General features: G+C 35.9%; 2 long non-coding RNA genes across 2 annotated transcripts; one reads left to right on the forward strand and one right to left on the reverse strand.

The window, feature by feature from the left end:
- Nucleotides 1-42,229: 42,229 nt before the first annotated feature.
- On the forward strand, nucleotides 42,230-212,289 carry LOC110744075. Its single transcript, XR_002524176.2, has 3 exons — nucleotides 42,230-43,146; nucleotides 133,024-133,164; nucleotides 210,814-212,289. It is a non-coding gene; the product is annotated as an uncharacterized LOC110744075 (long non-coding RNA).
- On the reverse strand, nucleotides 151,828-173,928 carry LOC103887291. The gene is made up of 3 exons (XR_651339.4): nucleotides 173,362-173,928; nucleotides 156,780-156,936; nucleotides 151,828-153,450 (listed from the first exon to the last, which is right to left on the reverse strand). It is a non-coding gene; the product is annotated as an uncharacterized LOC103887291 (long non-coding RNA).
- Nucleotides 212,290-225,344: the final 13,055 nt, after the last annotated feature.

A 225,344-nucleotide genomic window follows, 5' to 3' on the forward strand; every position in this document is an offset into this window, starting at 1 on the left:
GGGACCTTGTGATTGTGTGAGTTAATACTACTTAATAAACTCTTTTTTGTATATATATTTCTATTAACTCTTCAATGAGAAAATGTCCAATGGGAAGCCCACACATACTTATTATTTTTCTTTATTTTCAGTCCAATGAAACTACATCATTTTATCATTGAAAATATTCTGTTACTTCCCAGGAGCCTTGGCTTGGTTTAATTCTACAATTCCTTTAATTTTATGACAATAAAATGGCCTACCGACCTTTAAGTCTATTGCAAATTCTAGAATATGAACTGATATTTTTCTAGCGTTTTTGCAATTTGGGGTACCTGGCAATTATTATAGGCTCTGAAAATGTTTAGCTATAGTGAAACCTGGTAAAAATGGCATTTGTTATGTGGATTACTTTTAATATTCTGGTTCCATGTGCTAAAATGTATGTGTTTTTAAAAATACATATTTAATAAAATATAAATATATATATTTATATTTTTATATTATATAATAATATAAATATTTAAATATAAATAATAAAATATAAACATAGATATTTATATTTTTATATATTATATATTTATATATAAAATTTAATAAAATAAAAATATAAAAAATATATATTTAATAAAAATATATATATCCTATTAGTTCTGTCCCTCTAGAGAACCCTAATACAGAGATCTTCTAAATACAATTTCATTTATAATGTAAAGGCTACCTACAAAAGGAAAGGAGAGGAGTAAATCCTGTGATGCTGTAATGTATTCCCTGTGTTCTCACCTCTTGTTAGCAGTTTGTTTGCCACACCCCACAGGACAGAAAATTACCCAGCCAGGACTGCTCATTTATATTAGTTTTCTTCTAGTACTTCTGAGTACTTCCTTCTCAGAACTAATTCTAGTCATGTGGAAGAGGTAACTAACCAAAGGGAATTCAGCAGCAGCATCTTAGAACCTTTCCTGACCTGGAAACTGTGTCCCAAAGTGACATATTGGACCTTCAGTTGGTAGCCAGATCTCCCCCATCTAATCCAGTTTTAACAGCAGGACATCATCCTTGATCCTTACACCTGAGATCATATTCTTGCAGCTTAGGTAGCAATGCAGTCCCTTCAAAGCCAGAAGACCTGCATGGTCTATCCCATCTATAATTGCAGCAGAAGCAGATCTCCTAGACTCCTGCCCCACTGATAAGGAGTAATGTTCACAGTTCAGGGCTCAGATGTACCTTGTCTGCCTGTTTTATTATAAACAATGGCCTTACCTGGATGATAGCCAAGATATAACATTCTGAACACAAATCTGTGCAATCTAAAAATGTCACACAGGACTCCCCTAGAATTTGTTACTCTCCTGCCACTGACACTGAGCTACTGCATTTGAACCTTTACATCTTTGGTGCTCTGTGTCTACTCAGTGGCTCTATTCCTCATCAAATTCTTCTCAGAAGAGATGAGCCAGTAGACCTCTAAGAAGTACTGTATTGCTGAATTTTCTGGAGGCAGCTCAGAGAGTGTGTGCAGGGGAATTCCATTTATAAAACCATCAGATCTCGTGAGACTTAATCACTATCACGAGAACACAACAACACCATGGGAAAAGCCTGCCCCTGTGATTCAGATACCTCCCACCAGGTCCCTACCATGACACGTGGGGATTATGGGAGCTACAAATCCAGATGAGATTTGGGTGGGGACATAGCCAAACTATGTTAAGCACATTCCAGTTCTCAAAGCTCACATAAAATATTATAGTATGAACACACACACACACAAACACTAAAAAGATGTACCCCAAGGATTTCAATAGGTATTAATGCACACAATTGGATTACATTATCTTTAAAAACCCAAGATCTGGCCAGGCATGGTAGCTCACACCTTTAATCCCAGTCTTTGGGAGGCCTAGGCGGGCGGATCACTTGAGGCCAGGAGTTTGAGACCAGCCTGGTCAGTATGGCGAAACCCTCTACTAAAAATACAAAATTTAGCCAGGCATGGTGGCACACGTCTGTAATTCCAGCTACTTGGGAGGCTGAGGCACGAGAATCTCTTGAACCCAGGAGGTGCAAGGTGCAGTGAGGTGAGATTGCGTCACTGCACTCCAGACTGGGTGAGGGAGGGAGACTCTGTCTCAAAAAACAACAAAACCCCCCCCCCCAATATCCTTTTGTTAATTCGTTTTTATTATTTCTTCTAAAAGTCACAAACAAAAGCGAGTTTACTTACCTGTCAATTAGTTGGTGTGTTTTTGTTTCTTATTCTTATGACTGGATCCCACCTGTCTAGATTATATTGATGTTGATTTAGAAATCCTTACACTTTCTACTTTACTTTTATCGTTTTTCCACTTGTGGAAACTTTTGTTTTTGTTTGTTCCATTTTCTTTACATTATAGAAGTAAATTCCACTTCTACCATCTTTTATTTTAATATGCATTTAGCTTTTTGCTTTAAGAACATTTAATGTTAGGACCAATCTGTGATTTCTCTAATTTAAGAGCAATTCCATCTATTCCTGCTATGTGAATGACAAATAACAAAACTTGGAATAACTTTTACATTTGTTTCTTTAAGATGATACCTCACTTTATCTTATCAATAAAGAGGCATATTCCTATCATACAGATGTGTGAGTCATTTGCTAAAACATAAACTAATTTCTCTGAATTTTCTATATTCCGTTTGTTCAGATTATGTTTGGTTTTCTCCTAGGTAAACTCAGGAATATCCTGTTGTTCGTTGGTGTCTCATATGCATGTTTAGCAAAAAGGAACTCTCCAGGTAGAGTACCAAGTACACTTAGCTGCTGAAAGCTAGCGATCTCCTCAAAAGCACACATACTATGTCAGTAGCACAAATGATCAACAGACCAAGGCAGAGAATATAATCAAGTAATCAGACAATGGCTCTTGTGGTGTAACTTAAAATATACTGCCACTCAAATAAGATAACAGCAGAATTCTAAATGGCCAAATCTTATTGCATTTCTTTTTGGTATCAAGTGTATGTCAGTGATAAACAAATAATGAAATATATGTTCAATGACTTGAAAAATAGCATGATTTGTTTTCTTCTTCTTCTTCTTTTTTTTTTTTTTTAAACTGAGTCTCACTTTGTCCCCCAGGCTGGAGTGCAGTGGCACGATCTTGGCTCACTGCAACCTCCGCCTACCAGGTTCAAGTGATTCTCCTGTGTCAGCATCCTGAGTAGCTGAGATTACAGGCACACACCACCACACCTGTCTAAGTTTTGTATTTTTAGTAGAGACGAGGTTTCACCATGATGGTCAGGCTGGTCTCGAGCTCCTGACCTCGTGATCCACCCGCCTCGGCCTCCCAAGGTACTGGGATTACAGGCACAAGCCACCGCGCCTGACCTATTTTCTTCTTTTTAATAGCCACTGAATAATTCTAAATGGAAAGTTTAGATAATCCAGAATTACTATATATGCTTATGTAATATACCGTAAAATTATATCAAATTATTTCTGGTTGTGTACTATAAAATATATCATAAAATTAATTAGTCTTGGTTTAGTTAAAAGAAGAATTTAATGTAGTGGGAATATCTCCTAGAGTGTTAGAAATGTTATAAAGTGTAGAAAAGTTACTGTTGTAGAAGGTTGGATATTCTTGCCAAGAATATTCAGGTAATTAGAGTGGTATGGGACACGTAAGAGATTAGACAATATGCAAAACATTCCTCTCCGACTTTGAGTGATGTTTTATGATAATGGTGCTCTCTAACATGGTAATCAGTGATTTTAAGGCCTGTGGTAGAAACATCTGCACCACAGGGCAGTAAAAACAAGACAAATCCTGAGAGCTCCTTGTGTATAACATTTTGAAACACACTTACACAGAGATAACTTCATACCTTGTGTTCATCTTTTGGATTCTGGCTTTACAAATTTCTGGCTGCCTGGTGTCTGTCCTTGTATAAAATGCATGAAGTTATTATGCATTTATGTGTGTATTTATTTGGGTTTAGCTGGAGCAAATGATGACATATCCTCCTGTCATTGAAATAACATAATCTATCTTGATTCACTTGTATTATTTGTTCCCAGCCATAAAATTCATCTTATACTAGTCTATATTTACTCTATTGAATTCAACATTTTTTAATGTCTGAGTCTCAGCTCCTTGAAAAGTCTCTGTGCAATAATAATGGTATTGTTAACATTTTTATTTCCATATGCATGCCTTATCAAACCAATATTATACATGATTTTAATTTTCTAATGCTCTAGAGTAAATGGGCAGCTTGAGAAAGAGGTGATATAAATAATAAACATAGTATTTATCATTATTACTTTTAGTGCTGGGTTAGCAGACAGTACTTAAATTGCTTTGTATACATTGTACTATTTATAACTCTCCTAACCTTAGGATATAAGTACTAATCTCTTATGAAATTTATTGACAAAAAAAATAATGATTCTCTCTCTCTCTCACATATGTATATATATACACACACACACATATATATACAGAAAGAGTATAATATACACTGGATATTGAATATTATATATAGTTTTTGTACACTGTATATAGTTCATTTTTGTGTTGTATACTGGCTTTCATGTCTGCTGTATTCTTACTGATTTCTCTCTACTTTTTCTGTCACTTGCTGAGAGTGGAGTATTAAAATTTCTACTATATATATGATAGCATATATGTATGATATATATAGTTTTATATATATATATGAAATTGTAATACTCTCCTCTCAGCAAGTAACAGGAAAGGTAGATAGAAATCAGTAACAATACAGCAGACATGAAAGCCATACGCAACACACCAACTGACTGACATTCACAGAGGATTCTACCTAACCAAAACAGAATATAAATTATACGTTCACAAAGCTAGACTCTACGTTTGACCATAGAAGAAAGCTCAATACATTTGAAGTTACTGAAATAATATATATTATGCTCTAATATCATAATAGACATAAATTTAAAAGGAATAATAAAGGTATTAGAAATGTTTCTAACATACTCCTCAATAAATAATGGATTAAAGAAGGAGTTAAAGGGAAAACTAGAAAATATATTGAAGTGAATGAAAACAAAAGCAAAACCTATCAAATTTATGGGATTTGGTTAAAACACTGATTAGAGAGAAATCTTTAACTTTTAAAGTTCATTTAAAAAACATCCCAAAAAGTTTAAATCAATGATTATTGTTACGAGGTGGAAAAAGAATAATAATTTGTAAAAAGACAAAAAGAAATTAAGGTAAGTAGGAATCAAAGAAATAGAAATGAGTAATAAAGGCAACTGAATCGGAAGCTTGCCTTTAAAAAAATCAATGAAATTAATAAAACTCTAGTCAGACTGATCAGGATAAAAGATATAAATTAAGAAGTAATAAAAGCGAGACTCATGACAGCTACTGTAGGAACTTGTACGGTATTAGGGAAAGTAAATTTTATGAACCACTTTATGCCAACCAATTTAAAACTTAAGTAAAATGGGCAAATGGCTTGAAAGACACAAACTCACTGAAGAAACAGATACTCTGAATAGACAAATATGTAGGAAAGAAACTGTATTGATAATTGACAATCTTCTCACAAATAAAATTTCATGACCGGATAGATGGTTTTACTGGTAAATTATATCACAGTTAAGAAAAAAATGCTATGAACTCAATTTAAACTTAAGGAAAATAAAGGATAAGGGAACACTTATTTTATTAGATCAGCAGTATTCTCAGATCGTACCAGACCAGATATTATAGAAAACTTTTAAAAAGCCCTACAGATCAGTATTCTGTGTGAACAAAGATGTACATTTCTTTGAATAAATATGAGAAAATAGTAACCAATCATCCACTAAAAAAGATGATATATCATGATTCAGGAAAAATTTCTCACCCACTGCCAGTTTCATGGGTGAGGCACCAACAACAAAGACGGGTTAAGAGGAGAAAAGTATATAATTTTATTTAATAGAAGTTTTGCATGACGGAGAAATCTCCTTAAGGAAATGAGGACCACAAGAAAAAGTGAAACTCCTGTGTTTTTTATGCTTAGGTTAGATGAAGGGTAGAAAGTCATGGAGAGAGGTGATGGGAGGACAGAGTTTATTCATGATGATAAACTGGGGGGAACTTGGCAAAATCTGTTTCTTCAGATTATTCTCTTCAAAGATAAGGAGTTCCTTTCTTCTGTATATAGAGTGAAAACCACTCCACAAGGGTCTTATGACCTACTTCAAGAGAATGCCAGAAAATTCCTTATTTATGTATTTATTTTTACTTTTTTATTATACTTTAAGTTCTAGGGTACATGTGCACAACGTGCAGGTTTGTTACTTATGTATACAAGTGCCATGTTGGTGTGCTGCAACCATTAACTTGGGCCATTTACATTATATATATCTCCTAATGCTATCCCTCCCCCCACCCCATGACAGGCCCTGGTGTGTGATGTTCCCGACCCTGTGTCCAAGTGATCTCATTGTTCAATTCCCACCTATGAATGAGAACATGTGGTGTTTGGTTTTCTGTCCTTGCGATGGTTTGCTCAGAATGATGGTTTCCAGCTTCATCCATGTCCCTACAAAGGACATGAACTCATCCTTTTTTATGGCTGCACAGTATTCCATGGTGTATATGTGCCACATTTTCTTAATCCAGTCTATCTTGATGGACATTTGGGTTGGTTCCAAGTCTTTGCTATTGTGAATAGTGCCGCAATAAACATACGTGTGCATGTGTCTTTATAGCAGCATGATTTATAATCCTTTGGGTATATACCCAGTAATTGGATGGTTGGGTCAAATAGTATTTCTAGTTCTAGATCCTTGAGGAATCGGCACACTGTCTTCCACAATGGTTGAACTAGTTTACACTCCCACCAACAGTGTAAAAGTGTTTCTATTTCTCCACATCCTCTCCAGCACCTGTTGTTTCCTGACTTTTTAATGACTGCCATTCTAACTGGTGTGAGATGCTATCTCATTGTGGTTTTGATTTGCAGTTCTCTGATGGCCAGTGATGATGAGCATTTTTTCATGTGTCTGTTGGCTGCATAAATGTCTTCTTTTGAGAAGTGTCTGTTCATATCCTTCACCCACTTTTTGATGGGGTTGTTTGTTTTTTTCTTGTAAATTTGTTTGAGTTCTTTGTAGATTCTGGATATTAGCCCTTTGTCAGATGAGTAGATTGCAAAAATTTTCTCCCATTCTGTAGGTTATCTGTTCACTCTGATGGTAGTTTCTTTTGCTGTGTGGAAACTCTTTAGTTTAATTAGATCCCATTTGTCAATTTTGGCTTTTGTTGCCATTGCTTTTGGTGTTTTAGACATGAAGTCCTCGCCCATGCCTATATCCTGAATGGTATTGCCTAGGTTTTCTTCTAGGGTTTTTATGGTTTTAGGTCTAAAATTTAAGTCTTTAATCCATCTTGAATTAACTTTTGTATAGGTGTAAGGAAGGGATCCAGTTTCAGCTTTCTACTTATGGCTAGCCAATTTTCCCAGCACCATTTATTAAATAGGGAATCCTTTCCCCATTTCTTGTTTTTGTCAGGTTTGTCAAAGATCAGATGGTTGTAGATGTGTGGTATTATTTCTGAGGGCTCTCTTTTGTTCCATTAGTCTGCATCTGTTTTGGTACCAGTACCATGCTGTTTTGGTTACTGTAGCCTTGTAGTATAGTTTGAAGTCAGGTAGCGTGATGCCTCTAGCTTTGTTTTTTTGGCTTAGGATTGTCTTGGCAATGCGGGCTCTTTTTTGGTTCCGTGTGAACTTTAAAGTAGTTTTATTCCGATCCTGTGAAGAAAGTCATTGGTAGCTTGATGGGGATGCCATTGAACCTATGACATGTTTGTATATTTAGAAAACCCCATCATCTCAGCCCAAAATCTACTTAAGGTGATAAACAACTTCAGCAAAGTCTCAGGATACAAAATCAATGTGCAAAAATCACAAGCATTCTTATACACCAATGACAGACAAACAGAGAGCCAAATCATGAGTGAACTCCCATTCACAATTGCTTTAAAGAGAATAAAATACTTAGGAATCCAACTTACAAGGGATGTGAAGGACCTCTTCAAAGACAACAACAAACCACTGCTCAACGAAATAAAAGAGGACACAAACAAATGGAAGAACATTCCATGCTCATGAATAGGAAGAATCAATATCGTGAAAATGGCCAGAAAATTCTTTCTATGTTTTATGACCTGCTTTAAGAAAGAAAGGTGAGGGGAAGGTGAGAGAGACTTTTTTGCTTCGACTGTTTTCTCAAATGCCAATGTGCCATATTTGGGGGAAGCATGCCTTGAACCACATGACATACTTAAGTGGAGATTATATCAGCAATGAAAAGTTTGTGTAACACTTGAAAATCAATCAATATATTAATTCTTCATTTTAACAACATAATGGAGAAAGGACATATGATCATCTCAATGGTGGGAAAAAAACAGATTAAATTCAACATTTATTTATTATAAAAATTACAGAAAACTAGAAATAGATGGGAATTTTTAAACCTGATTGAAGGAATGCACGGTAAGACAGATAACATTTTAAGGTCAGGCATAAGGCTCAGATGTCCACTCTCATAGCTTTTGTTCAATAGGTACTGGATGCCCTAATGAAATCAGTAGAGCAAAAAAGGAAATCATATGAATGCATATTGGATAAAAAGAAGTAAACATGTCTTTGTTCACAGACAAAATGTTTGCAAAAAATGTATAAGTTTTCTCCAAAAATGTACTCTATACCTAATATTTAACAGGGCGACAAGATTAATATACAAAAAATGTTTTCCTGTACATTAGCAACAAATAACTGGAAATAAATTTTAAAACATAACATTATTTACAGCATTTAATTTCATAAAATACTTCGGTGAATATAAAACAAAAAAAGACTTGTAGAAAAAACAATTTTGGAGAATTGTTGTAAGATATTACAAAGATTCAAAATACATCACTCATTTCAGGCTATGATATTTTCACAATATTATCTCCAAACAGACATTTAAATCCGATGTATAAATCCTTGATCAAAGCCTCAGCAGCTCTTTTGTGGAAATTATCGTGCTGAATCTAATATGCATATAAAAATGCAGAGGATATAGACCATCCAAAATAATACTGCAAAAGAAGAAAAACATTGGATTTTGAGATTTGCTATAAAGCTTCACTATTCAGGACAGTGTGTGATACTGGTATAAAAATAAGCATCTTGATTATTGGGACATAATAAAATCTCAAATGACTTTAGACAGTGGTGCCAAAATTTTCAATGGGAACACGGTGTGTGTGCGTGTGTGTGTGTGTGTGTGTATGTATGTATGTCTGTGTGTCTTTTTACAGATGGCACAGGAAACAACAGAATACTTCTCTGTATCTGTATCTATAGCCACCCTTGTCATTTTCTTATGCTATATACAAAAGTATTATTAAAAAAAAAAAACTATACAATAACTGTTTTCCTGTTCCAGCCCATTTCTGACAGACCGAGACTCTGTTAACTTGATTATGATAAATTCACCCCACCAAGTTCTTCTACAGAAATGTTTTGCCTGGCCTCCTCTGTTTAACAGATGTAATCAAGAGATTATATGGATATTGAAAATAATCAAATTGTTCTCAGGTAGCTGTGGATGAATTTATAAGGGAAATATCAATGAGTATCTGATTTGTGGCAGTAGTTCTTGAAATTTTTGGATAATCTGCTGAAAACCATATCACTCAATTTTAAACACAATTTCAGGGATTTATGGATTATCTGAAACCCATTCATTGATCGAATTTCAGTTAAGTACACATGGTATGTAGCTTAATTCTGTGCAATTTTTTGTCATACTGTCCAATATTACCAGCAATTATGCTTCACCTCTCTCACTGACATTAGAATTTTAAAATACAGTTAAAATGTATGCTGAATTAATTAATCTTTATCCCAAACATCAATAAGCTAAAATTCATACAAATTAACAAACCACTCAATAAGCCCAGCCTCACACAATAGATTTAAGAATGAGCAGGAAAATGGAGCAACCTGGAATATGAGGGCAGAAACAAGAAAATACCTGATTTATCTTAGACTTCATAAGGTATTACACAAAGGTAAGAAACCTGGAATGATAGACATTCTTGTTTTATTGGGGAATGTATTTATTTTAATAATGTCTTATTGGAACCAAGTGATTTGAATTCCCTGGAGATTTGCTTGGTATATGGATTTTGCTAATGTTATCAAGATGGAGTTTAAATTCATTCATTGTATTGAGCATCTGCCACGCGGTAGATGTTGTATTTAGGCTGTGAATATGAAGATGGATGAAACACAGAATTAGAGTTTTGGCTCTCAAAAAACTTGCAGGAACAGGAACAAAATACACCCTAAGCAGAAAAGGAAATGATTAAATATTAGTGGAAGTTCACTCTGTGGAACTTTGGGGAAAGACTTTCTTGGAGAAATAATCTCAAAAGTGAACTTTGAGGAAAAGGTCTGCCGAAAACAACTGATGATTTAGTTATCAATTGATAACCCATTCTTTTAACTGGTCACTTGGCACAGGGAAGCCACTGAAATGTCATTATAAACCTTATCGTCATAAATTAATTTGCATTATACAGCCTCTTATGTAATAGAGAAAGCTTGTTGTTCTTAAAGTACATGACAATTAAGCATAGAACTACTGCTGTGGAAAAGAAGTGTTACAGAAAGGCTTAGAGGTGTAAATCCTTTTATTGCTCCAATGGGAGTCGTTGCATGGAGAAAAGATTGAATTCTTACTGAAAAGCAGACCAGAGTTACAAACCCTTCAAATCCTTTTTTTTTTTCTTTTTGCTTTTTCTTCTTTCTGTGATACATAATCCCTCTGCAAGAAGAGATGAAAATCAAGTTGTGTATATGCAAATATGTTTAAAGCAATTAGGTAACTGACAATAACACCATGTGACATTTTCACAGTAGGCTGGTCTATTGATAAGAACCATCATTCAAGATGCCAACCTCAATATAAACTAAAGAGGCTGTTGTGAATAGGCTAAAGGCAGCAAACAATAGATAACAACAAATAAAACTTTGATGTTTCTAAGCCATGAATCAAGGGCTTTGTGTCCTAGAGATAGCAATGACCTTCACCTTGTAAATGCTTAGCAAAATAAGTCTGAAGAGTATGACTGATGTAGATCACACAGAGCGATTATAAAATTATAGTATATTATCTACCAAATCACAAATGAAGATCATCTTTTATGGGATCTAAGAAAATCAGTGTTTCTGAGTCTGAGTTAAGCATTCATAATATTTGTCAGCATCCAAGAGTTATGCTTCAGGCAATCTTTTCCTTTTATTAAAGAAGAAGAGGGAAATTAATTTGGGGTCAACTAACCACTGGAAGCCTTTATATTTTCTATCGGTGAAATACTTGAAGGTCTTTTAAAGTGTTGTTCAAAATAAAAATGAAACCGGTGACAATGTGGAAATGTCTAAAGTAAGGTGAGTAACTACCAGGCAGCCTCCTCCTTCTTATTATAGTTTGTATCTTGTTGTTTTAATGAAGAGTGATGAGACAAAATAGAGCAAAGAGAAACCGAGGCAGAATGTTAGCAGCTCTTTTGTAGTAGTGAGATCTGTTAGAATGCGGATGGGTTTCCATGGGAAGCTTCTTCACCTGAGTTACTTAAATCCGAACTGGACAGAGAACATGCCATGTGTACAATCTTGCAATAGAGCTGGACATACTAGATTACCTAGTAGTTCTTTTTTTAAAAAAAATTATTGTTTTATATATATGAGTTTTTGCTCAACAAAAATTCATCTCAAGAATGAATTATATCAAGACAACATAAACCTTCTGCTTAGGGTGTGAAAGGACTTGAACTAATTTATTGGCCTATTATGGGCCAAACATTATGCTAGGTGTTTTTCTAATAAATATATGAATATATTGTCATGATAGAATTATTACTTCAATCGGATGAAGATGCTTATTGACAGAGACTTTAATGTAACATGCATAGTCTGGTAAAAATAAAAAAAAAAAATTGAAGAATGAATGAATGTCAGCTGGTGTTGGACCAATGTCTCTCTGCCATCAATCTTATGCTATTCCCATTGCAAACCGTTATACCATCAAAAATCAACCTAAGCGCCTCATTAGAATCTCCAAATATTGAAGATACTATAATTACATAAGTTGATAAGAAATCACTCTTTGGATGATTACCAGATATCCCAACCTGGTCACTGTACTATGATCTATTAATTCCCAAATCCCACTTAACCTCTCATGAGTTTCTCTACGAGGACAACTCTGATTACAGGATGAGTGACTGAGGTTGATGTCTTCCACATGCGATGAGGTGATGAGGGTAGAAAAATTAAAAAGGGTTAGAGTAAAACATGCACAGAACAATGAAAAGTCCAAGATAATTGTCATATTCTCTCTCATTGAAATAATGGAGACTAATAAATCATCTTTCTTTGCCTATGCAGAGAAGTCATGGTTGCCTAACTGTGAGAAGCAAAAACGATGTAAGAGTTTCTTATACATATTTGCAACCAAAACTCATATTTTCAACACTACTACTCATGTATATTAGAAAAAAAATTAGATAAAAGTAGAAAACAGTGTTTTTTATTTTAATTGATTTTAAATTATGACAATAATTTTGATAATGAGGATAAATTATGAAAGGATCAGCAGACAGCCCCTTCTGCCATGGATGAGTAAATCAAAGGAAATTAAATCTAGTCAAAAACAAAAAACAAATTGCCCTCCTGATGTAAATAAGTAGAAACATAGGAAAAAAATAAGAAAACAAGTATTTTCAGACATTGGCTTTTAGACTGCACTACTATCTTAGAAAAGGGAGACAAATCAAGTCCCAGCTTCATAAATCTTTCTGCCTGGGGTCTATTCTAGAATTGCAATGCAGAGAGAACCCAGATAGAGCCTAACCATCTTGCTTAGTTGAGAATGGAGAAATCAGATATCAGGGATACTTAAGTGCCTATGATATACTAGGCAGATTATTGATAAGCAGAAAGTTATCCTGAGACAATGGCTCAAAAATCCTTATGGATCTTTCTCTATTGTTTGGATGATTATGGATCTGCACATAAAGACTTTAGGGGTGTATGTGTGTGTGGGGGGGATGTGGATGTGGGTGTGTGTGTGCTTTGAAGATACTACTCCATTGTCTTATGACTTGCATAGTTTCTGATAATAAGTCTGCTGAAATCTTCCCTTTGTTCCTATGTAAAGTATCTTTTTTTTTTTTTTGGTCTGGCTAACCTCAAGACTTACTTTTTCTCTAATAATCAGCATTTTTAATATGGTGTGTCAAAAGGGTTTTGTGTGCTTTGTTTTTACTTAGCCTGCCTCATGTCCTCTGAGCTTTGTTGACCATATGATTTAGTATCTTTCATTAATTTTGAAAAACTATTGGACACTATCCTTTCAAATTTTTTTTGTCCCATTCTCTCTTCTCCTTCGGGATTTCAGTTACACACATGTTATACTGTTTAGTGTTGTTCACATCTCTTGTTTTTGCTCTATTCTTTAAAAAAGTTACAGAAATCTTTTATTTTCCGTTTTTTTGTTTGTTTGTTTGTTTTTGTGGGTGGTTTCCACTGACCTAATTTTAGTTTACTAATTCTTCTCTTAAGCTGTCCAGGAGTTTGTCAAACATGTATTTTTTAATCATGTTTTTAATTTTAGCATTTCAATTGAATTTTTTAGTTATGTTTCTATCTCTCTGCTGAAATTTTCTATCTGTGCATCTGTATTGTTATCTTCTTAGTCAAGAGACTGTTGCACTTCAGTCATACCTATTTTAAAACTCCCTGTCAGATAATTGTAACATCTGAGTCATCTCTAAAACAGGTTTCATTGAATACTTTGTCTCTTGAGCATAAGTTTTTAAATTTTTTCCTGCTTTATTGTGGGTCTCATAATTTTTTTTGTTGAAGCTGGATATATTGTATATGACAGTAGATACTGATTTAAATAATGTATACCTGAGATTGAGCATGCCTTGATTTTTGATAGGCCTTTGTTGGGCTATTTAATTAACTTGGTCTGTTTTTGAGCTGGGTTTGGGGATTGTTGTGTGTAGTTACTCTCCTGCACCATAGGTAACAATGATTCTCGGTTCCTATAGCATTGTCTTGCATTTAGGGTGGGATTCTTTTGACAAAAGACTTCTTAATATCTGTTTCACCTTTGTGTTAGGTTTTCCTCTTCTTTCTACACCTCAGAGAAGGTCTCCACCAATCTTCTTGCTCCTCTCCATATAGTATATTGTTGTTAGTTACTACTCAATGCTTGCTAACCTCATGGTAGAGATGGAGGGTTTTCTGTTTTTCCGATTCAGCCTCAGTCTTCATAGGTGCTGTGTCACTGGGTCTTGGAGGTAAAGTCTTCCCATTGAACTTTTTCTTTGCTCAATGGAAGGGAACCTTTCATGGTCTCGGCTTATGATGTTTTCTTTCTCCTTCCATGTTAGAGTTTTGTTTTGTCTTAAATTGCTATATCAGATGCAAAGGGTGCTACTGTTTTCCTTGTGATGAAGTCATTGCTTTGTAAGGGAGAGAGAGGATCTGGACCCAAGCAGAGCTTCGTACCTTTCTTATAGCTACTGCTGCTCCCCTCCCCCAACCTTGCCAACCTTGCTGCCAGTCTTTCTCAGGAAAGCCTTGTGAGCTCTGTGTACAATGGTTTGTGAGTTTAAATTCCTCCAGTGTCTTTAACTCCACCGGGTACCACACTCAAGTGGGTCCTTGGCCTTAGCAATTCATTACGAATTTTCAAATTTTACTGATTTCTTCTCACAAGCTGGTATGGGGTCCAATGTCTGCCCCAGGTAAGCAAGTGCATGCATCCAGTGTATCATTGAGGGTAAATCTTTCCCTACATTGGGAATTATTTTGTTGCTTTGGCATTTCAGTTCTATGATGGAAAGGCATTGATTATGAAGACTATCTACCACTTTCTGTTGAACAGGTAGAAAAACTTTCCAGCTAAACTAAGATGAAGCTGAAACACTTCTAAGATACTAAATTGTAGGTGGCTTGTTATGCAGCAATTAATAAATAAAAGAGAAAAGTTAAATAATGCTCATTTTTATTTTACAAAAGAAATGCCTTAAAAGCTACACATTTTCCTCTACCAAAACTTCATTTGTATTGCGTGATTTTAACACTTGCCATTTTCATTATTGTTTAGTTCAAAATGATTTGTAATTTATTTTGTGATTTAATTTTAATTTATGTGCATTAAGAGCATTTAATTTTTGTGAATGCTCTTTTACAAAATTCGAATCTTATATGTTATATATGAGTTCTTTTCTTATTAATATAAGTGATTATTTTCCCACGTCACTAAATATTTATCAAAATAGCTTTAATTAAAATATTTTATTTCAAATGTAATTTTATTTCAAAATATTTTATTTCAAATGTAATTTTAAATAAAAATAACCAAAAAAGTATGCTTTTTAAAAACAAAAAAATACTTAAGCTTTTGGGTAAATAGTGGCATTAGCTTTAAGTTTCTTTGAAATGATTACAGTCTTATTGCTTATGTAAAATATACTGACTTGTTTGGAATCAAAGGTTGTGTATATGTTCCACTTAAAACAACACTCAAACTTGCATAGGCATTCTTTCAAAGACAATATATAAATGGTCAATAAGCACATGATGAGATATTCTGTATTATTAATCATGACTGAAATGCTGGGGGAAGGGTAGAATGAATAGCTAATTAATGGGTAGAGACTTTCAGCTTGAGAATATGAAAACGTTCTGGAAATGGAGGGTATTTCTGCACAACAATGTGAGTATACTTAATGCCACTAAACTGTGCATTTAAAATGGTTACAGTGGTATAAAAAATTATAAACAAAATAGAAAAAAAGCACTTGACTCAGGTATAGTTACTAACAAAACTTTGTTATTTCTGATAAATTAGCACTGTAATATCATACACAACTATTAGGCATTTAAGAAGAAACCTGATTCCTCATACCCCAGCTGTGTTAATGGTAACTCTAATTTTCTTCTGCATGAGTACCAATAATTCTCCTTTATCACCCCAGAGGAAGTAGTGACATGTTATTTTGTTTATACTTGCCTTAAAGAGAGATTTTGATTAGATATATGGGAAAAAATGGCATACTAGCATAAGAGCAAATAATTCTTTCTTAAATTCGACATTTAAAATCACTCAGAGAAGAGAAAATGCATTAAGTGGCCGGTTAGGAAGGAACTTATAATTCTGAGAACTCAAAAATATTCTTAAAGATAATTTGAACATAGCTTTGCAATTATGCAAATCTCCATATACCTTAAATGGTTAGCCTGCAATTTATATCTAATGTATGAATTGTAGGAGTGCATTATTGCCTGAAGGATGCTAAATACTTTAAGCTGTAAACAATATTACCTTTATTAATTGTATATTATGCTCTAGTGTGTTATTTTTTTCCTATTGATGAAATCTCTGGTTTTTCAAAGAACTCAGTTTAAGAAGACAGGATTTGTTTCCTCTTCAGAATATATTCTAAGTCTGATATCCAAGTTCCACACTTCCCTCACTATTTTTCCAAAATAGATGCTATCCCTGAAAGACTTGTTTATTTTATATTTGTATTTATATAATTATAGTTTATGACTACTTGATAATAATTTACAATTACAACATCTTGTAATAATCACTGAGATCTGAAGAATGGAGAGCCTAGACAAATAAGACAAATAATTAATACCAGCTCAACAGTAATTAATAGAAAATCACAGAAGTCCTGGACACATGAAATATCATCATTCTTTTTCTCAAGCTCTGTTTGCCCATTCTTCTTCTGCCTTCATGTGTCACATCTAGTGATAGCGTTCATTTCCTGATCATATTCAGATATCACAGAAAATAGCACCCACCAGCCAAATTTTACACTTGGAAAAGTCTCAGAACATATGTTGGGTGAAACTATTGTTGAGGGAGTGGTGGTGATACGAAGGGACTGGCAGAAGAAGAATAATGGTATGCATCTGTGATTATAACTATTTCCATATATTGTGTCTTCCCTCTTCCTATATCATTCTATTATTCATTGTACTTCAAATAATGTGCAGTATTTTTCCCTTTTAATATGATTTATATACGGTATGTTGTTAGGAACTTAGTTGATGACTAATAATTGGAAATTCTCATGACGATAAGGAGCAAGGAACAATTGGAAATTATTTCATCAATTACTCAGCTAGACCTCACTGATGGTTGAGGTCATTGTCATTGAACACTAAGTGGCAAGATCAGTGACGCATGAAAAGCTCTGCAGAGCTGTCCATCCTGCCACCCTTCCCACCATGAAGTGTGAACGATTTCACTTTACTAAATCAGCCATTGATCTCTTTGTCTCTGTTACCCTTTTTTTCTACTTTTGTTACTTATCCTGCTGTAGCATCTGTTCAAATCTTTCCCTTTGCTTTACATTCAGGATTCTTTAACACATAAATGACCATTAAAAGCTTCCAAAATAGATCATCCTTATTGAATATAACTATTTTGTAGCACAGTCTATGTAACCTGTGACAAGGGTACTTATTTTTATACCAATCATTCATTCTGGAAATTAGTAATAACGATAACAGAGCTTTTTGGAGAATATAATGTGCCAGAGCTTTTTAGGGATTTTTACATATATTACTTAATTTAATTTTCACTATAATGCTACTGAGTGGTTGCTATTGATACATTTAGCTCTCAGAGTCAGAGGTAGCATAAATAAATGACCCATAATTACATAACTAACAAGTGACAAACCTGAATGTTGGCTCAATATTCTGCCTCCAGGTTTTAACTTTGAACCACCATGGTATACTGCTTCTCTGGACATCTTTTTGTTTCCCTGTAAAATGAAGATTTAAGATTCAGACCTGTATATACATATTACTCTTCAAATCACACAATGTATTGTAACTGAGGCACTTGAATTAATTTCCTGCTGGCTTTCCTCAGAATGGCACTGGGCGCATGATAGGCACAACACATTTCAAAAAAAAAAAAAAAAAAAAAAAAAACCTTTCTGTGTTGTAAATTCTTGGATGGTAATAACTATGTTTTATATTGTTTTCACACCCACCTGCCCAGTACCATGACTTACGCATGTAGCTAATTAAAGAAAATAGTTCCTGGAGGAATGAAGATGCTATGGTATAAATGTTTGTCCTTGCTAAAACTCAAGTTGGAACTTCATCTCCATTGTAAGTGTATTAGGAGGGTAGGAAATCTGTCTATGGTATTTCAGAGGTGAGAATCATTGGGAGGTGATTAGGATTAGATGAAGTCACAAGGGTGGGGCATAGTGGCTTTGTAGAAGGAGAAAGAGAGACCTGAGCTGGCACTCCAAGCCCCTCACCATGTGCTACCCTGTCCTGCCTCAGGACTCTGCCAGGAGTTCCCAGCAGCAAAACAATCATCTTCAGAAGTGGCCCTTCGACTTTGGACTTCCCAGCCTCCAGAACTGTAAAATATAAATTTATTTTCTTTATAAATTACCCAGTCTCAGGTATTCAGTTATAGCAACAGAAAACAGGCTAACACAGAGAGAGAAGATAACTAGCATGTGAAGTGCCTACTATAACCAGTCAAGTCCTAGATACCGACTAAGTCTGAAAATATAAACATGACATGAACTCCCTGTCAACAAATAACACTAATAATAGTTCCACACTATTCATATGGTATGTTGAGAAAGACAGAAAACATTTAGAGATGTAAAGTAACTTTAAATAATAGAGTTTGTGACATAATGGGTATATCATTGAATACATTATTTGAGCCAGTTATTATTCTGAGTCCAACACGTAATTATTTTATTTAGTCTTTTTGGCTTTATAAGGTAGATATTATAAGTAATGAATTGTGATTTAGCAACATTGCCTTGTGCGTCTAAGGTTTTATTAGCATTATAGAAGAGAAGCCAAGAACTATATTTCCTGGAATATTTGTCTCTAAATGGTTCTCAGTTAGAGTTAGCCAGTGAAAAGCATGACTTAGAAGGAGGAGAGGAAGAGAGTCCATTATTCTTAGCAGAGAGTGTGGAAAAACACAGTCTAATTTCAGATATTTTTGTAAGCTCTGGCCTATCAAATCCTACTGAACTTCTATCTTGCAATTGTGGCAGCCAGACATTGCATTTTCTCAGATTTCTGTGAGTTCCCTCTCACACTTCTTGGGGCCAGATGCTCCAGAATCTCAGACTTTTTGTGTGCTTTGACTGCTCTGTTTGTAAGGCTGAAGTCTTGGGGCTGTTTCTCTGGTCCTCCAGCTACCGCCTTCTTATCTCAATCTTCCCTACCCAACCTTGTCTCATTTTTACATTATCTATTCCTTCTATTAAACTGTTTTACCAATAAAAATTATAGTGACTTTTTTGAGGACCAAACCCAATTTTCTATCTCCACTTCACAGGTAAAGTAACTGTATTAAGAGGAGTTAAGACGCTTGTTAACAGTCCCCAGTTAGGAAATGTTGAAATTGAGAGGTAAACCCAATAATTCTGACTCCAGAGGCCAAGTCATTATCCAATAAGATCGACCATCACTCCACCCATATAAGAAAATAGGATTCTAAACCAGCTTCAGCTAATTCAAAGATTTTTACCTTTTTCTCTAGACAAGTAAATATTTCATGGAGTTAAACAAGATCTTAATTTTGGAAGAGGAAGTGAAAGCTACTTGTTAAATCAGAAATTGTATGGAAGTTAGGTGCATGCAGTAGTGGTTATGTTAATATTTGGATCATGCTATTTTCACCTTTGGTTCTTTTGTAGCTTTCTTTCATTTTTATTTAGTTGAATACTGATATGTTTTAGACACTACTAATTTCACTCCCTTTCTATGTATCCAGGAAAAACACTGACAAATATTGAACATGGGCTATTGTGCAAGAAAAAAGTAAATAACCCAAGATCTGTAAAATAGACATTGGATTTATTAACTGTAGTATGTTCACATATACTACAATGAAAACCAGAAGGGACAGATTTAGTAATATAATATTAAGAAAAAAATATGGGATCTAAAAGATCTTATACAAACAAATACAATCTGTGTAAAATTAAAAATAATTAAAAACAAAACTGTGTAGGAAAGCATGCTGATGCATACAACTACCTAAAAAAGAAAGCAAAGAAATGTAGCAATGGGGTTCAGAATGATGATGATGGCTGATAGAGGGAGTTGAGGAGATATGATGGGGAAATTACAAGATCAGAGATAGATGATTCTTGGCAGCAAGGTCACCTTATTACCATAATAAAAATAATTAGCTTTTAATAGTTCACATACTGCAAATATACTTAACATGGTTTAACATTCTAATCCTTCAAAATTTTAAAAAATGTGTTAATTGGCTAACATACTCAGTTGTTCTCATCCCTTATGCTATACACCTTTTCATAAAGAAAATTTGAGGGATTGCTGCCTTCTAGAATTCCATAGAGTCTTTGAATTGAAGAGTTTATATGGAAACCATAGACGTGAGAGGGAGGTGGAACAGAATGTTGGTTCTACAAAGTATTTTTCACCTCTCTTTAAATGTATATAAGCAGTTTCTTCTAAATGTGTTTGCTCAATGCAATAGACATATGTTCTTCTTGAATACCTGTGCAGAGTAAGTGTATTGATGTTGAATTTTACTCTATCTTTGGGCACTGACCATTCAGTTATTACTAACTGTAAACGGTGCTGACCAGATGGCTTTTTGGCTGTAAGACATCTTGTTATGCAGGTTTAGCTCTTGCAAGTAATGTAAGTTATTTCCTCTGCTGTTGGGAAGAGTACAGAAAAAAACGAGTGGGGGGAAATATGTAGATTTTGAGTCACAAAGGCAGATCTGAGATTAGATTTTTGTTATAATTTAATAGTTCAGACTGCGTTTTTACTAGTCCATAACCATTAGCTCTTTTAAAGTGCAATGATGCCACAGTGATGATTTGCCTGTAGATTAACTTTGAATAAACATTAATACATTTCCAGCATCTTTCCAGTGAAGCATGTATTCCCAATTATATTTATTGCCCATATTTTGATTTATTTTCTTCCAGATCTTAATTCCATTCTAACTATTGCTTCTACAGCACTCAATGGATACATAAAATAAATTTGTGGAAACTTAAAGATCTGTGGTAGACTCAGAATCAAGTAGCTGATGAATTCCACATCCATATTATTTGAATTTATTTATATGGAGGGGTCCCAGGAACTTTTTGCTTTTGCAGGAGCTTAGGTTAAGTCATAGGCATGAATGGGATGGAGAGAAGCAATGAGAAGAAGGAGAAAATAAGTCACAAAGATACTGGTGTGCACTTTGTAAACTATAGAGTCAAGTGATACTTCTTGTATACTTTGTTCATTTATACAATTTATGAAACAGGTACTGTGTAAGTACCTGTTTAAGTGCCTAGGCTTAACAAGACAATAGTAAAGTAAGCCACAATAAATGAGGTAAACATTTATATGCAGCTAATCACAACACAAGTTGAAGGAGCAATATGGACAAAGGCTTAGCGTACAGGCCATGGGACAGTTCACTCTGAGGATAGGGATAAACATCAAGAAAGCCTTGGTTAGAAGTCATACAAGGAGGTGATGTTTGGGTTTGATCTTAAATTCACCAAAGAGAGAATTAGAAATGGAAAGAGTACAAGGCAAAAAGAGGAGAACAAGCAAGCAAAACAAGGGGATGTATTTAAAAAAAAACAATCTGGCCAGGCACTGTGGCTCACGCCTATAATCCCAGCACTTTGGGAGGCAGAGGCAGGCGGATCACTGGAGCCCAGGAGTTCAAGACCAGCCTGGCCAACATAGTGAAACCATGTCTCTACTGAAAATATAAAAAAGAAAAAAGAAATAGTCGGACATGGTGGCACATGCCTGTAATCCCAACTACTTGGGAGGCTGAGGCAAGCAAATCGCTTGAATCTGAGATGCAGAGGTTGCAGTGAGCCAAGAGGCATGACTGCACTCCAGCCTGAGCAGCAGAGTGAGACTCCATATAAAAAAAAAAAAAGTATGTGTGTGCATTCATATATCTCATATATACATGATATATATCATATATACATGATAACCATTAGCTCTTTTAAAGTGCAATGATGCCACAGTGATGATTTGCCTGTAGATTAACTTTTAATAAACATTAATAAATTTTGCAAATAAATCTGCACCTTATCTTTGCATGAGCAGAAGTCTATGGCAGAAAAATATTATAGAGTATATTGTTTCTATTGTTAATAGATAAATCTCTGAACAAAAATTTCAAGCGGTCAAGTTTTCTGACACAAATATTACTTTGGCACACAACATGAAAAAGTTATAATACTAGCAAGTTCCCTTCTCCACCCTCTGGGATGCCCATCTCACACTTCTCTCTTTGCAAACACTACATCCCCCATCCTTCACAGCTAATGACTTCTCTACATACTTCGTAGAGAAAACAGAGTCAGCAGAGAAGAATTATCTTACCTTAAAATACCAACAACTACAGCCTAAGTGCAATACTACCCACGTACTTTGTGGTCACTTCTGTTACGGTAAAATAAATGCTTTTGTTTAAATTTCAGTCTCTCATCTTCACTCGTTTCAATTTTGTACATGTGTATATCTTTTCAGACTTTTTCCTTACATTTTCCTCTTTCTCCTGTATTATTCCTTTCTCATTTTCTTACTTGATTAAATCCATTAGTGTACAAATATTTCTTAATATTACCTACCTTAAAAAATACTAAGCTACCCTTGTCCTTCTGTCTCTTTGATTTACATTCATGTTTTCCCGCTCTTCTTCATAATAAAACACTTCAAATGATTCTCTATGCCTTGGTCTCTGTTTTCTTTCACTTGCCTCTTCAGTTGACTTCAATAGTGTTTTTCGCCATACTATTTTATTGAAATGGCTCTGATCAAACTCTACAGTATCCTGAATCATCCACACACACGTACACACAAAAAAGATTTCATTTTAATCTTTGTTGTATTTCTCTTTCAGCAGTATTTGACAAAGGCGACCATATGTGAATGAAATATTTTCTTCTCTAGGCTTTAGTGACATTACACCTCCATGGATTTCTTTCCTTCTTATTGGTTTATCTTGCGAACTTACATGCTGGCTACTCCTCCTCCACTAAGGACTTCTAACTGTAGTAATGCCCCGGCATCTGTTCTTTCCCATTTACATGATCTCCTTAACCCTATCTCATCTAGTACTGTGGCTCTAAGTTATTGCCTATAGACTGAATTCTCTCAACATCACTTGTAGAGTATGACTTTTAAATGTGAATGAGGTTATGTGAATTCCTTAACTCCAAACCATCAAATAACCTCCATTTCATTCAGAGGAAAAGAAGTGTCCTCAAACTGATGTGCCTGCCCTTCATTACTTCACTAATCTCTCTCCTGTTCCCTCCACTGCCTACTCTGCTGTGGTTACAGGGTACTCTCTGATCCTCTGATCATCTTCAAGAAGGATAGGCGGGCTCCTGCTTTAGGGCATTTGCCCTGGCTGCACCATTCCCCACATAAAGCGTTGTTCCTACAAGTGTCCACCTGACTAATTCTAACTATCTTCAAGTTGTGTTCAAATGTCACTGTGTTAAAATCCATCCCCTTTGGAAGTCCTGTTCTTATTTGCCCTGATCTTTCTCTTCCATAAGATTGATCTGCTCCTATCATATTATATGACAATGCATGTTTTTTTTTTGTTTCTGTTATTTAAAAAATTTTTGTCTTTCTCCAGAAAAATATAATCTTCATGAGCCATGAATTTTTTATGTTTTTTATGTTTTGTCCATTTATATAATCAAGCACCTACCTACCTGCGTTTGATAAAGCCTCAGGATGAACTGGTTGACTGAAGACATGTCCATTGGAGAGGCTATATGTTGAAAACCAACATATTACATTTTGACAACCATATTGAACAACTGGAAATAGCATATTTTGGTGGAATTTCAAGTTGATGTAAGCATTTCAGAAATTTTTTTGGCAGTGTGTAATAATTCTGAACATAAACTTGTCTAACAAACATGTGATTCCAGTTCTATATTCTAAGCATATACCCAAGAAAAATGAGTGTCTGTTTCCTCTAAATACATTCTAGAATAAACATATTCTAAAATATTCATTATAACATTATTTTTAATGAAAGAAAACTTTTTAAAAATTCTAAAGTATCTATTCACGGTAGAGTGGATAAGTAGCTTCTTTGTAATCATACAGTGGAATTTTGTGTACCAGTTAAAAACAGTAAATATCAATTGCACACAGTGACATAGATAAACTAAAAACAACAGACAAACAAACACAAACTAATGTTGAGAAAGATAAACCAGACACAAAATAATGACCAATGTGTGCTTTTACTTCAGTGGAATTCAGGAACAGAAACAGACACAAGTAGTCCATGATAATTGCAGAAAGCGTCCTCCAAGATGGCCCCAACTTCTGCTTGTGACCTGGAATTTATGCTCTTGCATAATGCCATGCACTTGCGTGTGTGCTTCATGTAGCAACTTGCATTTAGAATAGAGAACATGGTATAAGCAATAGGATGGCACTTCTGATACTGGGTTAAAAACCAAAAACAAAAACATGGTGTCTGTGCTGGGTGGCTCACACCTGTAATCCCAGCACTTTGGGAGGCCCAGGCAGGTGGATCACAAGGTCAGGAGATTGAGACCATCCTGGCCCACATGGGGAAACCCCTTCTCTAATAAAATACAAAAAATTTAACCGGGCGTGCTGGCACACGGCTGTAGTCCTAGCTACTCAGGAGGCTGAGGCAGGGGAATCGTTTACACTAGGGAGGCAGAGGTTGCAGTGAGCTGAGATCGTGCCACTGGATTCCAGCCTGGCAACAGAGCAAGACTCCATCAACAACAACCAAAAAAGAAAAAGAAAAGAAAGAAAGAAAAAAAAGAAAAGAAAAGAAAACATGGCACCATCCATCTGGGGAAGCTTTTTTATTCACTAGCTATTGTTCATTCTGAGAGAAGCCAGCTGCCATGTGAAGAGGCCAAGTGGCGAGGAAATGAGTGAAACTTCCAGCCAGTAGCCAAGAAATCAGAGATGCCGTTAGTTCCACAGACCAGGAAGAACATAGTTTCGTTTTCTTAACAACTGTGTGAGTGAGCCTGGAGGTGGATTCTCCCCAGACAAGAACTACATAGCCCCAGCTAAGAAATAAACAATAGCGTCATTAGAGAACTCAAACTGGAGGTACCCAAGCACACACATCAAGATTCCTAGTCCACAGAAACTGTGAGAAAAATAAACGCTTCTGGGTTTTTTTGTTTGTTTTTGTTTTTTGATATTTGGAAGTAGATGCTGCCATAATAAAACGATAAACTACGGAAAGGTCTTTGGATCCAGGCAATTAATTTTGAGGAGCATGTTAGTAAAAGCTTTTAAATATCTGGAAAAGACTATAGAATATTGGACTTTGGTGAGGTTATTGTTGAGAGTTTAAAGGGAAGAGAGAAAAATCTTATTGAAAATTAGCAGCAAGGGGTTATTTTCCTATAGTGGCAGAAAGCTTGTGAACATTGTCATTGGCCATCATGTGGAAAGCAGAATATGTGCCTAATGAACTGGTGATCTAGCTATGATTCAGTGTAAAGTGTTCAAGATGCTAACTGGGTTCTTTTTTGTTTGTTTGTTTTGTTTCACTCTTTTTGCCCAGGCTAGAGTGCAATAGTGAGACCTCGGCTCACTGCAAACTCTGCCTCCCAGGTTCAAGTGATTCTCCTGCCCCAGCCTCCCGAGTGGCTGGAATTACAGGCACCCACCACCATACCAGGCTGATGTTGTATGTTTAGTAGAGACAGGGTTTCACCATGTTGGCCAGGCAACTCAAACTCCTGACCTCAGGTGATCTGCTTGCCTCAGCCTCTCAAAGTGCCGGGATTACAGGCATGAGACACTGCGCCCACCCAACTGGGTTCTCTTTGTTGTTTATAGTAAAATGAGAGAGGAGAAAGATACATTGAGAGGACTTTATACAGAAAGAATCCCAGGTGGACTCAATGGTTTTAAAAATGTTCAGCCTATCCAGATAGTTAAAATTAAGAAATGGCTTCTGACTAAAGATCAAAGCCAGGTCACTGCCAGAAAAAATGTAGTCTAATGATAAAGCAAAGAGCGTGGTTATAAATATTTTGTTAAGATCTAAGAAAGTGAATTATGTGTTCCAGAGTACTATTCAGTCACACAAAAGGCTCTTTAAAGATATTATGTCTGCTGTCATTCAAACAACAGTGTCTCTAGGAAGATTAAAGCCATTTTCTCTCAGCAATCTTGGTAGAAGCCCAAGGTAGAGAAGTCTTATCTAAAAGAGATCTGTGGATGTGGTATTTGTCCAGTGAAGTGAACCAATGAGATTGCTAGGAGGCTCACAAGTTTTTGTGAGAATTTTATCCGCAGAATTCTAACAGCTTAGACTGAAAGAGACACAGAGAGTACAAAATAAAAGAGGCTTTTGGACTCTAAGATTCTACTGAAATCAAGAAGCCAGGAAATAGCTGCATGTAAGTGCTACTCTCCATGAAAATGGAAGGATGACTTAGAAGGTGAAACAGGAGCCCAGAAGAAGATTTGGAAGCCATGGAAAATTATTCACACATTCTGAGATCTAATCAAGCAACTTCCAACATCTATACAGGTGTAATTCACAATTTCTGTGGATCACAATATCTTATTCCATTGATTTTTTTTCCCACTCTGCATAAGAATGTCTATAGTGGTGATATAGTTTGGCTGTGTCCCTACTCAAATCTCAACTTGAATTGTATCTCCCAGAATTCTCACATGTTGTGGGTGGGACCAGGGGAGGCAATTGAATTATGGGAGCCAGTGTTTCCCATGCTGTTCACACAATAGTGAGTAAGTCTCATGAGATCTGATGGGTTTATCAGGAGTTTCTGCTTTTGCTTCTTCCTCATTTTCTCTTACTGCCACCATGTTAGAAGTGCTTTTCACCTCGCACCATGATTCTGAGGCATCCCCAACCGTGTGGAACTATAAGTCCAATTAAACCTCTTTTTCTTTCCAGGCTTGGGTGTGTCTTTATCAGCAGCATGAAAACGGACTAATATAGTAAATTGGTACCAGGAGAGTGGAGCATTGCTGAAAAGATACCCAAAAATGTGGAAGTAACTTCGGAACTGGGTAGAAGGCAGAGATTGGAAAGGTTTGAAGGGCTCAGAAGAAGACAGGAAAATGTGGGAAAATTTGAAACTTCCTAGAGACTTGCTGAATGGCTTTCCCCAAAATGCTGATAATGATGTGGACAATAAAATTCAGGCTGAGGTGGTCTCAGGTGGATTGGAGGAACTTGTTGGGAACCGGTGCAAAGGTGACTCTTGTTATGTTTTAGCAGAGACTGGTAGCATTTTGCTGCTGCCCTAGAGATCTGTGGAACTTTGAACTCAAAAGAGATGATTTAGGGTATCTGGCAGAAAAAATTTCTAAGCATGAAAGCATGCAAGAGATGAGTTGGGTTTTGTTAAAGGCATTCCATTTTATAAGGGACGTAGAGCATACAAGTTCGGAAAATTTGCAGCCTATGTGATAGAAAAGAAAAAGTCATTTTCTGGGGAGAAATTCAAGCTGGCTTCAGAAATTTGCATAAGCTGCAAGGAGCCTAATGATAATCCCTAAAACCATGGGAAAATGCCTCCAGGTCATGTCAGAGACCTTCATGGCAGCCCCTCCCATCACAGGCCCAGATGCCCAGGAGGAAAAAGTGCTTTTGTGAATCAGTGCCAGGGTCCCCGTGCTGTGTGCAGCCTAGGAACTTGGTGCCTTGTGTCCCAGCCACTCCAGCTGTGGCTGAAAGGGGCCAATGTACAGCTTGGGCTGTGGCTTCAGAGAGTGGAAGCCCCAAGCCTTAGCAGCTTCCATGTGGTGTTGAGCCTGCAGGTGCACAGAAGTCAAGAACTGAGGTTTGGGAACCTCTGCCTAGACTTCAGAGGATGTACTAAAACACCTGGAGGCCCAGGCAAATGTTTGTTGCAGGGGTGGGACCCTCATGGAGAACCTCTGCTATTTCAGTGCAGAAGGGAAATGTGGAGTTGGAGCCCCCACACAGAGTCCCTACTGGGGCACTGCCTAGTGGAGCTGTGAGAAGAGGACCACTGTCCTCCAGACCCCATAATGGTAGATCCACTAACAGCTTGCACCATGTGCCTGGAAAAGCTACAGACACTCAACACCAGCCCATGAAAGCAGCCAGGAGGGAGGCTGCACTCTGCAAAGCCACAGGGGCAGAGCTGCCCAAGACCATGGAAACCCACCTCTTGCATGAGTGTGACCTAGGTGTGAGACCTGGAGTCAAAAGAGATCATTTTGGAGCTTTACAATTTGACTGCCCTGCTGGATTTCAGACTTCCATGGGCCCCTGTAGCCCCTTTGTTTTTTCCAATTTTTCCCATTTGTAACAGCTGTATTTACCCAATACCTGTACCCGCATTGTATCTAGGAAGTAACTAGCTTGCTTTTGATTTTACAGGCTCATAGGCAGAAGGGACTTGCTTTGACTCAGATGAGACTTTGGACTGTGAACTTTTCGGTTAATGCTGAAATGAATTAAGACTTTGGGGAACTGTTGGGAAGGCATGATTGGTTTTGAAATGTGAGGACATGAGATTTGGAGGGGCCAGGGTTGAAATGATATGGTTTGGCTGTGTCCCCACCCAAATCTCAACTCGAATTGTATTTCCCAGAATTCCCACATGTTGTGGGTGGGACCCAAGGGGAGGTAACTGAATCATGGGGTCTGGTCTTTCTCCTGCTATTCTTGTATAAGTAAGTCTCATGAGATCTGAGGGGTTTATCAGGGGGTTCTGCTTTTGCTTCTTCCTCATTTTCTCTTGCCACTGCAATGTAAAAAGTGCTTTTCACCTCCTGCCATGATTCTGAGGCCTCCCCAGCCATGTGGAACTGTAAGTCCAATTAAATCTTTTTTTCCTTCCAGTCTTGGCCATGTCTTTATCAGCAGTGTGAAAATGAACTAATACAGGTGGTTATCCTATTCCTGATCCAACGCTGTATGTTGAGCCTGTAGAAATCAAAATCCTAAAAACTATTAAAACAAATTGAATCCAACAGCAAAAATAAAACATAAAAACCTTCAGCAAACTAGGGAACTTTCTAAATCTCATAAAAAGCACTTAGAAAAAAATATACACTTAATATCACACTTAATAAAGAAAGATTAAATGCTTTTCTCCTAAGATCATAAAACAGTAAGGATCATTAATCTCACCACTCTTATTCAACATTGCACTGAAGATCTTAGATTTGTTTTAAGGCAAAGCAAAAGAAAGGCACACACACTGGAAAGGAAGAACTAAAGCCATTTTATTTACTGTAGAGAAATCTCTGTTGGAAATCCTGAAGAATGTAAAAAAAAATCCAAACAAATAACGAGACTTTGCATGTTTCAAAATTCAGGGTTAATATAAGCAGACCAATTGTACTACTATATAATATAAATAAAAATTGAATGTTGAATTTTCAAAAATGTAGTTTAAAGTAGCTTCAGAAATAGGAAATACGTAGGAATAAACTTTACAAAATGTGGGGTAGATCAGTACACAGAAACCTATAAAACATTGGAGAGAATAACCAAAGAAGATATAATAAATGGAGAGAAATACCATTTTCAAGGATTGAAAGAATAAAATGTATCTGTAGATTCAACGCAATTCCAATTGATACCCTAACTGATTGTTTTAGAATTTAAAAACCTTATTTAAACTTTTTAAATAAAAATCCAAATCTCCTAGCTTTGAAAAAAAAGAAGTTAGAAGATTTGCATGGCCTGAATTCAAGACTTATGAGTATTTAATAATTGAACACTACTACATTGGCATAATAACTGGTATAATTCAGCATTGAAACATCACATTGTAACATACTAATATGTACAATTATTATGTATCAATTAGAAATAAAAAAATTCACAAACAATGTTAAGAAGCACACATAAACAAGAGTAGGTATAATTAAGTAGAGCAGAACAGACTAAAAAATATGCCCACAGATATTGATATGTGGTAAATTTATTTTAAAAACATGTGTCCAAAAAATTTGACAGGTAAAAGATAATTTGGTCAACTGTTGAACAGAAGGTCATACTCTAAAATTAAGCCCTCAAAAGTAGTCTCAGAAACACATTTTTTGTCTGACCTTTTCTTGTCTTCCTGTCTCAGTCCCACTCTCCTCCAAGGCTAGCCAGAAAAACTAGAAACTTTCTTCCCCAAGGCGAGTCAAAGAAACCAGAAACCCTTTTCCCCAAAGTGAGCCATAAAACCTAAAAATATTACTCTTTCCCCACACCTTTCTGTATAAAAACTGGTCATAAAAACATTAACTGACCAACCCTGTTTGACTATAGATCATAAGATCCCCATTCCAAAGAGTGTCCTACTCCTACAAAAATGAAAACAAATTCGTACTCAGAGAGGCCCCCCAAAATACAGACAGACTAACCTTGCTGAGTTTCCCTACTAAGTCTATCAACATTAGATTATACCCTCTTTATCCAATCATATCGCTACACAGCTACCCATATTTTCTTAAATCTAAGCATAGAAATTGACAATTTCCTCTGTATCTTTTGTCTTCATTCTGAAGGCTCCTGTGCCAAGTAAAAGCATAATCACATAAATGTATGTGCCTTTTCTCCTATTAATCTGCCTCTAATGAGTGATTTTCAGCAAACCTTCAGAGAGTAAAGGATAAGTTTTCCTTGGCCCCAACACAACAAATGGTAGTGGAATATATGAATATCTATATGGAAAAACAAAATAACTCTATCTTTATCTCATATCAGAAATTAATTTTAACTGGCTTAGAGCTGTAAATACAAGAGCCAAACCTATAAAACTTCTAGTGTAAAAACTAAAATAAAAAGTAAAAACCATAAAAGAGAAGACAAGTCACATATCAGTAAGGAAAATCTGCTCTACAGAAAATGAAAATGCAGGTTATGAAATGGAAGAACATATCTGCAGAACATATTTATGATAAAGGACTATTTCCAAAATACTGGATATAAAGAACTTTTTCACTCATAATAATTCAATTTAAAAAGCATAACATAAGATTTAAATTCTGACTTTACCATTTAGTAGGCATATAACCCTGAGGAACCTACTGGACCCCTGTAAACTCTGAAAGATGTAAATAATGATAATAGAATCTAGTCATTGGATTGTTTTAGGTTAACACATACAAAGCATATATGCCGGGCATGCGTTAAGAAAATAAACATCTTTACATAAGAGACTCTTCAATATTTTCTGAAAGTTGTTAAGAAGAAAAAGTTTACATTAGCTTTAATACCAGGCATTAAATGTTTGAAGAGCTCTTGTGGGGAAGAGTCAATAGAATTGATATAAATAGCATTGGTGGGCAAAACTAGCGGGAAATTAATGTGAAACATATTTTTGACTCAAGGTAAGTAGCACAATTTAGGACTAAGAGTTGCCCCTAATCAGAGTGGGTGGGCTCGTTAAGTGGTGAGCTCCCTCTCCAGGATGTTAGAGAACAGGGTCATTCAGACTATGCTTAGCAGAGACTTGAGGACCCTGCACCTCTATGGAAGAGGTTGTGGGAAAGAGGAATTTTATGGGTGCTGTTCCCAGCCAGAGTAACTCAACTTTTTTTCAATTTGGCATACTGTTTATAAGTAGAATTCTTTTTGAAGGAAGTGTCTGCTATTAAAATAAACATTTAAGCATCACCGCTACAGATGATATTACTGCACTCAAAGGAAGGTTAAACTAAATAACCTCTTAGATTACCTCCTAGTCGAAGATGCTGCATAACTTGCTCCAGTCTTTCCCATAGGCGAGCATGCAACACAGTTAGCATAGAGTAAAAATATAGAGCTGAGAGAATGCACCTATTATGCAATATCTCTACATGTGCCTTTCTTTAAGCTCACCTAGCACTTGTCAAGCAGAGGCAGTCTCTACCTTTTGCAGCTTTGAATTTCACCCTTACAGGAGATCCATATGGCTACATTTAGTCTTCCATTTTAGCTTTTGGAGACTTTATTCAATCACTCAACAGCTTATTGATGCACAGTTCTGTCATCTAAAAGCAAAAGTGAAAAACTCCAGGCAATTTTTCGAAGTGCTGCTCCATGTTAATGGGAGGATTTTGAAATGCCGCAAGGGAAATCATTAGAAAGAAAAAGAAGGAACCAGATTAAGCCACCCTCGATGTTTTTTAAACTTTTAACAGAATCCTTTTACAGTCTTTCCAAATTCTTAGAAAACAAGCACAATTATTTGCAGATTCATTATCTTTAGCACATTCATTTTTTTCATAGCTAAAGTACGATACAACTGCAGGGGTTTATGCACACACATTTCTACAGATTTAGAAAATGATATTGCAATCATGGATAATATAAAGTTTATGGTTGTATTTTTTCTTTGATGACTCAATGGTTTATAAATGTGGATTCTTAAGAAAAACAAAACCACACCCCTCTAACTCATGATAAATGTGTTCCTATGTAAAAATAATTTCTGCTTTGTGTTAATTTATATAATGGTATTGTTTCTGAGACTACATAGTATTACAATAAGCTAAAAGTTTTTCCTCTGAACTACCCGACAATATGATGCTACAGTAATTTTTGGATTTTAAGGATTGTATATACAAAGACTGCAGTTATCCAACCTTAGAATATTTTAATAGCTTTGGAATAATTTTTCAAGCAGGTAACACTTCGTAACTCTAAATTTAGATTAAAATTATTTGTTTGACAGGTTCATCATATTAGGCAACAATTTTCCAGATATTACAGGTCTTTACAACTGATCAAAGCAGATGATTTGGCATAGTAAATCTTACTACTGCTTGACTTCAAACCATTTTATGACAATCTGGTTCCAATATGAGCATGTCGAATAACTATAAATGAAGGCAAATATCACCCAACTCAGGAAAATATTTTTCTGCATTCTTGAAGAGTTTTTTCACTACATTCTGGTCAAGTTCCCTTATATGACTGACAACATTGGGTTAATTTAAATTTCTTTCTAGTCAATGGCGGCTGTTAAAAGTACAATCAACGACATATTCAATATCAAACCTTTAGCAAAGAGAATAACTACTTTTCTGCCATTAAGATTCTTCCTTATTGCTGATTCAATAAAACTACAAATGGTGTGGCAAAGTACTAAAATTCCTTAGTCTTTAGCTGTCTCAGAGTAAATTTTTTCTTAAACTAACCATTCTATGGATTATACATAAGTATATTCAGAATAAAGAATAATGTAGAACCATATCTCAGGTAATTGAGTGCTTAGACTTTATGAATTCCTTCCGTAGAAGGCGTCATTACTGTTTTTGAATACTATATGTGTTATGCTAAAGCAATTCTCTCCACCTGGTTTGGTTTGAACTCCTTTGGATTGTGAAATAATGAACTAGAGACCAGTATGACTGATTTGAAACCTCCAAACACTTTGCACTTAGGCCCTAGGGGATACATTCTAGAACTTGTGAAATAAATTTACAATTAAGGATATGGACAAAATGGGGAATGACACATGTAGGGTTGTATCAGTGTTGAAGTTTCAGTTTCTTTTACTACATTTGCATGTTTTATAGATTTTTTTATTGATCTATTGATTCAAAACTATCTCAGAGTCTACTGGGTCTTATTGCCTATGATAGACCCTAGTAAGGGGAAAACACATTAGGAAATTATGTCTGTGCTTTCAAATATATTATAGTATCACTGTGAGAAAAAGCATGTAATAGTATAGGATTATCTGTTTTGGATTCTTTGCAAAACCAGTACTCCCCAATACTTCAACTTCTTTGTTTTCTCTTTACATGTTCCTTTGAAATGAAGGAATTTTAAATCTGGAAAGTATATTTGTAACTCATTGGACTCCTCCACACATCATTCATATGCTGAGATCTTTTAATGCAGCCAAGATTTACCAATCACTAATCTAGAAAGAGGAGCCTGTAAAGATGAGCCAGTGAATGAATTATCTGGAACTCTAATTTCTTTCCATTTCTCGTCATAAGTCATTTCATAGTTTGTTAAGATCTTTACCAGAGGTTGACTTGGAAGTGAAGAAACAACAACCAAATAAACAAATGAACAAAAATCATTGCTATTGTTACCCATACAATGGGTGGGTTCTGTTGCTTCACGGCTGTCAACCCAATAACCATAACTTAGGAGGATGTAGGAAGGGGATTTTATTGCGACAGGTAAGGAGAACACCACTGATAGTTCCCAAACCCATATCTCCCTCTGCTGGGAGCCGGGTCAAGCTTTATAAGCATAGGGTAATGAGGTGTGATCAGATTGGATCTTGCAATGACCTGATGTTGGGAGGAAGTAGCCAACTGGGCTCTGCCATGATGGTGATGCCAGGGCTCAATCTGATGGGATATTAGATTCTACTATGTGATTTCCCTTCTTAATTGAGTCCCTGCTCCTTGGTAGGGCACTGAGGTTCCCCTTGTGATTATACACCCGGTTCATTTGAGCATACTCAGGTTATCTGACCCAGGAGTCCATGACAACTAAAAAACAGTGCTCAACTTTGTTTCATAAAAGCTGACCCAGATTGGTCTGGTGCAGTTACGTTATTTCACATCATCTTGAGAAATAATGTAAATGACAATGACCAAAGTAGTTGAAAGTAGAAGCCAAAATAAATGTATAATGTAAATTACAATGACCAAAGTAGTTGAAACCAGAAGTCAAAATAAATGTTTGAGATTTCAACTATCATGGCTATTTCTGTGCTTCAGTCATACCTACTTTACCTATAAGAGCTCTGTAGCACATGTGAGCATGACTTACTTTATTTTCCCACTCCTGCACTAGTTCATGTGACTTTCAAACTACAGAAGCACTAACGGCCTAGAGAATGATATTTTTGTGTTTGTGTGCACCTATGCTAACAATTATTATCAAGTCCAATTGATAAAAAATACTCAGAACTGAAATGTCATCTGGACATCAGAAAAATAACTACAATGAAGTCAAAGATGAAATCTGGACATCAGAAAAATAACTACAATGAAGTCAAAAATAACTACAACTAAGTTTCTTTCTAAATCATCTCCTGTAACTCATGGGTCCATCTGAATCTCCTCTTCACAAATTACCCACATCTTGGGGATATTTTCTTCCCAGCTGCAGGGAGAAGCTCTCTTCTGTACTGCGGCAAAAGTCTCATTATCCTTAATACTAAAAGCAAAGAAAAGTTACCACTTTATACTTATTACTAATGCCATTAATGTTATGGGAAGCTGGGTGGTTGTTACAGTATTTTTCATCAGAGCTCGTTTCTTTCTGTTCCCATCAAATATGCCTTTATGAACCCTAGAACAGCATGGGTCATTGAACATAGAAACCATTAGGTACCTTTTACAATCTTCTCTAGATTGTTTTCAAAATCCACTGGATTATCTGAAATGACCTGTCCAGTGTCAAACAACAAATAATTTGAAAAAAGCTACCAAGGAGTCGTATTTCAGTGATTATATAAAAAACAATATATTCTATTCATATTTCTTCCTTTGAACAAAAGCTGGCCAGTAAAACTCCTTGTTTATCATAGGCGTGGTACTCATTGCCAAAATAAGATTTTAGATAAAAGGGGACAAAGAAATATTGGATGGGATGGGAGATAAGTAATAGTCCAGAAAAACATGATAAATTGACACCTAACTCTTAAAACATAACAGCTGACCTGAGTGTTGAAATATCTTATGTGTTATGGGTCTGATAAGGCCTTTTTTTTTTTTTTTTTTTTTTTTTCTTAGCCATCCTGTGTTTAAATAAAACAGATCACTCTTACGGAAAGATGAGGTCTGTTTTCTAGTCAGTGCAGTATCAAAAGGAGGTTCACGTGGTTTTTCATTCCATTCTCCTTCTGAGACGAACTCAGTACAGGATATTGTCACGGGAATCAATCCAGTCTTTAATGACCATGACTATTGTTGATACAAACAGAAATGTATTTGTTCACAAAAAGGTTGGTTTCCGTTAGCAGAACTAGGAAATAGAGAGTGTGGGTTGCATAAAGATCTTGTTTGCTCCAGCTGCAGATTTTCTTTAGCTCTACAGGTACATCCTTTAATTTCCATTTTTCTATGCAACAAAGTGTTTGAATAATATGATTTGCACATAGTTTTAAATTTAATATTTGATATTTGTAATTGTTTTTATTTAACTTATATAATAATGACCCTAAGGCGATAATAGGTTTACTTACTGCCCTCATAGGACAACTTTCAATGGTTAGCCTCTGTTTATGATATTACTCACAATTTTCACAATGAAATTGATTTATATTTATTCAGTGTCTATGAGATGGTTAATATTGAGTATCAATGTGATTAGATTGAAGGATGTAAAGTATTGTTTCTGGGTGTGCTTGTGAGGGTATTCTCAGAGGAAATTAACATCCAGTCAGTGCACTGGGAGAGGAAGACCCAACTTCAATGTAGGTGGCACTGTCCAATGGGCTGCCAATGCCACTAGAAAAATCAGGTGGAAGAAGGTAGAAGAAGGTGGCTTGCTGAGTCTTCTGGTTTTCCTCTTCTCCCATGCTGGATGCTTCCTGCTCTTAAACATTAGACTTCAGGTTCTTTGGTCTTTAAACTCTAGGACTTACTCTAGTGGTATGCCAGGGGCCCTCAGGACTTTGGCCACAGACTGAAGGCTGCACTGTTGGCTTCCCTGCTTTTGAGGCTTTTGGATGTGGACTAAGCCACTACTGGCTTCCTTTTTCCTCAGCTTGCAGACGGCCTATTGTGGGACTTCACTTTGTGATTATGCAAATAAATTCTCCTTAAAAAACTCTCTTTTGTATATACATATATCCTATTAGTTCTGTCCCTCTGGAGAACTCTAATACAGTCTACCATTTACATTGAATAGTTATTTAATCTACAAAGGATCTTACCGACCATCTAACCACATCTTTCTCTTTAGAAATTATAAACTGGGGCCAGGCATGGTGGTGCACACCTGTAATCGTAACTCTTTAGGAGGCCCAGGTGGGAGGATCGCTTCAGGTCACGAGTTAGGGAACAGCCTGGACAACGTTAAAAGACCTCATCTCTACACAAAGTGAATAAATCAGCCAGGTGTGGTGGTACATGACTGTAGTCCCAGCTACTCAGGAGGCTGAGGCAGGAGGATGAATTAAGCCCAGAAGGTTGAGGCTGCAGGGAGCTATGATTGCGCCACTGTACTCCAGTCTGGGTGACAGAGTGAGACCCTGTCTTAAAAGAAACAGCAAAAACAAAAACAACAAAACCCCACTAATCAACTGGATATCTTTTATTCCTAAAATTTATCCCGAAGAAAGTCCTCCTACTTCCCAACTCCTGTTGATGAATATAAAGCTTATGGGGAAGGGAAGAGGGAAACTCAGTTGTGGTCAATTCATAGCAGATGGAACACACTGTGTCACCATATTTTCCTTCAAAAACCCTGTGAGCTGTGTGCTAACATTCCTTCAAACAGAGAAAAGTCTCAGATGAAATTCGAGCCACCCTGTCCTCTTGACAAAGTTGTGTCACCTTGACAATTGTAGACACACCTAAAATTTATTATTAGAATATTCCAAGGCTATGCATATTTAATTGGAAAGTGATATAGATTTTTAAAAACATGTAGACATAAGAATTAGAAGACTGAGTTTGAATGTAGCCCATACCTTGTAGTATGTCTGTACCATGTGACAATTCACTTAACATTCATGAGTCTCAATTTTCTCCATTTAAAAACAGGGTTATAATATATGTATTATTATTAGAATTAAATATGTTGTATTAGTCGTTGGAATTATTAAAAATGTAATAAATATATACTAACCTCTTTGTCTCTTTAATATATAAATATATAAATGACAGGAATGAAACAAGAAATTTCCGCCACAACAGGGTTTTCCAATCAGCAAATTTTGTACATATACATAAATTATGTATAACTTACTTATAATTATGTATTACATATAATTTACTTACATAATTCTAAATTCTGTATAATATACATTATTATATAGAATATATAGTTTATTATATAAGATATATATCAGTGATATTTGTCATCTACTTATATCTTTTTAGTATAAACATTTTTCTTATATATTTTCAATATATTCTAAGTTTCAAAGTCAAATAATTTGCAGATATAGAAGACAAAGGTTTATTCTTCTTGCTAACTTCAAGATCCATGTTTTTTCCTGCAGAGAATCAGAATGAATATTTTGAGGAGGTTATAAAGTTGGCGTTTGCAGGATCACACTTGAGAATTACCTACTATAAAATTTCTATACACACAGGTCACAAAGATCACCCATAAATCATTAAAAAAAAACAAACCAAAGATTATTTTCCAGGCTATATAACTAAATCTGGCATTTGCTTGCACACTTTGTCTTTGCTGACTACTGAGGCAAATAATACACTTAGTCTCTCAGTCGTAAGAAGCTCAGTGTCTTCTAACTTGACTTAAACTCTCAGGCTCTGTCTTGACATAGATTCTTAGTCTATGGTAGAATAAGTTGGAGGATAAAAATAAATATATGAAATTAGTCATCTTTCTCCCCATCATGTATAGCCATGGAAGTTGTTCATTGTCATAGGCAATCTCTAAATCTGAGCTTCTTTTCTCATAAACTGGTATTTGCTCCTTCTCTTAGCCTGCTACGAATCATAACGCTGTTCATGAAGTGGTGTCGTTGTCTTGGGTAAATACCCAAGGTCCCGTCGTCTTGTGCCAAGATTAAGGACACAGACACACAGGAGGACTGAGTTTAGGAGTGGAGGTTTAAGCCGGGCGCGGTGGCTCAAGCCTGTAATCCCAGCACTTTGGGAGGCCGAGACGGGCGGATCACGAGGTCAGGAGATCGAGACTAGCCTGGCTAACACGGTGAAACCCGCCTCAATACTAAAAAAAAATGGGCTGAAAAACCAGGGGCCGGGCGAGATGCTCTGTAGTCCCCATCACTCCACTCGGAGCTTGAGGCAGGAGAATGGCGTGACCTGGGAGGCGGATGCTTGCAGTGAGCTGAGATCCGCCACTGCACTCCAGCCTGGCGACAGAGCTTGTGACCCGCCTCAAAAAAAAAAAAAAAAAAAAAAAAAAAAAAAAAAAGAAAGGGGAACAGCTCTCTTCCTTGCGAGAGAGAGACAGAGAGGCTTCCAAAGGGAAAATCTGGCCCCTTGTAGATGGCACTAGATTTTACAGGCAGGCTTGAAGGGGCGGTGTCAGATTTACATAGGGTCCACGGATTGGTTCAAGCAGATGTAACTTTTACATACCAGTGGGGAAGGCTGGTCACCCCACCCTAATGTTATTATGCAAATAGGGTATTTGGCTGGCCAGCGCCATATTTTCTTCTCCTTACTCTACAGGTGATTTGCCAAAGAGACGGGAAGATGGAGCAGCTGTTTTGAACATGCCTAGTCCCAGGTAGTATATTCCTGGGGACAACTGCCGGCATTCACCCCTGCAAGCTCCCAGCTTGCTTATCTGTGTCTGCAGCTCAATTTTATAGACTGTTCTTCGTTAGGAAAGAAAATAATCTGGGGACTTCTTTTCATTAAATGGCAAACCTTACGGAGGACTCTCATGCCCTCGCTATCTGCTTAAATAAATTCTTCTGAACTCCTATATCATTAGGTTGGTGTAAAAATAATTGTGGTTTTTGTCATTTTAATGACTCTATCTCCAAATCTGGTCACATTCAGAGGTGCTAGGTATTAGAACTTTAACGTATGAATTTGAAGGGTGTGGATAAAATTCAGCCTGTAAGAGTTCCCATATCTGTAAGGTGTTGCTGTGAGTAAATGAAATGCTCTTTAAGAAGGAGCTTGCTACAAAACCACCAAATAAGGGCCAAAATCATTAGCAATAATTGCTACTTCTGACATTTTATTTCAGAAGTAATGTCTCTTGATAATTTTTATTACAGCTGTATCGAGGTATAATTTTCATAACATAAAATTCACTCTTTTAAAGTATACATGTTCTTAGTATATTCAGAGTTGTTCAATCACCTCCGCAATCTAATTTTAATAAATTTTCATCTCTTCCTAAAGAAACCTCATACCCATTAACAATCACTGTTCATTCTCTTCTCCCCTTGGGTACTAAAAACCATTGATCTAGTTTTCTATCTCCATGAATTTGTCCATTCTGGACATTTCCTCTAAATAGAATCTTACAATCTGTGGTCTTCTTTCACTTGGCATAATTTCAGATTTGTTTATGTTGATGTATAAATACTTGTATTAGTCTGTTCTCAAGCTGCTAATAGATATACCCAAGACTGGGTAATTTGTGAAGGAAAGAGGTTTTTGAAGAGGTAATTTGTAAAGGAAATTGACTCACAGTTCCACGTGGCTGGGGAGGCCTCACAATCATGGCAGAAGGCAAAAGAGGAGCAAAGTCACATCTTACATGGTGGCAGGCAAGAGAGCTTGTGCAGGGGAACTCCACTTTGTAAAATCATCAGATCTCATGAGACTTATTTACTACCATGAGAACACTATGGAGGAAACTGCCCTCATGATTCCATTATCTCTACCTGGCCCAACCCTTGACACATGGGGATTGTTACAATTCAAGGTGAGATTTGGGTGGGGACACAGCCAAACCATATCAGTGCTTCACTGATTTTTATTGCCAAATAATATGCCATTGTATGGATATACCACATTTTGTTTATCATTTATCAGTTGATAAGCATTTGAATTATTTCCATATTTTCACTGTTGTGAATGGCGCTGCTGTGAACATTCATAAAATTGTTATATAGACATATGTTTTTATTTCCTTCTCTTGGACATATACCTAGGAAGGGAATAACTGGTTCATAAGGTAACTCCATGCTTAACGTTTGAATGAACTGCCACTGTGTTTTCCAAAATTGTTGTACCATTTTACAATCCCATTAACAATACATCAGGGTTCCAATTTCTTTACAACGTTGCCAACATTTGTTATTGTCTATCTTTTTTGTTTTAGCATTCTTAAAATAAAATAGGCATGAAACAGTAGCTTATTGTGATTTTGGCTTTCCTTTTCCCAATGACTAATGAGGCTGAGCACCTTCCTATGTGTTTATTGACAATTTGTATATCTTATTTGGGAGAAGATCTATTTAGATCAATTAGTCATTGTATAACAGAGTGACCTTTTGTTATTGAATTTAAGACATCTTTACATAAACTATATGAATCTCTTCTGAGACCTATGATTCGCAAATATTTTTACCTACTTGGTGAGTTAACTTTTCACTTTCTTAATGACGTTCTTTGAGTACAAAGTTTTCTAATTTTGATGACTGTAGATCGTCTAATTTTGATTATTGTAGATCATCAATGTAGTGGATACTAATGTATTCGTTTGTTGTTGTTGTTTGTGCTTTTGGCATCATATCTAAGAAAATATTGCTTATTCCAAGGACAAAAATATTTACTTTCATATTTTCTTATCAGATTTTTATAGTTTTACTTCTTATGTTTAGATCTGTGATCTATTTTGAGTTGATTTTTATATATGGTATGCAGGAGGGTCCAATTTCATTCCTTTGCATATGACATTCATTTGTCACAGCACCATGTGTTCGATAGACAGTACTTTCCCAATGGAGTTGTCTTAGCATTCTTACCAAAAGTCATTTGATGATAAATTAAAAGTTTATTTCTAGAATCTTATTTCTATTCCATTGATTTATATTAGATGTCTATCTTTTTGTAAGTACCACACTTTTTTATTATTGTAGATATGTATGAAGTTTTAAACTTGGGAAGTATAAATCATCTAGCTTTGCTGATTTCCAAGATTGCTTCAGTTAGTCTTGATCCCTTGCATTTTCATATTCATTTTAGAATTTGCTTGCCAAATTCTATTTTTTAAAAGCAGCTTGGGTTTTGATAATTATATTGGATCTATAGATGAACTTGTGGAGTACACCCTTTTTTAGAAATATTAAATCTTCTGATCCATAAATATGAGATGTCAATCAATTTTCAAGTTTTCTTTAATTTCCTTCCATAATGTATTATAAGTTTGTTATACAACTCCACGTTTGTTAAATTTCTTTATAAGTATTTTATGTTTATAATATTGACAATTAAAAATTTTAAGTTCATTTTTGGATTGTCCATTTCTAGTATGTAGAAATGTCTATTTTTTAAAATATTGAACATGTGCCTAGCTACCTTATTGAACTTGCTTAATAGCTCTAACAGTTTTCTACAGGATTTCTTACATTTTATTATGTACAAAATCATGTCATCTGAAAGTAGAGGTAGTTTTATTGCTTTCTTTCCAATCTGGACATTTTTCTTTTTTAAAACTTGTATGGTGCCCTGGATAGACTCCAGAAAAATGTTGAATAGAAGTGAAACAGACATCCTGCTTTTGTTTATTATCTTGGAGGAAGAGCACTCAGTTACCCCATTTAGTATGGTGTCACATTTTAAAAAATGTGAATTTTTCCTACATTCCATATATCAGGCTCAAGAAGTTTCCTTCTATTGCCTGTTTGTTCATATTTTTATCATGAAAGGGCATTGGATTTTTTCAAATGTGTTTTATGCATATGTTGACATAATTATGTGGTTTTTGTTCTTTAGTCCATTTAACATGGCATATTACATGGATTGTTTTTTAGATGTTAAGCTAACCTCACATTCCATGGAAAATTCTATTTGATAATGGTGTATTGACTTTTGTATTGCTGGAATTGTTGTTCTATTATTTTGTTGAGGATTCTGCATCAATAGTCATAAGGGATATTGGATTATAGTTTCTCTTAATAGAAATAGTTCAGATTTTATGTAGATCTATATTTCTCTCTGATCACTGAGGAATCAAAAACATTTTATTTTCATTAGGGTGCAACATTGTTTCTACCTAACAAAATCTTATGCTTAATTTTAATACCCACATACCTCATTTTATAGCATTTTGCTTTATTGTTCTTTGCAGATATTGCAGATTTTACAAATTGAAGGTTTGTGACAACTCCCTCAAGGAAGTCTGTTGGTGTTATTTTTCCAACAGCAGGTACTCCATGTCTGTGTCACATTTTGGTAAGTATCACAATATTTCAAAATTATTGTTATATTATTATATGATAATTTTTATATTATTATTTCTATGATCAAGGACCTTCGATATTACTAATGTAATTGTTTTAGAGTGTCATGAACCATATCCATGTAAGACTGCGAATGTACTAAATGTTTGTGTTCTGACTGTTCTACCGGCCAGCCATTCTCCCACTCTGTCTGTCCCCTTAGGCTTCCATATTGCCTGAGACAGTTTTGAAATTAGGCCATTTAATCACCCTGTAATGACCCCTAAGTATTTCGGTGAAAGGAACAGTGGCCTATCTCTCATTATAAATCAAAAACTAGAAATGACTAAGCTTCTTGAGAAAGCCATGTCAAAAGCTGAGCTAGGCAGAAAGCAAAGCCTTTTATGCCGTGTTGTGAATGCACAGAGACAGTTCTGGATAGAAGATCAAACCAGCCTCAACCTTCCTTTAAGCCAAAGCCTAACCCAAAGCAAGACTCTAACTCTCTTTAATTCTGTGAAGGCTGAGAGAGGTGAGAAAGCTGCAGGAGAAAAGTTTGAAGCTAGCAGATGCTGGTTCATGGGGTTTAAGGAAATAAGCTGTCTCTGTAACATAAAAGGGCAAGATGAAGCAGCAAGTGCTGATGGAGAAGCTGCAGCAAGCTATCCAGAAGATCAAGCTAAGATCTTTGATGAAGGTGGCTACTCTAAACAACAGATTTTCAATGTAGGTGAAAGGGCCTTGTATTGGAAGAAGATGCCACTTGGGACTTTTATAGCTAGAGAGAAGTCAATGTCTGGCTTCAGAGCTACAAGGGACAGGCTGACTCCCCTGTTAGGGACCACTGCAGCTGGTGACTTTCAGCTGAAGCCCATGCTCATTTACCATTCTGAAACTCCTAGAACTCTTAAGAATTATGCCAAATCCACTCTGCCTGTGCTCTGTAAATGGAACAACAAAGCCTGCATTATGGCATATCTTTTTTATAGCAAGGATTACTGAATGTTTAAAGCCCACTGTTGAGACTTACTACTCAGAAAAAAAATATCCACATGGTGGCTTAAACAACAGAAATCTATTTCGCACAGTTGTGGAAACTGAAAATCAAAGGCCAACGTGCCAGCTGATTCTTCAAGAATCTCATGAACAAGATTTCTGAGAAAGAAGGCCTTTTCACAAACACTGCTTTAATGTAGTTATTTGAAACGAAGTGTGGGTTTTCTTCTTTAGTTTACATCCTCTTTCCAGTACAGTGTCTTGTCTTATGAGATAGATTAAATATGTCTTTTGTATCTTCTCAACTTCCCTATCCTTTCTCCTAAGTCTTAGCAACCCATTTATGTGCTCAAGTCCTAGGGTAAATCTCCCAGCCATGTCTGCATTTTGTTAGAGAATTCTTTGGAGAGTGAAAATAACTCAGCTTGCAAGGAATGAATTCTAATGTTGATTTTCTGGCAATGATGGGGAAACTGCTTTTGATGGGGAATCCTGTTTATGCCTATAAAACCACACTACCTTGGGCAATGTTAAGGGTAGATCAGGTGATGAGGTTATATCTGTGAGTCACTTTAGTGCCCCCTAGGGCTCAGGGATGCTAGAGACTGTAGTGTTCTCAGTCAAGGAAAATCTGATCAAGAATTAATGAGTCAGGGGGAAAACATCTCAGAGACCATGAACTACACAATTCTATACTGGATGGAGCAGTGATGGGGAAAAAAATGCCACATCCTATTATGTAGTCTTACATGAAAATGTTGTCTACTTTCCTTCAATTATATGAAAGAATGGGCTGAAAGCAGTAAGTTTGGGTTTTTGATATCTTTAAGTTTGGTTGTTTGCCTATTGGTTTATTAGCTTCTTAGTAATCAATTCTTTGTCCTGAAGAGTAAAATTAAGAGTACCCTTCATCTGATTGACATACTGTATAGTGTATTTTTCTTCCTGACAACTTTGCACTGTTGAAATGATTGCAGTTTTACTCATCTAAGGCTCTGTGCAGAACTCATACTTTATAAATGTGGAAACAACCTTAGTTTAGAAAAGATACAAGCCAGAGAATTAAGAGCACTTTACACATATCTTCCATCCCAGAATTGCAGAAAGCTACCAAAGCAATCACAACAATCAAGATCAACTCACATTATACCTTCCAGTTGGCAAATTCCCTCTTTTCAGGAAGATAAGTCACTAGCTCAAAAAGTTTATTCACTTGTACAAGGTAAAAGGAAGATGCAGGACTGTGAATTTGATTTATGAAACTGATTGGAAAAAAAATCCGAATGTACTATATTCCCTGTATCTAAGAGAAGGCAATGGTGACAGCTTTAAAAATATAATATCTCACTATCCTACAAGTCTGATGTTGATCACTCTAAATCACCATTTATCTAAATGTTAGATCCATTCAAGTTTTATGTCCTGAAGGACCTTCTGATTTTGTCCATAATGGTATTTGTGACTTTATACCACTCTTATTTCCAAATGTGACTACATTTATTACCTTAGCTCTTAATATCTCTTCAAAAATAGAATCTGATATCCCAACGAATGTATGTGGTATCGCTGATTTGCTTCCAGTTTTTGGCGGAGGCCATCTCAACACATTTTTTTTTCCACATCCCTCTGACTTTTTCTTATTTTCTTTCAAAGAGTTTAAATTTTCAGTGAATGCATGGGGCCATATATCCCACCTTTATCCAGTCATGTAATTCCCGCTGACTTCAGTGGAAAGGCCGCGGGAGGACTGAGGGCAGTATTAGCCCTGAGAAAAACTTAAATGGACCAGCACGTCCATCTGGTCTTGAAAGCACCTTTAGAAACTGTGATAGAGATATTAGGAAAGACAGGACGGAGCATCAGAGGGATTTTCTGCTCTCAGATGCGACTAAAACAAGAACTGAGCCAAACGGCCTATTTCTTGCTTTAAGGAACGTTAGCAGCAGAATGGGAAAGACTTGAAAGAATTTCTCAGCTGCAAAATTTCACTCCAGGGACTATTTCTTTGAGTAGGCTCTGGCTACTTAAATTGAAAATGAAATTAAGCATTTTCAGAGATTTTTCTATTCCTCCCCTGCCAGCATCTCCCAAATCACCTGCACTAGCAAATGAGATGCTTGGTAAAATACGGCCTTGAAAGACCTGCCACCCTTCTTCCTGCAACTGGAGTGGCTATTTATTACATTTCATTCAAAGCTGTCACACACACTTTCTCCACTGTGATATAATTTGGATTTTAAACAAATCTTAAAATTGGACTGATAGTGAAAACAGTGACTCAGCTGAAATTTCTAACAGTTTCAGACACAATGAGTGTAAGTGACAAGATGAGTCAACAAAGAAATCTCAGAAGTTTGGGATCAGTAACAAACTATATATTATATTAAGCACTCACATATTCATGTACCCTACCTTCCATCTAGTTGTATTTCAAGACAATGGTCCCATTTAAAAAGTCTCCCAGACCCTTTTCTCTAATAATCTCCAATTGCATGAGAGCTGAATAGTTGATTCTTGAGGTAGTTAGAATAAATATACATGAAACAAATATTTTAAGATATATAAACATTATCTTATATTCTCTTCCCAGTGAATATGATTTTAAAAACAGCAAGAGATCATTTTTATTTATATGATATGAATTTCTTGTGGGGAGGCACATTTCTTTCCATAATGTTCTTTTATACTTAGAATAAAATCTGAATTTTGGAATAAAATCTAAATTTCTTACCATGACTTAAATGGATTACTTTACATGAAATGGTTCCTGGCAATTTATTCTCTATGACTTTTCTCCTTTTTAAGTCTTCTGCTAACCGATTTGCTGCTCCTCAAATAAGCCAGACTTGGGACCTGTGGCTCCATACACTTAGTTTTGAATTCTACTCAAATATCATTTCACCAGCAAAGTCTTCTCTGTCTATATGATTTTTGAAAGTATATTTCTACCAGCCTGAAACCCTGCCTTATATTTTAAGTAAAGTGATAAGTGGTAAGAAGACATGTGCTATTTCTGAAACCTCTACACCTACACCAGGGTATATAGTGAAAACTTAACACATAACTGTAAAACGAATGCATTCGTGAATCTGTGAAGTCATTATTCAACTATTTCATAATCTAGGTTGGTAGATTGTTTTCTTATGATTGGTTAGGCTAAACATGTTAGGAGTGACTACAACATTGGTGACACTGTGTATTTTCCGTTGTTTCACATCAGAAGACATATCAGTTTGTCCTGATAATTATTACGATGGTGATGGCCAGAACTCTCATGTGAAAAGTTCTCTTTTGTCATTGTTATTATAAGAAATTAATGGAGTGATACTTTGAGATGGTGAGAATATTCTGTTCCCCAAGAAACATTCACTCAAAATGTTCAACATCCTTTGACAGCCCTTGCTATAATCAGTTACTATATTTGTGGTTGCAAAAGGTGGTTTATTTAACTCTGTAGGTTTTAGCTAATATTTTTTCGGCCCTCTCTCCATCTTGCTTTCTCTTTTTACCTTTTCCTTGCTCTTTTCCTTTTCTTTATGTTTTTGAGCATTTCTGGGGACTCATGGAGTCTTTTGTATTTTGTTTATTGTCATCTTTTTTTTTTTTTCAGTGCTTTTATTGTCTACATTTGGCCAGTGAAAGTCTTTTGACATATCCAATTAACTCATTCTTTCTTTTTCTCCCCTTTCTTCTTCCTCCTCTCCTCCTCCTCCTCCTCTTCCTCCTCCTCCTCCTGCTCCTCCTCCTTCTTCTCCTTCTCTGTTTTGTTTTGTTTTGTTTTTGTTTTTTTGCACTTCCCTGATAGCACAACAAGATATTTCAAGCTCAACTTGTACTTTCTCTAACCTAGTCCTAGTATTAGGCATTTGCCCATGGAACTCTAGTTTCTAGAGAATTGTATTTATTTAGAAATCAAGATCTCTAAGATTATTGTGTCTATTGTTACTGAAGTCTTTTTTTTTTTTTTTTTTTTTTTTTTTTTGAGACGGAGTCTGGCTCTGTCACCCAGGCTAGAGTGTAGTGGCACGATCTCGGCTCACTGCAAGCTCTGCCTTCCAGGTTCTGGCCATTCTCCTGCCTCAGCCTCCCGAGTAGCTGGGACTACAGGCACCCACTACAACACCTGGATAATTTTTTGTATTTTTAGTAGAGACAGGTTTTCACTGTGTTAGCCAGGATGCTCTCGATCTCCTGACCTCGTGATCGGCCTGCCTCAGCCTCCCAAAGTGCTGGGATTACAGGCGTGAGCCACCATGCCTGGCGTGTTACTGAAGTGTAATGCTTCTAGACAACTTAACTCAGTAGACCTAAGAAATACTGCATAAGATCACAAGATTAAACTTATACCTCCAAATCCAATCCAGTACTGAAGAGTTTTCTCCCCCTCTTCCCAATTACTTCCATACTCCTAATTTAATCACAGTGAAAATCCTGGCTCCAAACAGTAAATATAGTTATATAGGTGCTCAATTCTAAAATTTATACAAAAGGATACATAAATACTACAGCAAGTTAATAATTCAATTCACAATAAACCTATTAAGAAACATTCAAAATTTCATTTCAGTTTTGTTTTACTTTATGTCTAATTCTAAATTTGTACAATTGGAGCACTATGTTCAAAAATCACATGTGTTTTCCAAGGATTATATTATCAATTTCATATAAGGCAAGGTTCCTTTATTTTTGTTTACATCCATATTTAGGATTTTCATGTTTATTTTGCATTTACTTTTATTTTTAATATATAAAGTTACAACCTAGTTCACAAACCAACATTATATTACATAGGCAGGTTTACTGATTTACTTAGAGAAGACTTGCTCCCATCCATTCAACTCCACCATTGCCAACTTCCCAACTCCCCACGTACCCATTTTCAATTGTTTCTGGCTTATATTGTAAGTTTCTTTTTGAGAAAAAAGTCAAGTTCTTATTTTCTCTCTTTATTAAACCTGCGTTTTTCAGCCTGCTTTGCTTTATAAAACTATATTCTTATCAGTTCAGTTCATAGAGATATTCTTCAATCTTTAAGCTGCTTATTACTCTATTGTATGTATTTATAATAGTTATTCAATCCATCTTTTGCAGTTGAGCACTGAGGTTATTTTCTATATACCGCTATTCAAAAATCTGCTGCAATAAATAACCTTGTGCGTCTATAGTTTTGTATTGGTGAATGTGTATTTTCAAAGTAAATTGTATTGCTGACTCAAAGGGTAAATGTAGATGTAATTGTGTTACATAGTGCCAAGTCCCCTTCTCCTTAATGTTAGAACATTCTGCATTCCATCAAAAATAAATGAGAGTGATCTTTTATTGACAAACATATTTCTCATTGTTTTAATCATTTCCTATGACAGCAAGCAGAGTGTCTGCAATTTAGTGGCAATTAAAAGCATGATTCTCATTGTAGGTACCTTCACCATTTGCATCTAAGTATTTTCCAACAGGATGAGAAGCAAATTGTATATAATTTTTTATTTAAAGTTTTTTAGAGCCATATTAGGAAGAGAATAAATGAGCTTGGTAACAAATTTGATAGCATTCTTTCAAGTATCAGGCAGCATTTTAAAACGTATCTGCCAATGAGTATTTTCTCCAACCACATAGGAATTCAATGAAAATCTTGGTGTTGTGGTCTGTAAATTCCTGTACCTTTGATCATACATGTAAGAATATGGTAAGAATATGGTAATAATGATGTGTTAATTCTAGAACCAGGATTTGAAAATAAACTGAGAAATGAGGACAAGAAATCTCCAAGGAACACACAACCACCCTCCTACCTTTTTGTTAGAAGTGACCGAGGGGACACAGGTCACAAAATGCTGCTGCTTAAGAAATTCACTTTCTATTAATGAGTGAAGGGGTAAGCTATTCCAATTGAGAAGCTAACAGTGTATGTTATGCTTAGGACTAAATGCCAAGGTAAACTAAACACGCATTAAATAGTAGTACCTTCAAACTTTCATACTGTCCCAAAACCAGAGCTAAACACACTTTTGACTTCCATCTCCTCGAGCAGTTTCATTTATACTTCTTAGTTGTTCTATTGAATTATAAAAGAAAAGATAAGATCATTAATAATGATATCCTAGCTGTTGACAATCTGCCATGATTAACCAATACTCCTAACATGAGTTTGCTGCATTGGTCACAAGCACTGAATAAATACTTATCAGAGTGTCCTGGATAAGTCTTTTATTAGAACAGTGGTTTAAAAACTATTTTAAAATGTGTTACATTTGTATTTTTACTACTATGTGACTCTGTTTTTCCATTCACATTCAAATACTAATCGATGGTGTATATTCTTAGGAAATGTTGCTGTTCGTATTGGTTAATTCACAACTAACCAGGTGGTGCAAATTCAGATTATATGTTCAATTACTTTAGTATATTGTTTGCCTTCAGTACTTGTCATCAACCAAATTTTTTTTTGTTTTATATGTGCAATGATTTTTGTGGCAATTATGTTGCCATGAATCACTATGATATCAACCTTCCCAAACGTTTTCCCTGTGTTATATCACTTAACCCATTAATTTGTAACTTTCAACTACAATCAAATATTATAACAGTAAATGCTCTGAGAACAACTTATATTTTTCTCAGTGAGCAAATAACTTAAATCTAAGGAACAGAGCAAAGTTATGCTACTCTAAATAAATCCCAATGTCATGTTAGTGGACACAACATAAAGTGAAAATAACCAAATGTGATGCATTTGCTTCCTTCCTCTCCAAGGTACTCTTGTTCTGAATAGTAACAGGCACGTTTTTCATGAAAATCTTTATTTTTTTAAAAGATAATTTCTAAAACAATTTTCTTCCAAAAATATTAACTTCAATCAAATTCTATTATACATTTTAGCTATCAATTCATGTCTTGAAAGTAAGGTTTCAAAAATAATGTCTTTTAATAAAAAAATTCACTGTATATTTTATGATTGTTTTACTATCCCTTTGCCAACAGCTCCCTCTATGTTCCATAACACAGATACTTCCTGTTCATCCTCTGGAATACACTCTTAGAAAAGACCTTAAATAATTCAATATTTTATAGGAGAACACCAGGAATATAGATTTTTCGATGCCCCTATTTTCAGAAGTATGCCTTTTTGTTTAAACTAGCCTTTTATTGTTTTTGTTCATTTTTAAAAGATTGATTCACTTAACTCCAATTTTAATTACATTTTATACATACAACTATCTTAAGTAGAAAGAACTGGGATCATGGAGGCAGACATAATATACTAACATATTTGACAAGTTTCCTTTCACTGGAAATTATGTGTATTCCCTGTTTACGTCAATATTTCACTAGTAGGATAAAATTAAGCTGGGTTGACATTTGAAATGAAATATGGTAAGGAGGAGGACATTCTGTTAAAACAAAGCATAAGTATCAGTTAGTGGAAAAAGCTGACAGCCAACCCCAGAGGCCACCCCTAATCTAACTAAGCAATTATGGAAGGCTGATAATTTTGAGTGGGAAAAAATGCAATTAAAACAACGATCTGTGAAATAAAATTTCACAATTGTTTTCTTATGTTCAATAGTATCAACTCCATGAAACAATAACTGCCAAACCACACTTCTTGTAGCTTTATTAATTACCCCCTGCTCTCCTTTCTGTGGCCTTCAGAATTCTTAACAGTATAACCAAAGAGCCACAGGGTTTGCATATTAGATAAAAGCTACTAAGTTATGTTAATATCTCCCTGCTGGATAATATATTTTAAAATTTTGCTGAAGCAACTGTGCTAAATTTTTGATATAATAGTTTGGAAGTTTATGCGCCATGATCAAACTAGCTTGTAAAACTATTTTATACTGGCTATATATAGCTTGAAGTTAATTTCAAGCTATTCCATCCCCTTTTATCAAGATTCCAATGTGATCTCTGATAAGGCACTTGTTCTAGATTACTTGATTACATAGAAATATATATATTTAAATTATATTTACATATAAAGATATGTATATGCATATGTATATTATGTATGTATATGTGTGTGTATCCATATACATATAATTATGTATGTGTATACATATATACCTACACATACACACACACGTGTAATGATTTTTGTGGCAATTTTATATATATATGGTATTGTACCTAAGTGGGATAGAAATTATAGAAATTTGATTATTATAAAACAAATATCTGTACCCACATGGAATGCATATTAGAGCACCTCATTTTCTTACTTAAAATATTTTTCACAAAACCCTAATTAAAGAGGTATCATTCTTTCCATTTTTAAAACTGGTAAATTGAAGCTCAGAAAGTTTAGATAATTTACTTAAGTTACACAGCTAATGTATGTCACAGTTGAAATGTGTCATACATTTGCCTGATTCCTAAGCTAGGATTCTTAACATTCCTGTGATATGGTCTCCTTTTCAAGTTGGCCCCTAAATGTGGTGCAAATGTTATTGGGAAAACACACCATACATGTTATTTGCAAAATATATGGTATATGATCTTTGTAAATTACTTTGTTCAAACAAAATTTTACTAGACTGAAAGATTATTGTCATGATTAGTCGAAAGGCTGCTGTCTCAAGTATAAAAATGAAATTTACAAATAAAAAACATCAACATTCAAAAATCTCAAGAGGCTGGGCATAGTGGTTCATGCCTATAATCTCAGCACTTTAGAAGTCCAAGGCAGGAGGATCACTTAAGGCCAGAAGTTCAAGACCAGCATGGGCAACATAGCAAGACTCTATCTCTAAAAAACAAACAAACAAAATCTCAGCAGTGAGGCCAAGAAATATGAACAGAGAATACACAGAATAAGAAATATAAGATCTTATCAACAGAGCGACATACCAGTAGTTCAAGAACAATAACTAAATAAGATGTTACATATTGTTTACCTACTGGCATAACATTTTTATAGATTTATAAAAGCTTGTGTTTGTGAGGATACAGAGGAAAAGAATCTTATACAGTGATGACAGAATTACATATTATATAAACCATTTGGGAGGACTGTATAATACATTTTAACTCAAGTCTACTTTTAGTAATCTATCTCATAAATATGCAAGAAAATATGTACCAAGATGCATATTACAGCTTTATTTGTAAGAACCAGCTCAACTTGTTGAAATTTGGAAAATGTTTAAAGAAGATACTGATCCTCCATGTTGCAGAATAAAAGAATGGAATGGGTAGAATGTAGAAACGTTGAACCAAATTCATAATGTTAAAAAAACAGAAATAACCTTAATAAAGTGTATAGGATATGACTTTGCTTCAAATATTAGTCACAATGGTTAGTCATAGGCAATGGGAGCTGGAAAGGATACAGGAAATATGAGGAGGCTTCCTTACATCAAACTCTATTTAATTATGTATTTTAAAAACTTTCAAGTGTATATATATATATATTTTTTTCTATTTGTTAAAAATCAATAACTTTTTTAAGTTTTTTTTTTGTTTTTTTTTTTTTTTTTTTTTTTTTTTTTTTTTTGAGAATTTGTCTCTTCCCCTGAGCTAAGAGTAACACAGGTAAAGCAAAAAAAGTTCAAAAGAAAGCAACAGAGTTAGGTGTACTTTCTACTTATTCTAAGTTATGTCTATTTATCTAAGATTACAACAGAGCAGAAGAAAAACCTGTTTGGAAAAAAATCGTGGCAGTGTGAATTTGAAAGCATTGCTTCTCCATAATACAAAATAAATGACGTTGTATAATTAAGGAAGGTAAGTTTAACATATAACAGATAAAGTACCTATTTGGAAGTGAAAATGCATTATCATCTCAACCACAGGAGAATATGTAATTCAAGTGTTGTAGGAAACTCTAGAAAAGTAAGTGATATTTGAGCTATCACCAATGTAAATAAAAGAGTAAGTCAGTTACAAAAATAAAACAATCAAGACATACCTAAATGCTAAATTTCTTTACCTCTTTTATTAATCCCATCTCTTCTTCATTCTTTTCATATATAACATTCCAAAGAAATGTATGCCTTCTTAAATCTCAAGATTTCCTCAAGAGGCTCTTCTGTCTAGAGACTCTAATGCTCCCCAGACACTCTGTTAGGAATCATTTTCCTCTAGGTTAGGCTACCTAGAGGCTTCCTAACCTAGAGGAAAATGATTCTCAAATTCTCAGGGGCTTACAATTAACACATGCTTATTTTTTGCTCCTGCTCCATGAGGGCAGTTGTCCTGGGTCCTGTGGGTTTGCAGGCAGGGATCCAGAAGTTTTAGCATTTTAGAATCCAAGCTGGAGGAATTGCCACTGCGTGGAACATGCTGTTCTCATGGTTGACAGCGTAAGTGAATAAACCTCCAGGTTAAATAATAGCATTTAAAACTTTTGCTTTGATGTAGCAAATGTCATGTCCACTCATCCCATTGGCCAGAGTCTGTCCCATGACCCAGGGAAGCCACTGACTGAGAAAGCATGAAAGGCAGGGAAGATGAGTATAATTATGAACGTATCTTACTATCTATGGTTGTTATTGTATTATAATAGAACAAGTTGATCACATTTTTGTTATTGTCGACTTTTTTCAGTCTCTTAAAGGGTATATATAAATCACTCCAGTGGTCAAGGGGCTGGCCTTGGTCAGATGAAGCACACACAAATGCAAACACACACAGTCAATACACAGTTATCGGGAGCCCGTTTCCACCTTTAGCATGACAAAGATGTTGAATAACAAACATCCAGATAACTAAAGGATGCCTTTTAATTAAAGTGTTGGTAGTGCTGATTAACTAGAGACAAGTTTTAAATGAACTCAGTTTGTGTTCAGTGAATAAGGACTTGGAAGGAAACTCATCTGCAGACGTTCTCTCTTGTGAATCCAGGCTTGTTTTTAGCCTACCTGTAAATCCTCAGCTACAGTCACTATTTGCTGTGTATTTCTTGGTAAAAGCTATCATTACCCATTTTCAGTGTGAGACAACTTGCATATCCCATTGATAACTCAAACACAATTGTCAAAAACAGAAATTTCAAACCTAAATAGTGAATATAAAAATTGCTGAATGGTATCAATATTTTAAATTACATAATGAATTACAGTTCAAAGTCATACATTTGTCTTTCTCATTCTCCTTGACCTAAGACCAATGAATTAAAACTTAATCATGACTATAAAACATATGAAAGGGTTCAAACTGGAGATGTGAACAAATCCAACACCTTGAGCTTTTAATTTAAAAAAGGAGAAAAAAATTATACAAATGAAAAGGGCTGCTGATACCAAAAAACTTCCCCAGTAAAGTAAAACTTTCAAAGTTTAATTTTCCAGAAAACTGTGACAAAAAATGGAAGGTTTGGGGGATATCAGTAAAGCAGGGGGGAGTCTCTGACCTTTTCTATTTTCCCCTCTGTGGCTTACACTGTGTTAAGAATGATAATCAATTTTAGTAAATATTCGGAAGCCTACTGAAATGAATGTGAAAGAGAAATGATGTAGTTAAAAGTTATATTAGTTACTCTAAAGGAATTAAAGTTTAATATGACATTTATTGATCAATAAATGCTGACTAGGAAATTGTCTTGGAAATTGAAAATAATTGTTACCTCTTCCAATTCACTTAACTCATATAGCTTGGACTGGTAGTAGATATGGGAGGTCTGAGGCCTGGCTAGAAGCAGCAATGTGGAACCTCATCAATAAAAACTGTTGAGGCTCAATTTATGTAGCTGTATCTTCAGCTTTTGTTTACCTGAAAGAGAAATCAATTCTTTCTGAGTTATAGGGAAGGAGAAAAGAAGTTAGCTTCAGTTATCTCTTCAGAGAACTTGTTTCTGTGATCTCTTCAAATACTATGAGCTGTGACCCACTCCTACACCTTCCCCCACACAAGTCACATGGCACAGCAAGGGTGAAACCAAAGTCAGAGTTATAATGAGAGATCTAGTGGGCTTTTTTTTAGATGCAATTATACATGCAAGTGAAATCAAGACGTTACACTTTAACGATAGAAGCACCACATTCAAATCAAGACGTTACACTTTAACGATAGAAGCACCACCTTCAAAGTCCAGAAAATAAGAGTCAAAAGTTGAAGACAAGAGAAGGAAGTTGACTGGAGCTTAATGTAATTGTTGAGTACACGGTTTTGTTTCCTTCTCTTGGGCTTTTTTTTTTTTTTTTTTTTTTTTTTTTTTTTTTTGTAGATGGAGTTTGCTTTTGTTGCCTAGGCTGTATATAGTGCAATGGGGCGATCTTCGCTCACCGCAGCCGCTGTCTCCCAGGTTCAAGAGATTCTCCTGCCTCAGCCTCCTGAGTAGCTGTGGTTACAAGCATGCACCACCACACATGGCTAATTTTGTATTTTTAGTAGAGATGGGGTTTCTCCATGTTGGTCAGGCTGGTCTCAAACTCCTGACCTCAGGATATCCACCTACCTTGGGTGATCCAACCGCTTCAGCCTTCCAAAGTGCTGGGATTACAGGCATGAGTCACCATTCCTGGCTGGGCTGTTTTTAATAAAACCTATCTAAACTTTGCTACTCAAACCGAAAAGCCTCTTAAAATTTACTGGGACTTCCTCCCAACAGTTTAGCTAGGGTGATTCAGCAATGGTAGAGGTAGAATCAGACATAAGTGGATTGAAGTGTACATTTCAATTTGAAAATTGAAAAACAAACAAACGTGGAACACATGAATGTAGAATACTCTTCTGAGTGGTTTAAATAAAAGGAAAAGGGAAAGTTTTATGTATGTGTGAAACTGAGAACAGTGCCAAGTTTTATAGCAGGCACAGACTTATAAGAGGTGTCTTTTAGAATAGAAGGGATATAAAAGGTACTTTTTGTTTTTACCCTACCCACCCTCCCTTACTTTACTCAAGCTGTATAACCTTTCTTAATATCCTTTGAACATGTCAGCTATATCTGCCTACCTGGGACTAGGCTAAGAGAAAAGATGTTTGAGAAGGAGACTTAGAAGATGTAGGAAAAAGGGGAGATGTGCTGATGAACTATGCCCTTGGCTTCTGTCTGCTGCTGGGGTCAAAGAACACGAAGCCATATTTGGTGTCTCTTTGTGGTTTACAGTTCACCACATCTGGTATGTCAGAAATGATTAGTATTACCTTCAAAATAGATCCTGAATCTTACTACTTCTCACCGCCTCCAGTGCTAACATTTTAGCAATACCAACATTTCTCACTTTTTTGACTAGTGCTGTAGCCTCTTCATTGACTTCTGTACATCTGTGCCTGGCTTTTGCAAATCTTTTACTCCATATATGGTCTTAGCTAAAGTAGATCCTGTCATTTCTCTTTTCAAAACACACAATATCTTTGCATCATACTTAGAAAAAATAGTTCACCAAGGCAATATAATCCTTGCTCATCTCTCCAGGTTCTTTTTGTTTTAACCCTACCTGCCCTCCCTTACTTTACTGAAGCCGTACGACCTTTCTTAATATCCCTTGAACATGTCAGCTACATCTGCCTTAGTCTGTTGAGGCTGCTAAACAAAATAGCATAAACTGGGTGGCTTATGAACAACAGAAATTTGTTTATTACAGTTCTGCAGGGTGGGGATTCCAAGATCAAGGCACCAGCAGATTCTGTGTGAGTGCAGGCCAGCTTCTTGGTTCATAGATGACGACTTCTAGCTGTGTGCTCACATGGTGGAAGGGATTAGCTAGCTCTGTGTCCTCTTCATAGAAGGGCATTAGTTCATTAATGAGGATTCCATCCTCATGACCTAGTTACCTCTTAAAGGGCCCTCCTCCTAGTACCATGACATTGGTGATTTGATTTCAACGTATGAATTTTAGGTGCACACAAACATTCAGACCATAGCAACATCTTAACACAGACTTTTCACATTTGCTAGTCCAAGAGCCTATATAGCCACATAACTTATCCCTCCATTCATTCAAGATTTTATACAAATAGATTTTCAGAGAGGATTTCTCTGAATAGAGAGGCTAATCTCTATCGTCTTACACAGTTTTATTTTTTATAGTACTTATCACTACCTGACATTTTAATGTGTTTATACTGTAACATGATTGGTATTTACTATCTATGTGGCTCTACTAAGAGCAATACACTTTTGTTTAGTATTTGACCAAATGCTCTCTGCCTAGATGTTTATGCAATAAGAAGGCTACCTTAAAGAAAAAATAAAAATCCAAATAAAATGTTATAAAAATAAATATTTATTTAAAACAAAATTGTAAAGAACAAACTTTACAATTTTTTTGTTTGGTTCTATCAATGTCTAATTTATGATCTATAAAATTCACTAATTTTAAGTGCATCATATGAATTCTGACTGTTGTAAACTCTCCCAACACCCCACACAATCACAATATAAAACATATATATCACCCCCCAAACTGTCTTTTATTGTCAATCACCTCCCCCAACTCCCAGGCAGTAGCAAACACTGATCAATGGTCAATCACTATAGTTTTGCCTTTTCAAGAATTTCATATAAGTGGAATCAAATAGTATGTAGACTTTTATGACCATCTTCTTTACTTAGCATGTTCAAGATTATAGTGTGGCATAGATGAGTTGTTCTTTCCTTTTCATTGATACTCGCATTTCGAGTATATACCATATATATTTTTTGCCATCCATCAGTTGGTGGGCATTTGAAACTTTCTAGTTTAAGGCTGTTACAAAGTACTATTGAACATTCGTGTGTGAGTTTTTGTAAAGATAAACATTTTCATCTGTGGAGTTGTGCTGCTGTGTCATATGATAAATGCATGTTTAACTTTATGATAACATCCAATTGTCTTCCAAAATGACTGTGTGATTTTGTGTTCATACTAGGTGCGATTGAGTGTTACAGCTCTACTGTGTCCTCACCAGACCTTGATATCATTAGCCTTTATAGTTTTTGTCATTCTAGTAGGTATGTAGAGGCTCATTGTGGCTTAAATTTGCATTTTTCTTATGACCAATGATGTTGAACATTTTCCCTGTGGTATTTTCCATGCATTTATCTTCTTTGGTGATGGGTCTATTGAAGCCTCTTGACAATGCTAGTATTAATATTCATAAATATAATAATCTGTTATATGTCTAGAAACATGTCTCTTTATCAATATATATTCCAAGAACAATTTCTCTCTGTCTATGGCTTGGTCTTTTATTGTCTTAGCAGCTTCTTTTGAAGATAGAAAATAATTTAATTGGATAAAGTAAATTTTATCACATTTTCTCTAAAAGAAATACATCTAATACAATGCCTAATACAATGTCCCAAGTAATTTCTTCTATTTCTTCTATGATTTTTCTAGATATTTTACAGTTCTAGCTCTCATATTTAGAAACAGATCTTGAAAATAATTATTGTATGTTTTTAGGTAAGTAATAAGGCTTAATTACTTTTCTGCCTATGATTATTCCATTTTCCCAGCATTATTTGTTGAAGGATTACTCTTTTCTCATTGAATTGCCTGGGTACTTTTGTTGAAAATCAAATATATGGGTGGATCTGTTCCTGGACTTCCTATTCTGTTCCATTGATCTATTCATCTGTCTTATTCTCATATCACACTGTTGTATGTATTGTTACTTTATAGAAAATCTTGAAATCACATAGTTTAAGTCCTCCATCTTCATTCTTTTAAATATTTTTCTATTATAAATCTTTCAAATTTCAATATGTGTTTAGAATCAGGCTGTCAAATTATTTTTTAAAAAAAGCTCATTGCAATTGATTGGGATGGTTTCAAATCTATGGATTTGGTGCTTTAATATTTGGTCTCCCAATCCATAACATGGAATATCTCTGTATTATCATTTCATTAATATCTCTCAGCAATGTTTTGTTGTCAGTGAAGAGATCACATGTATAGCTTGATAATTTATCTCTATGTGTTTAACAGTTGTGGATGCTATTGTAAATGGTATCTTTAAACATTAATTTCTGATCTTTCATTGCAAGTATACACAAATGCAATTTATTGGCATTGTATTCTACTAGTTGACTAGACTAAATGTTTTCCTAGAAGCTTTTTTTGTAGGTTTTGTAGGATTTTATTCACAAATAATAAACATAGTTTTATCTTTGTATCAGTTTCTGAGGGCTGTCCTAACAAAATACCACAAACTGGGTGTCTTAAGACAACAGAAATTTACTGTCTTACAGCTCTGGAGGCTAGAAGCCCCAAATCAGGCTTTCAGCAGAGTTGGTTCTGCCTAAGAGCTATGAGCCCCAGACATTCCTTGTCTTCTAAAGTCATCATTCCAATGTTTTGTCTTCACGTGGTCATCTTCTTATAAGGACTGCAGTCAAATTGGAATAGAGGTCTACCTCAGTCCAGCATAATCTCACTTCAACTAATTACACCTGCAATTACCCTATTACCAAATAAGATCATATTTCAAAATACGAAGGGGTTTAGAATTATTTTTCATTCTCAAATTTTGTTTGCTTCTCTCATCAGTTTCTTAGAGTTTAAGATGTACAATTGACCCTTGAATAATGCAGGGGTTAGAGGTGCCAATGCCCCCTTGCAGCCGAAAATCCACATATACCTTTTGACTTTTCAAAACGTAACTAATAGCCTGCTATTGACCTTACCAACAACAAACATATGATTAACACATATTTTGTATGTTACATGTATTATATACTGTACTCTTACAATAGTGTAAACTAAAGAAAATGTTATTTAGAAAATTATAATGTAGAGAAAATATATTTACTATTCATTAAATGGAAACAGATTGTTATAAAGGCCTTCATCCTTTTTTTACATTGAGTGGGCCGAGGAAGAGGAAGAAGAGGAAGGGTTGGTCTTGCTGTCTCATCGGTGGCAGAGAAGGAAGAAGTCCACATATGAATGGATCCGTGCAGTTCAATTCTGCTTTGTTCAAGGGTCAACAGTATTTACCACTAGCTATTTTAGTGTAAATTTTGTCTTTACTCTTTAAGAATTTTCAGTGAAGGGATCATATTTTTCTTTCTCTCCATTGGATTTAGTAGCTCACTCATTATGTGGTGTGCAGTCGACGTACTTGTTGATGGGATAATGGAGAAATGGACAGGTGAAGGTAAAGAACCACTGCTTTAGCCCTATAATTAGTCCTAAGTATTGATTTATATTGAATACTGGAAGAAAAAATGTTATAATAATGTGATGTCATCAGAATGGTGAAATAAGTTGGAGTCTTGAAGGTATATGAGCATTTTCAGCACAAACATTCTCTTCCTATTCAACTGAATCGCTTAAGGTTTGCTAAACTCAGTTATGGGAAATATATCAGACAACATTGGAAGACCAATTCATACACAGACGCTAACACATTTTACAAAACAAGTCCTGGTATTTTTAAAGCTTTCTGGGCTTCTAATGTATCCATGCATCATTCTCTCCTAGACATTTTACATCACAATATCCTTTATTCTTTCATTGTGAGACTATTTGTTACACCCATAATTTGGTGCTGTGTCCTTTAATCTATTGTTCTCAGTATTTTCACATTATAATTTTCTACTCCCTTTTCTCCTTATTATATTAGTCGACCTTCCTACATTGGTGGATTAAAACCATTATGCATGTGAAATTTATAGCAATTACTGCTTTGAGTGTTAATAAGTATTTATTCTGGCTTTATTAGGAATAATGTTATGATGATAAGTTACAGAAATGTGTGAATTGGTAATAGGGCCTCACAAAATAAAGTGTTTGGAAGTATTGCCAAAAGCAAAAGTAAACATAGATAGTTTCTTTTAAAATTCCTTGCTAAAATAAACATATAAAAATTGTTAAATAAAAGTACTAAGGCAAGTTTTCAGTTACAGTGACAGAGTAAGAAAGATTTTTTAGAATGATATTCATGCTATCTTTTCTGAGTAAAAATTGCTCTAAAACCCTGAAATGAACTTTCATTGTGTTTGCTTTTCTGTAACAGAATATTCCACAGCCCTAGCTTAGAATAACTATGGGTCTTTTTCTTTCCCCTAGAGATACTAGATAAATGGCTCTAACAGACAGAGTCAGTTTGTTCCATGACCTAAGACCATGCTCGGATACACAGGTTACCAAAAAGGTCATACTTACATCCAGGTACAGGACTTTCAGTCATGTACATGAATAGCAATTGGTCTCAGAATCAATAAAAGGCAAGGCTGGTGACAAAGGTGATGGAGCTGGAGGAAAATAACATGATGACCAGCCTTAGAGCAAGTCAGCTGTTGTATGTGAGGATTTCCCTTCAAATGAAGTGTTTGATTAGGTAGCCTAGTCAGACCCCAGTGGCAACCAGGATGCCAAGGTATCTGTCAATAAGCATGCACATCTCCAGTTTCCAAGAATTCTGTGACAAAAGACACACAGTGCTTGTTCAATTACTGAACTAGATAATGGTTTTAAAATTTTGAGCTCAGAAACTAAAATCTGGGAGATTTCTATTTTGTCCTTCGCTACCAACTACTGTGAGTTCTTCATTGAGCATTTGAACCTCATTGTGTGTTGGTTTCTTAATATGTATGATGAAAATGATAATGTTGAACAATTCCTGAGGGCCTGGCAATTAATTAGCATTTATAAAATGCTTTAAAGAGAGGTGCTTGTGAGAGCAAACTATTTAATGTAAACCAATAGAAGGCTGATCAGTATGCCATCTGAATGAGAGCTCTGTATCCACTGAAATAGCTGGAACTGATAAAAGTGACAGTTGGAACTTAAAAATAAAAGTTTTAAAATCCTGCAATTAATCCAGAATTCTCAGGACTCACAGATAGCTAATTATCATGACTTTGGTCTTCAAAGCACATTGTAGCAAGCTCTAAGTTTTATTCTGATCATTCTTTTCAGTGGTTTGGCTTCTATCCATAACAGAAAGAGCAAAATAAAAGATCATCCAATCACTCAGCTGCAATAATCCTTGTATCCACCAACAGTGATTTAAAAATATGTATTTGAGAGAAGGTTAGGCAGGTGGAAGAAGAGAAACTGATCTCAGTGATAAACAGGTGGACCAAAAAAAGATAGGAAGATGACTTCCTGTTTCAGACAGAAGGGTGGCATATAAAGGGTGGAAGAGCTGGCACCAAGCTTAGTAATTAACACACACACACAAAAACATGACACACTGTGAGTCAGCAGGTTGGGTCCAAATAGCCTGAGAAAGAACATTCTGTATGTACCCCACCTCTCTTCCACATTGTCTTCAGCAAATAATTGCCTGCTGTGTTGCCACCAGGGAGAAGGGAGGCAGCAACGCCACCTAAAAATGAAAGCAACGCCAGAGGCGCACCATCTGTAGCCTGCAGGAGGGCAGTGCTTATGACCACAGACAGGTGGATTGACTGACCCTGACAGTCCCCTCCTGCCTTCTTCCGCATTTCGGACATGCAGACTCTTTACAAAAATAGGGCCCACAGACACATCAAAAAGTTGTTTGTGTCTTGGGAAGAGTCCCAAAAGCCATTCCTTGATCAAAGAGGATGGGGCAACCTGGAGAGTGGGTGAATAGAAATTAACTCTATCAGCCTGGAGTCAAACTCCCTTCCACCACATCTATCCTCGAAAACCAAGAGAAAACATTGATTTCCAGGGCAGCTCAGGGGCCTAAGAGAAGAAAGGTTTATAAAGAAAATGAGGAGTGTCACTGCAGGGTTTATGCACTATAAAGCAAAGATCACAAGTGGGGTTGCCCATGCCAGTGTAACCAGAATACATTCAATAAAACAGGAATCTCGCTGGGTGCTATGGCTCATGCCTATAATCTCAACAATTTGGGAGGCACTGATGAGAAGATGACTTGAAGCCAAGAGTTCAGCACCTGCCTGGGTAATGCAATGAGACCTCATATTTAAGTTTCAAAACTAGCCAGGCATGGTGGCCCACACCAGTAGCCCCAGCTACTCAGGAAGTTAAGGTGGGAGGATAGCTTGAGCTCAGGAGATCAAGGCTGCAGTGAGCCGTGATTTACCGCTGCACTCCAGCTTGGGCAACAGAGCAAGATGCTGTCTCAAAAAATTTTTTAAAAAGAAAGAATCTAAAGTAGCATGATAAATCTTATCAAAAAGATAAAAGAGTTATTACACATACTAAGCAGAACTGAACTGAAAAAAGAAGTGAAATGGATATACAAAGTATAAATGTCAAAATATATGAAATAACACGTAGGATGTGCTGAACAGAAGAGTGAATATACTCAAAAAAATAAGATAGTGACCTACATCAAACACACTCTCACAAAAGACATCAGAAATAGATGAAAAGAGAAAAAGAATGGAAGACAAGTTAAAAGACATGATAAAGTAAAGTAAAAATAATGTTTCATTCAGGGAGCTCGAAGGAGAAAGACAGTGAAAGGGAAGATAAGAAATATTTAAAAATATGAAACTAAAGAAATACGTAACATCAGACTGAAAGGGTTGAGAGTGCTAAAGATAATTGCTAACACAAGATACATTCTAGGGAAATGTAAGCACACAAGTCCAAGAAAAAAAAAAAACTCTAAAATGTTCTAGAGAAGAAGAAACAAGAGAGCAAGATTATATTAGTATCAGTTTTCTCGAGATCATGCATCCAAATAGAAACTCTGTGTTTACTGAAGAGAATTAGAAGGCAGCGGAACTGTAGCTTCAAAATATTTAGGTGAAATGGATAAAGACTTTTGAATCTATAACTTTATCATCAACTGATGCATATTTTCTTGTGCACCACTTGTGTGTGTTTTTTATTCCATTCTGACAATCTCTGTCTTTAAATTGATGTGTGTATGTGTGTGTGTGTGTGTGTGTATATATATATAGAGAGAGAGAGAGAGAGAGAGACGGAGTCACACTCTGTCACCAGGCTGGAGTTCAGCAGCATGATTGCGGCTCACTGCAACCTCTGCCTTCCAGGTTCAAGTGATTCCCCTGCCTCAGCCTCCTGAGCAGCTGGGACTACAGGCGTGCGCCCCACACCCACCTAGTTTTTGTGTTTTTAGTAGAGATAGGATTTCACCATGTTGGCCAGGCTGGTCTCAATCTCCTGACCTTGAGATCTGCCCACCTCGCCCTTGGAAAGTACTGGGATTACAGATGTTAAATTGGTATATGTAAACATTCACATTAACAGTTCTTATCAATATATTTGGTTTAATACCTATCATGTCTTTAACTGTTTTCTTTTTGTTACATCATTACACTTGTCCTCTGTTTCTCTTTTCTTCCTTTTCTGCTTTCCCTGGTTTTAAGTGAATATCTCGCATGATCTATTTTAACCCTCTCATAGCATATCAATTGTTCCTTTAAAAAATTTGTTAGTGTTTGCCCTCGAGGTTCTAATAGACATTGTTAAGTCATCTAAGTCCACTTTAAAGTAAAAATATACGGTTTCACGTTTCCTCCATTTTCATGGAGAATTCCAAGTTATTCCCATCCATTATAACATTGCTGTCTCTAATTTCCGTTATCCAGATGCAGTAGTCACACAATATATAGTTGTTATTATGACTTTGAAAGAAAAGTTCAGATGAATTAAGATTTAGGAAAGGCCGGGCGCGGTGGCTCAAGCCTATAATCCCAGCACTTTGGGAGGCCGAGACGGGCGGATCACGAGGTCAGCAGATCGAGACCATCCTGGCTAACCCAGTGAAACCCCGTCTCTACTAAAAAATACAAAAAACTAGCCGGGCGAGGTGGCGGGCACCTGTAGTCCCAGCTACTCGGGAGGCTGAGGCAGGAGAATGGCGTGAACCCGGGAGGCGGAGCTTGCAGTGAGCTGAGATCCGGCCAGTGCACTCCAGCCTGGGCGACAGAGCGAGACTCCGTCTCAAAAAAAAAAAAAAAAAAAAGATTTAGGAAAATAAAATATGTTTTTCCCCATTCATTTCTTCTCCTTATCCAACAGTCTTCTATTTATTTATTTATATAAATCTGTGTGGTCTAAATGTTTATGTTCCCTCAAAATTTGTATATTAAAATCCTAACCCTCAAGGTGATGGTATTAGGCAGAGGGGCCTTTGGGAAGGTAATCAGGTCATGATGGCAGAGCTCTCACGAATGGGGTTTTTACCCTTATAAAATAGGCCAAGGAAGCTCCTTCCCCCTTCCCTCTTGTGAGGATACATCTAGAAATTGCCATCTATGAAATAGAAAGCAGGCCTTCACCAGACACCAAATCGGTGGGCATCTTGAATTTGGATGTCCCAGACTTCAGAAGCATGAGAAATAATTTTTTTTTGTAAGCTACACAACTTATGGTAGTTGATTATAGTCGCTGAAACGGACTAACAAACTGATTTTCTGACTTATTTTCTGATTATTTTTCATTTCTTGAAGAACTCCATTTAATAATTCTTTGAATATCTTCTTCAAGGAAGATCTGGTGGTAATAGAGCACCTGACTTTTTGTTTGTCACAGAATATCTTTATTATTCCTTGGCTTCTGAAAAATAATTATTTTCTGGATACAGAAGTCTGTGTTGGTGTCTTTTTTTTTTCTTACAATAATTTAATATTTCACTTTGCTCTCTTCTTGACTGCATGGTTTCTGATAATAAGTCCAACATATTCCTTGTCCGCTGTAGAGAATATTCCCCTGGGCTTCTTTTAAGATTTACTCCTTGCCTTTGGTTTTCTGTAGTAGTTTGACTATAATAGGGTGAGGTGGAGGGTTTTTTAAGTTATTTATTTTAAATTCCGCTTGGTGCTGAATGTTGACTGACTTCCTTGTATCTGTAATTTTGGAAAATAGTTGGCTGTTAATACTTTAAGTCTTTCTCCCTGCCCTCTTCTCGCTATTTCTTCTCCTCTAGTATTTCCATTGCATGTATGTTTAAATTCTGAAGTTGTTCACAGTTCTTGGAGGTCCTGGATTTTTAAAATTCTTTCATCCTTTTGCATTTCAATTTGGGAAGTGTTTATTGACGTATATTTTAGGTCACTGATTCTCCCTTTAGTGTGTTTGCTGGAGCTGCAGTTTACCAGCGGAGGAGCACAGCAAAGGCGGTCTTCATTTCTACCACTGTGTTTTTATTTCTAGCATTTCCCTTTCACTCTTAAAGTTTCCATCTCGATTCACATTATCCATTGTTCATCCTTGTTGTCTACTTTTTCTATTAGCCTGATTATATTAATCGTAATTCTTTTAAATGCCCTCTCTGATATTTCCGATATCTGTGTCTTACCTGTGTCTGATTCTGATACTTGTTTTATTACTTTAGATTGTATTTTTTCCTTCTCGTTTCTAACAAGTGCTGTAATTTCTTGTTACAAATTGGACATGATGTGTCATGTTTTTGTAATGAAGGTAAGCAGTCCTTTAACGTGAAAGTTTATGTTAATTTCTAGGATTTAGGCTGTGCATGATGTGTGCTGGAGCTCTAGGTGCTAGAGGCTTCAGTTTCCTCTGTGTCTTTATGTTCCTGTCTTCCAGCTTTTTCACCTGTAATCCATTATGATCATACTGAAGCCTTAGTGATGTGTTGGTCAGGTGTGAAGGAGGGAAAGTATTCTGTATTCCATGATTCCGTCTGGCTCTTGGTTATGACCTTCACAGGTGTTATTTCATTGCTATAACCTTTGGGGCAGGAATGGGTTAGCCCTTATTCCTTACTTAACTGGAATAAGCCTCTCCTATATCTTTTCCCCTGGAGAATAGGTCTTTGTTATGGAGAATGCTTGGGGCATAACCACAGTGATTATTCCTCTCCTCTCCTGCCAGATCCATGAAAGAAACTTTCTTGTATCTTTACCATTAGAACCTCGTTGGGTTGCTCAAAATAAAGCCTATGAAAGTGTGGAATCTTCCTATGACCTTGTCCTGCCAGGAGCTTCTCCCTCTTATTAGTTCACAGTCAGCCTGCTGTAATTCATCAAAACTATCATCTTAGTGTTCCTACCTGTTTGTGAGTGTAGTGAAATCTGTCCCAGGTAAGCAGATCTCAGCTGTGACCTTGGATTTGTCTGTTTCTCTGAATATTTAGGTAAGAGCTTCTGTAGAAACTTAGGTGAAAGAATAAAAATATTTGTATAAGCAATAATTGAAAATGTATATAACTCATTATATACATTATAATGAGCAGTCATTACTTTGGGGTGCCACAAACAATGCCCATAAGAGACAGTGAATTTAACAAATGTGTGTGTTTTGACAGCTGCACCATCAGCCTTTCCCACATCCTCTCTCTCTCTGTCTCTCTGTCTCTCTCTTTGTATCTCTCTCTCTTTCTCTCTCTCCTGGGGCCTCCCTATTCCCTGAGACACAATAATATTAAAGTTAGGCAAATTAATAACCCTACAACAGTCTCTATGTATTCAAGGGAAAGGAAGAGTCACATGCCTCTCACTTTAATAAAAAACTAGAAATGATTAAAGAAAAATGAATAAAAATAAAAATGTGTCTCATAAATAAATTTCAGGCCCAGATAATTTTGTAGAGCAGTGTAATAGTTAACAAAAGAGTATAACTTCTTCATAGTATTTAGACTTTTCAAAATTTAAAATAAAAAAGGACAAGTGTCTCCCACTAAGGGAATTAGGCTTTTACAGATTACAAAACCACATAACGTAAATAATAAAACAATATAGATTAGTTTCAAATATGACTACTTAAAAATTCTAAAGATATGTAAACTAACCAAAGCCAACAGTATATTGATACGTGTCATGATAAAATTGGGTTTATCCCAGAAAATTAGGCTTGAGGGGATACCTAAGCTTAATTAGGCTAGTTAGGGGGACGACCCTTTCCACTGGCTTTGTGTGTTCATGTGGATGACTGTTCACTAGGATGGCATCCCTAATCCTCTCTATCTGACCCTCCTGGGTTCTTTGCAAAGACATATTATTTATGGGATATGAAACTTCTAAAAAGTAACTGAGCATGTTCTTCTCAGTCAACTTTTGTGACTGTTCATTTGGATTTTTCAGAGCTCTAATTTTCTATCTGCCATTTGATAAATTCTCTGCCTCTGTAAGAAAGGTATAAACATTTTGACAGTGGCTCTGTGCCAGTGACTCTGTGTGTAAGTCTGTCTATTTTAGAAGTAAAGTAATAGAAATGCATTGTTACTGTGTATGTAAGCTACATACAGCCATACCTCATTTTATTATACTTTGCTTTATTGTGCTTCATAGATGTTGCATGTTTTACAAACTGAAGATTTATAGGAACCCTGCGTTGAGCACATCTGTGGACACCATGTTTTCAACAGCGTGTTTTCACTTCATATCTCTGGTCCCATTTTGGTAATTCTTATAATATTTCAAACTTTTTCATTATTATTATTTCATTTTTCAATATGGTGGTCTGTAATCAGCAATCTTTGATGTTACTATTGTCATTATTTTGGGGTGCCACAAACAATGCCCATAACAGACAGACAGTGAACTTAATCAATAAATGTGTGTGTTTTGACAGCTCCACCATCAGCCTTTCTCCCTCTCTCTCTCTCCCCTTGCCACCCAGGGCCTCCCTGTTCCTTGAGACACAACAATATTAAAATTAGGCAAATTAATAACCCTACAGCAGTCTCTAAGTGTCCAAGGGAAAGGAAAACTCACATGTCTCTCACTTTAAATCAAATACTAGAAATGGTTAAGTTCAGTGAGGAAGGCATGTTGAAAGCTGAGATAGGCTGAAAGCTGGGCTTCTTGCAGAAAACAGCCAAATTGTAAATGTAAACAAGTTTTAAAGAAAATTAAAAGTACTGCTCTTGTGAACACATGAATGATAAGAAAGCAAAGCAGGCTTATTGGTGACATGGAGAAAGTTTCAATGGTCTGGATGAAAGAACAAAGCAGCCACAGCATTCCCTGAAACCAAAGCCTAATCCAGAGCAACACCCTGACTCTCTTCAATTCTGTGAAGGCTGAGAGGTGAGGAGGCTACAGAAGGTAAATTAGAAGCTGGCAAAGTTTGATTCATGAGGATGAAGGAAAGAAGCCATCTCCATAACATAAAAGTGCAAGGTGAAGGAGCGAGTGTTGTTATAGAAGCTGCAGCAAGCTATTTGGGAGATCTAGCTAAGACAAGGTGGCTGGACTGACAATAGGTATTCGATATAGATGAAACAGCCTTCTATTGGAAAAAGGTGCTACCTAGGACTTTCATAGCTAGAGAGGAGAAGTCAAAACCTGGCTAAAATGCTTCAGAGGGCAGGCTGACTCTCTTATTAGGGGTTAATGCAGCTTGTTACTTCAGGTGGAAGCCAGTGTTCATTTACCATTCTGAAAATCCTAGGGCCCTTAAAAATTATGCTAATCTACTCTGTCTGTGCTGTGTAAATGGAAACAGAATTACTGACACAGAACCTACCCCCAGTGAAGGTCATATGAACATAGTTGAAGTGAAAACAAAAGGTTTAGAATATCACATATACAGCAGGTGCGGTGGCTCACACCTGTAATCCCAGTACTTTGGGAGGCTGAGGCGGGTGGATCACCTCAAGTCAGGAGTTCAAGATTAGCCTGGCCAACATGGCTAAACACAGTCTCTACTAAAAATACAAAAAAATAACAAAGAGCAGATGTAAATTTGCTCATATCAATTATTACATTTAATGGAAGTGAATTAACTACTAAAAATCTGACCACTGAGATTATCAGACAGGACTTTAACATAAGAACTATATGTCACTGCTCAAGGGAATAAGAGTGGACACAAGCAAATGGAAAAGCATTCCATGCTCATGTATAGGAAAAATCAATATTGTGAAAATGGCCATACTGCCCAAAGTAATTTATAGATTCAATGCTATTCCCATGAAGCTACAATTGACTTTCTTCACAGAATTAGAAAAAATTACTTTAAATTTCATATGGAACCAAAAAAGAGCCTGTATAGCCAAGACAATCCTAAGCAAAAAGAACAAAGCTGGAGGCATTACACCACCTGACTTCAAACTATACTTACAAGGTTACAGCAAGCAAAACAGCATGGCACTGGTACCAAAACAGATATATAGACAAATGGAACAGAACAGAGGCCTCAGAAATAGCACCACACATCTACAACCATCCGATCTTTGACAAACCTGACAAAAAATAAGCAATGAGGAAAGGATTCCCTATTTAATAAATGGTGTTGTGAAAACTGGCTAGCCATATGCAGAAAACTGAAACTGGAACCCTTCCTTACACCTTATACAAAAATTAAATCAAGGTGGATTAAAGACTTAAACATGAAACCTAAAACCAGAAAAATCCTAGAAGAAAAGCTAGGCAATACCATTCAGGACATAGGCATGAGCAAAGACTTCATGACTAAAACACCAAAAGCAATGGCAACAAAAGCCAAAATTGACAAATGGGATCTAATTAAACTAAAGAGCTTCTGCACGGCAAAAGAAACTATCATCAGAGTGAACAGGCAACCTACAGAAAGGGATAAAATTTTTGCAATTTATGCATCTGACTAAGGGCTAATATTGAGAATCTACAAAGAACTTAAACAAATTTACAAGAAAAAAACAACCTCATCAAAAATTGGGTGAAGCATATGAACAGATACTTCTCAAAAGAAGACGTTTATGCAGCCAACAAACATATGAAAAAAACCTCATCATCACTGGTGATTAGAGAAATGCAAATCAAAACCACAGTGAGATACCATCTCATGGCTGTAAGATTGGCGATCATTTAAAAGTCCGGAAACAACAGATGTTAGAGAGGATGTAGAGAAATAGGAATACTTTTAGACTATTGGCGGCAGTGTAAATTAGTTCAACCATTTTCAAAGACAGTGTGGCGATTCCTCAAGGATCTAGAACCAGAAATACCATTTGACCCAGCTATCCCATTACTGGGTATATACCCAAAGGATTTAAAATCATGCTACTATAAAGACACATGCATATATATGTTTATTGTGGCACTGTTCACAATAGCAAAGACTTGGAGCCAACCCAAATGCCCATCAATGATAGAATGGATAAAGAAAATGTGGCACATATACACCATGGAATACTGTGCAACCATAAGAAAGGATGAGTTCGTGTCCTTTGCAGGGACATGAATCAAGCTGGAAACCATCATTCTCAGCAAACTAACGCAAGAACAGAAAACCAAACACCACATATTCTCACTCATAGGTAGGAGTTGAACAATGAGAGCACATGGTCATGGGGAGGGGAATATCAGACACCGGGCCTGTTAGGGGTTGGGGGGCTAGGGGAGGGATAACGTTAGGAGAAATACCTAGTGTAGATGATGGGTTGATGGGTGCATCAAACCACCATGGCACGTGAATACCTATGTAACAAGCTTGCATGTTCTGCACATGTATCCCAGAACTTAAAGCATAATAAATAAGTTAATTAATTAATTAATTTAAAAAGAAAGTAGTATGTCTGTTTCTCTAAAGACTTACAATTTTCTATTTGTCACTGAGCTTTTGGTGTTTTAATATGATTTTCTAGGTGATATCTTTTTCACTCATCATGTTTTAGATATATTGGACCCTGTACATCTGTAGTTAGGGTCTTTCTTCAGTTTTGGAAAATTGCTAGCCATCTTCTAGTCAAATATTTCATTAATCTTGTTCTCTTTCTTCTCGTACTAGGATTTCAATTAAACATATGTTAGACCTCCTTGCTGCACTTGGAATATCTCATGATCCTATGTTACTCTTTTTAACCTTTTTTCTCTTTGAGGTATTTATATATATTCTTCTGTTTTCTACTTTGCTGAGTGGGAAACTAAATGTATAGTATTGGCAGATACTCTTGGATTAAAAGTTATTTCTGTTTTAACTATACTATACTAGCTTGACACTGTAAAATGAATTATATTTATCATTTTTATCACATTTATCCAATGTAAGATTCTATTGAGAATAGGTTACAATAAAATGTAAAATAGAACCCTATTTCAGAAATTCTAAATGAAAAAAAAATAAGTGCCTCAGTGTCAATGAACAGTGATAATACCGAGGGAAGTAAATCCATTTCCATTCATAGTTCTTTGTTCCTTGATAATGACACCTAAGGAAAAACAGAAAAATACATTTACAGATATTATCTAAAATAGTGAAAGGATAGATGTAGGTCTTTGTGTTCTTTGTTCTTCTACACATCATTTTCAAGCAACTCATATTTTAAGCATCCTACTGCTTCATCCTAATTTCTTCTCCTTTTTGATTCTCAATATATTTTCCTTACAACCATGATATGAATTCTATGGCGTTTTATCATGTCTTAAACCTTGCAACTAATCCAAAAGTAACACCTTCATAAAGAAATTTCTGGCAACAGAAATATGTGGAAACAGCTAATTAGGGAAGGGGGAGGTCTGTTGAAACAAAGGCATTGCTACAGAAGAGAAAATAGCACCACTTTTTTCATACTATACCCTATTACAATACAGATAAATATTGTCTTATAAATACTGTAATGGTCAATGATCATACCTCCCATGGAAGAACGAGTGAAATGTTCATTTGCACTTTCAAATATACAGATTGGCTGCTCAAAATACTTTCCAACATTCATTTCCCCTAATATTCTTTTATGCTATTCAAGAAAAGACAGTATTACTACCTAAACTCATGGGAAAATGATTTCATAAGAACACAACAAAAATAAACGGCTTACATATTATTATATGTGTATAATAACATAAAATAGAATCAGAATTTTAAAGAGCTTTCACATCAGCAATATGGCACTATTACAATGAGAAAACCTTTAATTATGTTGTAAAGGTCTGGTATTCCAGGAAAATGTCACTTCAAAATAAACTTCTAACAGTTAATTCTCAGTGATATTTAACTTGTACAAAAATTAAATATCACCATATAATCCTGTGATCATTTTATTGCTTTTGTAGACATTTCAGTATTTTAAGGGTTTTCAAGTAACAATGAAAAAAGGCTTGCCACTAGCCCATTCTTAGCTTTGTATGAAAAACTGTATGAAATTCTTGTGCTTTGTTTTTACAAATAAAGCTTTAAAAAACTTGGGAAAATATTGCCTTATCACCAAGGGACAAACATAAAATTGTGCAGTGTACCTTAAGTCATTCAATTTCCAAGAATTAGTTTTATATGAAATATTTCACCACGTAAAATAAATGGTATAAATAGTATGTCCCAGTTCCTATCAGAGACTCACTAAGACCCTGAATAATTGTAGGAACTGATAATAGCCATTTCAGAAGTGAATTTAGTGACTAATTTAAGGTTTATTAACATTTCACATGTTTTTCAGTTGAAGCAATGAGATTTACATATTAACCGTAATATACTATATATTTTATATAGTATATAAATGAAAACGTTGACTTTATTGAGAAAAAGGTATGCAAGAAGAAGTTATCATTGAATACTTAGTAAGAATTTGACTACTTGGGCTAGCCAAACTGAAATATAAAAGAACCATTTTATCATTTGCGTATCAGCAAAATACAGTGTCGCTAGAACCTGCAGTTCTCATATTCTCATCTTCATCAACTTCTCATTGAAAAAATCCTGATTCTCATTTACATTCAAGTGTAAATGAAGTCATCAAAATAGTTTGTCCAACGACTTGTGAAATATTTTGAATAGAAAATTTAGAGATATGAAGTCTAGACGTTCCTTGTTCAAATATCTCCAAATATGCCAGAAGTGACATTACCAGATAGCCATGTCTATGCCACCCAGCTTTGAGCCCCAGTGCAGCAGTCAAAAATGAAGAAGTGTAAGTTCTGTTGGTATACCAAGTATATTGTGGTTATTTTTTAAAACAGGGATTTATAACAGTGCGTGAATTGACTAAAGCTGTGTGTTTGTGCTCACAAATTTCTTTGATTATATCAACCTGTGTTAGGTAATTTTAAATAGATAGAGCAGCTTTGGAGTAAAATCTATCCATTCCAGCCAGAGCCCCTAATTACTTATGATAGTTGTAGTGAGCTATTTTGGGTTTAGTAGTATTAAGAAAATATGTTAATGAGAGTATATTAGTGTCTGTGAGTACTTAAAATTACAATTTGTGTTTCCTATGAATATATGAGAAATAATACAAATTGATCTTTAAAACACTTAAGATAGGTAGAGACAATGACAAATAAAAATATTCTAAAGTAAAAATTAATGTTAAGCCCAAAGATGTATCCAGGGAAATTTCTTTTGGAGCTCTAGATAATAAACCTCTATCAAATGCCCAGGATATGGAGAAGTTAGGAAGAACCTTTCAATTAGACAAAAGGGAAATATAGGACCGCATTGATAGCTGTAATCAAAATTCAAAATTCTTACCCTGTGAGTTGGATTACATACAACTGATTCCTGAGCAGCTTTGACAAGCCCTTGCAAGTTGGAGAAATCCTAATGGTAATTCAATTTGACATTTGGGGTTTGAGAATGACTAAAGCCAAGGAGCTAGCACTAAGCGGAAAATACCAAAAAGACCCTTGTATATTCCTTTATTTTTCTTTCGTCTTTTTTTTTTTTTCTCTCTCTCTCTCTCAAGACAAGTTCTCGCTTTATCACCCAACCTGGAATGCAATGGAGTAATCTAGGTTCACTGCAACATCTGCCTCCCAGGCTCAGGTGATCCTCCCATCTCAGCCTCCTGAGTAGCTGGAACTATAGTCATGCACCTCCATGCCAGGCTAATTTTTGTATTTTTATAGAGATGGGTTTTCACTATGTTGCCTAGGCTGCTCTCACACTCCTGAACTCAAGCAGTCCACCCACATTGGCTTCCCAAAATGCTGGAATTACAGGCATGAGACACCACACTCAGCAAGACCCTTATATATACTTCTAGTTATACTCTCTTATATAATACAGTTTAATAAATGGATTACATAGCACAATTCACAATACAGTAGATCCCTCCTCCTTATCTGCAGTTCTGCTCTCCAAGGTTTCAGTTCCCCATGGTCAACTGTGGTCTGAAAATATTGAATGGAAAATGCCAGCAATAAACAATTCATATTTTAAATTGCACATCATTCTGAGTAGTGTGATGGCTTCCCGAGCTTTCCCACTTCATCTTGCTTTGTGCTGCCCAGAAAGTGGATCTTCCCTTTGTCCAGTGACTCTGAGCTGTGTTCACCCACGCTAGTCAGTCAGTAGCCATCTCCGTGATCAGATCGACGTTGTAGCATCATAGTTTTTCTGTGCAAGTCACCCTTCTTTTAATTAATAATGGCCCAGAATTCAAGAGGAGTGATGCTGACAGTTCGATATGCCACAGAGAAGTGAGAACGTTCTGACTATACGTGAAAAGGTGAAAGTTTTCCACTTAAGGAAACTATATATATATATATATACACACACACACACACACACACACACATACATATGCTGAGGTTGCTAGGAACTATGGTAAGAACAAATCTATTCATGAATTTGTGAAGAAGGAAAAATAAATTCATGCTAGTTTTGCTGTCGCACCTCAAACTGTAAATGTTACAGCCACAGTGCATGGTAAGTGCTCAGTCAGGTAGGAAAATGCATACAAGGTGTGGCTGGGAGACATGAGTAGAAACATGTTGTGATTCAGGGCAGAGTGTTGCAATGCAAATCACTGAGCCTATATGAAGAGTTCAGGAGGGATCTCTCCTGCAACAAGTGACGGCCAGCCATTTACTGCAAGTGAGAGACAGTGGCACAGATTCGGGAAGAGGTTGGGACTGAAAAATACATAAATTACTGGAGAGGTTGTGTCTACCAATGAAGAAGCTGCTGCCACCTTTCTCGCTGAGTTGAAGTTTATAAAGGTACAAAGATATCATTAAAGCAAGGCATCAGTTGTGATAAAACTAGGCTCTTCTGAAAGTAGATGCCTAGTGGAAGTTACATTCATTAAAGTGCAAAGGGAGTACCAGGGTGTACAACATGGAAAGACAGGTTAACTCTGGTACTGTGGGGCAATGCATACATAGGGTTCTGTAGTACCTGCAGTTTCAGGAATCTGCTAGGGGTCTTGGAATATGTGCCCTGCAGATAAGTGGGACTGCTGTAAAAATAAAACATTTAATATTTATGCAACAAATAACATAGCAACCATCATGATAAAGTAGAGAAGCTTCACTCAGAGTAATTTGGAAAAGTGTATATATTCTCTGTCTCCTGCTCATGCTAAAGGCATGGGTAATATGTGGATTTATTTGCTCTTGCTGTTGATCTATATGTATTTTTGGAGGAGATATTTAGATATATTTTTGCCTAACATTTATAGAGAAATTAAACTCTATAACAGACCCACTTATTTCTTTTATTTTTTATATAAAGCCAGTGAAATAGGTACATTTATCTTTTATTTAGAGTTGAAATAATCTCCCTCAGCTCTCAATTATATTTGTGATTCTTTCAGAAAAGTCTAAGAACTCAAAAGAAAAAAAATCAAAGGGTATCAACTTTGTCATAACATTGAAGTTATGATATAATATTGAAGTCAAGATATAAATGAATATAATGTCAAATATTTCATCATAGTACTGCTGTGATAAAAATAAATATGAAATAATTTGATGATGAATGGGAACTACAGAATAAACAAGATAGCATTGCATATTTTAGAATTTGTATCTGATAAAACTTTTAAAAACCCAAGAAAATTAACGCAAATAATTTTAATTTTATATTGTTTACAAAGAGACAATCACTATTTTATAGCTATATATTATTATGTTTTCATTTATCTGAGATTAAGAGGAAGTATTGCTAGAAAATATAGTGTAGCATAAATGGATTAATACTTTCAAAGGAATTTATTCATTATGTGTTATCAATTTATCATGTGTATTTTTTATGTGCATTGTGTCGTATATTTTATATTTTTCAAGTTCTAAGTCAATCGATTTTATCAGAGTATATTACACATCTCACATACACATGAAGTAGGAAATAACTTATATCGACTTCTTTTTCCTTATTTTAATTCTGCCCCCTTCTTCTTCATTTCCCGTTCCAGGATAATTAAAGGAAGGACATAGCTGGTCTCTGATAAATATATTTGGCTAACATTTTAAATCTGCTTGGGAACATCTGTCTGATTTCCATCTTATGTTTTATCAACTGTAGGATCTAAAAATAAATATTTACCAATATTCTCAGGGAATTAAAAAGTGGGAATTGATTCTAGGGGAGATTTTCAAAGTTTCTTGTTTTTATTTTTTTCTCATTGAAATACTGTATAAAGCATACATGTACGTAACACCTATGAGAAAAAATTAATACAAAGAACTACAGGAAAATATCTCTGTTGTAGTTACCATATAGAAAAAAAGCATAAAGAAATAAGCGAGACAGAGTACATCAATGCATTTTTACCAATCGCAACTTTCTACCTCCCCTGAGGAAATCAGTCTTCTGACATTTATGTTGCAAATTTCCTACCTTTCATTCCTATTTTATCAACTGTGTCACCTTCCTTAAATATTATAGTTTAGTTTGCCTGTTTTTGAACTTTATATAATTAGAATATATGTCTATGTTATTTTGTACGTTGGTTTTAATTTAAATTTTGTTTGTAAGGTAATCTATGGTAATATATGTCACTGTAATTTTTATTTTTATTTTGAATAAACTTCAACTGTTTGACTTTTTTTTTCCTGAGATGAGATCTTGCTCTGTTGCCCAGGCTGGAGAACAGTGGTATGATCATAGCTAACTGCAGCCTCCAACTCCTGGGTTCAAGCAATCTAGTCTCTCAGACTCCTGAGAAGTTGGACCACAGCTGCTCACCAATATGACTGGCTAATTTTAATTTTTTTGTAGAGATGGAGTCTCGCTTTGTTGCCCAGGCTGGTCTTGAATTCCTGGGTTCAAGCAGTCAGCCCACCTCGGCCTCCCAAAACACTGAGATTACAGGCATGAGCCACTGGTGACCACTGTACCTGGTCCACACATATTTATCCAGACATTGCTATGGACACTTAGGCATCTCCAATGGGCCAATTATAGGCAGATTGGATTATGCTATATGCCCTAGTGATATGTTAATGCATTGTTCTAAACTGTGAACCTATGACTGGAATTCTTGTGTCATAAATCATGTACACCTTCATTCATACTTGATGATTCTAAACATTTTTCCAAAGTGCTTTCATCAAGTTAAATTTCCACTGAATTTGCATAAACAATTGCCTTTCTTCCACATATGTACCTCAAACAATCGTTTTTTAGAAATATTTGCTCATCTGTAGAATACATGACATCTTTAAATACATTTATGTGTCTTATCAATGAGATGGAACTTTTTTCATATTTTTATTGATCATTTCTGTTGATCTATTTTTTGTTGACATTTCTAGTAGGCCCTTTCCCTGCACTAGAACATATTTCAGTTTTGGATTAACAGATGAGTTTTCGAGAACGCGTGTGAAAGATTGTTCACAAAGGAAGCTCTTTTCCTTTTAAGGCTTCTCAATTTGTCTCCCGTTAGTTACAAAGATACCACTATTTATGTGACTAACACTCATTCTGCAGCACCAATGCCCCATAATTTAAAGTTTATTTATAAAATAAAATTTGGAGAGATTGGCTGTGTTTTTCTAAAAACCATTTTTTTAAGAGATAATGCCTCCCTTAAATATTTCCGCTGGTACATATAAGAACATCCATACAGGAGGACTGGTTGAAGTTAGTCATTTCTAAGGGATTGCTGGAGCATAGAGGGGTTGAGTCACAGACCCGTTGTTAATCCTTTCTCTTCTCAGTGAATATTAAACTAAAGTATAAATGTCAAGGTCAGGAACTAGAAAAGCACTCAGGTGATCAGCACATTCAATGACCTGATTATTCTTGTATGTTTTTGGTTTCAAGATTTCATGCAGAAAAAAAGGCCAAGGAATTTACCTTTATAAATATTTAGATATTGCCATGGTCTCAATGTTTGTGTTCCTACAAAATTTATATGTTGAAACCTAACCGCCAAGGTGATGATATTAAGAGATGGGGCCTTTGGGAGGTGATTCATGACTGCCTTAGTCCCTTCTGGCTGTTATATATAAATACCTTAGACTGGGTATTTATAAACAACAGAAATTTATTACTTACAGTTCTAGAAGTCAGGAAGATCAAGATCCAGGTGCCGGCAGATTTCCTATCAAATAAAAGTTCACATTTTGCCTCAAAGATGAGGCCTTCTACCTGTGTTCTCACGTGGTGGAAAAAGAGGACACATTTCCTCAGGGCTCTTTAATAAGGACACTAATCCCATCCATGAGGACGGATCCCTCATGACTGAATTAACTTCCAAAGGCCTCACCTCCTAATACCATAATTTTGGGGGTTAGGATTTCCACATATGAATGGCAATCATTGAGACCATAGCAGTGCCCTTAGAAAAGAGACCACAGAGAGCCAGCTCGTGCCTTCTAGCACGTGAGAACACAGCAAGACAGCATCATCTATGAGGAAGTGGGACTTTCCCAGATGTTGATTTAGCCAGCTTTCTGATTTTGGACTCCTCAGCCTCCAGAACTTTGAGAAATGAATTTATGTTGCTTATAAGCTATTCAGGTTATGCTGTTTTGTCATAGCAGCCTGAATGGACTAAGATAGATATATAGTTAATTTTCAGAAGAACTTAAACAAAACGTTTTATTGTTTGGAGCTGGAGTCTTAGTCCAAGTGACCTGACATGCCATTAAAAGAAACAACAACCCAGAAAGAGCATGAAGAGTCGTGTCTTTACCCTGTCCACCTAGAGCTGTTGACCCTTGCAATAGCCATCTTTCCAAACCCTATCATTTATTTAACAGGGTAAAGAATATCTGAAATAAAAATTATTACTATTCGAATTTTCCATGGGTATGCTACAGTTTTATTATTTCTTTCATTGAATCCCTTTATGATTTATATTCATTTCTGATTAGATGAAATCAACATTTAAGATTAGGAATTTTAGGATGTTGCCTCTGAGAACACATTGCTTTCTAAAGCAAAGTACATTTGGATCATGAACTAAATGCCTATAAAATAGCACCTATGCTTGATTAAAGAAAAATACAGCTAGAAATCTGAATGGAGAAAAACATTTGAAGTATCTGCAAGATCCACATACCTAACAAAGTAGTACTGGTCTTACCACCTGGCAAAGAGGTAAACAGGACAGTTAATGAGCATCCAAAGAAATGCCAAAGCCAAAAGAGAAAGATATACTTTTTTCCTCCTGTTCTGCTTACAACTCAGCTTGGAGACTACGAACCCCTATGTTGAACTGCCAAACTGTCCTCTCTGGTGTTGTAGAAGTTTGCTCCATCATTTCCTGAACAGCTTCCATATTTCCTGGAATTTCACAGCTGTGCATGCTCCAGACTAAATCTGGCCTCAGGAAGCCAAGCCTTCTACATGAGCCTTCCAACTCCTGGTAATGAAGTTTTCCAACAGGAATTAATTATGACAAGGAAATGCAGCTGCAGCATATTCACACTTGCTGAGATGAAATTTGAAAATAGCGTTGGTTCTTCCACTCACTGAAATTCATTCATCCCACAAGACAAAGATGGATAACTTCCAATCTGCTTCAGGATGAGGTAAGATAGTATATACTGATGGTTAAAAAGCAAAACAAAATATAATAAATGGAATAACCTATAGATTTAAAACTTTTATGTCTTTATACACAGCATTAAAATGTAGCTTTAAATGCCTTTGTTATGCATATTTTTTATTTTTACGTCTTTTTTATAGGCCTACATTTTTATTCAGTCATATTTCTTTCTCTTTTTTTTTTAGCTACCTTTCCTTTTCTCGAAAGCAATATTGATATTTTTAATTCTCAAATATAAGATATATGACCATATATGATTTAAATAAGGTAATTATTAGCAAAAGTACTTGCATGTTGCATTTTTAGTTAAATTAAGGACATTGCATTTATGTTTTGTGTTCTGTGTGTTGGAGTACAATGTCTTGTAGTGAGTACCATCTTTGAAAAACTTTAGGAGTAAGCAAGGGAAGAGTGATTCATTAAAAGATATAGGATTATATGAAGGAATAAGTTGTTATTATTAGAGAATATTATATATTACATCTTGAATTTCATGAATTCAACCTTTTCCTTTATTTGCCCATCTGTGGAGTCCCTTTCCCAAATCTTAGTAATTACTTGTCTAATTGCTACATACTATGTGTGCCTATGTAAAATATTTAGAAATGGAAAACCTACTTAGAAGATTTTATCATGTGCAATAACTTGTAATGGCAACAAAATGCAATTACTCATTTACCAGGTCTTTTGTAGGCAAATTTCACTCCCTTTGAGGAAATTTTCATGGAAGCTAATTGATATTCGCAAATATTATTTTAGGAAAAACTGTGCTACTATGGAATGCCTTTGACCTTCAACATAAGCTTGGACTCAATGAGTTGGCTCATCATTTGCAGCTGTAAAACGTCACTTCCTTCCATAGGAGAGTCTTCTTAGATTCATAATAATACAGGAGGCAAAAGCTTTTTCATAAATATATACAGGCTAAGGTTTGCATAGGATTTAATAGTTGTCAAAGTGATTTCACATACATTCTTGAATCTCTGCAACAACTCTAGAGGTGGGAAGAGTAAGTATAGTATTTCTTAATTTGCAAATAAAGACACTGAAAATAATTAAAGTGACTTTCACAGGGTACTATAACATATATATCAGAACTAGGAAAAATACTCAGTTTTTCTGATGCTTGCTATAATTTTTTAATGGAATTTTTCTCATTTTATTGATTCAGTTTCCACCTCTATTATATACATACCCAGAGTCTTTATAAAATTTATTATTCCTTGGTTTCTATAACATGTGATTGGATAAACGTTCCTGTTCATAGACATCCTAACATAGTATGGAATTTCTGTCTACTCTATTTTTCAAATATGTGCATTTTTAGATGCAAAGTTTTGCTTACATTTGTCATTGCAGAGATATGTTTTATAAGACAAGGAAAATTTTGTGGAGTAGAATCATAAAATAGTATAAATTTAGTATAGCGGGTATCTGCTATCCATATTTACGTTCACCTCCTTGTATCCATGGGGGATTGGTTTCAGGATCCCTCGCAGATGCCAAAATACATGGAATTTCGGAATCCAAAATTTTTATACTTTCTTTATGTAAAATGGCATAGTACTCGCATGGAACCTACGCACATCCTTCTGTATACTTTAAACCATATTTAGATCACTTATAGTAATACATTGTAAATTCTACATAGTTGTTATACTGTATTGTTTTGTATTTACATTATTTTTATTGTTCTATTGTTGTTATGTATTTATTTATAATATTTTCAGTTGGTTAAATCCATTGATTTGGAACTCATGAATATGGAGGGCTGACTGTACTACCTTTTAGATGAACCCACATTGTCAGTACATGCAGTTCAGCTGATCCCACCCAGTTATCAAGGATAATAGGTGCCCTAGTGATGGCCAGTTTGAGAGCCCTACTTGTCTGGCTCTAGCACTTGTTTCAGGCTGTGAAACAAGAGAGTTTTGATAGCTCAGTCATTGTTAACCTGAAACCATTTGCTCAGATTCTTTGAGAAAAGTTATATTAGTCAGGGAATATATAATAATTCTCTGACTTCCCACAAAAGAATGTGTGTAACTATTTATATAGAGAGAAATAATTGTCATAAGGAATTGGTTCATCAGATTGTGGAGGGGTAGAAACCTAAAACCCGATGGGGAAGGTCCACAGGGTGGAGTTTCAGGGAGGAGTTCCAGTTGGAGTCCAAGGCAGTCTGCTGGAGAATTCCCTCTTGCTCAGGGCAGGACAGTCATTTTTTTATTGTTGTCATGATTTTTAAATGAATGGATGAGGCCCTCCAACATTATGAAGGACAATCTGCCTTATTCAAAGTTCACCAATTTGAATGTTGATTTCATCCAAAAAAGCCACCTTCACAGAAACATCTAGAATAATGTTTGCCTAAATATCTGAACATTGTTGCTCAGCCATGTTGACACATAAAATTTACCCTTACAAGTGTGTTCTATTTTTTTTTTTTTTCCCTGGGATTGGTATCTATAACCACCAAATGAAACCAATGGCAATGAAACCATCTTTGCCATCAAACAGAAAAATGTTGCCCCTCTTTAAAAACCAGCATATTGAAAAGCAGAGCTCACAGACTAGGATGTGTATTAAAGAAGGGGCAAAAGAGAGAGTAAGATGAGGAAAGGGATTCAGTCATTTCTAAAGTTGGTTTCAACTTTATTATTTGCAGTTAAGTGAACATTTTTCCTTATTTCTTCAACGTGTTTGAACTGTGGTTTTGTAAAGGAGTTCTGGGCAGTGTTAGATTTAGCAGACTTCTCAGCTTATTCCTTAAAGTTTATAGATATGAAGGTAAATCCAAAGAGATAAAGTTTTGGTTTTTGTTTTGTTTTGTTTTGCCTAAAATAATCCCATAACTTCTTGCAAATTTTAGACTGGAACCCTAACCTTGAACTCTGAAACCACTGTTGTTTTTTGAGCAGTATGAAAAGTATTATAGATACCTAGTGACTGCTTATTCTAGTTGATGTATAATGCTGTTAAACTGGGCAATTTCATTAACGCAGAAATAAATACCAGGCTCTTTATCATGCCATTCCTTACCACTTTTTGGTATGGGGAAAGAAATTGTTCTCCAAGAGGTATGTACTTCAAACGAATCTTTCCGCTCTAGAATTAAAGGAAATTCATGGAAGCATACAATCTTAGAACATAGAATCAATCCTGTTACTTCTCATTCTAGGGAGCTTACTGTGTGATGCATCTCATCTAAGAATGAATCCTCCCTCAGGGAAAAACAGGTTTGTGAAAAATATATACAGTGTGAGGAAGTCCATACTTCAGTAGAAAGTGCAGTAATGGCAGATAAATCTATGTGCTGAGACAGGCATCATTCCCCAGCAAATCAGCCATAAACCAGTATCATGGACAGACTGTCAGAAACCAGGACTCGTCTAAAAGACACAAATAAGTTTCAACCAGAATCAGGATTGTTACCAAAAATAGAGGCTAGATTTCAACTTAAATGTAAGAATTAAGAGGATTATGGTCTGGAAAAAGTTGGCCCAGAAAGCAGGGAAACAGGAAGCCTTGGTTCTGTAGAGGCTTAGGTGGGTAGCCATGGAGTGTGTGAAAGACACAAAAAATATACCTTCCCGGGGAATAGATTCGACTCGTGGAAACCACTTTTTATTCATGCCAATGTATCAGGAATTAAATGTCATCGTTCTGCTTTGGATAAATACATTTCCAGAAGATCAGAGAGAGAGAGAGGCAGATGGAAAGTGTCTCATGCTTCAGACTGGGAAGCTTATACCTGACAAGGTGCCATTTCTTCTAGTGTGTTCGGTCACAAGACAGCCTCAAAAAATAAGGAAGATTTCAGATCCTTTGCTGGGAACCAAGATTTTAAAAATAAGAATAAATGGAAAACTCAGATTTACTGAGTGTTCACCATCTGGCATTAAATAAGCACATTTAATCCTCATAATAACACTTTGGAGTAAGAAACCAAACTGGGGTGGGAGCGGAAAATATGAAACTTGAGGTAGCAATGGTGTAATTGGCCTTGGATCATCTGACGCCTACTTACATCTTTTACTTTTTTGTATCCTCCACAAATATTGCTGACCACTCTAGAAATAAATTCGGTCTTCTTATTATATCCTCTCTTAATGTCATATGTTCCTCCTCCCCTCCAGTTTTCACACTTGTAAATGTTAAATGATTTATTTTCAATCACCCCTGGATATCTACAAGCCACATAAGATCATAAACCATTCCTGGTTTTTGCTCCTTTTGTCTCTTTATCTCTAATTCTTAGCACAGTATGTAAAATACAGCTAGCATTCATAAATAATATTTGACTTATAAACTCTGGCTAACAATGTTCTTTAGAATTTCCATGGATCTAAAGACCACTGTTTCCAAAACTGATGTAGTATGTAGGCCATTTTACTGGTTAGTTGTGTCCAGCAACTTGACTGGCTAAGGGATGCCCCAATAGCTAAGAACGCATTACCTCTGGGTGTGTCTGAGAGGTGTTTCTTTTATTGTTATTTACTTATTTGAGATGGAGCCTCACTCTGTCACCCAGACTGGAGTGCAGTGGCACCATCTCAGCACACCACAACCTCCGCCTCCTGGGTTCAAGGGATTCTCCTGCCTCAGCCTCCCGAGCAGCTAGGATTACAGGTGTGTCCCCTCACCCCTGGCTTTTTTTTTTTTTTTTTTTTTTGTATTTTTAGTAGAGATGGGGTTTTGCAGTGTTGGCCAGCCTGGTCACAAACTTTTGACCTCAAGTGATCTGCCTGCCTTGGCCTCCCTAAGTACTGTGATTACAGACATCAGCCCCCATGCAGGATCCTGAGAGATTGTTTCTGAGAGGAGATTAGCACTTGAATCAGTAGAGTCAGCAAAGAATATCACCCTCCCCAGTGGGAACTGGCATCGTGTAATCCACTGGAGGCCCAAATAGAACAAAAGGGCAGAGGAAGGGTGAATCTGCTGTCTGTTCTTGAGCTGGAACATCCATCTCTCCCTGCCCTTGGACATCATTGCTCCTGTTTCCTGGGCCTTCAGACTCAGACTGAAACTACACCATCTGCTTTCTCCTGGGTCTCTAGCTTGCAGGCAGCAGACTCACCTCTTAGTCTCCATAATTGCGTGGGCCAATTCCTTATAATAAATCTCTTTCCATATATATATATAATCTCCTATTGATTCTGTTTCTCTGGAGAACCCTAACAAATACATTGATATAATGTAAATGTGAGACTTCGACCACAAGTCATAGCAGAGTAACTGGTAGCACACTAACCTGTCCATTGTAAACAAACATAAAATTGGACAAATACAAAGCAATTCTTTTCAGAGACTAGACAATTGACAATGTAGAAATGTAATTCCTGAAGAAAGGAAAACTCATAAGGTGAGTCTCCAAAATGTCCTGGCTTTTTGCCTAGGACAGTTTCCTGACTTTGGGGCATCGAGCTGGAGTCCAAGCAGTGCACAGTGTTTGAAACATGTTGAGGAGGCAGAGATCAGAATTTAGGGCAATTGAAGTGGTTGGGCTTTGCAGAGTGGGGCACAGGAATAGAGGGACAGATGTAACTGCATAGCTGGCGGTGCTCAAAAGCTCCTGCAGGGGGCCCTTAAGCACTGGGCTGAAGGACAGGCTGCTCATATGTAGGTGAAACTACCCAAGCCTGACCAGCTGTTATAGGGTTGAGACACTAGAAGACTAGGAGTATCTGAGACCTTGGATTTCCAGTTTACCCAGTGTGGAGAGACCACCTTAACCTCTCCTTCACGCTGTAGGCATCCAGTTGAGACATCAGAAAGACTTTCCTTAAGAGGAAGGGTCTTGCTATGAGAAACTGAACTCAAGATTTTCCCTATCAAAGTCTAAATCTAAACCCTCACAAAGCTCAACAAAATTCAGAGATTGAGCTGGCTAAAAGCTTAGGAAGTGCTTGAGATTTTCGCAGATCTCCTAACAAAGCACAAACTCAAATGCATGCAAGTCAAAGCCCTATAAACACACGTAGAACCACACCTAGACGTGTGAGGGGTGAGAAAAGATGCAGTGTGGTGTTTATGACCAGTCCTAGTGGAAGAATTTCAGTGAAAAACCCTGCTGAAACTAAAGAGAAAAAGAAAATCTTGAAAGCAGGAAAAAAATAAAGACAGAGTGCACATGAGATAACAAAGTCAAAAATTATATCTGACCTTTCATTGTAGACAATAGAGAAAAGAAGATAACATAATGAAATGTTAAAGGCCCAAATAAAATAAAACAAAAGAAAATTATAAGCTCCCAATTCTATAGTCAGCAATAATAACTTTCAGAAGGAATAAATAGAATACATTTTGAGATGAGCAAATGCTGAGAAAATTAATAGCTAATAGAAATGCACTATAAGAAATGCTAAAAGGTATTCTTCAGGATGAAAGCAAGTAATAACAGATGGAAAGTTGAATTATTAGATAACACAAAGAGTACAAATAAATATAAAAAGATAATACGTTATTCTTTTTCCTCGTTATAAGTTTTTCTAAAAAACAACAGGCTATTGAAAGCCAAAGGAATAAAATTGAAAAGTGGATTTTATAACATACGTGGAAATAATATATATGATTAAAATAACAGAATGATGCCGGGTGAGATAAGTCAACATGGTATAGTTTATTTATTTGTGATGGAGTGTAAAGTTGGAAGTGGGAAATGCCAAATATATTGTAAAAAGTGTGAAGTAGGAAGAAGAAGGTATCACGTATGAAATGTGAAGTGGAACAATACTGACTCTAAATGAACTCTGATAAGTTAAAAGTTTGTATTGTTAGCCTTGAAGCAAACATACACACATGCACACACACACATAAACCAAAAAAAAAAAAAAAGCGAAACAAAAAACAGTAGGCTCAAAATTGCAGTTAATAAGTCTGTACAAATAGACTTACACAAAATAGGCTATTACACATATATTCCTGACTCTGGACAGCTGAAGAAAATAGCTGCTACCTGTCTGTGTGTGTCACCAAACACATCCAAAACAAGACTAACAAAAGGATAGATACTCTACCCAAACTTATACCCTTGGCATACATAGCAGACAGAAAATGAAAAAGGTTCAAAATAACTATTAATAAAAAATGAAGAAAAAAATCGCCAAATCCCAGCAAGCACCCGCTCGCACACTTCCTGCCAGTGTTTATGGCAAGGCTCTAGAGCAGTCCAAGGACAACCACAGGGAAGAGAGGAGCAGGCAGCTAGCATCTGGCCTCAAATTGCTCCAGTATTACCAGCAGAAAGGGGAAGTCCATCCTGTTAGGAAACGTGCCCTTGTAAATCAGTGCACTGATTCAGGGGAAGGGCTTTTGATTATGTGTGATTTGATGTGATTGTTTTTGAAAATGGGAAGTTATAAGACAAAAGCCCCTAAGAAGGGGAAGCTCCCTTTGCCAACTGTACAGTAAAGCGGGAGAATGGAGCCAAGGGAGAAAATGTAGGTCCAGACAGACCCAAAACAAAGAATAGCCAGATATCGGTGGACACCGAACACCTCCTTCCAGTGCCAAATAATAAAAATACAAAGGAAACTAGACTTTACTCCTAAAAGAAGAAGAAATCAATAAGCAAGGAATCTTATAAATCACCCCGAATCTAGAAAATGAACAAAAGAAAAATGATAAGCTGATATGAAGTAAATATAAAATAATTAGCAAACAAGAATTCTCACATCTCTGCTGCTCCATTTCCCTTCAAACCCCACCCTGAAATAATGCAGAAAAAGCTGTAAGACAACACTCTAAATTAAACTCAATTTAAAAAGTATTTGAATATGTTGCAAACCGACTTGCATCAAATATTTTAAAACCTAAGGAAGAAGTAAATCTTACAGATTAAACAGAGAGAAGAAATGGAAGAATATGACAAAATGATCTCAGAAAACTAAAACTACATTACAAGATGTGCAAAGAATAGACTTATATGAAAACTTTAAGAAAGACATTGGTAAGACAGCAAAATAACTACAAACATGAAAATTAAACAAAGAAATAAGAAAAATAGGTAGAAAGTGGTTAAAATGAAAATTAGGCCAAAAAATCCTCATGACATACATATAATTAGATTATTTAAAGAAGAAAATACAGGACAACGAGATACAATTACAGACTTAATCGTATAATTAAATAACACTTTCCAGGTATAAAAGAAGACATAAAGAATGTACATATTGAAAATACCCACTTGGTACCTGAGAAAATTGATTCACAATGATAAAATCCAAGACATAGCCTAGTACACCTCTTAAATTCTAAAAGAATACAGAAAAAAAATAGTATCTAAAGAAAAAAAGGAAAACATAATATACTGGAATCAGACTTTTCAAAACTAATATACACAGAAGGGCAATAATAGAGTAGCATTTAACAACAACAACAACAACAAAACTCAATGAAAGGAAGTGTGGACTGAGGATTTTAATTCTAGCTAACTTGTCAGATAAATATCAAGGTTATAGAAAAGCAGTTTTAAATACAAAAACTTAGGGATTCCTTATCCACATGCCTTTTTTTTGAGGAATTTCTGAGTGTGGATTTTATCTAAACAAGAGATCATTTGAAATTCTTAAGCAAAAGAATTTATGGTGAACACTTGGACATATGTAATTATAGCCCTAAAGATAAATTAAAGGGTAGATGATGGAGAAAATAAATACATAAATAGTACATGATGGGTCAATGTAAATATGACACAGCTGAAATATGGGGTAAAGAAAGAGGGAGGAAGGAACATAGAAAAAGCCCACTGTTGAGTAAGCCATACATAGAAGTTAAAATATGTTATGAAGAACAAATAAGGGAACGCTTCCAGCTTTTGTTCATTCAGTATAACGTTGGCAGTGGGTTTGTCATAGATGGCTCTTATCACTTCGTGGCATGGTCCTTCGATGCCTCGCTTGTTGAGTCTTTAGGGTTTTCTGGGTATAAAATCATATTATCAGCAAAGAGATAATTTGACTTCTTCTTTGCTGATTTGGATTCCTTTTATTTCTTTCCCTTGCCTGATTACTCTGGCTAGGACTTCCAGTACTATGTTTAATAGGAGTGGTGAGAGTGGGCATCCTTGTCTTGTTCCAGTTCTTAAGAAAAATCCTTCCAGCTTTTGCCTGTTCAATATGATGATGGTTATGGGTTTGTCACAGAATGCTCTTACTACTTTGAGGTATGTTCCTTCAATGCCTACTTTGTTGAATGTTTTTAATCATGAAGAATGCTGGATCTTATCAAGGGTTCTTCCCACATCTGTTGAGATAATCATATGGATTTTGTTTTAAATTTTGTTAATGTTGTGAATCATATTTATTGATTGGCATATGTTGAACCAATTTCACCTCCTAGGAATGAAGTCTATTGATTGTGATTAATTAACTTTTTTATATGCTGCTGAATTTGGTTGGGTGGTATTTTATTGAGGATTTGTGTGTGTGTGTTTCTTAGGGATATTGCCCTGCTGTTGTCTCTGTTGTGTCTTTGCCAGGTTTTGGTTTCAGGCCAATGCTGGGTTCATACAATGAGCTAGGGAGGAACACACCTCCTCAATTTTTGTAGTTTCAGTAGAATTGGTACTGGCTCCTCATTGCACTTCTGGTAGAATTTGGTGAATCCACCAGGTCTGGGGCTTTTCTTTTTACTACCGATTCAATTTTGGAACTCAACATTCATCTGTTCAGGGTCCCACTATCTTCCTGCTTCAATCTCAGGAGGTGGTGTGTTCCCAGCAGTCTATCATCTGTTTCCTTTACATTTTCTAGTTTGTGTGCATAGATGTGTTCATAATAGTCTCTGAGAATCTTTTGTATTTCTGTGGGATTGGTTGTAATGTCACCTTTGTCTTTTCTGATTGTGCTTACTTGTATCTCCTTTCTTTTTTCCTTTGTTAAAATAGGGAGTAGTTTAATTGATACTTATTTATCCTTTCAAAGAACCAACTTATAGTTTTATTGATTCTTTGTATGCATTTTTTAGTCTCAGATTTATAGAGTTCCCAGTTGATTTTAGTTATTTGTTTTCTTCTGCTAGTTTTGGAGTTAGTTCATTCTTGTTTTTCTAGTTCCTCTAGGTGCGATGTTAGGTTGTTAATTTGAGATGTTTCTAACTTTTTCAGGTAGGTATTTAGCACTATAAACTTTTACTTAATACTACTCTTGCTGCATTTGAAAACTGGAGCAAAACAAGGATGCCCCCTCTTAGTGCTTTTGTTCAGCATAGTACTGGAGTCCCTTACCAGAGCAATCAGGTAAGAGAAAGAAATAAAAAGCATCCACAAAGGAAAAGAAGTCAAACTATCTCTCTTCACTGATTTTATCATTCTATGCCAAGAAAGATTCCACCAGAAGGCTCCTGGAACTGACAAATGACTTCAGTAAAATTTCAGGATGCAAAATCAATGTACAAAAATCAGTAGAATTTCTATAGGTTAATACCATTAAAGCTGAGAGCCAAATCAAAAATACAGTTACATTTAAAGTAGCCCAAAAAAATACCTAGGAATACATCTAACCAAGGAAGTTAAATACCCCTACAAGGAGAACTACAAAACCCTGCTGAAAGAAATCATAGATGACACATGGAAAAACAGAAAAACATTACATGCTCATGAATTGGAAGAATCAGTATAATTAAAATGGCCATACTGCCCAAAGCAAGATACAGATTCGGTATCTAATTTCTTACAGATTCTTGACTCTAATATTGAGAATCTATAAGAAACTTGATTCAACAAACGAAAACCAAATACCTATATTAAAAAGCAGGCAAAAGGCATGAACAGACACTTCTCAAAAGAGGATATACAAACAGCCTACAAACATAAAAAAATGCTCATCATCACTAATCATTAGAGAAATGCAAATCAACACCATAATAAGATACCATCTCACACACCAATCAGAATGGCTATTATTAAAAATTCCGAAAACAACAGATGCTGGCGAGACTGCAGGAAAAAGGGGAAACTCATACACTGCTGGTGAGAATGTAAATTAGTTCATCCACTGTGGAAAGCAGTTCAGAGATTTCTCAAAGAACTTGAAACAGAACTACGATTCAACCCAGTGATCTCATTACTGCATATGTATTCAAAAGAAAATAAACTGCTCTACCAAAAAGACACATACATGTGTGTGTTCATCGCAGCACTATTCACAATAGCAAAGACACATATTCAACTTAGGGTCCCATCAGCAGTGCATTGGGTAAAGAAAATGTTGTACCTATACACCATAGAATACTATATAGCCATAAAAAAGAGTAAAATTATGTCCTTGGCAGCAACATGGATGCAGCTGGAGGCCATAATCTTAAGCAAATTAATGCAAGAACAGAAAACCAAACACCAAGTGTTCTCACTTATAAGTGATGGCTCAATATTTGGTATTTATAGCCATAAATATGGCATCAATAAACATTGGGGACTAACTGGGGAGATGACCAAAGGTTGAAAAACTAACTGTTGGGTGCTGCACTCACTACGTTGGTCATGGGATCATTCACATCCCAAACCTCAGCATCATGTAATATACTTATATATCAAACCTACACGTGTACCCCCCGAATCTAAAATCAAAGTTCAAATTATAATGAAAAATAAACGTTGCAAACCTCTATACAATTGCATTTTAAAATGTAGATTAGCCTAACTACAGGTAGAGTATTTGAACCTCACAATTTCCAAGTAACCAAGGAACTACTCCATCAAAAAGAATCTGTGATACCTTATTTTGTGTATCAACTTGGGTAGACCATGGTATCCAGATATTTAGTCATACATTATGGTATATATTTCTGTGACTGTGTTTTTTTTTTTCAGATAAGATTAACATTTAAAACAGTAGACTTTGAGTAAAGCAGATGACCCATTTCTAAATTGAGGAGATCTCATCCAATCAGTTGAACACCTTAGCAGAAAAGAAACTGAGCTCCCTCGGGAAGAGAGAACTCTGCTGGCAGATGTCCTTCAGATGAACTGCAACATCATCTCTTCCCTGGGTATTTAGGCTGCTGGTCTACCCTGCAGGTATTTAGACTTGACAATCTCCATGCTAGTGTAAATCAATTACTTAAAGTAATAAATTTTTCTCTTTTTATTTTTCTCTCTATTTTCTGTACATATAAAAATATATACAAATTATATATGTATATAAAATTTACAGATACTATATATGTTTATTATATGCATTATAAACATATATAAATTCATATATTTATACTCATATATAAAAATACACACACACATCTTGTTGGTTTGGTATCTTTGGAGAAACCTAACATGAAATGAATCCCAGATGTTTCACAGAAAAATTTTTCCAATCTTCTATGTGCCAATAAACCTGAAATTACTTCAGGACTTTGAAAAGAAAGAAAAATTTCCTGTTTTCCTTTTTGAAGCAAGTATAACTTTACTCTCTAAATCTGAAAAGGCTAATATTAAAAAGAAAACAATAAATTTATCTCATTTTAGAATATCAATGCAAATGTACTAAATAAAATATTAACTAAATCCACCACTATATGAAGCTAATAATACACTATGAGAAAGTGGGATTTATTCTAAAGGTTTAAAGTTGGTATGCTATCAGGAAATCCATTATTATGATACATTGTTTCTGTAGATTTTTTTAAAGGAACAAGTTGTGACTATCTACATAGATGCTGAAAATACTTTTAGCAAAATATAACCCTTATTCTGGAAAAAAGCACTCAAGAATATAGGACTTCATGGCTGCTTTGTTAACACAAGGCAATATACATGCTTAGTACTAAAGTCAGCATTATACTTCATCGGAAGCAAAAGTAAAAGAAACTAGAGGTACTTCTAAAACGAGGAATGAGAAAGGGATGCCCAATATTTCAATAGGTATTAGAGGTGTGACTCAGTAGAACTAAATAAGAGACCAAAATTAGGGTCATGATTGTTAATGAAGAAGAAAAAAGATACTTGCAGATGATATACAAGTATGCCTGAAAAACCATGGAGGAACAGTGCTAGAACTAACTCAACTAACAAAATAAGTAATGAATATCACATGATATAAAATTAATGTGTAGAAGTCAATAGCCTTTTTGTAATAAACAATAACTTGTTTTTGGACATAATGGTAGGGAAAACCCCATTTATAATAACAAAGATAATCAAATACTTTTTTGGACATAATGGTAGGGAAAACCCCATTTATAATAACAAAGATAATCAAATACTTAAGGATAAAGTTAACAGGAAATGTCCAAAGCCTTTATGAGGAAAAATTTAAAGTACTCCTGATCAACACAATGTTAGATTCGAACAAATAAATAGACATCCCTTGATCCTAATGAGCATGACTCAACACCATCAATATGTTAGTTCTTCCTAAATTAATATAGTGCTTTTTTCATAATAAAAATGCCAACAAACCTTTTACTTTGGAACTAAACATGCTGATACTAAAGTTTAAATGGAAAAAAAATATGCAAAAAGAATAAGGAAACCACTGAGAAAGAGAAATAATCCAAAGGACAATCGTCCTTTATCAGCCTTCAAACCATTCAGTAAAGTCTCATAATTAAAACTACAGCATGAGTGGCAAGATTATGAGTGAACAGAATAGAAACCCCAGAAATAGATGTACATAGAGTATATAATCTAGGTGGCATATCATATCAAAGAAGTAAACATAATATTTTTAGTACATGGTCGGAAAGCAACTGGATGGTCATTAAAGAAACAATAAATGAGATTTTTTCTTAACACCATATGCGGCAATAAACTCCAAATTCTCTCTTTTGGTATAAGCTCACATTTTCGTTAAGCTGTTTTATCTTTTCCTGGGCTGCCTTGAATTCATTCAGTTCATATTCTGAAATCATGCCCAGCCATAGATTTGAGCACACCTCCATGCAGAATTTGGAGTTCTCCATCTCTAGCCTTCCCCTGCCATTACTTCCTCCTACCCTCCAGTGGCTATTGTGTCTTTCAATTCTGTCTGTCCTCTTTTCCTCAAATCAGAAGGATCACAGGTTACCTATTAGAGTTTCAGATGTCCTGTGAGCACAGATTTCAGCTGTGGATATTTTCTTTTAATAGTGATATATTTTTGTTTTAATGCTTTTTAAAATATTCCTATGGTATAAGAGATGACTTAACTCCATTATCATCCATATTTTATCCCCAACTTACCTCTGTTATCCCCACATCGGAAAGTCAATTGCCCAGAAGCATATATTTGATCATCCTTTGGGAATGACAGTTTGCCATTTAATAGCACTTTATGTCATGCTGCTCTAGAAATCTTCAGGGTCTATTTCTCATTATTATATGAATTTTTAGTTTTGTTTGTGTTCTTTGAAAATGTATTCAATACATGTCTCCTAAATCTTCAAAATATAGGTGATTACTTTTTTATAATATACAGCTGCAACTGTTATGCAGCTATCTAATCAATTATAGCAGTTTTATAATTTTATTATAGTGTCAATTTCCTTTTTTTTTTTTTTTGAGTGGGTGGGCAGTATTTTTTTAAATTTTGTAAGACCCAGTATACCTCAGTTCTCTTCAGTCTACAAAGTACTTTTTCTGTAACCTCACAAGTACAGATGTTACTGTGATGTCACTGTGATTGTATTTTTCCAGCCCATGCTTTTATCTAATCCTCAGAATTAATAAATATGGTTTTAACACATTATCCTAATTATCAGAAATAGTCTATGTCACTTCCCAAGTACCTCCTTACCGCTTTCCAATAAACACCTGGAAAGCTGCTATACTTTGTTCTAGGAACCAAATAGTCATAAATAATAATCTCGACAGATGAAATGTAAAATTATGTTTCTCATTTACAGTTTACAAATCAGTTGCACATGTGTAATTACATTTCAACTTCTATGATTTCAGAGACATATAAGGTTTTAGATCGCTGAAGTTTTATCTTCAGATTAAAGCAGTTAGTTTATATGACTCTGCATTTCAGGACAAAAATGGGAGGGAGCTAGTAATTCCTTTATATATAGTATTTTAAAATAAAGAGACTGGGAGATAATGAAAAAAGATGAAAGGCTTTTAGAGAATCACACCTAATATGTTATCTTCTTTATTTCACAACTTTGCCTCCTTGTAAGTTCAGAAAACTTTGTACAATAGGTTTAGCAAACGAGTCTTGAAAATAAAATTGTTCTACTTAATTTCAAAAAGATAGACAGACAGATAGGTGAGTGTTTCCATCTTTAAAATAGGTAATACTGCACTCACATACATCCACTAGAGTGCCGTAAGTAATAGCCCAAGGAAATGATTATATGTCACTTCATAAGTGTAATGTGTGACACAGATACAGCATCTAAAGTGGGAAAAGTATAAAGTATAATTCAAGTACAAAGTGTGATACAAATATTTAATATGTCAGTAACCTAGTCCTGCAGGTGTTCAGAGGTAAACAAAAAATTCAAATAAATGTGCTGTGCTGGGAAGCATGCCTTAATGTCCCACTGGGTTGACTGAAGGCATAAAAAATGCTGGCTCTTGTCTTAACATGGAAAACTACACCTGCTGTGATTGTTTCTTAATGAACCAGCCCTTAAAAAATTCAGCCCAGTGACTCAATGTTGACTAGGAACTGGGTAGAGAATAGCCCCTCTAATTTTCTCTAAATTTAACAGCCACTAATTGCATTGCAAGACCCCCCTCCTTTGCTGATTACCTTTAAGTGCTCCATGAGACAAGGTGCTAATGAGATTTTCAGTCTTTCTTTTTTTCTTTTTTATTTTTTTAGCAGCACTATTAAGGCTGGTGTATTATGCAAGATTTACCCCACTGACTCCAGTCCTGTCTGTTTCTCTTCACATGTATACAGAAGGTGATTTTGTTTTATGGAAGATGAGAATTAATTCTCAAGTGAAGATGCTTTATTTCTATCATTAATGAACAAATTGCTTTTTTACAAGGCTTCACTGTAAGAGATTAGTTATTCCTTTCTGGTTATTTAGAGGCCCTTCAGGCTTTCTTTGGGGATCTCATTACTTTCTACAGTGCTTCAAAAAGAGATTAAAGAGTCCTAAAGGATGCTAACATACACATAAACCTGAATGTGTTATTCTTCTTGGAAAGAGAATAGGGAAGGAAAGTGGAGGCATGTTGTCTGGTGAGCAAATAAAAACCTAACATATTTTATCCATATGAGAGTTGTGGCACCTCATTCCACTATTAAACACTCATGGATAATTTACTTCATTTATTAGACTTTTAAAAGCTGCTAGAGGTAAGTAGTAGATGTTATAAAAATGACTTTCATGTAATTTTCTTGATTATCAGTTCATGAATGACTATTCACCATGCTTTCAATTATCAGCATCAGAATTCTTACCATCACTATCAGAACGGTTAACATTTACTGAGCAACTACTATAGCCCTAGAACTATGCTAAGTGGGTTCACAGTCTTATTTAATCCCCCAAATAATCCCATGACCTTATTTACACCGTTACCCTCATTTGTAAGTGAGGAAAACTGAAGGTCATACAGTGAGTAAGCATGGAAGCATAAATGGAAACCAGTTCTGTCTGACTTGACAACATTCCAACTTAATGTGTTTTCAAACACATGTATAAAAACTCAGTTACCCTGCTAGACACACTGATTGGGACTAAGCTCTGCTACTGAACCATCCATTTTTGTGTCGATTAGTCACAGTCCATTTGGAGGCAAATTTCATGGCAGCCAATTACTAGGTTGGTTGAGCAACTATTTGGTTAAGCAGGAAGTAACTGTCAACGGCTTGATTGTACTAAAATTTAGTGATCTTTAACCTGTGGATTGTGACATCTCCTCTGACAGTAGCACTGCCTCCTTGTTTATAAGGAGATCTTGTGCAAGGTCTTTGTTCTCAGGCTAGTTTCAGGAGAATAATAGAGAATATCATTTATTGAGTGCTTACTATGAACCAGTCACTGTTCTAAATCCTTTACACAGATTCTCTCATTTATGGATTTAACAACTTTATACAGCAATAATATAATCAACTCCTTTTCACAGAGAAGGGAAACCAGATACACAAAAGTTAACTAACTTGTCCAAAATCCCAGTCAATAGCAGAGCCAAGATTCTAATGCAGACAATCAGATCATGTCAAGCACTCTTGCTCTAGGATGCCCCTCAGTTGATGATAACACCATCCCTTCCAGGTGCTCAGGCCATAATTTAAAGCTACACTTAACTCCTCTTTGTCTTCACATGCCACATTCACTCCAACAAAACTCTACTGTGACCAAAATCTCCTGAATCTGACCATTTCTTACTATCTCTGTTGCATTTGCCCTGATCTCTACCCTCATTTTCAACTAGTTTTTTACAGTATCCTCCTATTTGCATCTTTCTGCTTGGTTCTTATCTTGCTGCAGTCCCTTTTCAAAATTTTGCTATATTCAATAAAAAATAAAAATTCAGAAAACTTTTGAAAGCTCAATGGACATTCATTTACTAATTAAATGCTGCCCAAATGACTTGCCAATATCACAGGTAACTAGTGGAGAAATGAGAATCCAGAGAGCCTAATTCCTAATGGCAGGTGTTTTTTATGATTAATTCTACTGGACATTCCTGTTTCCCATTCAGGATACTTTTCGGTTAGTGTTCTGGTTATCCTTTTAGTTTACTGTTAGTCAAAGTGATTCCTTGATTCCAAACAAAACAAAACAACAAACAGCCATACCAGTCAAAGGAAGAATCTGTGTAGTTTATGCAATTTTGATGTCATTTTTCTGAGTATAAAGATATACTCAGATTCATATTTTACTTAGATAGCTAATTCTACCCAACTGAAGTCATACCAGGCCTGCACTGTCTGCTTTTAAAATCTGAAGCCACTATGTGTCATGTTTTCCCTTTTCCCTGCCTCACCTCACACCAAATTCAGTTTCACCTGTGTGTGCTTTAGTCTTCAGAATACTCACCTCCCAGGGAGGCAGCCACAGAAGATCAGCACCTTGTCTTGATTGTCTTGAAGTTATGTTCATGCAATCAGAATCTAAGTGAAATTACTTTGCTAGAGGTGCGTAATGCCGCAAACTGGCTTCTGGGCAAGGCTTCTATTAAATAGCAAGATTTTGGAGATCTGTAACAGAAGACATATTATATTGGTGCATCCTAAAACATGTGATGTAGATTTCCAAAATACTTACCATCAAATTTGATATTGCAGTAGGTGGATAATAGCGTCTCAAAACAATGGCCAATATTTTGTAAGAGAAAATAGAGGGAATAGAACATATGTACTACATATACTTTATTTATATATTAAGATTATATATGTTAATATATAATCTTCACTGTTGCATACTTTATAGACACTAACCATTTATCACTTACATGTTAAGTAAATATCTTTAGGTGAATTTTTTTAAGTTCTTTATCATTTATTGTGCTTAATAGGTATCTTCAATCTTAATGGAATCAAATTTATCATTTATTTCTTTTAACGTGTGGACTTTTTTTGTTCTGTTTAAGAAATCCTTTCCTTCTGACACATAATAGGTGTTCACCCGTGTTTTCTCCAAATGGTTTTAAATTGGGTTTGGATACTTCAACTTTTCATCAATTTAGAAACATTTTATAATGTAAGAATTAAATTACATATTCTTCCCTTTAATAGAAACTGATTGCTGCCATCCCATTTATTAAATTATCAATTATTTTTTATTTTGCTTACATATGTGTGTAGATCTAAGTGTGAGCTCTCCATTCTATTGCATTAGTCTTTTTTTTTTTAATTCCTGTGCTAAAATAACTCTTGATGTCTACTCCCTTCAGAGGTGCCTGGCTTCTTCATGGTTGTTCTTCCATATACATTTAAACAGAAGTTTACAAGTTCAACAATGACTTCACTCAAATTTGAGAACTGGGTGATGTTGGGGGCCACACCGGGGGTGGTGGAGAATGAAAGAACACACACAAAGACAAAGACACACAGAGAACATGGCGGCCGCACTCAGAGCCTCCGCCTCACTTTATTTATACTCCATAAACCTCACGTCACCAGAAAGAATGCAATGCAAAACAAACTTTCTTTTCCCACATGTAACCTTCTACTCAGTACCTTGTTTCTATATTCTTTCTTATCTACCCGCCTTCTTGGCGCCTACGGGAGTTCATTAAAAGTTCAGTTGGAGATACTGTCCTTGAGCCCTATCTATTCTCAGCATACTGTTTTCAAAGGCCCCTGCATTTCCCCCCTTTTAATTTTGTTTTGCCTCAATCCTAAAAAGGTAGCCCATATTTGTTCCTGTGTTTTCTTTTGTTTTTGGTGGCGACGGAGGGAGCATCGAATCACCAAAAGAAGTAGACCCAAACCAAATGCCCAAAGCAATATACTTCCAGAGATTGTAGAAATCCATGTTATTATCTGAGTCCATGGGTTAAAGGCAGCAAGGCGCTGCCCCAGCTCCTGCAAGGTTACAGTTCCAGACAGCACATGTAATTATTGTCGAAATGCTTCGGAAATGTTCTGAATGAGCTCTTGAATGTCCAAACTAATATTTTTATGGCCAATTAATAATTTTTGGATTACAGTCCAATTTTAAGAGATGTTAAAAGGCACAGGCGTTACACAAAATTGAGTGGAATTCCAATCACATTGTAATGTTACCCGAGTACTGAGTACAGTGAGCTGATCTCCAAGCCATGTTAATGCTTGCTCCATGTTGTCCAATCTTTCAGCAAGTTGAGAATCAATGTTTCGTTGTTGAAGCCATAACCGATGAGATTGTTCATGCCATTGCTGCACAAATTCAGCATTTTGTATGCTTTGATGAAGAGCGAGCCCTGCTACAGCTGCAGTGGAGGCGATGGCAACAAGACTCATCACCGAGGCAATTATAAGTCCAAGGGCACGGCGGGTTCGCTGAAGAGAAGTCCAAATATAAGTTTCAAGAGGTGATGCCCCCCACGGTCGCGTAAGATTAACAGGTAGCCAAATTTCCTTACGAGCCCTGAGGATATAAATATCCCCAGCAAAGTTGTGCCAACAAGAATGATTGAGGCAAGACAAAAATGTACACGTATTTGTACAATTAACAATTTCCGTATTATTATCCCATGTCAAATTCCCTGCTAATAATAGGTAGGGCTTACGGACACAAGCAATAATATATCGAGAGGTATTCCGATATAACTGAATATGAAAGGAATTAGTTGGGTTAGAAAGATTAAGAGACATATTCCCCACAAAAGTGCTAATGGCATCGCCTGCAGCTAACAACTTCCAAAGATGACTCTGTACTTAGGCCTCCTTCACACCATACCAAGGTTTCATTATTGTTAGCAGCAATACTTTTATTTACCCTGTGCCATTTCAAAGGTATGTGACTAAATTTTGTTTGAAAATCACCGTGCACACTTCAATCAGTTATTTGCATCCCATTGTATTCTAATAAAATCCGGGGTTTATTTCCCCGACATTGTTGCCACTTCAGCACCTCAATATTAGGAGAAACCTCTGGAATAGGACAAAAAGGTAAAGAACTAGGAATAGTTTCATTACTATATACAGTATGATTATAATAACAGTATTAGCAGCCACATAACTATGATTATAGCGAACAACCCAGGCTTCATACGATTTTCGGAGACAATGAGAACTATTTCCCATGCATATTGGAAGTTCCTCCACTCCAAATTGGTATGTGTTGTTTATAATTCCCGTTTCCCATTCTATATTGTCCTTGTCTATATAGGGGGACGGCATTCAAGTAGTGTCATTGGTGAAAACCTTAATTTCCGCCTCCCCTCAGGCGACTCCCTGATACAAGGGTGGAAAGGAAATATAGGTGCAATAGTCATACAAAGCCTCACTAAGGGAAATAAGTCCCCCGCCGAGGCACATCCAACAAAGGAAGAAATGCATGCTGAATCCAGTTTTCTTTTCAACAGGGTTTCAATCATCTTGTAGGAAACCACTCAGGTCCGCTCCCTGTAAGGACAAGAGCATAGCCCGTCCCTGTTTTAGAACTTGCCCTTGAACATACTTACCTTCTTCATTAGGATACCAAATCTTTAAATTGTCAGCGGGGACTATCACCAAGGGAGGTGAGGAAAGATGGGTTACGACAGCGGAGTCTTGCAATTGTCTCCATTGATTCAAAAAATAATTAAGGTAAAAAGAACCTTCAAAATCAAAAAAATTAAGGTAGAAAGGTTAACCTTCAAAAAAATCTGGTTTTTTGGGGGGGCTTATTTCCCCCTTTTTGTTTTAATAGTTGAGTTTTTAAAGTTAAATTTGCACGCTCAATGATGGCTTGACCTTGACTGTTGCCCGGGATCCCGGTGATATGTTGAATATTGTATTGCTGTAAGAAAACTTGTAATTTATGAGAGACATAGGCAGGGGCATTATCAGTTTTAAGTATAAAAGGAATGCCCATAATGGCAAAACAAGCTAAGAGATGTGTAATAACAGAATCAGCTTTCTCAGATGGCAATGGAGTGGCCCATTGAAAATGAGAAAAAGTATCAATGGTATGATGAACATACTTTAATCATCCAAAAGAAGGAATATGTATAACATCCATTTGCCAAATTTGATTAACTTGAGTACCTCTTGGGTTAACTCCAGGATGGAAGGATGGAATGCTCAAAGGAGCACAGAAAGGACAAGCTCGAATAAGAGAATGAGCTTGTTTACGAGTTAAATGAAACCGTCATTGAAGGCCAGAACTATTAGTGTGATGTAGAGCATGTTCTTGTTCTGCAGCCTGCAAGTGGCCAATTAGAAGTGAATCAATCTGAGTATTTCCATGAACTAATGGTCCAGGCAGTTGAGAATGAGAACGAAGATGAATGATGAATAAAGGAGCTCGACGTTGGCTCAAAGTAGAAAATAACAAGGAAAAGAGTTTTTGAAGAGAAGAAGTAGCACAAAGAGGTAAAGTGGCCTGAGAAATATAAGAAGTAACATAAACGGCATATTGAGAATCACTAACAATATTACAACCAGTAGTAGGGAAATCAAGTAAGACCATGAGAATAGCAAACAATTCTCCCTGTTGCACCGAGGGATAAGGATAAACTGTAACTCAAGATTGATGAAGCTTCTTGCCAAGAATCAGAAGTTGCAAGAAGATAAATGATCTGACTATGAGTGAATTGAGAGATAATTAAGGAAGGATCTCCTCCCCAAAGTTGTCGACAGTGATGCCGTCCTTTGATGATCAGTTCAGCTAAACGATCGATATAAGTAGCCAAGCGTTTAGATGTTTTATTGGACAAAAAGATCCATTCTAGCGGCCGATTGGTCTGATGAATCATTCCTGTAGGAGAATGTAAAGTATGAAATAAACAAAGGGAAAGGGGAACATCGGGAAGGATATAATGTAAATGAGCCTTTTGAAGTTGCTCTTCCACAAGCTGGAGTTCCTGTAAAGCCAAAGGAGTTAAATGACGTGAGCTGTCCAAGTGACTGTCTCCTTCTAGAATAGAAAAAAGATGTTGTAACTGATATGTTGGTATTCCTAAAACAGGATGCATCCAATTAATGTCTCCTAGAAGCTTTTGAAAATCATTTAATGTTTTTAAATGATCACGTCGAATTTGAATTCTTTGGGGTCGAATATTTTACGCCCCCAAGGTATAGCCTAAATATTGAATAGGAAAATCCAGTTGAATTTTTTCTGGAGCAATATTAAGTGAATAAAAAGAAAGCTGAGTTTGTAATGATGCAAAAGGACAAGTTCTTGACACAAGGTAGGGCTGTTTAACATACCTTGAGGTAAAACTTTCCATTGATATCGAGAAATTGGCTGAGAATTATTAAAAACAGGGACAGAGAAGATCCATACAATGATAAATTAACACAGTTGGAAACTGATTTTTACAGGATTTAAAGTCCTATGTACGAATTTTTGACATATAGTAGGGCTATTAAGTATACCCTGAGGAAGAAGCTTCTGCTGATATTTTTGAATGGGTTGTCCATTATTATATTTAGGAATAATAAAGGCAAACTTTTTACAATCTTGAGGTTGTAACTGAATAGAGAAAAAACAATTTTTGAGATCTATGACCATTAATTTTTAACTTTGTGGGATAAGGGCAGGGTTAGGAAGACCAGGCTGTAAACTTTCCCTAGGTTTAATGTAAACATTTATAGTTTTAAGACAAGACAAAGACGGGAATTCCATGCAGAAATACGTGGCTTTATATTCCTCTCAGCCATTTGTTTTTTGACTTACTCTTTTAGAGTCCTAAGTATTTCTTTAAATAATGGTCACTGTTTCACCTAAATAGGAGTGGTGGCTATGAGTTTAAAAGATTGTAGCCCATTTTGAACATCATATTTTTGGCAGCTGAGGAAATATGAGGAATGTTTAAAAAAGCAGCAAATTGTTGTGAAAGATCTTGTTCCCAAAAATTAATATTGATAGGAACAATATAAAAATAAAAAAAAAAAAACACTTGACCTTGTTGACCTTTAGGACCAACACAGGTTAAAGTTTCTACGTCTTGATAAACCACAGAAGCAGCACCCAAGCCAGTGAGTATAACTGAAACTTGTCTTTTTTCCTATTGTATAGGCCTCTAACTTAAACAAATAATAGACATATTCACCACCGTATCAATTAACCCTTTAAAAACTATTTCATTAATGTGCAATGAACATAAGGGCTTTTGATTAGAAACTAAAGTTTCCCAAAAAACAGTTTTTTCTGTGCTACCAAACCCTCCCTATTGAGAATACGTTCCCCTGCCTCTAGGCATATAAATTGTGAGACTTGAACCATAATAAGAATTTTATTAGTAACATCATGTCCTTTTGGTAAAGGGCCACACACTCTAATAGCTAATTTATATACTCCTCTATTAGGAGACAAAGTATAAGGCTGAGTAATAACTAAGTCAGCAGCGGCGCTCTGCTTAGTTGCCACATAAAGCTGAGAAACTGGGGTAAGGTGTGGGATCCTTAAGGAGGACTTGAATTTATTCCTTGATGTTGTAGGCCATTGCTCACTGGGTATTGTATGCAGATTTAGTCAATAACAAATATTTGTAAACAAATAAGGTGATTACAGGTACAGAAATTCAGTTGTAGCTTACTATTCAATAGAGTATCTGCTTTGTAAAAGATGGTGGACCACAAAATACTCAACAGATTTTGGTTTTCAAAACACAGTGATGCTATCCAAGGCTAAATGGATACTTGAAATTGGGATTGGATCTGGTGCTGAGATACAACTTTTACTTAGTTATTGATTTTTCTTTCCTCCGATTATTCCAAGGAGGGTGACTACCATTTTTGTACTTTATAGAGCAGTCTAGAGGAAAGGGTTAAGCATGTAAGCTCTGGGGACAGAAAGTCATATTTTCAAAATATAATAGCTATATGACCTTGGATACATTTATAAAACTGTCTTAACTCTGTTTTCCTGTCTACAAAATGGTAATAATTATAAAATTTGTCAGTCTTAAAGGGATGTTGGAAGAACTAAATGCAAGTGAGGATTTTTTCATAGTAGTAGACACATAGTAAGTACTCAGTATACTATGGCTATTATTACTGTTATTATTGTTAATATTACGTCTATTTATTTTAGCTCTTTAATGTAACAAGTGCAGAACCATAATCTCACATCCTTCAGAGTCACGCTGATCTTGTATTTTTTGGTCCTTTGACTAGTTTAGTGATTTATTACAAGAAACCTAGTTAGTTTGTGCATTCTTTTCCTTTCTTATATTTCTCATTTGTAAAGACTGATAAACCAACTACACTTTCAGACCTGGTGACATAAATTGTTGGGGCCCCAAGCCTGTGGGCCCCGGCTCCCATTTCCCAGGAGAGGAGACAGTAAATTTCCACTTTTATCAGTTTTGAAACGACATTTATTTGTCCAATGTCGACCTTTACCACAACATTTGTACACCTCTGAAGGCAGCTTTCTGCCTTGAGGGATAAAAGTGTTCAATTTTTATGACATTCTTTTTTGAAATGTCTAGGTTTACCACACTGAAAGCAAACACCTTGTTTGTTATTTCCTTTTAAGGCTTTAGACAAAGCTCCAGCAAATAATTGAGCATTATAAATAGCCCCTCCAACACTAACACAAGTTTTAATATATTTATCTAAATTGGCCCCATTGGCCTTTAACGATTTTAACAATTTTTGATAGTCAGCATAAGCATTTTTAAAAGACAACGTTTGTAACAAAATTTTTGAAGCAAGGTCAGCACCCACAATTTTCAAGACAGCATCCTGAAGACAGGCTACGAAATCTGAATATTGTTCATTTGTGCCCTGTAAAATCTTCACAGAGGAAAGGGAAGATTTTCCTGTTATCTCTACCTTATTTTAGGCCCTTAAAAACAAAGTCTTGATTTGAGTAAGGGCAACATCTTCTAGACCAGCCTGAGCACTAAGAGTAGCATATTGGCCCGTGCCTGTGAGTTGTTCCTCAGTGGCTCCTGGGGGATCACACATAACATTTTTTCTAGCCTGTACATGTGCCTTGTTCATTTACCAACTGTGCAATTGTAACCACTGAGAACGATCAAGAAAAGCCTTCCCCAAAGTCTTCCAGTCTATAGAAATTATCAAATTTTCTGATGAAAAAATATCAAGAAGACCAAGGATAGGGGTTCATAGTTAGAAATGGCAGCTTTCATTTCTTTTAAAAATTTAATTTGTAAGGCATTAAATTGGACATTATTGCCACCATTTGAAAACTGAGCATTAGGAGCAAAAGAAGCACAAATAATTGGAAACAGATCCAGCTCCTTAATTTTTTTTTTTTTTTTTTTTAATCTTTTCCTGTTTTCCCTCCCCCAATGGCGGGCAAGGCACTGAGAAAACTTTGCCAAACAAAGGTAAAGATAAGGAAGCCCGGGGGTTGGAGGCACTGGAAAATTCTCTTTTAACAGGGCAGAAGGAAAAGAAACAGGGAAAGCTCACAAAGGTGAATTAGAAGAATGTATCTGTAATATTTGTTGAAGCATTTCCATAATACACTGCATGTCAAAATTTCCCTTAGAAGAAGGAAGAGCTGGCTTTTTCTCTTCTCCCCCTTTTGCTACCGTGGCACAAATGGGCTCCATTTCAGATTTATTTTATTTTTCCAAATCCTCAGATACCTTTCCTCCTGTGGCTACATTACCACACTCTGAATCAGTCTCAAGTAAATCTAATGTCTGAGTGAGAGAGTTACACAAGGTCCACAATTTTAGAGGCATAATATTCCCTAACTGGAGAGCTCTAAGCAAAGCTTTTACTACCTGTAACCATTTATTCTGATTCAGCTGCACTTTAGTCTGATACTGAAACCAGTAACAATGTTATTCAACATGGGCAAACAATCGCTTCAAAGTCTTTTTCTTTCACTTCTACTCCCATAGACAGCAGCAGTCCTTGAAACAGCCATAAATATTCTGAGGCCAGAGAGATGGAATTCCCATAATGAAAGCTTAAGAAGATTCCCCTTAACAATATCTGAGCCTTACCCGCTCCTAGGGGGTTCCCCTTCTTGTTCTCCCCTACTCACCCGTGCTGACCCTGCTTGCTGCGCCACTTGTTGGGGGCCACACCGGGGGTGGTGGAGAATGAAAGAACACACACAAAGACAAAGACACACAGAGAACATGGCGGCCGCACTCAGAGCCTCCGCCTCACTTTATTTATACTCCATAAACCTCACGTCACCAGAAAGAATGCAATGCAAAACAAACTTTCTTTTCCCACATGTAACCTTCTACTCAGTACCTTGTTTCTATATTCTTTCTTATCTACCCTCCTTCTTGGTGCCTACGGGAGTTCATTAAAAGTTCAGTTGGAGATACTGTCCTTGAGCCCTATCTATTCTCAGCATACTGTTTTCAAAGGCCCCTGCAGGGTGAATGTTGCATAGACTCTTCTTTCAATTTGGAAAGAATTGATATATTAAAAATATACTTGTGAACATGGCATATTTCTTCATTATTTAGGTTGATATACTTAATAAGACATTGAGATACTTTATTAAAATTTTACCAAAATAAGTCTTTTCCATGTTTTCGTAGATATATATGACACTTGTATGTAATATGACATATGAAATGACATATCTAGTATGCAATACATGATATATAGCATGTTTGACTACATATAATGTGCCTCTTGAGAGACTGCGTATTTTAACAAATATACATTTGCTACTACAAATTACACACAAATATATGCTTTATGAAATAGAAAACTTCTAAAATATTTTCTTCTAATACTTTGTTACACTGTATAGAAATGCAATTAATATTTATATTAATCATATTTCCAGCAACCTTCTTAAGCTCTTTTCTTAATTCTAAAATTTTATCAAATGATTCTGCTATATATTCACATAGGCAATAATATCATATGTGAATGATAATTTCGTTTCTTCCTTTAAAACTTATACATTGTATTCACTTTTTTCAGATTTATTGCCCAATATAATCAAAATGATAATATTAGCTCTTTACCTTGTTCTCAATTTATTAAGGAGCGTAACATTACTCCTTTGTTGGAATGGAACTATCTATAACCTACTTATAAGGTTAAGTTAGTTTTGCTCCAAATGTTCCAGTTTACCTGATATTCAATTAAATACTGACTTCTGAAAACCTGTCTTCTGAAGCTCGTTTCTTCATCTTTCCATCTGAAATACTGCATTGCTTGATATGCTATCTATATCTATATCTATATATGTTCTGCTTCTCTTGTCATTCTTTTATTTAATTACTCACCTTATTTTATTGAAAAATTTTGTTAAAGGTTAAATATTTTCCTTGTATTTCTAAAAATATCTTTAACCTCCCAGCCGCTGGCTTAATGATTTAATGATTTAACATGATATAAATTCACATTCTTTGGACTTGATGCCTTTGCAAAAATCTGAGGTTATTGTAATCCTTTTTCTTTATAAAATATCTTTGTAGTTTTCTTTAAAGTCAATCAGGATTTTTTTCTAACAGCCACCAATGTAAAATGTAGTTTAGAAGTAACTTCCCAAAAATCGTTTTTGGTTTTCTTCTTCCAATTTCTATGCAATTTATGGGTAGAGATTTATTTTGTGTGGTATGAATGTTACTTCCTTTCTGAAGCTTTTTAATCTGAAGCTTTTTAATCTGTAAATGTACAGGCAGAAACTCATTTTTATATTTTCATTTTTAACTTTGAAAAAAAATCTCACACAAGAAACCATAGATGAGGAATTAACAAAATGATGAGATGCTAAAAGATTAGCATCTTAACCATCTTGCATAAATTCCTTCCACAACATGTATTATTTTTTAAGTGGTGTTTTACAATGAGCTTTTTCATACTGAAGGTGTTTTTATGTAGACACAAAGTATTGGTCATTCTTTAATGTAGCAAAATCCGAGTGAAGATCCATATTCCAACCAATTTTCTGGCCTGTAATGGATCCCAAAGAGAATTTTATTTGCAATTAGATGTCAGTAGGAGATGAAACATACTACAGATACAGAGAGAAAAAAAAAAAGTCATTACAGTTCCTCTCTGCCAGAATATGACCTTTTTCCAAAGGAAAAAAAAATAAACATTCTAATTGTATCTTTGAATCACAAGACGGTTGAAAATACATTTGCTAAAATGAAAGACAATTAAATGTTCCTACTAAACCTGTTGTTTGTGTTACAGGCTGTTTCTTTAGTTTAGTTTGCAAAAAATAACATCATTATGAGAGATAGAGATGATAAAAGATATTGTCTCCCAAATAATGCAAAATGATTTTTTTCTTTCATTGTTTTTTGTTTGTTTGCTTGTTTTTGAGGTTTTTTGCTGTTTCCAAATGGGCAGTTTTAAAGGAATAGAACATTAATATAATTAATTGAAGAAACTTAATAATTTGAGGTTGTATTTAAATAACCCTACAGGGGAGTGAGACCTCTCCATTGAAATGGGACCATTTGCCACCTACCATAAATATGTTACAATCATTTTTCTTTCCAATTTCTCTTGAATTTGCAGTTTACCCATATCCAACAGCCTCATTGGAAGGACTATAAACTATTTTCATGGTAAGCATATTATGTATGTGTCATTAAAAAAGAATCATGGCTGGGCACGGTGGCTGACACCTGTAATCCCAGCACTTTAGGAGGCCAAGGCGGGTGGATCACGAGGTCAGGAGTTTGAGACCAGCCTGATCAACATGGTGAAACTCCATCTCTTCTTAAAAATACAAAACTTAGCCAGGCGTGGTGGCATGCACCTGTAGTCCCAGCTACTCGGGAGGCTGAGGCAGGAGATTCACTTGAACCCGGGAGGAGGAGTTTGCAGTGAGCCGAGATTGTGCCACTGCACTCCAGCCTGGGCAACAGAGTGAAACTCCGTCTACAAAAAAAAAAAAAAAAAAAAAAAAAACCTGTGTTTTCATAGGGGTGGAAATGGAATAAGCAGATAATAGGAAGGCACTGTCTGAATTTTATTCTACCGCCCTGCATGTCCCCAAAATACAAATACACATTATTTCAGTCTCCTTCCAGAGTTTGCTTAATTTCATTTTTCTGTGGGATGAGGTAAATAATTTCTTGTAAAACATTCTCTTTGCTGGGAAAAGCCAACCCGATGAACAAGGAAAAATTTTCTAAAGGTTAAATGACTGACTGGTTGATTTGATGGTATGTGCTTAAACTCTGTATAAACTTTTGCAAACATTTTCCATTTTTTCCAGCTGACGTTCAGTTTATTTGAAGCAAATATATTTGGAAATCTGGACAAACAGCAGGAAGATAGCCCAAGCAGTCATACATCCATTCAACAACTACCCTATCATTTAACACACCTCTAGTTTCACACTGACTTCATGACTAAATTGTGAAAAATGTATTTACACTCTTATGCGTCCGAATGTAATTTTTTTTTTTTTTTTTTTTTTTTTTTGCTTCCATTAAGAAATATTCTTGGCCAGGTGTAGTGGCTCACACCTGTAATCCCAACATTTTGGGAGGCCAAGGTGGGTGGATCACTTGAGGTCAGTAGTTCAAGACCAGCCTGGCCAACATGGTGAAACCCCATCTCTACTAAAACTACAAAATATTAGCTGGGCATCATGGTGGGCGCCTGTAATCCCAGCCACTCAGGGGGCTGAGGCAGGAGAAACAGTTGAACCCAGAGGTGGTGGTTGCAGTGAGCTGAGATTGTGCTACTGCACTCCAGCCTGGGTGACAGAGTAAGACTTATTCCTATAAATAAATAAATAAATAAATAAATAAATAAATAAATAAATATTCTTGAAAGCCTACAATTGTTTTTCCTAAGTATTTTACTAACTGTTAGGCTATAAATATTATCTGTCCTCAAAAATCTTACAGTGTAGCTGAAGAAACAATTCTTGTGAGAAAAAAAAAGCAAACAAAAATCACTGTGAAACCACATGCTCTAAGGGAAAAGGAAGCAATGTCATCAATTAATGCTATAGATTTCAAGTAGGCAAAAATCATTTAGGAAAATTGAGATCAACCCATTGTCAGAACTTAGAGAAAAATAAAAAGGGGAAGTGCCATTTCACTTTTATAAATATAAAAATAAAATTACACATACTTTCAAAATATACATATTACAACCTTGCAACTCAATATACATGCATCTAAGTATATCTGCCTGTTTTTCAAAATATAGTATAAACTCTAGAAAAAGAAATATCACTGGGCCATGTGTGGTGGCTCAGGACTGTAATCCCAGCACTTTGGGAGGCCGAGGCAGGTGGATCACTTGAGGTCAGGAGTTCCAGACCAGCCTGGCCAACATGGTGAAACCCTGTCTCTACTAAAAATACAAAAAATAGAACAAAAAAAATCAGCAGGCTTGTTGGTGTGTGCCTGTAATCACAGCTACCCGGGAGGCTGAGGCAGGAGAATCACTTGAATCCTGGAGGCTGAGGTTGCCGTGAACCGAGATCCCACAATTGCACTCCAGCCTGGGTGACAGAGTGAGACTCCTCTGAAAAGGAAAAGGAAAAGGAAAAGGAAAAGGAAAAGGAAAAGAAAGGAAAGGAAAGGAAAGGAAAGGAAAGGAAAGGAAAGGAAAGGAAAGGAGAAAGAAAAGAAAAGAAAAAAGAAAGAAAAGAAAAGAAATATTGCTGTTAATAAGAGCTACTCTGAGGGAATGAGAGACATTCTTTCTATATTGGAAATATTTTTATGTAGTAAATATACAGTAAAGATGTGTACAGATGTATTCAATAAACTTTAGCCTAAAGCTGTCTCCTTACATATTTTAAGTTCAGCCTAAAGATTTCTCTGTACATAGTGAACTGTAACCTAAATGGAGGTGTAAACACACTGTAGCTTACTCTTGTGCCAGTCACCGAGTTTTGGCCAATCAAAGGTGGCCAGCTGTTCAAACCCTTTTTAAATGAGGCAAAAGCCAAGCTGTAAGCAATCCAGTTGTTTCTGTGCCTCACTTTCGTTTTCTGGACATCACTTTCCTTTTTCTGTCTATAGATCTTCTGCCACATGCTGTGCTGAAGTCTCTGAGCCTAATCTGGCTCAGGAGGCCACCTGATTCAAGAGCTGAACTCTACTCAATTAAACTCTTTTACATTTAATTCCACTAAAGTTTTCCTTTTAACAGATAGCTGGGTGGATGATGGATGGATGGATGAATGGGAAAAGAATGGGTGGATGAATGGATAGAAAGGTAGACCCATAAATAGATAGATGCATATACCCACAGATAGATCTATGGACACAGAAATGCATAGATAAATCAATATTTCCTGTGGGAAATCTGGAGGAATATATACCAAAATGTTAAAAGTGATGGGAGGTAGGATGATAGGATATTTCCATGAATTTTACTTTTACTTCTGCTTTGCTAATATGTTTGATTTCCCCAGAGTGGCACCATGTTAGCTACACATTAAAATAATGACAGTTTTTAAACACAAATGCTTAATTGTTCCAGCAATACTTGTTGAAGTCTGTATTTTTACCATTGAAATGATTTTGCAGCTTTGTCGAATATCAGCATTTGTGTGGTCTATTTCTGGGCTTTCTACTTCATTTCATCAGACTGTGTCTCTGTCCATTTGCCTATATCATATTTGCTAGATAACATGAGACCTATCATTTTGTTCTTTTATAAAACTATGCAACTATCCAGGTTATTATATTATATTATCCAGATTATTATATTATATTATCCAGATTATTATATTATCCAGATTATATTACCCAAATTATTACATTTTTTAATTAAAAAATTAAAATCTACTGTCATTTTGATTGGGATTGTATTGAATTTATGTATCAGTTGAAGAGAATAGACATTAACCACATTGAGTCGTCCAAATCATAAACATTAAATTTTGTCTTTAAGGAAATTTGCTCATTTCACCTGTTACAGTAGGTATTGGTTTAAAGTTTTTTCTAATATTCCTTTAACTGTAAAGTTGCCCCCTTTTATTCCTGATATCTGTAATTTGCTCCCTATTTTTAAAACTTCTAACTGCAATGTTGATCATATTTACTGATTATTTCAATTGGCCAGCTTTAGGTATCATTGATATTTCCTTTCTATTTGTTTTATATTTCATTCCTTCTGCTTTTCATTTCCTCCTATTTAATTTAGGTTTATTTTTTCTTTTGTTCTAGTTTATTAAGGTAAAAGCTTTGGGCATTTATTTGAGACTGAATGGATAAGCATTTAAAGCTATACATGTTTTAGCAGCTCAACCGAAAGCACATACAGCAAATTTTGATGTTTTTCATATTTACTTTTATTAATTTAGAAATCTTTTCTCATTTTTATGTTATTTCTTTTTTGACTCTATGCTACTTTAAAAAGTCGTGTGTAACTTTCAAATATATGCCATTTCCCAGACATTTTTCTAGTATCGATTTCTAAATGAATTATGTTGTTGGACAGATTTTGATGTGTTTGAATTTATTTACCATATATTAATGTGTGTTTCAGTGCCAGTTATATGTTCTATCTTGGTGAACGTTTCACGTGCACATGAGATAAAAATGTATTTTACACTATTGCAGGGTAAGTATTGCTCTAAATATCAAGGGAGTCCAGTTGTTTGATTGTGTTCTCCAGTTCTTCTATAACCTTGTTATTTATTTGTTTTTGTCTACTTATTCTATCAATTACTGGACAGTGTTAAAATTGTACATGTAATTTTGAATTTGCCTATATTTCCTTGCAGGTTTTTCGGTTTTTAATTTACTTTGAAGATCTCTTATTGGTTGCATGTGCATTTACAATTGTGATATGTTCTTGCTGAACTGACTCTTTATGTCTCTCTTTATCCTGGTACCATTCCATTTAAGTCTACTTTTCTGGTATTTCTTTTTTCTTTCTTTCTTTTTTTTTTTTTTTTTTTTTTTTTTTTTTTAACAGAGTTTTGCTCTTGTTGCCAAGGCTGGAGTGCAATGGTGTGATCTCGGCTCCCTGCAACGTCTGCCTCCCAGGTTCAAGTGATTTTCCTGCCTCAGCCTCCCAAGTACCTGGGATTACAGGTGCCTTCCACCACGCACAGCTAATTTTCTTTCTTTCTTTTCTTTTTTTGTATTTTTAGTAGAGACAGGGTTTCACCATGTTGGCCAGGCTGGTCTTGAACTCCCGAACTCAGATGATCCACTAGCCTTGACCTTCCAAAGTGCTGGGATTACAGGTGTGAGCCACCACGTCTGGCCAGCAATTCTAACTTTTTTAGGCTTATTTTAATGTGTATTTTTACCTCATCCTTTCACTTTTAGCTTTCTTAAATTTTAAGCTAGCCGAGTTTTTTGTTGGAAGCATTTAGTTGGGACTTGATTTTTAAAAAGGTATTCAGACCATTTCTACATCTTAATGAGACTGTTTTTGCAATTTATGTTTAAACAGTATAATTAGATTTAAATTTGCCATTTTTAAAATTGTTTTCCACTTTTCTATCTATTCTTTGCTACTTTTCTGCTCTTTTACTGCCTCCTTTTTTATTAACTAAGTAGTTTCATGATCCTGCTATATGTTTAATATTATTTAGCTAGACAAATTCAACTTACAGCCTTAGACTTTTAAATATTATCTCACTTTATATATAATAGAAAATACCTGTAACAGAATACTTTTATTACTCCACTCTCACCCTTTCTACTATTTTGGTCATATATTTTACTTCTATATATATTACATGCCAAAACATATATCATATAATTTGCTTTGAAGTGTCAATTAGCTTTTAATTTTTTTTTTTTTTTTTTGAGACGGAGTCTTGCTCTGTCGCCCAGGCTGGAGTCCAGTGGCCGGATCTCAGCTCACTGCAAGCTCTGCCTCCCGGGTTTTTGCCATTCTCCTGCCTCAGCCTCCTGAGTAGCTGGGACTACAGGTGCCCACCACCTGGCCTGGCTAGTTTTTTTTTTTTTTTTTGTATTTTTTAGTAGAGATGGGGTTTCACCGTGTTAGCCAGGATGGTCTCGATCTCCTGAGCTTGTGATCTGCCCGTCTAGGCCTCCCAAAGTGCTGGGATTACAGGCTTGAGCCACCACGCCTGGCCAGCTTTTAATTTTTATAACAAAAATATGTTTTATATTTTATATAACAAAAATATATATTTTGTATTTTATGTAACAAAATTGTATTATATATTTTTCCTTCTCTTTATCTCTTTGTTTAGGTTCAAGTTTATTTCTGGTATCATTTTCTTTACACTTGAAGAAATTCTATTAATATATCTTGTCATTGTGGTTTGCTACTCAAACTTTTCTCAGCTTTTGTGTTGTCTATTTTTTTTAGCCTTACCATCAGCTTGGAAGTAAATTATTGCTAAATAAAGAATTCTAGCTTGATATATCCATTTTCCTTTTAGTGCTTAAAAATTATGAATTCATTGTCTTTTGTCATGCATAATTTTTGATGAGAAGTCTGCAGTTGTGCTTACAATTTTTCCCACAATTTTCCCTCTGTATGTATTGTGACTATTTGCCCTCACTATGTTCAAGGCTATCATTCAGTTACTGGCTTTAAGCAAAATAATCATAATGAGCTTTGATATATGTTGTTTGTATCTGTACCTGTGTGTGTTGTATGTAACATGTTAGTGTTTGTTGTTCCTGGAAATATGAATTTATCATTTTCATCAATATTGGAAGATTTCTGCATATTTTTCCCACAGAATTGTTTGTGTCCTCCCCCTTGTCTCTTTCTGAGAATCTATTTTTACATATGTTAGAGTGTTTGATATTACCCTGAAATTTTTTTCTTGGTCTTTTTATCTGTTTGCTTAATGTTTAAGTCTAAAACTCTTCAAGTTCACTGATCTTTTTTTACTTCATTTGTTTACTTTCTCTCAGAAATCACAGTCCTGCACTGCTTGTTGTTCAATATCTGAAAGCCATTGTATCTATTTTCCTGTTTCTACTTGTGTTTTGTGGGAGGATGATGTGTGGTCCTTGTTATTCCACCTTGTCTAGACGTATACATTTGTAAGACTTCTAAGTTATATTTTCTATATGATGGTTATATATTTGGAGTGGGATGGGTATATGTTTTATATAGTGTTTTATGTAATGATAGTTATATTTAGAGTGCTATCTACTTAAGAATTTACTCTTAATAATATTACCAGTGCATTCATATGTGAAGTAAACTGTCTTTATTTAGAAACATATATTATGGATGTATCTACTCATAAAACTGAGGCCCTCATGATTAGGCAGGGAGGACAGGATAAATAGGCAGAGCACATGTTTTAAAGCAGTGGCATCATATGCCACTGTAATGGTAGATACACGTCATGATAAATTTGTCCAAACCCACAGAACGCACAACACTGTGAGTGAGCCCTAACATAAACTATGGATTTGAGATGATTATATTAATGTGGTTTTACCAATTGTAATAAAAGTACCACCTGGTGGGAGATGGAAATGGTGGGGAAGGCTATGCATGTGTCAGAGCAGGAGGTATAAGGAAAATATCTGCACCTTCTGTTCAATTTTGCTGTGAATCTGAAACTGCTCTGAAAAAATCAAGCCCATTGATAAATCAGACCCTCTGCTGTTAATTTTCAAGAGGCAGCTCTGCATTGGAAGTTAACAGGAGTTGAGCAGTAAAAGTTGAATGGGGATGAGGTCACATGAAACATGTGTTGGAGAATTGTCCCACAGAGATAGGACAATGGAGTATTTGTAGTGGTGGTTCTGGTCCAGGAAGCTTTAAAATGTAGCTGCCTAATAATCCATTGTAAGTGGTTTGCTGAGTGATATCATACTGAAGCTTCTCTTTGTCCCTTCAAACCTACTGTATAAAACATACAGTTGTCTAGTGTGAGCAACAAATTCTTCATTATTGAGCAAAATACTCTATATTCCTCATCAACATTAACACAGATAGTGGAACAAAGAATAATCCTCAGGCAGAAGATAGATGCAAGTTGTATCAAAGCAGTAGAGCAAGAAATAGCCATGGAATTTAAGTCCTTGGAATTCACAGAAATCCTGCCTAAGGCATTCAACTTATCTAACAAATTTAAATCCCAAAGAACATATTAACTTCAAATTACATCAGAAGAAGTTAAACTCTGTGTAACAGTATTTGTTTTTTGACAGCTAGAGTTTCCACTTTATACTTTTCTTATAGATGTTCTCATTTTTATTTGCAGATTTTATGATTTTATGTCTACGTCTTGAGTGCTACTATTTGCTTGCTTACACATAGTTCTTTCTCTTTTGGTTACGGAAAGGGAAAATTAAAATTTAGTAATATTCAAGATGTGTATATCTAAGCCCAAATGAGAATTGTTCACTTCTTATAAGATGATAGAACTTTAAATTTTAAGTTTACAATTAATTTTCATAGCTTTTTCATTTGTATATAGAATAGTTGTCTTTGTGCTTTAGTTTATTCTTCTGTAAAATAAATAAAACTTTCATCACTTTTAGAGATAGATGTTTTATTAAAACATCATTTTTTAAAATATGCTTATAGAACACTAGTCTCCTAAACTGATTGTTAATATACTTGGGAAGTTCTACTTACTATATGTTCTTCTAGAAGATTTACAGTGAACATTGGTACATTAAATACATGTGACAGTAATTGTGAATTAATATAATAAAGTGAAATGTGTTTAAATTTTTTCATTTTAAAGTAGTCTTTGCTTATCTTATTTGAAGACAAAAATTATTTTTGCAGATACTATCTAAACACATGCCACAGAATTATGTGCTGTATGCATTGGACAACATTTGGAAACTATTATTTATAGGCCTTGTGGAAGAGTGCCAGTAAGTTTCCATGTTTGATTGGAACACATCGGTGTAGTGCTATTTTTGTTCATGCTTATATCTCTAATGGAATTATTTCCTTATGACAGTTACTTTCAATAATTCTTCTAAGTTGCCTCTGATACAAGTCATTTGAGAGCTTGAAATATTTTTTTTTTCATTAGTCATTATTGCAATGTTTTCTGGCATTTGACCAGAGGTACACCAACACTGAATATATGTTTCTAGATTGTTGAGTCATTAAGCACAAGTCTCAATAAACACTCTAATATCTGTCCACATTGCTGGTACAAGGCTGTGTTCAAATGCTGAAAACAGGATGAAAGAGTATCCACAGGCTATTCATATTGCTGTACTAAATATATTCCTTTTCCAATAACATCTTAGTTTCAGAAAGCACTCATTGTATTAGTCATTATTATTAAATGCCAAAACAATGGTGACTGGTGGCAGTCCTTGCTTGGCAATACTATATGAAGGAAAACAGGGAAAATATTTTCCCAGAGCAGTATGTCTTTGCTCTCTATGGAAACCAGAGCAACCATGCCAAGACTGTGTGTTTGGCATGCGTTACAATTAGCACCCAACTCAATATCAAATGCTCTCCTTTTAGATTACAGCTCTCGAGTTATGTGGGGACACCATGGAAACTTTTTTACATAGATTATTAGCAATTATATCCTGTTGATGCAAAATTGACTGGTGAAAAATGACAGTGTATTAAACTCTTAAATTTGCTAATAATTAGTTAAAACTGTGTTTTACAGAAATGATTTTTCTATTTAGTTCTCTCATTTTTTGAAGCATATATTCTGTGCAAATATCCTACAGCAAGTTTGTCAAGCACCATATGTAGCCATGATTTTGCTAGCTATATATGACAGTTAGACCTTCAAGAGGCTTTTTATATTTGGCATGTTCAGTTAAACAAATACAACCTTATGCATCTTTTAAATTTTCTACCCTGCATAGTACATCGTAATTTCAACATCACATCACCTGTTTTGAAGTCCATAGGTCCCTTACGTTTTCCTCTATATATAATTGTAAAACAAATTTTGTACCTACTTCACTGTCATAAGAAATATCCATGCAAAATTGTAGTTTTTTTTTTCATTCTGCCTTCATCAGAAAATACTTAGAGGTAATACTTGGTTTAACAGTTGAAAAAAATCACTTTTCTAGGTAATATATTGACACCTGGAATTATTTTTAATAACCCAAGATGATTCCGTACAAGTCATGATTGGTATTTTTGTCTACCCCAATGGTAGGCAGCCAGTAATTTGATTTTAGGTTAACATATTTTTATGTGAATTTCTGACATACTACAAAATTGTTGAATAATTTGTTTTCAGATTTTGCCCTGATTTTGTTTAAAAAATAAGGTGCAGAAGATGAAAAATTGCAATAATAGTACTACTGTTTATTAAACACAATTTGTGTAAAGATGCAAGTCACTATGTATGGTTAAAGTAGCAAAATTTTGGTCTTAGCCTAAAGCTTATGTGAGAAATGCCAGACATATTTAATGAAATATTGTACCTAAACTGTACTTTAAGTTGATATTTTGCAGTATATTTTAGCTCCTGGAATGCCCTATCACCTTCTTTCGCACGCCCAATATATAACTTATAAATTGTTACACATTCAATTTTTCTATGTATTTGCCACAAAGCTTTATGCAGGAGTGGCTGTTATGGCAAATATGCTACCTGCAAGCAGGTTGTCTTTGATATTTATGAATATATTTATTTGGTTCTCTATTTTTTGTTTGTTTCTGCTGCTCTATTTACTTAGGTGATTAATTCTATTGAATTGGTGCTAAATAAGTCATTTTAAGAGGATATATATGTACCTGTCTCAAGTATTTTTACAATCACTTGTTTGAGATTTTTATAATTATAACTGTGAAAGTTGTCAGAATCAAGTTGGAATTACTGTGTCAATCCCTGACAAATGGAGCTGAGGCAGGTCATGAATGGAGGGGTCTATGCATGCATGCCTAATAACAAGAACTGTTATAAAAGACTGTGGAAACTGCCATCTTGGACAAAGGCTACTGCAACATTACAAGTGTATATATACACACACACATGCACACACACACTTTTCTGTGACTTTTGGAGGGCATCTGCCCAGTAACTGCCTGATCAACATTGTGCTGACACCACTGTTATTATTGATCCCTGTAGCCAAGAATAATTGTTTCTAAACAGTTAATTCTTCTCATTTTTTCTTTGACAACTCTTATTTTCCTTTACCTTTCTGAATATACACATAGTTTACTACGGCACGTGTATCTCCATTGCGATGCCCATTCCTGAATAAATAACATTTTCTATTAGAGAGTCTCCCTTTCTGTTTGCTTATAAGTTTCATATAGTTTCGTTTTCGGAGGAGGGATCAAACTAGCTCACCTTGGATGTTAGTGACCCTTGGAATCCAATGTACTACAAACACCGAGTCCTTGTAAGTGCTCTGCTTCCACACTTCAACTTTCCTCTCTGATGGGTCTCCTCAGATTCTCAGACTTCCTCCGTTTGATGAGTTATTTTGCCTCTTTACTTGGGATCTATTTCTGTTATAAAGGTGCCTGAAGTAAAGGACCTTGCATCCCTCTTGCAACTATGAACATTAGTTTATGTATTTATTAGCAACAATTTTTGGTATAAAAAGTTTCCTTTGGTTTGAGTACTGTGGCTTCTACAGAATTTATATTCTGTCTGAGGCATGCATTTTCTGGTGAACTGAGTTTTAGTTCTTTCTGTGTGTCTAATTTAAAATTTTTATTCGGTTTACATACCTATTTTAACATTTTTGTGGGCACACTTATTTTGGTTTTATTTTGATTTGATTATGTGTAAATAATTTCTTTTATTTTTTTCTCCGTGCTCATTTATGAAAATCTTCCAAGAGCAAAAACTAAACATTCTAAATGGTGGGTTTAGAATGGCTAATTAAAAACCACCAGGTGGTCACCATGGTCTTAAGACACTGTTCCAAACTCCTTACATTCTCTGACAAGATCTATAGGATTTCGTTTACTCTGGAGATATTAACAAGAAATACACTGGGACTCCCAAAATTCTGAAGCATGTCAAGCCCTCTGGGAACCCAGCCAGCGACCTGGCTTTTCCTTGTGCATGTTTTAAAATGAAGGAGCATCGTGGGGAACATTGGAACTCCTCAAGCTTGATTTTCTGACTTGAATTAGACACTACAACTATAGGGTTAACATATAGAGTCTTTGAAGTCCTCTTATTTCTCTATTTCTTTCCTACCTACTTTGAATCTGCTGACTTTTCTACTGATATTAAGATAAACTCACTGCTTATATCACTCCAGCCAAGATAGGGAAAAGCCCATTAATTTAAAGGGCTTTCAAATTAATGGCTTTACAAATTACAACAGCTCCATGGCAACCAAAACCCTAGACACCTGAGTCATCCATTTTGGAAATGTAAATTTAGGTTTGCCTAACTACCAACTGCTTAGGGTGATAGAATAGTTAATTGAAGGATTGATACTCTAAAAAGAAAATAACTAGATACATGTTTATAAAAGTTAGGCTTTCAGATCAAATCAATCAACATCTTGAGCTCAAGACAATAATATAACTCTGTCCAGCATAAAAAATTGCTTTGTCTGCCATGCGGGAGACAAAACAAAAAAACCCTTAAAAAATATTTAAAACACTTTTTCTAAAATGCTTCCTCACCTGCACTGACTAGTTAAGCAAACTGGACTAGCAAACAAAAGAAAGATTTGTTACTAAAAATTCGAGGCTGCTTGGAGATATTGGTTTCTTTATACAATTCAATCAGTCCTAGCTAAAATGTAAACATTTGAAAATTTAACCCCTCAACTAATTTAAAACTAAAAGAAAGGGGGAAAGAAAGGAAAATAATTTGTTTTCCAATCAAACCGATTTACCTGAAATTGTGGTCGGCAGTCTTCAAAGGATTATTATCAGAGCAAATAAAATTAGCCATGTGAACAGGTCTCATTTTGTCAAAAATATAATTTTTGGTTTCAGCTGTTATTTTATAAACTGGTAAATGTATATTACTATTTGTTAATGTCTTTTGAATAAAACTTTGACATAAAAGCTATCTGTGTGTGTATGTGTGTGTGTGTGTGTTTAGGTGTGGTTTTGCCTGTAAATATATGTTGTGCATTGTGTCTACATGGTAAAATCTCTGCATAGTTTACCAGAGGTCCCTTAAGAAATTCTATTTAGATTGGCTTAAATGCATGAGTACACATTTAATTGTTAAAATATATAGTACCTAGACCAAATGTCTTTTAGTTTATGTGAATTAATTTTGGATTAATAAGCTGGTCTTAATTTTGTTGATAACATAAAAATAGAAATGTGCTTAGAATTGTCAGCATACATTTTTGCCTGGATTTACTGGTCAGACATGATTGCATTTGTCCCTGATAGATGTTTTAAGTTATCAAAGTTTGATGTACAGATTATAAAACTATAAATCCAGCTTAAAAGCAAAATGGTATTTATGCAACTCTTTTATAAATAAGAAAAATGTATATTGTTGGTTTACCAAAAACAGCTGTATCTTCTGAGTTGTCAGCAAAATTCCCATCTGTTTAACTTTCTTAAGTGAATACCTGATATTCACAGGCTCTAAAAATGGTTAACTGAAAGACAACTTGAAGTAATAACTAGCTTTGTTTAATATCTTAGTTTTCATAACTAATCTAGGTATGATTTTTTAAAATAAATAAATTAGGTAAATGTTAATGAGGTAAACATTTATGAATAAACTTTTAATGCCATTTGAAATCTTAAAGTTATGTTAATGATGGATACTCATTAAATGAGTTACTCACAAAGGAGATAAACTAATAAAACACACATTGCTAAAAATAAATATAAATTTTTTCTTGGCTTCTTAATTTTTTATAGAAAGATAATGTGTTCGAGTCTATGAATACACATAAAAATTATGTAATGCAGAAACATCTCTAAAAATTATAAAACTATTCTTATCTATGGAATACTGATATGTGATAGAGTTTAAAATGTTTTAAGTTTTCAGTAGAAATTAAGGTTGCTAAGAGTCAAAAATTCTTATTTATATATATATATATGTACAATTTTGCATGCAAAGGTATAACAAAATAAAGAGACTACATTTGTATGAGAAATAATCTTATTTGCTAGATATTTTGTCCTCACGTAAAATGACTGGTTATTTAAGAAAAAGGAAGTATAGGCAGGGCATGGTGGCTCACGTCTGTAATCCCAGCACTTTGGGAGGCCAAGGTGGGTGGATCATGAGGTCAGGAGTTTGAGACCAGCCTGGCCAACATGGTGAAACCCCGTCTCTACTAAAAATACAAAAAGTAGCTGAGGGTGGTGGCACATGCCTGTAATCCCAGCTACTCAGGAGGCTGAGACAGGAGAAGCGCTTGAACCTGGGAGGCAGTGATTGATTGCAGTGAGCCGAGACTGCGCCACTGCACTCCAGCCTGGCGGTAGTGCAAGACTCTGTCTGAAAAAAAAGGAGTATAGGACAAAACTAAAGGTCTAAGTTAAGTCATGGAAAATATAAGTAAGTCATGAAAGGTTTATGAAAAATGAATTTGTGAAAGAAATTTTGTGTGTGATCAAGTTGGCTATATAGAAGGGAATTATAAGTTTTTCTAAACATTGAGCTTTGATATTAAAAATATACTGACACAAAACTAATATGCTGTCCCCTTGGCTTAGAACAAGAAGATTTCCTTGAAGTATTGATCTGATCTTAGTAAAATTTGCAAGAAGTTTTGATTTAATTTTGGAATCTGTTTCTTTAAATTTCCAAACATCTTCTAAACTGCAACTTTACAGTGTAGATAATATTTTTTTTTCTCCAATACACTTGGTTCTGTACTCTTTGCTTTTCTTGACATGTCTGAATTGTTCCATGTAATCATAAAACTTTCTGTACTTTTCCTAAGAGCCATGTATTCCCCTTCACAAGATACTAGTTTTCTTGTTCACGTTCCTCTTTTATGTGGTGTATACTCATAACCTTGGACACACACTCTTTCTATGTCTGATTAAGTTCAAGCAGATTTTCATCAGGTTTAACTTCCCAGTTATCTCAATGGGTTTTTCGTAAGAAGAAGCAATCAACTGCAGGGGCTTTTCTTTAGCTTTTATGTAACTGGCTTAAGAAAAAATACGTTCTGTTTTAGCAATATATTTTCATGTGTTTCAAATTGTATTTATTGGTTTTTATTGATTACGTAGGAAAAATGAGTTTCAAAAATGTTCTGTGTAACTTTCTTATTGCTTTTGAAGTATTTTGATTGTCACTCTGATTAAGTGATGACAGTATTTCATAATGACATGTGATACTGTTTCAATGAGTTGTTTTAAACTGTTGACATCTATGGCAGACTTCTCTAGTGCTAAAGTTCTAGATTAAGTCTTTTTGACCAGCATTAACTTTGATACTTTCTAGTTGGGTCCAGAGAGCTTCAAAGGAGGTATCTCTCATTTTATAGAGATATGAAATAATTAGGCTTGTTTAATGTGTTAAATTGTATGGGAAGTATTGTCAAATGACAAGTGATTCTAGATCTTTCAGTTACATTCATGGGTATACTAAGTATTTTAAAAATTATATAAGTTCAAAGAAATCTAATAACAGTCATAATTTTGGTTGTCATATGAAAATATTGTATGCCACTGAAATAACCAAATTTCCTTGTCAATTGCTAATCATAATGAATATCCATCAGAATTTTAACTATGGCTACTGTACTAATAAGACTTTGTCATCAACATTTTTGATTTCTTACTAAAGAAACCTGTAATCAGATTCATGAGAAAAAGTCTAACAAGCACTCTTGAACACAGGGTTTTAATAACTTTAAGATCAATGAACTAAATAAAAATTTTCCAGAACTCTAATGAAGTTACTGATGAATTTGTGAAACTATTAACAAGATCAAGCAGAACAAAAGTGTAATACGTGAGATTGAATAACTAATGAAAATATTGTTTGTATGGTTTTAATTTGAAATATTGTTGATTCTTAAAGCTTTTGTTTTTCAGATTTAAGAAAAGTTTCTCTTAAACAATCTCATATTTCTGTAATGACCAGTGATGATTAGCTTTTTTTATATGTTTGTTGGCCACATAAATGTCTTCTTTTAAGAAGTGTCTGTTCATATCCTTCACCCACTTTTTGATTAGTTATTTTGTTTCTTGTAAAATTGTTTAAGTTCCTTGTAGACTCCGGATATTACACCTTTGTCACATGGATAGATTGAAAAAATTTTCTCCCATTCTGTAGGTTGCTTGTTCACTGTGATGATAGTTTCTTTTGCTGTGCAGAAGCTCTTTAGTTTAATTAGATCCCATTTGTCAATTTTGGTTTTTGTTGCTATTGCTTTTGGTGGTTTAGTCATGAAGTCTTTGCCAACGCCTATGTCCTGAATGGTACTGCCTAGGTTTTCTTCTAGTGTTTTTATGGTTTTAGGTTTTACGTTTAAGTCTTTAATCCATCTTGAGTTAATTTTTGTATAAGGTGTAAGGAAGGAGTCCAGTTTCTGTTTTCAGCATATGGCGAGCCAGTTTTCCTAGCACCATTTATTAAATAGGGAATCCTTTCCCCATTGCTTATTTTTGTCAGATTTGTTGAAGATCAGATGGTTGTAGATGTGTGGTGTTATTTCTGAGGTCTCTGTTCTGTTCCATTGGTCATTAGAGAAATGGAGATCAAAACCACAATGAGATACCATCTCACTCCAATTAGAATGGTGGTCATTAAAAAGCAGGAAACACAGATGCTGGAGAGAATGTGCAGAAATAGGAATGCTTTTACACTGTTGATGGCAGTGTAAATTAGTTCAACCATTGTGGAAGACAGTGTTGTGATTCCTCAAGGCTATAGAACCAGAAATACCATTTGACGCACCAATGCCATTACTGACTATACCCAAAGGATTATAAATCATTCTACTATAAAGACATGCACACATCTGTTTATTGCAGCACTATTCACAATAGAAAAGATTTGGAACCAACTCAAATGCCCATCAGTGATAGACTAGATAGAGAAAATGTGGCATATATACACCATAGAATACTATAAAGCCATTAAAAAGAATGAATTCATGTCTTTTGCAGGGACCTGGATGAAACGAAACCATCATCCTCAGCAAAGTAACACAGGAACAGAAAACCAAACACCACATGCTCTCACTCATAAGTGGGAGTTGAACAATGAGAACACGTGGACACAGGGAGGGGAACGTCACACACTGGGGCCTGTCAGGGGGTGGCAGGTGGGGGGAAGGGAAGGGAGAGCACTAGGACAAATACCTAATGCATGTGGGGCTTAAAACGTAGATGACAGGTTGATAGGTGCAGCAAACCACCATGGCACGTGTATACCTATATAACAAACCTGCACATTCTGCACATGTATCCCAGGACTTAAATTAAGTAAAATTAAACAAAAATAAAGTAACTATTTAGTGTTTACAAGAATGTGGGAAAGTATGCTTTTGTAAACAAATATAAAAACATTTATTTTTTCTCCTAAGTTAATCCCTTCGAAATTTGGAAACTGTATCGTTATATTTTTGACAATACAGTTTTTGAATAAGTTTCATAAGAGTCTGCTTTTTTATAATAAGATAAAATTGAAAACATTCTTGTGTCACTTACATTTTAATGGGAATGCCATATTTAAATTGCTCATAGGCACTAGTGGCAAAGTTTAAAGCCTGCCTTGGTTTGGCTTTTTTGCCTCAAGAGGTTGTTAAACCTGAGACTCCTACGTAGTCAAATCACTATTCTTTCTGCACTTGTGTAAATGATCAGGCAAAATTTGATAAAACTTAGCTTATTTTACAAACAAATTTGTCTAACTAAAGTTAACAGTAATGTGTTTATACACACACACACACACACGCATAATTCTATGAGGACATCTGCCCAGGAACTGCCTGTCCAGCTTTGGACTGATGCCACCCTTGTTCTTGGCATTTGTAGCCAAGGATAATTGATTTAAAGCAGTTATGTAACCCTTCTTGTTTTTTTGTTAAAAGCCTTTTTCTTCCTTTAACTCCCTCACTATGCACATAGTTTACTATGGCATATTTATTACCATCGAAATGCCCACTCCTGAATACATATTATTATTTAGAGAGTCTCCTGCTCTTATTTGCCATTAAGTGTGACATAATAGTTCTCTTTGCATTAAAAATGAAAATTAAAATGATATCAGAAGAGCATCTATCTCTTTCTGTCTTTCTCCTGCATGATTTATGTCAATTTTAATGCTAGATCACATAGCACCTTTGTGCAAATTATAAAGCAGCACCTCTTACTTTTGGCAAATCCAAGCATGTGGGGCTTGGAAATGGGCAATGGCTTGGGTTTGAGCTCCCAGTTGCCACTTCAGCTGAGTGCCTTTATTCAGGGCACTTCCTATTTATCTTTTCTTATGGCCCTAAGCACGTTTAGTACTTAATTTTTAATAAAGAAGGGTCAAGTAAATTTAGTAGAGAAAGCTGAAAGCATTATTACTGAACTTAATTTTTAAAATTTATTCTACATGAGACCAAACAGCCTCTAAATCCCACTTACCACCTCCTGTTTATAAGAAAAAAAAAAAAGATTATGAAGTCATTTTTAACAATTGAAGTATAATTCACATAACATTAAATTGACTCTTTTAAGAAACTCCTAAAACTCATTAGAAAAAAAAAAGAAAACAAAACTAATTTGATTACAAAACAGCAAAGGGCCTGAATAGACATTTCTCCAAGGAAGACACACGAATGACCAACAGGCATATGGAAAAGTGCTCAACATTACTGATAATGATGGAAATGTAAATTAAAACAAGAATGAAAAATGAGATATTACCTCACAGCTGTTAGGATGACTGCTATCAAAAATAAAAAAAAATAAAAACCAAAAGATAACAAGCATTAGCAAGAAATTGGAACTCTTGTTGTACACTGTGGGTAAGCATGTAAAATGTTTCAGCCATTATGGGAAACAGTCTGAAAGTTCCTCAAAATTAAAAACAGAACTACTGTATGATCCGGGAATTCCACCTCTGGGTATATATTCAAAGAATGAACATTAGGATCTTGAAGAGATGTGTGTACTTCTGTGTTCATTGCAGCATTGTTCACAATAGCCAAGATATGGAAACAACCCAAATATCATTAACAGATGAATAAACAAAATGTGATATATACAGACATGTAATGGAATAGTATTCAGGCTTTGAAAAGAAGAACACACTGCCATTGGTTACAACATGGATCAACCTGGAGAACATTATCCTGAATAAATAAACCCATCACAGAAGGACATTGCATGCTTTGCTTATATGAAGTATTTAAAATTGTCAAATTCATAGAAGCAGAGAAAATAATGGTGGTTCGCAGGGGCTGGGAAGATGGGTATCTAGGGATCTGTTTCTCAATAGGTTTTAAATTTCAGTTATGCTGTTTTGATGTGTATTTCCTAATAACTCATAGTGGTAATCATCTTTTCTTTTGTGTATTAGCTACTTGTATATCGTCTTTGGAGATATGTCTACTCAGGTCCTTTGGTCGTCTTTAAATTTTTATTTTTAAATTATATTTTCATTTTATCTTTGAGTTGTGGAAGTTCTCAATATGTTCTGGACTCTAGTCCCTTATCTAATAAAGGATTTGTACATTTCTTCCATTCTGTGTGGCCTTTTACTTTACTGATTGTGTCTTTTGAAGGATAAAAAGTTTAAACTTTGATGAAGTCATGCCTGAATATTTTTCTTTCATTGCTTTTTGTGCTTTTGATGTTCATTGCTAAAAAATCATTGCCTACGCCAAGGTCATGAAAATTTACATTTAGATCTTTGACCAGTTTTGAGTTAATTTTTAAATATGATGTGAGGTAATGACACTTTTTTTTTTTTTTTTAAGACGGGATCTCACTGTCTCTCTCAGACTGGAGTGCAGTGGTGCAATCATAGCTCACCGAAGCCTCCACCTCCAGGGCTCAAGCAATCCTCCTGATTGCATGAACGTGATTGAAAGTAGGGTAGGTTGGAGGAAGGTTCCAGGCAGAAAGAATAGCATACGCAAAGTCCCAAAGGGAGACATGCAACTGTTTGAACAATACTGAAAATAGGTCACTTTTGCTTTCATGGGCAGGGCTACAAGTGGTAGGGAGTAAAAGGCAGGGTAGTTAAAAATAGAAGTGTCAGTAGAGGGGCATGGGCAGTGAATGATACAGATCTCAAGAGTACTAATAAGCAGTTAAAGACTTTCTCCTGAGTAAAGTGAGGGGGTTAGCATATTTTTACCAGGAGAATGGCATGATCTGATTTGCATAACAAGGTTCACACCAACATCAGTGGGTTGGTGAGGTTTAAGAATGAAGTCAGGCAAACAGGTTAACAGGCTGCTACAAAGATTTGTGCTTTCCAATGCTTAATTTTCCTACAAAGTATGCATTTTGTCCTAGGCCCGCACCATGTTTATGTGCAAAAATGAGTGTTCTAAAAATGACTCCCCATTCATGCTACTACTGTATGGCCACCTACTAACCTGCTAAAGTATAGTCTGTCATCTTTCAGGTAAAGTAGGTTCACACTTACATTTGGACAGTAAGAAATTTGTTATCCATATTGTTTAATATCTTGGATAATTTTTTTTAAATGTGCCATTTCTCATGGAGCTTTATAAAAACCAGTACTGGAGACTAATCAGATATACATGCCACTGTAGTAAGAATGAAGCAAAAAGTGTTTCTGCACTTTTATAGTGTGTGAGTTTCTTACCTGATAATGTGTTTCTTTTTAAGTGATGAACATAAGGAACTGGCAGTTTTAAATTAGGGATTATGCAAAGGGTAACCAAGAGGAACAGAAATCAAATACCTTTTGTTTAAAAGTAGCATTAAAAATGAGGCCAACAACCTGAGGCAGGTGACATGAGACTGATTATAAGAATATTGTGACAGTGTTTGTGTTAGTTAAAATACAGAAGCAATTTTTCTTTTTTTTTTTTTTTTTTAACCCTTATTACATCTTCTGTGTTTTACATATAGTCTTTTGGATTTTCTTTCTAGACAATTCTTTTTTTTTTTTTTTTTTTTTGAGACGGAGTTTCGCTCTATCGCCCAGGCTGGAGTGCAGTGGCCAGATCTCAGCTCACTACAAGCTCTGCCTCCCGGGTTCACGCCATTCTCCTGCCTCAGCCTCCCAAGTAGCTGGGACTACAGGCGCCCGCCACCTTGCCCGGCTAGTTTTTTTTTTTTTTTACTTTTTAGTAGAGACGGGGTTTCACCATATTAACCAGGATGGTCTCGATCTCCTGACCTCGTGATCCGCCCATCTCGGCCTCCCAAAGTGCTGGGATTACAGGCTTGAGCCACCGCGCCTGGCCAGAAGCAATTTTTCAAAAAGTATTTTTATAAGACTCCAGCATGGCTTAAAAAGATTAAAAGTTGGTTAAATCTATAGTAGTTATAATTGTAACTAAACCGCAAGGCAAAGAAAAAAATTAAGTTATCATTTAAACTAAACTGAGCTGGGTGAGGTGGTTCATGCCCAGCACTTTGGAAGGCAGAGGCAGATGGATCACTTGAGTTCAGGATTTTGAGAACAGCCTGGCCAACATGGTGAAACCCTGTCTCTACTAAAAATAGAAAAATTAGCCTGGTATGGTGGCGTGTGCCTGTAATCCCAGCTACCTGGGAGGCTGAGGCATGAGAATCTCTTGAACCTGGGAGGCACAGGTTGCAGTGATGGCGTCACTGCTGAGGCAGACAGATCACTTGAACTCAGGAGTTCGAGACCAGCCTGGCCAACACTCCAGCCTGGATGACACAACAAGACTCTGTTTCAAAAAAAAAAGAAAAGAAAAGAAAAGAAAAGAAAAAAAAGAAAACAAAGAAACTAAACTGGAAAGCAAAGGCAAAGAGCCATGGTCTGTTCCACAATCAGCTTGTGCAAAGATACACACATGCAGGATAGATTCCACAGCCATTCTGAGATATACCTTCTTAACCAGATAACCAACGAAAGGGCCAATATATGTTATGATTCTGGATTCCAGCAAAAGTTAAAAACCATCTTCAGTCCAATTAGAAATGCAGTGATTACTTAAATCTCTACTATCTAATTTCCATCTTTAAGGATGCCTGACAGTGACACCTGATTGAATAGCCAAGAAAACAAGTGCTGGAGTTCACTGAGGGGCTCAGACACTGGGGTGATGGTCTCACAGTAATCTTCATTGTAGTTCCAGGGCAAATTTACTTTCTCTGAAATTTTGAGCGAGACATTAAAACTGTCACCTCTGGTAATGTGGAAAATACTGAATGTACTGAATAGACTTGGAGTCTAGTTAAGGGGACTTCCAGGCAGAATATTGAAAATGCTATCTAGCTTCTGCTCATTGTCAATGACGAGTGCCAATGGAGAGCGTTGAAGAAAATAACACATTTTGTAGTTTTCCAGTAGAATTTGCAGGACATTTTAAAGTGCCCACGGCAGTCTTTCCAGTTAGCAAACTGAACTTAAAGCCTGGAAACAGCCTGGGGCAAAGGTTAAAATTAATCCACGGCTATGACTATCCAAGCCTTTATTCAGATTTTACAAAGATCCAAGGCCGTTCCACGAAGATACTTTCCAGAAGCCAGAGGCCTTGTAAATGTATGACAGCTGTGTCTGGCAGGCCCTCTCTGGTAAACAACAGAGATTCTAAAAATCTGAAGGATACTGTGCTAAAAACACATCAGAAATAGTGAAGGTAGAGAAGGACATACCCAAAATAAATGTGTGGGTGTGGCTTTTTCTAGTGGAGTGGATTATTGTTGCATAAGAAATCTATAAAGTTTTAGCAATTGTACCAGGTTAGATTAAAAGGGACAGAGAAAAGCCCAACTGAAATGAATATCGGGACCTCTAAGTTTTTATGAGCAGGAAGCAGGCTGAAAAAACTGCAGCTGGGAACATGGGTTATTATGAGAAAGAAAGCATGTCTCAGAGGGTGAAACAAAGGATTAGAACACAGACCCTGCAGTCACAGGGTTCTACCCTGGGTGCAATATGGGGCCCTAAACGGAGATAATTGACTAGTGTCCTGCTAGGTTTAATATTGCTACAGGCCAGGGACTGCCATGTATGGCCTGTTTCCTCTCTTTGAATTGAATTGGATATTGCTGTCATATAAAAGCATGCCCTGCCCTCCATTTTGTGTTGGGTATATGGAAAGCAAATAACTTGTCTTTTTGGTTAATAGGCCTTTAAGCCAAGAGAAGACATACCTGAGCCATTGAACCAGAAGGGCTGAGCCCCACCTGGATCTGATGCAGATTAAAATATCCTGGACCTTGGGCCTGAGCTTGGAATGGAATAAGACCTTTGAGGATCTTCTTGGAGAGTGAGTATGTTTTGCAAAAGGGAGAAATGGAAATAATTTGTGCTCAAAAATTGGACTATGGAAGCTTGAGGTCAGTGAAGACATCACTACACAAGCTTTGGTACTCCTGCCATCAAGACATAAAGACAGTTTTCTTTCCCTTTAAATCAAGGCAGGCTTGGACTGCTTTGACCAATAGAGTATGCCACAAGTGTCCCACGGAATGGGACAGAAGTGGCCTCATGTGACTTTTGAGCCTGGATCATAAAACACCATGAAGCTTATGCCGTGTTCCATGGGTTGTACCAATAAGAGCCCCGATCTACTAGATAAGCCTCCTGGGGATGCCATGTACTTTTTCCTTATATGTTACAATTATCTTAAGGAAAGAGTGATGCCAACTATAACATGACGCAGCGATTTTGGGAAACGTTTTGCATATTACTTTTCTATTTTGAATTAAATTTTAGATTCACTTTCAATTCCTTTTTTTTTTTTTCTTTGAATCTCAGTGTTCTTCAAAGAGAAACAACAACAAAAAGAAACAAAGAAAATCATATTTGGGCTTAGAGTGTAGTTAGTATCTTAGTTCTGGCTGATATAACAAAGTGCTATAAACGGGGTAACTTCTAAACAACAGAAATTTATTTCTCACAGCTCTGGAGGCTGCAAGTCTGAGATCAGGCTGCCCACACGGTCAGGCTGTGATGAGGGCCTTCTTCTGGGTTGCAGATGGCTGTCTTCTTGTATCCTCACATGGTAGAAAGAGGGTGTAAGAGCTCTTGGGTTTCTTTCCATAAGGGCACTAATCCCATTCATGGGAATTCTACCCTCCTGGTTTAATGATATCTTAAAGGCCCCACCTCTTAATACCATCACCTTGGGTATTAGAATTTTAACATATCAATTTGGGAGAACACAAATGTTCAATCCACTGCAGTTAGCTTAGAGATTTGCAAGGAAACCTCATTAGAGGGCTTGATCATATAGGTAATAACCTTCCACAGTTTGTGTTTTAATGAAAAGAATAATATGAGAGTCAGCCCGGATACCTGTGTTCCTTCCTTACTCTCTCACTTAATTAACATGTAAAGTTCTCAGTTTTTCCATCTTTAAAATAAACATATTTCATAACTGCTATGGTTTAACCTTAAGTCCCCACCCAGATCTCATCTTGAATTGTAATCCCCAGGTGTTAAGGGAGGAACCAGGTGGGAAGTGATTGGATTATGGGGGCGGTTTTCCCCATGCTGTTCTCATAATAGTGAGTGAGTCCTCATGAGATCTGATGGTTTTATATAATAAATGGTAGTTTTTCCTGTGCTCGCTCACACTCTGTCTCACCTGCTGCCATTAAGATGTGCCTTTGCTTCTCTCTCACCCTCCACCACGACTGTAAGTTTCCTGAGGTCTCCCCAGCCATATGGAACCGCGAGTCAACTAATCTCTTTGCTTTATAAATTACCAAGTCTCCAGTATGTCTTTATAGCAGTATGAGAACAGACTAATACAATCGTATAGCAACTGTTGTAAAAGTTGACTAGTATAAAATTGTATGACTTTGCAAACTGTGTCTCTATATAGAAATAGTAATTGCGAGCATCAGTCACACCAGCTGATTTTCATTTTGGTAAGCTGACATTCTCCACCTTGCCTCACTCCCCGGACTGTGCCCCTTACTACTTCATCCAAATCACCTGAAGGGTTCTTGTAAACACAGATTGCTGAGTCCCAACACCAGTGTTTCGAAATCAGCAGGTCTGTGGTGGGGCCCTAGAATTTGCATTTCTACCAAGTTTCCAGATGATGTTGATGTTGCTGGTAAGAACTGCTTGAAAACCACAGATTCAGCAGGTAAAATGAGCCAGGTTTTGTTTGTTGTTATTGTTTTTCTTTTTTTAAAGTAAGCAATAAGCATAGTGGGAGTGACCTCTGGTCATGTTTGCATGGGTCCTACCCAAAAGGCAGATGACATTGTTTACCCTTAAAACGTGTTTCTTTCCTTCTTCTTTTTTTTTTTTTTTTTTTGTTATTTACTTTGCTCTTGCTAAAACATCATGTTTGAACAAGTAAAATCATTCTTTTTATCCACTTGTATCTTTCAAAATCAAGAACGTAAGCTCCATGAAGCCAGAGATTTTACCTGGCCTTATTTATTCTTTTATTTTTACCTAGTGTCTAGAAAGTAACTGGTGTAAAATAACCATTAAATAAATATTTGGAGAAAGAATCAATAAAGCATTATACTTAGACATAAGGTAAAAATAGAGAAAGTGAATAATAGTAATTAAAAGCTCATTACTAATTTAAATTATTAATTTATGAACTAGTTTTTTTAATTTAACAAATTCATCCTGTTTTATCTTTTTTTTCAATTTTATTTTATTTTGGATTCAGAGAGTATAGGTGCATGTTTCTTTTTTTTTTTTTTTTTTTTTTTTTTTTTTTTAATTAATTTATTATTATTATACTGTAAGTTGTAGGGTACATGTGCATAGCGTGCAGGTTTGTTATATGTATACTTGTGCCTTGTTGGTGTGCTGCACCCATCAACTCGTCATTTACATCAGGTATAACTCCCAGTACAATCCCTCCCCCTCCCCCCTCCCCATGATAGGCCCGGTGTGTGATGTTCCCCTTCGAGGAGTCCAAGTGATCTCATTGTTCAGTTCCCACCTATGGTGAGAACATGCGGTGTTTGGTTTTTCTGTTCTTGTGATGGTTTGCTAAGAATGATGGATTCCAGCTGCATCCATGTCCCTACAAAGGACACAAACTCATCCTTTATGGCTGCATAGTATTCCATGGTGTATATGTGCCCACCTTAATCAATCTGTCACTGATGGACATTTGGGTTGATTCAAGTCTTTGCTATTGTGAATAGTGCTGCAATAAACATCACGTGTGCATGTGTCTTTAGAGCAGCATAATTTATAATCCTTTGGGTATATACCCAGTAATGGGATAAGCTGGGTCATATGGTACATCTAGTTCTAGATCAGCGAGGAATGCTTCATACTGTTTTCCATAATGGTTGAACTAGTTTACAATCCACCAACAGTGTAAAAGTGTTCCTATTTCTCCACATCCTCTCCAGCACCTGTTGTTTCCTGACTTTTAATGATGTAAATTCTAACTGGTGTGAGATGGTATCTCATTGTGGTTTTGATTTGCATTTCTCTGATGGCCAGTGATGAGCATTTTTCATGTGTTTGTTGGCTGTATGAATGTCTTCTTTTTGAGAAATGTCTATTCATATCAGCTGCCCGCACTTTTGATAGGGTTGTTTTGTTTTTTTTCTTGTAAATTTGTTTTGAGTTCTTTGTAGGTTCTGGATATTAGCCCTTTGTCAGATGAGTAGATTGCAAATTTTCTCCCATTCTGTAGGTTGCCTGTTCACTCTGATGGTAGTTTCTTCTTTTGCTGTGCAGAAGCTCTTTAGTTTAATGAGATCCCATTTGTCCGAATTTTGGCTTTTGCTGCGTTGCTTTTGGTGTTTTTAGACATGAAGTCTTTACCCATGCCTATGTGTCCTGAATGGAGTACTACCTAGGTTTTCCTCTAGGATTTTTATGGTATTAGGTCCTAACATTTAAGTCTCTAATCCATCTTGAATTAATTTTCGTATAAGGAGGTAAGGGAAGGATCAGTTTCAGCTTTCTACTTATGGCTAGCCAATAATTTTCCCAGCACCATTTATTAAATAGGAATCCTTTCCCCATTTCTTGTTTCTCTCAGGTTTGTAAAGATCAGATGGCTGTAGATGTGTGTGGTATTATTTCTGAGGACTCTGTTCTGTTCCATTGGTCTATATCTCTGTTTGGTACCAGTACCATGCTGTTTTAGTTACTGTAGCCTTGTAGTATATTTTACCCCAGAAGTCGGAGTAGCGTGATGCCTCAGCTTTGTTCTTTTGACTTAGGATTGTCTTGGAGATCTGTGGGCTCTTTTGGTTCCATATGAACTTTAAAGCAGTTTTTTCCAATTCTGTGAAGAAACTCATTGGTAGCTTGATGGGGATGGCATTGAATCTATAAATTACCTTGGGCAGTATGGCCATTTTCCTGATATTGATTCTTCCTATCCATAGGCATGGTATGTTCTTCCATTTGTTTGTGTCCTCTTTTATTTCACTGAGCAGTGGTTTGTAGTTCTCCTTGAAGAGGTCCTTTACATCCCTTGTAAGTTGGATTCCTAGGTATTTGATTCTCTTTGAAACCCAGTGTGAATGGAAGTTCATTCCTGATTTGGCTCTCTGTTTGTGTCTGTTACTGGTGTATAAGAATGCTTGTGATTTTTGCATTAATTTTTGTATCCTGAGACTTTGCACGAGTTGTATCAGCTTAAGGAGGATTTTGGGCTGAGACAATGGGGTTTTCTAAATATACAATCATGTCATCTGCAAAAGAGGACAGAATTTGACTATTTCTTTTCCTAACTGAATACCCTGATTTCTTTCTCTTGCCTAGTACCTAGCCAGAACTGTACTATGTTGAATAGGAGTGGTGAGAGAGGGCATCATCTTGTGCCAGTGTTCAAAGGAATTTTCAGGTTTTTGCCCATTCAGTATGATATTGGCTGTGGGTTTATCATAAATAGCTCTTATTGTTTTGAGTGCGTTCCATCAATGCCGAATTTATTGGCGTTTTTAGCATGAAGGGCTGTTGAATTTTTGTCAAAGCCTTTTCTGCATCTAATGAATAACCATATGGTTCTTGTCTTTAGTTCTGTTTATATGCTGGATTATGTTTATTGATTTCTTGAATGTTAGACCAGCCTTGCATCCCAGGGGGATGAAGCCCACTTGATCATGGTGGATAGCTTTTGATGTGTTGCTGAATCGGTTTGCCAGTATTTTATTGAAGTTTTGCATCGTGTTCATCAGGGATATTGGTCTAAAAATTCTCTTTTTGTTAATATCTCTGCTGACTTTGGTATCAGGATGATGCTGGCCTCATAAAATGAGTTAGGAAAGATTCCCTCTTTTTCTGATTGGAACCGTTTCCAGAAGGAATGGTACCAACTCCTCCTTCACTCGGTGAATTCAGCTGTGAATCCATCTGGTCTGGACTTTTTTTTTTGGTTGGTAGGCTATTAATTGTTGCCTCAATTTCCAAGAGTGCTATTGAGTCTATTCAGAGTTCAACTTCTTCCTGGTTTAGTCTTGGAAGAGTGTAAGTGTCAGGAAATTATCCATTTCTTCTAGATTTTCCAGTTTATTTGCGTAGAAATTGTTTATAGTATTCTCTGATGGTAGTTTGTATTTCTGTGGGGTGATTGGTGATATCCCTTTATCATTTTTAATTCAAATTCATTTGATTCTTCTCTCTTTTCTTCTTTATTAGTCTTGCTAGTGGTCTGTCAATTTTGTTGATCTTTTCAAAAACCAACTCCTGGATTCATTGATTTTTTGGAGGGTTTTCAATGTCTCTATCTCCTTCAGTTCTGCTCTGATCTTAGTTATTTCTAGCCTTCTGCTAGCTTTCCGAATGTGTTTGCTCTTGCTTCTCTAATTCTTTTAATTGCGATGTTAGAGTGTCAATTTTAGATCTTTCCTGCTTTCTCTTGTGGGCATTTTAGTGCTATAAGAGATTTTCCCTCTACACACTGCTTTAAATGTGTCCCAGAGATTCTGGTATGTTGTATCTTTGTTCTCATTGGTTTCAAAGAACATCTTTATTTCTGCCTTCATTTAGATTTATGTGCCCAGTAGTCATTCAGGAGCAGGTTGTTTCCAGTTTCCATGTAGTTGAGCGGTTTTGATTGAGTTTCTTAGTCCTGAGTTCTAGTTTGATTGCACTGTGGTCTGAGAGACCAGTTTGTAATAATTTCTGTTCTTGTACATTTTGCTGGTGCTTTACTTCCATTACTTAGTCCAATTTTGGAATAGAGATACGATGTGGTGCTGAGAAGAATGTATATTCTGTTGATTTGGGGTGGAAGTTCTATAGATGTCTGTTGGAGTCTGCCTTGCGCAGAGATGAGTTCAATTCCTGGATATCCTTGTTAACTTTCTGTCTCGTTGATCTGTCTAATGTGTTATTGACAGTGGAGTGTTAGAAATTCCTCCCATTATTGTGCCTTAGAGTCTAGGAATCTCTTTGTAAGTCTCTAAGGACTTGCTTTGTGAATCTAGGTGCTCCTGTATTGGGTGCATATATATTTAGAGTAGTTAGCTCTTCCTGTTGAATTAGTCCCTTTACCATTATATAATGGCCTTCTTTGTCTCTTTTGATCTTTGATGGTTTAAAGTCTGTTTTATCAGAGACTAGTATTGCAACCCCAGCTTTTTTGTTCTCCATTTGCTTGGTAAATCTTCCTCCATCCCTTTATTTTGAGCCTATGTATGTCTCTGCGTGTGAGATGGGTCTCCTGAATACAGCAGACTGATGGGTCTTGACTCTTTATCAGTTTGCCAGTCTGTGTCTCTTAATTGGGCATTTTAGTTATTTACATTTAAAAGGTTAAGATTGTTATGTGTGAACCCAGTCCTGCCATTATGATATTAACTGGTTATTTTAGCCATTAGTTGATATAGTTTCTTCCCTAGCCTCGATGGTGCTTTACATTTTGGCATGTTTTGAGATGGCTGGTACCCGGTTGTTCCTTTCCATGTTTAGTACTTCCTTCCAGGGTCTCTTGTAAGGCAGGCCTAGTGGTGACAAAATCTCTAAGCATTTGCTTATCTGTAAAGGATTTTATTTCTCTTCACTTATGAAACTTAGTTTGGCTGGATATGAGAAAGAGTACAGGTTTTAAAATTCTTTTCTTTAAGGAGAATGTTGAATATTGGCCCCCACTCTCTTCTGGCTTGGAGTTTCTGCCGAGATCACTGTAAGTCTGATGGGCTTCCCTTTGTGGGTAACCAGGCTGCCTCTGTTGGGTTGCTGTTTCCAAAGCAGTCTGACATTGTAGGTTGCTCTTTGTGGGGAGTATCTTTGTGGCGTTCTCTGTATTTCCTGGATTTGAATGTTGGCCTGCCCTACTAGGTTGGGGAAGTTCTCTGGATGATATCTGAAGAGTGTTTTTCCAACTTGGTTCCATTTCCCCCCTCACTTTCAGGGCACCCCAATCAGGCGTGAATTTGGTCTTTTTACATAATCCCATGCTAACTTGCAGGCTTTGTTCATTTCTTTTCCTTCTTTTTCTTTTTATACTCTTCTCTCTTCATTTCATTCATTTGATCCTCCATTCGCTGATACTCTTTCTTCCAGTTGATCGAGTCGGTTACTGAAGCTTGTGCATTTGTCCGTGTTTCGTCATCATGCTTTCATCTTTCATTTCGTTATGACCTTCTCTGCATTAATTAGTCTAGCCGTCAATTCTTCCACTTTTTTTCAAGATTTTTAGTTTCTTTGCGCTGGGTACGTAATTCATCCTTTAGCTCTGAAATTTGATGGACTGAAGCCTTCTTCTCATAAGTCAGGGTCATTACTCCGTCCAGCTTTTGATCCGTTGCTGGCGATGAGCTCGCGGCCCCTTTGCGGGGAGATGGCTCTTGTTTTGAATTTCCAGCTTTTCACCTTCCCTGCTTTTTCCCCATCTTTGTGGTTTTATCTGCCTCTAGTCTTTGATAGTAGGTGATGTACTGATGGGGTTTTGGTGTGTCCTTCCTGTTTGATAGTTTCCTTCTAACAGTCAGGACCCTCAGCTGTAGGTCTGTTGGGGTAGCAGGGTCCTCAGACCCTGTTTGCCTGGGTATCAGCAGCAGAGACTGCAGAAGATAGAATATTTCTGAACAGCAGTGTACCTGTCTGATTCTTGCTTTGGAAGCTTCCTCTCAGGGGTGTACTCCTCCCTGTGAGGTGTGGTCAATCAGACTGCCCTAGTGGGGGATGTCTCCCAGTTAGGCTACTCAGGGGTCAGGGACCCTTGAGAGCAGAGAGTCTGTCCTTACCAGATCTCAACCTCCAGTGTTGGGGAGATCCACTGCTCTCTTCAAAGCTGTCAGACAGAGTTGTTTGGGTCTGCAGAGGTATCTGCTGCTTTTGTTGTTGTTGCTGTGCCCTGCCCCAGAGGTGGAGTCTGCAGAGACAGGCAGGTTTCCTTGAGCTGTGAGAGGAAGCAGTTCGAGCTTCCCAGCAGCTTTGTTTTACCTGCACTTAGGCTGGGCAATGGCGGGGCCCCTCCCCAGCCTGCGCTGCTGCCTTGCAGTGAATCACAGGCTGGCGTGATAGCAATGAGGGAGGCTCCGTGGGTGTGGGACCCTCCCAGCCAGGTGTGGGATATGATCTCCTGGTGTTCCTGTTTGCTCAGCGCCCAGTATTAGGGGTGGGAGTTACCCGATTCTCCAGGTGGTGTGTCTCCAGTTCCCTGGCTAGGAAAAGGGATTCCCTTCCCCCCTTGCGGCTTCCAGGTGAGAGCAATGCCTGCAGCCCTGCTTCAGTCTAAGCTGTGAGTCGGGCTGCAGCAGCCCCAGTACCGATCTTCGGCACTCCCCAGTGAGATGAACCCAGTGCCTCAGTTGAAAATGCCCGAAATCACCCAGTGTGCATGTATTAAGCTGGCTGGGAGTTGAAGACTGGAGCTGCTCCTATTAAACCATCTTGCTCCGCCCAGGTGCATGTGTTTCTTATGTGAATATATTGTGTACTGGTTGGAATTGGGCTTCTAGTATACTTATTACCCAAATTGTGAACATTGTACCCCATATGTAATTTTTCAACCCTAACCCACTTCCTAACTCTTTTGGAGTCCCCAGTGTCTATTATTTCCATTTTTATGTCTCTTTGTGTCCATTGCTTACCTCCCACTTATAAGTGAGAACATGGGTTATTTAATTCTCTGTTTCAGAGTTAGTTCACTTAGAATAATGGCCTCCAACTTCATTTATGATGCCGCAAAGGACAAAACTTCATTCTTTTTTATGGCTGAATAGTATTATTTGGTTTATATAGACCACAGTTTCTTTATCCAGTCAACTACTGATGGAAACTTAGGTTGGTTCCATGACTTTGTTATTGTAAACAGTAAAGCAATGAACATATGAGAACAGGCATCTTTTTTATATAGTGATTTATTTTTCTTTGTGTATATACCCAGTTGTGGAATTGCTGAGTCAAATGGCAATCCTATTTTTTATTCTTTGAGAGATCTCCATAGTGTCTTCCATAGAGGTTGAACTAATTTAAATTTCCACCAACAATGTGTAAGCTTTCCCTTTTCTCTGCATCCCCACCAACATCTGTTGTCTTTTGACTTTTTAATAATAGTCATTCTAACTGATGTGATAGTATCTAATTGTGCTTTTAATTTGCATTTCTCTGATGATTACTGATACTGTGCATTTTTCACGTGTTTGTTGGCCGCTTATATTTCTTCTTTTGATAAATATCCATTCATGTCCTTTGCCCAGTTTTTAATGGGGTTATTTTCTTTTTCTTGTTGAGTTGTTTTATCCCTTAAAGGGGTATTTAATTAAAAATTAGTAACAATAATAAAGTGTAACTAACATTTTAAATGCTTAGAATGTATCAGATGATATTTTAACAATTTTAAATTTATTAACTCTAACCTTAAAAAACTGCCCCATAAAGGAGGAATGCAAAATAATTTCCCATTAGAGATGGCTAGAGCTGAGGCACGGTGGTTAAATAACATGCAAATAATGCAGATTTATACAATCAGTTTCTCATTTACAAAATTATTTGAAGTGTAAGAAACATATAGTATGCTATAAATATGGAAACTCTGGAACTATGAAATTTAAATTAGAACACAAAGTCAAGATTTCAAATTTTGTTGTGTACGAGGCAGAGAGATGGGTGCAGATGGAACATAGTAATGAAGGCTATTTGACTTTCCTTCCCAGCAAGAAAAACAAAAGCTGTTCAAGTTCACAGGTTAATACATTCTCTTCCAACAGAATGACCTGGGGTTTGCTTTACTTGTTGAGTTACCAAGATGAACTGGCAGAGAAATTGTATCTTAACTGAATCTCTAATAATGCAATGAAGAGAACTTGTAGAATTAAATTAGAATAAAGAGAGAATTACTTTGTGAACAGCCACCCATGACAATATATATAATAAAGGCAAATATCAAATGCCCAAATATGATGCAAATGTTGAAGAGGTTGGGTAATAAGAACAGAAATCCAGAATGAGTAGTTCGGGAGAAAACCTGGGCACCTTTCTGGGACAGGTGCTGGCCCCAACCCTAGACTTCTTAGGAGTGGTGAGGTGAGTGGAGAGACATACACAGAGAGTAATGGCTATGGTTTCAATGCTTGTGCCCCCTCCAAAGTTCATGTTGAAATTTAATCCCCAGTGTAACAATTTTATGAGGTGGGGCCTTTAGGAGGTGAGTAGAGGTGGGAGTAGTACCCTTTTGAAAGGGCTTGCAGGAGTGAGTTCAGCTCCTTTTGCCATCTGTCCTGTCCAGGTTAGGAGGACACCATTTTGCCCTCTGTCCCTTCCAACTTCGGAGGACACCTTCCAAGGTGGCTTTCTAGGTGCCACCTTGGAAGCAGAGAGCAGCCCCCACAAGACACTAAACCTGTTGGCATCCTCATTTTGGACTTTCCAGCTTCTAGAACTGTGAAGAAATAAATTTATGTTCTTTATTCGTTGCCCAGTTTCAGGTATTTCATTATAGGAACCCAAATGGACAAAGACAGTAATATTTATATAAAAATAGGTATGCCCATTTATTATTTTTATCCTTTGGAGTTTACCAGTATCTATTTATGCTGTGTTTTCAGGGGAGTAAACAAAAGATACTCTCCAAAAAATGATTTAAACAGTTACTAAGGGCAAGAGCCATAACGAACCATCTTCATTTTCTGCCATATGTCTAGCACTGTGTATAAAGTTGTCCTTCAAAAATTATGTGCTGAGTGACTGAATAAGTGAAACTTAATACTTTAAAAAGGCCTCATCAAAATAAGCAGACATTCATAAACAGCTATAACATAAGATGTATCAAAAATATCAGAACCTCAAAAATAGAAATCATTTACACCTGGTAATAAACATAATCTTTATGACAGAGGGGAAATTTGAGCTATGTCTTTTCCAGATCCATAAATCATTAATTTCTGAAGGTATTTGTGCTTTGACATACCATTTTTTTCTTACTCAAATTGACTCTATTCGGTACAGATAAAATGTTTTTTCAAAGATACGTAGCTTTTCCTCACTGTCTTTTTTTTGCACCAAACATATGACATTATTTCTATCTTAGGTGCTTTAATTATTTAGTTAAGTGGTAATGTGAAGTAGTTCCCCTGTGATCCACACTCTTCCCAGTCACAGGGTAGTTAAAAAATGCTATTACTGAAGCTCTCCCATTTGTAAGTTGAGTTTTTTTGTTTTTGTTTTTGTTTTTAATAGTGCCTGCTAATGTGCTATTGTTAATATTATTGCCTAAGTTTTATTTTAGTTGGGGAATAAAATGGGAATGTCAGAAATACTGGTACCAAGCCAGTGATTCCTCTGAATAGGTGAACTGAATTAAGTTGAATTGATCCTGTGCCATTTCCCTACTTCATCACAAATTCAAATGATGGCTACATAACTATCCATACTAGAACCAAAATGCTTCATGAGTCTGAATTATCCAGAGAATTGTTAATGATGAAGGAACCAAGGAAACTTACACACTACAGAAACTTCTCATGGACAAGACAGTTAGCTTTTTAACAACGATTCAGCTATGTTCAGATAAACTCGTCCACCTTGTTTTAATAAGTTAACAATTGTGCAAGCAGAACAAGAAGTACATCAAGTTCCCTGTAGAAAGATTTGGTGCAGGGACAATTGTTTTACGTTATGTTTTAATTATATATGCTACACTTGCTTTTCAGTTACATTTGACAGTCTTTTTAAGTACTTATGCTTAGCCCCAAGGGTATTACTGAAGAAGGCAGGAGAAAACCCATATTTGCACAAATATGAAGCTAGTCTTAGTTCCTTGGGGAGATAAACCGTATCTTAGGTACCTCTAAACTACTAAAATATAGCATAGAACTTCCTTAGTAATGGATATATCTTGCAACCTTATGTGAGAGCTGAGCTAAAAAGTATAATACAATGTTTTCCTTCTAATGAATGAAGTTGAAAAATCTACAGGGATACAATATGGATCATGAATATGAGAGCGCATATAATAGACTGCATTTTCATGCAGTAGTATTCTATTTCTGGATTGCCTCAAGTAGTCACACCTCTATATGTAATTATTATTTTTGCTCTGTACTTACCATGGGAAACAGTTGGTTGATGTGCAATTCTTTTTGTTCCTGTATGAATTTTCTAGACTTGAAATGACCTGTACCATACAGAATAGGCAGTGGGGACTCTATTGCGTAACACCGATCAGGCTGTGCCATTTAATCTTCATGTTTGCACTATCAGCAGTATATTACATATGAAAAGTAAAATAGCTCTATAGGTTGGGCGTGGTGGCTCACGCCTGTAATTCCAGCACTTTGGGAGGCAGAGGCAGATGGAGCACAAGGTTGGGAGATGGAAACTGTATTGGCTAACACGGTAAAACCCCATCTCTACTAAAAAATACAAAAAATTAGCCATGTGCGGTGGCACGTGCCTGTAATCCTAGCTACTTGGGAGGCTGAGGTAGGAGAATTGCTTGAACCCGGGAGGCAGAGGTTGCAGTGAGCAGAGATCGTACCACTGCACTCCAGCCTAGGTGACAGAGAAAGACTCCATCCCAAAAATAAATAAATAAATAAATAAAATAAAAAATAACTCTATAAACTCCAACTCAACACAAAAATAAATATCCTACATTATTGAACCAGAATCATGCAGAATGGTCCAAGTCTCCTCTTACACTGAAGCTAGGAAATTAATGATGCTTTCAAAGATATTTTTTCAAAGTTTCAAATTTACATAATTTGATGACACAAGTATGTGGGTAAACATTTCCCAACTGCAGCAAAAACATTTTTGCTAAATCTATGGGTATCAGGAAAAAGTAAATCAACTAGCAGAAGAGCTTGGCTAACCATCTGCAAACACCTGGATTTCAGAAAGCTATCATTCACACTGGAATGACTGACTTGACAGTTAATACTAACCAGCTTTGTAGACTCTGAATTCAGGTTCATACAAGAGCACTTGATCAAGTAGCTGGCTTGGGGCACATGTATGTAAATAAACAGCATGAATGAAAATAAACCACAATTCATTTATATTTAACACACACGCAGCAAGAGTAGAAAGCAACCTTCTGTCCAAGTGCTTTGAAAAGATTTAACAGCCTTTGTTCCATTTCATGCTGTTGCTTGACAGGTCAAGGCATTGCAAATATTTGATGTTTCTAGATAATTATTTTTATGGCTGCTAATGGAAAACAAGGTTCAAAACACATAGCACTGCTCAGAGGCTTAGCCTTAATAGAAAGTCCAGAGCAAGAGCATTAAAATGAACAGAATAAGTATTATTGTCTTCTACTTTATTCGAGAGTTCAAGAGATGATACTGCACAACTACTGTTGCCTTGGGTGCTGCCTTTACTGTGTAGATTTCTGCTACCAGCTAGATGTCATGGGTCCTCTGGGAGGAACTCATAGGGTAAATATATTTTTAAGTCAACAGAAATGCTGACACTCTCAGAATGGGGCCTGAGTATTTACTATGAACTGCGGTTCTTTATTGGGTCAGGTGCTTTTGCAGTAAAAATGGCTTTACAAATATCCTGGTCTCATCAAAGGCAACCTGGTAAATGTTCCTTTCTCTGCAGTAGTGCAGTAGCACCCTCACTTTTAAGCCTGTTGTTGAGCACAGTTTCAAACCCTTCTGTTTTCTGTCCATTTATAGATGGTACCAAGCTTTACATAAGGCCTTTTCCCCCTTTGGGCTTCAGATGGCCCTCATACAGCTTTAACAAGACCCTGGAAGAACCCAGCTCAAAGAGTGCAATGTGCATCCACATCTGCTTGATGAGTAGATGAGAGCCAATGCTAACAGTGTTTTTCAGACATTTTAAAAGAGTTTCAACAGCACTGTTTCATGCCGAGTCCTTAGCGCAAAATGCAGGCATTTGGGGAAACTTTGTATACAAAACCAATTCGAAATTTGAACTGTAAAATGGATTAAATCTTTAACCATAGAACAAAACCATAAAATGTCCATGAAAGGATCCAAGACACTCTTGAAAAATGCCCTTCACAAATTAATCTCTTATATTTTTCTGCAAGCCATTAGCTAATAAGAGGAAATTGATACTTTGGCCGATTTAGTGTGTTCCATCTATCTGTTTTTCCTCTGTTTTTAACCACCAAAGACTAAATTAATCACAAAAATATAAAAGGAAAGTAGCATTCGCAACATGTTAATTAACAAAATTAACTTAAAACGTCAATTGTTTGTATCTCATGAATGGTGGCAAACAGAGGTAAGAGACATGGTGATAGGAACCAATGTTTCTTCCTTTTATGAATAAGATGATTATTAAGAATATTTTATTTCTGACATATCATTAAAAGTTTGGAAAGAAAGGATGGCCTTAAGAGACACTGTCAAAGAAGAGATACGTGTCACTCTGAGGCCCCCAATAGATATAACCTGGTAGATAAACTGAAGGTTATCTACCAAGACAGACTTTCAGCAATGATAGAACTTGAGATGGGCTGGTGACTGATACCTGTGAACAACCACCAAGGAAGAAAATGTAAAGAGGGACTTTAGATTGCAAAAATATGAAACCAGCCTTAGTGCCCATCAATCAATGAATGGTTGAAGAAAATGTGGCATATATATGCCATGGAATACTACTCAGCCATAAAAAAGGAATTAAATAATGTCTTTTGCAGCTTCTCAGATGGAGCTGGAGGTCATTATTCTAAGTGAAGTAACTCAGGAATGGAAAACCAAACATCATATGTTTTGACTTATAAGTGGAAGCTAAGCTATGAGGATGAAGAAACATGAGAATGATATAATGGACTTTGAAGATTCCGAGGTGGGGGGAAGATTCAGAGGGGGATGAGGGATAAAAGACTACATAGGGCAGGCATAGTGTACACTGTTTGGGTGACAAGTGCACTAAAATCTCAGACATCACCACTGAAGAACTTATCCCTGACATCAAAAAGCACTTGTACCCCAAAAACTATTGAAATAAAAATAAAAATTAAAAACAAAGCAGAGGTGCTTTGCACTGGAGCTTTTCTTGTGTCCCAAATCATTTGGATTATTGAGCAGGAAAGGAAAAGCTAAATTTAAAAGGGGTGTGTCTGTGTGTGTGTGTGTGTGTGTGTGTGTGCGCGCGTGCGCACACACATGCATGTATATAAAATGATGTTAGGGCCTTGGAAAACTATGAAAATATTTCAGTTATAAATTTCCAGATCAAATCTCTAGTGAAGCAGAAGGTAGATCAAGGCTGAGAAAATTTTCCAGAAGGTTGAGAGACAGAATAAATACTCCTGGGATTATCTAGTGTAGATCCTCCTGCATGGCTGTGGGCAGAGCTGGAGAGCATCCACTTAATTTGGGGAATGGCAGAGCTTGCATTCTGATACACCCAGTGCGTCAGGGCAGTCCACTGAAGGAACAGGTGCATCTATGTGTATGATGAAATAGTCTGTCCAGAATCTGGAACATGCTACCTGAATGTAAGTAAGAAAATGACCTGTTCATGAGATTTACCGAAGGTGTGCCTGTTATCAATATATTGCTTCTTGGCTCTTCATCCACCCGTGATTGTCTGGTGGTAATACCAGAGCCTTTCTCCCTTGACAGCTGGCAGGATAACATGGAGGGTGCTGGAAGGACACTGAGGAGAAAGGGGCTTCTGGTTTACCTATGCTTTTCTTTCTCCTTGCTCTGTGGTGCTGAGCTGGTGCACAGGATACCTGTGGAGCTCTCTGTGTTTGGCATCAGTGGAACCATTAGTGGCTTCAGTGGAACTGTTAGTGGCTTCAGTGGAACTGTTTTTAGTGGCTTCAGTAGAATTGTTGTTAGTGGCTTCAGTGGAACTGTTTAGTGGCTTCATACATTCCACAGATGCCCCTACTGGTGGTTTCCCAGTAAGTTATACAGATGCCCCAGCCAATTTCTTGAGAACTGCAACAGTAATTCACCCTTCCAAGGAGTCCCCGGTGAATGTCACTGGCTGTTCTCTGACCACCACCAGCCTTGGCCATCAAATATGGTCCAGCTGTGGCCTAGAACAACCCAGTAAACTCCTTCATGTTCAGTGGGCTGCACACCTCCTCTCCTGGGCGTTCCCAGTCATGGCGCGGTGGGGGACACTCACTTTTCCTGTTTGTTCTTTCTGTGGAAACTCTCTTAGTTGGCTTGAGCTGCCATAGCAAAATCCCACAGACCAGGTGGCTTCAACAACGTACATTTATTTTCTCATGGTTCTGGAGGCCAAAAACCCATGAACAAGGTGCCAGAAAATTCAGTTTCTGGGAACAGCTTTCTCCCTGACTTGCAGATGGCTTCCTTCTCTCTGTGTTCTCCCAGGGCCTTCCTCCTGTGCATGTGTTCTGTGTCCTAAGCTCCCCTTCCTGTAAGGATAGCACACCAGTCACACTGGATTAGGGCCCCGCCCCTATGAATCCATTGAAACTAACTGGCCCTGGCCGGGCACAGTGACTTATACCTGTAATCCCAGCACTTTGGGAGGCCGAGGTGGGTGGATCACCTGAGGTCAGGAGTTCAAGACCAGCTTGGCCAACATGGTGAAACCCCGTTCCTACTAAAAATAAAAAAAATAACCAGGCGTGGTGGCACACACCTGTCATCCCAGCTACATGGGAGGCTGAGGCAGGAGAATCATTTGAACCCAGGAGGTGGAGGTTGCAGTGAGCCAAGATCGCTCCATTGCATTCCAGCCTGGGCAACAGAGCAAAACTCTGTCTAGATAAAATGAAATAAATAAAATAATAATAAGATAAAAAGTAAATTTACTGGCCTCCATAGAGGTCCTATCTCCAAATACAGTCACACTGAGGGGGCTGGGGCTTCAACATATGCATACTGGGAAGACACAATTCAGTCCATAACAGGCATTCGTCCTCAACTGGAGGCTAGACTTACGCATTTTCTGTTATTTCCATTTGGTAATTCCTCTAAATAGTTAACAGTTCTTCATATCAAACCTTTCCTGTACAAATGACTCTGTGGTCACTGCCTCCTGACAAGACTTGACTGACATAGCAGCTAAGGCAATGTCTCAACAGACGCCGTCTCCCTTCTTGTAACAGCTTCATGTATAGAAATGGGCATTGGCTTTGCCCCCTTCTCATATTCCATGTAGTTACTCCGAGGGGGCTGGCGTTAACCTAGGCCTGTAGACCTGATTTCATATTTAATCTATATCTATCCTGAGACAGGATTCAATCACACACGAGCAGCTACCTGAACTTGCTAATGAAGCCATTGCCATGGCCTACTTGGCCTCCTCCTCTAGAATCCTTTGATACTTTGATTGAGCCAAAGTAAATTCAGCTTGATGTCCTGCGGTCACACAGTGACAGCAAATAGGATGACTGTTTAGAAATGTGTAATGCTATGTCCTGTTTGCCTTGCTGAACACTCCAAAAATCATTTAAGGAATTAGGACCATTGTGTCTCTCTCAGAAACGAGCTAGTTATGCCAGGATTTCCTTCCCTGATCAAATCACTGCAAAATGACCAAGCTCCAACATGAGTCTGTCTGACCCGGCTCTGCATTTGCAAGTGGCTTCTTGGCCGAGCCAATTAAGGAAGAACCCTATGAGCTCACTGAGGCCTGCTGGTGTGTCAGTGAAATTTCTTCCTTCAGCGCTTTTCTTTTTTTTTTTTTTTTCAGACGGAGTCTCGCTCTGTCACCCAGGCTGGAGTGCAGTGGCCGGATCTCAGCTCACTGCAAGCTCCGCCTCCCGGGTTCCCGCCATTCTCCTGCCTCAGCCTCCCGAGTAGCTGGGACTACAGGCGCCCGCCACCTCGCCCGGCTAGTTTTTTGTACTTTTTAGTAGAGACGGGGTTTCACCGTATTAACCAGGATGGTCTCAATCTCCTGACCTCGTGATCTGCCCGTCTCAGCCTCCCAAAGTGCTGGGATTACAGGCTTGAGCCACCGCGCCCGGCCCCTTCAGCGCTTTTCTAAAGGGGTTTATATCTGCCTTTCCAATGGCATTCACTTTGACAATAGAGAAAATATGCCTTGTGTTCCTTTCTTTACAACCACCTCCCAGCCCCTAAATTTATACGAAATAATTTAAGGCCTTTATGCATTGTTTGATCTGGCATAAGTAGTACCTATTAGTATCAGAAAAGAAAAAAAAAAAAACCCTCTTTCATTGTCTCTCTTTTTCTCTTTCCTTTCTTTCTCTTTTTCCTTCCTTTCCTCCTTGCTTCCTTCCTTCCTTTCCTCCTTCTCCTTCCTTTCTTTCCTCCTCCCTTGCTTCCCTCCCTCCCTCCTGTCCCTCTCTCCCTCTCCTCCCCTCCTTCCTTCCTTCTTTCCCTTCCTCCTCCCTCCCTTCCTCCTTCCCTCACTCCCTTCCTTCATTCCTTATTTCCTTCCCTCCTTCCTCCCTCCATTCCCTCTCTCCTTCCCTCCCCTCTCCTTTCTTCCTTCCTTCCTTCCTTCCCCCTTCCCTCCTTCCCTCCTTCCTCCCTCCCTTCCCTCCCACCCTCTCCTCCTCTCCCCTCCCTCCATCCCACCTGCCTTCCTTCCTTCCTTTCCTCTTTCCTTCCCTCCTTCCTCCCTTCCTTTCTTCCTTCTTTCTTCTTTAAAATAACATATTACCATCCTTAGAGGCAGTGGCTTCCGGTAACTAAAGGCCCATTTTGAAGGCCCATTTTGAAGGCCCAAGCAAGTTTGGAGGAGTTGGGATAGAGTGCAGTCCCCTCTCTATGAGAAAAGGGTAAGTTGGGAGAGCTTGGAGCTGGATTGGATCTGGGAGCTGCACTTGCCAGTGTCATGAGGCAGGAACTCAGAGGGGAAAGGGAAAACCATGACTCGGCTTTTTGCCCCAATCAGTTCAGCAACGTGGCCAGATCCTTGGATGAAGAAAGGCATCCAAGGAGGGTTGCAAGGTAATTTGCTGTGAGGGAAAAAATAAAAATAAAAAACAAAGCCTCTCATCCAACTTGCCTTCTAAATCTTCAGCAAATTCTCTATGGTTCATTAGCGTTTCTAGAGCCAGAACCCATTTTGGAGGTCTGCATCCTGGCACTGGAATTGGCTTCTGTTTGGCTTTGTCAGACTCTGAACAGGGACAGCTAACATCTGCAGCATCACAGAGGGGAGGAGACGCAGGAACTGGAACTCTAACCTGCTCCTGCCACGTGCCAGTTGGTAAGGCAAGTGGCTTCACAGCCCTGTGTCACCGTTTTAATTTCCTCATCCATAACAGGAAGATAATATCATAACAGTGACATCAGGGTTGTGAGATATAAGTGTTAACACACATATTCAGGCATAAACTGACACACAGTAGGCACCTAATAGGTGTTGCATCTATTTTAGCTTTGTGTGCTTTTGAATGATGGAATGGTTTGACTCTAGTAATTTATTTCAATATATTTATTCTCTTCTTCAGCACATTTGTTGATTCAACAGACTTACACATAAAAGCAAGAGCTATGTAGCACATAAGTGCTGTATCTGCCTAATGAAGCCAAATCTCTGACTACCATTTAAGTCACTTAAAACCTGATATAGTCGCAAGTTCATTTGCTTATTCAATGAGCCTGTTTTCTGTGCCTAATATCTAGACACTTTGCTAACTATTACAATATCATTAAGTCAGATTATGCTTCTTGGAAATTGCTCTGATGGTTGAATTAAAAGAAAACGTTAAGTGAAATCTGAATTAGAAGTTTCTTGGTTTTGCTAAGTTTAGAAAACTTAATCCAGTAAAACAAATAGTGAGAAAATCATGTTATTAGGAAGGAGAAAAGAAAGACACTAATTCCTGACTACCTTTTCAGGGTTACCTGAAATCTAATCACGAGGAAAAAATATTATAACATTTACATTATAAATGTGAGAAAACTGGCTCCTCTGGCTTTAAAATTAGGCGTACAAGCACCAAGCAGGTTTCACCCATGAAAGGGAACCTCTGAGAATGCTGGACACTCTTATTTCATTCTTGTTTCTGTTTCCTGCTTCTTGCTCTGGTCACCATTAACTCAGTTTCTCATCCTTTGATATCAGATTCTGTTGTCAGGAGCTCTTCTTCTGGACCTAATAACAGATTTGATTTCTTTGATTCTGACCTTCTTCTCTCATCTTTCTCTTCCTGGGTGCTCTGAGGAGTCATTTCCTTGAAGAAAGCACATCTTTCCCCCTTTTCTGGTATCAGTCCATTTGAATGACCCTATGCCCAAGTCTCTCTGTGCTCCTTTCAAAAAAGGATAGAAAAGACATCTAATATCATTTTTGAAATATGCATCATGCATGAATCCACACTTATATTTTTAAGACATTCAAAATAATTAGATTATTTTAGTCATGACAAAATCAATTTCAAAGGCTGAAAGGTATCTAAATATATGTATCACGGGGCCTCTTCTGTTTCACATAGTAACAATAAACTACTTGATGGGAAGTTGCCAATGTGTGTGACCGAAGAATCAAATAAATTTAGATAAATCATTTTATTCCCAGAGGCACATCTAAGAAGGAAGGTTTGTGGAGCTGAAAATGTGGAAAGTTTTATTTTCAATGAACATTCAAACCAAAGGGAAAACTAAAAAGAAAAACAGAAGATTAAAAAAAAAAAAAAAAAAAAAAATCCCAACAGCATAGGATGCCATAACCTTGGAGAAGAAAACACGATAAAAATGTCAGAAGCATTTATTTCACCCTGATGAAGGTGTTGTAATCTGTTTGGTGTCATACTGCTGCATTCCTCTTACCTTTGAAAATTAGGGCCGGGCACGGTGGCTCACGCCTGTAATCCCAGCACTTTGGGAGGCCGAGGCGGGTGGATCACAAGGTCAGGAGATCGAGACCATGGTGAAACCCCGTCTCTACTAAAAATACAAAAAAATTAGCCGGGTGCGGTGGCAGGTGCCTGTAGTCCCAGCTACTTGGGAGGCTGAGGCAGGAGAATGGCAGGAACCCGGGAGGCGGAGCTTGCAGTGAGCTGAGATCGCGCCACTGCACTCCAGCCAGGGGGACAGAGCAAGACTCCGTCTCCAACCTCCCAAGTAGCTGGGACTACAGGCAGAAAAGAAAATTAGACCTACAGGATCTGCGCTTCTGATTTTCAGAATCTAGGACTAGTTTTGCCTTGAGGCAAGAAATATATAGGTAGCACTGGTTTTCTTACCAGTGACCTCATACCAGTGAGGTAGAGCAGAATGCAAAACCCCAGTGAAGATCAAGCAGCAGTGAGAATCACGTGGCAGGCAGGGTGAAGGCTCCTCACTTAATGGACCCTTAACCCAGTAACTGAGTGCTTCAAGAATATGAATCAGAAGAAAGATCCAAGTCAGTGGACATGCCCCACACCACTGTTTTCTTTTTTTGTTTTGTTCTTTTTTTTTCTTTTTTTCTTTTCTTTTTTTTTTTTTTTTTTTTTTTTTTTTTTGAGACGGAGTCTCGCTCTGTCGCCCAGGCTGGAGTGCAGTGGCCGGATCTCAGCTCACTGCAAGCTCCGCCTCCCGGGTTCAAGCCATTCTCCTGCCTCAGCCTCCCGAGTAGCTGGGACTACAGGCGCCCGCCACCGCGCCCGGCTAGTTTTTTGTATTTTTTAGTACAGACGGGGTTTCACCGTGTTAGCCAGGATGGTCTCGATCTCCTGACCTCGTAATCCGCCCGTCTCGGCCTCCCAAAGTGTTGGGATTACAGGCTTGCGCCACCGCGCCCGGCCTTCTTTTCTTTTTTTTTTTTTTTGAGATGGAGTCTCGCTCTGTCACCCAGGCTGGAGTGCAGTGGCACTATCTCATCTCACTGCAACCTCCTCCTCCTGGGTTCAAGCGATTCTCATGCTTCAGCCTCCTGAGTAGCTGGGACTACAGGCTCGCACCACCATGTTGGCTAATTTTTGTATTTTTAGTAGAGACGGGGTTTCACCAGGTTGGCCAGGCTGATCTAGAACTCCTGACCTCAGGTGATCCACCTGCCTTGGCCTCCCGATGTGCTGGGATTACAGGCATGAGCCACCGCATCTGGCCCTGCTTTCTTAGTCTTTTAGGCAGCCAGTCTCGAATTTCAGTCATCAACTGATTCTACATGGAGTTAGGGATCTACCAAGTAAAAGGAACCTCAGAACACTTGGCTCGCTGCTGTCCATACCACTGAAGAGGCTTGGGTGGAAGCCAGTTCTCCCAGTAGCCATAAAAAATATATATATATATGATATTCTGAAGTATATTGCTACCACATACTGTTAGCGGGCATTACTGGACTTAGAGCCGGCTTATACAGAGCGTTCCACACCTGGAATCCGGCCTCTTCATAAGACCATAATTGTTCATAAAACCTTAATTTTCACCCATTACCTCAAGCCACTTAACTATATTCCTATTCTGTTATCTGAAGCCTGAGCTCCTATCTCGGAAACTGGCTTACCATGCCAATGCTGCTAGGGATGGTCTTCCAATAACTCAGACTTGTCCTCAGTTCTTTCTCTGTTTTGCCTCTGAGAACAGGTATAAAAAATCCGTAAAACCCAAACTCATGCTATGGCCCCTCTGCTTGTTGACTGATACAAATCAGCTGCCTGCCTTTCACACCTGCAAATGGTGGCTGCATTAGAGGACCCTTTCCAGACTCTCGTACAGGAAACGTTCCTAGATTCCACCAACTGTCTTCTTCTAGACTCCAGGCAACAGCCTGTCTGATGTCTGAACCTTGCAATCTTCCTGTATCTTAATCCACCACTTCAGATTCAAGATTCAAACCAAGTAGGCTTGTATAAATGTTCTCCTAAGTGTCCAAGTTCTGAAAATCATATTAACACTCCCTGAATGCCCTAGAAACTAGAAACTCTCTTCCCCAAGGTGGATCGTAGTAGTAGTAACTGGAACTCCTCCTTCCCGAAGCCAGCCACAAAACCCAGAAGTATTACTTGAACCTTCCCCCGCGTTTCTACCTAAGAGCTGGCCATAAAGAAATTCTTTGACTTACTTTAATAGTAAGTCATGAGACCCTCATTCCAAAGGGGTCCTGGCCCATGCCCAGGAGGAAGGAATGCTGCTCAGAGAGGCAGAGAAGAATCTGGACAAGCAGGCCCCGCTGGGCTACTCCCCTCCATCTACTGCATTAGATCATCCACACCCCTTTAGTCTAATCACATTTCTACGTGGATGTGGATGTCCTTTCTTCACTGAACCCAAACATACAAATTGACAGTTTTGTCTATATCTTTAGTTCTCTTCATTCCAAAGGCTCTCATGTCACATAAAACTATGATCAAATACATTTGTTATGCTTTTCTCTTGTTAACCTGTTTCTGTTATAGGGGTATCATCTGTGACTCTTATGGTGACTAGGAAAGGGCTCACCTCCTTTCTGCCCCTGTAGTTCCAAAATAACCGTGATTACAGGATGGTATAGGAGCTAGGGGACCACTTCCTTTGCCACAGTGTTACTAGAACATTGAATGGAAGTAAGTTAAAACCACAAACAAAAACACGGTTTTTTTTAAAGCCTGAACTTATCAAATAGCCTGTCAGTAAACAGAGAGGTCTTTGTCTCATAACCTTTCTGTGTATTTCTTACCTGACAGCATCAGAAAGAGATGGCCTCTTGCCTGAGAGTGCCATCAAGGTGGGACTGCTATTCTTAATCCCTTTCCCACTGATTTCTTCTCATTCATTGGCCTTCCTTTGTGTCTGCAGCTCTGATCTTTAGGGCATTGGCTTTGGTGATACAGGAGCTAAAAAAGAAATTATTTAGGCAGACAGTGAGGGTAAGAGAGTCTTCCGTAAGGTTTCCTTTTAATGAAAAGCAGCCCCCAAATCATTTCCTTTCTAGCAAATAGCAGCCTGTAAAATTGATCTGCAGACATAGATAAGCAAGCTGGAAGCTTGCATAGGCAAATGCCAGAGCTGTGCCAATAGAAAAGGGATACCTGGAAGCCAGGTATATTCAACATGGAGGTTCCCTCTTCTTTTTTTTTTTTTTTTTTTTTGGTCGCCACGTGTGCAATAAAAAGGCAGACAACATGACAAGGGCCAGGTAGAGACTCTATCTGCATGATAAAAGATTAGAGTGAGATGGCCAGCCTCTTTCTGTGCTATGTAAATGGCACCTGGTCCGACCAATCTTTTGGGCTCTATGTAAATCAGACACCGCCTCCTCAAGCTGGTCTATAAAACCCTTGTGCGTTTCACCACGGGGTGTGGATCCCCTCTCTCTGTGTAGTAGAGAGAGCTTTTTGCTTTTCGCTCACCTATTAAACCTCCACACTTAAACTCACTTCTTTTGTGGCCGCATCCTCGATTTCCTTGGCATGAGACAACAAGCCTCGAGTATTTATCCCAGACAATGGCATGGCTTCATTGGGATGATTGTTTGGAGAGCATTCATTTTGAAGACAAGTAGATATGCCTGTCTATGCCCCTTGCAAAGTTTGAACAATTTCCCTAACCTTTTAAATCTCAGCTTCCTTACAAGTCAAATGAAGCTAAAAATAATGCTGTTGAGATAAGGCATTTTTATTGTTAAAGGGTTTAGCATTGTTCTGATACATACAGGATACCTGATAATTATTAGTTTCTTTTTCAAATTAGAATTGCTGAACAGATGTGCAACCAATTCCTGGAAATTTCTTCAGATCAAAACCTCTTTCAGATTTTCAGACAATAGAGCATCCTTTGACATTAATGGGGGTTTAGGACAACCCCAAAGACAGAATCTGCAATTTCTCGCATTTAACGTGTTTTATGCCACTGTGACTTTGCAACTGCTGTACAACCAAAGAGCTGTTACTCTTGCTTCAGGTGCAGTTTCAACATCAATACCTCTAAAATGCTTCTCCTCATCTGCCCTTTCCTTCCCAGGGGAAGTTGCTCATTTCCTTCCCTATAATTCACACAATATGTATTCTCAAAACATACTCCATCTGCATTATATACTTTACATAATATATTTTGTAACACTTATCAAACTCTATTCAATTCTTTTTACATGTCTACATATAGAAGTTGAATTTTATGGCATGCCCACATCTGTAGTATCTAGCTGCACGCCTAATAACTGCTCAATAACTATTTGAGTAGATAGATGAGCAAATGAAACATAAAAGAATGATTGAATGATGAGAGAAAATGAGTTTTTCCTTGGTGCACAGCTCTTGCCAGAGTTAGGTGTCTGAGATATAGTCTTTTTGATAATGATAAATAAAACTAATAATAAATGCCACATAAATCAAAAGCAATAGATATTCAAAACTCCAAATCTTGAATTTATGAACTCTATAGATTTTCTGTACTAAAGTGATTCCTAATGTAAATGGATCTTTCACACTGAATTTGAGAGTTAAAGAGGAATGCTACTATACAGAGAGATTAGATAGATAGATAGATAGATAGATAGATAGATAGATAGATATAACACTATTTAACCTGTTACTTTGACATAAGAAACAATAGTTACAGTTAGCAAATTATTATAATATGAGACCAGACAGCTGATTTCAGTATCTTCATGCCCAACTATCTGTTTTATCAATGTGATTTTCTCTTATTACCACTGCCTAGTTATATCTTAATCACTATTCAACTAACGCCATGTCATCTATTATACATTAAGGTGTTTTATTTGTGAGTGATTTTTAATGAACTAATTCAAAGTGCTGGTTGGATATTTTTTGCCCACATATCTTATAGTAAAATTCTTCTGTTGCATGTTTTCCATAAGTCTTAGGGCTTCAGATAAATTGTGCTTGTATGTTGAAACCTGATGCACTATTAATTAAATGAATAAAGCAAGACACAATTTAAATTTAGCTTTCTAAGCAAACCAAAGTGAAGGCAGCTGTGTCCCATTAGCTTCTGATTTTCTGCAAAATGGAGGGGGAATGGGATATAAAAACAGTGTTGAAAATTGAGCAGCTTGTGGTTATGTTGCTATAGCTACCAGAGGCCTTTTTGATGCTTTATTGGGTTGGCAAAGAAATAGACTGTTTGGAATAGTTTCACTAAACACTCTTGTTCACTGAAATAGTGCTGACATTTGGCCACGAGCCTTCAGTTCCTCCACAGACTTAAAACATGGATGTGAAAGGAAAAAGGAAAAATTCAAATTAGCTCGTGAACACTGGATTCATTTTCCATTAACCAAAGGAGGGAAATCCGTCAGTTTAGGGACAAACACGAGGGTAGACACATTCCAAATCACTTACATGCTACCTCTAGAAAGCTGATCGGGTGCCTCTGAATAAAAACAAACCCAACTGGGAGGCCATTTAGGAAGTGGAAATGGTAATGCTACGCAGAACAGGGAATTGTCGTAAAGGAGCCTTTCTAGAGAAAATCCGTGTGGTAGTTTGGCTCTATAGCTATCATGAGAAATATGTCCAAGAGGAAATCATCAACGATAGGGAGAAGGTGTACATTGCTCCACTCCTCAAAAATAAATGCGAAGGTTAAATGTTTCTTTTCTGAGAATCTCTATAGCAACATATAGAGTTGTTTTAATGACTACTAATTTTTAAAAAATTCTTTTAAGTTCAGGGGTGCCTGTGAAGGTTTGTTACATAGGCAAACGTGTGTCATGGGGGTTGGTTTGACAGATTATTTTATCACCCGGGTATTAAGCCTAGTACCCATTAGTTATTTTTTCTGATCCTCTCCCTCCTCTCAGTCTCCACCCTCCAATAGGCCCCAGTGTGTGTTGTTCCTCTCTGTGTGTCCGTGTGTTCTCACCATTTACCTCCCAGTTATAAGAGTGGAGATTCCTCAAAGACCTAAAGAAAGAAATACTATTTGACCCAACAATCCCATTACTGGGTATATGCCCAAAGGAATATAAATCATTCTGTTACAAAGATACATGCATATGTCTGATCGTTGCAGCACTATGCACAATAGCAAAGACAGGGAATCAACCTAGCTGCCCACCAATAATAGACTGGATAAAAAAAATGAGGTACATATACATCATGGAATACTACGCAGCCATAAAAACGAATGAGAACATGTCCTTTGCAGGGACGTGGATGGAGCTGGAGGCCATTATCCTTAGCAAACTAGTGCAGGAACAGAAAACCAAATACCACATGATAACTAATTTTCTAGAAGATTACCTCATGAGCACAGGGAAGTTACACTTATCCTAAGAATACTTGGTAGTATTTTATGTTCTTCTCAAATGGACACCAATAGTGCCTCCAGTCTGCCATTTATTTTTATGAGAGATATGCCTTCCCTATAAAACAGCAACACAGCCAAAGCCTCTAAGAGTTTAGCATAAAGAGGATACTGCAGGCTGGCAGGGGGGCGAGGACATTGCAGGCTGGCAGGGGGCAAGACCACATGACCCAGAAGTCCTTTCCCTTCAGTTTGCTTTCTCTGAGCTTTTCTGATGTGATTGAAATCACAAACCCCAACTGGCCCCCAAAACATCTTTCTTTAAGGCCCAGGTTCAAGTATGAACTACTTGACACACTATATCTTTGTAAATATTTGTAAAATAAGATAATTGTGAATTACTCCATTCATGTTTAGGTCACTGTTTTTGTTGTTGTTGTTGTTGTTGTGTGTGTGTTTGTGATGGTGTTTGCTTAATTCTAGAGGGAGTGCTAGATGATAGAAGCAAAGGATGTTAATGTTTCCTTAAAGAATTTCCTTTCCATATGTTTCAGACTAATACAAAAAAGAACAATTCTACAGGTCTTAGATCCACTGATTGGACATATATGGAGAGCTTGTGTGTATTCTTGATGTCATTCACTTTGCTCTATTAAAAAATATGACCCATGTACTTTAAATTGCCGGCCATATGAAATATCCTTAAAAAGACTTAATGGTGCTGTACTATTTGTTTTCAAAATGGGTGCAAGAGGGTGGGCAGAGTAGGTCAAAATCAGATACCAGTTTTGCTTCCACTGTTGACCAGCTCTGGGATCTTGAATAAGTCATTTTAACTCCCTGAAACACAGTCAGTGTCCTTAATTATGAATGTAGAAAAACATATATTGCTCTTCTCTCTCTGTCTATATATATGTACATATACACAAATATATACACATATACATATATATGCATATATGTATACACATATACATATATACGCATATATGTATACATATATATACATATATATGTGTCACCAAATATATATATATATATGTGTGTGTGTGTGTGTGTGTATCCAGAGTCATAGGACAGGGCACCATGTCAATAAAATCCCCCCATTCAGCCTCATAATCTGCCTTTCCTTGGTCCAAGGAAAATATATGAAAATACAAAGAGGTCCCCCAGTGAATTCGCGACATTCATGGAAATCCACATTCAGTTGTGTTCTTTATGTTTCTGATATCTATCTATACCTATATCTATATCTGTATCTATAGTTATATATCCTGCACAGGAAATGCAAACCACTAGACAACAATAAGTTATTTTTCTCTTTATTCATTGAGTTAAATCAAAAGTGCTTTTCCACAGCCCTATTCAGGCGGGCTGTTGTCTTACTGTCACCAAGGCATGTTTGGATCATTTCACTCATCTCCGTGCATACCAGTCCGTTTGCCGAAATTCATCACTTTATTTTTTCATCAAGTGTTTCTTGAACACCCACTAATTGTACAGCTCAGTGGAGAATAAAATAAGAGAGTGAAGCCTGGTACCTCTCCTAGGTAATTTATGTGAGCATTCTTCATAAGCCTCCTATAGAGAGGTATCTTATTTATTTCTGCTATCATTCTCTTGGGTGATAATACATGCTTCGAAAAAAAATAAGCACAGTAGGAGATAATGAAGAAGGTTCTGGTAGTTTCACAGAAGTGTTCTAGAGCCATGCTGTCCAATAGGGCAGCAATTAGCTACAGTAGCTATGAAGCATCTGACCCACAGCTCATCCAAATTGAGATGCACTAGAAGTGAAAAATGAACAGCAGGCTTGAATGACATATAAAAAAGCATATACATATCTATATTTACATTGTGTGTTAATATGACAAGCTTTGATTATATTGGGTTAAATCAAACACGTTAATATTCATGTTACCTTTTTATTTTAAAAATGCAGCTACTAGAAAATTTTAAATCCCCTATGTAGCTCACATTATATTTCCACTGAATACTGCTGTTAGAAATGCTCCTGAAAGCACAGGCACTTTTGAATAAGCAAAAAAATATAAAAAAAAAAGGGGTGGAGAAAATTTTTAAAAAATTAAAGAAAAGGTGATAAAATGAGGGGATGAGTGGTGTATTTATCTCATGCTTCTGGTCTTCCCTCTCAAATTTTAGGCTGACAGTGAAAAAATAATCCAAATCGATGCTGTTTAGAAACTAGTACTGATTTGAAAACTCTAACATTCTTTCATCCTGCATTTTTGCTATTGATTACACGCCCCCCAAAAAACAAGTAACACTAAGAAAAAGAATTGTGGGATAAAAGATAGGTTTGCAAAAATAATTTTTGGAGTTCCTATTTGTAATTAGGTGTCCCTGTTGGATATGATGTAACTTGTGGCCCGTCTGTGTCAGAGACACATGACACAAGAACTAGAGAAAAAGACGTGATGTCTGTACACTTAGCCTGAGTTTACAATGATAGACATTTCTGGATTTCCTTAAAAGTAGATGGCAAGACACAATTAAAATAGTTTATTAGTAAAGTGATCCCAGAAAAAAAAAAATTGATAGAGTAATAAAGTGAGATTGAAAAGCAGGACAATAAAGTTACCAAGCAGGGCCAGGCGCGGTGGCTCATGCCTGTAATCCAAGCCCTTTGGGAGGCCGAGGTAGGTGGATCACCTGAGGTCGAGAGTTTGAGACCAGCCTGACCAACATGGTGAAATCCTGTCTCTACTAAAAATACAAAATTAACTGGGCGTGGTGACGCATACCTGTAATCCCAGCTACTCGGGAGGCTGAGACAGGAGAATCGCTTGAACCCAGGAGGCAGAGGTTGTGGTGAGCAGAGATCCTGCCATTGCACTCCAGCCTGGATGACAAGAGCAAAACTCTGTCTCAAAAAAACAAAAAACAAAGACCAAAAGTTACCAAGAAGGCTAGGTGTGATGGCTCACACCTCCTGGAATCCTAGCACTTTGTGAAGCTAAGGTGGGAGAATCACTTGAGGCCAGAAGTTCGAGACCAGCCTGGGCAACGTGGCAAGATCCCATCTCTAATTTTTTTTTTTTTTTTTAAATTAACTAGGCATGATGGTGTACATCTGTGGTCCCCAGCTACTGGGGAGGTGGAGGCGGGGAGATTGCTTGAGCCCAAGAGTTTAAGGTTGCAGTGAGCTGTGATTTCACTATTGCTCTCCAGCCTGGGTGACAAAGGGAGACCCTGCCTCTACAAAGATAATAACAATAATAAAAATAAAAATATAAGTTACCAAGCAATTTACCATTACAGACAACCGGAGTTTATTCCCATTGCAGAATTCTTGGTCATATGCAGTATATGGGCTTCAGAATTGACTCATATAAGGCATGAAGGACTGGAGTGCTATCATCTATCAAACCTGTCATCACCCAGAGGGATGATAAGTCCCTGGAACTTCCAGAATGCTCAATGCACACTCAGAGCAGGCTCCTGAAGCCTGAGAGAACTTTCAGGCAAAGCATCACAGGGGCTGGCAGTTGGAAGTTTGGCTGGACTGACCAGACATGGTGTGTCTCCAGGGGATATGGATAAAGCACTGATAATGTCTGCTATCGTTTGTACTGCCACTGATGCCAGTACATGTAGGTTAATTGCAGAGCTGTTAGTAATTGCAAATACAGTCATTTGTTGCTTAACATCGGGACATAGTCTGAGAAATGCATTGTTAGATGATTTCATCATTTGGCAAACATCACAATTTCCTTACACAAATCTAGATAGCAGAGCCTATTACACACCTAGGCTACATGATAGAGCCTATAGTTCCAGACTACAAATCTTTACAGCATGACTGTATTGAATACTGCAGGCATTGTAATGGAACGATAAGTATTGGTATACCTGTACATATCTAAACATAGAAAAAGTGCAGAAAAATATAGTGTTATAATTTTACTCATACTTTGTTGATTGAAACATCATTATGTTGTGCGTAAGTGTATTTTACAATTGTTCATGTGCAACAAAAAACTAAAAAAAATATATATTTTATATATATATAATATGTATATATGATGGAAGACGATGCAGTTATTAACCTAGTGATATATCTTTACATTTCCTGATGTAGAAAAATATTTCATAGTGAATAAGAAAATTGGATTGCTCTGAATGTCCAAACCATGTATTTGAGAATGATGACCTAGTTATTTAATATTTCACATATATTTATCTTGACCACTCTACAAGCTTATAAGCTTATGATAAAAGAAAATTTTCTTGTTTTTATTGCTTTCTATGCACGTTATAACCTTCATTCTAAACTGTTGTTCCATGAGAAATCCATAAAGAGTGAATTCATACAAATGTGTGTGAATATTGCAGCCAAAGCACACACACACACTTTCACATACATTGGTCACACATGGATAGATACATATTCTCTTTAGACAACCTGAAGAATCTTTTTTCTTCCCCTAAGTTTTGCTGAGGAAAAGCTTTTATTTTTCCTCTCATAGAATTGTTCTTGGGAACCTGATTTTTTTTCCAAAATAAAAAAGTGAGAAATTATAACTTAATCCAAAAGAGAGATGTGGCCGAATCAAAACAATAACACGATTCTTACTCAGCTCTGCCACAGGTTTGGTGTGCTACCAGCGGGGTGGAGGAAACAAAGATTACACATTCTTTTGTATTAAGTTTTAAGAAAAATATAGTAACTGAATGAATAAAAAGGAAGCAATAAAATCTTCAAACAAGGAGCAAATCTGAATAAGTCCTTGGAGAGAAACAGAAAATAGGCTGTCAAGAGAAGAAAAGAGAATAAAGGAAGAAAGAAATCCCAGAACCCAGCATATGGTATTCTGAGTTGGAGATGTTATAATTTAAAAATAAGTTACAGTTTAGAATAACTTTTAAAAAGAGTGACAAGAGGAGCCCAGTGAACACTTTTACTGCCCACCCAAAAAGCTCCCAGAATGCACAGTTGCTACTTCGTGGCACATCCGTGCATTTTAAACACACACATACACACACACACACACACTCCCTAAATCTTCTATAAATTCCTTATATATCCATGATATCATGGTTTGAAACTTTACCCTAACAAACCATTGTTCTATAACTGCTCTGAAATCAACTGTCTCTGTTTTATAAGGCTTGGAGATGGATCCAGATAGCCAGGTTTTGCAACAGTACATGAAGTTCAAGAGAAGTCAGCAGTGTTTTCATGACAATAAATAACTTTCTACATTTTTAAGGTCTTTAAGAAATCTGGATATTATTGAAAGATAAGTAATATAACATTTTAGAGATAAAAGATACCTTGAAATCTGCCCTGCTCTCTCATTCATTTCTTTGACTGGGGAGACAAAATAATTTTCTCAAGATCTCATAGACAGCCATGGATAGATGACATGGAGCAAGAACTTTGTTTTCATGTCTCACAGATCTGGTTTATGTTCACACTATCCTATATCACAACATCAAGTGGACTAATATTTTGGATATAATCAAGAAGCTTTTATTGTATAACTTATAAGTATCCAATGCTAAGAGCTATGGAGGCATATGAGAATATTAACACATGACTCAACTAGCCCTCAGAATTGAGATACCAAAAGAATTGATGGTGGAAGAGAATGTAATCATAATAATCAAAGCTGGATAGGAGTTTAAACCATAAGAGTGCTTAGTTCTTCCAAAATTACCATAATATATTTCATTGTAGTTTTTTTAAAAACTATAAGCTTAGATTTTTGGTAGGCTAGGCTATATCTTCAGGGATAGAATGAGAACAATTAATAATGAATATTATTTGCTATGAGAAATAAATTTATTCTTCAGTGATTTATACATATCTCCCCACCTTTTTGAAGGTTACAGAGAAATTCTGTCATAATTTGTCTTACAATTAAGCAACATTTTTTTAAAATTTGTTTGGGTTTTGTTGGTTTGTTTTGAGACAGGGTCTCTCTGTGTCTCCCTGGCTGGAGTGCAGTGGTGCAATCAGGGCTCAGTGCAGCCTTGAACTCTTGGACTCAAGCGATCCTCCTGCCTTGGCTTCCCAAATTGCTAGGATTCCAGGTGTGAGCCACTGCACCCAGCCAATACAGCAACTTCAAATAGAATTGGCCATTGGTTGCCGATGTTTCCCATGGACTCTCCTCGGTGATTTCATTGACTTCATGCTAATGCAACATCTCATTTTAAACTGTTGATTTTTTTTGTTTGTTTCGGATCTTACTTAGAGTGACATGTGCATTTTACACACAATTTGATTTGTTTTTGTTGTTGATGTGAATATCATCATCACTATTAGTCTCCCTAAGTAGAAAGACAAAAAAACAGTTTCATACAGGGAATAGCAAACCCCAATCAAATTTCATATTTGAAACATTAGAAAATAAGTATAATCTCTGGACACTTACAGTCACATCTTCATCAGTCTAGCATCATGTACTACATGGATTCCAAAGAGGACCTCAGTGGTTTATCTATTTTGGTGAAACTTTGTGCCCCAAGCAGAAGATTGATTGACAGTAAAATGTCAATTCAATTCAGACAAATGGTGCCTGGTGTGCTCCTATTGATCTTTTGATTGTTTTTTCATAACTTGAAGGATGGGTCTTGTCAAATTTCAGGGAGCCCCATTGTTTTCGGTGGAGACAGAGAATTTCTAGAATGAGAACTCCGCAAACACTTATCAGATTCCTTCCTTGCTGACAGGACTGATCATGTTTCTCTTAACTCACTGGCATCAGGCTAATAAAAAAGAAATCATAGTATACTATTGATATCAGAGAAAAACACAAGATTTCCAAAAGGTCCCCATTAATTCAATGATTTAAGAAAATAACATGGTAAATGACAGATTATTTTCTGATACCAAGGAATATATATGTATTATACAGGAGAAGCTCATTCTCAAGGGAAAAAACAAGCTAATAAATATGTTTCTGAAATATTTAGAGCTTTAATTTTGTAACCTAATGTACATTATCTTATTTGATGTTTAATGTAACCATACTTACCTTAATTCACTTATTGAAAGTCTATAATGGATTGCAGTAAGTCACCTTATATCCTAAGAGGCAGTTAATAAAATTAAATTAAACAAATATTCAAATTAATATTACATGAAAGACAGATTTAGCCATCACAGAGGAAAGAAAGAGGAAAGCCATATTTTTTATGAGACATGAAATAGAAACAAAAATAATGTAAAGCAGAATATGCTACCTACCACATAATAGATACAAATAAAGTGAAAACTCAGTGGAGAAATAGTTTATTTTCATCATTGAATATCAAACAAATATCAGAATAGTCTAAGTATAGTTGGATATTAAGAATGAGTGGGATTTCTGGAAGCAGCTGTGTTGGACAATGACTGTTGTAAGGGATGTCCTTTTCTTTGTCCTATCTCAGAGAAAAAAGCCCAGCAAGAATGTGTAAGGATAGAGGCTGGCAAGGGTTTAGAGGGTGTCCCACAGTTCTTTAAACTGTTGCACTTACGTTTGTGGATGTAGATCATTATCATTTGTGCATATACAAGACAAAGTCAGTTCTCTTAGTTGTGTCCAATACCATTCCCTTCCCCATGTAGTTTGTTCTGCCAAATTCCTACTGATTGTTCCTATTTCAGCATGTATATTTTGTCCCTGTGATTCATTTAGATAGACTTGACTTTTCCCTTCTCTACATTCCTGTATATTTTTATATAACTTAATATTCTCTTATAATTACGTGTTTGTATATGTATGTCTCTCTTGGTACTCTTAGGACCTAATTAATAGCATGAAACATTGTAAATTTTTAGTGAGTCTTTTCATTTTTCTTAACTGCATGAAAAAAAAATGAATGAATAGAGAGAGATTTTTAACCTCTTCTCATTATTTTGGGTTTTTGCTTATACTGGTATAATATTCTATAATGATGGTTTATGAGAGTAAAACAGCTGTCTTTACAAGGAACATGACCATGGCTATATGTATACATTTTATCTAAGGGTTATATTCTAGGCTATGTTCTTCCTGAAGCATTTTCAGCAACATAGTTTTGTAGGATAAAAATAAGAAGGTTGGGAAGATTGTATAAAGCCACATGAATTGTTTAAAGTTATTGAAGAATTCACAAAGAGACAACTTGAACATTTCCTTTTATTGCTGAGTGTATAGAAGAGGCTATTCTGCCTCTAATATCAGTTTTGTATGGATTGAAGGCAGTACTTTATAGGTTGGTAAGACTAGCTTATAAAACTCTCACGGTGTTTGATAAAAACATCACTTCAATCATTTTCCACTCCAGAACATAAATGTCTCTTTAAATGCAACAGTTTGTTATAAAACTTTGAAACTCATTCAGCTTCCACAGATTTACATTCCTAATACATAAAATAGAAATAACTCTAAGTAGACACCTTTATCTATGCCATCAGACACTTGTGGTAAATGCCTTAAAGAAAATGAACTAAAGTAGCATTATAAACTTTAATCACAGATGTTTCTTCAAAAATTAATAATCTATGGAAATGTTTATAGCACCCAGATAGCAATTACTTGTGAACATTGATATATGCTAAGTAGTATGCTGCTAGGAAACAAAGCAATTTGGAAATAAGAATGAAACAAGATTTAATGAAAAATTATCTTAAAATATACAGTAAGTTTTGTATATGGCTAAGATATGGGAATTTTAGTACTGTAATGATGATACCATACTATTATAAACTACAGAAATAATTATTGTACTATGCTTCAGGCATACCCTTCATATTGTAATAATATCAAAATGGTCCTTAAGTTTAAAAACAAACATGGTTAATCTAATGATTAAATAATCTACTTCACTTTTTAAATTTTATAAGGAATATAGGAATGCTTATATTATAAAATACCAATGCATATAATACACAACTTGGAAATTCCTTATTTATAACCATCCAGGCCATTTTTACCCAATCCCAATGGTCATCTCAGGAATTGTGGACCTTCTTTCAGAAAGGCAGTTAAATATATACATACATATATTTATATATCTAAATATATGTTAGCTATGTATAGTGGTTTATATAGCATTATGTGTTAATGTACAGTAATATTTTTACTGTTATATTAATGTACAGTAATATTTTTACTTAAAAATATGTGTTGGGTAAAAAAATACAAATAAATGTATGCCCCGTTGTAATATTTTAAGTGACATCTGTAATTTCACAGGTAGGCTGCACCACAACCATTTAAAACCAGCCCTCTACTCATGAACATTTAAATTGAATCCAGTATTTGCTTATAAAAAATAATGCCAGACACATATACACCGTGGAATACTATGCAGCCATAAAAAAGGATGAGTTCGTGTCCTTTGTAGGGACATGGGTGCAGCTGGAAACCATCATTCTCAGCAAACTATTGCAAGAACAGAAAACCAAATACCGCATGTTCTCACTCATAGGTGGAAATTGAACAATGAGATCACTTCGACACAGGAGGGGGATCATCACATACCAGGTCCTATTGTGGGGAGCGGGGAGAGGGAGGGATAGCATTAGGAGATATACCTAATGTAAATGACGAGTTAATGGGTGCAGCACACCAACATGGCACATGTATACATATGTAACAAACCTGCATGTTGTGCACATGTACCCTAGAACTTAAAGTATAATAAAAAAAAAAACAATAATTAAAAAAAAAATGCCAGAATTCCTCTTCTAGTCATGATAGAATAATAGAGTCCAATTTTAGCCCCTCGCATTAGAAAACTAGAAACCCCAAGCAACTATATAAAACAACCTTTTCAGACGTTGAAAAATAGGACAGATTTATTATCCCTAAAAAAGGGAACCAAATAAGGAGAGTCATAAAATCACCCTTCTACTGGAGGCACATTATGAACAACAGTACAAGGATGGACAGTCCCATGTAAGGCACAGTACAAGGATGGACAGTCCCATGCGTTGAGGACACAGAAATTGGAATTCATGAATGCTGAAGTGACAGAAGTGTACAAGGTGAAATTCTGTAGAGGAGAGATCATGCAGAAAAGAAACTCATAAATCTACTAGGTGCTTCCTTAAGTATAAAGAATATTAAAAATGCACAGATCCATGATGTTTAAAAAAGAATTCCATGAGGTTGAAGAAAGAACTTCTGAGAGTCCCCTAGAGCTAACTCAAAACTATGACTCATTAGTTTTCTCACTAGCAATACTGAAGTGCTCTTTTTGTTCACTCAAAGCGTTCAATAGAAAGCCCACAAAGAATAATTTCTTAGTAATAAGGCAGAGCTATCCCTACAGTAAAGACCACAGTAGACCAGCAAAAATAAGCATAAAAGGCAAGTTTTAGATTGATCTAACAGGGCTCCAAGTTATTTAAGAACCCATCAAAACAAAAGAAAACATTCTATAAGGCTGACAATAATATCCAAAGACCACATAGCATAAAATTACAATGTCCAACATCCAATAAAAAAATTACTAGACATGACAAAAGGTGGGGAAAAATATGATCTAGAATCATGAGAAAAAATCACTAAATGGAAACACAATCCCTTGAAACAGAAGTGGTAGAATTTGCATGAAAAAAATGTTAAAACAGGTATTATGTTCAGTTATTTGGAGGAAATGTGAAGAAAGAAATGCATGATATGAAAAAATTTAAAAATTCTCAAGATGGAAAACACAATGTCTGAACTGAAAAGGTCACTGGATAAGGTTAATATAAGACAAGATAATTCAGAAGGAAGGTTAGTGAACCTGAAGAACACCAACAGAAACTATTGAAAGTGAAGCAACAGGCACTGGAGAGGATGTGGAGAAATAGGAACACTTTTACACTGTTGGTGGGACTGTAAACTAGTTCAACCATTGTGGAAGACAGTGTGGCGATCCCTCAAAGATCCAGAACTACAAATACCATTTGACCCAGCCATCCCATTACTGGGTATATACCCAAAGGATTATAAATCATGCTGCTATAAAGACACATGCACAAGTATGTTTATTATGGCACTAGTCACAATAGCAAAGTTTGGAACCAACCCAAATGTCCATCAATGACAGACGAGATTAAGAAAATGTGGCACATATACACCGTGGAATACTATGCCGCCATAAAAAAGGATGAGTTCATGTCCTTTGTAGGGACATGGATGCAGCTGGAAAACATCATTCTCAGCAAACTATCGCAAGAACGGAAAACCAAATACCACATGTTCTCACTCATAGGTGGGAACTGAACAATGAGAACACTTGGACACAGGAAGGGGAACATCACACACCAGGGCCTGTTGTGGGATGGGGGGAAGCGGAGAGGGATAGCATTAGGAGATATACCTAATGTAAATGATGAGTTAATGGGTGCAGCACACCAATATGGCACATGTATACATATGTAAAAACCTGCACATTGTACACATGTACCCTAGGACACAAAGTATAATAGTAATAATAATAATAATAAAGAAAATGAACCATGGCAGGGGAAAAACCTGTAAAAAAAAAAAAAGAGAGAACCTCAATAAAGTATCAGGTTGTTGTATACATGTGTAATTGAAGTACCAGAAAAGAGAAAAAGGATGTGTAAGAGGGGAAAAATAAATTTGAAAAATTAATGAGTACAAATGTACCAAATTTGATTAAAAAAAAAATATGAGCTCACCAATATAAGAAGCTCAACAAACTCCTGGCATAATAAACACTTACGCACACACAGACACAACACAGATACACCACCACAACAGAAAACAAACAGAAGCACCCACAGAAAAGCAAAGAAAATACACACACACACACACCCCAAGATAAATTCTAAACTGTGACTAAGAGAATTTCCTAAAAACAGCCTAAAGGAAAACTCTCATTATATTACAGAACATATAAGGTAAATCAAAGACATTTTGATAGGAACAATGAAAGCCAGCACAATGGAACTAAATCTTTAAAGGGCAAGAATTCTTTAAAAAGGTAACTTGAAAATGTAAGTGCAGTGAAAATATATTTAAAAATTGAAGACTAAATAAAGGCAACATGTTTATCAACAAAAGTTGACAAAATTTGTGTTCAACACTAATGTATTATAAGAAACTAAAAAGGAATTTGTTGAAAGTAAAGGAAACTGGTGGTAGGTGGAAAATTAGAACTTCAAAAAGGATGATGGATACCAGAAATGTGATTTAAATTTTTCTTTAAAAAGTAAGCATTCCAATGCAAAACACCAAAAATAAATAATGAACTTAAAATAGACATACAAATAAAATAAATGACAAAAATAGCATAGAAGATTGGGGGAAGAAAATGAAGAAAAGAGTTGTAGATATTTATATTACATGTGAAAAATTATAATATAAATTGAAAGCAGGCTGTAATATGTAAAAATGCATACTGTATGTCTGAGAGCATCCCATAAAAGAATAAAACTTAGATGTATAGCTAATAAGCCAATAGTGGTTGTAAAATAGAATAGCAAAATTACTCAATCCCTAAGAAGGCAGGAAAAGGCGAAAAAAATAAAGAACAGATGGAATGAAGGGAATATAATTAGCAAGATGGTAGACATAAGCCAAATCATTTTGATAATTGGTTTGAATAGAAATTGTCTAACATCCCAAGTAAAAGACAGAAATTATCCATCAGGATAATAAAGCAAGACCAAATTCTACATCTCCTAGGGGGAAAAAAAAAACAGATATAAAGGTAAAATAGATTAAAGGAAAAAAGGATTGCAACAGATATATCATGTAAACATTAAGTTATCAAGCACTAACATCAAAAAGAAAACTGCAGGACAAGGAATATTACAAGGAATAAAGAAAGACATTTGAAAATTGTGTTTCCATGTATCAAGAAGACATACCAGTTCTACTTGTAAGTATACCCAATAACAGAACTTCAAAATGTATAAAGCAAACCCGATAGAAATTTTTGAAAACCCTGCAATTTTATCGGTATGTTTCAACACTTCTTTCTAAGTAACTGGTAGAATAAGGAGCGTACAGACCAGTAACAGCATCCTGGTGGAGACGGAGTGCCACTCAGGAGAACCTGTGTGCAAAACATTGACTGATGCTCACCAGCTGCTGCTCCTGCAGGTCCACTGTTGGATTAGCGTCATGGCCACACTTCTCCCAGCGTGCCGATAGTAAATGACTCACATGATCAGCGTAGGTTGTTCTTGCCCAGCGGAGGAATTCTCTAATTGGCAAGCACTTTTCAATAATTATCCATTAGCTTGGACTAAGCTTTCTCAGAACGGTGCAGTGATCTGAGGCTCACTCCACCCAATCTCCCTTCTTTATTTTTTTTTTTCTCTCTTTATTCTGAGAGCTGTATTGTCCTCTGAAAGCTCTCCTCATCGTCTCCTGCCCCTCCCACTTTATCTTTTATATGTACTTTCCCCAATAAATATTCAATTAATTCTGTCTTCACAAACAATTCTCAGAAGATGCAGAACGACACAGAAATACAAGAATTCAACGTTGTTAACTATTTTAGCCTTATTGACAACTATGAGAAACTAACCAACAACAGAATTTTCAAATGCATATAAATTGTGGTGTTAAGCGTTATTTTAACTTATCTCAAAGGAGTCTTGCTCCGTTGCCCAGACTGGAGTGCAGTGGTGCCATCTTGGGTCACTACAGTCTCCACCTCCTGGGTTCAAGCGATCCTCCTGCCTCAGCCTCCCAAGTAGCTGGGATTACAGGTGTGTGCCACCACACCTGGCTAATTTTTGTATTTTTAGTAGAGACTGGGTTTCCCCATGTTGGTCAGGCTGGTCTCAAACTCCTGACCTCTAGTGATCCACCTGCCTTGACTTCCCAAATTGCTGGGATTACAGGCATGAGCCACTGCACCTGGCCCCAGAGTATTTTCTAATATTTCTTGTAATTTCTTCTTTGACACCTTGGCTATTTAGAAGTATGTTGTTCAATTTCTATATATTTGGAAATGTCCCCAAAACCCTTTTCTTGCCGATTTCTAGTTTTAATTGTGTTGTGACAGGATAATATATTTTGTGCAATTTCAGTTTTATGGCCTGGTGGACCTGGGGAATCTTCCATGTGCACTTGAGAATAATGTGCATTTGGTAGTGTTGGTTGGAATGTTCTTTAGGTATGTTTTAGGTCTATAGTGTTGTTCAAGTCTTATATATCTTTGTTTATCTGAAGTCTAGTACTTCTTTCCATCATTCAGAATAGGCTATTGAAATCTCTTATTTTTGAAAGTCTCCTTTTTAAAAACAACTGTCAATTTTGATCTATCTTTTTTGGAGACTATGTTGTTTATCACATACATGTTTTCAATGGTTATATTTTTTGGAGGGACTGATCCTCTAATTATACAATGACCCACTCTGTTTCTAGAAACATTTCTATCTTAAAGCTTATTTTGTCTGGTAATAATGTAGCTACTCTGACTCTCTTATGCTTTCTGTTTGCATCAAGCTTGTGTTCTTCCATCTCATCTTTTCACTTTCAATATATTTAAATTTTTTTTTCTTTGAGGTGGAGTCTTGCTGTGTTGCCCAGGCTGGAGTGCCCTGGTGCAATCTCGGCTCACTGCAACCTCCGTCTCCTGGGTTCAAGTGATTCTCACACCTCAGCCTCCCAGGTAGCTGGGATTACAGGTGCCCACCACCATGCCAGGCTAATTTTTTTTATTTTTGTATTTTTAGTAGAGACAGGGTTTCACCATGTTGGCCAGGCTGATCTCGAACTCCTGACCTCAAGAGACCCGCCCACCTTGGCCTCCCAAAGTGCTGAGATTATAGGCATGAGCCACTGCGCCTGGTCTAAATCTTTAAATTTCAAGAGTTTACCTTTTAGACAGCTTATACTTTGGCATTGTTTTATACTTTGGTATGATGATCTCTGGCTTTTGTTGGACTATTCATCTACTTACACATTTCATGTTATAATTAATGTTGGTGGATTTATATCTGCCATTTTGCTATTTGTTTTCTGTATGTCTTACTCACATTTTTTCTTCTATAGTGCCTTTACTTCCCTCATTTGCAATAAGTAGATATTTTCTTCTGCACTTTATTTTTTTAGTTAGCTTTAGTGACAGCTCTAGAGTTTTCAACATGCATATTAACTCATAAGAATCTACTTCAGATTTATTGGACCTTTGTTCTAGAGAAATATGACAATTTTACTCCAATATAGTTCTATTCTCTCCACCCATATTTGTGGTATTATTATCACATATATCTATATATGTTACAATCCTGATACAGTGTTATAATTATCGCTTTTTATCATCTCATGGCTTTTAAAGAAGCTAACAGAAGAAAGGAGAAGATATTTTACATAATTTTTATATTAATATTCTTATTTACCATTTCCTTTTCTCATTATCTTTTTCCATATGGCGTTGGCTTTTTGCTCCACCATGTTCTCATTACTTTCCTCCTCCTTTTGGCTGTCATGTTCAATATATTATATTTCTATATGTTACATTCCCAGTGATATCATTTTAAAGCTATTGCATTGTGCTTTTATTTTAAAAATTGGTTGATAGTAAGGGGAAAAAAAAAATTTTAATTATATCTCATGGAGTCTACAGTTCCTGCCTGTGTTTGGCTATGAATGAGTAGCTCACAGGTACCCTCTCTTTTATCCTCTCTTGTTGCTCTTAAGTGACTGCAGTCTAGCACATGTGCACAGCCTTCCAGAACACTAGAAGTGACTGTGAACTTAGTAGGTCCTCTTCGATTGTCTCTTTCCATGTATCTCTGTGTTCAGTGTTCTTGTTACTCTGTCACTTCCTTTGTTTCTGCTAGAATCTTGGAGCTGTTCGAATTCTGATTGCTTGCATTATGATCTCTGTTGTTTGTGACTTTGTGCCTGGACATAGATTCCTCCTCAATGCATTGCAAAGGCCTTCTGGTCTGACTGGAATACATCATACACAATTCAGACCTAGAGGAAAGTTTGGAGGCTCCAAGTCTCCTGACTTCCCTGCATGGAGACTACATTGCAGAGCAGACTCTAGAGGGGGGATTGGAACCATCCATCTTCATTGGATGCTATGTCCCTCCGGAATATACTTCTACAACTCTGAGTTGAAGGAATGGAGGAAGCCTTTGGTTCAAATGCCACAGCCCAGCCCCCCCCACTTCTTTAATAAGGTTTAGAGGATTATCTTGAATAAATGTTTCTCAATTTACTTTATTCCCTTTGGTCAGGTTCCAGATAATTTAAAACATTGTCTAATGATTTTAACTAGTTCAATAGTTGTTTTCTACGGAGATCCTCATACAGGCATTCTGGCAGTTACCTGATTACCTTGAGATCTGTCATTTTCCTGTTTTCTATCTGCCACATGTGTTCTATAAACCCTTTTCTTTCTTTTGAATTAATCAAATGTTATGTGTTATTTTCTGTAGTTGGCTTTTAGCTGTATTTTACTGCTTTGTTATTTTACTGGTTGCTTTAGTGTTTATAGGACACATCTTTGTCAGCTTTCTGTCATGTAATATTATATTACTGCATATAAGAATCTTACAATAATATACTTCTAATATTGCCCCTCTTAATCTTTTTGTTACTGATATCACACTTTATATTTCACTCTTCATTGCTAAAATAGGTAGACAGATACATAGATACATAGATAGATACCACATAACTAACACTTAACCCCTTTAACAATTATTTTATTATAGTTTTGCCTTTTTTAAAGTTCCTTGTATATGGAATTAGATACTATGCAGCCATTTGAATCTACCTTCTTTCACTTAGCAAAACACACTAAAATTTATCCATATTGTTGCTGCATAAATCCATAGTTCATTTTTATCATGGAATAGAATTATATGGTATGAATTTACTATAGTTTTTCTATTTTCCAGTTGAAGATGAGATCTAGGTTATTTGTAATGGTTGACAATTATGAATAAAATGCTAAATATATTTGTGTACAGGTTTTCATTTGAACAGGAACTTTCATTTCTCTAAGGTTCATACTTAGGAACATGATGCTGACTCGTACGGCAGGTGTTTATAAGAAACTTCCAAATTGTTTACTAGAATATATTATTTCATACCTCCACCAGGGAGGTATGAAAGTTTCAAATATTCTACTACCTAAACAGCATTTGGGAATGCCGGTGTTTTGAAATTTTAGACAAATTTTGATGGAGCAATGTGTTATTGTGATCGTAATTTGCCTTTCTCTAATAATAAATGGCATTGAGTATATTTCATGTGTTTATTTGAAATCTGTTTATATTATTTTATAAAATGTCTCTTCAGATATTTTGCCCATAATTAAGGGCTATTTGATTTCTTTTTTTTTAACAGGCATACCTTATTTTATTGTTCTTGTTTTATTGTGTTTCACAGATTTTGTGTTTTATAAAATTATTATTATTATTGTAACTTTTATTTTAGGTTTGGGGTACATAGGAAGGTTTGTTACAAAGGTAAACACATGTCATGGGAGTTTGGTGTGCATATTATTTAATCACCCAGGTATTAAGCTAAGTTCACCATAGTTATTATTATCTTATTGTTGAGCTTTAAGCGTTATTTCTCTAGTCTGGATTCAAGAGCTTTGCAGGAAATGTGACTTGTACATTTATATTCTCCCAGTCTGTGACTTGTCTTTTCATTTCCTTGATAGTGTATTTTAGATAGCAAATGTCTTTGATTTTATAAATTTTCTTTTATCCATTTTTTAGATATTGTACTTTTAGGTTGTATCTAATAAGTCTTAGCCCAAAGTTAGGCAAATTTTCTCTTCTGTTTTATTCTGAAACTTTTGTTATTTACACTTTAGACTTAAGACTGCAATATGCATTTGATTTAATTTGTGTTGATTGTGAAGTATACAACATGATATTATTTTTGTTTCTACATGGATGTCCAATATTTGAGCAATTCTAATATTATTGATTTTTTTTAACCTTTGTCAATAATCAGTTGACTACATTTTGAGGGTTTATTTCTCAGCTTTCCTTTCTGTTCCACTTTTCAATATGAACTTTTTAATGATATCACTCTTGCATTATAGCTTTATAGTGAGTCTTAAAAATGATATTTATCCTTCAACTTTGTCCTTACTTTTCAAAAATCCTTTTTCAATCCTTTGTCCTTACTTTTCAAAAATCCAGTTTCAGTTTTCTGCAGTTAGTCAGTTTTCCCGAAACTATTTAATAAATCCAGTTAGTCAGTTTTCCCAACACCATTTATTAAATAGTGAATCCTTTCCCCATTGTTTGTTTTTGTCAGGTTTGTCAAAGATCAGATGGTTGTACACGTGTGATGTTATTTCTGAGGCCTCTGTTCTGTTCCATTGGTCTATATATCTGTTTTGGTACCAGTACCATGCTGTTTTGGTTACTGTAGTCTTGTAGTATAGTTTGAAGTCAGGTAGTGTGATGCCTCCAGCTTTGTTCTTTTTGCTTAGGATTGTCTTGGCTATATGGGCTCTTTTTTTGGTTGCACATGAAATTTAAAGCAGTTTTTTTATACTTCTGTGAAGAAAGTTGATGGTAGCTTGATGGGAATAGCATTGAATCTATAAATTACTTTAGGCAGTATGGCCATTTTCATGATATTGATTCTTCCTATCCATGAGCATGGAATGTTTTTCCATTTGTTTGTGTCCGCTCTTATTTCCTTGAGCAGTGGTTTGTAGTTCTCATTTTAAAATCCTGTCTGATAATCTCAGTACTCTGATTTTTAGTAGTCAATTCATTTCTGTTAAAGGTAATAATTGATATGAGTGGATTTACATCTGCTCCTTTGCAATTTGCTTTCTAAATGTCTCCTGAATTAAAAAAAATTCTGCTTTTTTGTTCCTTCATTACTGCCTTCTTTTAATGTACCATTTTTTTTTTCTTTGCTGATTATTTACTAGACCATTTTGAGTTATTTTCATAGTGGTTGCTCTAGTAATTATAATAAGCAACTGAATTTATCATCCTGTTGTATATAAGTAGTAACTTAGTTCCAGTAAAATATAAAAACTTTCATACAATTTAACCTTATTCTTTTTCTCAAATTTTTCCTCTTTGCTTTATGTATATCTCTATATTATAAACTCAACAATATAGTATTATATAATAATTCTTCTTTTATGTAATTGTCTTTTAAACCAGTCAGGATAAAAGAAAAAATACATATTCATACTGTCTTTCAAAATTTCTGCATAATTACCCTTTCTGGTACTTTTTATTGAATTAGAATTACTGACTTGTTATTTTCTTTCATATAGAAGGACTTTTTCTACTACTTCTAGTAAGGCAGATTAAGAACAAATAATTTCAGTCTTTGTTTATCTGAGAAAGTCTTTATTTTGCCTTCAATTTTGATAGATGGTTTTGTTGAGTGTAGAATTATTGCTTGAAGTAGTTTTCTTTCAATGCTTTGAATATAATACTCCACTGCTTTCAAACATCCATTGTGTCTCTTAGAAGCTACATGGTATGCACATTGCAGTTTACCTATGTGTAACGAGTTGCTTTTCTCTTCAGTTTCAGAGGCTTTCTGTTTTTCTTTGTCTTTTGGCCTGCTTTACTTAATTTTTCAATATGTTTGTAATTGCTGCTTTGAAGTCTTTGTCTGATAAGTCGAAAACTACTTGAGAAGGGAAAAGTACCCATTTTAGCAGTTGGAATTAATAGGTTAAATGTTTAAATGTGGATTTTATAAATTTTTAATTTATTGAATTAAAAATTGGTAAATGAACTTAAAATTAATTGATCACTTAATTTCAAGTTATTTAGTTTTTATCAATTTTGTATATTGTGAATATTAATGTACCAAGAATATATACAGTATAAAGTCTTTCAGAAATTTCTACCCAGAAAACAAATCCTAAGAATTAGAACTAGTTAAACAAGAGTTTATGAAATATTAGAATGTAACCCACTGGGCATTTTCCAGTAATGTCTAATACTACTACAGGCACACCTCGGAGATAATGTGTCTTTATTTTCAAACCACCACAATAAAATGAACATTGCAACAAAACCAGTAACAGGAAATTTTGGTTTCCAGTGCATATAAAAGATATGTTTATATTACACTGTAGTCTATTAAGTGTGCAATAACATTATACATACTAAAAAACAATATACATACTCTTGAAATACTTTATTGCTAATGATTGTCTGAGCCTTTAGCGAGTTGTAGTCTTTTTCGCTGGGGAAACGCCTTGTCTTGATATTGATGGCTGCTGACTAATCAAGGTGGTGGCTTTTGGTGGCTGTGGCAATTTCTTAAAATAAGACAATAATAAATTTTCCTGCATCAACTGACTCTTCCTTTTACTAAAGATTTCTTTGTAGTATGTGATGCTCTTTGAGCACTGTAAAATGTATATCAAAATTGGAGTCACTTGTCTCAAACCCTAATGCTGCTTTATCTACTAAGTTTGTGTTATGTTTTAAATTGACTGTTTTCATTTCAAAAATATCCACAGCCTCTTCACCAGGAGTAGATGCCATATCAAGAAGTCATATTCTTTGCTCATTCATAAGAAGCAACTCCTCATTAATTCAAGTTTGATTATAAGATTGCAGCAATTCAATCACATATTCAGGCTCCACTTCCAATTCTAATTCTCCTGCCATTTCTACCAATCTGCAGTTACCTTGTCCACTGAAATCATTTTGTAATTTTTATTTTTATGTTAAGTTCTGGGGTACAAATGCAGAATGTGCAGGTTTCTTACATAGGTAAAGGTGTGCCATGGTGGTTTGCTACCCCTATTAACCCATCACCTAGATATTAAGCCCAGCACACATGAGTTATTTGTCCTAATGCTCTCCCTCCCACCAGCCAACCTCCCAACGGCCCCAGTGTGTGTTGTTCCCCTCCCTGTGTCCATGTGTTCTCATTGTTCAGTTCCCACTTATAAATGAGAACATTCAGTGTTTGGTTTTCTGCTCCTGCATTAGTTTGCTGAGGATAATGGCCTCCAGCTTCATCCATGTCCCTGCAAAGGACATGATCTCATTCCTTTTTATGGCTGCATAGTATTCCATGGTATATATGTACCACATTTTCTTTATCCAGTCTATCGTTGATGGGCATTTGGGTTGATTCCATGTTTTTGCTATTGTGAATAGTGTTGCAGTGAACATACATGTGCATGTATCTTTGTAATAGAATAATTTATATTCCTTTGGGTATATACCCAGTAATGGGAGTGCTGGGTCAATGGTATTTCTGGTTCTAGATCTTTGAGGAATGGCCACACCATCTTCCACAATGGTTGAACTCACCTTCCCACCAACAGTGTAAAAGTGTTTCTATTTCTCTGCAACCTCACTAGCATCTGTTGTTTCTTGACTTTTTAATATTGCCATTCTGACTGGCATGAGATGGTATCTCATTGTGGTTTTGACTTGCATTTCTCTAATCTGTCTTCCACTGAAATCTTGAACCCCTCAAAATCATACATGAAGGTTGGAATTCATTTCTTCCAAATTCCTGTTAATGTTGAAATTTGGACCTCCTCTCATGAATCACTAACGTTTTTAATGGCATCTAGTGTGGTGAATCCTTTCCAGAATGTTTTTTATTTACTTTGCTTACATACATCAGGAGAATCACTATCTATGGCAGCTATAGGCTTACAAAATGTATGTCTTATATAATAAGACTCTAAAGTCAAAATGACTGCTTGACACATGGGATGAAAAATGGACATTGTTTTAACAGACATGAAAACGTCATTAATCTTCTTATACATCTCAATGGGAAATCTTAAGTGACAAGGTACATAGCCAATGATCAGTATATTTTGAAAGAAGTCTTTTTTTTTTCTGAACAGTAGATTTTAGCAGTGGCCTTAAAAATGGTTAGTAAACCATATTATAAACATGTGTTTTAATTTATGTTTTGTCTGTTTATAGAGCACAGGAAAAGTATATTTGGCATAATTCTTAAGGGCCCTAGGATTTTCAGAATGACAAATGAGCATTGGTTTCATTTTAAAGTCACCAAATGTATTACTCTTTATTGAGAGAGTCAGCCATTGAAGTTTGAAGACAGGCATCAGTTTCTTTCTAGCTGTGAAAGTCCTAGATGACATCTTCTTCCAATAGAATGCTAGTATGTCGACATTGAAAATCTGTTGTGTAGTTGTAGCCACCTGCAATAATCGTCTTAGCTAGATCATCTGGATAATTCGCTGCAGCCTGTCCATCAGGACTTGGTGTTTCACCTTCTACTTTTATGTTACAGATATGGCTTCTTTCCCTGAACCTCATGAACCAAGCACTGCTTGCTTCAAACTTTTCTTTGTCAGCTTCCTTAGCTCTCTCAGACTTCAGAGAATTGAATGAAGGCTTTGCTGTGAATTCGGCTTTGGCTTAAGGGACTATTCCAGCTGGCTTGATCGTCATCTAGATCACTCAAACTTTCTCCATAACTACAATGAAATAGTTTTGCTTTTTTGGTTTTAACCATTCATATGTTCACTGGAGTAGCACATTTCATTTCCTCCAAGAACTTTATTTTTATTTATTTATTTATTTTTTTTTTTGAGATGAAGTCTCGTTCTGTCACCCAGGCTTAAGTGCAGTGGCACGATCTCAGCTTACTCCAACCTCTGCCTCCTGGTTCAAGCAATTCTTGTGCCTCAGCCTCTGGGGAAGCTGGGATCACAGGCACACGCCACCATGCCCTGGTAATTTTTGTACTTTTAGTAGAGATGGGCTTTCACCACGTTGGCCAGGGTGGTCTCGACCTCCTGACCTCTTTTCAGTAACTGTTTGGGGCTAACTAGAGCAAGAGGCCTAGCCTTCAGTGTGTCTCCACTTTCAAGATGTCTTCCTCATTGAGCTTAATCATTTCTAGCTGTGGATTTAAAGTCAGTAATGTGCGACTCTTCCTTTCACTTGAACACTTACAGGCCATAGTAGGGTTATGAACTAGCCAAATTCCAAAATTTTTTTGTTTAAGAGAATAGGGTTCCCAGGAGAGGGAGAGAGATGGGGGGGCATCCAGCCATTGGAGCACTCAGAACCTGCACAACATTCAGGGATTAAGTTCACAGTCTCATATGGGCACAGTCATGAAGCCCTAACACAATTCCATTAATTACATCAAAGATCACTTGTCAAAAATGACCTTAATAGATATAATACTAATGAAAAAGTTTGGAATATTTGACCCAGATACACAAAGTGGTAATACTGTTAAAAGCATGGTGCTGGCAGACTTTCTTGAGTTATGATTATCAAAAACCTTCCATTTGTAAAAAATGTCCTATCTGTAAAGCTCAACTAAGCAAAGCACAATAAAATGAAGTATGCCTGTGCCAACGTCTCATACTAACATTGTTTTTCAAAAGCTTTACCGCCTTTTCCTGATGCACTGCCATGACGTACTTACCTGCAGCTATGTAAACTGAAACCAAACCACAATATGAGATTATGAGTATTTATCATTTTTCATTCTAATTTGTAATATTAACTAACAATGTAATATTGGCTTCATTTTTATTTTTTGCAGAAAATATTATACTTAAACTATTTTATACTTCAATTATGACAAAATTCAAGTCACAGATTTATTTCCAGTTCATAGTAAAACAAGACTGTTTTGCTTATCAATTGGAGAAATATTTCTTTATTTCCTTTTATTTTTTTCTAATACCCAACTTTTAATTGTGCCAACTTTAGTGTAGAATTCCCTCACAAGCTGCGTTATTCTAGTGACCCCCAATGCTTATTCCCAACCCTCTGCATACAACAGAGGAGCCATGAATCCTCAGTTTAAAAAAAAAAAAAAAAAGAACTTTATAAGTCCAATTTGTGTCCTGAAGAAGAATACTTTGTGTTTTTCTTTAAGAAAAGAAACCTCCGAGTTTTAACTGGGCACGTAGCCATCACAGGTGCAAACCACACTTCTCAGAGTCCCTTTTAGCCAGGTGCTGTCATATGACAAAGTTTGGACCAATGGAATATGTGTGAATATAATGTGTGCAATTCCAGAGTCATCTTCTTAAAGTTGTTTGCCCTGGATTTTTCTTTTTCTCTTCTGATGGTGGGGAATGACATGAACCACAGCAGACATCTTGGAATTATTAGCAGGGTGGAACTATCCATCTGCAAAAGACCCCCTTCTACATTTAGACTTTTACATGATAGAAACATAGACATCTATCACAAAAGTTATCACTGCAGAAACTGCAAGTTCATAGCATTAATTCATCAACATATTCCAGGCACTGCTGATAGAAAATGATATTATTTTAAATCGATGGGTTTTTAAACACTTTTTTAATAAAACAACCCAATATACAAAACAAATAATGGTCAACCTGTTGAAGTAAATCTGCCCTTTCTCATCCACTTTAACCTTAGGTAGGTCTTCAGTTGTTCATGGGAAATCTAGGGACATTCTCATCATAATATCAAAACCACTGTCTTAATAATATTCATGTAATGTTTTATAATCTCAAGCCATTTTATCTGCTTTATTTATTATTTATTTGTTTACAGACAGAGTCTCACTCTGTCGCCCAGGTTGGAGTGCAGTGGCACGATCTCGGCTCACTGTAACCTCTGCTTCCTGGGTTCAAGCAATTCTCCTGCCTCAGCCCCTCAAGTAGCTGGAATTATAGGCACATACCACCACGCCCAGCTTATTTTTGTACTTTCAATAGAGACAGGGTTACTCCATGTTGGCCAGTCTGGTCTCGAACTCCTTACCTCAGGTGATCCACCTGCCTCAGCCTCCCAAAATGTAGGGATTAGAGGTGCAATCCACTGCGTCCAGCATCTGCCTTTTTTATAAGCCTCACAATAAGTTTGAAAAATATTTTTCTTTCAACTTTACAGGTTAAAAACTTTGTGTTGAGAATAGTTACATATCAAAGGCCAAGCATACAACTACCGAAGAAATGACTGACAAAGAAGGAAGAGTGGTTTTTCTACCATTCTTCCCTTGTACCATAACAATTATGAACAGTTGTTAGCTAGCATTTAAGGCTACTTAATAAGAAATACACATACATAAAACTTAGATTTGAGAATAAATAAAGCATTGCTGCTAAAAATCAGATTGTTTCCAATTATGAAAATATAAAGTACATGAATATTGAGAGCATGAAATATAGAAAAATAACATAGCTGTCTTATACTTTCTATTTAGTTTACAATTTTTAAATTATCTTCTCTGTTTTAACAAAAATATTTGGATGATCAAATAATACCATTTTATTACAACTACTTTTAATTTGTTTAGAAATTTTAGTAAAGAAGGGAAAATATGAGCTATAATTTTATTTTGCATTCAAATAGCACAATGTGATAGTGAACTTGACACTCAATTCACATTTTGTAGCTAAACACACAGGCTTTTCATTCTTGCGTTCTTTCTGTGTAATACTTTCCTACATACAAACCATCAATAAACTCTCTCATCAGTAGTAAAATGCAAATATTCAAAAAGTGTTACAACTCATTATTATTGGTATTAAGTGATTAATAACTGTCTTTTCATGCACATGTATGTTTACTGCGGCACTATTCACAATAGCAAAGACTTGGAATCAACCCAAATGTCCATCAGTGACAGACTGGATTAAGAAAATGTGGCACATATACATCATGGAATACTATGCAGCCATAAAAAAGGATGAGTTTGTGTCCTTTGTAGGGACATGGATGCAGCTGGAAACCATCATTCTTAGCAAACTATCGCAAGAACAGAAAACCAAACACCGTATGTTCTCACTCATAGGTGGGAACTGAACAATGAGATCACTTGGACTCGGGAAGGGGAACATCACACACCAGGGCCTATTATGGGGAGGGGGGAGGGGGGAGGGATTGCACTGGGAGTTGTACCTGATGTAAATGACGAGTTGATGGGTGCTGATGAGTTGATGGGTGCAGCACACCAACATGGCACAAGTATACATATGTAACAAACCTGCATGTTATGCACATGTACCCTAGAACTTATAGTATAATAATAAAAAAATTTAAAAAAAATAACTGTCTTTTGAGTATCTCCAGATTTTGCTATATTCTATTGTTGGCAAACTTTTTCAGTGACAAAATGATCCAAAAATATTTTAAAAGAATCAGAAGAAAGTAGGAGTACCATTAGAGCTGAAATTTTCTTGTGTACTATCCTGTCTTTGAGTGGAAAATAGGTTATTTAATATGTATCTACTACTTTTGAAATGTATTTTTAATTTGGAATTCAGATATATTCCAGAAACAAAAGTAATATTCACTTGAATTTATAAGCTTAATCAGTTAGATATACTCAAGGGAGAAACTGATCTGTTTTCATAGAATTCTCTACTGATCATTTCTTTAGCATTTGATGTCAATGGTAGATGTCATTCTTCATTTGCCCTATTGAGAATACTTTCTTAAATGAATAAAAAGTAATTTTCTCATGATTGCCTTGGGAAGAATGACTTGGTTCAAGATATATTTTAGCTGATAAATACTATGAAATTATTTTGAACTCTGCAGTATATTCATGGACTCTTTTATATATCCCCATATGAAAAATGCAAATATCTTTAACCTTTTTTTTGTTGGATCAGCTTAGTATTGAATGTTCTTGTTCTTAGTCACTAATATAAAATGTAATATCTTAAGTCCCTATGGTGCTCTAGGTAGCAATGTACAAGGTATTATCCATTAGACAATAAATAAGTAAATAAATGCTGTAAACCTGTGTACTATGTACAATATATATATATACACAATATATACATATATAATATATAGTAACTATATATTATATATAGATACAGTTATATATAGTTACTATGTATAGTAATATATAGTATATTTAGTACAATATATAGTATTTATTACTAATGATATATTACTATATAGTATATATAATTACTATATATTAAACTATATATAGTATATTATATATTTGTATATATAAGTATTTGTATATATATTTATATATTTGTGTATATCTACTAACTAGTAACTATAGTAACTATAATTACTATATACTATATATAGTAACTATAGTATATATATTTGTATATGTAGTACATAAGTCTACAGCATTTATTTACTTAATTATATATAAATGTGTGTGTTCCATATATATGGAATATATATGTATAAGGAATATACATATTATATGCAAATATATGTAAGAAATATACTATATATAACTATATATACTATATACTATATATACTATATAACTATATATACTATATATTACTATATAGTATACCATATACTATATACTATATATTACTATATATACTATATATACTAAGTTAATATATATACTATATATTATAATATGTATACTGTAATATATAGTATATATATAATTATATATATAAAAACAACTTTATAAACAGTCCTTTTGGAGTTTTCCTCAGTAACCCTTTGTGAGTGGTCATCTCTTTCCTGCCAAGTTCCTCAGGGAGGCAGCATTCCAGTTGGCTTGATTCATCATTATATATTCATTCAACTATAGATTATATCATATATAATATATTATGTTATATATACATATATTATATATAATATATAGCATATTTTATAGTATATATACTATATACTATAGAATATATCCTATATATACTATAGTAGTATATATATTTAGTACTAAATATATATACTATATATAGTTATATATAGTGTGTATATATATCTATATATACTTATATATAGTTATATATAGTGTGTATATATAGTACATAGGTCTACAGAATTTATTTACTTATTTATATATAAATAAGTGTGTGTGTTCTTTATATATGAATATATATGTATAAGGAATATACATATTATATGCAAATATGCATAAGAAATATACTGTAGATAGAGCACTCATACTTGACTTAACAAAATAAATGTTTTTCAATGTATATTGAATGTATATCGGTGCACCCTTATATACATATGATTTGTATTAGACACTCAAAAACTTAATTTGGATTATGAAACTGTTTCTTTAGTAATAACTACAACTTCCTGAGCGGGGACCCCTTTCTAGAGCTACTGACTCCAGGTATGAGGACCAGGTACCTTGCCTTGGTACTTTAAGCTTAGCTGTTGCTAATTTTAAACTTACTACATTCCTACTCTATGCATTGCTTACAACTTTCTAAACAGTCCTTTTTGGACTTCTCCTCAGTAACCCTTTGTGAGTGGTCATCTCTTTCCCGCCAAGTTCCTCAGGGAGGCAGCATGCCAGTTGGCTTGATTCATCAAATTCTAAACCCCTTGGGTTGGGTGAATGATGGTCCCCTAAAAATGCCCAAATCCTAATCCCTGGAACCTGTGAATATTGTACCTTACACGGCAAAATGCACTTTGCAAATGTGACGAAGGTTCTTGAAATGAAGAGGAAATCTTATATTATCTGAGTAGGCCTGCCGTAATCACAAGGGTCTTCATAAGAGTATGGCAGGAAGGTCAAAGTCCAAGAGAGAGAGAGATGTAAGGACTTAAAGCAGAGGTAAGAGAAGAGAGAAGGTGCTGCTGCTCGCTTTAAAGACGGAGGACGAGGCCTCCTAAGGAATGCAGTCAGCCTCTAGAAGCTTGAGAAGGCAAGGACCCCCGAAAGTAATGCAGACCTACCAACATCCAGGTTTTAGACTTCTGACCTCCAGATATGTAAGAAAATACGTTTTGTTTTAAACCACTAAATTTGCAGTAATGTGTTAAAGTAACAGAAAACTAATAAGTGCTCTTTTAAAGGCATCCCTTTTCAAGACAGTTATTCTTTTTATCACATCTCTATTCTGTTAAAAATAATCTGTGTTTTAATGTAATTTTTTATACCTCTCATTCGAAGTCTATCCTAAAAATGTAGCTTTTAAACTTGCATTGAAATATTCAGTCATATTTAGGGAAAGATAGAGATGGAAATGATAGTTACATCAAAGAAGTTAATGCCACAGAAATTCCACTGAGAAGGATTACACATAATCATAAATCTATCCAATTCACACAAGTTTTGTGTTCTTTGAAATGTACTTAAAGGCCTTTGCCTGAGAAAGGGATGCTGAAGGCTGTCACATTCCAGAGAATTATTTCCAGTTTGTACATTTCTAAATACAGTTTTCTAAACTAAGTATAAAATCGTATTTAGTTATTAGGAAATATATATTTATAAAATAGCATGGAAATAACCTCTAGGAGTAAAGTCTCCAAGACCCAGTAAGGGTCAAATTTTCATTCATAACTGAGTAAAGACAATGGTTACTTCTAGGCTTGTGAAGTTTTTTCCTGTATATAACAAAAACTGTTGTATACATTTTGTTGTATAATAATTGTTATATACATTTTGTTATGTAACAATAACTGTTAGAAATGAGAACACTTAGCAAGGTCTAGAGCTGCTCAAGTTGCAAAGCAACAGGGGTGTTGAAAAGTCATACTATTACCTCCTCTGAAGAGTCTTCCCTGGAAAGTTTTACTCTTACCTCCTCTAAAGAGTCTTCTCTGCTTGCATCCAAGGCTCTAGTAATTTAATGTTTCCAAATTGGGAAACATTAACATCCTATTCTCTTCCCCCATAGACTTTTGTGCATGCCTTAATCATAATACTGCTTATAATATTAATAATGAGGTGGGTTCTATATAGAGTTCTATACTGTGACTGATACTGTGTTAAGCATTTTATACCTATAATCTTATTAAGTACAACAAATGTTTGTCACTTTTTTAAAAAAGTAAATAAACTGAGGTTAGGTAACTAGATAAGTATCAGAACTTCAACTCAAATCCAAGACCACAAAGGTCAAACATTACTTGTAACTCCCATGCTCCACTGACTGGTCATATTGTATTTCATCCGTTGTTTACCTGTGTGTTTGATGACCCAGTCTGAGATCAGAGATTATATCCTATATGTTAGTATTTCTCATTCATGGAACTTTGCAATGATACATAATAGATGCTCAACAGACATATGAAAGAGCTTATAATTTCCAAGTTGTTTTGACACTTTGCAAGAGGCTTAGTTAGGATGTACATTACATAAAGATTCTGTTAAAACCTGTCCAGGTATTTTAAAAGGAGAAAAACCCCAATCAGCTTTGACTGACATCATTGCAATCTATGCAATCTGCCTTAGACAAAATTAGGATAGAGAATCAATTGAGTTTGATGTAGAAGTTAAACCTTTTAAGCCATAACCCTAAAGTGAGATGATAATGTCTTACATGCTATGTAGAAGTCATTTGACCAGGGCACGCTAGCTAAATTACCTGGACCTAGGCCTTGAGAATGTCTAGGTGTTTTAGATTTTCATCATAACTTAATTCAAAGGTAAGGGTTTATTTTAAGCAGAGGAAACTTTAGAATGTGGAGGACTGACATACTATTTCCCAAAATAGTATATTACAAGTGTGCAGCCTTGTCCAGATGGTGCAATGTGTATTTTATATATTTTGACATCTGTGAATAAAAAACTTGACTTGTTATCAAAATAAGCAGAGAAAAATAATTTCCATGTCATCGTGAGAAAAATAATAACTGCTTCTTTTGGTGGAATTTAAGGAAAGAAGAGAGAAACCAAGGGAGACAGAGAGAGAGGGAGAAAGATTGAGAAAAGATAGAGATAGACCAAGAACTAATGCACAAGCTGAAATAGGTGTAAGAATGAATTATATTTCAATTATCTCTCCTAAACCATTGTACTCAGCCTATTTGGATGTATGCCTTTTTTTCTTTTCTCTCTTTATTTTATTTATTTATTTATTTATTTATTTATTTATTTATTTATTTCAAAGCATCATTAAACCTGCAAGCTCAAATTGGCAAAAAAATATATACTACGAGGTTATAAATATAGAGTATATATTCAAATTCCCAAGAGTAAAACAGGCTTTTTTCTTTGTTGTGGTTTTATATTCTAAAGTACGTATTCTGAGTGCAAGCACATGCTGAGTTCTCTGGAATATACCATCCTTTAATTGTCTCCAAGATATTGTGATTAAAGGCATTTAACAGTCTCTTGAATGCCCAGAAAAAGTAATTGACTTAACATATTAAAATATACTTAAGTGATAAAGTAACCATTTGAGTGAAATTTACATTTAAAAAAATATTAAATCTAAGCCTATTAACTTCTTTTTATGATAGAAAATGTTTTCACTTTGTTCCTTGAAAGACTAAATTTCTGTCCTCCCCTGTTGAGGCACCTTTAGTTACCCACAGGCAGTTTAAAACCTTCTCAGATCTCAGTCTGCTGGCATTTCTAGGCCTCTCTAGGTTCTACAAAACAGTGTATGTAGTTGCTCCTCAATCATTTGATTGTAGTGTACTGCCTAAACACCCGCCAGAGACACGGAAGATTGATATGGTATGATTCTGCCTTTTAGAAAGTACCATATTGTTGTGACACCTTATATAAAATAAGGCATTTTTATTATTTTTGGGTCAGTAATTTTACAATACTGTATCATATGAATCTCTAACATGCAGAAGTCTACAATATTAGTCATTTTCTAAGAAACTCTTGACTTAAGAACTGGCTTGTTTTAGTTATAGGGACATGTTATGCCTAACTGCAGGTGCATGGATAAAAATTAACATATAAGAAAAATTGAAATTTTACCAGTACAACCATTCAAAAATCGCAGCTTTTACAAGTAGTATGCTTGAGAGTACTTGCACTTAACATGCAGAAGAAAACTGAACAGAAGTAATGTTTCAAATTATATATCTATATACAATTATATATACAGTTATATGTAAATAACTGCAATTATATATATACATATTATATATATATAATTTTAATTGTGGTAAAATACCCATAACACCAAATTTATCTTAACCATTTTATGTGCACAGTTCAGCAGTGCTAAGTAGATTCCCATTATTATACAACCATTTCCCATATCTCATTTTATCTTGAAAAACTGAAATTCTTCACCCATTTAACAATAACCCCCTAATTCTCCCCTCCCTTCAGCCCCTGGTGACCTTTGCACTATTTTCTGTCTCTATGAATGTTACTACTGTAAATACCTCATATGAGTGAAATCATGCAGTACAGTCATCTCTTGGCGTCCACAGGGGATTGGTTCCAGGACTACAGATACCAAAATCCAGAAACACTCAAATCTCTTATATAAAATGTTGTAGTATTGCGTATAACCTACGCACATCCTTGCATGTATAGGAAATCATCTCTAGGTTACTTATAATACCAGGTAAATCCTATGTAAATAGTAATACTATAGTTTTTTAGGGAATAATGACATGAAAAAAATGTCTGTACATGTTAATTCTTTGTTTCTGGAATATTTTCAATCGTGGTTGGCTGAACTGACAGATGTACAAACCATAAAAATGGAGGGCTGTCTGTATTTGTCTTTTAATAAACTTTATTTCTAGAGAAGTTCACAGAAAAATTGGGCAGAAGGTACAGAGATTTCCCTTATGCTTCTTTCCCTATGTATGCACAGCCTCCCCCACTGTCAACAACCTCCACCAGAGTGTCGCGTTTGTGCAACTGATAAACCTGCATTGGCACATCATTTTCACCCAGAGTCCATAGTTTACATTAGGGCTCATTATTGGTGTAGATTCCATGAATTTGATCAAATGTATCATGATATGTATCCACCATTATAATGTCATACAGAGTAATTTTATGATCCTAAACATCCTGTGTTCCAACTGTTCGTTCTGTCCTTTCCCTACCCCCCTTGAAACCACTGATTTTTTTTTACTCTCTCCATAGTTTTGCCTTTCCAGAGTGTTGAAATCATACAGTTGGAATTGTACAGTATACAGTCTTTTCAAACTGGCTTTTTTTCACTTAGTATCTTACCCATTGAATACATATTACATTATCTTTTTTTTTTACTTTTTTATTTATTTATTTATTATTATTATAATACTTTAAGTTCTAGGGTACATGTGCATAATGTGCAGGTTTGTTACATATGTATATTTGTGCCATGTTGGTGTGCTGCACCCATCAACTCGTCAGCACCCATCTTACCCATTGAATACATATTACTCTGTTAAGTTTTCTGCTTGTCTTCTCATGGCTTGATAGCCCGTTTCTTTGGTATACTCTCTGAGATTTACATTCCTAGCTAGAGGTAATTTTAAAGCTCTGCTATTTATATTTGAAAATTTTGGATGCAGCTGGAAACCGTCATTCTCAGCAAACTATCGCAGGAACAGAAAACCAAACACCGCATGTTCTCACTCATAGGTAGGAATTGAACAATGAGATCACTTGGACACAGGAAGGGGAAGATCACACACTGGGGCCTATTGTGGGGTGAGGGGATAGGGGAGGGATAGCATTAGGAGATATACCTAATGTAAATGATGAGTTAATGGGTGCAGCACACCAACATGGCACATGTATACATATGTAACAAGCCTGCATGTTGGGCACATGTACCCTAGAACATAAATAATTTTAAAAAAAAAGGAGAAACCAAAAGTTCAGTGATTTTCAAGAAGTCAGGATATAAAAAGTAAAGAAAGGGGTCTCTTTGATATTAGTATAAATCTATCACCCTATGTCACCCCCATGATTTATTATAAAAATTTTTGTCAGCAAAATATTCAGAGATTTGCTCATTGAAAGTGTTTTTCATTGCTTTAATTGCACAACATACTATAAACCCTAGAAATAAACAGTTTCCATACAAAAAAAAAAAAGAAATTTTAAGGTGCGTGACTTATACCCTAAAATATATATATGCACCGTTTACTCATTTTATTTTCTCATTCATTATATCTCAAATATTGGATTGACATTATCAGCTGAAGGGAGAGAACCATCCATTGTCTGGGTGGACCACAGTTTATTTATCCATTCGCCGACCAAAGGACATCTATCTGGGTTGCTCCCAAGTTTTGGCAATTATGAAGAAAGATGCTGTAAACATCTGTCTTCAGGTTTTTGTGTAGATGAAAGTTTTCAACTCTTTTTGGGTAAATTACAAGGAGCCTGGTTGCTGAACTGTATGACAAAATGTTTAGTTTTATAGGAAAGCACTGACCTGTCTTCCAAAGTGGCAGTATCGTTTAGCCTTTCCACCAGCAATGAATAAGATTTTCTGTCCTCCACATCCACACCAGCAGTGAGTGTTGTCAGTGTTCTGGACTTTGACCATTCTGTTGGGTGTGTCCTAGGATCTCCTTGTTTAAACTTCATTGTCCTAATGACATATGCTATGGAGTATCTTTTTATATGTGTATTCGCCATCTGGATATAATCCAGAAGTAATCAGTGTAATGTGTGTACGGCTAGGCTGCTAAAATCACTATTAATAACTTATGATGCCTTAATTTCAAATAAGAGAAATTCTACATGTAAATTGTTTCAATAATGGAAGGACTTATTTTTATACTTAAAAGGAGCCGAAGCAGAGTGCCTACAGGGCTGGTTAATTCAACTGCTCAATGCCATCACAGGAAGCCACATCTCTTTCATTTTACATTGTCCATGATCGGTGTTATTGACTGACTTTTGCTAACTTCCTCCTGTTTGAAAGATAGCTGCCAAAATTCTAGGTAGAAATGCAGATACATTAATGTTGAGCAGACAAAAAAAGACAGGCCTTATCTTCTTTCTTATTGGTATCTTTTAATTGGTGAGGATACCTTTTCCAACACCAGCCACATACTTAACATTCATGACTTATTGCCAGATAGGGCCACATTCCATGGTTAATCAATCACCTCCAGGGGCAATGTGATCACCAGGCTACATTAAGATCAATCAGTTAAGCATATGGCATCAGGAAAGCTATTGCAAAGGAAGAAAGAGATGGAAAGAAATGTTAGAAAGAAAAGCTAGAGGGTACACAATGCTATTCTACAATGTCATTAAAATAAGTACCTATGAACAGGGTAGTAACTAAGTTTCAAATGATATAAAAAGTATAGTTGTTTATTTTATGTAATTAGTGCTTTCTCAAAACATTGATTCACATCACTCACTAAGATGAGACATTTTTGTAGAGATAATAACCACGTATTTTAATTTCATGAAATTAAAATGTGTCTTAAAAGAACATAGACTAAAAATGATCCAGTCTATCCTTGCATTTCTCAACATACCATCCTTCTCCCTCCCAAATAATCGGGAAGTGATCTATCTATATGTATTCCAGATTTAAGCTCTGGGCTTTACACATTGAAAAAAATCTGATATTTTACAGTCTAAAACTATGACCCTTACAACTAACCACTGGTTTTCTATTGACTCATTTTTATATTGTTCATTATCAGAGACATTAAAATATTTGGCAATCTGAGGGAAATCATTGTTACATATATATTTCCCTAAGATAAAATTAAATTTGAGTAAAATATGTATAATGTACATTTTATGAACAAAGAAAAATATTTATTGAACACAAATCTGTTTAAATAATTTTTTGTCTTAAATGATACAAAGTCAGAAGTTCATCCCTTGACAAATCTACTAACACTTGGAGAACATGCAACCTAGCTTCATCCATGCTCTATCTGTTAAAAGAGGGGGTTGTGGTCCCTATTCCTGTCATCAGACAGTTTGAAAAGCTTTTCCCACAAATGAAAGTTTAGCTAAATCCTAGCTTTACCAGTCAACATGCATTTCATTTTAGTTTTGCCCTTGACTGGATCATAACTTTCGCATAACCTCTGCTCCAAGGTCTCTCACAGAAGGTGTATAGTATGAATGACACTATCATTATTACATCAAAGTTTCTATTTTCAAAATGGAATAGCCTGCATGTAAAACTAGGTCAACACTGATATAATTCTACAGGGTTTCGTCTTCCTTTTAAGTTTAAAATAGTTCAAAAGAGATTGCATGTGGCCCCGCTATCTGTAGCTCAGTAGTTGGTGAGTGATAGTACATTCTCTGAGATTTGCATTCAACCAGGAGGTAATTTTTTTAAAAACACTCACACCTATATTTGAAAATTGGAGAAATGACTCATACCCTAAAATATAGTGCCCCATTTTCTCTTTTAGTTTCCTCATTCATTCTATCTCAAATACTGGACTGAAGTTAAAGTTCTTGCATTGTGTTATGAGAAGACAAAAAGAGGTAGATGCTCTGAAAAGGTCATATTTGGTTTTCTAAATAAAGGAATTTTGCAATACTCGTGCATTGAAACTAAGCTAGAAATATTTTTTGAAGAAGATTTTATATCTTCTTCATATCTAAGAAAATGTATTCTTTTTCCTTCCCTAGGATTTTTTTTTTTTTTTTAACCATAAGACATTCCCTCCTTAAATAGCCCCCATTCTGTTGTGGAGAAAGAGAGCAGCTGTTGGCCTGTATTATCCACTTCTGAATTTTCACCCTTATTCAGTTTTACCCAAATGCCAACCTAAAAGCTACTATGAAGAAATTATCTCAGCCCTTATCCAAGACTCTAATATGAGTCATGCTAATAAAAACTAAGAGATAGATAAGTTTGTATTAAACAGTCATAGGAGACACCAAACTGTTTTTCTAACGTATACATTTTCAGAAAACTGCAAGAATATTATGCTAATTCAGAAAATATTTCCTCCATTCTTTTGGAATCTTAAAAAATACATCAGCATTATTCTTATTCTTATTGTACTATCATTATTACTATTATCACTACCTTATGCGATACAATGGTGGATTATCTCAGAAAATGTGAAAGGAAAAATAAAAATGAAAAAGAAGTCTACTCTGAAGGCTTTTTATCCTAGGAATGCTCGTTTACCTAGCTACGGTTGAAACGTATATCAACAGTGGTTGGTAGGACATCCTTCATGACTTTAATTCTTTTGCTTAAGGGGACTTTAGGCAGGAGTTACGTCATATCTTTCTTTGGAATTACCACGTGGTCTTAAACTGGCCATGTGATATCATTAATCCATTGAACTCATCAGCAAATCACTGGTGGGAGGAAAGAAAGGAAAAATTAGCTCAAAATGAGACACCAAAGAGCTAGAGAATATTGCTTTCCTCATAAGTAGCTCCTTTATAGGGTGTTTACATAGTTGCTTTAAAATTGCCATAATATTTCTAATTGTGTCCTAAACAATATTTTACCTCTCACCCGGTTTTTCCTGTTTAGCAGAGCCATTTCCATGATTTGTTGGCTCATTTTTATGTTAAATATTTTAACAAGAATGGCTTCGTGACATCAGGGAGTCAGTCAGATATAATGGAGTTCTGCTAACAAGCCTTATAAAAATATAGGAAGCAGATAATAAATCAGACTTATATACTTGATAGATAATAACTTGAAATTTGGCATAATTTTTGGAATAATTAAGTATCTATCACGCTACAGCATTTGTGAAACATTAAGAGCTTGGTGCAAACAGAAAAAAAATGTCAACCCATATTTAAAGCTGATTTCCTTTATTAAATCAAATAACCAGGTCTCTATGCTGACACATTGGCCATCCTAACTTAGAAATATAGTATAGAGTCCTGAGGGTAACTGCTGGAATTATGACTATTTCCCAGTGTTCTTTCGGAAGCTGGCTAGGTAAATAGAAGCGATGTCAAGTAATTTAACCACAGCTGGTGAGGACATTTCATTAGCAGCATTACTATCAATCCTTGGTTACAAGAGTAAATGGAAGTCCTATGAATTATTAATAGCTCTCAGAGCTGAAAACGTGGCTCACACTTTGCCTTAGGGAAAGAAGTTTGAGAAAGGCAAAGAATGAGAATACTCATCTTTTTTTTCAACAGGAGTTGATTTCTCTACTCAAAAAAATATCCACAACGTTGAACCCTTGATATAAAACCTGATACTGAGTTTTCCACAAGGTCACCTATATTTAAGTAACATGTTCAGGATTATATAATATGAGAGTTAAAGCGGAATAATGAGAGTAAACAAAAATTGCAGTGCTAATGACACTTTGATTTGCATGGCATTTTTCATCAGTTAATTCAAAAACGATTGAATCTCTTAAAAACTGAAATGTTTTTAAAGAAAATGGCTGACTTTCAGTTAAAAGTTTACTTTTTTAAAAAACCCTGAAACTTCTACTTTAGTCCTATATTCAAACATAAAATACTCCACTTAAAAACCTTGCCCCTGGTATGCTGTCAAGGGCCTTCATGTTTTATTTTATATGTATATATTCAAATAGGAATTCACTTATGTTTGTTTAAAATGTATTAGAAAAAAATCAATGTGTGGTCGGTACACATTGCATGTGAATAGTAAACAAATATTTAGTTTGTGAATATAGTCATTGATCCACTCATTTTTACCAAGTGATTTCTAGTTGCTAATACTAAACTATACTTCATATTGCCAATGTTTTACCTGATTTTAGAGCAAAGCCACATGATCAAAACCAAAAGGGAGAAACGGGCCTTCTATTTCTATATTTATAGCCATTTACATTCACAGATGTATATACATAAGCAGTCAAGTCTACCATCATACAAATGCTTAGAGCATGTTAAATTAAACCCCATCAGGGTACAAATCAGTTTTCCTATTGTAGCTTTTTTCATTTTATTTTTCAACCATAAGGAGTACAGAATCCTAATCAATTCTAACTCATCAAATTTTAGCAGAGTAGTTAAAAGAACAGACTGAAGTATGAGACAACTTAGATTTAAATCTTGACTGCCACTTAACAGACTCTGTGAACATGGAAAGCTACTTTAAGTTTTAGATCTCATTTCTCTCATGTCTAAAATGAACATAGAAGCTCAGAAAGCCTTGGAAAGAGTAATTGCTCAAAACATTAGCTGCTGTTAATGAAATGATGATTATTTCACAAATTTTAGCTTTCAATTATTATTTCTTACAGAGACTTGAGGAAGCCAAACTAAAGCAAAATTAAATAAATAATCTCAATGAGTTTATAGCTTAACCGAATACTAAAATAAGAAAATTGGAACATATTAAATTAATTTGTAATTCAAATAAATAGGCTAACCACACTGAAAGTTTACTTAGTGTTTGATGAACAGGGGTTCTTAACTTTATTTAATCCATTTTGCTTATCTTTATCTGTCTGAATAGTGCTTTATATGCATAATGTGCAATATGCAATATGTTTATGTAATAAACAGACAAAAACTGTTTCTTTGTGAAATCCCAAAGACTTTTATTTTAAAATTGAAATATAACTAACTTCACATGAAATTTATTTTTTAAAATGTAAAACTTAGTCAATTTTAGTATATTTACAAGACTTTAAAAACATTACCACTATCTTGTTTTAGAATGTTTCATCACCCCAGAAAGAAATTTCATACATATTAGCAGTCACTCTCCCTTGTTTCCTCCTTCCCATCTCCCACCCCAACCCCTGGAAACCACTTATCTATTTTCTGTCTCTATAGATTTGCCTATTGTGGGAAACTAATGTTAATGGAAGGATTCAAGATGTGGATTTCTGTGCTTCAATTATTTCATTTAGCATAATGTTTCCAAGTTTCATCCAGGTTGTAGTATGTATCACGACTTCATTTCTATTAGTGGTTGAATTATATTCTGTTTTATGGATATGCCAAATTGTGTTTATCAATTTATCTGTTTATCCACTGATGGGCATCTGGATTGTTTCCACCTTTGGATTTATGAACAATGCTGCTAAGAACATCTGTGTGGCCAATATTATCACTTCTCTCAGGGATATATATAGAAGGTGAAATACATGTGTTACTGCTATGTTTTAACCTTCTGGGAAACCACAAAACCATTTACCCAAGGGGCCACACAATTTTTCATTCCCGTGGTAATGTATGAGTTACATTTTCTCCATTTATCTGTCAACACTTGTTATTGTCTGTATTTTTCATTAGAGCCATTCTAATGGGTGTGAAGTGGTATCTCATTGTGAATTGGATTTATATATTCCTAGTGTTAATCATGTTTAACATTTGTTTTTGTATTTATTTGCCATTTACTTATCTTCTAGAGAGAAATATCAATTCAAATCCTTTGCCAATTTTTATTGGGTTGTCTTTTATTGTTGAGCTATAAGAGTTCTTTATATGTTATGGATAGAAACTTTTTCAGATATATAACTTACAAATATTTTCTTCTGTAGGTTTTCTTTTCTTTTTCTTGGTGGTGGTCTTTGAAACATGGAAGTTTTATATCTGTGAAGTACAACTTATTTATTTTTTATTTTGTTGCATGTTAAATAAGCAATTGCCTAATTCAAGGTCATGAAGACTTAGACCTATGTTTCCCTCTATAAACCTTATATTTTTAGCTTTTAACATTGTCTTTAATCCATTTTGAATTAATTGTTGTATATGGTGTGGGTAAGGGCTCAACTTTATTCTCTTGCATATAAATATTTAATTGTCTAGTAACCATTTGTTGAGAAGGTTTTTATTTTCCTATTGGATTATTTTGGCACACTTGTCAAAAATTAGCAATAAGTGTAAGAGTTTATTTCTGGAATCTCAATTCTATTTTATTGATTCTTATACCAGTACCACACTGTCTTGATTACCACTTCTGTTATAACTTTTGAAATCATGAAGTGTGAACTTTCTGACTATTCTTATACATCGAGTTTCTTTTGATTATTCTAGATTTCTTGAATCTTCATATGAGTTTTTAGATCAGCTGATCAATTTGTGAGAAAATGGCTAGCTAAGATTTTTGGTGAGTGTGACGTTGAAAAAGATCTGTAGACCAATTTGTGGAATATTACCATCTTAACAATATTAACTCTTTCAATTCATGAATATGGGATGTCTTTTCCATCCATCCATCCATCCATCCATCCATCCATCCATCCATTATAGGAGTCCATTCCATCATGGTCTCCTATAATTTCTTTCAATTATCCTTTTTTATAGTAACATTAAGACATTTGGAGTACAAGTCTTGCATTATTTTGTTTAGTTTATTCATAAGTATTTAGTTCCTTTTGATGCTATTGCAAATGAAAGGATTCATTAACTTCAATTTATAATTGCTCATTCTAATATAGAGAAATATAATTTACAGTTGCCTGTTAATCATATATTGTGCAACCTTGCTGAACTTTGCTTTTTAGTTCTAATTTTTTATATGTGGATTCTTTAGGGTTTTCTGAATGTAAAATTGTGTCATCTGTAAATAGATATAGGTAAACTACTCTGGGTACCTTTTATTTCTTTTTCTTGCTGAATTGCCAGTTGCTAGAGCCTCCAGTACAATATTGAATAGAAGTAGTCAGAGCAGGCATGCTTGTCCTCTTCTTATCTTGTTCTTTCTTAGGGGAAATGTTTTAGTCTTTTCACTTGAAGTATAATGATAGATGTGGGTTTTTATAGATGTTTTCTTAGCAGCATGAGTTTTCCCATCAAATTCATCAGTTTTTACTTCATGTATTTTGGGGATATAATGCTACATGCATATATATTTATAATTTTATGACTTCTGAATTGACACTTTTTTGTCTTAAAGTCTACTTTGTCTGATACTAGTATAATGTTTCATCTCTCAGTTTTGCTTTTATTAACTTTTCGAAGCTTAGTGCTTACCTTTCACACTTTAATCAAAAATTAATCTGTAATTGACTTAGTCTATGGCATGAACGAGAGGAATTTTTTACTCTCACAATATTCTTCTATGGATTGCCAAATGGCCATGCAACACCATCTACTGCAATAACCATTCTTTCCTCACAAATCCGCTGTGCTTTTTCTTCATAAATCAATGATCCATTTATATATGCATCTGTAAATAGCCCTTGAAAAATTGGTGTGTTTTCTATCCTTGCATTGAAACCACAGTATCTTTATATGGCTTTAGGTAAGCCTTTATATCCCATGTTGTCTTCTTTAAGAATGGCTTAGTGATTCTTTATTCATTATATTTTCTACATCACTACTTGAATTTGTTGTACATTTACATAAACTAAACATAATAGAAATACATTGAAATTACAGATCAATATTAGTCTGATTCTTATTTATCAATTCCAGGCCTTCAAAGTCAAAAAAATTGATAATTAATGTTTTATAAATTGCTTTGTAGATAGTTTACACTTAATTTTTAATATTTTCATTTTTAAGAGCAGTTCTGAGTTTACAGCAAAACTGAGAGGGAGGTACAGAGATTTCTCATATCTTTGCTGCCTAAGCACATGTATAGCCTCTTCCATTATAAATATCCCCCACCAGAGCGGCATGTTTGTTTTAATTGATAAATGTACATTGACACATCATTATTGCCCAGTGTTCATGGTTCAGATTAGGGTTCACTCTAGTAATGTATGTTCTCTGGGTTTCAATAAATATGTCATGACATATATAACCCACCATAGTGTCATATAGACTAGTTCCACTGCCCTAAAAATCCTTTGTGCTCTGCCTATTGGTCCCTTTCTCCCCCAACCCCCTTTGTTAGTATTTTAATGGTATATTTCAAATTTCACTTAAATTTTATTAAAAATTAATTTGTATTTGATATAAGTAGTGTTTTTTTAAATGGACTTTTTCTGTATCAAACTACCTTGCAAAATTTCCTAAACATTTATTTGTCAATTTGAAGTGTCTTGTATTTACAATTATATTATCTGTGAATAATGCCCATTTTAATTTCACTACACTTACTATGTTATTTATCTATTTTCTTATTTTAGGTCTCTTCCTGGGACCATCAGTATAATATTGATTTAAAGTGGTGGTCATGAATATCTTTGTTTACTTCACAATCTTAAAGGGAATGTTTCCAACATTTTACAAATTATGCATACTCATCAGGTCAAATCATTTTTCCTCTAGTTGTTGTTTGTTGAGGATCATTACCATGAATATATGTGAATATTAAATAATTTTTGGTCTATATTGAGAAGATCAAATATTCTAAGAATTTGTGTGTTTAAAAATGTTGAGGTCACATAATTTTTGCTATTATATTAACGTGTTATGTGCATTATAGCAGATAGCTAGCAAGTAGGTAAGTTATACTTACCGACATTGAGATAAATTATAGCTTGACAGTAATAATTTTTAAATATGTTTTGGATCATTTTAAAAATTTAAAGTGAAACAAAGTTTTGGAAATTTCTTTAGTGAGTTTAATATTAACAATGAAGTAAAGATATAAATAGATGCTGTAGAAATGTAGAGGACCATAAGAATATATTATGATTAGCTTTGTATCAATCAATTTTTAAATGTCCATGAAATACACTAAGATTCAGAAAAATATAAATTGCCAAGATTCACATTCATTGAAGCAGAAAATCTAAAGAATTCTATATCTATAACATAAATTTAATAAATAATTATGGAACTTTATGCAAAGAAAACTTCAGACCCATTCTCATTTGTGAATCCTAGCTAATATATATTTTTAAAGTAATGCCTATTGTATTCGTTTTCCATTGCTGCCATAACAAATTATCACAAATTCAGTGTCTTTGAACAGCACAAACACATTGTCTTACTGTTCTGTGGGTCAGAAGTCTGATGCATGCCTCATGAGTTAAAAATCAAGCAGGGCTAAGTTTCTTCCCTGAGGCTCTAGGGAGGAACATGCTTCCTTGTCCTTCTCAGCTGCAAGAGCCTGCTCACGTTGCCTGGCTGATGTCACTTTCTTCCATCTTTAAAACCAGCAAAGGCATGTCTCCTTCTACCTGTGCTCCCATCTCTCTTATTTTTTGCAGTTAGTATAGGTTTTCACTTTTGAGGATTTATGTAGTCATATTAAATTCACCTGAATAATCTTGGCTGACTTCTCTCATTTCATGGTCCTCAACCTTGATCACATCTTCAAAGTTCCCCTTGCCTTTTAAAGTAACATTAGTCAGAGGTTCCAAGGATTAGAGCATGGACACTATTAGGGAGCCATTATTCTACCTACTGCATTCATCTCTCCAAATATAGATAGATGGATGGATGGATGGATGGATGGATGGATGGATGGATGGAGATATATGTATATATACACACACATACACATACAACTCATTTATACATTCAACACAGTAGGGATACCAAAACCTGAAAAGGACATATGAACTGTAAAATCCCAGGCTAATCTCCTCATGAAAATAAAAGCAAAGCTCCAATACAAAATATTTAAAAATAAATAAATAATTTATTTATAAAAATATTAGTGCATTTAAGCAAAAGAGGCTTTATTAGAGGAATGCTTAGATGTTTGATTGAGTCTTTTTTTAAAAAATCAGATGAGGTAACCACTACATCATCAGAAAAAGTGATAGAAATATAGGATCCAGTCAATAGAGGCCAAGATAAATTCAAGATCCAATCAAAATAGAAACTCTTCACAAACCAGGATTACTGTGGAACTTTATTAATAAATCTTAATAAAAGTTAAATGTAAAAAGCTTTCTGCAAGCGGCATAATTGAGATCAACATATTGAAAACTATCATTTTGAGAAAAAAAATAAGACAAAGAATATTAACACTACAGCTACTCAAGACTGAGCCAGAGGTCTCAGTCACTTCTATTAGACATTGATTCAAATTGTAACAATTAGGAAGGCATTATTAAAAATCTTTATATTCACATAAAATTCAGAAATTAATAGATAAGTTATTATAATTAGTAAGTGTAGCAATTACGTTAAATATAAGGTCACTATTTTTACGTCTTTACTAGATTAACAGTTTAAAACAGAGTAAAAATAAAATGAAATAAATTTAAAAATTAAGTCAGAAATGTCAAATATCTATGTATAAATTTAACCAAATATGGGCAAAATACCTATGCAGATAATTACAAAACTTTTTGAGAAAAATTAAAGGAGATTAAAATAAATTGAGGTATGTTTCATGTGTGTGGATTGGAAGACTCAATATTATAAAATGTCAGCTTAGCAGAACACAGCAGTGTATATCTGTAATCCCAGCACTTTGGGAGGCTGAGGTGGGAGGATCATTTGAGGCCATGAGTTCAAGACCAGCTTGAGCAACATGTGAGACCCTGACTCTATAAAAAATTTAGTCGGGTGATGGCACCACTGTACTTCAGTCTGGGTGACAGAGCAAGCTTCTGTCTCAAAAAAATAGTTGATTATTTCCATCCATTACCTATTTAATGTTATCTTAATAAAATCCAATTCGGTGTTTGTAGAAAGAGACATGATCAATCTAAACTTTATATAGAAGAAGAGCATGCCAAAAATGATCAAGAAATTTTTGAATTTGAGACCAAAAAGATGAAGATTTTTTAAAAAGCTATAATAATTGAGAGTTTGTGATATGGTATAAAGAATAAAATATAAATTAAAAATGAAAGAATGAAGAGACCAAAACTGATACACATGAATAATCAAAATTCATCAAGCAAAGTAGTCAAAAACGGTTGGTATTTTCAATCAATGATTCTATAAAAAATTGACACCCAAATAGAAATTAACAAAATTATTTCCTATATCACATTATACAGGAACTTTAACTCTAGAATTATAAATCTGGACATGCAAGGCATAAAAACAAAACTTTAGAAGAGAACATAGGAGATGTAGGAAGATACATTAAATTGAATGCAAGAAGAACTGACCATAGAAGAAAATATTGAAAATCTGGAGAAATTAAAAATTAGTAAGACACAATTAAAGGAATAAAAGAACATGTTAAGAACTTGTTACCGTTTTTCTGGAATTATTTTTATGACTAATAAATACTTTGCAAATACTCACGTCCATAACATGAAGAGATGCTTCCAGTCAATAACATACAGACAAATAATCTCATAGGAAGAGTGCTGAAATTAGAATGGATACCTTGCAAAAGAGGCTAATACAATGGCCAATAAAGACAAAATTGTGCTTATGATCTTTAGGCATTATGTAATTACAAGTTTACTCCAGAATGATATATGACTATATACACAACAGGATGCCTAAGTGTAAGACAGACAAGCGTTGTGTTTAGCCAGAATGTGCATAAATGAGAACGTGCATACTTATGTGTATCGACTTGGGAAAATGATTAGGCATTGTCTACATATGTTGAAATCTGCATTAGCTTATAATCATCAATTCTATCCCTGGGTCATATCTAACAGAAATACATGGGCATGTGCCCCAAGGACACACACACAAGAATGTTTATGATGCATCTTTCACAACAGCTAACAATGAGAAACAAACCTAGCACCCTGTCAAATATATCATGCTTGATTCAGTAGTGTAATAATATACATGTTTGAAGACTGAATGAAATATGTTACATCCAAAAATGTTATTTGTTCCACAAACATAACAATGAGTGGAAGAAGTAATAGAGAATATAATACACAGAATGGTTCCATTGATACAAAGATAAAATAAAATAGACATTATTAAATTGTAGTGTGAAGAGACATATGTGTATTTAGTAAAAGTAAAAACCTTGAGAAGAGAAAAAGCAATGAGGTAGCTACCATAAAAGTCAGGTTAGTGGTTACTTTTTTTTTTTTTTTTTTGAGACAGGGTCTTGCTTCATCACCCAGGTTGGAGGGCAGTTGAACAATCTTGGCTCATTGTAACATCTGCCTCCCAGGCTCAAGCGATTCTCCTGCCTCAGCCTCCCAAGTAGCTAGGATTACAGGTGCCCACCACCACGCCCGGCACATGTTTGTGTTTTTAGTAGAGACAGGGTTTTACTATGTTGGCCAGGCTGGTCTCGAACTCCTGACCTCAAGTGATCCACCTGCCTCAGCTTCCCAAAGTGCTGGGATTACAGGCATGAGCCATGTCACTGTGACCGGCCCAGGGTAGTGATTACTTTTATTCACAGCGGGGCATAGAGATGGGAAAGAGACAATAGAAAGAATTCTTTGAAGTGGTGGCAAAAATCTATATTTTCTTATTGATCTTGGTGATGGTTACATGAATGACTACTTTGGGATGACTCATTAAGCTGTAGCTATAGTTTCATTCAATTTATTGTATGTGTATTATACTCTGTTTTGAAAATGAGCATCATTTGTTTTGCTTCGCTTGTTATTAAAGAAGATGAAAAACCACTTAATGTTAAACCACTTAATGTTAAAATTTTTCTATTTCTTTCTAAAGGTGAAGATGAAAAACCACTTAATGTTAACATTTTTCTATTTCTTTCTAAAAGAAAATACCATTCTCTTGGACCATTCTGTATCACCTCAGAGTGGAAGAGAAATACTTGTTGGAGGCTGTTCCTTAGGATATATATTTTCATAACTGGTTTTGAGTTCTCTCATATCCAGATGAAACGTATGAAAATATAAGTGGCTTGGTAACTCTCAGATTTAAAATGTTTGGCATAAATTTAAATAATCGTCTCTCATAACAATTGTAGTTTCTGTTTTGTATACGTTATGCGTGCCATTAGGATATCACTTGTGAGAATATATGTAGCCCATGAAAAGAATGGGTAGAAGTTGTGTGACAAGGTTTCTGTTCCGATATTAGAATTCAATTTCTTTAGTCATGAACAGTTCTCCAGAATAAATAGCTGAATTGTTCATGGAAGTGGAGTCGGTTGAAAATTATTTGTGTTAAAGGTCATTTATTATTACTTTTTCAACTCTATAGGCAAAATTATCTTCAGTAGGCTGGATGAGACTGTTTCAAAAGATGTATTATTTTATAATGGTGTTGTAGGTTTAACACTGAAGCAGAGATTCTGCACACCAATGAATATTATGCAAAAATATTTTACATACAGATTTTTAACTCACCTAGTTTCTTTCATGACTTAAAAATCCTGCAAAATATAATCAATTATGTAAAGAATATACATGCTAAAAAATCTATCTCATTTGTCCAAAGCTGCTTGAGATGCAAGAAGATTATCCTAGAGGAGTGGGTATAATTTAATAGAATGTATTTACAGGATTTAGGAATCAATGAAGGTATAGAGCTCTTGTCCACTTCCTTTTTCCATGGTAAAGAATTTCTCTTATCCCTGTTTCTGACCAAAGATCCATATCCATGAAACCAATACATAAAGATCTAACTTCGCATCCAATACTCTTCCAGAGAGAGCTATTGAAGCTCCAGGAGAAGCCACAGGAACAACAGAGCGTTGGAGAACAATGCCACGGTTGATTCGGAGAATTTGTTTTAAGGTGGTGTATCATAGTTTATATGGAAATGCTCATTTCAGATAAAGGAGGTCAGATGCTAAATTAGAAAAAATAATGTAAGAAGGATACTTGATAAACGTGATTTGATTCGATATGATTTTCCAGAGTGCCATAGAATATGGATTTCATAAGTATCTAACATCAATGCCTTTCATATTTTAGCTACCTATTAAATGTATGGTAGATTTATAAAGAATAATAGAGATTATCTCTGAATTATACAAAGAAAGGTTATCACTCTCTCCACTCCTCATATATGACAATTTATCAAAGACCAGAAAATATAATAAGGTGCTTTACTCTCTTTTTTTTGGGGCGGGTCACAAATCTATCATGGGCTGGAGTGCGAGTGGCCGGATCTCAGAAGCTCACTCCGCAGAAACCTCCGCCTCCAGGATTCACCGATTCCACCACCTCAGCCTCCGGAGTGGCTGGGACCACAGAGCCTACCACCCTCGCCCTGGCTATTTTTTTTATATTTTAAAGTAGAGCCAGAGTTTTCACACGTCAGTATGAGGATAAGTCTGATCCTCAGTAACCAACCCATGATCCATGGAGTCTTCAGCCTCCCAAAGTGCTGGGATTACAGGCTTTACTCTCTTGAGTCTTATAGATTTTAAAGCCAAAAGGGATATGAAGATACATAGCCCCCATCCTCTACTTTGTATGTGAGAAAAACAGAGTTCAAAGAGAATATGCAATCAGAATGCAAGTTTTCAGTGCCAAACACCATGTGCCGTGCGTGTAAACAAACTGCTACCAATTAATCATTTGGTTTTGAGCCCCTTTACCATAATCATTTGTAAAATGAAGAGACTAGACTAAATGAACTCTGGAGTCTCTGTCAGCTTAAAACTTCAGACTCTCAATCTTGATAATAATCCAAATAAATTTTGCCAAATGCTTTACATAAAAGTAAAGAATATTAAGGAATCCTCAGTGGATCCACCATGAAATATTTTTTGATCAAACTAATAACTTTTGTTAATATATTTGAGAACAATACCTCAAAAAGATTGTGAACTGATAGGGGAAAGTTCCCTAGTATTTCTTTATATCCCTTACAGTCAGTCTCTTTTTGAAATTACTTTTATGCAAACAAAGAATCAGAGAGCTAATATAAAAGTGGTATCTATAACCTCATCACCTAAGGATCAAATATTGAGTTCTCTCAAATGAAATGTGAGTGTTTATAGATTTAAGCTAGGTTGATTTCAAATTCATCGTTCTAAAATAAATGCCTTAAATTTTAAAATGTATTTAAAATATGTATTGGAGATTTTGTAGATTCTAAGTCAAAGTAATTTGAAATAGAAATTTTGACAAATGAACATAATTTTGCACATATTTGTCTTGAATGTAGCAGGAGATATTTACAAATATTTTAAATACCTACAGTTCAACTTAAATTCTAATCACTGCTTAAATATTAAAGCCAAAATACAGTGATGGTAAAAGCAAAATAATTTTAGTAGCCAGCCTCTAGATTAAGTAGAATACGAAAAAATATTTATAAAATATCAAATGGTTTTGTGATATCTCTAGCAAATATATCAATCATAGTAATTCCATTTATGCATATTTACCCAAGGGAAATAAAAGCTTATGCTCACAAAAAGACGTACACAAATGATCAAAAACCGCAATTACTTTTTCACAAAGCTAATACAACAGAATACTCAGCAATTAAAATGAATCAATTCCAGACATGCCTTACAATGTGGATGAATCTTGAAATAATTGTGCTAAATAAGCCAGACTGAAACATACACATGCTGCATGGTTTCATTTCTATAACTTTTTAAGAAATACAAGCTCATCTATAGTAGGGAAAAGTGGATCACTGGTTGTCTAGGGATGGGTGGTGGTTTGAGAAGGAAAGGCAGGGGGGTATGACGAAACTGTTCAGGATGATGGATTTCAGTTTCGTGATCATGCTGATGGTTTCACAAGAGTATATGGTGGGTAAAACTTATTGAATTGTTCCCTTTAAATATATGTAGTTTGTAGTATGTCAATTATACATTGATACACTAAAAAAAAAGAAGCAAATTAAACAACTAAACATGTATACTAATCTAGGAACATTAGGAATTGACAGGAACACCTCAGACATCTGTGCAGCCCCAAAGAACGTCATGATTTTCAAACTAGTAAAATGTTACCTGTTCATGACTTAAACCCCAATTCACAGTACATTATACATTTCATTTGTTAATTCCAGGAATGTTGTAATACTTTAGGAATATATTATTTAAAATAAGAGTAGATTTAAAATTATATTTAAAAGAATAAGCCTCAGTTAACTGAAAAATCTCACCTATTGGAAAAGTTGGAGCCCTTGAATATAACCGGTTAAAAAAGTGGCCCTATTCTAGAGTTTAAGTCTATTTTCTGTAAAGCATGGAATTTCATATCTAGAACACTAGCATTCTGTGAGCGCAAATGAACTGTAATTGCTGTTCAGTTTCATGCCTGCAACATAATAGAGAACTCACGGTAAAATAAAAAACAAACAAACAAAAGAAGTGTAACAGATAGAAAGGACTCTTTTCTTAATTTGCAGTGATACCCAAGCGTTGTGAACAACCTCTGTCAACACCATCTGCTCCACAAAGGAAAGTTGCTGATTATTGCATCTCTAAGTGGAGTCGATTCTCTCCCATGATAGCAGAAGGTAAGACAGTGACAAGCATTTGAGGGGCTCTTGCTTGTTTTTATGATTGATGATTTTTCTATTGAAAGAACTGGTTTGTGAACTCACTGGGGCTGATGAACAGAGGCACTGCTAAGGGCAGAAGCAGTCTGGGAGTAAAGCAAAAAAAGAACAGAACTTTCTTCCCCTTGATTTCTCAGCTTCCTACACACATCACTTCCAAACAAGTGTTTCTACCAAGATCTCATTCATGTGATCGCCTGTGTATACAGTGGCAGCTGTAAGCAATATTTTCATATTGTGTATCCCAGCACAATACACATGAGACCATTTAAGTAAATAGTATTTCATGTACCCTATTTATTATTTTGGCAGTATCTAAGCTGGAAGATATTAAAGAGCTCTCCAGGTAAAGTGATGCAACATTTTTACATTCTCAAATATAATTATATTAATGATGGATCACTGAAATTAATAGTTACAAAAAATGATGATAAAATTGTGAAATACAGTTGGGAAAGATATTAGTTATCCAAACTTGATCTAAGGAGTTATTGACATTGGGTGAGACACTCAAATTCACAGAACTGTAGTTTCTGAATCTCTAATATCAGATTGAGGATGCCAAGAGTTCTGCAAAGAAAAATGCAGTTAGTTGCCTCTGCTTTAGGAAGGAATTGATTGATTATTACACTGTACAGAAACAAGGGCTTCTGCATAATATTTCATAGCTCCAATATAAATTCAGAATTTATTCCTTTTGTTTTGTACATCTTTCAATGAATCTTGAAATTGAATTAGATCTTGGAATGTCTAAAAAGCCAAGAAAAAAGAGGCCTTCCAAATATTCACAATGGTAGGGCAGGAGAATTTTTAGAGGTGGCAATCAGTTTTCTCCCATTTCCAGGAAAAGTTTACAAAATACAAATTATAATTACAGGTCACCAGTTAATATTATCTCTCTGCCATTGTCTGATTCTTATACAGAGAACAAAATCATTTGTTTTTATTTATAGATATATTGTTTATATTAACCTATTTTGATGATGAGTTGAAGGTAAAACTCTTACCTGTAGACTAAATAGAATACATCAATATTCTACGGAGATCAAATTGCCATTGTAAGTAATCTATAAATTTTGAAAGAATTTGCTGTTCAACGGATACATTTGTATACTTATAAATAATACACATTTATTGCAAAATTAGCTATCTTCACCTTATGCAATTTTTCACAATTTATTTGTCCATTAAAGTATTTCTGAAGAACACGTTATAGCTCATGAACCTTCCACAAAACAGGTTTGAGGTCTTGATCAAATTACTTAATTTTTCCCTCAGTTTTTACTTTTTTATTTTTATTTTTGGGACTGTCTCTCTCTATCGCCCAGGCTGGAGTGCAATGGCACTATCTCAGCTCACTGGAAACTCCACCTCCCAGATTCAAACAATTATCCTGCCTCAGCCTAGTAGCTGGGATTACAGGTGCCTGAGAGCATGCCTGGTTAACTTTTGTATTTTTAGTAGAGATGGGGTTTCATCATGTTGACCAGGCTGGTCTCAAACTCCTGACCTCAGGTGATCCACCCACTTTGGCCTCCCAAAGTGCTAGGATTACAGGTGTGAGCCGCTGCACCAGGCCTACTTTATTCTTTTAAGGTCATAAAATAAGGATAATAACAGCCTATCTGAAAAGAGTTTTCTAAATACTAACTGAATTAACTGAGGCAAAATACATAGATTGGTTCCCAGAATACAATGTTACCAATATTTTTAGCTAACTTGCTTTGTACGTACCCAGAACTGTGGTAAGTATGGGCCAACCATGGTATAATTAGATTGATGTAATTCGTTGCTTCTCAGAACTTAGAATTGAATATGAAAAACCAACAGTAGTTATCAGGGGAACCAGCTCCCAATATTTCCACATAGGTTCTTTCCATCTTCCCTAAGTGTCAGGCAGCCTGAGAAATAAAGAGAAAGAGTACAAAGAGAGGAATTTTACAGCTGGGTCTCTGGGGGCGACGTCACATATTGGTAGGACCATGATGACGACCCTGAGCCACAAAACCAGCAAGTTTTTATTAGGGATTTTAAAAGGGCAGGGGGGTGTATGAACAGCGAGTAAGTCACAAGGATCACATACTCCAAAGGGTGATAAAGATCACAAGGCAAAGGCAAAATCAGAATTACTGATGAGGGTCTATGTCCCACTGTGCACGTATTGTCTTGATAAACATCTTAACAGGAAACAGGGTTTGATAGCAGAGAACCAGTCTGACTAGTATTTACCAGGCTGGAATTTCTCAATCCTGGTAAGCCTGAGGGTACTGTAGGAGACCAGGGCGTATTTTAGTCCTTATCTCAACTGCATAAGACAGACACTCCCAGAGCAGCCATTTATAGACCTTCCCCTAGGAACGCATTCTTTCCCCAGGATATTAATTATTACTATTCCTTGCTGGGAAAAGAATTCAGTGATATCTCCCCTACTCACACATGCATTTATAGGTTCTCTGCAAGAAGAAAAATATGGCTCTATTCTGCCCAACCCTGCAGGCAGTCAGACATTATGGCTATCTTCTTTTGTTCCCTGAAAATCACTATTATTCTGTTCTTCTTCAGGGTGCACTGATTTCATATTGTTCAAACACCATGTTTTACAATCAATTTGTACAATAGTGATCCTGAGGTGACATACATTCTCAGTTTACAAAGATAACGGGATTAAGAGATTAAAGTAAAGACAGACATAAGAAATTATAAGAGTATTATTAGGGAAGTGACAAGTGTCCATGAAATCTTCACAATTTATGTTCAGAGATTGCAATAAAGACAGGTGTAAGAAATTATAAAAGTATTAATTTTGGGAACTGGTAAATGTCCCTGAAATCTTCACAATTTATGCTCTGCCACGGCTTCAGCTGGTCCCTCCGTTCAGGGTCCCTGACTTCTTGCAACAAGTAGTTACACATTGTTAGTTATTGGTTTAATAATAAATATTGTTTGCATACAAACTATGTAAAAATGGAGGAAAGTATGAAAACATATCCACCACCTGTGTTGTTAAGATTAGAAGGGATGATGTTAGCGGGTCAGAGGATAAAGTTAACAAGAAGTTGCATAGGTTTTCAATTTTGTGTACGTGTGTAAGGGGGACAGGTACAAGGATGCTCAGATATAGATCATAGATAATAAAGCATCACCTGTGCATGACACAGGTAGAAAATTCTGTAATTTACAGAAAGGAAAATCTGTGTTTCATTTGTATGAAAATGAAACATTTTATAGAGAATGCAGAGATTAATAATGATTTAATGTAATATCTAATTATGACTATTGGAAGTCCTTGTAGTTTTTTTTTTTTTTTTTTTTAGACTCTGCATTGCACCACCATGAGGCATCCCTGATTGTACAAAGAAGTAACTAAGTATGGGTCACTTTCAAAAATGGGAAATTTATACCTCCATTCTGAAGTTTTCTACTTAAAAGAGTGGGATTTGTTTTTTGTTTTTTTGTTTTTTTTTTTTTTTTAATTTATTTATTATTATTATACTTTAAGTTGTAGGGTACATGTGCATAACATGCAGGTTTGTTACATATGTATACTTGTGCCATGTTAGTCTGCTGCACCCATCAACTCGTCATTTACATCAGGTATAACTCCCAATGCAATCCCTCCCCCATCCCCGCTCCCCATGATAGGCCCCGGTGTGTGATGTTCCCCTTCCTGAGTCCAAGTGATCTCGTTGTTCAGTTCCCACCTATGAGTGAGAACATGCGGTGTTTGGTTTTCTGTTCTTGTGATAGTTTGCTAAGAATGATGGTTTCCAGCTGCATCCATGTCCCTACAAAGGACGCAAACTCATCCTTTTTTATGGCTGCATAGTATTCCATGGTGTATATGTGCCACATTTTCTTAATCCAGTCTGTCACTGATGGACATTTGGGTTGATTCCAAGTCTTTGCTATTGTGAATAGTGCTGCAATAAACATACGTGTGCATGTGTCTTTATAGCAGCATAATTTATAATCCTTTGGGTATATCCCCAGTAATGGGATGGCTGGGTCATATGGTACATCTAGTTCTAGATCCTTGAGGAATCGCCATACTGTTTTCCATAATGGTTGAACTAGTTTACAATCCCACCAACAGTGTAAAAGTGTTCCTATTTCTCCACATCCTCTCCAGCACCTGTTGTTTCCTGACTTTTTAATGATCGCCATTCTAACTGGTGTGAGATGGTATCTCATTGTGGTTTTGATTTGCATTTCTCTGATGGCCAGTGATGATGAGCATTTTTTCATATGTCTGTTGGCTGTATGAATGTCCTCTTTTGAGAAATGTCTGTTCATATCCTTTGCCCACTTTTTGATGGGGTTGTTTGTTTTTTTCTTGTAAATTTGTTGGAGTTCTTTGTAGGTTCTGGATATTAGCCCTTTGTCAGATGAGTAGATTGCAAAAATTTTCTCCCATTCTGTAGGTTGCCTGTTCACTCTGATGGTAGTTTCTTTTGCTGTGCAGAAGCTCTTTAGTTTAATTAGATCCCATTTGTCAATTTTAGCTTTTGCTGCCGTTGCTTTTGGTGTTTTAGACATGAAGTCTTTGCCCATGCCTATGTCCTGAATGGTACTACCTAGGTTTTCCTCTAGGATTTTTATGGTATTAGGTCTAACATTTAAGTCTCTAATCCATCTTGAATTAATTTTCGTATAAGGAGTAAGGAAAGGATCCAGTTTCAGCTTTCTACTTATGGCTAGCCAATTTTCCCAGCACCATTTATTAAATAGGGAATCCTTTCCCCATTTCTTGTTTCTCTCAGGTTTGTCAAAGATCAGATGGCTGTAGATGTGTGGTATTATTTCTGAGGACTCTGTTCTGTTCCATTGGTCTATATCTCTGTTTTGGTACCAGTACCATGCTGTTTTGGTTACTGTAGCCTTGTAGTATAGTTTGAAGTCAGGTAGCATGATGCCTCCAGCTTTGTTCTTTTGACTTAGGATTGTCTTGGAGATGCGGGCTCTTTTTTGGTTCCATATGAACTTTAAAGCAGTTTTTTCCAATTCTGTGAAGAAACTCATTGGTAGCTTGATGGGGATGGCATTGAATCTATAAATTACCTTGGGCAGTATGGCCATTTTCACGATATTGATTCTTCCTATCCATGAGCATGGTATGTTCTTCCATTTGTTTGTGTCCTCTTTTATTTCACTGAGCAGTGGTTTGTAGTTCTCCTTGAAGAGGTCCTTTACATCCCTTGTAAGTTGGATTCCTAGGTATTTGATTCTCTTTGAAGCAATTGTGAATGGAAGTTCATTCATGATTTGGCTCTGTGTTTGTCTGTTATTGGTGTATAAGAATGCTTGTGATTTTTGCACATTAATTTTGTATCCTGAGACTTTGCTGAAGTTGCTTATCAGCTTAAGGAGATTTTGGGCTGAGACAATGGGGTTTTCTAAATATACAATCATGTCATCTGCAAAGAGGGACAATTTGACTTCTTCTTTTCCTAACTGAATACCCTTGATTTCTTTCTCTTGCCTGATTGCCCTAGCCAGAACTTCCAACACTATGTTGAATAGGAGTGGTGAGAGAGGGCATCCCTGTCTTGTGCCAGTTTTCAAAGGGAATTTTTCCAGTTTTTGCCCATTCAGTATGATATTGGCTGTGGGTTTGTCATAAATAGCTCTTATTATTTTGAGGTACGTTCCATCAATACCGAATTTATTGAGCGTTTTTAGCATGAAGGGCTGTTGAATTTTGTCAAAAGCCTTTTCTGCATCTATTGAGATAACCATGTGGTTCTTGTCTTTGGTTCTGTTTATATGCTGGATTATGTTTATTGATTTGCGAATGTTGAACCAGCCTTGCATCCCAGGGATGAAGCCCACTTGATCATGGTGGATAAGCTTTTTGATGTGTTGTTGAATCCGGTTTGCCAGTATTTTATTGAGGATTTTTGCATCGATGTTCATCAGGGATATTGGTCTAAAATTCTCTTTTTTTGTTGTATCTCTGCCAGGCTTTGGTATCAGGATGATGCTGGCCTCATAAAATGAGTTAGGGAAGATTCCCTCTTTTTCTATTGATTGGAATAGTTTCAGAAGGAATGGTACCAACTCCTCCTTGTACCTCTGGTAGAATTCAGCTGTGAATCCATCTGGTCCTGGACTTTTTTTGGTTGGTAGGCTATTAATTGTTGCCTCAATTTCAGAGCCTGCTATTGGTCTATTCAGGGATTCAACTTCTTCCTGGTTTAGTCTTGGAAGAGTGTAAGTGTCCAGGAAATTATCCATTTCTTCTAGGTTTTCCAGTTTATTTGCGTAGAGGTGTTTATAGTATTCTCTGATGGTAGTTTGTATTTCTGTGGGGTCGGTGGTGATATCCCCTTTATCATTTTTAATTGCGTCGATTTGATTCTTCTCTCTTTTCTTCTTTATTAGTCTTGCTAGTGGTCTGTCAATTTTGTTGATCTTTTCAAAATACCAACTCCTGGATTCATTGATTTTTTGGAGGGTTTTTTGTGTCTCTATCTCCTTCAGTTCTGCTCTGATCTTAGTTATTTCTTGCCTTCTGCTAGCTTTGGAATGTGTTTGCTCTTGCTTCTCTAGTTCTTTTAATTGCGATGTTAGAGTGTCAATTTTTGATCTTTCCTGCTTTCTCTTGTGGGCATTTAGTGCTATAAATTTCCCTCTGCACACTGCTTTAAATGTGTCCCAGAGATTCTGGTATGTTGTATCTTTGTTCTCACTGGTTTCAAAGAACATCTTTATTTCTGCCTTCATTTCGTTATGTACCCAGTAGTCATTCAGGAGCAGGTTGTTCAGTTTCCATGTAGTTGAGCGGTTTTGATTGAGTTTCTTAGTCCTGAGTTCTAGTTTGATTGCACTGTGGTCTGAGAGACAGTTTGTTATAATTTCTGTTCTTGTACATTTGCTGAGGAGTGCTTTACTTCCAATTATATGGACAATTTTGGAGTAAGTACGATGTGGTGCTGAGAAGAATGTATATTCTGTTGATTTGGGGTGGAGAGTTCTATAGATGTCTATTAGGTCTGCTTGCTGCAGAGATGAGTTCAATTCCTGGACATCCTTGTTAACTTTCTGTCTCGTTGATCTGTCTAATGTTGACAGTGGAGTGTTGAAGTCTCCCATTATTATTGTATGGGAGTCTAAGTCTCTTTGTAAGTCTCTAAGGACTTGCTTTATGAATCTGGGTGCTCCTGTATTGGGTGCATATATATTTAGGATAGTTAGCTCTTCCTGTTGAATTGATCCCTTGACCATTATGTAATGGCCTTCTTTGTCTCTTTTGATCTTTGATGGTTTAAAGTCTGTTTTATCAGAGACTAGGATTGCAACCCCTGCTTTTTTTTGTTCTCCATTTGCTTGGTAAATCTTCCTCCATCCCTTTATTTTGAGCCTATGTATGTCTCTGCGTGTGAGATGGGTCTCCTGAATACAGCAGACTGATGGGTCTTGACTCTTTATCCAGTTTGCCAGTCTGTGTCTCTTAATTGGAGCATTTAGTCCATTTACATTTAAGGTTAAGATTGTTATGTGTGAACTTGATCCTGCCATTATGATATTAACTGGTTATTTTGCTCATTAGTTGATATAGTTTCTTCCTAGCCTCGATGGTCTTTACATTTTGGCATGTTTTTGAGATGGCTGGTACCGGTTGTTCCTTTCCATGTTTAGTACTTCCTTCAGGGTCTCTTGTAAGGCAGGCCTAGTGGTGACAAAATCTCTAAGCATTTGCTTATCTGTAAAGGATTTTATTCCTCCTTCACTTATGAAACTTAGTTTGGCTGGATATGAAATTCTGGGTTTAAAATTCTTTTCTTTAAGAATGTTGAATATTGGCCCCCACTCTCTTCTGGCTTGGAGAGTTTCTGCCGAGAGATCTGCTGTGAGTCTGATGGGCTTCCCTTTGTGGGTAACCCGACCTTTCTCTCTGGCTGCCCTTAAGATTTTTTCCTTCATTTCAACTTTGGTGAATCTGGCAATTATGTGTCTTGGAGTTGCTCTTCTCGAGGAGTATCTTTGTGGCGTTCTCTGTATTTCCTGGATTTGAATGTTGGCCTGCCCTACTAGGTTGGGGAAGTTCTCCTGGATGATATCCTGAAGAGTGTTTTCCAACTTGGTTCCATTTTCCCCCTCACTTTCAGGCACCCCAATCAGACGTAGATTTGGTCTTTTTACATAATCCCATACTTCTTGCAGGCTTTGTTCATTTCTTTTTCTTCTTTTTTCTTTTGGTTTCTCTTCTCGCTTCATTTCATTCATTTGATCCTCAATCGCTGATACTCTTTCTTCCAGTTGATCGAGTCGGTTACTGAAGCTTGTGCATTTGTCACGTATTTCTCGTGTCATGCTTTTCATCTCTTTCATTTCGTTTATGACCTTCTCTGCATTAATTAGTCTAGCCGTCAATTCTTCCACTTTTTTTTCAAGATTTTTAGTTTCTTTGCGCTGGGTACGTAATTCCTCCTTTAGCTCTGAGAAATTTGATGGACTGAAGCCTTCTTCTCTCATCTCGTCAAAGTCATTCTCCGTCCAGCTTTGATCCGTTGCTGGCGATGAGCTGCGCTCCTTTGCCGGGGGAGATGCGCTCTTGTTTTTTGAATTTCCAGCTTTTCTGCCCTGCTTTTTCCCCATCTTTGTGGTTTTATCTGCCTCTGGTCTTTGATGATGGTGACGTACTGATGGGGTTTCGTGTAGGTGTCCTTCCTGTTTGATAGTTTTCCTTCTAACAGTCAGGACCCTCAGCTGTAGGTCTGTTGGAGATTGCTTGAGGTCCACTCCAGACCCTGTTTGCCTGGGTATCAGCAGCAGAGGCTGCAGAAGATAGAATATTTCTGAACAGCGAGTGTACCTGTCTGATTCTTGCTTTGGAAGCTTCCTCTCAGGGGTATACTCCACCCTGTGAGGTGTGGGGTGTCAGACTGCCCCTAGTGGGGGATGTCTCCCAGTTAGGCTACTCAGGGGTCAGGGACCCACTTGAGCAGGCAGTCTGTCCGTTCTCAGATCTCAGCCTCCGTGTTGGGAGATCCACTGCTCTCTTCAAAGCTGTCAGACAGAGTCGTTTGCGTCTGCAGAGTTTTCTGCTGCTTTGTTGTTGTTGTTGTTGTTGTTGTGTAGCTGTGCCCTGTCCCCAGAGGTGGAGTCTACAGAGACAGGCAGGTTTCCTTGAGCTGCTGTGAGCTCCACCCAGTTGGAGCTTCCCAGCAGCTTTGTTTACCTACTTAAGCCTCAGCAATGGCGGGCGCCCCTCCCCCAGCCTCGCTGCTGCCTTGCCGGTAGATCACAGACTGCTGTGCTAGCAATGAGGGAGGCTCCGTGGGCGTGGGACCCTCCCGGCCAGGTGTGGGATATGATCTCCTGGTGTGCCTGTTTGCTTAAAGCGCAATATTGGGGTGGGAGTTACCCGATTTTCCAGGTGTTGTGTGTCTCAGTTCCCCTGGCTAGGAAAAGGGATTCCCTTCCCCCTTGCACTTCCCAGGTGAGGCGATGCCTTGCCCTGCTTCAGCTCTCACTGGTCAGGGTGCAGCAGCTGACCAGCACCGATTGTCCGGCACTCCCTAGTGAGATGAACCCAGTACCTCAGTTGAAAATGCAGAAATCACCAGTCTTCTGTGTGGCTCGCACTGGGAGTTGGAGACTGGAGCTGTTCCTATTCGGCCATCTTGCTCCGCCCCCCCAATCTTTTCTACTTTTAACACACTGTACTCTATTTCCTAAGCAGTGGCAGGAAAAAAATTTTGGAAAAGGCAAGTAAATTGCACTGCTATTCCCACTTCTTTCTCTATCATACTTATAGAATTAATTTCTAACAGATTTAGCCTCAGCTACATATGAGACACATATTATATATTATATACTAAATATACACATACAATGCACATGTATATTATATATGTGTATATATGTGATGTATACATATATATTTCATTATATATGCATACGTAATTCATTGCCTCAGGACCCAGTTGTATCATACATCAGGTGCCTCACACGTTTAAGAACAATGTATATATTATGTATAATATATTATGTAAATACTATACATTACATATTGCATAATATATTGCATATATTATTTACAATATATTATGTATAATATACATTATGTAATAGATTGTGCATATATACTATATACACATAATATATGTATATACATATATAATATATACATATGATTGATAATATATTGTATTGTAATATGTGTATAGTATATATGTACATAATATATAATATAGATATATTATAGATACTATATTGTATTATGTATATAGTATATATGTAATATGTAAATAATATATTATACATAATATATTTATATAAATAATGTATAATATGTAGAATATATGTAATATATGTATGTACATATATACTATATATACATATTATAGAGAAAATATTGTATTATATATATTTTATATTACATATAAAATATACATTTTATATGTAATATAAAAAATATATAGAATGTTTATATATAAAATATATATTACATATAAAATATACATTTAATAATAATATATTACAGACAGATAAGTTATTTATCTATTTCTATAAACTAGATAAATATTTACATTAGAGGTTGCAATTTGTTGAATTTTTGCATGTGTGAGAAATCAGACCTTGGCCATGACCTTGAGCCGTAGGATATAAATAGCTCCCACGTGCTTAGCATTCCAATTCCAATAATGGAAACCTAGGTATAAGTGCATTAACCCACTTATGTGGGTTAGTCTTATTGTATTATTCTTATTACAGGGAATCCACTTTTTATGTACAATCAGGATTGTATAATATCTCTATAATATACATATTCTTACAATATAATGTATAATATATGTATAGAATACATATATATAAAATGTATACTATTCTTACAATGTTATGTGTTTAATTTTATTCCATAAGAATGACAAGCTGACTCTGACACTCATTTTATAGTTAAGAAAATGCAACTGAAATAAGTTAGCGAATCTGCAAATATCACATAATTAGTAACTGAGGTGGGTATTTTGGCTCCCACGTTTGTTTGTTTGTTTATTTCAGAACATCAGGCTTACGTACTCTCTACCTTGTGTTTCTTCAGGTAACTCCTATGCAATTTTCTGCTAGTTTATGACCCTCCAGAGAATGCCCTTTAGCTCTGTAGAGCCTCAGTGTAGAATGTAATTGCATGATACTCTAAAGCTTTGCTTGCAGGAAATCACTTTTCTCTATTCTGTTTTGTGTCCTTATATTTCCTTCAAATACAGTATCTGACATAGTTATTAAGACAAAATTCCTTAAGCTGAATCATACTAGGTGTGGATAATGTGTTATTATTCTTATGACAGGGATTTCTTTTTTATGTACAACTATGATTGGAGAAGTTTGGACAAATGCTTAAGGCAGAAGCACCCTCAATTTGTATGGTTGCATTTTTCTTCATGTGTTAAAATTGTTATTTCTCCACATTTTAACTGGTGGATACTTGAGTCACTCATTTTGATGGGACCCAAGGGAGAGACAGGGGAGAGACTTGTGCTGGAGACTGAATCTAAAAAGTCTAGTGAGATAGAAGCTACAGTGTTAGTTTTTTGAGGACACCAAGAATAGAATTGGAGCAGGGCAAGTCTCGCCCAGGTTACAAGTTCAAAAGGCATAAGCAGATTTGAGAATAGGGAAAACAGAGTGGGTAGAAATAGAAAAGAATAATAGAAAAGAATAAACACTGTTAGCAGCTTCCTAGGGAGTTTCTGAGACAGGAGTGGGAATATCAACGACTTGCATTTATTAGTTGGCATTTGTTGAAAGAAGGTTAAGAATATAACATACGGCTTGCATAGAGCCTGCTAAATGCTGTAACGAAATATATATATTCTAAGTGGGATTTTAAAAATTTGATTAAAACTAGAGATTCTAGTGATCTTAGGAAAATTCTTTCCCTAATATCAATGTATCCATCGTACATTCTTAGACAAAAAGTGAGTTAGCTTTGGCATATTTAGACAGAGAGTAACAAAGATAGGGTGAATTGAATAGAAAAAATAAAAGGAACGTACTCCAATATTTAGATTTGCGTTTTTCAAAGATTATTTCTCTATGAATTATTTATGTGTCTGCTGATGGCGAATGTGTCATTGGAAGCACTGGGATTTCTTTCATGATGGTTTCTTTTCTAAAAAGAAAAATATGACCATCGGCCATGGAGACCATCTTCACCCCTCTATTAAAGTGATAAAGTCATATTAGACTGATGCTAAGGTTTTTATTTGACAGGAATGAAATTTTTTAATTTCTTGTATATTTTCAGAAGAGAGATACAAATTATATTAAAAGTCCAGAAAAAAGAGTCACTATCATCCAGCTACATGAACAGAGCATTCTCAGGTAAAGTCAATGTAAGTTTCTAAACAAAAGATATTGACCAAAAGCAGCAAGAAGTTTCTTTCTGTCTAGAAAAACAATTATGACTTTCATTTGAATGGCATGTTGTCATAAATCATCCTTTGTGTTTGTCCAGGATGCCCCAAGAGCTATACATTAATTTTGGTCTTAGCCCAGGGCAACTGCACATGTCAGTGTTGAACACATGCCAGGAGTTTAATACAAAAATTGATGTGAGCTTTTCATAGAAAATATCAGACACATTAGCCAAATCTTTTGCAGAAATACATATTCTTTTGCAGATTCTTCATTACTTATTAAATCTCCTGTATTAGCCAGAAGCAAAAGGGAGTAGGAATTTAGACAACTTTGACTGCAGGGTTTTCCCGCAGGGGCGTTCATGAGATTGGGAAGCAATTGAACTTTAACTAGAAAGAAAATAATTTTATTGTCTAAGATGGAACCCAGTGTTCCTTAGAAATTTTAAGGGGAAAGAAATAGATTTGGGAGGAGAGGATTCAGGGATTCATTGAACGGGGGTGGGAGGGAGGGAGACAATAAACAAGGAAAATGCAGAAAGTAAGAAAAAGATGAAGGAAAAGGCACACAAATATCCAGAAATATATTACACTTAATATTTCATCTGGCCCACCATTTTCCTCCATTTATTCATTTTCCCTCATTATTTGATGAGATTGTCATTTTCTTCCTACCCAATGGAGTCATTATCTAGTTGTGGCTCATTTGGAATGAATAGTAAACAGATCTTAATTCTGCCATTTTGTAGACCTTAGTCCCTTAAATCTAACCTTCTTCTTACAAAGTCAGTATATATATCAATTTTCCTAGACTGGAGTAAAGCCAGCCGACATTCTCACACATGGAATTCAAGGAAAGAAAGAATTTCATAATAAAAGAAGTAATCAACGCAGCCCAGAGGTCAAGTAAGTCAAGAAGAAAAATACGCACTGCAGTATCTAGATGGTTAAGAATGGAAAACCTTTACCAAATTATTTCAACAGATTTAGTGAGTTTAGAAGCCTTATTTAGTGAATTGAAAGTTTATTAAAATTCTGTACAGCTAAAACCAAACAAATATCATTTAAAAACAAGCAAATTAAAAAATATTTTTTGTCAGGTCAGGCATGGTGGCTCACACCTGTAATCCCAGCACTCTGGGAGACCAAGGCAGGCAGATCACTTGAGGTCAGGGGTTCGAGACCAGCCTGGCCAACATGGTGAAATCCCATCTCTACCAAAAATACAAAAATTAGCCAGGTGTGCTAGAGCACACCTCTAGTCCCGGCTACTCTGGAGGCTGAGGCATGAGAATCACTTGAACCCAGGAGGCGGAGGCTGCTGTGAGGCTGAGATTGCCCCACTGCCCTCCAGCCTGGGTGACAGAGACTCCATCTCAAAAACAAAACAAAAGAAACTGTCACAAAATACCTAAGCAAATAACAAATTGTAAGTAGTATCTGTTTGCAGCAGAAGATATCCGAGTCACGTGGCACCAATGTACGTTTGTGGTGGTGAATCCCTACGAGTCTGCAGCAACCTCAATTCTTGCCCCCTCAGAAGAAGGAATTTGACTGAGGGGCATAAGGCAGAAAGAGAGACTGAGGCAAGTTTTAGAGCAAGAGTCAAAGTTTACTGAAAAGCTTTAGAGCAGGACTGAAAGGAAGTAAAGTACACTTGGAGGAGGACCAAGAGGGCAACTTGAGAGAGCAAGTGCCTGGTTTGACCTTTTGATTTGGGGCTTTATAGGCATGCTTCCGGGGTCTTGCATCCCTTTTCCCTTGATTCTCTCCTTGGGGTGGGCTCTCAGCATGCGCAGTGGCCTGCTAGCACGTGGGAGGTGAACATGCCCAGCGTGTTGACTGGAGTTGTACGCATGCTCACTTAAGGCTTTCTTCCTTTACCAGCTGAATGTTCCTAGCAGCTCATATACCAGTTAAACACCACCATTTTTCTCTTAATGTATACAGTTGAACCTACCTGCCCAACTCCTGAATCTTCTCAGGAAGTGCCTTCTCATAGCTTCAGGTGTT

Source organism: Papio anubis, chromosome 11, assembly GCF_008728515.1.
Source record: "Papio anubis isolate 15944 chromosome 11, Panubis1.0, whole genome shotgun sequence".
NCBI classification, from domain to species: Eukaryota; Metazoa; Chordata; class Mammalia; order Primates; family Cercopithecidae; genus Papio; species Papio anubis.